This window comes from Chelmon rostratus, chromosome 8, assembly GCF_017976325.1.
Source record: "Chelmon rostratus isolate fCheRos1 chromosome 8, fCheRos1.pri, whole genome shotgun sequence".
NCBI lineage: Eukaryota > Metazoa > Chordata > Actinopteri > Chaetodontiformes > Chaetodontidae > Chelmon > Chelmon rostratus.
The window spans coordinates 23,646,815-23,858,856 of NC_055665.1; the positions used below are offsets into that span (position 1 = coordinate 23,646,815).

Below are 212,042 nucleotides of genomic sequence, written 5' to 3' on the forward strand. Positions count from 1 at the left end.
TTTTTGAGCTGTTGTGAAACCAAGTTCTCTAAGAGGAAAGACCAAGAGAGACCGAAATCTAAACCATCACCACTGATTAGTTATTGAACCACTTTCCACATTCATTCAAACATCAGTGGACCAGCACCAGCTCCTGTCAGTCAGCTCACAACCAGAAGTTATTCACAGTGAGGTAACACGATCACTGGAAGGAGAGTAGACTTTAAAATAACTCTTCTTAGTGCCGTCTGCGGCATATCTTTACAGGTCCAGGGCACAACTGACCATGAGGGGGTAATTGTGCCTGTTAACAGGTCAGTCCAGGCCTCAGGCACAAACCCTCTGCTCCAAACACCCACTCACAGATGCTGCACAGCTTAAAGGGCATTATGCTGTCCTACATGCACACACGGTATAAAGAGAAGTAATGAGCTATTCCACTGACTTCTAAGAGGCTTTTACTTTTTGGAGAGAGACAAACGTCCATTTTTGTGACAAAGAAAGAGAACAGTGAGTCTCTGTTGGCCTGGTCTCCCTTGCAATTCAACACAACACAAAATTAGCTGATATTGTATTGGAAGCTTTAACATCTGGGGCAATGCTGCCATTTGTCCATTGCACAATACCACAAGGATGTTGTAATGTTCGGCTCAAAAGGTGCATGGCCATTGTAACTAGTTAGCACTGGCCAAGAATCTGGGTCTCCATTGCATCATGCTTATAAAACTAGAGCAACCTGATTGGCTGAAGACCAGTAACATGGCACAGGACCCATGAAAAATGTGCTCAGTTGTCCATGAGTACTCACTCTGTAGTGTCAGGAGCTTGATAATGCTATCGAGATAAAAGACTTAACCGTGATAGAAAGATAGGAATGATAGATATTTTAGTTAAAGCTGCACAAATAATTTTTTTCCACTGACAATACACATTTAATAACTTTGTGAAAGGCGCAGCTAGTTGTGACAAACCCAGAGAGGAGGTTCACCCAGCTCTGTTTGCTGGGTTGCAGAGCCTTTGAGCCTATTTTGGATCACTGTTTTGGTTTAGATCTGGCAAGTCGCCTCCAAATAAATGCTAATGATGCTCTGTGTCTGCCACAAGTGTAAAATAGGAAATTACTTGAAAGCACATTTGCCACAGCATCTTTACAATGTGATAAGATGTCACTGTTGTGCTTTTAGCTTGTTCTGCTGCCCCCAAGTGGCCAAAGAAAATTGACTAATGCAGCTTGAAGTACAAGTTTTTGGTAAAGAGCCAAAGCCATTTGACATTTTAATGACTCCCATCATTAAAGTACATCAGGTAAAGGACCACTCCAACCATTTACTGTTGCACTTCCATGAGGTTGGGGGACTTGTGAAAGACTGATTAAAAAAGGAATCAGAATCAGTGTAGGGGAGGCAGATCCTGAGTATGAGTCAAGCTTCAAAAATGTTGGCTCTGGGGCGATGATATCATCAGGGTTTTTCTCAGACTTCCCAGCAGAGCTACTGAAGACACACTCCAGCTGTTCTCATAGGCCAGGACTCTCCATGAGGAGTAACATCACTTTCATGGGTAAAATTGGTGTTTTGACTTAGCCTCGATTACAGCCTCATCAGCATGCATAAAAAGCAAAACAAGTTGAGAAAATCAAATACCATTGGTATGTTTTCGAAATACATAAAAAGTTTAACAAAACTGTGAAAATGCAAGTAATAGCAAGAGAATAGGGACAGAAAGTGTTTGGAAATAGAGGATTACAACATATCAGTAATGTGCATTTATAATGGTAATGTGGTTGCAGTTTTGACCTGCGAACTATAGCTGTCCTAAAACACCCCAAATTATTTTGTTTCATAAAGAAAAAGTACAACAGCTTCCCAAAAATATTTATTTCGTGTTGCTTCAGTTTAGAGGAGGCACTTCCTCAAAAAAGCAGAACACAAGTGAGAACAGTGGTTTCAGTTTAAACTTGTTCAGGATATCAAGATGACCAAGATGCTAAATGAAATTATTGAAGAAGATGTGGATTATATAAAAAATGTCTTGATGGTACTTGCACTGAGACTCTTTTCTCTTCCTGTAATTCATTCCTGGAAATGCTTTTGAGGAACATCCCACTGTGGCAGGCTCAGTCAAAGTGTGTCTGCATGTGTGTATTTGCCCATTGTGTGTCCACAGTCAGCCTTTTGTTCTGGTTCTCTGTGCTGTGCAGCAAAGTCTAGACAGCTGACACTTACCTAATCCACAGGGCTGCCTGAGGCCATCTCCTGCTGACCGACCTCTTTCCCCCACAAAGGACAAGAAGCCTGCCGCTGTCACATTTAAAAAGAAAAAAAAGGTAAGAATGTGAGGTCAGTGACTTTTTCGTCACCTGAAATTCAACTTTAATTTTGTCACTTGAAGCTAGTTCATGCCTCCTCCTATTTACCAAATGAGACAGGGATTCTCAGAAGAAATTCTAAAAGAAGAAGAAAATGAATCCCACATCCCACATAATCAAGTCACTGACCAATTCACAAAGCGTGTTTATCATCTTTTAATACATTCAAAGTGTTAAAAGCATAAGAGCATTTTGAGATTAAAGAATCTCTCAAAATATACATGACTTTGCCATTATGTTACATGTTTAAACACATTTTGTTCCTTTTGTTGTCTCACAGCAGACAACTTGTTTTATTGTTTTTCCTTAGTCTGCTTTCATTTGATTGTTTATGTATTTTGTCAATTTTGTGAAACTGCCAGATAAATGAAGTTTATTCCCAAACTGTTACCGACATATGTTCCCAGAGGAGTCTCTCTGAGCAAATGGCCTCGTACAGGAATAGACCTGTGTGACCTGATATCAAAGCAGATGAGATCCATCATCCAATAATAATAATAAAAAAAACTTTAAAAACATCTAGCGTATCTTCCAGACCTGCAGGAGACATCGAATATCATTTACAGCCAACATTTCCAGAATATTTCTGAGACAAATTTCTAGTGGCAATATGTTTCTGTTGGGTCAATTACACATCAGACATTTTAGAAAGCTGTGTGCTGCCTGCAGTCCAGATTTCTGACAGCAATTAGATAGTGTTTGATATTTCTGTGAAATATGCTTAAATATTCAGACTTTTTTATCATGCTAAAATGTGACATTAAATCTGGTATAACCTGGATTAACCGGCACCTTGCTGACAATTTATCGGTTTCACCTCTCCAACACATGATTAACTACAGAAGGTGTGTGTCTGCTCCAGCTGATGAGGATAGTGACTCATCCCAGTCCGTGTTTGTGTATTCGGGGTGTGTAGACAGGAGTGTTTTTCACACGCCCATGCTGTTGTGTACCACGCTGCCTCCACAGTGCCGTCAGCCCCCGATCACGCGCCGAGCCTCTCTCCCAGTGGTCGCCGCATAACACACCTTTGCGTCCGATTGGTTGAGGCGTTAAGCCACGCCCCTCGTTTCCCCCACCGTGTTTGAAACGATGAATGGAGCGAGGCTGAGGACAAACCTGGCGAACTTACTTATTCGGTTTCAGGTGTTCACGCAAGACGACTACTCGGCAGTTAATCCGAGCTCCTGAACACAATATGTAAGTAAATACACTTTTACAGCGTCATATATACTTCTTATAATCTTACATGACATGTATTTGATAACGACGAGTAATTACGTTTTCCAAATCTATTTACTCTATTATATAGACAGTGTAATTGCTTTTGTTTGTTTTATTACTAATGATGGTTGTCAAGCCGTATTGTGATCAGATTATATCTAGGTCATAGTTCATTGATGTACCACCAGCTTCACCAGTTATGGTTATGTATGTCTTTAGTGTGTGTGTGTGTGTGTGTGTGTGTGTGTGTCTGCTGGCCAGGTCAAGGAGGGGTTGTTCAGTGCTGTGTGACTATGTAAGCAGCACAGTGGGTGCTTTTGTCCCCCAGGGAAGTAGGTGAAAGGGCCCCAGTGCTGAAGAGCAGCAGCTGATCATGCTCACTTCACATGCTCCTTTACATATTCCGTGTTGATGAATGTCAAAATCAATCAGTTTTAGAACACTGATTGAGCGTGTTGAGACATGGGGACTGTGCATGTCTGGTTACATAATGTACACGATGTATGGTTAATTGCATGTAACGCCTGAAATCCAGCAGCTGCTCTATCATCAAAAGTTCATTAAAAAACTACAGTGTGTCATAAGTTGAAAATGTACGATCCAGATCCAGTGTGGTGTCTTAAATACTCTTTTTTTTTTGCTGTTTTTTTTTTTTCTGATTTGCTATCAGAGTCACAGCATGGAAGTTGAGGAGCTCTACTCAGACATCCAAGGTGAATTCCAGCCTGCTCCTTTGGGTGCGGGTGACATGGAGGCTGTGGAGGCTCTGATGTCCATGACTAAGCACTTGAAGACCCACAGCTTCAGGTTCAGACACTCCAGACCTTTGACTCCATCCTCAGACTGCTCAGAGGATGAATCTGCACCCCTTGTGTCTGCTGTGTTACAGGAGTCTCCTTTGGTAAGTGATCCACATGAGCTCAGAGTTGGGATATTAAGCTTTTTCAGAACAAGCATAGTATGCACAGTGGTAAGTGCTGATGTGATAGACTTGTGTCAACAGCATTTGGGTAATATCTGGCCTAGAATATGGCATTAGGCACAACGTTATTTTATAGGGTTGCCTATGTTCTGGTATTTGCATTTAGTTGCAAATTTGCATATAATGCTTTCTTTCCTTTCAGTGTATGACACCGCCATACAGTCCACCCCCAGTAGCACCCTTACGTCAACCTGGAGGAGCTGGAAGTCCAAGCTCGCAGCCAACAGAAGAGACATATCTGCACACACACAGTGCTGCTTCCCAGCAGTTCTTCCAGTGCACCAGTGTAATCCGCCACACTTCAGATGGCCAGCGGTGCTCCTGTAACAGGGAGGACACATTCACTCGAGTTCATACAAAAGACTCTAAAACAGATTTGAGGTCTGAAGATGGGCTGAATGGTAGAGATTGTGAAGGGAATATTGGAATACAGCCTGACTCTAATGCAGCCACACCACAGAAACCTTTCACTGTGACTTTGCCAAATGTGGTTGAAGCCAGCCAGACCCAGATGAGCCCGGATGATAGATCGAACACACCCCAGGCTGTCTCCTCTGTCCCGGCTGGTGGCCCCAGGGTCCCTCCTGTGCCTGTCCTCTGCCAGATTCTTCCCATCTCTTCTGCTTTCACCACTGTTGTGCAAAAACCAGTCACAGCCCCTGAGAGCCAGAAGCAACACCTGCTACCTATCCCATCAGGGCTTACCACTGTGCACACACAGCTACAACAGCAGCACAAGCAACAACAGGCACTACAGCAACCACAAACCCAAGCAGCTTCTCCTGCCCAGGTCGTCCTCTTCGGGGGTCAGGTGGCAAAAGGCCCCGTGATGCTCCTTGTCCCTCAGTCAGCTGTACCCACGCTCTACATCCAGCCAGCACTTGTGACCCCTGGTGGCACCAAGTTACCAGCCATCGCCCCCGCGCCTGGCCATGTCTTGTTGCAGCAAAGACAAAAGCCACCGCAGCCAGAAGTGTCCCGCATACGCAGTCATGTTTGCCCCCATGAGGACTGCAGCAAAACCTACTTCAAGAGCTCCCACCTCAAAGCCCACATGAGGACACATACAGGTAAGAGATGAAGGATTTGACACCCTAAAAAAGTATATGCATTTTAATGATGACGCAAGTCTGATCTTATTATAGTGATGAAAACGTTTCGCTGTCTGTCATCCAACAGGTGAGAAGCCCTTCAAATGCAAGTGGGAGGGCTGTGAGAGTCGATTCACTCGCTCCGATGAGCTGTCGCGCCACCGGCGTACCCACACGGGGGAGAAAAAGTTTGCCTGTCCCATGTGCCTCAGTCGCTTCATGCGCAGCGACCACCTGGCCAAGCACGCCCGGCGACACCTAGCAGCGAGGAAGAAGCCCTGCTGGACATTAGCGGTCACCCAGTCGGCTGACCTCGCCACTTCCACGACACTCTTGAACAAACTCTCTGTGAGGCATCCTGATGAGCCACCAAAGTGAAAACTGTAAAAGTGTGAAATTGAATGTGAGGCTTTGTGTGGCTGAAACTAACAATGCACAGAGGAGTGTGTGTCTGATTTTTACATGTCACCAGTTGGCTCAGAAAACTTGCACGACACCGGACTGAAAATGAAGAATGTGAGGACTTGGCAGTTTAGCTGCTCCTTAATGATTGTAATTGAATAGGAACAAGGTAAGGTAATGCTTATGTTGGACTTCAAACTACTGTATCAGCTGAAACCGAAAGTATGTGTAGATACTATTCTGTAAGCAGTTTTCACTTTTACAAATGAATACTAAATGTATGTTTACTTTCGGGAACATTTGACCAAAGAATGTTGAATAATGTTATTTTGTGCCATATAAGAGTTGATTTGTTACAAAATAATTTTGCATAATTCTGTTTTCTTGCAGGGAAAATAGAATACTTGAACACATTTATTTTCTCTCGTCGTTTTTTGTGTCCAGACCTGTTTCTGTAGTGTTTGTCCAGCCTATTTTACATGCAATATTCAATAGTTCCTACATGGTTTTGACTCTTCATAGTTTCATCTCCTAATAACAAATCCACTTTAATCTGTGATCACAATATCCTGGAAGAGAACTGGAGCCATCATAGATAGATAGATCATCATGTCATCATGTTGTGAAACCATTTCTGAAAGTGCTTCTAATTTATTAAGATATGACTGTGCAGTTGCAGCAGGGCTTCCCTCATTAAAATATTATTGGTTTGTTAAAATACAACACAGACGCAGTAATCACAGTCCAGTCAAGTGTTTATTACTGTTCAAGTTGGCAAGCACAGATAAAAGTTTTTAAACAGGCAAATGCCCAAAAATTCACCATGCCTTAGACAAAGGGGAGACGACTTCAAATATATGACACAGACTCTGCAAGGACACTTGCACAGTTGGGAAATGCTATTCTTTCAACAGTCACGAATATTGAAAAAATAGCTTTTGAATAAATTCAATAGAAATATATAGAAACAGCAAAAAAGGCTTTGAGCACGATAAATGATTGTTTTTTTTGTTTATTTTTTAAAAAAGCCCCTGCTCCATGTCAGCTGATTCGTTACCCATCAACACTTCCCTTGATCCATCTGCAGCACATGCGGTATAATAAACCTGCTTTGCTATGTCGTGGCATAGCAGATACCTGCTGGTCCAAGCAAACTACTCAGCACTTTAGAAAAACACTGAAACACCAGTTTACCGGTGAACACTGAGCCATTAGCTTCCCAACCAACACCAGAGCAGACTGCACTTTTTTCCAGGAGTGGACTTCTTAGAGACGCTGCACATTGATCACACTGGCTTCATTTACTGCATCGGACAGGTGAGTAAATGCACCTCCATATGCAAGTTTCCATTCAAAACACTGAGGAGGACAACTGATTTTAAATGTTATAATGAAATCAAAATCACACAAAATAAACTATACAATCAATTGAAATCATAAATACACATCTTGTAGCAAAGCAGCCTACAACATCTCAGAACTGTGTTTCTGTTTAAATACACTGCTTTACTCAGGAATACACATCTTACTTTACAAGACTGGCAACAGCAATGGCGATATAGATAATACATTTGTCAAATATAATCATTTAAAATCATTTTGTCTACTGCATGAGTGTAAACTGTAGTGCCATGGGATGCCCAAAGCAAAGGGAAGAATGCATCTGTCTTTTTGGACTCATCCATTTTGTTGCATACAAATTAATATGAGTTTGGGATTTCCAGGTCTAATCACTTACTATACATTGGGGTTTGGGAGATGTATTCAGTCTGGTCCCAGTGATTTTAAGCACTATCTGCACAGTCGGTTCAGTTCATCCCATTGGAATGTAGGCCAGAGAAAGCTAGCAGCAGAAACCAGTAAAGGAAAGAAAAAAGTCTTCCTGGTCTAGTGAATTGCTAAGCTGGGACAGACAGCGCAGCCTCTGTTTGGCAGGAATTGAGGAAATAAGGGACCAATGAGAAGTTCTTCAGTGTAGCCTCATGGGTGACACCAGTGTCCTGCATCTCAAACCTGGAGGAAAATGAACATGAGTCAAGTACAAAATCTGGACATTTTTGAACATTCTAAAGGTTTATTTAAGTTTGTGAACTTTTGTTGTGAAGAACAACAAATATACAAAATACATCACCATGGAGTTCCTTACCAGTCTCTCGAGGAGATGACATAGTACACAGGGGGTGGTGGTGAGTCAGTGGCGGTGCAGAGTGGCTGACCCAGGCTGTAGGCCCCTGCTTGGGTGAACATGAGCCAGTCTCCGATGTTGAGCTCAGGCAACAGACAGTGCTCCACTACCTGGTCCAGGTCATCCCCAGAGGGACCCCGCAGGCTGCTGCTGAACACTGGAGCATCCAGGGATGTGTTCTGCTGTCAGACAGAGCAGAGATCATTTATTTAGTAATCCAATATGCAACTTCTTGATCTTCATCAACTGAACATGAGAACTTTATTTGTAGCACATAGTCAACTGGATTAGGTTTGGGTGGACTGATCTGGGTATCAAAGCCAGTTAAGAGCTATAAAATAATGTTCCTGAAATACCTGATTCATTATAATGAATCACCCTATTATCAGGCAGAGCAAATGACAGTGACTTTAAAGATGAATATTGTGATGTTTAATGAATTTAAGAATTGAATGAAAGCAAAAAAAAAAAAAAACCCATAGAAGATCTTTAAAACTCACCTTGTGAACAGATGGAGCAGCAATCAGTGTTTCAGCGAGTTTGCTGGCGAATGATCCATACACTCCCTCGTTCATGTAATACTGGAACTCTGGCTCATCGTTGGGAGACGGATCATCTGTTCAGAGAGAGTGCAGACAACATCTATTAGAGTGGAATGGATTCATTTTAAACTTGCAGTTTATATTTTGTTTCATACTACGGTTTATGAGTCACATTTGTCTAGTCTCTTTCGCACGGCTGTTGGGTTGACTTCACATCATGCATTTTTCATGTAACAGCTGCATTACATTTTTACAACAGTGATGTTGCCAATTCCGGGGCATTCTACATGGCAGTCCTCCTCATGGTCCTACAGTCTGAGGGATAAAACTGCTGAAGCAATCCAACTGCACCATGTAGAGTCACCCTTACAATTTGGTGAAATTTTCAGACACATGGTCATATTCTTCACGGTTTCCTTGTCTGTAAATAAGCCCTAAGATCTTTATGAATAAACCCTAAGTGATTATCATGCCACTGACCATGTGCCTGGTCCTGGCAATCCCGTGCCACCACCTCCTTGGAGATGATATTCACAGCCAGGGTGAAAGCAGAGGACACAAAGAAGGCGCCAGGCTCTGCAATGATGGAAACTCCAGTACAAGGAGGAAAGTATAGGTCCACCATGGACATGACTGCACTATTGATCTGCAAGAGAGATGACAGCAGTAAAAAACAGGAACTAAAATGGGTAAGCCTTTCAAAATTACATTTAAGACACTACTTTTACATTACATTTTGAGTATTTGACGGTAAATATTTATTGATTTTCACACTGAATTTATTCCATACTAATTTCACAAGAATGTGATTAAAATGTAGTACAAGTGAGACTGTGGTGATGCCTGCCGGTACTGTGACAGTTAAATTCCAGTGTAAATCAGGACAAACAGGGAAAAGATATCACCAAATCAACATCATGACACATTTCTCTGAGAGTCACTTATACAGGTTCTACTGCCCACTGCGTCCTCAATAAGTATCATGTAAACAGTAGACAGAAAGATACTGACCAGTTCCAGCTGAGTCTCAGAGCCACTGAAGCCTCCTCCAATGTCCAGGATTTTCATGTTGAAGCCAATTTCCTCCTGAAGCAGACAAAGGCTTGTAAATGTGTAACCAAAACATGACTGAATACCAAGTGAGTGTTTCTGGAGCTGTCGCAAGTGTCACAGTGCAACTAACGAGATAACAAGATTACATTACTTACTCCCATATCAAAGACACAGCGGGCATCAGATATGGCGTGAATGTACACCTGGTCATCCTCACAGGAGCTGGAAATGTGAGACCTGTAGGGAAAAAGTGGTGGTTAATGGTTAAATATTGACACAAAACACTGACATTAAAATTTAGTCCTGCAGCAGGTTACACTAAATTTGTTCAAGGGAGAGCTGGTGTAAAGAAAGCTGCTATAGTGTTAGTATACACAACCTCTGTTTCCTCAAAGCACTTCATTACCAGTCACAGTGCATTTCTGCAGGCCTCACCTGACCCCAACCACTTGCACACCCAACTCCTTAGCCCTCTCCAGCAGGTGCCTGCAGTCCTTGAGGGAGCAGCCAAAAGTCATGCTCATCTCATCATCCTGGCTAGATGCTTCTGTTGAAACCTGTAGTAGCAGCCTGATTCAAATAAAAGCTCTTGGTTAGTCGTTTGTGGACAAAAAAATAAACCAGATGAGTTAAATACCAATAGTACACAACTACAAAGAGTTGAGAAGCTAGCACAATAAATCACAAAGTCTCTGCAGCAGACCACGTGATTTTATACAGCTTGATTTGACATAAAGCATCTTATTATTGTTAATCCTAGCATGCCAGAAGATAGGAAACAACATGCTAGATTTATTTCAAATGAAATCCTGTGAGATAGATGGCATCTATTGACTTAGAAAAAAAGTGGCACAATTGCAGGAATCAAATTACTTGACAATGTTGAAATGCCAACTTTCAAGTCACATGACCACTGGTTCCAGGACTAAAACTTACTTGGCATTGGGGTGGCAGCGAGAAATCTTGCGAAGCTCTGCTTCGTTATCACACACCAAGAGGTCAATGCCATTCTTTGCAGCGTATTTAATCTGGGACACTTGTTTGCAAACACCGCCGTAGATGATATCTTCAGAGGCAATACCATGGCTCTGCACAAGCTCAAGCTCAGACTGAAATACAAAGAGACAAAGACACTATTCTATTAATAAACTGCAAGAAATACATGTATACATAGACAAAACATGATAATATGTTAAAAGGTTGGCACTGAGGTACACTGACCACTGGGTGGTGCCTCTTTGTTTATTCTACAACGTGTGGACCACAAGTTGTGCAATATTTACCCAAAGCAATGTACTAGCACTTGCTCTGGTAGAGAAAGTATTACTGAACCCAATTCAGTACCCTGCAAAATAAGCACAGTACGCTCCTCTAAAAAAACTCAGCAATTTCCTGGACAGCCTAAACAGTGTATACAGCAACTTTGACTATTTTCTGTGAAGAAACCTGAACTGACATGAGTGTCCTAACATTTTTGTGAGAGAGTACCTTGTTGGTGCAAATGAATCCAGTTCCGAGGGCAGCAAGAACTTCAATAACAGTTGGACTGCTGTTGCATCTGACAGCATAGTAGGGTCGAATTTGGGCCATGTGGGTTCGCCAGCGAACGTGCTGCCTCATTATAACTCCCAGGTCTGCTACAAAGAACGCATTCTTCTCAGACTGAGAAAGAAAGAAATATACATACGGACAAATCAGAAAAAAATATGCATGGCAAGCTTTTGCAAAACTGAGTCTATATGTAACCACATGTGAAAAGCAATGCAATAAAATAATACAATTTACTCTCTCTGAGACTAAGACAGGAAGAAATTCAGGTTTAAAGATACGCGCTAAATGTACATCTTGTTGCAGTAAGACTCCTTACCAGAGTTTGTTCATAAATGTGATTGTCAATCACATCACAGAGGGCTGTGCCTCCCTCCAGCAAGCCAACAGAATACTGTGGTTCATCAGCAATTCCTTTCATCCTCTCAAGCGGTTTCTTCTAATCCAACAGGCATAAAGAATGTGGCTTGTCCAAAGTGGTCTTGCTCGCTCCCTCTCGAGCCCCTGGGGTCCTAGACTTATGCAACAAACTGTACATGAAAAAGAGAAGCGTTAACTCAGAACACAAAAGTTCAAGAAGCAAAACAATTCAATCATATTTGGATAATGCATATTCATTGATGTTGTACAACTCTTTTCTAGTTTATTCAGTAGCTGGAACCTAAACCTTTCTGATGAGATCCCAAATCAAACAAGTCACTTTCAGCGAGCATCCAATCAGAGCACAGAGCAGGCTCCACGTTACAGGATAGCTTTGTGGAAGAGGCCTATTCTTCTGAAAAGCCCCTGTGAAAACACAGAGTCTGGGGCACAGGGTTCATTTACTTAACCATCAATTACTCCCAACAATCACCATGAATCCCTGAGCTGGTGACCCGTAAAGGTTCTTTTTGATGGCATTAAAAAAGGTACAATACTGGCGGCATTGGTGTCACAACTTCACTTTCAATAATGCTGCACAATACATCAGAGAGACATAGTAGTCTGAACTGGACCAGATGTGACACGGTTATATCTTTGGGAGGTGAAATTGGGAGACCAAAGTCGCTGAATGATCAAGACACTGATGCAAACCTGTGGCAACATTTGTACACATGAGACTACCGTGCCGTGAACTAAAGATCTTTAAGGATCAGACACAATAGTCTCCTGATGTATGAAAAAGTGATGGCTGTTTTTACACATCATATTTTCGTGTGACAACACAAAAATGGTCATTGTCAGTCTATTTGGCATATGCTTTCTTCTGTAAAATCAGCACAATGTACAAAAAACAAAGTGGTTTGCAGCTGCAGATTTTCAAAGATGGTGGCTGAAATAAAATGCAAGTACTCAACCAACCAGAAATGTTCAGACCTGCAAGCCCCACCCCTAAAGTTCCTGTACCTCCAGAAATTACTACCCAGACCCTGGTCTGTTCCTCCAAAGGTTTCTTGTCCCTGGGGAAAGATTGTGCGATGGAAATGGTGTGGTGTACTTTCTATATGATGCAAACACTTTTTGGGCCAAAGCTTTCAATGTTGCCTGAAAATGAGCAAGTATACTTATTGCAGAATTTTTATTGAAGGAAAATTAAAACACTGCAATTAAACAGAAAAGCGTGGGCTTCAATCATTAAATCCTCTGCAGGACCATGGGTTAGCCAGGGTTGTGAAATGCTTCAACCCTATAATCTCTTTAAAAATCAACCAAGAGTTTATGTAACTTAGAAAATGCTTAACTGTGTCACTCATGCCATTTCCCCTTTGGAAGAAGTGGTGATGTCAATGGGGTCATCCAGTTAGCACAGTTACTGCATTGCATTATTTATTCAAATTACAAAGCAAAAAGAACAACTGAATAAAAAGTAGCCACTATAAATGGGTTTGATATCTATAACTAAATGAGTCTCTCTTTTCTTGCTACTAAATCAGGGCAAGAGAAAAACTACTGCAGATAAAAGCAGCCCAGAGCACTGAGTCCTGTTATTTTAATAGAAGTGCTGAAAATAGATCTGAAATGCATGTTCTAAAATAACTAGAGACTGTTTGTGATTCATCTGGAGCACGCAGCATGTTAATACACCCTTTTAATTCCCTCTCAAGAGTTTTGGTGAAACAATTTGTCACAATGCACTACACTTTAATTCAAACAGACACACGTGCGACATGTTTTTTTGCATATGTTTCCACTACGAAAACATCATCAGGCAATTAATCAAAGAAATATGTATTAATTATTTAATTTGCTCACATGGATGAGTCCTGGGATGAACTCGTCCACTATCAGCTAGGATCCCAAGGTGGCTCGGCGTTGAAGTCAAATGGCTCTCGGTATAGAGCTGCCCCTAGATCCTCTGGATAGTTGTTATACACCTGCAGAGGGACATACGGGGGTACAGAGACATAGGAATCAGTCACTTACAAACAAACAGGTCTGACAAGGAGAGCAACCTCACTGCTAGCAATTTTAAACCAAATAGTTACAGCTACAGGTACCTGGCATGCTATCGCAACAGGTCGTTTAGCATTCATTGGCAACGTTAGCATAATTATTAGCGTTAGCAACCTAGCAACATTCAAGTCAACATTGTGATACAAGAACCACTATTTTTTCAAATAATAATGGTATTTACTATGTCTTTGTCTTTTATATCTTACAGCTAATATTTATGGCTTGTCGGCAAACCAATACTACGTTACACGGTTAATTTCAAAACATGCTACGTAGCAAGCTAAAAACGCGGTTAGCTAACGTTACTTACGTCTGCTGAAAACCCAAAAGAGGGGACAGAACGCTTTTTCTTTTTAGGCGGAATTTTTAAAGAGTGGTGGGGTTACTAAAAGAGAAAAGGATATCTGCCATGGACGTGGTGGATTGGGTTATTGTCGTTCGAGGTTTTGTCGATGGGAGTTAGCCGATACGGATCATTTGTTACAGCCGAGCGGAAGCGAGCAGCGGAGGTCGAGTGTGCGGTGAGATGGACCGACAGACAGTAGCAACGAGTCAAAATGAACAGCGACATATCCGGTTTTAATATCAAAATAAAATTATTAGTAACGAACAGATTGCAACATTTTTTGATGAATTCAAAGCACCAATGTGTGAATAAAGACATAATAAAAGAAATATCAATCTAATTAAGGTGTATTTCAGAAAATTCTCGTTCTTTTTTAATATAACTGAACAATTGCAACTTATATAAACATATGTTCCGGTCGGATTTTATTTAAGTGTGGGGAGCTTAGCACATTTTACATGGGCGGAGTTAAGAGCTGTCAAACCAAAAAACGACCTTAGTTTGTTAAGACGATGTCAGATGACAAATCGAGCACTTATTAACAAAGACGTAAATTACTACAATAATAAACCCCAACCCTAACTTGAACTAAAAACAATAATAATAATAGTAATAATTAAATCATAATAACAATGACAATAAACAGCAACAATAATAATACAATATCCCTACAAATTATATATATATATATATATATATATATATATATATATATATATATATATATATATATATATATAGTAAAATGTACTGATTAACTAAAGTTTTATGTAGTGTTTGTTAAAAAAGGCCAATGTCACAAATTCCAAGAATTACCTGTGCTATGTCTTCATTGTGTTTCCCATGGCTCAGTAATAATGAAAAAATGCTGTCCAATAAAGTTTACAAAATGTTCCTTTTTTCCTGTCACAAAAATCAACAGTTGCAAAGCATCAGTCCCATGAGTAGTAAGTAGATGGATGCATGTCTAAGTTTAAGCTCAAAGTGGATTTGTCTGTCCTTCTGCCTTTGTTTTTGTGACTTTGAGAAGTCGTGCCTGCCTCTGAAAATGCAGGGTCTGAGCAAGTGTTTTTTCCAAGGAGATAAATTTGCATGTCTCCCTCCTCAACATTGGAGGAGGAGGGTGCCAAGGAAATCTCAGCTTCTGTTTGCTAAACAGAAGGGAAGTGTTCTCTTTAGGGCTTTTTCTTTTTTTAATCCATCACAATATTGACATCATTTTAGTCTTAAGAATCACAGACCTGATCAAATCCCTGATTCAAATGTCCATGTTTCGAATTGTGCAGTGTCATATGTCGGTTTTAAATTGTTTTGATGCACATTTGCAGATTATATAAATAGAATTTCTTAGCGGATAGTTTTTAGAAATATTGGAAAATATATCCGTGAAAATGTGTAATGAGTTTGTCTTTGATATAATGATCCACTTGTATCCTGGAGTCAAAGTCCATTTTCAGCACTGTCTGTGTGACCTTTTGCCACTCAATGTTACCTTAGTTCCATGTTTTCAGTGTTAGTTACAGAGTGACAGGGACATACAGTATAGTTTTATATTAACTAAAAAATACACCTAAGAAACATAAGAACATTTTACCAAAATTCGGCATAGTGTCAGGTTTTTTTAGGACTCATGAAACTTTTTTTTATGTCACCCAGTCCATCCAGAAGTCCTATTATTCCATGAAGATCATATGTCAACCAAGAACAACACAAAGTTGTTGAAGTCTTCACCATACTGACTGACTCACATCATGTAACAGTCCATGATGTGTTTCTTTTTTCGAACTACCCAGAACAGTTGTGAATTCACATTACTGTGAAATTCTTCAGAGTGTTAGATGAGCTTTGAGCACCCCTCAGGGAGAAATCAACAATAGCAGCATTTGTTACACTAATAAAACTACTGCTTAGAGTCCATTGTGAAGGCTGCAGAGGCAATGTCTTTTCCTCGGTCCGCAACACAAAAGCTGTTCCGTGTTTTGTGCCTGTTTTCTCCGACACTAAATGAGACGATGTATATATAAGTCTAATCACACATAGCATCTAAAGTGGCTTCCAGTAAAGCACAATGTTTGATTTCCATTGTTTGGACCATAATAGCCATCGCAGCCATTGGGTATGCGACAGCGAGACATGCGTACCACCCACTGTGAGGGCAAATACTCCAGTGGCTGCATTGTGCAGCAGGAATTCTTATTTGCAAACATTGCAGACGGATTACATCAACACGCAGATTTAGAACAACCCATCACAGATTAACCCTGACTGACCAAAAGTTTCCAGTCAAAGAGCAATAAAGAACATAATTCCAACAATGAAAAGATTAAAAAAAAACAGCAAATTCAACAGAATTGATCAGCCTCTTTGTTTTTTAATCATAAAATTAATGTTAGGAACAAAAATGTATGTCAACAATCAATCAGATAACACATCTATGGCTCTACAGTATCTCTGCATATTTGAATACCAGTCATTTATTTCCTCTTTACATGGAAATAAGTGACTGGTTAAACTCACCACGAATTGGTCTTATGTAACAGACTCTTGTGTTGTAAGTGTGGTTAGGTCACTCAGCAGCTCTTTTTGCCAAAGAATGTTGCTAAGTAAAAGGAACTCCAAACAAACTTTTCCTCACAGTGATCTGAATGTTAAACAGGGAAATATAAAGCAATTGGCTGCAGCAACATGATAATTATGCAAAAGAAGTCAAATTTAGAATGTTAGCAAATTTTCTGTTCTGACAATTACTACAACTACACAGATGATGTATTTGTGCAAATTCAGTGCAGCCTCATTTTTGGTTTTACGGCATGCCACCTAAAAGGAACTGTCTTTATCTCTGGGCTTTCCCAGGACATGTCATTTTTAACAATAGTATCAAAGAGGTGGAGGGATACGATGATGGTCAAACAATAACATAATCTTGAAAATGATTAACTTTTCACCCATATTTCCTTTCTGCCAAGATAGATTGCAGAATAAGTAAGTTCATAACATAACTGTCAGAAATTGACATCACTAGATGTGGTCTACTGTAAAAGTACATGTTTCTGAGAAAATCAAACCACCTGGAGGACCACATCAGTTAAACTAAATATAGACACTTTAAGTCTGTTATTTTTATGATTTGTCATATTCTGCAAGTAAATCATACTAGAGAGTGCCTAACATGATCTGCCTAATATGATCTGCCTACCATGACCTGCCTGTATGTGTGTGTGTGTGTGTGTGTGTGTGTGTGTGTGTGTGTGTATTTAGATGTGTGTTTGTACGTGAGCATGGTTTCATTTCTTGAAGCACTGGGTCTCTGTGGTCCAAGTGAAGTGAGTACAGGTAGTTTATAGATGAAACACTTGATGTGCTCTGTGAGTCAGTATACAAAGCATTACAAAGAGCTTCATTCTTGGAATGCATGAATGCTCTTTATTGCTTTAGTTTTAAAATAAAATCAGAGAACATTTTCTCAAGAAATGGAGGAGGAGAGGAGACGGCAAAACGCCTCCATGTTTTAAGATTTGTGAACTATTTTAGTGCTTCTATTCTATAATACTTTGGCACTTCCAGGCCTTACCGTAAACATTACACAACTTTGAGAGACACATGTGTTGGAAGCTGGGATGGTTGTTTCCAGAGAGGTATGGGAGTCCATGCAAGGATTTTGTCTTGAATGGTGTGCGTGAGAGGGGATGGCATTAAGCTTGTAAATAGTAATGTATCCATTCAGTGCTATTTATTGTTAAAACAACATTTTCTCTGTTATTGAACATGAAGAGCTCATGCAGTACTCTCAGCGGTAGTCTGCATTCTGCAGACGGACCAATTGTGGAGTGTGTGTGTGTGTCCTGATAACATCCCAGCAGACTGGCCTCTAGCCAGCCATGGGCAAGCTCACCCTGCCGTTTGATGTCGAGGGTTGGCTCCAGGCAGACCAAGCATTGTGTCCCAAACAATGAACCCCAGACCCACTAAACTATAAACATGTCCCTTTGGGGGCGTTTTCCTCAGATTCTGTGCAGGAGACACCCAAAGTCAGGAAACCTGACCCTGCTTTTCCAAATTTAGTAACTCGAAAGCCTTAAATGCTGCTGACTTGGCATCCAAGATTGCCAGTCTCCTTCTCTAATAGCCTATGGAAATATTGCACTTGGAATTTTGACTGACACTCAAGTCTGGGGTGGAGTTCTTACCACATCTTGTAATTGAGAAAAATTGGTCAAATTTCTAATCAAGAATGGTGAAATGTCTAAAGTGTCTCTGTAAAAACATTTTGGTAAAGCTGTCCGTGTCATGGAAATATCAGCCTCATTATTCTAAGTCTTTATTCAGACACTGAAGCTATGTGCTGTTGCATAACATTCATACAATCTTGACATGATTGCTTTAAGTAGAGTGAGGCCATACTGTTGCGAGTCTCCTCTATCTGAAGAACCTGGCCCTCCCTGTATATACGCACCTGCCCTGCAGTGACTGCCTTAAGTGCCCTTGAACCTGAGCATCAAACTCACAACATTCATTGACGGTAGTCTACCTGTCCTGTAGGACCCACCGTCCACCAGCTGTGGTCGCTGCTGAGTTTCCTCAGTAAGCAGTGTGTGTGTGAGAGAGGCCTTCCGGTTCCTCTGGCAGATCAGCTGACTCTGATGCTGCTGTCAGGAGACCTCACCAACTGTGTTGAATGGCAACTATGAAAATTATCAAGCCTTAAAAACGCTAGTGGTACCTATATTTTTTCACCGTTGACGGACACTTTTTGTATCCAGAGGTGAGTAAAGTTGTCACGTAGTCGCATAGCACACCTGTGTTGTTGTGAGCAAAGCTAAGTGGCTAACGGTAGCTAATCCCTTCTGGATAGTGCCTGACCTCAACCATATTTTTTGCGAGCTTCTGGTAGTATACAGTACCGTTTAATGCTTATTTATAGCTGTGTGTCGTTAGTTAGCTGCCAGGGAATAAAGATGTGTAGTGTTGGCAAAACAGTAATGTCAGCTTGTTCTGGACTTAAACCCTGAATGAGCCACTGTTGCTAGTGTAGCATCATTTCTTTAGCTCGCTTAGTGGTAAACAGTGTCAGGACACTTCATGACAACAGCACTAGCAGAGCTAAAATGTATCTAAAGACAGAGGGGATGTAAACGCAGTTCTTTAGCTGTATTGTCGCCAAATCAGTGCTTTTGATAAAGAGTCAGACTCAGCGTTTCTCTATGTTTTATTAACTGTTGAGCTGAATTAAAACGCAGCGCACATCAGTCTACAAACAGCTCTCCTCTCAGTTTCCTCTAGCTGCACCAGTACTGTAACCATGACAGAGTTTTGGTTGATCTCTGCACCGGGAGAGAAGACCTGCCAGCAGACATGGGACAAAATGATGGCAGCCACCGCACGTACCAACAACCTCTCCGTCAACCACAAGTTCAACATCCCAGACCTCAAGGTTAGCATGGATTCACAATTTAAATCTTCTTCTCCCATGCTGAAGTACATAGCTAGTACTTTGTTGTCATATTTAATATAACTATGCACAAGTGTGGACATAATTTTCTTTTTCATCTTTTTTTTTAAGTTATGTGGTAGTTTTACATGTCAAAGAAGGCTCATATGAAAATCACTCACCTTATATATCCACTGTCAAGAATAAGCTGATTGTGTGTATGGGAAGCAGCCTTTACATAGATCTGTTGCCTGCATGTTGAAGCGTTGGTTTGGTGAAGTTTTCATCCACAGAGCAGCTCAGCTTGTCTGGTTCAGTTCCTCTCTGCACCGAAGGTGAAGTAACCCCGCTGACCTTGTGGCTGCAGTGTTCTCCTGGAACTGTTAGCAGTGCATGAACGGCTCTGGACAAAGAGGCGCCGTCCTAAGCACATAGGGCCCCCTGGACGTCACTGTAGACGGACTGGACCCCAGATGTCGCTGTTTAAACACGACCCTGCTGATCCCACTTAAAAACGGCCAAAATCTCAGGACTGATTGGTCAAAAGTCATAAAGTGCTGATGTTTTCGTTTCTGCTCTTTGTGTTCAAAAACAGGTGGGGACACTAGATGTTTTGGTTGGGCTGTCGGATGAACTAGCCAAATTAGACTCCTTTGTTGAAAGGTATGCTCCCTGCTGTATTCTGACATTCTCTGTCTTTATGACTGTTTTAGTGATTAAATTATCATTAAATCATGTTGAATAGTTTGGGCATGGGCATGAAAAAAAACTCAGCTAACCTGTGCAACGCTCCTGACTCTCTGATGTAGCTGGTTCACTATTCCCTAATCTCTTTTCTTACCTTGTAACAATGAGGAATTTCACAGGGGCCTGAGGCTAGCGGGCCTTGCAGTCTAAACTTGGCAATTTACAGTTGGGTGACACACTAGCAGCTCTTTCTTTAGTCATATTTATACCCGATGACTTATGTGCCGTGACTATGTTTGAGTGTAATTTATAGTCTTTGGAAATACTGACATCCAAAACTCACACCCAGCCATTACTGCCTGAGCTCTGCTTTGCTTCCTCTGTGGATATTTCCAAGACTGTGAGAAACCAGCTTTGCAATACGGTTTCACTTGTTTGATTACCGTCCGTCTTTATCTAGTTCCTTGTTTGAAGTTTCCGTCCAGCATATCTGGAAAAAAGCAACATAAAAAACTCAAAATTACATCCATTTTAATTTAAGTTTTGATTGAATTATTTCAATTAGAATTTTTTTGTTGTCTTTTGTCATTATATGAACAATAAAAATGTTTTTAGATCGTCAAAATTAAACCTAAGTGGCAGCTATACTTTCTTATGAACTTTTTTCAGCATGAGATGTGACTTGGCTCTCAGTCTTTCCTTGGCTTCACTACTGTAGACGCAGTCCTGCTTTGATGCGCTGCTAAACGGTGTGGTCAAAAATCGTGAACACTTGTCAGGAAATTACCTTAACAAGACTATGTGAAAGTTTTTGATGTGTGTGTATGTTTGTGTTACATTTGGGGCATGAGGTCGTGGTGGTCGTGTGAGTGTGTGGTTTACTTTGGCTTTCTGCGTGCCGAGTTTTGATGTCTCCTGGCTGTTCACAGTGTGGTGAAGAAGGTTGCTCAGTACATGGCCGACGTGCTGGAGGACAGCCGAGACAAAGTGCAGGAGAACCTGCTGGCCAACGGAGGTACAGTGATGGTTACGACTCAGTGTTTCCTCATTATTTTAGTACCCAAAACAGCTGCGTTTCATGTGGGATAATGCAAAGCAAGGTTAATTGTGCAGTAATGATAATAACTTAAGGCACACTGATGTTTTAAATATTCATTACAATCTTGAAAAAAGGCCATCTGACAACTATCTGATGGATTCAATTAATTATCCAAATGAGCCTGGTCAAAAAACATACATTCTCATTTACCTCTTGTGGTGTATAACCATCAGATAATTTAGGTTTTACTTGCCCAGGCCAGAGGTTGAGACATATGCCTCTGGCATATGAAAGTGAAATGAATGGAACTTTGCTTGAGGTGCCCACAGCGTTAAAAACATTCTAAAAAATCAGCAGCAGTCTGTTTTTTCTGGCGACTGTCCAGGTTACTCTGGATAGTCTACAGATTTCTCTCTCTACAGTTTTCAAAGGGACTATTTCTTTAGTAGAACTAGCTCTTATGAATTCTGCACAGTAAGATCTGTGGATTATCCAGCAGGGACACAGTTTGTAGAAAGCCATTTTGCTTTTTCTTTTGCTGTGCAGAGAACTAAATATCATTTACTGCCATTGTATCTGGGGAGTTGGCAAACAGGTCTGTGAAAGATGTGTTACAATCAAAGAAAATGACCCTTTCAGCATGAATCTGAAATCACCGTCGTAAAAGTGTAGCTTTGTCCAACTTCTCTCTTACAATAATCTCATAATGCACAGCTCATAGCCTGATATTCTTGTGTTGTTTTTTTTCAGTTGATCTTGTCACTTACATCACAAGATTTCAGTGGGATATGGCAAAATATCCCATCAAACAGTCACTTAAAAACATCTCTGAAATCGTCTCGAAGGTAGGTCTCTCAATTAGACTGAAAAAATAGTGAATTCAGCATTGATGTTTGTCAGATCTTTATGTAAATTGTCAATACTTTGTATTATTGTAGCCTAATGTGTAGTGGTAGGGCTCTAACTGTATCTGTGTAGGTTTTATTTCTGACTCAGCTCATCCAGCCTTTGTGCACATTTTACCCTGTGTAGAGCTGTGTCTTAAAGGGCATGTTACTCTGTGTTTTATTTGTCAGTCAGAAATAATTTCAGCCATGTTTGTCATCTTTCACAGCAAGTAACCCAGATTGACAACGACTTGAAGACCAGAGCATCAGCTTATAACAACCTGAAGGGAAACCTGCAGAATTTAGAGAGGAAGAATGCGTAAGTGAGCCGTTTGTACAAATGTGTTAGTCTCTAACACTGCATTTAGGCTGAAGAGTTTTTCACAGGAAGTAATGAAGCTTGCCAGAACAAATGCAAAGTAAGTAGTTTGAAAAATCTCAGTCACAAAGACCAAAATGAGTCTTTCCCAGGCTTTTCAACTGTTATTGAAGGGCCTTTTAGCAAAATATGACAACTTCTTCTAATTTCTCTTCAGCTGACTGGACATCTGTTTGGTTACCAGGCAGCTCTCAAATGTGACACCTCCCTGCGCTTATTTAAGCTTCAAGGATCACTGACTATATTTCCTTGTCAGCATGTTCTGAAAAGTTACTGTGACTCTGAAATGCTTTGGCAACACGAGGCACCTTCTTTTGGTCACGCCATGTTATTGTAATACTGTTTTGTGCCACCAGGGGGAGTTTGCTGACCAGGAGCCTGGCTGACATTGTCAAGAAGGATGACTTTGTACTTGATTCAGAGTACCTCATCACTCTGCTGGTAGTTGTGCCAAAGTGAGTATTACTTCTCTAGTATGGCAAATATTGCAAGCATGTCTGGATGCAAATCACAGAAATACAAACATGTGGCAGCGTAATTCAGAGGAAAGATAAATGAGATGCTAACTTAGTATGACCTCATTTTTTGTTCTTTCAGGACGGCATACACTGACTGGCAGAAAACATATGAAACACTGGCTGAGATGGTGGTGCCTCGCTCCTCAAAGTAAGTGATGTCATGTCAAATACAATCTTGGATAAAAGGCATTTAATCAGAAAACATCAATAACAAGTACGTGCATTTTTAGTGGGTGATTTGTTACTTGTATGCTTTGTATACTTTGGCTTAATCTGCGGTTTATCAGTATCATTACAGCAGTATAACAAGTACCTGTCCTCTCTTCCAGTCTCCTATTTGAAGACAATGACAGTGGACTGTTCAGTGTCACTCTATTTATGAAAGCCATCGATGACTTCAAACACAAAGCCAGAGAGAACAAGTAAGAGTTGTTATACTGATCAAACACAAATTATTATTGCACAGGACAAACACAAACAAGAGGCGTGAAAAGTGTCAAGAGAAAAATGAGCTTATTTCAAAAGGAGCCAGACTGCTAGGCAAATATAAATAGCTCTAACTAAATATATGAACTAGACAGCACTACAGTGACCAAATGAAGCTGATTTCTGCACTCCACATCTTATTTGTAGGTTCATAGTGAGAGACTTCCAGTACAACGAAGAAGAGATGAAGGCAGACAAAGAGGAGATGACACGGCTCTCCACGGATAAGAAGAAGCAGTTTGTAAGTGATGGAACAGGACAGAATTTTCTGCTTGAACTTGCTCATTGATACAGTTTCATGGGGGGAAATGAAGGCATCATACTGATCTCTTCATGGAACCACACAAGTGGTTTGCAATACCGTAGGTCTTTATCTACGATACAGATTGTTTCATATTTGCCAAGCAGGCTTTATGTTTTCCAGACAAGTCATTGGATTCATTTTTAGTACATTATGAAGGTAACTTGCAGTGACTCAAATCCTTCCAGAGATACTGTGGGAAATTATTACAGGGACAATTTACTGACGTTATTTTACAGCAACGACACTCACTTGTCACTCCAAATGACACAGAACAGGCAATGTTTCCACCAGGTTTATATAAATCTAGTAGTTTCTTAAATTACAAAGATTGCTTTTTTTTCCAACTGTGCTATGCACATGAAAATGGAGTGATTTACTTTTTCTTTTTATGAAAACAACCAGATAAAAAGCCTGAAGCAGTTGGAAATCTCAGTGCTGTGCAGCCTGCAAACCTAATCTGGATCGTTTCTCTCCAGGGCCCGCTTGTCCGGTGGTTGAAAGTGAACTTCAGTGAAGCCTTCATCGCGTGGATCCACATCAAAGCACTAAGGGTCTTTGTCGAGTCTGTTTTAAGGTACGGTGGTCAGACATGCTTTCTTAATGTCACCCATACCTACAACTACAGCAGATAAAAAGATGTTCGATCAGCGTATTTATGTAATGTGTCCTTACAGATATGGGCTGCCGGTGAACTTTCAGGCCATGCTCCTGCAGCCAAACAAGAAGACCATGAAGAAGCTGAGGGAGGTGCTCAATGATCTGTACAAACATCTGGACAGCAGTGCAGCAGCAATCATTGATGTGAGTACTGTGATATGATTATAGAAAAAGTCTTACTACTGCACTTGCAACAAGGTTAGAGCATCAAGAAAAACACTACACATCTTGAAGCAGCATAGCGGCAGGCATGTGCTACTATAAAAACATGTGTTTACCATGGCAAATGTTAGGATAAACTGTCACCATAAAAGAGAATAGCAGGGGCTCCCTCTCATGGCCGTAGGTGGTTACTACAAATAAAGACAACAGCTCCAGTGGTGTGGACTTCTTTATATACAGTCTATGGTGTGTACTTATAATTGATTATCAAATAATTAATGTTATGTAAATAAGTTTAAATGATAAGTAACTTAGCATACCCCTCCCCTTTAAGAAACCATTTAGAACTGGGCCTAAGCCAGTAGCTTTTCATTTCGGTGATGATTACAGATTAACCTCATACAGGCATTTTAAACAGCTGCTTACACACACTAACAGCCTTTTTTTCTTTCAGTCCGCAATGGACATCCCAGGCCTGAACCTGAGCCAGCAGGAGTACTATCCTTACGTCTACTACAAGATTGACTGCAACCTCCTGGACTTCAAAGTTTAAGACTTTTTGTCTTTATGTTGGGTGTTGATCGAGCTCGTTTTTTCCTGGTACAAACCTCCCCCCTCCTCCCCTCATCCCCACTGTCTGTCTCCTCACTGCCGCCTCTCCCCATCAGCTGCTTGAACGACTATGCTGCATGTTCATTCCTCGTGGTGAAAAGGCTCAGCAGCAAGCCTCTACCACTTTTACAACCAAGGGACAAAGAAGACTTTTAAATATTGTTTCTGTTTACAGTTTATTTTTCTTTTCAAGCCACACAGATAATTTGCTTTCTTTGATGTGAAATAGATAAAGAAATCATACTGGAGAGTTGTGTATTTACTGTGTCATTCCACATGTGCTGGTGTGTATTGATAGCTACATCTTCTGTGTTGAGATTTGTGTATATGGCCAATGTTATCACTGCGCCCATGGCAACCAGATCTGGATCTCTGTGTTTCAGAGATTTTGGGGTCATCCTCGCAGACATTGTGCAACAAAGATGTTATATGAGTGTGTCTTGTCTCATGTTGTGTATATTTGCTGTCAAAGTGATCTCTATCAGAGTATTGTGTAAGCCATTGACTAAATATGATTGATGAATAAATCAAATCAAATGTGTGCGAGTTTGTGAATTGATTAATGAGTGTCTACTGTATGTGTAGCATTATTTGTAGCAGATTTAATTTTGATTGGACATAAGTGAGAATACTATCTGAGTATGCTGCTGGAGTTATGTGGTGATAGGCAGACGGAGGCAGAGTCTGTAGTTTAGAGAAAGATTGTCTGTCTGTGAAACCTCGTGCTGGCGCATGATCATACACGCAGCCACGGGCAAGTTCAAGGAAAGCTCCTCTTTAAGCAGAAAACTTCTGGAGTCTCCACAGAGCTGCAAGATTTTCAACATGGAGGACAGATGGAGATACCACCAGCCAGCAGAGGGCACAACACAGACGCTTTAGATGAGGTCCTTGCATGATGTTGAAGTGTGTTTGACACTATAAAAAAATTCTATTACAAGTGACAATTTTGCAGTACAATTTTCGCTTGAATAAAACTACTGACAAAATGGACTTGAAGTATTAAAAGTACTCCGTTTGCAAAGTCCAGTGCCAGTTATTTTATAATTCGATTATTATTATTGACGCATTAACATGTAAGCTGTCTTTTGAAGTTGTAGCTGGACGTAGACAGAGCCCCTTCACTGCTTCACATACTGTTGGGGAGCATCATGTTTTACAAACTGATCTTATGTCTTGTGTGTAAAACCTGAACATTAAAAGTAGCGGTTACATAATCACACTGGGGTAAAAGTATATACTATAATAATATTTCCTACTGCTTTGTAGTTCAGTAGATAAAGTGCCTCAGAACTGTACTCATGTAAAGTACATGAGTAAATGTACTTCCTGTCCACCACTGGCTGTATGTATCTCTGCACCATAAGTCCCATGACTGTTAAAATGATATAAAGTCAGAACATCTGCAAACTGTGCTGACTGCACTCAATAAAATGTAATTTAACAGCAGTGTTTTGATGTGAAAAAAAGTGTCAAATAAAAGCTACAGAAGCCACATACAGACATAAGCACAGCTCTGACTCAGGTGTTTGTAACCTGCATCAGGAGTCAGTTTACTGGATCAGTCAGTGCAGAGCTGGGTAACACCTTCTGATACTCCATTTTCTCCTAAAAAGACCAATATGGTTTGACAATACAATATAAAACAATGTAGAAATAATGGAGAAAGATATGTTGGACCTAGATCACTGTAATTCACTAAAATGCAAACACGTGCATCACATCAATTAAGAATCAAAGAAAGAAACAATTCTAGAAAGTATGAAGGAAAAATTTGGAAATATATGAAATGGAAAATAATAGTATGTAGTAGAAACATGTAAAGACTACAGTAGCAATGGGACAGAATTAATACTGATGGCTAAACAACGGATTTGGTAAAAGGCTCTGCTTTGCTTCAGTTAACCTCATTAGAAGGTTGAAGATGATCAAAGCTGTGACGAAAATGATGCAATGTCAGCAATTCTCAACAATTATAAGCAATGAATAAACTGTACAAAATGCTTCTGTGTCAGTGCGTGAAAAATGTTACGAAGAAAGCTGAAAACACGACAAAAGCACACAAATGATGACTTTTTAAAAATGAATTGATTCCAGCTGGAGACTTTATAGAAAGACTGCAGTTTCCATTGGTTAGCAATATCTCCCTCTACCTCCCACCCTCTGTGCATTGTGTGAACCCATATAGGCCTACCATCAGACCACCACAAACCAGTGGGCCCACTCCTATATTAGAGTATTACATATAAGTTTTCTGTGTCAGTCAGTGTGTGATAGCTGGATTAACCACTTATTTGTTTAGGAATATGTGTCACGTGAGCATGGTAAACTAATAAACCACCTCAGCTGATATTAGACTTTATTGGTGCAAATGCCCTCACAGAGTAAGTGATTAATCAAAGCACCTGCAGACAACTGGCAGTGCTGTGGGGGATTTTGGGCCCCTGGGGTTCTGGGGCCTCGGGGAATGCCTGTTTTTGGTTGGTGGTCCAGCTTTGGCTCCAGTGAAATATATTTGAATGAACGGAATGAAAAACTGAGAGAAGAAGGAACACCTTGCACTATTGTCAGTCTCTTAATCACCTTTCAAAAGCCCGGAAATAGATGCAGGGACACTGTGTGTGTGTGTGTGTGTGTGTGTGTGTGAGAGAGAGAGAGAGAGAGAGAGAGAGAGGGAGAGAGAGAGAGAGAGAGCGAGCGAGCGAGAGAGAGGGAGAGAGAGAGAGGTCATGTGATGAAGGAGTGAGCCTGGCTCGCTGGGTTGTGATGTGATACACGCACACGGTGACGGCTATAATCACACAACCCCCGCGCACCGTCCCGTGACTGCCGCTACCGAAAGCTGAACAAGGCGGGCGGGGAAACGACCACCGGTGAGCCGCTGCCGCCGCTGCTGCTGCTGCCCCGGGGAGCAGGAGGGAAGCATCAATGCCTCCAGGTTCCCTCTCGCATATCGGCCTGGACCTGCTCTCGACATCGGGCCTCCTGCGCTGAGATAATGAAAGGATGGCCGCGCAGCGACGCGGGGACCACGGAGGGCTGACGGATGCTGCTGCAGCGACTCACCGGGATGAGCAGCAGCATCACAACGCGATGAATTCACCGGAGGAAGCGGGAGCGGAGTGTCTCTCTTTGGAGGAGATACTGAGGCTGTACAGCCAGCCCATCAACGAGGAGCAGGCTTGGGCGGTGTGTTACCAGTGCTGCAGGACGCTGGCGCGGAGACACCGGAGCTGGAGGGGCTCCTCCGCCGCCGCAGCATCATCCGCGGCGCCGATGAGGATCTCCGGACCGGGGGACGTTAGGATACAGAAAGACGGGTCCGTGAGGGTCGAACACCAGGGCTGTGAAGGTAACGCATCATTTCAGCCTGAGCGCGCCTACAGCTCTGATCTAGGCCAGGCCATCACTTACATTTCAGATAATGGGGATGAGGTGTTGTGGTTGTCCTTATGTAAATGACATAAATTCATCTCCTGCACAATCAAAGCAATGCTTGTGTGTGATCACCAGAATGAATATAATGGGATCATGATCGTGGTACCACAGAGTATAATGTCTTGTAAATAAGAGGCGCAGGCCTACACATATTTTCAGCTGCACATGTGGAAGCTTTCTACATCTGTTTACTGCTCAGGTGCTTTATTTGCACCTAATCTGCTGCAGCCAGACTTAAAGCTCCATTACACATGACCTGATCACTGATAAACAAAGGAATACCACCAGAGACCCCTGCTGCTCTCACTCTCACGGCCGTTTGCACTGATTCTCGCTGTTTTCTCCTCACTAAAGGCACGTGTGTGTACATCATGTGGTTTCATCTCTTATTAAAAGCGTCTCAGCCTGTTTGCCACTTCATATCAGATCAGGGGGTTCGCTCTGCTTCATCTGATTAAAGCATGTGATTGCAGGCTGAAATGTGGACGGGCACTGATCCGATCAAGGTGTGGGCCGATGCCCACGCCTGAATAGAATAGGACGTCGTGGAGTGATGGTTCACCCCTGCACATACCTATCAGCATGGCACTCATATAACACCTTAATCTGCTGATCCTACTGACATGGCATGACTGTGACACGGAAACCCTTGTTGATTAAAGCTATAATTAATGAGTCGCTATAAAAATTAAGAATTAGAGTCCTGCTGGTCCGACAGTGTTTCTATTCCCAAGCTGAAAAAAGAAAATGAGAGGAGTCGATGGCAGCGAAGTGTGCCAAAATTAGAAATCATTGCTGTATTCCATCATTCTGGAAATATCCCTTGAGGGACTTGCACTGTGCCTGCAGGGCTATGCAACACTTCAATAGTGACTTTAATGTGTTTTATGGTAATCTGTGTGTCATATGGGAGAGAGTTCCACTGTTTGTGTGGTATTTGTCCAGAGTCTGAATTAGTACAGATCATGTTCACAGGTATCAACCAGGATCCAAACCAAAACAAAACGGATGACACTGCACGCCATGTGATGTGTGTGTTGCTACAGTGGCTGGGTGTGTCTGTGAACGATAACGTGCTCTCAAACCAAACACATTACAGAGCCTCGCCGGACCGAAGCCTGGCATGTCCGTCGTCCGCTGTAATCACATTTGCTGAGACACTGAACAGAGTGCAGTGCAGACTGATTGAATGCCTGTCTATCTATCTGTCTACCTGTCTGTAATGGATAACACCTGAGGGCCCGAGGGATGTGCTCAGCTACAATATATACACACACACACACAGTACAGAGCACTGCTGAGTCAATGTTATGGCTTTTGATTCAATAAATGCACAGAATGCTTCGTCTAATCAACTCTCAAGAGCAAATCTGAGATGCACAGCTGTGATGATGATGCTGGTTGTGGCCTGTAGGTCTATATGCTTAGAATGAATGGGCTATTTTTAGCACGGAAGCAACCATTGGAGAGGGGAGTCCAGGCTTTTATTCCTCTGTTGCTCATATAATGTCACATCATGCAGAATGTATCAAGATTGTTTTGGCGTTTGTATTTGATTTCACCTTTTGTTTTTGTCAGTATTGCCTCAGTGACGTGCTGTTACACAGAGAAACATCCGACCGCTTCCTTCCGGCAAACGCCAAATGTGCACAATGTTATACATGTGAATTTCCTTATTAGAATCAGGCACAAAATGGGTACATAGATGTCGGCAAATATGACCATACAAGTAATGCAGTTAGAGCTGCTTCTCAGTACCAGTCAGGCCTCTCATATTCTGTACACATCGCTGCTGTTTTTTCCTCATGTGCCCACACAGCAGCCATCATGTGTTCATTTGAACTGATGGATGCTATGTAACACTATTAGTAATGTAAAACCGGATATTGTTATAATTATCCATTACTTTTAGCTTTTTTACTGTTAATGCAATACCTTTATTCAACCTTTTATCCATTACTTTTATCTGTTTTAAACATTTTCTTTTAGAAAATTTAGTGTTGCATTCATTACTTTTAGCCAACTATTTCAGCTGCGTATCCAATACTTTTAACGATCCATTTTAAACATTTATCCAGCAAAACAGTTGAACTACCTCACAATCTCTCCATGAACCCCCTGACAGCGGCAGCAGTACCCCTGGTTGGGAATCACTGCCGTACATGTATGTCTTCAGGCATTTCCAAGTAATTTTGGGAGTGCTTCGCAAGTGTTTTGATCAGTGTAACCACACAAATGGTTTCAGTTTTCCGGGTAACGTGGGGGTCTAATTGCCACTTATCTGTGCTGCTCAGCACAGACTGTCTCTCCCTGAGAGACAGTCAGACAAACTCATTCACGTAAATAATGAGATAAATCTGTGGCAAAAGTTTTCAGGATTTAGGAAGCGCTCATCTGCTAAAGGGACTTTAGCCTGACAATTTGTATTACATCCGAATATTGAATTTGAAGAAGCATGGTAAATATTTTGTATCATGTCTAAACTTTGATAAACAGATTTAATTTCATTCTGGTACAAGAACACCAAGTGTTATGGCCTCTTTAAGAAAGCACACTCAATTATCTGCTCACACACACACACACACAGACACGCATCCGAATGTTAACTCTTCTTCACCATACAGCAGCATGTCATTCAAATCTGCTGATGCAAGTTAAGGTCATGAGATGATGTCAGAGCTGTTGCGGTGGTGCATTTCTGCGTGCTACAACACAAACAGGCGTTTGTTCAGAGGGTCATCTGTTCGCAGGCTGTTTGTGGAGTGAAGGCTGGGCTGATGTAGCCTGGAGAAACATCAAAGTGGGGCTTCTTTTTCAAGGGAATACATTCATGGCTTCTTGGGAGGAGTTTTATCATCATCAGTCACATGCTACATAAACCTCTGAAGTAATTAGAAATGAAAGAGCTTTTATCAAATCTGGTCTAGTTTGCATACTGATAAGTAGAGCACAGCGCATGTTCACTGAAATCGGTTTAATGAGGACGAGAATTTCTAATCACTGATAAATCGTGTGCAAGGGGTGCTAGACCACAGAGCAAAGTGTAGGATAGCAAAGATGATCCCTACATTTACATTTCTATAACAGATTTTCCTTTAAACCTGATTGAGAAACAGTAGCGTTTAAAGGATAAGGCTGTGATATTCTATATTATCACCACGAACATACACGATATTTTAAGTCAATCCCACGTTCACCATCCTCCTACCTGGGAATAGGCAGTGACACACCAAATGTGTATTAATCCTCACCTGAAAATAGTCCCCAGCAAATACACAATTCACTCTTATTAAGTAACAATTGGTAAGAATTATAGGGCCCAGCTCTTTTAGGAAAATACAGACTGAAAGACTGAAAACTATATCTGAATCCAAGTTCTCACTCCTTTCTGTTTGTATAGATCTTCTGTGACCTGATATTTCCCAGCAGTGACAGTATACTAGATCACATCTGGAATTAATCATTTCAGTTGCCTAGCTGCAGTCCATTTTTACGATTTTAGCCCAAAATGGGTGCTTTTCCCCACATGCAGCTTTAGAGAGTCCTTTGGTCTATCCATTGGTAGCATCTGCCCAGTGATTCCAGGGGATCCTGAGACAATGTACATTTCACATGATATTTACTGAACCAAATGTAATGCATGGCCTTTTATATTAATAACTAAGAGCATCATCACATGCACTTAACCTCTGCCCGTCGTACATACTGTACAGCACTGAACAATGTTGCATATGTAGCCCTGCATATGTGTTTGTAAGCTGCTTTATGCTTAGGCTTACGTCTGCTGCTTATCACAACACTGCTTTCTTGTTTCCCTGCAGGTAAATACAGCCCTTGCACAACAACAGAGGTGAGTAACTGCACTGTAATTCTGTTATAGTTTTTGTATTTCATCATGACATGCTTGCAGAGGTTGGACTGTGTTTACGTGTGTACAGTATCAACATACCTGCAGTGGGTGGGGGAGCAGATAAGAGAAAATATGAAGGAAATGATAACTTGGGAACCAGTTCTTTTAACCAGGACTTTTTATTTCAATTTATCTTACTGTGCTTTGGCGACGTAAACTTCATGTTATTGTTGTGCAACCCAGTTTCTGGGTGGTAAAAAGTCAACAATACCCATATTATATTGTCAATTATGGGATTAGTTTGGGTGTAACTAGTTCCGAGACTGTTTTTACCTCAAAAACCTCACAGAATGCAGGCTGGGAAACTCCAGTGTGTTTGGAAAGGACCCAATCAGTCAATTAATGAGATGTTTATGAAAGGCAATATATGGTTGTGCAGACAGAGATAATAGCAGGCTTAACCACAATAACAGCATTATTTTCTTTTTAAATATTTACCCTCCACTGCTGGTTACGTTAGCCAGTTACAGTAAAAGAGTGCAGCCAGTCACAACATAAGAGATTGCATTAAGATTAGAGCGGGCACTTTGCGGGATTATTTCAAGAGCTACCAGTGTCAGATAGCACTGTGCTTGAAACTGTCATAAGCCTTGGGTGTGTGATGTGTTAATCCAGATGTAGCTGCTGTGGGTCCCCTGCTGCTTAAACTAAAACCTTTAATAAATAAAACAAGTTCAAAGGTGTTCAAACACAGAAAAAAAACACAAGCTCCAATCCAAGTTTTCGATGAACGGTTTCTGGCACACAGCACCATAAACGATTATCATTACGTCTCTGCTAACACACTGATGTTGTCAGCCAGCTGCCAGAGGGGAATGACTTCAAGAAATAGTTGCACATTTTGGGGAATGTGCTGATTGCTCTCTTACGGACAGTTCGATGAAAAGATCAATACTCTCATGTCTGCACGCTCAGTACAGAGCTCAAGCAAGGAAGCAACTTTTTCCCAACAGTGAGCCTGGCTCTCTCCAAAGATCCACGATATGCCTTCCAGCGCCTCTACAGCTCGCTAATTAACACACTGCATCTCTGCATGCAGTTACAGCATGTGGGCCCGAGCTGTCTTTACTCTTGTGTCTGCGTTGAGATTAAACAGACGACATGTTAGTGAAGTGACTGCTATTTGAATCTCAGAGAGAACCAGGCACATGCAGTCTTCATGCTAAGCTAAGCCAATCACCTCCCGCTTATCTTCACGCTCAAGTTACAGACATCGGAGTGGTGTCTTCTCGTGGAACTCTTGGCAACAAGCGTAAATGTCGAACTGTTCTTTTAACACAGGGCGTGTAGAAGAGAAGCAAAACAAAATACTGGCTTTTAACATAGCTAATACAACACAATGCCATTTTATGAGCATACCTGTAAGCAGTTTATGTTGGCTGCTGATTATACATTTCATGACAAGACAGCTGTCAGTATGGGAGACCGTTTCCTGGCACGTGTCCCAGCCTCCCTTCTTTCAGCTCATATCTTCACCAGCCCCGGAGCTCCCAGCTGGCGTCTCTGATTGACTGGTTGGAAATGTCACCCAGCGAGGCCTCCTGTTTGATGACAGTACTGGGACCAGTTTCAGACCTAATTAAAGAGCTACATAAGATCGTCCCTCCCCCACAAAGGCTCTCTGGACTATCATCAGCTGCAGTTAATCGCTGTGATAATAGTTAGTGAGAATAGGCCTTACAGTATGGAGGAAGCTGCTGCTTTTTCATCCGATCCTTATTTTGCTGGACGTTGTGGATGGAGTAATTGTAGCCTGCGGGGATCTCTTTCACTCTAGTTAGCAGATGGTGTCAGAGTGTTGGATGAATTCAAAGCTGATTAACGTTTTCGGTCAGAATATTTTGTGTACGTAGCGTTGCACATTGACGGAGGATCTCCTCCCGGTTGATTAGAGACAATGTGCAGCAGTTTTCAGGGGGTTCTGGAGTTGGATTGCTGTGTAATAGGGCTATGATAACAGATGGACAGCAAATAACTCGAGCACACACACACACTCAGTTCACTGTAGCGGCGGAGAATGTGAAACTGTATAGACAAATCCCTGCTAAGCAGCTTTGCACTAGAAATGAGTTCTCACAATACAGTGTGCTGCAGACTGGCTGACAAAACTACTGGTGAGTTGTTGGAGTTGCTTGATGCTTGACAGTATTAATCCTGCAGCAGAAGCATTCTGCTAGCGTAGCATACAGCGTGGAATTAGCCCAAAGCTGGCTGAACAGGGAGCACATGTGTAGCCAACGCCGACACACATCATCTGCACATGGTTTCAGTGTGAACTCTTGCAAATGATGCCGCTGTGAATGTCAGATGATGCTGTTTTCCTCGGAGCCGATGAGCCGAGCTCGTGGCGCAGCACGCTGCATCATAAGGCCCTTTGTACAGTAATCACTGAAGCTATGTCCACCGTAAATTGATGATATTTGTTCACAGTGTTGTATGCTATCGCTCAAATGTGACAATTCTATTATTCAGCTACGCATTTCCTCTTTTTCACATGCTAGTTTTTGCGAGGAATTTGTTTGGTGACCCCTGTAGCCGTGCAAGCTAAACCCTCCTGTTCCTGGTCCCGTGATGCAGTGTGACCTCAGAAATGTGTGGATTATGCTCGATTGCATTCCCCTTTGTCAAAGTTTAACACTCCGTGCTCCCTTAATGTCTGAGCTTTGAAGTCTGGAAGGGATTAGAGTTTAACGTCACATTCAGTGTTTAATATAAACAGAAAATTTCAGTCAGGAGTTATGGACGTGTTTGGCAGGAATAGCATCCGCTTTTCTGCTCCCTGCAGGACTTGTGTGTGCATGGGGGAAGAGAAACAGCAAACAGAAAAGGCAGAAGATGTGAAGGAAGGGAGATAAAAACAAGCAACAAAGGTGGAGAACATATGTGCTTCAGTTCAAGCGTTCTCTCTGTTCTGTATGTGAAGTTACGCCGGTTCTACGAACGTCTCAGTCATATGACAGTCAGAGGTCACGGCAGCACAGTCATGCCTCAGAATCTCTCCTCAGTGTTGATTTGTGCCTGAGAGGAAGCAACCAACATTTTTTCTGTGCCCTGATACAATGCAGCATATTCTTCTTTATCCAAACGGAAGAAGAGTGCTTTAGCTGCATTTCTACGTGTTAAACAATTCAAAGGCCAGAGAGATTTCCCCAGTCAAACAGTGCAGTTGCAAATTTCTGCCCTCTATAAACACGTAACACTTAAATGTGATTGGAGTGGTACTGCCTCTTCTTTGCTGTGATGAAACACATTTTGATGTCCAATGTGTAAGTGGGATGCGAGAAGAGATTGTAATGCAAATGATATTTAGACTGAATTATGATATTTCTGCATTGCCATGATATTTTGTACAGATGCTAACACAAGGTTGACACCACAGGGTTGGCTTTGCGTGCATGTCTCGAAAACAGCTGCCATGAAATTTGATACAGGTCATTAATCCTCATGACTTTGGTGGTCCAGTGACCTTCAAACCCTTTGACCTTCATCAGGTCAAAGGGTTCACTTCTTGACTGGCATCATCTCATTGTCTGAGGTGTGCACTGGCACATAATGTGGTGCAGATGTTCATGGTTCCCACCTGATGAATCCTCCTGTCTTTGGTTATCCTCTGAGTTTTCATCTACTGCCACCATGAGATTGAAATCTTATGCCTCAGATTCAAATATCTGCCAAATTATTACATGCATTGCCATGAAATACAGATGCTTATGTCTCCTACAGGAAGTATGGTAGTAATTTTGGTTCTCCCCTGATTTTTCACTCACTTGTCCAGACAACGGTTTACTTTCTCCAGTACTTTGGTTCATGACTAAATAATAATATTAAGACACTAAACTTAGATGGTGATTGTGGTAAGCATTTTACCAGCCTAAATTCAGCCTTCACAGAGCCTCTAGCCTCTAGCCTTTTGTGCCCTTTGCCATCACAGTCTTGCCAATGTGAAGCTTCAGCTGAGCAGTTCTCACATGTAACACTTAAGTGTTACATGTGAGAAGTTATTGAAGGATTATTATGTGTCCCATCACAATATGTGCAGCTGATCCCACTTTCCTCCAAAAAACAGACGGGGAATAGAACTGGCATATTCCCTGTAAAATTTCAATATGTTAGGCCAAAGATGTAGGTGAAACTGGATTGATAGATAGATTGAAAGATCAAGAATTAACTTAGTCATGTTTCACTTTCGCTATGTTTTAGTTTGTGGAGCTAGACTTAACTTGGGTTGTGCTTAACTTATCTTTCTCTTGTTCTGAGACTATGAAGGAGTAAAGTGCTCGTTAGTGTCATTTTTAGAAACCCAGGATGTGTTGTTAAGAATAAAACGAAATGTCCCCAGATGGTCTGGCACTGAGCCTGATTCCTGGCTCTTATTGCCAGAAATGTATAACAGATAAAACAGCATGTTTGTTATAAAAGCTTTAAAGAACAATTATCAGTAGAGAGATAATTCATTACTATAACTAAAATTCCTTTTAGCTCAATTCCTGTTTAATTTCACTGCCGTGACCTAATTCCTGTAAACCCTCTAATGGGTAAATATCCCCACATTGTTTGTGAAATCCTTTAATTCTGACCAGTTTGTGCAGATTCTGGTTATCCTCTGCTGGTTGGCTAAAAGTGATAGATGGAAGGCCTTCGTGTAAGAGAGAGTAGATCACATAGGTTTCGCTTAGCATTTAATTAGCACATTGGCTCTACCGTTTGGTCTGTGGGAATCACACAAAGCGACATAACTGAAGCGAATGGGATTCACATTCTGTCACAGCTGCTGCCTTTGTCTGAGCCCATAACATCCCATTCCCAGATCCATAGACCAGTTTACTGCCCCGTGTGATCCTCCCTGACCTTCCTCAGTCAGACACTGTTGTCACGAGCTTGTTTTTCTCATCCTGTCATTCATACATGGAATTTGCTCTCGATCCATTATATTCCGAAGATCAGAAAATCAGGAAATATGCTTTTTTGCAGAGAGTTAGATTGATACAACTCTGATATCCATGGGCTTCATATAAAGGTGGAGCCAGTCTTGTCATTGCCATGAGGTTGCCAGGCAACCAAGGAAGTTTCTGTTCCCAGCCAAGAAATAGTCAGGCGCATAACACCATGTAAATCCACAAATTATTCATTTCGGTTTTTGCATGGATTAAATAAACAACACGCAGTGTGTTAATTTATGATCTTTAGGGGTTGTGACGGGCAGATTTTTTTTACCTTTGGAGTGAGCCATGGTAGCTGTGTCCCCCTGTTTCCAGTCTTTGTGCTAAACGAAGCTAACTGGCTAACTGCTGTAGCTTCATATTTACCATACGTGAGAGTGGTAGCGATCCCGGCAAGACAGTAGATGAACATAGTTCTCAAAATGCCAAGCTATTTCTTTAAAGATGTCACTTTGGCTGTTTTTTTTTCCTGACATTTCAGACTAAACAGCTAATTGATTAGTCTTAAAAGTAAGAATTAGATAAATCGGTAAGGAAAATAATTGATAGCAGCCCTACTATGTAATGGCCCTTTGGAAAAAAAATTAACTGAGTGCAGTTTGTCTTCATTACATGGGCTGATTTTTGGGCTGCTGAACCTTAAATAATGTTACAATTCATTGAGCCTCGGAACAGTTTCATACAGCTTCCTTATAACTGTATGAACTGAACTAGAACAATGGTTAGATGTTACAGATATGGACTCTTGTCAACATAGCGGTCAGCTGTCATATCATATCCAACTGGTGTTCACCTGAAGTCATAGATACATATACAGCATTTGCTCTTGAAAACTAGAGTGAAATTCAACCTTGACTGGATCAGAATCTGACGGGATATTACACTCCAGGTGGATTACTTCAATTTGTAATATAAAAACCTGAAACTTCCCTCAGGTGTAATATCAGACATGTAGGTGGATGGTAGATGGTTATTGGCTGTAGATAGGAGAGAGGGGCCATGAATGTGATATAGTGGTGTGGTTCAGTGGAAGATTTTGGAGCCGGCTGGTAGATAACTAAGCCATATAACAACTGCATTTGTGAGAGCACCATCTTGACATATTCATCCACTGCCATCACACTCTCAGTAATAGGGTTCACATGAGAAATGAATTAAGGGTTAAATTTGTACTTTTGTTTCAACAAGGTTTGTCTTTAAACCCAGTCTGTCTTATGATGAAGCCCACAGTCACTGAGACTAATGAAAAGTTCAGGTGAGGTTATGAGGACACCAGCAGTTCAGTGGCTTCAGGACACAATGTGAAAACATTTCCCTCTGCGTCACAGTGGTTTTTATTTTGGCCCTTTGGCCAGCTTGCCCCCCGTTCGTGACAGGAATGCTGAAATTTAAGCCAAGCTGTTTGATGTTGTTCTTGTCTGTGATGATGGCCACTGCTGAATCGCCTTTGGTTGACATCTTCATCCTCTTCCCACTTTTTTTTCCTCCCTTTTCCTTCTTTTTTGTCCTCTCCGCCCCTTCAACCATTCCATCCCATCATTCTGCTCAGTCGCCTGGAAGCCTGGGAACCAGTCAGGGAGATTTCTAAGTGGACTGGAGACATGTTTGCTTTAGCCTGCCTTCATGTTCATACGCCTCACAGTCACAGGCAAAGTTTATATTTCCTATGGTTTTCTATAGGTTCGAATTTGCAGTTAATGTGTAAGAAATAGCTTTTAGACCTGAGTGACAGCACCGACTGCGTAGTCGACTTGTGAGCAGAAAAAAAAGAAGAATTACGGAGATCAAAATGACATCGATGGTTTTGCAATGTAGACAGACCATCTTGTCCCACAATAACTTTTAAAGTGAAGACAATCTAACCCTTCACTCATTGAAAGCAATGGATGGCCACCAATAAGAAGGTTGCCAGCCTTTAAGACTATTAATATCAAAGGGATTCTGGCGTACATTCAACCTATACAGGTGAAGGAAGACACAGTTCCTGATGCTGGCTTAATCCAGACATGTAGGGCTGGAGAGGAGAATGAATGACCAATATATTTCCAAATGTGGCACACCTTTGCCTCCCGATGCCTATAGTCTCTGTAAAGTTGAGAGTTTAATAAGTGGCTGCTTCTCCAGCCTGATAAAAAAAAACAGGCATTTCTCATCCATCAGTGGATAAACTGAAACTCCAAAAAGTAGAAAGATGAATAAATTCCTTTTCCATTTAAGTGAATCTCCTTTGGGTGGATTCTGTTACAGTGCAGCCCTTGACTGAATCCTTGACGATGTGCGCTTTAGATAAGATTAGAAACAGGAGCCTGAAAATCCACATACTTAACACATAAAAGCATTAGCTGCTGGGGAGCAATAGCAATCCAAATCTGTCACAGTCCACAACAGGATCAGTTACACCGGGTCCCTGAGGAATACGTCTAGCAGGAGTCATAAGTCAGCATGTATACTTTGTTTGTGTGTGTGTGTGTCTGTGTGTGCGTGTGCATGCGTGTCTGTCAGCACGGTGTCATATATCAGCGTGTGGATCTGGGTGGAGCTTGGACAAAGAGGCAGCATTCAGCCATTTCCCCCTGAGAAAATCCAGCTCTGATGGGGGAGAGGGGGACAGATCTCTCATATGACCCCTCCTCCCCCCGTGAATGTCCATTGTTCTGCCCTTGATCTTCATGTCTACGCCCACACACACATTCTCTGATGTCTCACCTTTCTCCCCCGTCTTGACCTCTCCGATCCATTCAATGACTCTCATCATCTCTTTCACTGCTTCTTTTTCCTGTCGTCCGTCTCTGATCCTCATCCTGCATCCCCTCATCCCCCCTTCCTCAGTGTCTTTTCTCTCAGTGGTTTCTATGCTGTCTGGCACCCTCGCAGTCTTTTCTCAGTGCTCAGGGCTGCAGAATAATCCCGTGTGTGATTTCTCACTCTGTTCTTTTGTCTTGGCTTTGGCATTGCTGCCTCCATCCACCATGACTCTCCAATTCCAGGGAAGATTGAGTGCTATGACTAAGCCTTGCTTCTCCAGACCTACAAGCACTGAGAGAAATAATACATTTTAACATTTAATATCACCATCTTATTGGTAAGCATTTTATTTAAAAAAAAAAAAAGGTTGAAGAGTGCATTGTTTGAACCATCCAATCACCAGGAAGCCACTAGTTTTCCTTAAGTCCTTATGCGTGTATTATTATGTTTACACATTATTCCTGTCATGAGTTACAGTAAATCGTCTGCAAAAAGTTAAGCTCATACCTGGGTGACCACTCAAAGCTGCTCTAATCAACATAAAATACAGTGTTTGAAGCATGCAGAACATCAACATTCATGTTCTTTTTTAGCTTTTTTTTATATACTTTTCCACTGTTATAAATAAATTCAACACACTTACAAATTTCTAGGTGTGAGTATTTTTGGGGGGAGTACTATTGAAACTGACATCATCAAATCTTGGATGAATCTCAGCCAGTAAACAAACGCCAGATGACCTCTTACATACTTTGGCCCTTGCCTCTGAAATCCATCGTCCTTTAAAAGACGGCCTCTATCTACATGAGGACATGTGTGATGTGATGATGTTGTTTTCCTTCATGCCTCAGTTAATCACAAGATCTGCCATCAGTCATCTGCTCCCAGCACCAGCCTGTCAGAGGCCAGCGAGTGTGTATATAATATTTGCATGAATAACGGGGGGGAGCTCTCTTGTCAACAGTTCATGAGGTCAAAATGGGCTTGGCACACAAGAGAGGCTCATATTATATAACAAAGACGTAAATCTATAGTTGTTTTTATTATGTGGCAGATGAACAACAGAAGCATGTACAAACCAAGACATGATGCATTCATCACAATTTAATGTGTTGTTTGCTTAATATCTGAACTTTACCTACCGTGTGTACACGCTATGTGCATTCTTAATTATTAACCTTGTTAGAGCTACACATGAGAGTAACAAACTTCATAGATTACATGCAAGCATGCAGATTTACCTTCTTAAACTTTACAGGTAGAGGTTACACCTGCAGTAAATATGCATAGTGCATGACAGAGTATGTGCAGGAGTGCAGATTGTGAAGCTTCTTGTTGGTTGTCTCTGGTGCTCTTTCAGGTGATTGAGTCTCTGGGCATCATGATCTACAAGGCTCTGGACTACGGGCTCAAGGAGAATGAGGAGAGGGAGCTTAGTCCTCCTCTGGAGGAGCTCATTGACCTTATGACCAACATGGCCGAGGCTGAGAAAGACGCCTGCCCCGATGAAGGCTATGAGGCCACAGAGGAAGAGGAAGAGGCAGAGGACGACCCTGACAACATCTCCAGTGTTCACGGCTATAGAGATATCTTCAAGGTAGGTACCTGAGTGACTGTGGCTCTTTTTTTGGGAAACTTAGCAGATAGCTAAGCTTGCTGCTATTGCTGGAGATGTAGAACACATTACTTCCTGTTTTCAGGTTCTAATAAAATGCCAAATTTAAAGATGCACTCATAAATATTTTTGTATGAACAATGGATCAAATAACTGTGCAATGTGAAAGGTGTGGGTCATGGTGATGACCTCCCAGAGATTTATGACCCAGCTCTGCCGTTCCTCCCGGCTCTACAGAGTATTTTAGTGTCTTTCAGGTTGTTGTTTTGTTTTTTAGCTCATACTGTTTTGGTTCACTGCCTCTGGTGTGCTACCTACCCAGTACCAAATGGCAGATAGACAAAACTAGCAATGAGCATAGTGGAGCATTTAGCAGCTAAAGAGTCAGAGAGTTCTCTTAGGAGTTGGTGGAAACCAAAACAGAGCTAAAAGCAGGGTGAGCATTTGACTTTCATTCACTGGGTTGCCAGAAGCATGACTCCAAATGAATGCTAATGTTGCTCCATTTCTGCTGGATGTGGAAATAGGCAATATGCTGACACGTTAGCCATATCAACTTTATAAGAACATACCAGAAGTTCTGTTCCCATTTGTCCAATAAAAACTCATTAATGCAACTTTAAATGTTGAAATTTTGTCTTTGAGAGAGGGCCACTACAACAGCTGTGAGGAGCGGATTCCAGTAATGGTGGACTTACACTACTATTAGTACTATTAGTTAAGATACCACAAATTTTTAAAATTACTCCTTTCTAAGTAAAATTCCTGCAATCATTTTTTTTCATAAAATAAAGTATTATCAGCAAAATATGTTTAAAATATCAAAAGTACACAGACGCAGAATGTGGTATACATCATATCATTTGCTTTATTGGATTATTATTACTTACACAGAAATTTGTAAGCATTAAATGTTTTAGCTGGCTGCGGTGGAGCAAATTTTAACTCCTAGTAGTAACTAGTAAATACAGCTGTTAAATATATCTGGTGGTGGAGTACAAAGTATAAGTAAGCTTAAAATGGAAATAAAGCTCTTGACCACACATAATCCCCTGATGAATTTCCAGGAACGGACGACATCAGCGAGGGTAACTGTTCAGGAAAGGATGTGTGTGACAAAATGAAAATGTTAAACATGGCTCTGAACAAAGAGACCACAACCACGGTGCCGTCTGGCTGCCAGCCTCATCCTTGCTGGGAGTCATGTATCTCTGTTGTCCAATGGAGCACAGAGTCACTGTGTCAGACCTCACATGGCCTCGCACTGTTTACATAATCACCACACACCCAGTCGCACACACACACACACGCAAACACTGCCTTCCAAGGAGATGTATCTGAGCGCTGTGGCACTCTGGCTAGCCCGATGACTAGTTGGCTGTCGGTTCCAATTGTTGTCTCCGTGTTTTTCACCCTCCGACCATTCACTCTCTGTGCTCCCTCAGTTTACCTTTGGTCCTACTGTACTCACCCCAGCTGGCATACAGTACAATACACTATAAAACTATGTTTTAGTGCCACATTTATTCACTTTTTGTGATCAAGCATAGCATCATTTCATTTCTTTTGTGTGAAAATACCAACAGCATGCTCTGTCATACCTACTCGTGTGAGGGTGCGGGCAGGATATAACAGGAGAGCCACTGAAATTTTCTCTAACTGGAATGCAGTCTGGAAAAATGGAGGCCAAGAGCATGCCAAGCATAGACCCAGGGTACCTTCTGTTCATCTGAGAGAGACAAGGACGTATTCTGCCATCACTGTTGTTCGCTCTGTTTGTGTGTGTGTGTGTGTGTGTGTGTGTGTGTGTTACAATAACTGTTGTTTACAAATGTCTGCAAGGGTTCTTTGGGCTGTTTTAGTTTTTATGCGACGTCCTTCAGCAAGGCTTCATTGTTTGCTGAGTAAAAATGAAGAATCTGATCACACAGAAGAGATCCAAACTGTCATGTAGTATAGAGCTGCAACAGTTAGTCATTGAATTGATTAGTTGATTGACAGAAAATAAGTCGGCAACAAAGTTTGATAATCAATAAATGTTTTGGCTAATTTTTGCAGAAAAAATGCTCACATTTTTTTTCACAATTGTAAATTGAATTGCTTTGGGTTTGGGGCGGTTGGTCAGGCAAACAATCAAAACTAAACTAAACATTTTAGTTTGAGAAAATAAAAAAATGATAATTAGCAGATGAATTGATCATTATCATCTCTTTTGCCTTGTCCCTTCTCTCAGGCAATCCCTGATGTTGCTGGAGTGGAACTGCCTCAGTTGACAAGCAGCTGTATTATATACACAGATATATTATAATAGCCACTGGTCAAATACATGCATTGCGCTGTGAATTTGCACGTATTGTATAATCGCAGCTGTGTGAACTGCGTACTAAAATCCCTCTGCTTCACTGTGTCCCTTATAGCTGTGCACAGCTCATCTACCCAGTCTATCAGACGCCCCCAGTCACTACCAGGCAGTGTGCCGGGCTCTGTACACAGAAACCAGGGAGCTACGTACTTTCCTGGAGAAGATAAGGAGTGCCAAAGAGGTGGGTCCTTATCATCATCACTGCTCTTTCTTCCAGACACATTAATTGCAGTTTAAGCCATCAGATACGTGTTTTAGTGACACGTCACAGAGCAGATATAGTAACATTATTTTTGGGTATAGTGATTGCATAAATTCTTGCTTTATTGCTCAAGTCTTCTTTAAAAACACTCCCTCTGCTCTCCTCTAATGACAGGTTACAGGATGATCGCTGAGCTTTGATTAATGGACATAGTGAGGCAGGAAGAGTTTGTGCTGTGACCTTACATACCCCCATAAAAAGGCTCAACTGAGGAAACCAGCAGACCATAAAAGTCATGTATGAGTGAGCCATCATGCCTGTTTCAATAACAAGCCATCACATCCGAGAGGAAAGGCTGAATGATAGCATGTAATAGGCGTGGACATAACAGAGACACACACTGAGGCTGCGGTCAGACAACACTTTTTCCTTTGTGACAAAGCCGAGGTGGTCAGCTGATGCAGAAAGGCATCCGTGCTGATGACCGTGGATAAAGAAAGGAATAGTCACGTCACTGCACAGCCTGTTTTCCTCAAGTTATGACATAACTCTGACTCACAGCTTTCACTAGCAGTTTATCTTAATCATTTTATGTATAACTTATTGCTCATAGCATGTAGGAATAACCTGACATCTGTTTACATCACATAGAAACTTATTTTTTTGCAAGAAATCAGGTTTGTGCATAAAACATCTTACAAAGGAAAAAAACAATAATTACTGCTGATCGAAAAAAGAAAATTGAGACATATATCAGCTAAAATAAACCCTGGGGCCTTTGAATCTCTGCATTTAAAGCCTCAACTGCTCCTTAGTGTACAACATTAGGGTTGTTGAATAAGATATTAAAGGCCTCAGTCAGGTCCATTAGGAAGATCTAAAGGCTTCACTTTGACATTTGACGATCATATTCAGGCATTTTACCTCTAAAAGTTACAGTTACAGGCCGTGCTCTCACACCCTGCTGGATGACAGCAGGTCATCCAGAACACATCAGTGTGAGCGTAGAGAAGGAGTGACATGTTTGTTGTGCATGTCAGACATGGATGACGACGTCTGGAGACATGCTGACTCTCATTCTGCCAAAAGCTCTGAGTTCAGCTTCTCACAGCTGGTATTCAGACAGCCATGATTCAAATGATCATGTATGAGGCTGTGATTGTAGTGGTAGGTGGGTAGCTGTGATGTAATGTTTTCAACTTGTCCGCATACCACAAAGGATTAATGCTCCCTCAGTGTATTTGTTGTTGGTATGCGGTCTGTTATGGGTCATGAGTCTTTTCATATTCAGGAAAGGGGCTGGCAGGTGATTTCCAATTATTTTCCTGGGTGATGTGTGATCAGCAGGCTTTTGCAGTCACAATGCATCATAATCATTGATGAAAAGGCTTGAAAAGTTGCTCAGGGAAAATTAGCATGGGCTCATAATGTAATAATGTCTTGGCAGGTGCGTTATCAGCGAGTTTATGTTGAGGCTGTTCGTCTAAGCACAAAGATGTGACTTTGTGTTTAGAGGAACTAATTCATTAAGATCAAGTACAGGAGTCATTTCGGGCTTTGTTTGTCCTCAGGAGTATTTTGTAGCTCAGCTGTGGGTGGGAACATTTTCTTGAAGGAGTGTGTGTGTGTGTGTGTGTGTGTGTGTGTTTGTGTGTGTTCCACCTCAGGGTTCCTTCCTGCTACGCACTGCTGCTGCTGCTGCCCTTTCAGTGTGCGTAATGCATCTGAATGAATAGAGGGGTTTTAGTTGGTTACATAACTCTGTTAGGAGAGAGGACTTAATGCTGGGTGGAGAAGGCCGAGAAAGAAGCCTAAAAAAAGAGGAAATGTGCCGACTGCTGCTTTTTAGCCTAGAAAGCAATGTTTTTAAAAACAATCTTCACTATCACATGTCATTTTATCAGTTTCTCTTGTCTCTTATTCCACGTTTTAGCCAAGCTAGTGGTCTGTCTGTCCAGCAGGATTGCCATGTTTTTCATGGTCCCCAGAGGAATGACCCCCGATCTTGCTTCTATATTGATGTGACACTGACATCCATGATTTGGAGTGAAATTCCTCAACAGCTGTTGGATGGTAAATCTGGTGAACATTCATGGTCTCCATAGGGATGAACTGTAATAACTTTGCCCTCTGACTTTTCGTCGAGCACCACCATCGGGTCAAAAGCTCTGTTTATTCAATACTATCCGTACATGTGTTCGTATCTATGTAATTAACAAATGTTACAATGCTAACATGCTAAACTAAGATGGTTAATATGGTAAATTGTGAGCAGGATGTGAGCAGGATGTGTGGGTGTGAATCTGTGGTGTGATTTTTCCTCCTAAAATACATACTGTATATGAGTCTGTGCCTATGTTTATCTGAGGCTCCACCTGTGTGTTCATATACTGTGTGTGTGTGTGTGAGAAAGACAGACAGAGAGAGGGACAGCCAGGAGTAGGATGGCCCCTGAGCAGCCCTCCCTCTCCCACTTGCTCGTCTGTATGGCAGGGCTGTGCCGAGCCACAGGGGGATCTACCTTTATGTGTCCATCACTACCAGCCGTGGCTGCCAAAGAGTTGCTTTGTCTCTCCACAAAGACGCCTCCTGCTGCTGGAGGTTCACAGAGAAGCGGCTGAATTAGCGGTGACTCACAGAAACAACTCTGGCTCCTGTTTGCTCACGGATAAGTGCTTCTTGTCAGCTGTTGAGAGCTAAAAATGAATAACAAAGAGCAGAGTTACTGACCGGAAAAAAAATGAGGTTGTAGATGCAGTTGGTAATTGTTCGGTGGACTTGCAGCAGTAGCGCTATTGGTTTTGTTCACACAAGGGTTGCCGTGCGTGCTTTAATTTTAAATGCTGTCCTCATCAAGTGCAGAGAACACAGCTTAATCAAACCTTTTGAAATGGAAATGTATGGCTTTGATGTGATTTCATGACGCAGCACTCATACCAATGAGATAATCGGTTAGTGTTAGGCTCTTGGCTGGTTAGATTAGTGTGATGGGCTATTGATAAGCCATTAAGCACTTGAGCGTTACTGTACCTTGTGACGCTAAAGTACTGTGTACACTGTAGGCATGCAGAGCAATGATGCAGCAAAATGCATGCTGTTGTGTGTAGTATTATGTAACTGCCACACTGAGCCCGTCAGTCCGGCCGAGGCAGCTGTTCCCTGACAGGATGATAGTGGACTGTGATTTCCCTGGTCGGTTGAGGTCTTAACTCTCGGAGTCAGCTGGGTGGACTCCCATGATTGTCTTATCAAACCCTCCTCTGCTGTGACGTCACAAGTCAGGCCACCACAAATATTAACCAGAGGGGGCATGTGTTCTGTCTGCCCCCAGCTTTCAAATGCTCACACACCTTTTGGTTTAATTTTGTTTCCTTCTTCCGCTCCCTCTCTCTTTCACTCTCTCTCTGTTGTACACACACACACACACACGCACACAAGCACAATGCTCACACACTGCCGTTGTCCTCTGTTGAACTCTGCAGCAGCAGAGGAATGCAGGTGAGCTCCTTGTTTCCCACTGATAGGCTGCCAGTGTTCTACAACACACTAGTGGCCTCACGTTGTGCAGGTTCACACAGGTGTGAGGATGGAGGAGCTGGACTTGTATATGTGAATTTATGATAAGGTTCTTCTCATTTTCAAGAACATGGTAGCTGCTCTGTGAGGCTGTAGTGTTTATTGTAAAAACAAAGCAAAAAAGTCCAAATTTGTTAGCTTTCGTGGTAAAGTTAATATAAAAAAACATTGCTAGTTATTCAAATTTGATGGATATCCACCCAGTGGTTGTTGAGATATTTCACTTTGCACCAAATTACCGATCAACCAACGCCATCGCACGAGCATTATCACTAGCATGGCTATAAATCTAAATATGTTGAGTTTTTCGCCAGAGTTCTATTGTTTGTGGGCCAGTTCAACATTAAAAGCCCAATATCTTGTCAGCAGACGACTATACCAATGAAAGTTAAAGTGATGATCTTTCATTTCATAGATTCTGAAGTTATTTATAGGTGGCACCATTCTTGTGAACATACAGCGTTACAACACTTACCTGTCTGTAAGTGATGGAAACTGAATGGCACCTGAGTGTCTGCATATATTTAAAGACAGGCTGAACTGGAGAAACAGCTCTGACTTTGCTGGTCCACATGCTCTGGCTCTTCATCCTTCTATTTTTAGCTTCTTTAGTTCCTTATGTCTTACACTGTATTTTCTTCTTTTACATTCAAATTCTGTCTCTCTCTCTTTCCACCAGAACCTGCGTAAGATGGAGGAGGAGTCATCGGAGGAGCCTGGCCGAGACCTGAATGAGCTCCAGAACGCTGACTGGGTAGGCAGCTACACTCCTGACCTCTGACCTCCAGCCTCAACTGATCACTTCTCCTGATCACAGTCTCACTCACCTGAAGTACAGGGGGAATCACAGCCCCTTTTGGTTCCATGTTAAAGATTTTCCGTACTGCATGTTCAAATCAAGAAGTCTTTATGAATGCATGTTACACTCTAAATAGGCAGTGATTAAAGAACTTCTCAGGAACCGTGTTGAGGTGGATAGAACCGCTCCCCTTGATGAACCCTCCTTATTCTGTGTGCACAGAGAGGTCAGAGCACAGATGATTGCCATTGTCCAAATAAATTCATCTTCGAAGGGTCGTGCTATTTTCTACATGCTGCCCTTTGCTTCCTCCGTCAGGCTCGATTCTGGGTTCAGGTGATGAGGGACCTCCGTGAAGGAGTCAAGCTGAAGAAGGTGCAGGAGCGTCAGTACAACCCTCTGCCCATCGAGTACCAGCTCACGCCCTATGAGATGCTCATGGACGACATCCGGTCCAAACGCTACAAACTGCGCAAAGTCATGGTCAGTGTCCAGTTAGGACCACACAAAGAGATTAATGCCACATGCCTGCGTCCTGCGCTGCACTGCTGCTCAACTTAAGACTCACATTTGTCAAAATGTCACAGACAATAGTGCCGGGTCATCCCGGCCGTACACCTTACATGGTGACTATAAGCCATTTGGCACTGCAGGACAAACAAGCAGGATTTGTGAGCTAGATTCACACGAGTGATTACGAGGTAATTAAGGAATGAAGCAATGTCTGTGTTGACCTTTTTCCGATTCGTTGCCCCTGCTCTGGTGTTTCAGGTAAATGGAGACATCCCACCCAGGTTAAAGAAGAGCGCTCATGAAGTCATCCTGGAATTCATCAGGTCCAGACCACCTCTCAACCCTGTAAGTAGAACTAAAGAAAATGAACTTTAATATCACCACCCATCTTCGTGCAGCCTGTGACATTTGAACAAATATTAGAGGCTCACTGAGGTAAAATTATCCAGTAGTCGATCAGAAAAAAGCAGAGATCATCGGAAATGCTCTGGACTTGATTATAGGTTTTATAATAAAACTGAAATAGGTAACACTATTTCTTTAACACCATCATATAAAAAAGTGTAAGAAATCTGTTAAAATGTGGTAAATTAAAAACTAAATATTAAAAAAGTACAGCCTCTCTGTCAAATATGAATGTTTCAGCTTTCTATTGGTTTCCCTGCATTGTGAACTCAGTGAAATGCTGCTCATCAGCTCTCTCTTGACATGAATCTTACCGCGGAACATTTCAGCAGTGCGCTCGACTCTATCAGGTGAACAGTCAGTCACAGGCGACATGAGGAGGTGGTGAGAAACAGGCCCGCTGCGTATAACCCTGTTGGTTTCTGTCCGTTGTACTCCACTCCACTTGCTAACTGCCATTTTCTATATTTTGTCCGTCATCAAACTGTCGTAGGTGTCGGCTCGTAAGCTGAAGCCTCAGACTCAGGCTCCTCCAACGCTGCATGAGCGGATCCTGGAGGAAATCAAAGCAGAGAGGAAACTACGACCGGTGTCGCCCGGCGAGGTCCGCAGGGGAAGGCTGGGTAAGGAAACTCACTGCTTTTTTCTTTATACCTTTGTTGCACACACACACACACATATGTGCACTCTCTCATGCACATGAAAACATGCTTCAGTCTGACTCGTCTCTTTTAAGCTGAAGTATGGAGCTGATGCTTGCACCTGCTGGGCATCGCGTGCAAACCAACTAACATCAGTGGCGAAATCTGTAGCATCTTCTTTATTAAGAGCTCTGATTTTGTTCTTTTGCCACTTTTCTACACTATTATTTGTGCCTCTGCTCTAATGCTGCCTAATTTTTTTCACATTTAACATTACAACTAATACCTATTATTGTTTTGATGTACTACATTGCAAGACAAGTGGAATTTGTGCATGAATAATAATGCTAAGTGTCTGCAATTCCATTAACAGGAACAACGCTAAAACTGCTGCTGTTTCTCAATGTCAGTAATCTCACCCCATTGGCTGTGGATTATTTGAAATGCAATTATGAAAGTGGTTATATTTCAGTGATCTAAAAGTAGCCCGTGAGCATGCTATATCCCTGCATTTGTTGCCAAATCCAAGCAGATTACAACCTTTAATGTGTTACAGCTAGGCGTGCTTTAATTTCCCTCCCAACCACAAGCAATAACCGTGCCATGCCGTGACTGTTTCTCGTTGCAGTAATTCGGCCACTTAGCATGTCTTTCAGTTTTGATGCGTCAGGTAAAGTCTACCTCCCTGCTTACCTGGCTTTTTATCTCCTTCTGTTTCCCTCCTTGTTGTGGCTGCTCATCTGCTCTCCAGCCTGCACACACGTCAAACATACCGTTTCAGCGCACTGCCGACACATTTCATGTCATGCTTCAGTGGTTGGTGATGGCTGTGTGGTCTGTGGAGGTGAAAACATGGTGATGTGGGCACAGGTCAGCAGGAAGACACTGATGACAGTAGACTCATCAATGACACATTGACCGGCAGAAAGGACACACAGGATTTTCAATCACAGTTACAGATGCAGAGCTGTAGTAGCTGCACCTCAGCACTGACGTAATGTCTTTCATATTGTTTCTGGGGAATTTAGAGGTTTTAGCAACTTAGACATGTTGGGTGTCTTCAAATTTGACTACTTTTAGCATTTAGTCGTCCATGTTGGAAAAACTGAAATATAAAAACAGTGAACAGTAGCAAAAGAGAATTTTAAAAGACCACCTAATAAGATAGGGTGGTGTTTGGGTGATGTTTATAAGTGATTCTCTACTAGGCGCGCTCGTACGCATGTGGTGCTGAAAAGACTGCAGAGTAGCTCAGCTAAAAGAAAACATCAAGACACACATTTGTGTTTAGCATGAAGATGAGAGCACAGGCAGGTTTGGCTTCTGCCAGTCTGAGCAGCACTGACTCGACTGAAACTTCTGGAAAAGAACAAACAAAGGGCGAAGCCAAAACTTTCAACGATTCAAGGATCACTGTGTTTCGTTTGGATTCACGTGTGCAGCCACAGCCCCACCACAGCAGATGTATTATCTGTCCTAAAATACTTTCGCACGTTGGACAGAAACACTTTGGAACAACTTCATCAAATGACTTGGAGTCTGGAAAGCCTTAGAAAGGAACCTGTTGCATCATTGTTCCTCTTTGTTAAAAGCAGCTTGTGTTTCTACCTTCACAAACCGGCTGTAGTGGTATGGTTTGTGGGACGTATCCCTTGTTTTAAAGTGTAAGTGCCAAAATTGTAATGCTTTTAAGACAGCAATCTAATCAGAGAGGCATTCTGAAAACAATTTGGGTACAACTGAGCTTCTGCTTGTGTGGAATTATGAAGGAAGATTTGGGAAATAACGTTGTTGCCTCAGTGCACTTCAGATCTTTCTGTGGAGGACATCATTTGATGTGAAATCTCACTGAATGATCGAATCGTGTTCTGCTGCTGTCGCTGCTGATCTCTAAACACTGGGGAAAGGTCTCACCTTTGTTGAGTACATCGTCTGCCAGACACACTGCTGTCACGTGAATCTTACTGTAAGAGTGTGCAGCCAGCTGTCTCATCAAGGAGAGAAGTGGAGGTGCGTGTCTTCAAGAATCATTGACCTCATACTAAAGAGTCTTTCACTTGGCTCGGTGACTTTGCAGAACAGAATCAGGGTGCAGATGGATCAGTGTGCAGCCTCATGCTCTGCACAGCACTGGACACTCAGTAAAGTGAGATATGTTTCTCAGTAGTGCTGTGTGCTCAGCATGAAATGCATATGACCTAAATGAGACATTTTGATTGAGGTGATGAGGAAATACTGCTGAGGCGGGTGACTCTGATTAATTCTGTGCTCCACTTCCCTCCCACTGAAGCTACTGTCTCTCATCACACCACACAGCTTCATCACCTCACGCTTATTTCATTCATGCTGTCTGATGACCTGTGTGTGTATGAACTGCCCTCTTTAATGGATCATTGTCATATGCAGTGAACAGTTTGATTCTCACTTTGCTCTGTATTTCAGGGGGAAATGGTACATACCCACTAACACTCTAATGAACATGATTAAGGTTTTAATTTGGAACAAGAAAATGCTGCTTCAAGGAAAAATCCATTTCACAAGATATAAACACTGTTGTGACATAACTCTCGGTGATGTATCATGCACTTGTGGGTTCATTGTATTTTGCTTGGTGGTGGTTTTTTTTCATTCCCCATAACTGACTAAATGGAGATAGTGTGTGTATAATGCATCAAGAATTTCTGGAAAAGCTCCAGAGTTGGATGAGTGGATTGATACCACTCTTATGTATTTGCACTTAATCTGAAGCTAGAGCCGGGTGGTTAGCTTAGCTTAGCATAAAGACTGGAAGCAGGGCGAAACAGTGAGCGTGGCTCTTTCCAAACTTACACAACCCAAACTGAAACAACATTAAGTTGTAGTTTTACTGGGAGTCACATGTTGCAAGTATGTCCTGGCTGGGTGCAGTGACTTCCTGCAGACTCGAGGTGTTTGAGACTCGAGACTAGAGGTGTTTGCTGTTTAACAAGAAAACTCTTAACTCCCCATAAAACCATGACGTGTTGCGTTAATTAGTTAATTAGTGAGTCTGAGGTGCTGATCGGCCCATTTTTTAACATTGGACAGAGCCAGGCTAGCTGCTTCTCTATGCCTACAGTCTTGCTATATGCTAAGCTAAGCTAATTGCCACCTAGCTCTAGCTTCATACAGCACAGAGACATGAGAGTGGTGGTGATCTACTCATCTAATTTTCCACAACAATGCAAATAAGGACATTTTCCAAGGACAAGGACAGTTTAATGTTCAGCAGTCATACAGGACAACTCCAAAACAGAGAATTTCCCCATCAACAGTATCCTGAGACCAAAATGATGTGCAGCAACTGGACAAGTAGAATTTTAATAAAGCTGTGTGGCTGCACACACAACACATAACGTTTATACCCCCACAGCTGAAAAATGAAACTTTAAAGCTGTTTCTATCCTTATGCACACACCTTGGATTGAAAGCTGCGCCTGAAAAGCATGAACATGTAGCGAAAATGAGGGAAGGAGGTGATCCACCTAAGATATTAATTGACATTCAACCACACAATAATGCAATGACTGCATTAATCCTGACATGTTATTGGAATCTAACCACACAGACAACAAATGGTGGAATATTCTTGTAGCTATCCTAATGAAGGAGGTGTCCCCTTTTAGGTTTTGGCAAAACTCGCAGTATGCCACAGGATTTGTTCCGTATTGGACTAGGTAAAGTATGAGCTGCTGTGGTTTGGAAGGCCTTTTTCACCCTTAACCTTATGGCCTTGTTTGTCTGCCTCCCTGGCTGTAAACTAATATCTCCTCTGTTTGAATGTTCAAAAGACTGAAGCCTGGCCACGATCCATTCAGAGTGTGTGTGGCCGATAATGTTTGTTTGTGTTGGCGATGTAGTCTCTCAGTCTCTCTCTCTGAGGCTGCAGAACGATAGTTAGTTCTAGTCCTGCAGCAGATCCTGTCAGATGAGCTCTTGTGGATGCTTTTCCCACAAACAAGAGAAAAGAGAGCGGCTCCAGGGCTCCCATAGATCCGATCAGCTGCAGCTCTTTAACTGTCCTGTGCAGCACTCCTCTGTTTCCCCTTCTCACACTCCCTCCCTTCTTCTAAACCTTCTTTTTAGCCATTTTTTGTTCACCCCTAGAAACCACAGCCAGAGTCAGGCAGCTTAGTAGGTGATTGGTTATAATGGCACATAAATACTCCTCTCTCAGTGCAGATTGACCTTATTAGTCAATTGCGGCGTTTGCTTTCAAGGTCTCAGCTCCGCCATAGATATATCATGGAGGCATTTTAGGAGTTCAGAGGTGGATTATTTCATGAAAGAGGCATCCATGCTCTGTGTGTAACATCAGCCTGCTCCTCTGCCTCCCCTCAGACCCACTTAACTCACCCTTCCTGACCTCTTCAAGCTTTGGATGGATCTCAAACCTCAGTCCTCTGGGAAGATTCATTGCATCTTTTCACCTCACCTCTCATTAAAAAAAAAAACTGCGATTTGAAAACGTTTCCCCTTTTTCAGGGGCAGAACGGTCAAACTAGATTAAAAGAACAACACAGGATGCAAGGAATCACACGAGGAGGTGTTTTGGGATCCATCTTAGGTGCTTCTTCTCCTTTTTTTCTGAATGACTCTCCCCTGTGCGTGGCTCTGTGCAGATGACTTTAGTCCATACATGGGCAGGAGGGTGTCCAGCTCTCTGTCTCTGACCAACGGATCAGAATCTCCCAGAGTAGAACCCTCCGGATCTCAGTCTGCACCTCAGAGGAAGAGGCTCCTGAAGGCCCCCAGCCTCGCCGAGCTGGACAGCTCTGACTCTGACGTCAGTATGAGTTTGTGTGTTTGTGTGGATCTGTAGAAATTCCATCTGGCACGCATGGAGCAAATGACTGAAGTGCTTGTGTATTCCATTCATTCAGGATGAGGTTTTTGGGCGCAGATCGGCCAGCAGCTCCAGTGTGGCTACGTCTTTGATGGATGATACATCTCCAGAGTCTGTGCTGGGGAAGAAAAGTGAGTCAGGAAGTATTTCTACATTCCTGTCACAGCTCAGTCGCCTCCTTGAATTAATCACACACTGACGTCAATGTTTTCCTGAGATTTGACTGACTTTTTTTTTGCTGCTGTTCATCATTAAAAGTTCTTGAGCCCTGTTCATGAGCCTCATTTTCTTTTTTTCTCCCCTCTCCTTCCTCTATGAACACCAGCTCCACCCATGTTCCTGCCCATTTCCTCTACACCCCAGCCAGAGAGACGTCAGACCCCCCAGAGGAGACACTCCATCGAGAAGGAAACCCCAACCAACGTCCGACAGTTTCAGCCGCCCAGCAAACAGAGCTCCAAGTCCCTGGTGAGTCAGAAATCTTTTCACAGACATCGCCACTAGATGAAACGTAGATGAAAAAATACTCAGGTGACAAAAAAGGGTCAGAATAGGAAGCATTTCTTTTGGTTTTATTGTTTTCACACTGTTTATGAGAGCAGTAACTATTAACAAACAACTAGTGTGACAGTATTAGAGCACATGACTGTGAGCTCTCTGAGGACAGTGTGCCCTGCAGAGTCTTAACCCAGCTAAGACTGCATGTCCTGTCCAGTAACTTCATGAAGAAGACAAAAAAGATGAAGAAATGGACGATGGTGAGCATCAGGATCCCAGAGAAGCTAATGAGAAGGGAATGAAATGAAACACTCGCTGTCATCTCACTTCTCCTTTTATTTCTGTGACATTTGTCTTCCTGGATTTCTTCCCTCTCCTTTTTCTCTCACATTGTCTGCTCACATTATCTCCTGCTGTGGCTTCTTCAAGCAGCAGGAACCCCTCTCTGCCTCTCCCCCACACACTCCTTCACCTTCTCTCATTCAGGTTGGGATGATACCTTCATCTCCTCTCTGGACCCCCCTCCTCCTCCTCCTCCGCCCTTCTCCCTCCACTCTCCACCCTTTGCGGAGCTCCCACCCTCTGGAGGCATTTGTGTTGGGGCTGATGAAGGCAGTTTTTGCCCTGTGCAGGGCCATTTACATCAGAGGAAGAGAGTCGGACAAGGTTTGCCAGTCTCCCTCAGTCCGTCCTGCCATAATAACTGGAGCTGCCCGCGCTCTACTAATGCTTCCTGCTTCACTCGAGATCATTCAGCTTTAGAGCAGGCTGCTGACAATAAAGACTGAGGAGAACTGTTTTTATCTGAGGTGTGATCAAGCAGCTAGTGAGCAACATCATTGATTTAATAATCATTCCCTTCACTGCTTTAGATCAGATTTTAACACTCAAACAGAAGTAGGCAGCTGCAGCCTAAGTTCATTTCAATCTGCTCTAGTATTGATGTATTTATGATTCTCACCTCCATATTTTGGTTTATTTGTGACTCTGGAAATATGAAGACACTGTTTAGGATCTTGTTTCACATATTTGTGAAGATTGAAAAAATCATTTTGAAGTTGTCCAATGCTTCCTCCCCTGCTTTCCTCTGGTTGTGTTACAAGCTGGCAGGAGTCATGAGATGAGCAGGAGTTATCGTGCACTAACTCGTACTACAGCAGTCAGCTGTCAGCAGGCTATCAGCAGGATGCCGCGGCCAGCAAACTACATGAATGCTTTTTTAACCCAACGTGAGCTGAAAGAGTTCAGAATAATAGTATTTGATGGCTGTCGTTGCTGTTACACAGTTTGTCCACCAGAGGTCACTGACGTTTATTTTTACACACTAAAATGTCCCACTCAGTCCACATGGTCACTAATCTCTAAAACATGAATTGATGAGATCCTTTGCAATTACCACTCAGGACTGAAGCAGGACGGGTCAGAGGAGGTGGAGGAGATGACACCACAGCAGAGTCTGGTTGTGGGCTGCTGTGCTTGTTCAACCTGGCTGACTGTCAAACCCTCCAGGACAGCAGTAATGGCAGGAGGTTCAGCTGTGGGGGTCTCAAAGGGTGGTGGAGCTCGAACCACAGCAGAGTTTGCCTCTGGACTGTGTGTTGGCGGGTCCTCTGTTTCCTCCAGGTCAATGCTGCTAGGAGCATCAGCACAGGTGGTCAGCTGATTGCTCATTGCAGGACTGACAGTTAGTGTTTCATCAGAGGGGGTGTCTTAATGACTGGTGGAGATGAAGCCACAGCAGATTCTGGTTCTTGGAGAGATGTTGGCTCTTCCTCTGCTTCTTCCAGACTACTCTTGAAGCCAGTGTGGATGGCCAAGTAGGCAGGAGGTCCAGCACTGGAGGACAGCGGAGCTGATGGAGGAGTAATGAGACAGGAACTAGTTCTCTGATTTGTTGGCTGACCTCCTCCAGACCAGTCTCCTCATCTTCAGCAGGGCTGGTTCTGGCCTCTGCACCATCCACCATGTCTGCTGGCTGGATGTGTTATCTTTGTTGTGAGTCTGGTGCTGAAACAGAGCGCAGATCTCTCCTGCTGCAACATCAGCAATGGTGTTGAGCACCTCTACTGCAAAGCACTTGAGTCTCTTCACCAGGACGTCTCGGGTATAACCCTGTCTGAGTTTTTCCTGGATAGACAGGACCATGTTGTCTCTGATGGAGCGGGAGAAGGTGACCTGACGGAGCGTGGACAAGAGTGCAATGGAGACCCGGTCATCCACTGCTTTGGTAACTCCAACAGCCATTGTACTGAGCTGCTGGGAGGTGGTTGCTGAAGGAGGTGTTTGGAGGAAGTATCCAAAAGCCCTGCAGGACTTTTGGAACCACCTCTATCTGGAATCATGTCTTCCCACCACTCTGGTTGTTTACTCATCTTGAGCTGCTCTGAATCTACCTTTTTCTTCAGTGAACAATGAGAACATTTTTATGAGCCAAATGAAGTCTGGACCCACACGGCTGCTCTGAAAGATGCAGAGGGATGGCTGTTTGTGTACTGAATGATGAACACTGAGCCCTGTGTGTCTGCAGCCAGAGTCACTCATGTGTGTCTGTATTTATCTGTGTGTGTGTGTGTGTGTGTTACAGGAGGAGTTCTGTTTCCCTGTGGAGTGTCTGTCTCTGACTGTGGAGGAGGTGATGCACATCAGACAGGTGCTGGTTAAGGCGGAGCTGGAGAAGTTCCAGCAGTACAAAGACGTCTACAACGCGATGAAGAAGGGAAAGGTAACTTGTGTAACATGGACAGTGTAAAACAGCGAGTGACTGCGCGAACCAGCCATCACTTCCAGTTGTAACAGCCTTTATGAATGAGTGGACCTCCAGCTTTCTTGACTTCACCATGAGGGAAGAAGCACACATGTGTTTCTTCTGAGCTCCAACAGATGACAAACAGTTGGTCAAACTATTTGATGTTTGTATTCGTTACTTTGTGACGTCTTCTTCATCTTTTTCTTGCAGCTTTGCTTCTGTTGTCGAACCAAAAGGTTTTCCTTTTTCACCTGGTCCTACATCTGCCAGTTTTGCAAAAAGTAAAACATCTTCCTCGATTATCTTCAACTTTTGCATTTCAAATGAAATGAAATGAAGTGGAAGTGTGACTGTTTTCACTCATCACTTCCTCTGTGTTTTCTCTCTTTTCTGCTTGCAGGCCTGTGTGTTCACAGTGCTGCAAAAAGGTGAGTCAAATATCAGACTGATAGTAATGTGCTGCTGAATTCAAAAGAAGGGCAAATACTGTTAAAGGCAACCTTTGGCCAAACTAACTGTGTATCTGACTTCAGATCAGTGAAAACATTATTTCCTTCATATTCATGACTGATGCTCTCAAAGAAAACTTTCCCCTTTGCAGCATTACTGTTTTGCAGCTTTACATAGTAGTTTGTCCAAGATTTGAAATCCTTGTGACCCCCCAAAAAACACCTGAACTCCTCACCTGTGTTTCATACAGATGTAGGCCTACAGTTGTCTTCAGTTTTGTTTCTCAGTCGTCATTATGCGTCTCCTTGTTTCCATTCATGTGTTCCCATCTAACAGATGCGGCTGCCGTCCAAACCTTATTCCAGCTTGCCCATCTACTCCATCGGCTCGACCAACACTCTCCCCAGGGACAGGATCGGTGCCATGGCCGCTGTAGGACAAGGACTCTCGGTGGCCGGAGGACCGGGTCCGTCGGCAGTTGGAAAGGCCACGACGTCCCCCACTTTGAAAGGAGCTCCAGCAGGATCATCTAAAGGAGCTGGAAAAACCTCTGGAGCAGCAGCTGCTGCTGCTAAATCTGAGAAATCCTCCAGTAGCCCACAGCGCCACAGCATTCAGAAGACCATGTCCAAGTAAGAGCTATGAATGTGCACTGAATGCATCATATAGGTTCAGTCCATCCTGTTCATCAGTTTAAAGTACACTTTAAGTGAAAATGCTCAAGAGGTATGTACAAATACACTAGGTTCCCAATGTAGATTTGTTTGTAATCTATTAATGATTTTATATACACTCAAAGTACAACTTACATTAAATTATAAATGTATTTCAGCTGTACTTTAAATTGAACAATAGCATAAGTAAATAAAATCATTGTGTATTTGCTGTATATGAAGTATACTTAAAATGGTCCCATTTTAGCCCAGTCAGGTAATCTTGATCCAACTTAAGTTGGACTTTTATGCTTCTTTACTTTGCAAAGTGTAATAAGTGTGAGTTAGTTGTTCCAACGAAGCACACTGTAAGAGCGCTATTCAACAGTCTGGATACAAGTACACTTTAGTCTGCTCAGTATACTAATATTTAGTGTATTTGTGTATTTTTTATGAGGGTAATTATGACCTGATATGATATAAATCATCCTGTAGAGACTTTGTTTGATATTGGTACAAACAAGCACATTGTTTAAGAGTGAAAGCACACACACTAAATGTTTTTGGAAGTGTGGTTCGAAAAATGCTGCAAATGCTAAAACATCTACAAAAGCTGAAAACACCTTTGCTCATAATCACAAAATGTAGAAAATACTAAAACCCAATGAAAGTAGAAACAGGCCTTCAATCATAGCAGCTGCTGCCTGGGAACAATGTGTCCTCCTCACCTGGCTCAGGTGTCCAGTGTGTGTCTGTAGACTGTAGTGCTGTCACAGTGACATCTAGTGGCTGAAAAATAGGATGATTAGAGCAAGTAAAACATGCAATGAGCAGTAAAATCATTTTGTCAACTGTTACTTTAACTTTATTTCTCTTAATAATACTCAAACCTTCCTGTCAACAATCAATGCATTGAGGGCCAAAAACAAGATTCTGTTCACCTTGTGTTAATATTGAAGGTGCAATGAGTAAGATCTGGCCAGAATTATGAGCAGTTAGTGCTAACAGGGCCAGTAGCTGCACAGCTACCCAAGCTAACTTGTTATGTTTAAAGGGGTTTTAACAGACCCGAAGACCAGAGTCTGACAGAGGAGACAGGACACAAAAGTACATACATTTACGTTATACGTTTTAATAAATGCTCAGCAAGCAAATCAAGAGTTCCCTTGAAGAACAGAGATCAGTGGTTCACAGTCCAAAAGCTCCTGATCCGAGTCTTCGGGGTTAGCAGACGGAGCAGGTCCAGACGAGGTCCAAAGGTGGAGTAGGATGATCCAGGGTCTCCACGAGGAGCACAGACAGACAGGATCCTGACGAAGATTTGAGTGGTCGGTTTTCCACCCGGGTCTCACAGGGAGAGCAGACAGGCAGGGCACCGACGACAGCAGGTGACTGGAAACACCTGAGCACAAAATACAGGAACAGGTCAGGGTACCAAGGGCAAAATGTCGTGACCACATTGGAGGCAGACGACTCCAAGAATACTGGCTGATTCTCCGGGGTTTCTATACTGTGTGGCCATGTGGCCCCGATTGTGTGATTGAGCACACCTGTCCACCACACCCTGGAGTGATGCCACTCACTAGACAGACAGGGGAGAGACAGACAAGAGACAAAAGGAAGGGACAACACAGGAGCACAAAGAGGAGAGACTGCAGGTCTCCATATAACTAGCTGATGGCAACAAGCAGCTCCAGCCACAGATACAGCAAAGAGTAGAGTGAGCAGCTGTCAGCGGTTACTCTGGTGATGTGCTGCCCCCTATATGTCTGGAGTGACCTTTGACTGGTGGCCAGTTCTGACACATTGTACCTTTAATATTACTGACATAACTGACATGGCACCTTAGAAAACCACAGCGCTTTACAGTGAAGACCACATACCCTGGATAGTTTGGACAGTTACTCAGTTAAAGTCGAACAACTCTAATAAAAAATCAGCATAAACAATAGTGTTCTCTGATCCTGCTCATGCCAAGACGTCGTCCTGTTTCTGCTCCATGCAGGTTTTCCAAGCACGGCTCCTTAAAGTCTCACGAAGAACTGGAGCTTCCCCCGGAGCTGACGGAGGACTGGGCCACCATGGAGGTGTGTGTGGACTGCAAGAAGTTCATCACTGACATTATCGCCTCCAGCAAGCACAGCCTGTCACTGGCCACCAAGAGAGCTCGCCTAAAACGCAAGACCCAGTCCTTCTACCTGTCCTCCCCTAAAGGAAGGGAGGAGTACCGGCCCTCTGAACGAACAATCAAAGAGATCTAAAACTCTCTATCTCTCCCTCTGGCTGCTTCCAGCTCCAATGGCACAATTATTAAGACTCAACACTGGATATGATCTGACTGTGTGTGTGTACTTCAGACAGTTCAAGCTGTCAGAGTGGCTGACATGAACCTCAGTGGTGGACAGTGTGTTTTTGTTGCTGTGTGCTGATCATTGTGTACAGCTCCTTCAGACGACAGCATATTGTAGATCTGCCAGTCTTTTTTTTTTACCATATCATAGATGATCCTTTAATCTCTGGCCACAGTGTTTGAGTAAAGATACAAGAAGTGTTGTTATGGCAAATGGCGATGCCTCAAGGTGGAACGACTTCCCTCCCCTCTGATGGCACGGCAGCGTGGTCCGACCCAACCTACCCTCAGATCAATAAGCACAAGAAGGACTGATGTGTGTTTGACTTCCTCAGGCGCCGGCACTGCAGAAGACACGAGGCCTGTGGAGAGATCGTGTTGTAAACTGAGAGTGACACTCAAGAAAATTGAATATCAAACTGTACATTTTGTATTGGTTTTAATTTAGTTTTTTACACGTGTGTACAATAATGATTGTTCGATGACACGCCGCCCTCTGGTTTTAATTTGTTTGTTTAATAAGTTTTATTTCGCTCACGATGCTCAATGGGACTCTCCTCCACTTTCATCTTCACTAAGTAACTAACTACTTGAAAGTGTGCTTCTGTTTTTCTTGAGGGAGCAGAGGAAAAGTCTTTGTGTTCTCATGTCTGTTTTGCATCACATTTAGGAAACATCATCTGCTTTTTTGCAGATTTAGTGCCAAATAATAACTTCATTCTAATCTGTATGTCACCCAAGAAAAGTCATTTCCCCTGATGTACGCCTGCAGCGTTTTTGGAACAAAACGCTGTAACAAATTGGGCCGAGCCTGCTTCTTAAAACGCGCTTTCAAATCTCTCTATAACATGAAATAATCAAGACTAAATCAGCATGGAGAGTTTGACACTCAGACAGTCTGCATCATCAGGACTGTGTCTGTATGTTTTGATCAGATTTGATGCACTGTGCTGGATTTTAGTCCTGCACTTCATAAAGTGAGGGGACATGTGAGAGACAGAAAAAGAACAGTCTCATTGAAGGTGCAGATATTTTGTGTCCGATATAGGTCAAGCTCAAAGAGAGCCTACATCTCCCATGATGGCAACTTCAAACCAGTGAGCACAGCACAGGGAAGAGAAAACATTCTTAAAAAAACTCTTTTTTTGGCCTTTCAGCACATTTCTTCACACTGTGTGTTCATTTGCAACCATTTTTGACTTGGATCAGTCAGATGTGCACAGAAGCAGGTGTAGAAACATAATTACCTGCAGCATCATGTGTGGGAATTTTCAGACTTGCCTTTTGATAATTTACAGGAAATATCTGCATATTTTTACATTTTGAAATACCTTTAAATGTAGTAATGTATAAATATAGTGTATGAACTCCTCAGCATTTCTTTACATTAAGTTCTTGACTTGTATTTATATTGAAGTCACAATAAAACATCTCCTGTTCATGTTTTTGTACAGATATACACTTTATGAAGCCCAGCTGCCATTCTGTAAGTCTTAATATGACACATTTCCCTCCATCATTCAGAGTCTCATTGGCAGGAAGATGCACCTGATTTGTGGCCTGTCTTATTTGATTCTTCATCACATTCCTCATCTTCCTCCTTAAGATGTCTCTGCCTTAAGAGTTGCCTTTTCTGATCACACTCATATGTTGAACAGTCATCTGCTGTAAGTGTACATACTGTGTTTCTAATGGTTTGTTTGTAGATGAGCTCTGTTGCCTCGATGGTATCTGGACGGTGAGACTGCTGTAGATCTGTGTCTCTGAGGGAAACTATCCCAGTACAGTGTGTTCAGGGAGGGAGTGGGAAGTCCACACAAGAAGCCTCACAGTGTGACAGCATCATGCATGTACTACGGTGTAGCTTGTACCTTCAGTCTATATTACCTTCAAGCTGTAACTCCCTGCAGAGAGTGCAACAAATGATGACTACAACAATAAACTGTAATGCAATACCCGATCAAAGCCTCTGTATCTTCTTTGTCTTGTGTTTTTATTTGTGTGACATTTGTCTTCCTGGATTTCTTCCCTCTCCTTTTTCTCTCACATCGTCTGCTCACATTATCTCCTGCTGTGACTTCTTCAAGCAGCAGGAACCCCTCTCTTACTCTCCCCCACACACTCCTTCTCTCATTCAGGTTGGGATGATACCTTCATCTCCTCTCTGGACCCCCCTCCTCCTCCTCCTCTTTCGCCCTTCTCCCACCACTCTCCACCCTTTGCAGAGCTCCTACCCTCTGGAAGCATTTGTGTTGGGGCTGATGAAGGCAGTTTTTGCCCTGTGCAGGGCCATTTACATCAGAGGAAGAGAGTCGGACAAGGTTTGCCAGTCTCCCTCAGTCCGTCCTGCCATAATAAGTGGAGCTGCCCACGCTCTACTAATGCTTCCCTATTTCATCTTCACTAAGCGTCCTTGAAAGCATCTTGCACTTCCATAAAGTGATCAGTCGACACACTCAGGCTGGACACAGCAAAGCAGCCTGTTGAACCCCAGTGGGCAGAGAGAAAAGAACCAAACTGAGGTGGCAGCCTGTAGAAGTTGAGCGAGATGTTCCTCATAGTGAGGGTTAGGGTTAGGTTAGGCCAGTTCAACTGGAGAAACAGCTTCGTCTTTGTTGGTCCGCATGTTCTGGCTGTTCGTCCTTCTACTTTTTGGCTTATTTATTTCCTTATGTCTTACACTGTATTTGTGGTTTCTTCTTTAATACTGTTGTAGGTGTCGGCTCGTAAGCTGAAGCCTCAGATTCAGCCTCCTCCAGGTCCGCAGGGGAAGGCTGGGTAAGGAAAAAAATGCTGCTCATATTTGGTAAAGTTACTGTTTCTGCACTGTCTGTAACTTTCAGATTACATGATAGTGCTTACAGTAAAAATGCATGTCAAAAACTATTTCAAAGCATTGCTCAGGTGCACTCACCTCGAGCTTGGACACAGTATCCTATGCTGAGAAACTTACAGTGGGAGGTTAAGAGAGGTTATTTCTAACCCTGCTTCATAGGCAGAACCATGCTGTGCATTAATGAAGTTGAAGTTGTAGGTGTAGTGTCCTGTCTGTGTTGGTTTTTCTCGTCTTTTGAAAGTTTAAGTTGTGAAGTCACATCAAACAGCACTGTCTCTGGGTGAATTTATCCAGTTCATCTTGGTGATATGTGTCTCAGGTGAGATCGAGCAGCTGTCAGGGGACCTGAGGTACCAGTAGAAACTCCTTGCGTTTAAAGATGCTGGGGATAAGTTTGCATAACATTCGGGGCAGTGCTGCTGGCAAAGTTGAAGATTTCCACAATGATAATTTGTTACGTTCAAACAAATCAAATAAACAGACAAAACAAAAAGGATGGTCTTAGCTTGTTTTTAAGTCTTACATTTTGGCTTTTTCATCTGATGTTTTGTGTTTGGAATTTACGTAAACCTGGAAAATGAAACATTCAAAACTTCTGGGCGTACTCCACCTAAAGACTTCCAGATCAATCTATGATACATTCATTGTGGTACAACTGTGACTTTACTATTAAAGCTGGCGGAAGCTCTTAATTCACACAGCAAGGTGAAAGTCTTCCACACACCAAATGTAACTTAAATAAAAAAAAATATGCTTCCTGAATGATGAGTTAATCCAGCATGCACAAATGTTACCAGCTTCCTTTTATCACAATGTGTACAAACTGAATTTGTACGCTTTATGATGTAAGGAAACACCAGCAGCAGTTAGGGAGTATTTACACTTGTGTTATCAGAGATGGAGCTAACTTGAAACTCATGTCACTATGTCACTATGTTAACATCTTTAGAAAACCTCATATGGCCTTTGGACTTCTGTTTATCAGAAGACATGTAGGATGTTGATGCAAACTGGAAGATTTGCTATAAACCCTGCACATCACCAGAAATTTCTTTGAGTGGCCACGTACAGACCTTAAAACCACCATGTGTAGCAGGACTTGATGCAGACTTCTCCACCTAGACCCCAGACTCAAACTGCTGCCTGTCAACTACTGTACACACCGACTGCATCCAAAATCTGTACCACGCACACCGCCCTCCTCTTTGACCAATCACAGCCTTCATCTGCTCATGGAGCGGAAGTAACAGGAGTGCTCACTCTGACACTAATCCCGGGTACCACACAGAGCCCCTGCTCCTTTCCCTCCCTTAACTCGCCTCTGTTTCTCCTTTTCGACGGCCCATTTGTACGTTTAATGGGGGTTTCTCGACATATTCTAAGCTAAATGGGTATCTCCCGTAATAGCTATCGCAAAGACGTATTAGCAAATATATTGTCCGCAACCAAGAGACATTATTATTGATACCAAATTAAATAATTGTTTTATCTGGACCTGGTGCTGAAATATCATTAGCCAGAACAGTAGTCAATTTATCTTAGGATAAGTTACTGAAAAACCCCCAATATCATGTGTCAGATTTAAAAAAAAACTCACTAAAGACGTCCAATAATGCCAAAATGTAGCCCAGAAGTCGGGCGTGATACCAGCTGACACCGTCAGACAGAGCACTTTCTCTCTATTGAGTAACGTATCGTCTTTAATAGACGATCTTTACACTTTGAATCTTCTTGCCCTTCCTGTTCAGCCATCACAACAGTCATGGCGGCTGCCGCACGGTTTTTCATCCGAGGTGCAACCTCGAAACTTTCTATCTCCGGTATTGGCACCGGGGCTCAGAGCTGTGCTGGGGCCACTCTGCTGAACCTGTCCCCGAGCTCCGGCTCCCGTACAAAAACACAACGGAGACATGCGGCGCACTTTACCTTCCAGCCTGACCCTGTCCCCACTCAATATGGTGAGTGGCTGGCTAGCCGGCTAACGTTAGCTGCGTTAACAGAAAGACTAATGTAGCGCTGGAAGTTTTCTTGAGTTAACGAGCTGTTAAAAAGACAAGTGTTTTTTCAGCAGTGATAAAAGTTTGTGTTCAGGGGATATGAAGGGGTTGTGTTTGCGCGTTCTGCTCGGTTGTCCTCTGTCAGTCATTGTACTGCACAGTTGGTAGCATTGTTGGTTCAACGCTTTGCGCTTCAATATTAAAAGATACAATTTCGATATTTTTTAAGACGATGTGCTTGGAATAACATAAAATAATAACATTAAAGTGTGGTTATATATTTGTCCACCATTAAGTTACATTTCCTAGCCAGTTGAAAGGTCTTTAGTTTTAATTGTCCCTTATTGAAAAATCTACAGTTTCTGAACGTACAAAATTAACAACTGAATGACAGCTTTATTTCCAGAGTAGGTGCAATAGAGGTTTCAGGTTTTTCTACATCACACTTTGCTCTGTTGGACCATTACTGACTTCAAAGTAGTCATGATGCCACAGAATGGTGCGTTTACGTGTTAGACTGAGATTAACAGTAAAATGAGCACAGAGAAACTCCCTTAATCAGCTGATTCATGTGAGATCTGCTCTCTAGTGGCAAACTTTCCACAATGGAGCTCAAACGTCCAAGTGACCTAATAAAAAGCAAGACCCATCTTTGACTGGAGAGGTGGACGTCAACAGTCAGCCAGCTGACTGTAGTCATGATACCTGCTTCCCTTTGTGTGGAGTAAGGTTGCAGCGAACAGCAAACGCTTTAAAACAATGCTGCTATTGCTCATAAGCTGGGTAATAAATGACATAGGCTTAATTATTGAAGTCTCAGCCTTTAATTGACCCATAAAAGGATCAATGTGTAAGATTTAGGGAGATTGACTGGGAGAATATGGCAGAAATTTTATATAATATTCATCTACAGAGGGAGCAGGCCCTCTTCATGGAGTCGGCCATGTTTCTACCGTATCCCAGAGCAGACAAAACAAACACCGGCTCTGAAGAGCACCTTTCGCAAGTTTCACAGCCACCTGTGAAACTTGCGAAAGTTCTGGGCCACTACACACTGGGTTCTCCTGCACGCTTGGAAGGGGAGGGGTGAGGTGAGAGGTATTCATTTGGTTGCAATCTGCAACTTCACGGCTAGATGCCACCAAATCCTACACCCTGATCCTTTAAGCAGCACAGCTGAACAATAGCAGGGTTAGAACTGATAGGGTAACTGTAACATATGATTTAGTTTCGCGTTGCTGGCTGTGGACGTGAAGATTGTAGGGGAACTTGCCAAACAAGAAAGCACTGCATGGCTTCTGTAGTTGTCTCGTGTGACAGGTAGTCTGTCGTGGCCTTATCGCATAGGAGAATGGTATCTGTATCATATTGCATAGTGTGAGCCAGTACCAAACAAGGCGTGAGCTCATTGTTCAACCCACAGTTCATTTGACCGTATGTTAGTACTTAAGCAGCTGCCTAACATTTTTAATGGATCCAGAGCAACAACTATCATTTTCTCCTTTTCTGTAACAAAGAAGTGTGTGTCCCATTGATTTAACTCAGTGAATCTCTGTGTCCTTAATGTGGTTCCTTGCCTGCAGTAACTGGTGTGGTCACAGTCATAAAGAATTGTTGCTTGTCTGAAGTCCTTTTGTTTTATTTTTTATTTTTTATTTTTTTAATCTTAAAACCTTTTAGGTCCCACCCAGAAGATGAACTTGTTCCAGTCAGTTACAAGTGCCTTGGACAACACACTCGCCAGTGATCCAACAGCAGGTAGGATGCTTCAACAGGAAGAGGAATTTTATGGCTGAAAAGTACCTTCTATTTATCATTATGCAGTTTTTGAAAGAACACACTGGCTTTCATCGGTTGGGCGATATGTTTAAACTCTTGCATGTCAGTTCTGTTCAACAACCGTTCACTGGACTGACACTGGAATACATTTGCAGTCAGTTGTTTCCTGGAAGATATCAGTGTCCCGGACATAGGGAGACATTCCGGTCAAATGTCATCTGGGTTATCATCAATATTTCCCTTTTTGTGTCTTAGCGTCAAATGGGTACAACAATTTTTGAAACTGGTCCAGTAGTTATTGAGTGTGAAATGGGTTGCAATTTAATCCCTTAGTGCATTTGTGCACAGCCAAGATACGCCCATTAAAAGTGTTTGTTTTTGCCACTGACAGGCTTAGATTGTTGTTCTTGATTGTCCTTGACAACATTACAGTTAAAGAGTAAGATCCTTTTTGGTTACCCAGAAATGGAAGCTATATCACACTCGCCAAAACCACCAGACTCCATTTACAGAAATAGTAATTTTATAATCATGAAACCCAGCAGAAACAAAATAAAACTCACCAAAACCATCTTGTTTTGTCCTTAAACTGTCCCAAAAATCACCACCAACTCTAGTCTGCTTGAAATACACCCTTAATTCACTAAATCGGGGGGGGGGGTTGTGTATTTTCACATTTAACTCAGGAATAATTTTAACTGAACATTATGACAGAGAAATTTAAAGATGCGAGAATTCAACAGATTTTCTAGTAATTGTTAACCATTGACAGGGCAAGTAGAAATCAAAATCTTGTGAAAGTTACTTATGCTATTCCTTGTTGTGTTGTAAGACTGACACAAGTTAAATGTAGCCAGCTGCTGTGTCATGTTATTTAAAAAAAATCACATCTTAAGTTATCCTCATAGCCTGTGGTAATACTCAAAACAATGTCCCATTAGTTCATCACAAGGATAGAAATGTTGCTTGACGTTTCTCTGACCCAAAGCTGATCAAGCCCCAGTCAGAGATCTGATTAAAAATAGTCATAATTTTATTTTTCTCTCATTCACATATTGTGACTTTTTGAAAATTTGGACATATATAATCTTGCTCATTCTTTACTAATATGCTGAAGCCAAGAATCTTAAGAAAACCTGCTCTTTCATAACTAACTGTATTGTGTGTTTGTCTGCAGTCATCTTTGGGGAAGATGTTGCCTTTGGTGGAGTATTCCGATGCACAGTGGGCCTGAGAGACAAATATGGTAAGATGCATCATTCTCTGTCGATTTGCCCCATTCAAAAGCCTCTGGTGCTGAGTTTGCTTTAAAAAAAAAAAAACTTAGCTGTATTTCCATCTGTTGTATGTGATTTTGCCACTAGATGGCAGCAGAGGACTGTGAAGAACCTCACACCACCTAGTTTCATGAAAGGTCATATTACAGTTCAGTGTTCTCCTAGAGGACCAGAAGGATCCGTTTGCACTGATGTATCAGTTGTAGCAGGGTAGTCTCACAAACTTGATACAGTAAGCTGATAGAGCTTGTCTATGCTCACTGCTGAGACTTTAGTTTGGAGTCTGTAAGTTTTATTTTAGTGCTCAAATTTCAAGTAAATTTGAAATGGTACATTTAAATGGTGCAGTATAGCTACAGGCCTGTCAGACACGTTCTAGCATGAAAAGCACAGGTGTAATAAATAACATAAGTGTAGGCTGCATTGGATTGGTCCTGGTACTGTGCTTGCTGACCAACAAGCATATCTTACTGGGATGTTTAAATGTAGACGAGCCATCGGTAGTGTCATTAGCAGCACCTGTGCTCTTCCTGCAATGAAAAGTCACAAAAGTCACATTTTGTGACACTTTGTGAGATGTTGCTAGAATATTATTTCATTTAATTAGTTTGCATTATCTTGTTAGGTATTCCTTAAAAATCCTAAAATGCATGTATGATTGGAAATTACATGTTGCAGAAATGTTGCTCTGTCCTCCATGGATTCAGCCTTTCGAGCAGGAAGAAGCAGTCGTGGCAGATATTAGCTTATTGCAGATATTTCAGAAATGGCATGTATTTCAGCTGACAAGTGGCAAGACACTGTAATGCAGACATGCCAAAGATATGCTTGAGGTCATTTCGAAAACCATGTTGTTGCCATTATATAGTTTGTTCACCAGAGCAAGTTCATTTTACAGCTGTAAAACATCCAGCTCATGCTCACAGTTCTTTCAAAACTAACTTGAAAGATCCTCATCAAGGATGTTTTAGCTCTCTTATGTAGAAAATAGACCAATATCAACCAGCATTTTGTTATATTTCCAAATATCAATGTCAACCTAAAATATCCTTGACTTGTCAGGGTCACAGAAGACACTTTGACTGCAGGTGTTACATAACATTATTGATGGCTCTGTTCTAGTCAAGTGTCCCAGTAAGTCATGACAGTGTGACAGTGAGCCAGCGTTCACAATACCAGGAGCCTGAAAGTGAAGCAGCTAAAGGGAATTTGGCCATCGTTCATTTTATTATTTACACCTGCGCCGGCTGCTTTAAGGTGTCAGAATGCCTTCCATGAAAAATGCTTACCGGGATGTTGTTTCTACTGCAACTTGCTTGGACGTTTGAGCCCCGAACCCACAGAGAGCACTGCATCTGCAGTTTATTACATTAGTAATTTATGTTTCTGCCCGGTATTAGTCAGTGAGGATTTTCCCTTCAAAAGGAGCTGGCAGCTCCAGTTTTGATTCTGTAGTTGACAGTCAGACAATAGCCATAAATCTGCATGGGGACAGAAAAAGCCAAAGACATGGCAATATCATTAAGTTTTTTCTGCATAGAATAGCCTATGGACATGCCCAAGATTGATGCTGAGTAGAAGAAAAGTTGTTGGTTGTAACCAATTTCTCCTGGTTTTGCTGGAAAATATACAACGTTTTGATCCAAATGTTTTTTTTTTTTTAGTAAATCTGGAAACAACCAAATTGTAAACTCTCTTTTTTCCGCTCCAAATAACATTAAGCATCCCAATGTGTCCTCAGCTAAATTCAGGTCCTGAAACAGGTTGACTAAACACAGTTTCTGTACTGTGTTGTTGCCGTGTGACAGTACTCAGTTGGTTTTCTTGTCATCGTGGTATAAACTAGTATAAAATAATCAGATGTCACTAGTCTGCTTTTCTTGTTTTGAGTTCATTTTCAGTTTATGTTGTATGCTTGTTTTTTTTTTTTTGTTAATAGCGAGCGGTCTCAAATCCGCCCTACAGTAGCTGGCTTTGCCTTTTGTTGTCATTGACGTCAGAGGTGTTGACCTTTGAAGAGGGATGATTATTTTCCATCTCATCTTTGTGTACGATGACAAGCACAAAGCTGTGTTTATCCCTCTCACTACTGAAAGGGATGGTGCACACCTCTGCCATTCACAGCCGTTACACAGAACAGAGGTTAATGCGGGGCAGGCGCTATATGAATGGCTTTTTACGAGGCGGATGCATTCGCCTTCTCATCCAGCTCTCCCGCTGCTGGCCACTGGCTACTTCTGAGAGCTTTAACTCTGTAAACAACAGCACACGTTGACCCCACGCTCTGACTAGCTCTCCCTCTCACTGCTGTATGTGCAGACACGGTGCTGTCAGACAGCACTGAATATAAAAGCTGTCTATTTAAATTTATATTCTAGACTCAGACGCCCAAAACGTCAACACAACGATGAATTTGATAGTCGCACGTTGCGTTATTGTAACATCACTTGGTTTTATTGTTATCATAATTGACTTACTGCTCAGCCCTTTGATGGCACACAGAAGCAAACACACACTTGTCACATGTGTCACTTTCACATAAAGCTGCATAGTTGAGGTTGGCTTTAGTCTGAACGACCAGGCACTAAATTTTGATCTCTTAATTGTTCGTTCCTCCGAGGGTTTCTGGCTCTGCGGTTGCTAATTGAACGATGTGAGCACGGAGCAGGGCACATAAGGGCAGAGTTTCACTGTTGAGAAGCACACTTCCCAGCAAAACAGAAAAGACTGGCAAATACGCAAAGATGAGAGCAAAAATAACACTCTGGACCCACATTTAGAGACCCACTGTTGCAGCTGTTTTTCAGATTATAGGGTGGAGAGTGGGAAATAGTGGGGGGGCTTTTTCTTCTGTTTTCACTCCGTGGGGGTTGTGTGTGCGTCGCAGGCTTGGTTCGCTGCAGTTGAGGAGCCATCAGCTTGACGCCTCATATATGTTAGGACTGCATGGCATTTTAAGAGAGAATATTCTTTGCAGTGTCATCGCTCAAGTGTGTGGCATGTGCTCTGTTATCACAGCAGCCTTGCTTTTCCTCAGACACCCTCTGCAAGTGTGGTCAGTGGTCCCAAATAAAAAATGAATTACAGTGGGCTGTTCAGCGATCCCTGCCTGCATAGTGGCGGGCATGCTTTAAACCTCTGCGTGCACTTTTCTTCCTGTTCAAATTGATAAAAATGAGCTCCTTCACCCCGTTGCCGCTGGTCGCTGTAACTTATACTTCCCCCTCTTAGTCTTTTTTCATCATCTCTTCTGCTGTCTCCTCAGGTAAGGACAGGGTCTTCAACACTCCCCTTTGTGAGCAGGGGATTGTGGGATTTGGTATTGGTGTAGCTGTTGCTGGTGCCACAGCCATTGCTGAGATCCAGTTCGCTGACTACATCTTTCCCGCCTTTGACCAGGTAAGTAGGGCTGCAGCAGAGGATTACTGTCATCACTGATTAATCTGCTGACTGTTTTCTTGATTAATTGTTTTGTCTGTAAAATGTCAGAAAACAGTTGTAATTCGTCTCCAAATTGCTTGTTTTGTCTGGTCAACAGTGCCAAATCCAAAGATACTCAGTTTACTTTCATGTATGACACAGAAAATTCTTCACACTTGAATTCTCACATTTGGGAAGCTGAAATCAGCATGTGTTTGGCATTTTGCAGTAAAATTGTTTCATTTTCTGTCGATCAACTAATGGAGTCCCTTGACATATTTACACTTTGTATATTAACACTTGAAAATCGAAGTGTCATTTATAAGCACCTTATGCTTGTGTTAATGCTGATGTTATCCTGGAGGAACCTCTCTCTTAGCAATGGATCACATTCACTGGCACTCGGTAGGTGTTCGGTTAAAGGGACGGAGCTTGGAATGTGGGAAAGTACGCTGACGTAACTCCTGCTATTTGCATCAAAAATCCTTCTTCTCAGTGTCATAACTCAGGAAAACCGGGACGCCACAGACATCATGCAGATAATGCTTGAATCAGGAGCTTGCTCCCTCCTGTGATAGCTGTTTTTCTGCTATTTCTCTGAAAGCTGAAGGGGTGTGTCGATTTAAAGGAGCTCCCAATAACTTCACTTTATGCCCTTAAAATCATTAAAATAAAGCCTTTTCTTCTCTATCAAAAGCATGGCTGTCTGGCTCACTCCATGGCAACATTGTATATCAGGTTTGCATCACCCAAAGCATGATGAAAACTGTATTGGCAAAAATCAAAACACATTAATCACAAATGGAAGTATGTGAAGGACAAGCAACATGGGCAGAAAAAAACAACATAAAAATTAGCTTTTTTTTTAATTGCAATTACTACATTTTATGTCAATACTAAGGCTAAGAAATACCACATGTACATGGTTTCCACACATAGTACCACTCACATGCTAAATGATGGCATATGTGAGTGGCCAAACTATTGCTGAAAAACATGGCTAGCAAAGTAAAATCAGGTTAAAGCTTAAAAAAACAAAAAAAACAGCCAACAAAAAAGACTGTGGCAAATGTTTCTAATGGAAAGGTTTAATTTATGTGTGAGCTCAAGTGCGAACTCAGTAACCATAGTTTTAAACTACTATGCTGCTTTTCACTGCGCTGCAGGAAAGTAGAGCAAGGTTGTACCTTTTATACTCGCCTGGTGCACAGCTAAGAGTGCACAGCACCATTGTTGTACACGTACAAAATGTGATCGCTGAGGCTGAACATCATGATCCAAGTCAGCAAAATCATGAATATGAATACGTGCTTTGATTGCATCCATGTGGTTCTTCTAGTACCATGACAATAATAACCAGCTATGCATGTGTACTTTTATTTGCATAGGAGTGATTAGGGTCTCCTAGCAAAAGCTACAAGATTCAGAAAACACTTGTCAGGAAGAAAAGAAAGTAGATAAATTCTCTTTCCCTGGCAGCCACTAATGTTAGTGCTGTTATTTAATTTCCTGACTTGTCCTCTGTCTGGTTTGTATAGCATATTCCTTGTTGCTATAGGTGTTTGATAAACAGATCTCAAATTGTGTATTGTTTCGTATTCTACAATGTAGCTCGGAAAAATCTGTTAAACAAAAGCAGCTCTTTTCCATGTCTCCCCCCCCTGTGAGCGTGGAAGATTAATGTGGCATTAACAGACCGAGCGGGACAGTGGACGGCGCTGCTGTTTCACCATGCGTCCATGTTGACACTCGTGTCTCTCTGTGTATTCTCGCCCTCCACAAGATGAATGCGAGTCCCTGCTATGTCAAGGCAACATAAAACCGAAAATGTGATAATGGAGCCAGTTTTCTAAGAGGCTCCTGCTGCGGCGCAGAGCAGCAGTAGATTAAATCTGGTGTCGGGCCTTGAATGGGCTTCATCCCTCTCCTTCTGTGCTCTCGCTTAAAATCACGCGGTCCAAACTGACCGGAGAGAGAGATATAAAAGCTGAATTAACAGCCCACCTGAGTTTCGGGGAGGAAAACGTGGGACACCTTTTTGGAGGAAGACCAGCAGCAGAAACTGTAGAAGTTAAAAGAAACCAGACACTTGAGGTGATTCTTCTCATTAAAAATAAAATAGGGTTTTTAAAAGCTTTAAGGGGAATAACAGAGAATGGCTCAGCGCATGAAGCCTAGACCCACTGTCCACTGGTGTGGTCTTTATTCCTAAAATACGAAAGCTCCCTATTTGTCATGGTGCTTTTTGTTAAATAAATCTGCAATTGATTAAACCAGCATACACTTAAACAAATTGCTTTTGCTCTTTCAGACCCAGGCGTCCCATAAGGACCAGTAGAGCTTCATCTTCTTACGTCAGCTAATATTGTGTGGTTGTGTTAACCTGAGTCATGTTGGTGTCTTTCCAGATCGTCAACGAAGCAGCTAAGTACCGCTACCGTTCTGGCAACTTGTTCGACTGCGGCAACCTCACCATTCGGGCTCCGTGGGGGTGTGTGGGCCACGGATCACTTTACCACTCTCAAAGCCCTGAGGCCTTCTTCGCCCACTGCCCTGGCATCAAGGTCAGCCATGTGGTTTGCTGCAGATGCTGACTTGTATGTGCTTCCCTTTTTTTCTGCTTGTGCAGTTTTCAATTGTCATGTCTTGCTCCCAAATAGACTCAAAAGCACTCTGGCAGAACATGAAGGTGTATAGAATGGTCTGATTACATTGGTGAAGCGCAGTCATCAGCGCCGCCCTACAAAGCCAGAACACAGTAATTGCATATTCGGTCAAAACTGAGTTATAACCTGTATCTGACTTTCTGACATCTGTTTTACTATATAAAAGAGTATGATGCCATAGAAATATGTGATGTCCATAAAGAAACAGCTTTTTAAATTTGCAGTAACTACAGAACAACCTAAAAACCGCAGTATCTAAAACTTGGCTTGGTAGTTGATGCACTCTGCCATGGACAGACTGCACAGCTAAAGTCAGAGGGTGGATCAGGTGAAGGCTGGCTTGTGAGATAGCTGCGCTCCGCTAAAACTAAAGCCAAGTGCAATTGTTTTCGCCTAGCTGATACTGGCAAATGAAAATGATCCGATTTGGTGAGCCATTTAGTTTTTCAGTGTCTTAATCCACATGATGATGTAAGGCAGCAGCTAAATCAATTTCTAAGGAAGAAGGAAAAAACGACTATCTCAAAGTCACGTACTAAAATGTGTTTAATCATAAATTAATCTATTATATTGATTTCAGTATGAAAATGAATAGCATACAGACAGATAGAAACACAGAAACACGTGAATGGCGAGAAGGCTGTGAGAACACATGCTGCCAGCAGAAAGTGCAGTTTCTTCAGTGCTCTGGAAAGATTGTCCACAGGTGCAGCGCACTATCTGCTTTTTAGGCGTTGTTGGGCTTCTATGGCAGTGATTTTATTGGGATAAAAAGACATGAAAAAATGAAAGCGTTACAACCTTTCCATCTGTTTTCCAGTTTTCTGTCCAGCCTGAAAACCTTCACTTCACTTGTTACTATCGAGTCAGTCACAGCTAAAGCTGCCCCCTTTTGTGAATCATATTTGTTACAAAGCCCCAGATTAAATGGTGTAGGATCATATGGCTTTTTTAAAATCCACTTGCAACATTTTCTGCTAAACAATGTAGGTATAAAAAATGTTTTTGTTTCAAGAATGGGCCACTTAAAGCATCTTAAATAAAACCTCCAAACATAATCTACAGGGATACTACAGGTTGGAGGAATATACATTTTACTCAGCACTGGAGTAACACTGGAGGAGATAAGAGGCTGCGGAGGTGATAAGGGAGTTGGTCAGAGAGAAACCAAGGATTAAACTACTATCTAACCGTGCCTCACATAGAGGCGCAGAGTTACTCCCAAGAGATTGTTCTCTCGCTCTTTATGAACAGAAAACCAACATTTCTTATTGGCTGACAGTATTATGGTTCTTCTCTGCTGCACAGAACATGCTGGTGTGTGTACTGTGGTGTGTAAGCCTTCTGAAAGAAAGGCTTCCTAGGCTGCTGCTGAGATATTTGAACCTTAGAACGATGCCCCACTGAGGCAGCTTCTTGTTAATACCCTCATCATCTCCTCAAATCTTCACAGTTGTGAAGTATTATTTTGGCAACGCTCACCACAATTCAAATCTCAAAGGGCAGTGCCAAGTTCAAGTTATTGCAAATTTCCTGTGACACACTGGAGGAACAACTTGGAGAACCGCACTTGTTTGGACTCCATTCACAAATGGAAGCACAGCAGTTTTCTGCTCCAATTCACCTTTATTAAGTGCTTCAAATAAACTAGAGGAATCCCTGATTGTCACGTTCAACAGCGTCCCCATTTAGTATGATTATAACTATAACAAGTTAAGGGGCACTTGAGTAAGAAATGCAGAGTAACAGATCACTTGGGGAACTGGATGACCTTGTTGTGCCCCGGTGTAGCGGCAACTGGAGAGAATAAATGTCCAGTCGTATAAATTTAGAAGTGTATAAACTTCACGCTCAACGGCAAACGCACCTGCACGCTTCAGGCTTGTAGCAAGGCAAGAGAGAGCCTGCCACTTCAAGTTTGTGTGTTGGGTAACGGGGCCTGAGGAGGGAAGTGATTCCCCCACACACTGATAGTGTCACTGATACAAATTAACAGAATGTACTTGAAGTAAACAGTCTATAACATCCCTCCCTTTTCTTTTTACTGAGCATACATAAAATCATTGAAGTTTCTCGTAAGCCGCAGACTGGGAATGACTGCATGGTTTACAGCTCCAGTTCATCCACTGTGAGTAACCATCGCTGAGCGTAATAAACATGTTGTCTCCCTGCAAATTTCAGGCTGATGAATGTTAATCTTTGTTTAAACTATCAGCGCTGTTAGCTCCATCTGAGCGTCAGTCCCAACACACGTCCTGACCTGGCTTGATTCAGCTGTAGCTCGGTGTTGTTGTGATACCCCAATTCTGACCTAAATACCAGTAAGAGATATAATATCTGACTCAATTAAAATGCCACAGAGCAGAGGAGATGACATTGCAGTACAATTAAGTAGTTGATATAATCACATTTGTCCACATTGTCCACTTTGTAGGTTAAATAGTTCTGTATTGTCCTAATAGACAGTTAATGTAGATTGGGTCCAGTTCAAGGCATGTTGGTTTCTGTCTTCCTCTGGAGCCAGTCTGCATTGCACACTTTGAGAAGAGGTGTGATCACACGTGTAAATAGAACATATAAAGCTCAGACTTGGATGTGTTTCAGTAGCAGTAGTGAAAGCTGTGTTAACATTACCAGGTCTAACAAAGTGTGTCATTTGTTCCTCAGATTGTAATACCTCGTAGTCCAGTGCAAGCCAAGGGGCTGCTCCTCTCCTGCATCGCTGACAAAAACCCCTGCATATTCTTTGAGCCCAAGATCCTGTACAGAGCAGCAGGTGAGCTGGATTCTGAACAAATCTAAAACTTAAGTCGACACATAATAAGCACTTGATAGGAGGTGCTTGTCCCCCCCTTTGAGCCTCGTGCCTCAAAGGTGCTCGATCCGTTTGCCTGGTTTCTTTATTGAAAGCAAATGTTCTCCCTTTTGCTGTGAGGCAGGACAAACAAACAATATGTCTGACTGCAAACAATGTGAGATCAGCAGGACCACAAGTGTGAAGCAGACCGTCTAAATGGGCTGTGAAGTGTTGACAGCGGCGAGCTGAATCCTCTCCCCCCACCCTGCGCACAGGGAGGGAGTGGGAGAGGATCGTCAGTGTTCAGGCAAGCATGGTTAAACTTAAGGCCAGCTTGGCTTTGGGCAGGCCGCCGTGCAGAAAGGTGTCCAGCAAAGTCGTAATAAACTCTTAACGGTCGTTGGCAGCTGTTGCAACACAGTGCTGCCTTGGCTGTGTGATATCCATGATTAAAACAGCATTGGAGGCTTGAAGATGATGTTTGAGCTCGTTATTGTAATGAAAGACAGACCCGGGACACACTGGTACTACCAGCCTCAAAGTGAAGCCTCTCACTTTTTTAAGGTTTGTTTCTCAAATGAAACTGTGAAATTTTACAGCCGACTGCTGAGAGTGTCTCACTTAAAGCACCGGGTGAGCGATCATTGTCAGAAACGTTTCCAACGTTACAGTGCAGTCTGATCTTTAAACCATCATCAGCACGAATGGATTGACTCCATTCATCACACCTCTCCCATTCTTTGTTGAGGGTTTTTTGTTCGTAGGTAAAACTTTCAAGAAAAGAAAAATTGGTTGAAAGTCTTGAGTCGTAGTAAGAAAAAAAACGACTAGCTATTTTGAACTATTCATAATAGCCTGTCAGTGTTCTTTCTATTGTTCTGTACTGTGGTGTTTACTCCCCCTGGTGTTTTGTTGTCAGATTGTACATCAATCAGTGGAAAGTTTTATTGCAAAAGGGGCCTGTGAGCGAATCCACCGATTGTGTTGAGTCCACTGGAATGAGTTGATTTCACTACAAAATTTCAGCATTTTAAATGCCGGTGTGAGCAGACCCTTAGACCTACAGACTGCTACTGATGGTTAATTAGGTAGTGTATAGCTTATTTTCATTTTTATTAATGTCTTTAACACCTCACAGCTGTGGTGGCCGAACAATCTATCAAAGCTATGAAAGAACTGACTGACGTTTGACTGGCCCAGTTGTAATTATGTGCGTTGGAAAATGTATAGCACTGTGTTGGAGCAAGCCTTGGGTATGAAATATAGTACGAGAATCATGTCTCAGATTGAGGTGGTCCATCAGGGCAGCCAAGAGCAGGTCTGTGTTCTTGGCAGGGTTTTTGTTTTCACTGCTGCTCCGTCGATATGGATCTCGGTTTATTGGCCCCTTGGGGCGCGCTGAGATGGTACATCACTAATATGCTCTATGCAAGCGAGAACTTGCTTGCTTGCCATGTTATTTCTTCAAGATAGTCGGGATATGTCAAGATATGGGTCAGTCAATCAAGTCAACATGGATGTTGAGACAGGATGTATTTACTGACCAGCTGGTCTTGTCAAGCTTGAATGAACGTGTCCCACCCACATTAACACACAGTCCCCTTTCTTGTTTCTGGTCGATGCTTTTAAACTTTGTATGTTTTCAAAGCTGTGTGACAACTCACTCATCCACCTCACACAGTGGGTTTAGTACCGGTAGCGTTTCAGGACTTATTTTGATGTCTTAAAGTGGCAGAGCTCTCGTGCCAGGTCCACATGCCTGTAATGATCTCTGCCTGGATTATGAAGTCATGTTTTTAATTGCAGACGCCCTCTTAGGATAAAAACCACACATTTGTCTCAATGAGGCCATACTGTTTTGCGGGGCCTGAGATTCCACTTATTAAACCATAACCTAGTTTTCATAATTCAATTTTAACGTTCAGCAAAATGCTATTATTCCACTCAAACGGCCTATTTTCTGTCTCGTCTGGAAGCCGAAACCAGGAGTTGCATATGATTCATTCAACCCCTTCATGTTGTTTTAACGTAGTGAGTCGTCAGGATGGGCAATTTTTCTTTCCTTTGCAGCTTGAAAGGATCATGGAAGTCATTCAGGGTTTCCAGAAAGGTCTCAAACCCAGCGTCTCTCCAGAGTATAATTACCCTTCCTAATTGTAATTTTGACTTCACGCGTTGCCATGTAGGAATGCTTTTAGCAGTTTGGTTCCCCCAGAATCCGCTAACACTTTGTGCTCCACGTGTTTCGCAGCCAAAGCCGTAATGGTGACTGAAATTCAAAGATGGTTTAAAATACTACATTTTGTAATTATATGTTGTGTCTGGACAGTATAAATATTGCTAATAAGCAGCGTGTTTAAAAGTGATGGCAGTTTGAGTTTATGATAAGTTTTTGCATTGTAATGATTTCCATGACCATGCCTCGGGTTTCCAAGACATTATTAACCATTATTCAAGCCATATACTTACATGCACTTTGTCTTGGACTTTGGTTCAAAGAGAGGCTGGCTGCGAGGCCCCCCCATTTGGACCGATGTCCTGTTCATGTGGCCCCTTTTCTGATTGATATCCCATCCCAGCAATGTTTTGTTGTCAAGATTAATCAGGGTTATGGGCCTGTAGCTGGCAAAAGATATCATTAGGTCATACATTAGATTGTGCACACACTGTCTCTGGTGAGAGATGAGGTTCTGGAAAAAGCATGAAGAAGCATTTGAAATGGGCCAGATAAAATGTTCTAGAGTAGGAATTTGTGTTCTTTGGCAGTCTTGTCATTTCACCAGTTTGTCATCTAGTCTATCATTTAGAGGTCCGGTCAGTTTGGTATCTGAATATTTCACATGAAAACCACAGGGCGCACAGTAAAATGATTAATGAACGTGTTCAGAATGGCCCCACAGTTATTTTTCATGTGAATTTGCATGTAATGTGTTTGCACATAAGCACTGACGGCATATTAATGTGATGTTGAATGTGTTTACGTGTTTCCTCAGTGGAGCAGGTTCCTGTGGAGGCCTACACCATCCCACTCTCACAGGCTGAGATCCTACAGGAAGGAAGTGATGTCACCCTGGTTGCCTGGGGGACGCAGGTAGGCGATCCCATGCACCATTGGCCGCCTCTCAGTAGGTGACCAGAGCAGTTATAAATTGTCATCTGTCTCTGGATCATTTTCCACGGCCACAGGGACAACAGGATCCCAGTACCAAATTCATTAAATGACGTTTAAAGCCACAGACACAAGCAGTGGATTAACTTTGAGTCTATCACAAGCCCCCTCTATCCCAGCAGGGTCTCTCAGTCTGTGGCTGTATCTGCCCAGACATCTCCACAATATCGAGGCTCTCCACGTGTTAACACTACATGTCTGCCACACACTTTCCATTGTTGCCTTTCTTTTCATCAAAAAGATTTGGCTTTCTGCAGCTCGGCATCAGTGTGCCTGTAACTCACTGAGAGTCATCGGCTACTTTGATTGCACCATGCCACTTTGACAGGCTTATCCAGGCCGAAATGTACCTGGAGCATGGTGGGGGGGGGGGGGTCTAAAGGCATTGAGGCAAAAGCCACTATTATTGTTGAAGGGTGGACAGAGGAGAATGGGGGTCCAGTAAAACAGTGGAAAGCATGGCTCTCCTTTTTGAAATGTCGCTCCTCTTTCCCCCCCCCTTACTCCCATCGTCTGTCAGGCCTGTGCAGACGAGAGTAAAGAAAACAGCCCGCACAAAGCGGAGTGAAAGGATGAGTGCCCGATCCTGTTTCTGATCAGCCAAACAGCAGAAGGTTTTCCCCATTCCTTACCAGACTTGTAACGTTTTCTCCCTCAGAAAGATCCACTTTATCTGCTGAAAATACTGTAATGGCAGCATCCCTTCATTATAAATTCTTAAAGTTATTGAGCTTATTTGTTAGCTTGAGGCCAGGGCCTGTATCTCAGTCTGGCTCGACTGTTGACAACTCCTCTAGTTGTGATGATTCAGATTTATCACAGCAATTCTTATTTAGAAGCAGCCGACAATGCCTGCCAGTAAACATGGACTCAGTGAACTCCAGTACTTTATTACACAAATGAGGAATTAATGGGAATAACTTGCACTCCATGTTTTGAGGTTTAAAAAGCTGTTTTCAACTTTTGTGTTTATTAGGCACTCATCTGTGAGACGCTGTGTCCCTTACAGAAAGTATAACAGGATCAGTATTTCATTATTTCATTTATTTTTTTTTATTTTATTTTATTTTTTCTACCTCCTGCATATCAGCATAGCACTTAAAAAGATGTGAATGCTGAATTACATCATACCAGATTGAACAGTGAGTTTGTTTTATTTTGTTTTGTTTTTATACATTTAAAGTAACGTGTTTAATATACATCATAGGGCTGTGAGCCCGTTCTTATAAATGACACGTCAGTACATGTTGCAATACTGCGCTGCCCGATATTAAAAACAATTTTGCAGCAATTCTGCATCTTTTTGATGCATTTACATGATTCAGTATCGCACAACTACATAATTATTTGTTTGTTTTTTGGCCGTTTTGCTACAGCTTTGAAAATGTATTCACCACTCAGAAAAAGCATGGAACTAGGCTATTTGTGTTGTGATCGATATTGCATATGAATTAGATTTTTTTTGTCAATACAGAAGAAGAGTTTTTGTTGTAGCAGGTATGACCAAACTTTTAACTGTATTAACTCTTTAGATTTAAAGGCAGTCTTTTTTTTTTTTTCCCTTTTTCCATTTAGGTCCATGTGATGAGGGAGGTGGCCAACATGGCTCAAGAGAAACTGGGAGTGTCCTGCGAGCTCATCGACCTGCAGACCATCCTGCCCTGGGATCTTGAAACCGTTTGTAAGGTAGCAGAGACACACTTGCAGTCACAAACACAGCAACCTGAACAAGACTGCGTCTTGAAACTGAGCAGCATGAAGTAAAGGAAAATTCCCACACTAATTCTAACTAGATCCTATAAAAACAGTTCCATTTATTTTTGTGTGTTGCATCGTAGTCTGTTTATATCGCTACTTTGGGTCACAGACTGTGTCGCAATGTTCTGCATTCCCTTGTGATTACACTCCCATCGATCCTTTAGATCATCATTTGGCATAAATAACGTTGCCATTGAAAAGCTGTTGTTCTCTGGAATCATCGTTCTTTTGTAGATGTGTTTATTGTGGTGCAGAGAAAATATTCCTCTGGACTGTGTTGTTGTCTTCAGTGCTTGACAAACAGGATTCCTTCCACAGCTGGTAAGACTAGACTACTAGTTTATTTTGTGCAGGCTATGGCACTCATGAAAACAAAATGTTTCATTTGGGGGAGCTTTCAGATTGAGTCGCTTGCCATCTTTATTTATTTTGAAGTGAGGCAACAAGCACGATGCATGACTGGACAGGGAATCAGTCAGTAGACTCAGCGGCCAGGAGAGCAGCAGGAGAGAGTCTGATGTGTTGAAAAAATTGTTGCAAATGAAAACCACAGTGTGTATGTTAAGGCAGACCTCAAGGAGCTTCTTAGTATACAGACATCCCCTCTCAGGATGCTGCTTTTTCCATGATCCTTAAACATATCACATGCTGACTTCATGTGTCAGCACAGTTGCTTTTTGTAGCTAAATCACCAGATACATTTTAATTTTGCATATTTATTACCCAATTTTTTGTGCTCCATTGGTGAAACATATGACTTTGTCAGTGAGAGCTGTAGTTCTTCTGCAAATCTTATAACCAGCAGTTAAGGCAGAGGATGAAATTGCGGTAGGAGGGTCGTAATTTAATAGGGAGTCAATTGGAACTGATGGCAGACTGTAGTATTGTGCTGGCACTGAAGAACTTGCAGCTTGACGTGGGCAGTAGTTAGTTACGGACTGTTTGTTCAAAGAGGCGACTTCTCAAGTGAATGTGGTCATTTTTTTTTTTTTTTAAGTAGTGCCCCATTAAAAGAAGTGCCATAAAACTGAATAGTGTTTATGTGCTGCTTAGTGGGCCTGATGCCAGTCCTGCCACCTCAAGCTTGTCAACAACATCTCTCCTTGTCATTTCCTCCAACCAAATGCCCTCTCGAATGTCTTTTGATTATTAAAATCCCATAAACCAATTTCCCCACAGCCCCCCCCCCCCCCCCCCCCCCCCCACACACACACACACACACACACACACACACACACACACACACACACACATAAACACAGATCCTGTTCCCTTTTTAATTTTAGCAGTTAGGTCATTGTTGTGTTGCAGTGATACACTGGTATCCCTGGAGTGTCTTTTTTCCTCCATTGAGACCTTTCTTTCTGGTGAGATCTGCTGGCTGGGCACAGAAAGAGCCTTTTAATCAAATCTCAGTGAAGGCACAGAATTCATTCTGGACCAAGTCGTGATTCTTATCACCCAGACCAATACATAGGAATACACATTTAGGACTTTTATTTTATCTTTTAATTAATCTGAAGCACAGGCAAATGTCCAGATGTGCATTAGTCAAAATGAAAATGTGAGCGCTGCAGAGCTGTTAAGCTTACACAAGATTTGTCAGCTTAACTAAAAGATGGCGGAATCAGCACTGATGCACAAAACATTGCTGCAAATCTTGTCCTGTTTCCTTTGATGCATCAGTGGTGCTGAAGGCATAATGCAGAGATAACTTCTGTTGTCTGAAGGTAGACATGTAATTGGTTAGTTTTATAAATTCTAAACTGTCTCTGTTTCCAGTTTCTCAAATTTGAGGATTAACTGATTTTCTCTGTTTTATATCGTTGTAAATTAAATTTCTTTGGGTTTCGAAATGCTGGTCAGATAAAACGAGCAATTTGAAAACCACCTTAGGCTTTTTGAACTTTTGATGCAGCCATCAGTCACACACTCACACAATCTCCTGTCAGGCTCTTGAAAGAAATCTAAATATTTTTCTTCCAGCAGTTAGCATTTTTTCGATTTGAGCTCTTCGTTATCTGTGAGAGCGGTTATTTTTAAGCTGTTTGACAGGTGAATCGGTCCGCTGTGTGTTTCTGGAGATAAATGTCACGAGGCACTTTTGAGTCGTTTCATTCGTCATACATTTCTTTCCTCCCTAACACATGAGATATGATCCGAAACATTTCAGGTCTGACTAACTCCTACAGACGTGCTTTAAACAAACTTGTAGCTACTCAAAAACCACCCATAATGCAACACTTTGAACTCTGTAATTGTCTACTCCTCTCATATAAAACAAACAGAAAAAACTGATTGTGTGTGTCAGATCAGTGATTCATTGGTCTGTTAGTCATACCCATGTAAAACTCTGAAACAATTAATCAATTACTAAATGTTTGACAATTGTTTTTCTTTTGATTAATCCATGAATCGGTGAATCAGATGTCAGCATGCAGTAATTATATTTTTTAATGTTCTTGGACATGTAGTAGATCAACATAGGCTTTGCCTTCCTTCCTAACAGATAACAGAACATAATAACAAAGCATTGGTAGAAGCCTAGATTATATTTTCATCATTGCTTCTGACAATATCCCAGTGAAGGCCTGAGGCATGGTGTGGTGTACACACCTCACATTAGGTGACATGGTTTTTATGTTAGTAAATACATGGCAAAGAGTCAGTGGAGCCTTTTGTGAAGGTTGTTATCCTCTGATGAATATAGTTTTCGGACCAGTGCTATTCTTAGCTTTAGAGAGGGAGTAGCTAGGACATTGTGTCAACTTCTTAATTCAAAAGATTGCACACCTGGTGTCCAGCTTTTCCGGCATGCACACGTCTCTGTAAAGCTGGCCTTTTGTACCGCTTATTAACTGGCCCTCTGATGCAGTGAGTGTGCAGACAGTGAGATAGGCCGCAGACGCACATCCGGCTGCTGGCAGCCAATTAAAATTTCCTATGAGTCACATTTACCTCGCATATCTTTCAGTCAAGGATGTGTGTGTGTGTGTGTGTGTGTCTGTGTGTGTATGCGTGTGTGGCGAGCTGATTCATATGTAGCCTGTGTTGTTTTTGAGTGTGGATGTATAAAATAAATGAAGAATGATGTGTCTTTTAGCATGAGAGATCATTAAGGCAGCGCTCTGGAGGAACATGCCATCTTTCTGTTTCCTGAGGGATCCATTCTGGCAGCCAGCAGCTATACTTGGATCTAAATATATTCAGCCCTTCCATTGACAAAGGGACTCATGGGCAGAAATTGCTGTAAATGTTGAGAAAAAGTAAGTGTATTTTATTTTGTCCCGCTGTCTGGGGCTGTCCAGTAAATGTAATAGTTGTTCTTTAAGGGATAAACAAAATGGCTGGTTGTCCTCTGCCAGACCAGTGGCTCAGATGATATGCTGTGGAAAGGCTCCTTGCCGTGCTTGGGCAGAATACATGTGGAGATGTAGTTGTGTGAAGATGCTCATGTTAGGAGCACATGCTGCTTAACCCTAGATCGTTTCATGGCTTGTTGTTGTTCAGATGACCAGTTAGCCAACATTTCCGTCCGTTCTTACATCGATCCACATTTGTTTGCCTTGGCTTTGAGATGGCCAGTCAGCAGCATTAAAAGAAAGATCTAAGCTCTCATTATTACAGTATATTAGCCCATCGTTGCTGATTCAGCCTCATTCTCAGCTTTTCCAGATTCCAGATCCGGCCAGTGAAGAACCAGAGTGGCTCGCCAAGGCCTGTCTGTAATACAGTCATTGCTTCTTTAACCATGATGGGAGACCACACTGCACACATGGGTCCTGTTGGGCAGCAGCACCCAAGATACCTCATGGACCTCGACAAAGGGCCACTTTTTTTCCCGTCGATGGTTCTTCACTTATCATAGCTTGTGCGATTGCTCAGTCCACCACAGAGCACATCTGCCCTTCTAAACAGGCCTGTCCGAGACAAAGCCACTAGCATCATTGGCTGACGTGGCCACGATGAAGTCGCAATACTTATAGTCCAACAGCAATGGGACTTGTCATCAGCAAAAGTAAATCATGTCAGGTCAAATTATGTATTTTCTGTTTTGTGTGGGGCTTGTAGAGAAATGTCATTGTTTCCTACCTGTATGCCTTCTCGGGTTGTTACTTTTTTTTAAAGCCACTTCAAATTTGTTTGAATTTAGCATGCAATTTGTTTGAATTAATTCAAATGCAATTCGCAGAGTGTAATGCTTATTATGGGCTTCTGGTGAGGGTCCTGAGGATGAGTGAGGTGAAAAGCAGGCAGTCTGACTTGCTTGTACAGTTGAAGCTGCTCCACTCATTTCTCCGCTGCCTCACTTAGGCTGCAGCTAGCAGGTGAGCCCTCGGATTTGTTGTCGTAGAGAAGTCATGTTACCACCTATGGTGTAGAACCCAGAATACTCCACACACTACTTCTCCGAAGCTTTGGTGTGTTTATTATCCGGTCTGCACGGCGTTGTTCTCTGGTGTCCTCCATTTTTATGAGCTTAGTTTGCTGATGGGTCAACAGAGCATGCAATAGGTCAAGCTGAATTTTAAGAGCCTCTGATGGACCATGAGGCAAACTACTTCAGACGGTCAGTTGTGCTTACAGTTGGAATATTTCGTTTTTTCCCATGCTCAAACAAAGTTTGAATTTCAAATGAAATGTGACCGCCTATATCCCTCCTGATTGATGGTTATAATGCTATAAACACCACTACTGTAAATGTGCACCACATTTACAGTAGATTTGAAAGCCTTTTCTGCCTTCTTTTTCTGATTGATGTATTGAAAGAGTCAACTTTACAACACTAATACTTTTACCAAAAGGTAAGTGCACAAGCTGCAGCAGGGGAAAAGCTGTTGTTGTAGCCTGTGTTGTGTCTCCTAGTTACTTGCTGAGCACAAAGCTCGGTCTGTCATTTGTCTGTTTGTCTCCCTATTATCTCTGACTTTCTCACTCTGTCTGTATTATTGGACTCATCCCAGAGATTTTTGTTCATTTCAACTACAGGGAGTAACTTAGTCGGGGCATGTCTTCTTAACAAGTCTGTGCTAGCCTGTGAGTTTGCAAGTCCCTATCTGCTCCTATAAATGTCGTACATCATCCAAAATCTGTCTTTTGAGTATCAAACACCCACCTCAAGGTGGATGTAAATACATGTTGCTGTTGTCAGCTTGACTTCATGTGTGTCATGTCCAGCATAATACACATCCCAGCTGTCCACCTCCATGCTTAGTGTTTGGCCTCGTTTGCCCAGCATGCACCTGTCTTCCATGAGGACTTTTCAGGCAAATGCAGATGGGTTAAAAAATGTGCATTCATGCGATAAAGTTGCTGTATAATTGGATCTTTGTTCAATTACATGCTATTGGCGACAAGAGCAAGTGTCCCCTAAGCTGTGAGTGGTGGAAAATAACACAACCCTCTCTGTTAGGAACACTGTGGCTGCATGTGTTGTTGTGCTGTGGTGCAACAATCCCTGCACCACAGCAAACAAGGAACATGTGGGCCACAAACACAGAGAGAAACTTAAGTTCAGTGAGGACAGTGAGTCTGGAATTTGCTACTTCAGATGCAGAAGCATCATATTATTCATGCTGCATTCATAGTAGCTTATTGTAATGCATATAGCCTGATCCCTGATGGCCAAAAAGGAACTTAAGAGGCTTTACAAAGACTTATATTTTGAACAGCTTTCCCTGTGAGTTGCAGCTGTTGTTCAAACCTGTCTGAAGTATGACATGTCAAAACAGTTTTCTAACCTCATCAGGCAAGTTGTGTAAAATCATGCCAAACTGCTGGTCATTACATTTTCGATATTACACCGTATGAACATTTGGGAGCAGCGCCGACCCTGATGCCGTGCTGTCAGGCCATGAGAAAGCCTGTAGGTCCCCGGTGTGCCTGGTAACGGTTTTCTCCAGCTCACTGTCTTCTCTTAAATGTGTGTAAACTTCCTCCCTCAATAGATGTGTCTCTTGGCTGGCGCTTCAGCTGAAGTCTCTGTGACTACAGTGCTGCCTGGATCTCAGCCCTCGTAGTGATGCAACCAATTTGGCTGAACCTGTTCAACCCTCAAAAACACACGCAGGAGGAGTCAGTTCATGACTTGCAGTGCACCAATATCCTAAGCCTTACAACATATAAAATATATATCTGTGTGAGACGCAGACAAAGGCAGAATTTAATGGCTGGTTGACGAAGGAGGGAGAGGTGTGTTTGGGGGGTGGGTGGTTAAGGAGGAATGTGCAGCATCTGTTCTGATTCTTGGAAGTGGTGCAGGTTGCAATGTCTGCATGTTGTGAGTGCTCTGGCGTCTGTTGACTCACTGCACAGATAAGACCTCCTTATCAAGGCTCTGCTTACCCCCTCACTCTCTCTTAATGGTTTCAAGCTGTAATGTGCGCCCCGAGCCAAAGACAGCAGGTAAATACAGTGCATGGAAGCAGGCAGGACACAGTACCCTCAGATATGTTTGCTTGTCATGCGCTGAGGTGGAAAAAGGCAGAACGCAAATGGACTCAGGGAGCCACCAGTGTTTTCTGCTCAGTGTCAAGTTCAGCATGTTGTTCTAGGCTTGATGGCTGTGGTTGTTCTTGTTTTTAATACCACCTACCATAATTATATGGGGTGAATAATCTGTCATTTGAAGAGACTTACACAGAGCAGTGTGCCATGGGGGCTGATGGAAAACCTTCAGAAATTGCTTCCACACATTAATATGGAGCATAATTGTTAAAAAGATGATGCTTAAAAAAAAACACTGAATTGTCTTCATTTATGCAAAACTGATCCTGGCTTCCTCAGGCGGAAAGTCTTTTGATAACAAATAAAAGCAGACTCTGAAGCAGTGTCTTTGCTTTAAACCATAACTTAAATATTTATTACTGATAAAGAAGTCTGGCTGTTGCTTTCAGTGGGGAAACCAAGCAAGTGATATCAATACGCTGGGTTTTACCACCAAACACTCCCCCAACCTTCTCTGAACATGTTTTGGAAAATTTGATGTAATATCAAAATGTTCGAGTGTCAGAGTAATTGTGGTTAACTGAGCTTTCAGCTTGATGATTAGTTTCCCTTACGGCTAGAATCTTCCAGCTTTTTTTTTTCATATCTATATAAATACACGTTTCCCCAATTTTGACAGAGGATTGTTCTGCCACATCTGGCAGTAGCGCTTTTAATAACTCCATCATAAAAATCAAGAACTTTCCTCCATTCACAAGAGACCCTGAGCTCAGTTACAGAATAAATGATGGTGATGTCAGCTTATTAACGATTCCACAACTTGAAGCATTTATGTTTTGTCAGGTGGTCAGTGGAAGAAAATAAACTGATTTTTTTTACATTTTGATTGTGCCCAAGCCAGAGAAAAGTGACAAATTTAGATTTAACAAGGACTGGACACTTTCCCCATTCTACCACTTAAGAAGTCTGCTTGGACATCGACCACTCACAGCAACCTCATTATGCTTGTGTCTCTGCTACGATCATGTCGGGTTATGAAAGTGTGTGGAGATCGTCCAATGAAGCCAGGTTTCTGAACGGCCACATGGAAATTTGTTGAAACAAGTCTGCTGGCAAATGCTGGTTCAAAGCAGGCTTACTTGATCCTATTTTGCCTATTGCATGTGAACATGGCACAGCAGGTTTTATTTAAGTTGTCACCACGCTGATGATGCTGAAGGCCAACCTTGAAACACTGATGGGCAGCATCTGAACCCGGCGACGTCACTTTTCCTCCTCGTTCCAGCAGCAGCTTCCTATGAGCTCTGCATTTCCATGAAAGCCAGCTGAAGAACATAGAGTAGAAGGGATGGCCCGTCCTTTTTGCTTCATCTTCTAGCTAGAAACACGAGCCTTGAGCTTGTCATTATGATAATGGTGTGGAACAGCAAATCACAGCTACCAACAGGTGGCCTTCAGACGATGGCCAAAGACCTGACTGTTTCTGCTGCTATTATTTTATTTATTTTATTATTTTTAGAGCGGTGTTATTCAAATAGGAGCAAGGCTACAGGAAAAAAATAGCTGTAAAACCATCTGGACAGTAGTAATGGCACATACTGTAAGCAGGGTTGGTAAATGAGCCTCTGTGAAATTGTAACCATATGAGTGTCTGATACTTCTTAAAATTTTATTAGGACATGGTGATTTTTTACGTTCAGTAAATGTTGAGTATAATAAAATGATAATGGACAGTCTGTAATTCTAAAGCAATAAAAGCATGCAAATAACAGTATAAATCATTGCTTTAATGTGAATCTATAAAAAAACATGAGGGACTATAAAACATTTTAATGTTTGCTGATTATGTCAGAGAACATTGCAGGTAAGGGTTTCGGTCATTTGCATCATCTTTTTTATGTTAAATGTGAATCCATAATTTAAAAACACAATAATTTTCCCTTTTTTCCTTTACTTTTGATTTTTTTTTACTGCTGAGCTTAAGTGATAGCACCAAACATAATCTTCGAATTGTAGATTTTAAGTTTCTGTTTTTTAAGCTTGTGTTGTTTCTGCAGAAAGAAATGGTCCATGAAGGCTCATTTGAAAACGGCTAATTTGAAAAAATAGAATTGCTGAATTGCTAAAAAGAAATGCAAAAAGCAGAAGCAAAGCATCAGCGCATCCAAGAAACATTCAAGACTGAAATCCAAAGGTGGTAGGAGACGCATTCCAGCCAGATGTTGTAAAGGTGTAAATTCATCGGTCTCTCAAAGACACATACGTAATCTTTACTCCTCTTAGTGTAACTATGTCAGTAAGCGGTCTGTGGAAATATCAACTCACTGTCTGTTTTTCTTAATACGTCCATGGTCTGTCTCCTCTGGCCTTGCGATAATGACAGCTGAAGTTGAAATTACACTGAAATGAAGCATTGATCTCTCTCTGATTAAAGCAACGAGGAAACACATACGATCAAATACAAGGTGGACCCAGCCCAGTGGGCGAGGAGCAGCGGGGGCTAGAGTCCAAGAAGACGATAAAGCTGTTGTCTGGCCCGTAGTTCATAAATACGATTCGTTCACGTGTTTGCGTTAGCTAATGCTAGCTAAACAGTTATTGTTGTAACTAAGTCGATCAGTGAAGAAGGTATTCTTCTTCTGCTGTTTTTGTCAGTTACCAAGCAGCTTCAGGTGCATTACCACCTCCTCTGATTTGCATGTCAGGAAAAAAAAAGACTGATTGCAGTCAGATTTGTGTTCTGGCTGTCAGAGGTGCATATATACTGTAAGTGTAAATGAAAGTGTCTTGAATCTCATTTGGATTTTATCCAGATGCAAGACACTTGACCTGATGAGTGTAAATGGGGTTGGAAACCACTGCTTAGGAGGATGGATATACTCAGCATATAACACACCAGCAAAGACAGTCGGACATTGGGTCATTTGTCGTGCCAATGTAGCCATATTTTTTTTCTTACGCCTTTTTTTTCAAAGCACAGCTGCATTATTTCTCCAGTGTCTAACGATATCTAAGACTGCAACATGTGTATTCACTTTGTGTAGAAATGTGTCATTTAAAGCTAATAAGAGACGGAGAGGAGGGAAGACAAAAAGGGTCCTAAAGTTAAACACCAAACCTCATCAAAGACGCTCATGTGCGTGTTCAGGATCTCATGACGCCTATTGGTGTCTTAGCATTTAAACTGTTCTCAAAGTTGGCAATTAACATGTCAAATGTTTTTAAGATTTAGCAAATGAGAACTCCACGTAGAGAACATGATTAGTCTGTAGGACGTTGGAAATGTGCAGGAAAATGATTTTTTGAAAGGATGGGAACCCCTGCTGCCAGAGGATTGTTCCCAGGAAAAACATAGCAGACGTTTAGAACAGCAGATGTAAAACCTTTTGATGAACTGGCTGTGCATTCAATCAGTTTGTTCTGTCATTTGATGGGAGATTAATGCAACAGAAATGCATTGTGAGCCTACATTGGGATTCAGCTGGTGGGTTTTGCCCTTGCACTGGCGAGGCCAGGTTTGACACCCAGCGCGGTGCTGAGCGGACTCTGCCTTTACTTGGATCTGTGGTCTGGAGCAGGGCCAGGGGATGGGGTGGACGCCTGCTAGCGATTAGCACACAGACGGGCCGGGCTCATGCCTGTGTTTCCCTTTCAGTTGAGGGGTCTCAGCCAGTATCTGCTCACTGGCCCACCACAACACTCCTAATATCTTTGGCCCACTGTCACACACACACACTGGAAACAATCAAAGTAGAAGAAAATGGCACAGGAAGAAAGTGGCCAGAGGTTTGGGCCCACTCCCCACATTCTTATTATTGTAGCCCACGTCTGTAATTACAATGTTAACACTGCGCTCTGTGGACCGAACCAGCGGGACTTTGTGGAGGGAAAGAAAACGTGGGGCAAGAGGGAGCCGGATAAAGATTGGAATCGGGAGAGGGGGGATTTGGGGCGAGGTGGGATCATATGTGCCATTTGGCCGTTGCGTGTGTCATAACTCTGTCTTGTGTGGCGCTGCAGCAGTGTTTTGGTGGTTATATCAGTGGAAAATTACTCATGGGTGTTTTGGGGGGACGGGTCCAGCTCCTCTTTCTCTCTCCTGGTGTTGCTGGTGAAAGGTATGGCGTAATGCAACTCTGCGAAAAGGAGAAATCCTTGACCAACACTTCAGTTTACTGCATTTGGGGAATTTATCTGGATAAGAAGTGTAAATTGATGAAGGCCATTTGTGGTTTGCCAAAAAAGGTATAATAATCTCCCCCGTGTATCTCCTGCAACCCCCCACCCCCCACTTGACTGTCTGCTGCTGACTTCTTTTCCATTATCCCTCCTGGCGGTAGCCACTGCTCACATTCCACAGCTAGGCACTGGAGATTTCTCAAATTCTTCGCAGTGTCACTCACTGGAGAAATGTGGCCGAATCCACACTGAGACTCGTTGAAAAATCGTATAGGCTCATAGTTCATCACTTCTGAATATTAGCCATGGTGGTCCTGTTTTTGAAAGAGGCAGACTACGAGTGATTTCCACAGATCAGTGTCTCCCATACAGATCAACCAGATGAGAATAACAAAAAGAGACTGTTGAAAATAGGCAAAACAATCGAAACAAGGCATGGAAATCATACTTTCCTGTTCAATTTCTGTCATGCAGTGACTGTTGGCTAAACACCATTTTGGTACCATATGATAATAACAATGATGGTGATGGCTTCGTCTATTTTGTTATGAAATGAGCCCTCTAAAAGCAAAAGGCACGTTAGATTGGATCGCTCGTCACGTTTTTGGGCCAGGTCCTTAGTTTTCCACAGCAGAGGACGGTTTTGTTAAGGAGCCTTGGCCAGAGGTGTGGGCAGATTGAGATCATCGAGGTCAGCCTGAAGGCCGATAGCAGGAGTGAGTGGAAAAGGGAGAGTGTCTGAAGTCACAAGGGCACAGAGACATCCAACAGAGGTCTGCTCAGATGCAACACACACCACCAGATAGTCTGTTGCTCAGGGATTCTCCAGATCCTTTAAAAGTCAGTTATTAATCAACAGATTATTGGCATAAACTGAATCCAAACCAAAAACTAATAAAAGATTTTCATCAATCTTGAACAGAAGTTTTTATGTTTTTCTTTTCAAAACAGCTCTTAAGATGTAATAGAAAGCACATTTACTAATGTGTTTTTTCTTGCAAGATTTGAAATTCCCTTTCAAGCGTGGTGGGGATTTGTTAACAATTATTTGAACTCTCAATTATTTTCATGTATTTCTTCGACTTTCTATTTGTTGTTTCTGAGCTTTGATTAACTGTGTTGTGTGTTGAAACTTTGACAACTTTCTTGACTGAACTTCAGAGTTCAGTTTGACTAACACGATGATGTTTTTTTATACTGAAGCTGCTCAACTAAGAGTTTTCTTAAAGTTAAGATCAATATATCTGTTTTTCCAAAAAAAGAAAATATTGTTTTTGGACTTTTTAGTGTAAATGGTTGAGGGTTTCCTACGGCATCTGGTGACTGATGTTTTAGAGCTGGCATCGCTGGGATACTGTATGTATGAGCTTCAACTCAGAAAGTTGATGTTAGTTAGCCTAGCTTACTAGCATTAGCACTGATTCCTGATAAATGTTGCTTTTTATTTATGTTATTTTATCACCTGCTGAATCATCTGCAGCTCCTGCACACTGACTGATGTGTTCATCCCACATTATACAAAGCAGGAGCGTCTAGCCTGCGTTAGCTCTGTTTCATGAGATCCAGCTGTGGTGACGGCTAATAACCAGACTGTCAGCTCACAGCAACACATAGTCCTGTAGCCTCTGCACTTCATGCGCTGGACAGTGACGTGAGTCGGTAGATAAAGTAATAAAAGTACGATTGGTAGCGCGATGAGTGCTCAAATCATACATGGGACTAGCTGACAATGTTGGGCCCCCACAGCTGGTTAACTGCCTGTGTTGCCATGAGAATTGAAGCGATTTTTACAAACCATGTTTATTACCTGCTCACAAAGATATTGCACCGATCAAATCACAGTATCGACATCGTCACTTGGAAGCACACAACACTAAAATAGGAAGGGCTGTCACTGCAAAGTAAGCAATTTAAATTTCTTCTTTTTAGTTATTACAACTTTGACGTAATAAGTACACACATTTTTTCTGTGTGTTAAGCAATCAGTGATGTCAGTGAAAGGTTTTTTTTTTTTTTTTTTTTTTTTTTTTACAAGGAAAGATCTGTCTGTCCTTGCATGGGAAAGCTTTTAGTTTTAACCAATGATTGAAAGGCAGTCATCAAGTCTCAGATGTTTTGCCCTTAATCTTGAGATTTTCTGCCAAGTTTCAGATAAAACATACATATATTCATCATTCGCCTTTTTAGCATACTGTATATGCACAATATCAATCAAAATTATGCCAAAAACGTTGTGGTAAATTACGTTGTTGGTGTGTGTGACTGTGACATTGACTTGCACACAGCAAAATGGCTTTGTCAGTGTTTGTAAAAGAGACAGAGTATAGATGGGAGCCAGATGCAGTCGTCTCCGTGCTCCTGTAGGAATGTTGTGGGCACTGGGACGCATTAAACAAGTTTCCTGTTGTGGAGGTTTGAGTGCTGCAGCAGGGGGTTTGTGTTAGTTTTCTTCTTTCTATCTTGTGGTGACTTTTAAGGTGGTTTAATGAAATTGTGGTGGTGTCGTGTGATGCTACTAACACCATAAAGCACCACTGTTTGTATATTATTTGCTTTTGATCATTGTTATTGTCTATATTTCCATAAAATTCTCCATCAGCTCATGGAATGAACACTGTTTGTCATTATCCACATTGTGTTATGATTACTGTACGTGGGCAGGAGACACATTCATACATTTCTTGTTTCTTGTATTGATCAGGCACAATGTAATTGTGACAGTTGTCTTTATTTGGGACTCATTCAAAAGTAAATATTGCAAAATCAAATCAGTTTAAGATGTGAACAAGATAGAACTTGAATATGACACCACTGTGGGTTCTCTCACAACACTGCCAAATACTACTATTGTCAACTTTTTAAATTCCCTTAGGCAAAGGAGATTGGCGGTACTCATACATTTTCATATTTTATATGGAAACACACCAGTTTTAAACAAAAAGTGGAAAATCTGCAAGAACATAGCCACAAAACACAGTTTAATAGTTAACAGGAAAAAAAAAATGTGTGTGCATGCCTGCATGTGTGTGAGCATGTATGTTAAGACGCAATTGACAAATATGTGGAATAAGTACATAATTAGAGAAAAAATCCCAAACAGCAGTGATGCTGTATATATAGCAGTAGGGTATTGGGTTTTGATATTCCTTCATGTGGGGGGAAATATCAGGGGAACTGAGACTCCAGGAGAACAGGGGCATGCAAATCAAATGGCTAGACAAGCATTGGATTCACATTTCATCATTTATCAGAATCAGATAATTTATATAAATATAATAAATGTAGTTATTAGTAGATTATCAATGTGTCTTCTTGCCAGATTTGCTCGCCACATGCATAGAAAATGGAACAGACCCCCAAACCATCACTAAAGATCACATTTTATAATGATAAAGTTATATGATGGAACTTTTAAATTAACGCATTTTTTTAGTTAAGGCTGCAAAATAAGTAAAAATTTGAAAATATAGTGCACCAATTTAACAACATCAGACTCACTGAATCCTGATGTCCAAAACAACATTAAATTGCTTTTCTGTAGATGGCCCTTTGCAGCCTGTGCATACAACCGAGTATCCTTTATGATTCATCAGCGTAGTCTTACTAGAACTAAGTTGAGAAGAGGACAGAACTCAGGCAATTTACTAAAAATAACTATCTGTTGAATAAATTATCATTCATATAATAAATAGCCAGACAAATCAATTCACCAAGGCAGCCAGCACAGATGTATAGACAATATAAACTCCACAGCAGCTCTCAAACACACATAATAAGTAATTAGGCCAGATTTATTTTTTTAATATAATGATATTAACCTTCACCATAACTCATGATGTTCATCCTTAATTTTATTATATTGTGAAAAGTACAAAAAATATTGAGCTCTGCCCTCCTGCAGTAAGTTTGGTCTTACTCTGTGATGGATTTGACTTGAAATGTAACTCAAGTACAAAGTTGATTAACTTCAATGCTACTACAGCTTATCCTGCTGAGTAAAAAAAAAAATGTTTGGATGCTGCAGGCACAGAAATCACCCCTTTGTTATATGATACCCGATTTTATAGGACCTTTTAAAAGTCATGGATTGATTTTTACTAGCTTACTGTCTGCTCATACATGTAGCAGTCTGTGGGATGCTCACAAAGAGCTGTCATCACGTTGGAGTGCGTACAGTAGTAGTGTATCTGACTGTACACACTGATGCACAGTCAGAGGTAGAGTGTGGTTGCAGGGTAGAAAGGTAGAGTGTGTGTTTGTGTGTGTGTACGAGAGTATCCGTGTCTGTGTGCGTGTGTGTCAGGGAGTAATTGAGATGAATTGGTTTTAATGGGTCTTTATGGGTTGTTTGGAGTTATTTCTGTCTGAGGTCTCCTCTGGCGTCCTGGCTCCTCTGGAGGATGGCTTGGCCCTCCGCCCAGCGCCGAGGCTGTTCTACACTTTCTCCTCTCCTCTTTCATTCTTGTGCTCTCTCACCCTCCCTCCCTCACTGGTTCTCACTTTCCCTCTCTCTGTCGTGAGAGAGAGGGAGAGCGAGTGAGCGTATGGCACCGAAAGAGTAACTGAGTGTTTGTGTTTCCTCCCGCCCCGCTTCCCTCACAGCGCTGTGATTTAACAGGGCCTCCGGTTCGCCGAGCGCTCACCCCTCTCCGCTAATCGCAGAGTTCCACTTTAAAGGCCCCAGTGAGTAGTCAAGCCTCGTCCCGACTCTCATTTGTCACGGAGATCACATGGTGGCGCATGAGTTAGGACCCTGTGGTGGCCGTGCAATTACAGGGTCAGCGGAAGGGAGCGAAGCCAGCAGATCCAGCGGCAAGGACGACTCCTCGGTGGTGGCACAGAACTAAACTTTCTCTTCCTGTCGCGTTTTGATGGACGGCTTTGGGGAAGAGGAGGGATGCTCCATGGGAAGGCGGGGAGTCACTTACAGTCTAGCGTTTGTGTGTGCATACAGTACAAGCACAGCAGATTTTGTTTTTGTCATCAACCCTATTTTTAAATTATTCTCGACCAATTTAGTGGCATAAAAATACAGATCCAACAAATAAGTATTGGCAACTTCTTCTGGAAAGACTTGCATGTGTTTTGAAAACTTTGAAAGCACATTATGTGATTCTGCACCAGTCAAACCGCAGCCCAGTTTAGCTCCAAGTATGGACCGTTTTTATTCACTTCTCATCCCCACAGTCTGTACACTGTCCTTTTAGTATGAGTTAGTGCTCTTTGATACAGTAACCATATATACTTGATAAATAAATGCTAGCTCTCTTTTTGCTCCTTTTCGTGTAAGATGACACTTTAATGCCAAAATACCTTGACAGCAGCAGCGGGAGGAGGAGGCAACCTGTGAAAGTAACCGGCTGTCATCGTCAGAAAATGGAAATCAATCTATCCTGAAAAAGCAACGTATGAGAAGCCGTGTATGTCTGCACGTGTGGATGTACACTTGCACACACTATATACACGTGCGTATGTGGCTGCGTGGCATGCATGCACATGCCTTTGTGGGGCCCCCATCTGCTTATGTGTGGGAGTATATATGCCATGGGAGAGTGACAGCTCTGACCTTAGCCTCTGAGGCCATGCCAGGTCATTGGCTGCCAGCCTCTGAGCGGTGAGACCACATGGTGGGGAGCGCTGGGTCTGAGAGCGTAGGCTTCAAGAAGGCAGAGGAGGATAAATGGATGGTTTGAGGGATGGATGGATGGATGGAGGGAGGAGCAAAGAGAAAAATGGGTGACGAGGATGAGATGAACCGCAGCACAGAGGAACGTTGGAGTCAGGAAGGAAGGAGCCTGAAGGAGGAAGAGACAGATTGTAGTGAAGACGGAGCGAGCGCAGGAGGACAAGCTCCATGCTGCTCATTAGGTTTGGGTGTGTATGGGAATGGCAGTAAACATGACATTTCCCCAGCAGCCAGCGGAACAACTCCGCCATCTAATGACAGCCCTGCAGCACAATGAGTAGTAAAGCTGCAGCCACCAGAGCTGTCGCCCAGCCCAACTACCACCAGCCGCCACCAACCAGGAGCCCTCGTTATGACTCAAAGCCCGGGCCGGGCAGGGAGGAGGATGGATCGAGGCCAGCAGCTTAAGGGAGTGAGATGCTGGCTTGATGAATGCAGAACAGTAATTGAACTCAAATATTACACCAACTAAGAAAAGGGTACAATCTAATGTTAGTGTGAATGCTAGCCAACTGCTTAAGTATGGCCCCAAATACTGTATTTTCTTACTAGATTGAATCTCTAACCTGAGTAGCACTTTCAGGTTTATTTATTCAGGAAGTTTATCTACTCAGACTTAGGTTGGCAAACATAAACTAGTGTCACTGAGGTGATGCCACAGTGTCCTAGCTGGCACTTAAATCAAGCACAGCTCCGGGTGTGTATTCTTGTTTTGTCATGTAATTATTGTCTGGGAAAATGTTAGTAGTAAATGACAAGTTGACTAATTTATAGCCTGACTTCCTTGGAGATTGTTGGCTTTTCTCAGAAGCGAGACAGTGTTAGGAAACATTCAAAATTGATGCTTGACTTTGTCCAAGAATATTCTGCAGTGCAGCAGAGGAGTGATAGAGGAAATCAAAATGGATTTAAAACAAGCCATAGAAGTGATAGATTGGAACAACACAAATCAGCTTCCTGTTCACTGGAATTGCATCATACAGAAACTCCATTGCTTTCTCATTTGCTCTCTTATTTCATCAGTTTCCCAATTCCGATATTTTCAGGCGTACCCCTTTGCCATCACTAATTACCCCACAGTTGCTGCTTTACAGCAAAAACTCCCTTTGACTTTGGTTAGTCTTTGAAAGAACTCTGCCTCATTAGCAGGACAGGATCTATTTCAAACTGAGCCTCACTCTCAGTTCCAGCGACCGTCCTAAACCCACCTTCTGTTTTTTTGCCACTGGCGTCTCTTTTTAGATTATCTTCCCTTTTCCACTGTCAATATTTACCTTAATGTCAGTGCACAGTCTGCCATTTCCTCTTAACAACCTCTTCTTACTGCTTTTATTTGGCAAGAGCATGCTATTTGATTCACTGGACATGAGTAATAAAGCAACGAACTCATCAGTCACGAGTCTGTGGTCTAAAACCATAACAAAGAGACCCACCTGCCACCATGTCCTCTTGAGGTTGTATTGAAAGATTCATGACATATTTAACTGTTCTCTCCTCACTCAGGGCGTATAATTTCTCTCCTTGGATGCGTCTAACTGATCATCATCTTACAGTTACCGATGTACTTCCTGTGGCTCTACTGCTGTCTTAAAAGTAGTGCCTTAGCCCCCGTTCTGATCCCAATTTTACCGACATGAAAGGTGGCTGTCAGGGGCAAATAAGATGACTGGATGACTTTTGAGAAAAGGGTCAAACCGCACGTTGAGAGTGGATGGTTCTGTCTCCTGAAAACCCATCCAACAACCGGAAGCAACTGGGTTAAAGGCTACAGCCACAATTACTATGTAGAAGTTAGAGTGCTGTCACGGCCTCCTGTCAGAGATGTAAAAGCGACTCTGTGAGTGTGTCTCTTTTTTTCTTTTCTCGTCTCTTGGAACTGTGTGTAATTGAACCTCTGGCAGTGAGGTGAGTTGAATAAGTTGGACACTTTAGGTGTAAGGCCGGCCATGAATAGGCTGCAATCTGACTTCAGAAGCCATCATATTTCCCTTTTGTATAGCCTGTGACTACACTGAAGTGGATAGAGAAATGTGTACCCAAAATCTTTACAGAGAAAAAACTGCTTGTTTTTATTTTTTACATGAATTGCTTTTTTCCCATCAGCACAGTGAGAAATGTCATTATTTTTAATGTAACCATGAGGTTTTTTTTTCCCTATGTGACTGAAATGCTGGGATTTCAGCTCGTAATATGAACTACATTACCGACTGTACTCGGGCACCCGTGCCATTGTGCATTCCCAGACAATACCACATTTCGCCTTTTTTTTTAACATATTGTCATATTGTGCACTGACATGCAGCTACTTCTAGAATAGCCTACAGAACTAGTTTATGCCAGCTAGTGGACTCTTTGCCAGTGACTGTCACTTGTGTTTACACAGCAGGGTTGTGTCACAAGGAGAAGCTTGGGCAGCACTGCACCTGTATGAGTCATGGCGCTCAGGCGAACCTCACAGCAACATGTCATATCAAGACATCGCCCTCCTCTCAACCCCTCGCTTGATTCCTCCTCACTGTGCAGAACTGTTGTTATTGTCTTCCAATGTTATTAACTTCCACATTCCTGAAGATGGTGTCATATAATCAGTGATTTTTGCACACTGAACTCAGTCACCTCAACTGGTTAAAGATGTGTAGCCTCTGACCACGAGCATTGAGTTCAGCTTTTCTACACTAAACTTTAAAAAACTTAGCACTCAGCACATAAAACAAGGTGCTCCAGTGTGCCCCACCAGGAAGAGGCATCATATTAAGTATTAGTGTCCTACAGTGACACAGTGCAGACTCATTTAGCCCACAGTACTAGTGTGCTCCAGTTTACCCCAGTTATTTAGTGCTTCACGGCCAAAGCCAGGACCTCAGCAATGTAAACACTCGCCTGTTTAGCATCAGCTCGAAGCCCCAGAATGCCCCGGTGTTTGATGCTATGTGGTCCTGTTGGAGGGGAAAGAATGTCAGGCCTAATTTACAGTGCCATATGGACATGTGGTGCTTATTTTCAGCGGGTTATTTAGTTATGGTGGCTGTTTGGTGGCTTGGTTTGCGGCTTTGAGCGAGAGGTATCTGATATTTACCGCCTGTTGTTTAAATGAAGAGTATATTGCGTAGTGCCATTATTTCAGTGGAAAATCAATGCACAGGGATTCCACTCACACATGTTGGTCTCTAAATCCTCTTGAAAATTTTAAATCCTCAAAATAATGCAGATAGCAACATGCATATCACTTGTGGTAATGATTCTGTGTTGTGTTTTAGAGGTGCATGCCCAATTTATTGCTGGAGACTAACAGAACTTCAACAACTGGGTAGAGGAGCGGAAAGGTTTGCTGAAGTTGCAGAGAACAGACATAGCTTTGGTCTGGACCAGTGGCAAGTGGATGAGATTATAGTATAGTATTGGTTTTATGCTGTGGTAGATAACGGGTGGAGCAGAGGCATCCTTCTGCAGTAATGTCAGGTTACAGAAAACCCAAATGCAAATGCCTGGGAGTCCGAGACCTCTAATGTCCATGATTGTCCCGTTGGCCCTATGTACCAGCCTAAATCAGCCCTCCAGCTCATACTGTTGTGTCATATCCATTTTATACACACACACACACACACACACAGACACAGCCAAACACACACGCAGCCTGAGGGTAGTAAGCAGATATAGCATACCACAGCAGGCAGTATGTGAACCACTCTGTACTTGGTAACACCCGTCTCCCAGCCCACATACAGCCTCAGCATGGCACCTCCAGTACTTAAGCTTTTACCTCGGCAGTGTATCTCACACAGTCTTTGTGAGTGTGTGTGCATCCATAATGCACACAGACCTTTGTATCTTGGAGCGTGCCCCGAAAGCATTATGTTTGTTGCTAAAATTTTTTATGCCTTTCCCATTGGCCCACCTGTAATTATGACGCTGCCAGGATGAGTTCAGCTTTTGACCTGTTTGAAATGTTCATACGTTGCATGAGTACATTAAGCCTGCTGCACATACAGGAATATGATGAGATGATCCTGTGCAACAGGTAACACGTGCTCGTGTGACTATTCTAAAATACTTGACTGGAGTGATGTTTGGTTCCACAGACGATCAGTCATTTAGCTCGACTAACAGTGTTGAGTCTGAACTCTGATGTGCATGAATTGGCCTGCTTGTCTTGTTCTAATTTAGCAGATAATGCCAGGCTCGTCCTTTAGAGGGACTGCTGATTTGAAAACATGAAGGTGGGGAACAGTGAAACATCTGTAATCATCTGTATGTGTCTTTGTTTTTCAGTCAGTGGTGAAAACTGGACGTTTGCTCATCAGTCATGAGGCGCCGGTGACTGGAGGTTTTGCTGCTGAAATCAGCTCTTCAGTACAGGTGAGTGTCTGCCGTCAGCGTAAGAGAACGTACTGTATTTGATGAGCATTTATTGGGATCTGTAACTCCCAGGGGTAAGAGGCGGTCTTCAAGGATATTGCCATTAATAGGTTTCAATGGTTTTGTCAATAAAAGCCACGCTTTCTAATAAAGCTACAATAGCTTTCACCGAATGCCCCGGAGTAGTGATTTTAAAACGGTGAGGCGCGTCGTCTTGAATTTATCTGTGGGGGAGCCCGCAGTTTCACACTTCAAACCTTAGCCCGAGAGCAAAGGAAAAATTACGCTTCCTGCCAGTCTCAACAGTAGTGGTTGCTATAATCTAATTCCCAGTCAATTTTCTCAGTTAGAGGGGAATAAGAAGTACTTAAATTGAATAAAATAAAACTTCAATAAAATTCACTTTCATTACCATTATCCCCGTTGCATATTGTAAACAATTCAACAAATTCAGTAGAATTACTAATAATATAATTCAATACTTATCAAATTGTATTTGTCTTTTAATGGATTTGTAAATCATTGACAACACCTTTAATACAGTAAATTACCATTTATTTATATTTCCCTTAGTGCCCGACTGAGACAATTTGTTAAAAAAAATCACACTTCTTCTACAAATACTGTTTGATTCAGGATGACACTTTCGTAGGATATGGGACCTATAAATATCCCCATGACTTCAGATCTTACCTTATTGTCCCATATTTGGGACTTTTCTTCAGTATAAAAAGTAATTCAATGGATTTAATGACTTTTCATGGTGCCAGTCAGTAAAAATGACTCCATGACATTACACTTCCTGCCTTTATCGATAGGATGGAAAAAATCCATAAATATTCTAATTATTTTATTTTTATTTTTGCAAATTGTTGCATTTTTTAAGTTGCACAATTTTTTTCACTGTATTGTACTGAACTGCTTACTCAAGGCCTTTCTGTGTAGCCTAACTTATTCTGACTTAAGCTGGCGAGCTACAAGGCTCTAACCCAGGGGTCGGCAACCTTTACCACTCAAAGAGCCATTTAGACCCGTTTCCCACGGTAAAGAAAACACTGGGAGCCACAAAACACTTTTGACATTTAAAATGAAATAGCACTGCATATAGGTTTTTTTTTTGCCTTTATGCTATGTATAAACAAATATAATGTGTTGCATTTATGAAAGCAATGGATAGATATAGATAGATACTTACTTACTTACTTACTTTAGTAATCTCCAAAGAGAAATTTGCAGTTCCAGCAGCTCAAAGGATGGAAACACAATGGCATACAAAATAAGAACAAAAACAACTTTCAAGTAATGAACAACTTTTAAGTAGAGAACATCTTTCAGGAGGCAAAAATACAATACAAAATAGTAATATAGGACTATTTCACTGAACAATGAAAAAATATGAATTTATGCAAAATAATGGGCAATTAAATAAAAATATTTATAATACTTGGTTAGTGTGATTTGTGCTCCTGAACCTTAGCGCTCAGCGCCTGCACATCAGGGCTGTGTGCTGTCACCTTCATCTTTACACAGGATCGTACGCTGTCATCTGTTAGGCGGCGCAATATTTAAAAAAAAAAACGAACAAACTAAAATAAAATATATTTACTCATTGATTATTTTCAAAAGCCACAGGGAGCCTCATCAGAGGGATGAAAGAGCCGCGGGTTGCCGACCCCTGCTCTAAATGAAAACTGAAAACTTAGCTAGAACAGCCAGTAGATGAAGGCATTAATGAATACTCAAGGAGTAGAAAGGTTTTGTAGGGGAGCAGCTTCTCTCACCAGTTCGGAGCTGCACAGAGGGAGTTTTGTACATTTATGTTGCTCATCTGAGATTCTTAATTCAGTGGGTCTATCTGCCCACATAAGATTTAGGAAATATTGCTTGCTGCTGGAAATACCAAAGGCCAGGACTCTGTAACCAAGACATGTCACAGACAAATTCTGAGCCAAGTGTGATGCATGAGCAAATGAAATGTCTTCCCCCTCCCATCATTCTAATTATGTGTATTTTTGCATGGTGAAATAATTATCTTTAGTATGTGGGGTGTTTACACCCATAAGGCTCTTAGCAGTGAGTACCACTCTGCTCTCCGTGAGCAATTTTTGTCTCAACAATGACCACTCTCCCCTTACCACCCGCCTCCTCAAAAGTCATCAGGCTAATTGCATGTGCAGCAGTCTGTGTGTTACCTGGAGCTGTTTCCTTGCTAATGTGCATGAACTGAGTGCCGAAGCAGTAAAACAATCGATCCTCCCCTTGTTCGCTGTCAGTCAGATGTTTCTCTCCCCCATTTCAGTGAGGGCTTAAATGGTTAGTGAGTCATCCTCCTCATTTCCATGTTTCCATGTTTTCACATTGTGTATGGGTGATGTAAGTTGTTGGTGTGTTCACTGATTGCATTGATCTGCAGTTTTTCGCGTGGCCTTAGGCGATTTTGGATACACTCCCTGGAAAGAAAAGCCTAGACTTGTTGATAGTTGTGTTTTTAAAAGGATGCAGCTTGACCTACAGGCCTCTGTCACACTGTTAAACCCAACGTTATGTCGCAGATATTCCGTCTTCAGAGAGAAATGGATGTGCTCGTTTTGGCTTCCTCACAAATAAAAGCTATGATGGCCACAGTAGCCTTTGATAACTACTACGTGATGTGTTTGTTTTTTATGTGTCTTGCTACTAAAGTTCAGCCACCTTTTAGCATACATACAAATGTTAAGCGTATAAACAAGAATCTTGATGGACAGAGGAGAAGTGGATTATGCTGCTTGAGTGGTTTAAGGGGATTTTGTTGCCGTTTTGATTGTTTTTCCTTCACCATGAAACTGGGTCACCATTGGAATCCGTTGTAACCACTGTGAACCTGAGACTACATCCAAGACTACAGCTGCCACGTTCCAAAGGACCAAGCTAAATCAAGCATTTTAAAAACCACTTTGAAGTCTGCAGGGGGTGAGTGATTGATACTCAAAGAGATAAGATTTTAGGCTGACCATTGTTTTACCTCTTTCCAGATAGCAGAATGAGGTCACAACCTCGATGACGCACCATAAAGTAACTCGGATGTGGTGTGGGCTGTTCTTCAGGGCTGCACATTTGTGGATAGAAAAAGAGAATCAACAGTTTCTCACCCAGGAGAATATCATGGTCATAAGTCTCTCTCCCAACTCTTAAGGAAGCAATTTTTAAACTAGAACATGTATTGAATTATCTCTTGTCTTGATACAGACAGGATAACAGCATGCAATATGATTATGACCACATTTTTAATCATCGCTTCAACGCAACACAAGCTACTGCCTCAAACCTTAACATAGAAATTAATCAACAAGAGCTGTTTTTGTTGTGGGGACCGAGCATCATTTTCAAAGTACAATTTTCTGGTCTGTGCGAGACTTTTCCATACCTAAACTACTTCCATGTGAAGAATGTAGTCCCTCTTTTAAGTACAAGATCCTTGTTCTGTCTTGTCGAAGTCCTTCTCGTCTTCCAAATTCCACCGTTTTGTATCATGTTCACCTCCTTCCATGTTTATTTGTGTTGCCTTAATGCAGATTTCTGCCTCCATCTGTGCCGTGTGGAAGAACGCAAAGTGTTGTCCACATGACAAAAACTACTGTCATCAAGATTGTAATTTGCAACACAACAAAATAAAAGATGGAGCATAATATGAATGTCATATCACAGCATAGTCCTACTGTACGACCAACAGTTCTAAACCCAAAGACGTTCAATTTAAGGTCATGTGATAAGGAAAAGCAGCAAATCCCCACAATTGAGAAGCTTGAGCTACTGAATGTTTGGCTGTTTTGCTTGAAAAATAATGTGAAAAATTAACTGGCAGGGATAATTATAATTGATTAATTGTTTATTGATCAACTGACTGATTAATTGACTAGAATCCACCCCTTCTTGACATTCTGTCAACAAAAGCAGAATATGAGCTTTATTAAGTTGTGTCAAGGATTTCTGTTTTTCTAGTCATTCTGTGACTTTAATATAATCTAGCAGATTTTTTTTATCCTCCACATACCTATCCGCACACACACATGTTTAAAACCATGGTAGTAAAACCATAGTACTCTTAGCATGCACATATGGTAAACAGACACGCTATTTGAGGTGGTGCTCACAAATGTTGAAGTCTTGCCCATTTCTGAATGTAGTAGTTTGTATGTTGGAGGCACTCTCTGTTATACATGCCATTGTATTTTGTGGGGACCTTTCAGTGCTGCAATTACGCCAAACATTGCTTCCTTTTTTGTGTATATATATTTAGTGTATATGTTTCCCTGCTAGTATTGTCATACAGTCTGAATACAGAAAAGATTTTCTTGTATATTTTCGTGTATAAGTTGACGGAGCCACATCACACACATGTGATGTTGGGGACATACAGTACCACAGCGATTACGACAGTGATTCAGTTCAATTCAGTTTATTTATATGGCACCGAATCACAACATGACGTGCCATGTCTCATGACACTCCTCATACGAATCATGTCTAGACCATACTCTTTAATGTACAGAGACCCAACAATTCCCCCTTGAGCAAGCACTTGGTAATGTTGGCAAGGAAAAACTTCCTTACCAACACAAACTCATCAGGCAGAAGCCACTAGCAGAACCAGGCTCTGGGTAGACAGCCATCTGTCTCGACCGACAGTGATGCATATCTATCTTCCACAAGCAGCCAAAAGCTGTCCATCAAGCCGTTAGCAGGCACTGTAATCAGCGTTAATGTACACGATTTTTTTTGTATGTGGTGAAGAATTTTTAGAAACTAAAATAAATAAAAATATTACTAATTCTTGTGGCACCCTTGACCCATCCTGAAGGCACCCGCTTTGGGAACCACTGGTGTAGCGCCTTCTCATTTGTTGATGCAGCATGAGTCTTGAGTGCCTGGTTTGATGCAGCTTCTGTTGCTAACTCAAGAAATAAACAAAAACAAAATGCCACTTATAATTTGATTGTGCAGTTCTACTCAGCTTTGATAATGGGAACGGACTTTAATAAAAGCACAGCTTTTAGCCGGGAGATTCTGAGTCACAGGCCTTCATCAACTACAACAACATCCTGGATTTCAGGATACTGAAGTCAGACGAATCCAGATAAACAGCAGTGTGGATGTTAAAGGTCCTCACATGTACCATACTTTGTTGTTCACTAGTGTACCCCTCCTAGAAACAAAGTAAAGGGACAACAAGATAAACTGGCTGTCAGTATAGATTTGTAATCTAGGCACTGGGAGGGCTTTAGTCCATTATTTCCAGAGAGAGTTGCTTTAACTACTACCTATCCACCTCAGGCCCTTCCATAAAGATCCATTTATGGATTTGATTTTCTCTTTTGTATAAAGAGCAGAGGGGAGTTTGGTGGGGCTTGGCAAGTTTCCTTTGTCAAGCTTTGGCTTCAGCCCTAGTGATTTAATAATGTGTCATTGGCTGGCCCTTTCCCGAGTGTTTGGCTGCTGACTGGATAGGACAGAGCAGGGCAGAATGAGATGTGGCTAAAGACAATGCTTTCATGGACCTCAGGGATGCACAGAGAGAAATGGTGAATCACCCTCCTTCCCCTAACTCTCCAAACCACCGCGACAGACTTGACTATAGTTAACTCAGGTTCCAAAAAGCACACATATTAGCTGATAGTTTGGTTTTAGAAAAGTGTTCTTTTCCATTGGTTGTCAAAGAAATAATGGAATGCTATTCTGTTTTACAAGAACTTTTGGCTGCTTAGAAAAAAAGTGCAGATAACAAGCCAAATGTACAATACAGTATTAAAGATGGTAGTTTAGTATCTAAAGTTGGCTTAACTACAGTTTATTCTGCGCACAACTGTATAATCACACTGCATTGAATCATATAGGGCTGTCACTTAGGAGGTCTCAGAGATTGCCTGGCTCTAGTTCCACTGGTGGTGCTTTTCATTATTTGTGTGTAATTTTAAACCAACCTCCAACGTCCCACTGAGTTGTGGTGCCGCTCTGGGACGTGGTTCAAAGACTACCAACTCCGCTGTAGCCCAGTTAGTGTTTGCTGAAGATGAAGGTTTGCACGTTTTCTGCCATAAATGCCTTCTGAATCAGAGTCAGACTATGAGTTGCTTGTTAGGCTTGTCTGAATGACAAGCAGAGTAGACCCGAGGCCTGGGGCATCATGCCCAACTGTAAAACTCTTTCTCCAGCAAGAATATACTAAACTGCCTTTAAAGGACAGAGCTCCTTCAAAAGACTAGAGAATTGGATACAGGTACCACCACGGTGGGTAAGGAGGTTATGGAGATTATATAATGGTGGTCTGCTGCTGTTCTTTCCCATCAGTTGCTCAATAGCCTAAAGCCTGATTGACTCCTTAGCCATTTCTTGCCTTCTTTAAACTGCAGGACAGTGGAGTCATTTCTCAACACCTGGACTAAAATCAAAGTCAATGACTTTTTATTTGTCAAGTTCAATGTCAGTTTCTCTCATTACATGTCTTTTGACTTACTGAATGTCTGAAATAGGTAACTGCAAATGTTTTATCTGTACTTCATGTTCTTCAGAAATAGCCTTGAGGTACATCTGGATGTAAAACTGTACCAGCAGCCCGATAAGAGCACATCAAACAAAAGATTATTGAATAGATGAGAAATATAGTGTTAACTGTGTAGGTCGTGAAGATTTCCCTAAAGTTAAATTTGTATATGCTTTTATATTTTGATTTTCAGCAAAAGCCATTATGTATATTTACATTTAGTGATTACCCATATATGTGTATATATATATATATATATTATATATTCAAATTGCCCTCACATGCTTGAGGGTTTCACTGGACACAATGCATGGACTGTATGCATCAAATGTTCTGTTAGTAATTTTAGTAAATTGATAGGAGCCTCACTGTTAAAGTATCTGATTGTATTGTAGTAAGATGCTTCCATTCATTAATCTGAAAAGAAGAGAAAATCAAAGCATCAGAGTGGGAAATACGGCAGGTTATGTTTTTGTGTTAATGTACCATAAACTCTCAAAAAATATTTTCAAATAATAGCAAGCATGAATTTAAAAAAAGGCAGGTTGCTAATAAAGGCCAGGTTAAAAAAAAAACATTGACAGTGTCATATGCTGTACAGATAGTGATGCCCCTTGACATACATAAAATTGATTAGACTTGACTTGGGGATGGAATTGCCTGTACAACAATTCAGATGGTGTATTTAATATAATGTACATAGGCATAGCACTAATAGCATCAGTGCAACAATAGTTGCACATATATCATATAACACTTTCTGATGTTTTTCAGATTAAAGTGGGAAATTAGATTGAAAGGCTTGTCTGAAATATCTGAGAAATGTCTGTGTGAAATATAGATTATACTGACATTTCCATGTGAAACAGTACATGTTTAATGTCTCCCCACCTGTTTTGCCTCAGTCTCTTTTTGCACCTCCATGTGTTCGCTTAGACAGCAGTCCTGGCTGTTACCCCTCTGGCTGAGACCCGGCCATAATTCTCACCTGGTTTTATTTGAAAATTAATGGAATCCTTTATATGTTTATGGTTACATAAATATACAAAAGCTTTTAGGTCAAGACTCAGTTTGTCAGGGTTAGCTCTATAAAGTCAGACTCAGCTGTACTTTGTTAGACTTGCCTCAACTAACATCAGCGCTAATCTAAGCTGCACTTTGTCAGCTTCAGCTTGATTGAGGCTCAGCTGTGCTTTGAACTGAATGCAAAGATTAAATGCAGGCACCAGATTGCATAAACTAAGCATAGTACTATTTTAACATTGGTACTATTACCATTTGGTAACATATTCCATTTTGTTGGTTTTATAAAGATCAGCAATGAATTAGCTGACTATTCTTATAGGCTATCCAATACAGGCTATGAGTGATGAGTTTTATGTAATTGTAACATCACTTAGAATGGGGGTGGGGAACCTCCTGCCCCCTCCTGCAATTCATAAATACAGAAATAAATAGTTGTTTTCAGCCATAAACAAAATAACATTAATAGTAGACTAACATGTTCTTCTGTGCAGTCCCTGAGTGCAGCACTCACATTGTGGGTGATATTATGTCAATGCATCATGGTGGCTGTTGATAAAACATAAGTAGATCATATTTTTTTGTTTTGGAAAAACAAAACCATTGTGCCTGTGTTAGTTTATGAGTACACAGTTGCAGTGATGAATAAGGCCAATCTCAAGAGTCATGCTTGAAACATGTTAAACTGGATGAGCTTCAGGACAAATGTGCTTAGATAAAGTTCTTCGGTGGAGTTTGGATGCCCAGCAAGCAGCTTTCACAGGACCACATTCTGACAGAAACAGTGTTATGCAGTCAAGTTTTGTGGTGAGTGAGCTAACAGCTAAGAAGCTTCAAAAGTAGAATTGTTCTAAAGTGTTTGTCTGGAGTAATTCATCGAGATCAAGGAAAACCTGATGTGGAAACTCAGTGAGAGCAAGTGTCTGTGTGATGTGGCCTTCATGGTGGACATTACGGAGAACCTCTCAGAGCCCAACCTCAAGCTCCAGCAGCTTCTCAGCTCTCTGCTTTCAAATGTGAAATCATCTGAAGTGAAATTAAAGCTGTGGCAACACTATTTTCCTACTCTGCAAGAACAAAAGCCTCTTGTGACATCTGAATATGCTGCTGAGTGTGAAAACTCGAACCAACAAATGTTCCTGATAACCAACAACATGAAATCATTGAGCTACAAAGCAACAACCTCCTACTGTGAGCAGATCAGTTCAAGACTGACTGACCCAAACCCGGAAAAGCAGCAACACCACCACCATCGTCATCATCATGACCATCTGAACACCTCGCAGCTCTAGTCAACGTAGAGTGTGATATATGTATTCAATAACTTAGTGTGGCCAGGGCCGTCACCACGGAGGAGTCAGGGAGGCTATGGGACACCCTGATACAACTGCTGCCCCCTCCCCCACCCACATGAGCACCCTCCTCTCCCCCATAGCATATGCATAAAGAGCTTCTCAAGCGTTGCATCTTCACCCCTGATTTAGAGGGATTTCGGAACATGTTAAATATTTAAATATAATGGGTCTGTTAAAACTAGTTGGTCAGTTCTCAGTTGAAATCACGCAGTTTTGGAGGCCTGGCATTGTTTCCCTAAGCTGATAGCAAGTGATAGTGGCCCTGTGTGTGTCTGACTGCAACCCCCAATCTGCAGGTGTTTCTGACAAACTCTGATTCTTGTGTGACAGGAGACACAGTATCAAAACAGCAGCCCTAAGTATTTTGAGTCCTGCACCACTGCAGAATGCAAGTGTTTTGGCACTGCCATTTTAACATATTTTTATTCTGACATTTAAGCATATTACATATAATGATGCACTTCCCAAAGGATAAACACCGATTTGAATGAAATCTGAGTTGTGTGGCCATTCTCTGTCCAGCTGTGTTGGCAGGCAGGCAGGCAGGCAGGCAGACTACTGTACTTTTCTCCCACTTCCAGTAAATGTATTTAGAGGAGATTACAGATGTGATCCTGACAAAAGGGCGAACTCCCTGGTACTGTCTGACTGGTTGTCTGTAGCTGGGCAGAGAATAGATCTTGAGGTTGTTATGTCAGTTGACACGGATAATCACATTGTCACTTTCATCAAGGTACTGACATGAAAAGAAAGCAACATACCGAGTGGTGTTATTATGGGTCATGGGAAGTTTTTTCCTCTCTGTTCTCCTGCAAACATATTCACCAATTCTTAAATACCTTGGACAAAAGCTCTCTCACTGCATATCAATTTGTTAGCCTTCCACCTGCCTGCCAATTCAAAGAGGATGACATCCACACCCAGCTTTGCTCCAGGCGCTGTCTATTCATGTACACTCCTGTCAAACTTCAACATTCCCAAGTTTGGATGTTTCCAGTACGAGACTGAACTTCTCTTAAGAAAACACCAGTTACCTTTGTAGGCTAGCTGCCAGTTATGGCATGCATAAATGATGTTAAAGTGATCTTTAAATCAAGACTGAACTGTTTTAGTGAGCTCATGAGTATAGAATCAGTCGTTTAATTAAAATCCACTGCTGCAGATCATGACCCAGAGAAGTCTATGACACCCATGGTGTAGCCTGCTGGAGGCTATGTGACACAAAACATGCCTGCAGGCTGCAGCACACTGCAGCACCACTCTTCAGTTAAAACTACGCATTTTCAGAGAATGAGCTTTTCAAAAGCCATTCTTTTTTTTCTACGCTCACATACACTTTTTTTAAATGTGCAACTGCCTTTGAATGCACTTCATAGACCCTAAGGCCATGGACATTTGTCAGCACATGAATACAATCTGCTCAAGGAAACTTAAAGGAGAAAGCAAAATTGGAAAATGCCAAGAGTAGGCTCTCACATCACCTGTAGCACAGTGTCTGTTGTCAGGATCTGCCACAGCCTGTTGCAGGGAATCAGTCTCAGGTTGTTCTGAAGTCCACAAGGAAGGAGGAAACAGAGCAGTGAAGAGGAAAGGAGGGTTTGTTGAACTAGTTGTCTCCATTCGGTGTACATTCATTAAAGCTAATCACAGTTAATTAGCTGGGTGGAGCAGACAGCAAGTGCAAGGGTGCAGTTGTCCAGCTGCCAGGCAGATAGCAGTGCCAGCAGCATAGAGCCCTGCACAGCAGATCAGGTGGAGCACCCCCACTGGTTTTTGGGTTTTAACTTCTGAACGGCATCAAAATGAGAGATTTTAGTGCAAAAGGACATGGTTTGGTTTCTTTCATGCCATCAACTCCATTAATGACAGGTTGAGCTCTGTGTTAAAGATGTTGCTTCACCTCTACAGCCGTCCAGATATATATGCTCGATACTTTAGCCATGCTAACAACGTGGTACTAGTGATAGCAATGTCAGCTGCTCTGTCAGTTCACCGCTTGGTTGCATACTGGAACGTCTCAAAGGCTATTTCAATGGATTCCCATGGAAATTGGTACAGATATTCATGATGCCCAGAGGATGAATCCTTTGATTAGAGTTAGGGTTTTGACATCAAGTGGCATTTTCACTTTCTAGGCAAATATCTGAACATCTACCAGATCAGTGGTTCCCAACCTTTTTTTTCTTGAAGGGAGCCAATTTTTATCATTGCGTAAACTGAGGACCCCTAACTAAGGGACATATTTAATGAATATTTCATATTATTTATTATATTCAGCGCTTAAAAATAACTGCCAAACAACTGATGAACTGTTAATTAACACAATAATTAGCTCAACAGTTACCACAATACCAGCAGTTTGTGGAAATTTAGTGATTTGGATGAATTTTGAGGTGATTATTTCCTGTGAATATTGTGTCAGAGATGAGTTTCATCCTGATATTTATAGCAACCTCTATAGGAACTTATTATATATAATCATCTACATGTATTCTTTTTTTGGGGATTTTTAACAAATCCTCTCCCTGATGTTTGGTCATTGTTATTTAGCTCTTTTGTAGTTTTAGTTGCGTACTTTACTAACGTTGGACGAGGCTGATTAGCAGAGAGTGAAGGCTCGTTGAATACAGCTTGTGTTCAGGTATTCATGGTGTAATCATCCTGCAATTATCCATAATTGTTATTCTTAAAAAAATAACTATTTCTTTTAGTTTTCCAACACAGAAGTGAATGAAATGCTGAGATTTTTTTTTTAAATCTTGCACCCCTTGAAATCCAGAAGGCTTGATGACCCTCTGTGAAGCTTTGGTAACCCCTAGTGGGGGTCAGGACGTTCAGGTTGGGAACGAGTGGATGAGATGATTGTCACAAAATTTGGTGCAGACATTCATTGTTCCTGGAGATGTATGCTACATACTTTGGTGATCCCTCGACTGTTCATCCTACAGCACCATGAGGTTGACATTTTTGAGTTTGAGTGAAATATCAGTAGTTATTATAATAGTTACAATTATTGGATAGGTTCCCTTGAAATTTGGTACACGCAGTCATGTCCCTCTTGGGATAAATCTTAATAACCTTGGTGATCCCTTAACTTTTTACCCTGCCTCATCATCCATTCCAAATGTTTATTTGTCCAACGATTTGGTTAATGAAGACTTCACAAATTTTTGCAGGACAATGAACACAGTAGCCATTATACCTGCAAAACATCAACATTTTATCATTGTCATCTTGAGCATGTTCGCATGCTGACGTTTTCATTCAACTCAAAGCACCACTGTGTCTGAATACAGCCTCACTGTGCTGCTAGCACGGCCGTTATCTCCCAGTCTTGTTCCTGTGTCATCAATTGCATCCAAACTTAATCATTCTGGATTTGTCGTACTACTTGGCAATCCTTTGAATTCAGTGATACCAGACCAAGACCTGTCATCCAGGCAGGAAAGCTCTGAACTGCACAGGCACACAGAGCAACAAACATCTGCCACAGCCTCTCTTTCTCTTGTTGTGTTGCATTTTTACAGTCTGTAAAAGTACCAAAGCACCAAAGCCTCCTCATCAAGTCTGACATTCCCCTGTGCTCTGCCAGAGGTTTTATAAGAAATGAAAAACATAGTGTGAAACATACAAGTCCTACCCTGCCAAATGCCAAACCGTTCCATGGCAGCCAGTTGGTGGGTTGGTAATGTGTGATTACATGGATGGTGATGCTGTCAGTGTCACAAGAAACGAGTGAAAATCTGCTCTGTGTCTCTGTCAGAGACATACTGTGCACGCACAAACAGGCAATGCACAAAGAGGGTGCTGTGCAACTTCCTCAGAGTCAACGAGGATGCTTTTTGTTTTGGTTGCTTGAGCCGTTTGCAGGTCAGTTCAATCTGAAAGAGGGTACTTCAGGTCTGTTTCTGCAAATCTGTGTGCACGCGTCCAAGTGTGTTCATTTAACTCATCAGGGGGTTTGTCCCATTTGGAGTGTTTTGGCCAACTTCATTCTGCTTTGTCTCCATGGGAAGAGGTCAAAGGCCAATATAGAGACACGAGTCATGGCTTGTTTTGCACTCCAATTCCCTGAACACTGGCTTGCTCTGAGGAGGCTGAATGAATCGTTTGGTCTTGAAGTGTGTAAATCAGATATGGCAATAAGAATGAATTAAAGTTGTCAAGTAGTTTGACCTGTTGTAAAGTGACCGTCTTATACTTGTTTTTTCCAATCAATATCATATATCCCCTCTTGATAGTGTTGGAAACTGGGTTAAACTGGTCTTATGTCCAAGCATTGAGTAGATGTAAATTTGATCCATGTCATCCTGGTGGCATGCAGCAGCCCATGAAGCCGTCATTATTTTTACCAAAGTGTCAAACACTTGAGGATCAGAGCTGTTGCAGTCTGAACACGTTAACTTGGCTCCCCTCCCTGAATGAGTGATCACTGAGCACTGCCAGTATTCAGCCCATAATGAGTATTTGTTCTGATCTGTGTTTTTCTTTTTCCTTGCAGGAGGAGTGCTTCCTTAACCTGGAGGCTCCCATCAGTAGGGTCTGCGGTTACGACACCCCCTTCCCTCACATCTTTGAACCCTTCTACATCCCAGACAAGTGGAAGTGCTTTGATGCAATCAAGAGGATGATCAACTACTGAACCCCCCTCAGGTAGGATAGATCTGACATCTTCCTTTGAAGGAAATTGATGAAGGGACATTATGTAATTTTAAACACTGAGATATGAAAACTATGACCTGCCATCAGGAACAAACAACCGTCATGAGAGAGACCATTTCTATTTCTATTTTCTTTTCCTAAAAACGGTTTGAATTTTTAATATAATCCTCCACCAGACACACTGTGTCGTTTATTCTTTTTCAGACATCACAGGCAAATACACGCTCCAAGGCCCTATTCAGACGCAGTTTCATGTACAGTATATATGAAATGCAGCTCTGACAACGAAGTGGGATTGTATTTTAATTTCCAGCTCACATTAGGTTTTATCTGTGTAAAGATGCAATTTTGAAATAGAAGAAAATACACATTTGCACTTGGCCTTACAGCTTTGCACTCGAGACTCTCAGACTAAAAACTGTGGATGATGAAATTTGACTCTTGGTTAGGGGGGGGGCTGTCGTTACATTGTACGATTTACTGACACTGACTTTATGTTTAGCCACCTGCAGTGAATAATATAATAGTGATTTAAGTTTCTGGGAGTCGTGCAACATGTTGTCCAGAAGCCAACACCAAGAGCTTAAGTACACTATTAAAGGATTTATGCAAGATGGAAAAATCAAATACTGTTCTAAAATTAAGCAAAAAAACCAACAAAAAACAATGAATCAGCATTGTTCCTCCACTGGAGAATATTTCTAAACTGCCATTAATGTCATAAATAATCCACCTTAGTTACAAACATTGTGTTTTTTTTTTATCAGGGCTATTTAAACTTACCTATCTAATGTACATATCCATCTTACTTCTGCATAGCATTATACGATTAGCTTAGCTAGCTTGCTATCTAAATGCAGCTTGTAATAAATGTTAGCAAACACCTAGCTCAGGTGTGATTTCTTTTGTCCTCTGGTCGTAAATCATTGGTAGAAAAAGGAAATTATGTTCACCATTTTTACTATGTTTTGATGATGTATAGACCAAGTGATGTGTTGATTGATAAAGAATAATCAGTAGATTAAGCCAGTTCTCCTCAGTGGCAGAAGCCCAAGCAAAATGTTGATATGTCACTGAACCCTGCAAGGCCTTCAGTGTGCTCAGGATGTGCTCGTGCTGCGAACATGCTTCGCTAATGCTAAACCCTCCGAACGTGAGTGTGTTGAGTGTTTTCACACCTGCATTTAGAGCTGCTGTCTTGTAATCAGACCACCCATGATTGATGTTAACAGAGTCTGCGGTATATGTCATGGATATACTCCATTGAGTTGTGTAACCTCATGCTGCTGTCTCATTGTAGAGGTATGTTATTGTCTTCTATTGGCTGCAGAAGTGTTGAATAATCCTTTGAGACGGGACAGTCAGTCTGCCAGACTCTTTCATAATCCCCTTTTAATTGTCAAATCAAGCTTTATTTATCTATCGTATTTCATACGCAGGGCAGCACACTGTGCTTTACATACAGTGACAATACAATCGCAGAAAAATAATTCAAGGTGCAGAAGTTATGTGATATGTGCATCAACGAGTGTTAGTGGAGTTATACAAGAATCAGTGCAGAATGTTCAAATATACAAAACACACACACACACACACACACACACACACACACACACACACTAAGAAGTTAACTAAGCCATAGACTGTTGTGAAAAGTAAGGTTTGTAACCTGCTTTGAGTGGTCAGTGTAGGGGCCTCTCTCAGCTCCTCAGGCAGGGTGTTCCATCTACTTGGGTTATACTGTAAATACAAAAGGCTGCCTCCCCTGCTTTAGAGTTTGTGCGGGGGACGGTTAAAAGACCACTGCCTGTGGGCCTGAGAGTTCTTGCTGCTTTGTACCTAATTAGTATGTCTTTTATATACTGAGGTGCAAAGCCACTTAGAGTTTTGTATGCAAGTAGCAGGATCTTAAAATGGATTGCAGTTTTGATGGGCAGCCACTGCAGAGATCTAAGAACAGGTGTAACGTGTTCTAGTGAGAACGCCACATTTTGAATTAACTGCAGTCGCCGCACAGCTGATTTTGGAGGCTGGTGAACAGACGATTACGGTAATCTAGTTTACTTGTTACAAATGCATGGACTAATTTCTCAGAGCCTGATTTTGATGGTTTGGAGATGTTTTTTAGATGGCTGATCTTGTGAGATGATTGATATGGCTTTTAAAATTTAGATCACTGTCTGTGATTACAGCCAGACTTCTGGCTTCACTTTTGCTCAACAGGGACAGAGAACTGAGATGAGTCTCTGAGCCTTTGCACCAAAGACGAGTATCGTCAGTGTCATCTTGAGTTATAGCTATTAAAATGTTGGCCTCGATTAATAAGGTGGAAGGAGCCATTAATAAAATATTTAATTGAATCCAACACATCACTTCTCATCCTCACTGCGCGCCATCTCCATCCAGCTCTACTTTTCCTCCTCAGCTGCCATTCACTGTAGGCTGCCAAGTTATTCCCTTTAACTTATTGAACCTCTCTCTTCTTCCAGAGCCAACTTCTTGTCGCCATGAACTCCACACCCGCTCCTTTTCCTCTTCGTTCATCCAATCAGTGGACATCAGCCAGGAAAACACACTTTGTTGACCATCCAATCAGGAAGCAGCATCCAGATGGGCTCCATGTCCCTCTGTGTCCTCCATCTAAAAGACTGTTACAGTACCTCTGAATCAGAGAACTTCATTCTGGTGCAAGGGGAACATGACTCTATCCACTGTCGATGGTGAAACTAACTTAGCATCAACACAAAGCACATAATTTAAGTTCCTCCTACATAAGAGTTTGTTACTGTGGGGTTTATTTGGTATAATTTGTGACTGTCTGCCTTTCAGTGCTGTTCATTTCAATTGAATGTGTTCAACTCTGCTCTAATCTTTATTTAGTTTGACGTGAATAAACACGAACATGGCATTGTACTAATATAATGGACCTTCGGTTTTTAAGGAACATAAACTAATCAGAATTGGTGAAAACATTCAGTGTGGTGATTTTTTATTGCTTTGAATTTGTTGGGATTCATCAATGACGTTTTGGTAGCAAAAAGCCAAAAAGTCACTTGTCCTGCGAGGTTGCCACTGCTCATGTGATTAAGAGGACTCATAAAGTCGTGTATTTCATTACTATTTGATTTTTCAGCCAACTGCTCCCCAGTGATCACCATATGGGAAAAACAGAAGAACTTTTTTTCAGTTACAGAAGCACTTTGATTTGAAGATATAAAATTGTAAAATTGTGGAAAAGTCATAGAGTTTTTTATATCATGGCCACTGAGCGAAGTTTTGTCCTACTGCAAAGTTTTAAGACCTTTCCATTTTATCAGTGCTTCCATCAGAATGGTGTATTTCCTCGTTAAACTTCTTGTCCATCTCCTGCCATCTAAAATTTTGATATGGAGAGTCATGGAATCGATCAGGGCCACTGTTGGAACTGTGTGTCCTTTCACTGCACATTTCTGAGAAATCTTAAATCACAGGTAAACTGTTACTTCAATGGCAAAACTTGGTGGACGTTCTGCCCATGCCTCCACTAGAAGACACTGGCAAAAAAAAAAAACCTGCTTCAACTGCTCTACTACTCAGATGGCTCGCGTGTGTAAAAGGAAAGGTGTAATACATGATAATCTCTAGGGACAACAGTGTTGATCACACTGTGTGTGACTACGAATGTGCTCAGAAAAGGGTTCATCCTTTTCGGATACTTTACAGCAAATTTGAAGCTAAGCAGTCAATAAAAACCAGACAAATGTACACGAGTTCCCTGCCTGGCAGAGGAAGTTTAGAAATTGGGCTGATCACTAAATGATGCTTACAAGCTTGAGCCAAAAAACAGTGAGGTTGCTAGCTGCAAAACCAACACAACAAGCTCAAAGATGCTAAAACGTGCAGAGCTGAGGGGAGCTGCAGAGGTGGTGATACAGACAATCTTGCCATCCCAGTGGTGTTGTTCAATTATTCACCATCTATGGCGCCGCTGCTTTTCTCTCTGGGTAACATGAGTACAGTCTGTCCTCAGTTCACTGGTTGACATTTCCAGGTGGATTTCCCCTCGAACTGCTAAAAATTAACTCTTCATTTCCTCATTCGAGTTTCGTCAAGTCATTCTTAGTTATTTGAGCAACTTTTTTTCTATTCGTGCCTTTTCATCTTGTTATGACACCCACCCCAGCCATCTCATTCCTCTGGGGTCTCCTTTCAATCACATACTGAAAGGTATTTTGTGAAATGTAAACCTAAAAGCATTTATTTATTCCTTATTGAGGCTTTGCATATTTTCTCCATGTGCCGGTTTTCCCCCATATGTTCAGTTTACAGTCCACAAACGAGCATGCTAGTTGTTGATGCAGTTTTGACGGCTGTCTCGTTGCTGCCCCGTGTTCATTTGCTCCTCACGCGGTTTCAGGCCTGTAGGGAAAGAATAATCAGCCTGCTAATGAAACGTTTACAGTGGAGGCACAAGACAGACCAGCTAGACCAGATGGCCCCGTGCCTCAAGGTCTTTGCTTTTAATTTGCGTCTAAGTTGCTGAACTCAACCCATCAGTGGGCTTTAGGAGAAAGGTGAGAACGACTTCAAAGTGCGAATAAGAAATTAACAGAGCAACGTTTTCCCCATGGCGCAGCCTGGGCTTTTGAAAAGTGGACGAGCGCAGTGCCGACGTCCTGACAGGATCGCTTGAATTCAAGTCTGGGCTCCAGAGAGAGCCGTGGTTTTCATGTTAAGCGGCCGTCTGGAAACTCTTCTGATAAATCACGAACATTACACAGTTTGTATATTTGGCTATTTGTTTGTGTTGTTTGGAAATGTTTTTTAAAGTATAGAGATCAAGATGTGTGCTGCGGTGTGCGCCATTTTTTGGAGCAACTGCTTTCAATATGTGACTTAGTAAACAATTTGTGAAAGTGATGGAAACGTCTTTGTGTGCAGTAGAAGAAGGGTTTTTTGGTGGTATCCAAGTAACTCACTCTGCTGCTAAATGAAAGCAGTTGGCAGCATATATTTTGAATTGTGGCTTGTAAAAATAAATACATTTGGAATGGTTGTGATAGAACTGAACTGTTGTACTTCATGGTAACAATGACCAGGCCCTTTGTGCAGTGCATACACGGCCTGTCAGCATCTGAACTTTCAAAGGGACCGACTCTAAACTGGAATGTGGCGGAGACGTACCTCTGTGCCAAACACTCTCACCTTGTTTCTCATAATGCATGTAAACGGTATGTTAGGCTTCTTATCACCTTGCCAGTGTGACGCCTATCATAACATTTGGGCAGTCTGCAGCAGTCACAGGCGAAAGAGAGCAACGATTCAGATGGTTTCCCAGTGTAAAAAAGAAAGAATTGAAACAATTCCACTAATCAGTGAGTGTCTGCTAAATCCTTGTAAAGTTTCAGATAGGATTCTCAGCACTCTGCACCACAGACCGTGGTCAAAATGTAAAGATAAAATCACATCTGTCATTTTGGTCTGGGTGAAAGCAGGGCCTTTAACCACGGTGGTGAGGCGGCCCCTCTTTTGGGCGGGGTGGCAACGATGACCTCTGCTTGGTAGGAAGGCCATAATAGCATCTGTGCTCTGACAGTGTGTCATTACACACTATATTTACATGAAACGCAAAACCCAGGGGTGGCAGGTCACGACGTGAAGCTACGGGGGGTGAGGATGCTCTGGTGCATGTCGAACTGTACAACCAGAGATTACTGAAGATTATAGAACCGCGTGGCCTGTCATGTGGCCTGTTGTGCATTTTAATGGTTGTTGGGGCATGTTTTACAGCGTCATTACACATTCATGGAATTGTTATGATTGTATTTATCCAGCATCCTTTGGATATTTTATTTTGATAGTTAATTATAATAGGTGCAGCCTTGGATAGTTTGCCCTGGGTTTAAAGCGGAAAGTTATGATGATGGTAAAATAAATGATGTGTGGTGGACAGAAAAATGCTCATTTGATACTGAATCAGTTCATTTCAGTTCAGCGTGACTGAGGGTTGTTTGCCCTTTTCTTCCATTGTTGTAATAATTGAATTAGGAACTCATTCCTGGAAAAGCATGTTCATTTTCACTGATAAGAAAAGCGCTACTGGGGAAACAGCAAATGAGCAGTACAGAACATCACGGCCACAGTTCAGATTTACATGACTGACTCTGTGTTCAGCATACCTGCAGTAATGACTGCTGCTGTCATTGCAGAGAAATCCTCCGCAGTATCCAGCAGCAGGCTGCATCAGCTCTATTTACTTCTATGTGTTTTAGAAGTAGAGATTTATGCATCACAGGTAGCCTACCTGACTTATTGTTACTAAATATTTCCATTAATTTCCAGGTTTTACTGAACCAGCTGACACAGAAATAAATTCAAACCTACATTTACAGTAAAGGATCAGCTGCTAACCCCTTGACACCTGAATGTATTTAGAATTATATTACAAAAATAATTCTTTGTGTTTTTGCTTTCAAATTGATCCTAAATTAAGAGGAGTTTGTTAATTTTTCTGTAGCACATACAATAGATATACATTTAGGTATGATGCAACAGGCGTTAACACCTGTTGTCGGTAATTTGCATAAAAATGCGTTTGTTTTTTTCAAAATTCCTAAATGTGCATCATAAAAGCCACAAAATTGGCTTACAACCATTACATTGTAACAACAACAAGACGGCAGTAGTTTTCACTTTGACCGGTCTGACGAGAAACCAGTGCTTGCAAAAGGTTCCTAGGTGTGTGTCGATTTCCTGTTTACATAGTTGATTGCTTTCGATTGGATAGCCCTACAGACGTTTCCTAGCAACCAATTTACATGCTACTAAAAGCTTTCTTAACTTGGGCAAATTTTTACTTAACTCAATCCACCATATCACTAGTTGAAACTAGCGAGTACAGTCAGTTAGAATTAAGCGCTCCTAAACTCAGTAATGGATTTAGGATCAGCTGGCGCAGCCCCACAGTGACCACACATGACCCCGCCGGCCAAACTGCGCCACTTCTCCATCCTCAAAAGTACACTGTCAACTAAAAGGAAGCTGTTTTTTGTCATATGGAGCTGGAGTGCAGCATATGGATGGAACAGACAGAGCAGTGTGCTGTGTATCCTCCCACTGAGGCTTGTGGCCACCGAGTCTGGCTTCCCATCATACAGTTCAGATCCTAACAGCATCACTGAATTCAGAGGTCCATGGAACACAGTCAGGACATACTAACGCCTGACAGGATGCGTATTATTATTATTATTGCTTCCTCATGATGGGGAGGTTTGATGCTAAGACTTTGTACAACTACAGCATTAGAGTTCAGCTGCAATGTGGTCAGTTCGTTATCTCATGTTGCGTTTTCATAGAAAGCTGATCACGAGGCGTTGCTGATACAAATCCTACCCTCGGGCAGAGCTGAAACCTCCAAATATTATATCATGTTGAATAATCCGTCATAGCTAATCTTCAGCTTGTGCCTATAAATAGTGCTTTTATAAGATTTATGTATTTGCCTTCAAAAACACAGAGTCCAGTGTTTGCCTGCTAGAATCACAAGGTACGGATGGAGAACAGCGGCTGTGTCTGTTCCGTTTATTCAAAGCGTCATTACCCCATCAAACATTTACCTTCAAGCGGTGCACTTTGACGACTTCACACACACATGCACGCACATAAAGTGTGCACTGTACATTAGTCCACTGATGCCATGAGATGGAAAGAGTTCACTGAACAACGTATACTGTTTGGGTTTCCAAGCTGTGGTCCGCTGCCTCTCTCTGCCTCTCTCACAACAGCCCGAAAACACAAAACACATGTACATCTGCCTGTGTGCCTGTCAGACCTCTCCCTCACACATCAGTGGGGTGGATATTTTGAATATCTCTTCCTTCATAATCAGCATTCGTTTCTGTTCAAAAAACGAAAATCAGGCGAGGGTTGGTTTTAATTCTGACTGTTGGGGCTGACAAATGGTTGCTAAGGCGAGAGGGTGGGGGCGGCGGGGGGGACAAAAACACTCCTGGTCCAGCCGAGGTAATTCTGCCTGGCTGTCGGCTTGACGGGGTGTTTGTGTACCAATAACATCCTGTTAGACACAGAGGGCAGTTCAGTCTCGTCTGACGTAAGCGCCTCCAGTTTGTGTGGCAACGAAATAATTTCCAGGCCTAATTGACGGAGCGTTGCATGTCAGGCTCACACGCTTACACCCTCCACCGCGGCAAACAGCGAATCTGGTTCTAAGTCAGGGATGAAACTTTGTTCCCCGTAAGACAAGGGCAGCATTTCTGCTCTCCAGCTTGGGGGAGCAACACATCATTGTCTGTGAAAGTTGATACCACACAAATTCGTACCATCTGTCCAACCGACTGTAAGGGGAACATGATGTTTGTAAAGCTCCAGTTTGCAGTTGACTTTTGTAGACCCAAAAGGGTTTGGTGAAGGAAACGTCATAGTTATTGGTGCGATTGTGTCATCATTGGATGCAGCAGGAACAGATTTGGTTCTGTTTTTGAACTCTGCTCTTTGGGACAGATAATTAAACCCTGGAGGATGAGCTGCCAGCAGGCTTCTTGTACAGAGCACCTACTGAACAGGACAAAGGAACACATGCAGAGCCTCTGCCTGCTTGCTTCACGAAAGCCACCTTTTCAAGCAGAGCTTCTTCTTAGTTTCAGCTTTAATATCGTTGCTTTTCCCCAGTATTTTTAACTGTATCTGCACTCTATCTGTGCACAGAACTCTCAGCTATAGCCAGCTTTATAGAAATGTCATGAAACGTCATCGTTTTCGCAGACTTCCAGGACAAAGAATGTCCACCATGTTGCCTGTGGCTGGTGGCCAGGTGTGTAGACATTTCAGGAGATTATAGCATCTTTAAACCTAAAAAAAAAGGAGACAAATTGGCGACAGCTCATCTCAGAGTCCCTCAGAGAGATACTGCCACCGGGCGGAGCCGGACTGGGAATTTTTTCAAATTTTTCACATAGTCTTTAAATCTGATACTGTCACAATCCATTTTTCCTGCATTTTCTCGTCCTTCCTTCTGGCTCCCTCCAACATTTTTATTAGACACATGATGGTTCCACCAGAACATACAGTGCAGACGTTTGCACCGTTTCCACTTTGGGTGATTGATGAACTGAACTCAGTCAAGTGCGTCAGATCCCTTTTGAGATTCCACTTCTGAAGCTATTTTGTGTTTAGGTCTGCGGTTCTGCGGGGGGTCGTGAGGAATGAAGGTGGTGTCCGCGAATGAAGCGCCGCCAAAGCAAAGTAGATTATCATTTTTTTACGTGTGCATGCCGTCACATTCGGTGTACTAACTGCTGTGTGTGGTCAGCCGGGGCCGACTCTGCTCAGCAGCTGGTCGGGGGGGAAGTCTGAGATAGGTAGATGAGCGTGGATGTTCGACGCTTCATTTCCTTCCAACACTTTGATGTCCATCTGTGGAATGATGAGGAGGACAAGTGTGAACCACTCGTATCGCCCTTCACTGAATGCTGTTTTGATTTCAGCTGCAGGTCCGAGGTTTATATTTGCAGATGTATAAAGCTGCATCTTTTTTCTTTTCTTATCTTTTTTTTCTGGAGCATTCCAGAAGATAAAGAGCTTCCTCTGGGACACTGACTCATCTCAGAGTGTGCAGTTAATCAGTTCAGACATTATCTACAAAAAGGGGAAAGGCGGAGTGGGAGAGCTCATTGTACATTAGGATTCAAACCACCAGTCATATTTTATAGTATCTTCTGTTTTTGGTGTGCAACTGTTGTGGCTCCAGACAACAGTGTTCTCATAATGTAAACTTTTTATGAGAGGGTTTAACAATGCCCAGCACCCATCACTGCAGATTATTTATTATAGCGACAGTTCGTTATAATTTAGGCATTCAGTAGCTTTCGATGGCAGCTTCACCAAACCATTAACACAACATAATATCAACACATGGCGTGGGGTTCACCTTTGAGTCAAACTCATAAATATACTGTTCTGCTTTTAAATTTTTTGCTGCATATTTCCACCGTTTGAACATGCCATTCGGGGCTTGGGCATGGCTTCCACTCTTCAGCCCTCAGCGCGCTCTCACTTTTCAGATACACTTGTAGACACAGAGCACTTAATGCACTCTTGGTTCCCAGATGTGTCAGATGTGCCGTTGAGTGGCGGTGCTGAAGGATCTCAAGGAACGCTATTTTGCAGGGAGGGAAGAGAGGAGCCATTCGAGGTCAGTGAGGGGGGAAATGTGTTCACAGTAAAACATTTCACCTTCCTGGAGGCTGAGTCAGAGCACTTCTATCTAAACTGGGAGCCAGGCAGGAGTGAGGGGGACTGGGGGAATGACGGGGAAAGTGACGGCAATCGGCTGACCCGAGACAACGCTGAAATCAGACTGGAGGACTAAATGAGCTTATTACCCTTCTGCTACTATACAGGCAGAAATATGAACAAGATCCTCCAGGAGAGAAACTGGAGCCTGACATGCCTTTACTGTCTGAGATGCCAGGATTATTGCTGGACTTTGGGTGTAGCAGAGAAATCTAAATTTAGCTGTTGTTTGGGTGAGAAGGTATCCAAATGTTTGAAGATAGATATTTAGTATCTATCTGCAAGATATTTCAGACATGAATTTGGAGCTTTCCCAGAGTTTGCTGTTTCAATTGAATAATATATTGGTCTGGAAATTCACTTCAGCTGAACAAATTTGTGGACCCGAGACATAGTTTGGTATGCTCCCACTAAGAATTTCTTCGCAGCACCAATTTTTCTCAGAGTCACATGAAGTTGAATCTGGCACTGGTTTACTGGGATACAGCCAGTGTAAAGGAATTTCTCACTTTATTCCATATTTGACTGGATGTATCATAAAACGGAGCACTGATAAGGATTCTTTCCTTTCTGTGAGGAAAAAAAGTGGAGTAATATATGTGCACTGCAAAATATATGGATGTCAATTCATTTCACTCAGTGAATTTTTAGATTAAACCTGTAAAGCTGCACCAATCAAACTCTTTATATTAACAATGGATCTAAGGACTAAGTATAATATGAAAGGTGTTGCTCATAACATGAACCCACAGGTAATTGTCATGCAACCTTGCAGTTCCTCTCAGCTTTACTAAGTGTTTTAGTGCCTTTCAGGTCATTGTTTTGGTTCTGGGACCTGCAACTTCACTGTTTTGGGTCACTCTCATCTCATTTCCATCAACAACAGGCAGCTGTTTTCAGAGGAACAAAGCTGTGACACACACATACCTTACAGACAAAGTTAGCAACAGGCAGTGGAACAAGTAGCCGCTAAAGAGCTTGATACTTCCCTCAGGACTTGATGGAGATCAGAACAGAGCTGAAGGAAGAGTGAATATTGGACTTACTGTACAATCATCTGGACGGCCGGAAACACAGCTCAAAAGAAATGCTAATGCTGCTTAGTGCGTGCTGGATGTGTGAACAGGCCACTGTGTGCTAACATGTTTGCTGTAGCAAAGGTAATAATACGTCATTGTTGTGATCACAGCATGTTCTTCTGTCCTCTGATACGTCTTTATAATTATACACATTATCATATTTTACAGACAGGGTGATTTTTTTTTTTGCATCCACTGAAAATGCTCTTCATCAATTTAATCAAGCGACGCCAAAGTTTACCATGTGAACTGGAACCAGGTCACATTGTTGCAGCGTAGCCAAAATCTGAAAGTGGCCATCTAAATCGAGGCATTGTAAAACAGGAGGAATGACTGCTCCTTGTGTTTAATTTCTCCAAACTGCTTCCTCTGCTGCGCTGACAGTGTGGCCCTCCCCGCCTTTTAAAAGCACTAATAGCTCCACAGTCACATTCTCAAAGCTTGTGACCAAACCACCGACTCCTGTCACCGCCGCACGCCTCCTTCAATAAAACGAGCACACACAAAAAGTCACCTTTCCAGTTACATTCGCAATTTTTTCCATGACTTTCTGTCTAAATGTTTATAATTTTCCGTTTGGAAGCTTTGTTTTTGTTTTGGTATATTTAGCCATTCCTCGTCCTGGGCTCAGTGCCCGCTTGACAGTCTCTAATTAGCACAGCAGAAATACATATTTAGAGCTGTGTGGCTTTGGAGACTCTCTTTATTTAAGTCAACGGGGAGAACAATGGAGGAAACAATGGCTGACTGCTGCAGGCAAGGTCTTCGCAGCACTGACTCAGTGCAGATCTTTTCAATATGACAGTCCAGTTCAAATTGAGATACTGTAAAACAGCCCACTCACTGCAGAGGCTAAAAGCTAGTTTATTTTCTTCAGTGACAGGGAGTTGATTGTTGTGCTGCTGGGTTTTACACACATTGTGAATAGCTGTGGTACCATGTCTGGTAAGGATTTAGTTTAAGCAAATGTTTTTGGCACATTCGTTGCATAAATAATAATGAATCATAGCTTAAATGATGAATATTGTGGCTGCTTGTAATTAAGACAAGTGTTTGTTCCCCCTAATCATGGGTGACATGAGTGATTTAAGGCGTAATAATAGACATTTTGGGAACAAACTATTTTAATCTGGCGGTGGCAGCGCTGATAAGAGGAAGCTGTGTTAATACTGATAGCTGTTTTGGGTTTGTGTCCTCCGTGGAGGCAGGCTGGTGCAGGAAGTGTGGGTGTCGGCAGACATTTCCCTTGGCTCTCCACTGAGACTCCTTTAAAAGTGAAACTTGAATCAAAGCCTTTACACATTCACTTGTCTGCGGTTCACAAATGACTAAGCAGTAGGGGACTCCACTTCTACTGCACTGTAATTTGGGGAATTAATTCTCATAAATTTTGATTTTCTTGAAAACTGTATGGCAGCTGTGCGGTAAATGATACCCCAAGCGAGAGTTCAGATTTCACCCTCAAATAAAAGGGTGTCAAAATAACAACGCAATGTATAGCCGGCGGCATGACAACACAATTCTTTATTGAGCATTGAGTTTCCCGCAGCTTTGGCTCATCACGCCAGAAACGTACTCACGTGTATCACTGATCACTCATCTGCAGTTTTCCTGCAGGAGTTTGTCAGAAAATTACTCCCTCAAGAAAAAAGTGCTATGCTGGTTCTTCAAGATATAAAAGACCTGAAGAATAGTGACTAAAGCAATGATTAGTGAGCTCCGTCAGTGTTCATAGCCTTGTGGAGAGCATTCCAAAGAAATCTGCTTGGGAGACTATTTGACTGGAAGTCAACATGGGTTCATCCCTTTTGCATTAACAAAGGCATTTTATCAGGCTGCCTCAGATGTGCCTCCATGCTAAAAGCTGTGGGCTTAATAAGGTGAGCAATCATTGTTTTATTCCTACTCTGTAAGTACCTGGAAAGGCAGAGACAGCTACCGTCACCAACCGGATGTTGTTGTTGCTCACCTCTTGCTCGCACTGCAAAGTGTGTGAACAGTGTTGATTCTGTCCTCTCAGTCATCGCTTCATCCACTCTTTTTTTTGTTTTTTAGTTCAAAACGGAGCACAAACAAGTGCAGCATGCTGCGACAACACTTCACCTCCATGGTTTCTTTTTGTTTTGTTTTTTGAAGTCATGTTTGATCACGCAAATTCCACCGGAATCACCACCATGAAACTGTTCAGTATAAAAATCTTGCGTCTTGACTGAATCGTCTGGTGTGTGCATTCTTACAATAAACTATAAATCAATAAATAAATAAATCTGTTGTCTGTGGTCTCTCATATTCTGAAAACAAGTTAAGATTTGAAAATCCTACAGTATGCACCAGGCATTTATAAAATGTTAAGGAATCACCAAGTCATTACAGACAATCAATCTAGTAGTTGGTGAGAAATGTATCTTAAATTCACCCTCATGTTGGCACTCGAGGAAACGTCAGTAGGCTTCATCCTCTGGGACCATGAGTGATGCAGAAGTCCATGGCAACCCATCCAGTATTTTATCATGTAATATTCGGAATCATACATTCATATCATATTCAGTCTGGACCAAAGTGGTGGCCTGACCCACCAGACTCCGTCTTAGAGGGACCGACCAAACCTGATCTGACTTAATGTTATTTGTAATTGTGTTTGACATGAGTCAAGTCCCAGGTTGGGTCTCAGGTCCTCGGAACTGAGTGGCGCTTTGAAGACCTCTAGCTGGTTCAACACTTGGCCCATCCAAGTTTCAAAGAAAAGCTCAAAAACAAATTGTTGATGGTGATGGTGGTGATGATGTCTGAAGAAAACCTTGAACGATCAGTCTGATAGGATCAGAGAAATGGGTGATGTGCTCACTTCCTGTACTTTGGATCATTCAACTTCCATTTAAGAATGGACTGTTTCAGAAACCAAAGCTGTGGCATTTCCTCACTAAAAAGCTGTTATATTATCAAAGTTGCAACTTTATTCCAGGAAAGGTATCTTTGAACAGTGTCACTGTTACTGTGTTCATTGGCTGTCACTCAACATCCTGGCCTACATGTGTTTTCAACCCCGACTGAATGAATTTGTCCGTGATGACCTGCTCCCGTTATATTCTTTCATGTTCCCTGTCACTCAGCAGACGGCGGTGTGGCTCCGATGTGTAGGTGTAAACATGGAGGTAATTAGGCCACAACTTGCTCTGATCTCCTTTCAAAGGCACTGGCTCGCTGCAGACACACCCTCTCCCCACGACCCCGACACCCAGCCACTGAGCAGCGCTACACCCAAGGCAAATATTTGGGGAAATAGCAATGAACCCTGTGTTATTAACACACGCACACACACACGCACACACACATACGTTTGTATTACTACACTTGTGAGAACCTTTTACTGGTTGTTCCTTCATTTCAAACCATCCTAACTCTAAACCCCTCCAGTGAGATCCCCTAAATTGCCATCTGCAAGATCATCAGTTATTACACCTACTATTTTGTTATCAAAATAAACTCTAAGAAATTGTTTGAAGGAAATTAAAAAATGAATAAAACTGACATGGTCAATCTGACAACCAGAGTGTTTTGTTTAATATGAAACTATTTCAGCTGAGCCATGTACTGGCAGGGTCCTAGGGATGGAAATGTAGAATTGGCTGGCTGTCTGTGGGCCTAAGACAAGTGAAAAAACACAACAAAAAGGTTAGATTTCCATAAAATTTGGTACAGACCAATGGTGACTTTGGTGATTACCTGAGTTTTCAAGCATGTATAAGCAAACATGCATACCGCATTACTATTCTAATTTTTTCAATACTCTCAAGTCAAAGCCTCAGCTGAGCCTGACGTGCAGCCGAGGAAGAACAGCTGATTTCAGTTACAGTAGGTAACAACCGGACCATGGTACCAACAGCAGCACTGCACTTAACCCATTAGCTCCACTGCAGCTACATCAAGCAAAGTGTGTGCATAGTGCGGTGAGACTGGTACCTGTGTGGACAATAGAAGGAAACCAGCCGGGCATGGACGGCTAAATGGAGGGAAAGCTAATACTGTGTGTGTCTGAATTCAGTTTTACAACACAAGTATGTGCTTGTATCGAGACCTCTGGAGGAGCGCTCGACGGCATCTTGGAAAGATGATCAAGTAGGTATAACAGGTGTATTTTAACGGGTAGCTTGTACATAGGCAACATGTGTAGCCTACTGTACATATGTACACAGTCAGTGTCTCTGGAGATGCTCGTCAGTTGGTCTGGATGGGTGTTAATGCTTGTTTGGGAAGATAAAAAAAAATGTCTGAAAAGCAAAGCTCACCACTTCAAAGCTCTAGGTGCTGAAAGAACGAAAACAGAAGCAGATGAGAATTCGTGAACGTGAACTGTAACATCAAACCAGGGACACGGCCTCTGCAGACTAGTTTCAGCTAGATGCTTACATCTGTTGCATTTGTTTTTCTTTCTTCTGCATTGTCCCCGTTCCTACAAACTATAATAAATATGAATACGTTATGACAGCAAATTATAAAAGCTTTGAAAGTGGACGTGACCTTTCTTATAATCTGTCATTACATTAACATGAGAAATTCGAAATAAATTGAAGGCATTAATCAGTTGTCCCATGAAGAAATTAATACTTTCTGCATGTTCAGTTTACTGTAGCATGATAATCAAAATGTCCTGTGGTTATAGTGTGCCTGTGAGTCCAGAGCACTGCTGTTACTGATTCCTCTAAAGCCGAAGCGAGAGAGCCAGGGCTCATCATCACATCACCAACAAATCCCTGCTGAAGGAGAATCCCGATCTGTTCGGGGGAACGGGCGCACACACACACACACACACACACACGGCACCCTCAAATAGGGCTCATCTGTAATCATTAAATCGTATGTATACTCTGTCATGACATCACAGATTTCAAGCTCTCGGGTTTCCAGCTTTTGGAGAGAGCGGGCTGTGTTGACATACGTTGGCTGGACTGAATGAGATCACAGGAATTACATTATTGTAATTCAGTGTTAGAGACGGGTTTAGCCGGGACTTCTCACACACACGTGTCCATTCCTTTTCTTGAATCTAATGATGTGTGAGAGATCCATTTTGCTGCTCTCTGTCTTTGACCAGACATACAGTAAAAGCACTTACAGCTGGTCTGAAATATTCTAATATGAGACTCTAGTATGTATTTCATCATCTAGTGTATTATTTACATATGACCCGTCAATATAACACAGCCAGTCAATCTGTTCTTCTAAACACTCTGCATTGGTTTGTTTCCAGGACAGTAATGAACTGGCGCTCAGGAATCGTTGCTCTGTAGCAGCAGGCGCTTTCTGTAGAAGAGTGGTTCCCAAACTTCCTGTAATTGCATTTTTTAGAAGCCAGAAATAATGCTTGATGAGCACCACCTGCTCCTCTTCTGTGTCTACAGTAGTTTCTTGTACTTTACAGTACAAGGCATTTTGCTTCCTGAATCTTGAAAGCCAGAGCGCTCAGGTTACGTTTTCGTCCCAAAAAGGAATCTGGTTTACTGACAAAGAGACAAAAAAAAGCAAAAAAAAAGCAGGAACAGGAGCAGCACAGGTGGAGCTATCAAGCTATCAATGTAGCTGCATTCCAGCAATTGATATGATGCAGTACAGCTATTGATAATGTTTCTCCAATCCAATTCCAATTCCAATTCCAACTAACTGAAAGAAGGAGAGTAATTCTATGAATTTATTTGACATAGTGTGCACAACGGGAACAGTTGGAGAGACATGTGATCAGACCGTATCATGACATCATCGTTTCACGGTGGGTAGTCGCAGAAGAATATCCACCTGATGGAGTCTAGACGCTGGAGCAGGACCTCTGATGAGCTCACTGGACAGCTGGTTCTGATGAAACTGCAGGTGGGCCACATTGATTGGACACTGAGATGACAGCTGACAGCGGCAGAGAAGGGAGCGATTTTAAAAGTCTGGCAGCGGCGAGATGATTGACTCGCGGAGGTTGTGGCAAAATCTGATTGGTTGAACTGAAGAGCGTGAACACCCTTGGCTGAATGAGTTGAAAGCGGGAAAGAGGAACAAAATGTAAATAAATAGAGTAACCTTGGCCTTTCACTCCATCATGCCTGCGTTTGATATGTCAAACTGTCTGCTATGAGACGGAGCTATAGGCGATTTTCACAGAACATATCTTGGCTTGTCACAGTAGGAAAACCTCAAATGTAAATAATGAAATTAATGATGGCTCAGTTCCATTTAGCTTCAAGGTCCTGGTATTGTGCATGGTGGCTCACTAAGCGTGAGGTTTTGGATTCAGAGGATGGGGGGAACACAAGAAGTTCTCCAACCAAAATAAAATAGTAAAAAACAAAACCTGGAAATATGCGAATGCTGTTTCCTCTGTTAACATGTTAATACAGATCCAACAAGTAACACATCATTATGAAGCTAGGCACGCCAGATTAATGGCAGTCTAAAAAAGAAATAATTTAGGAGGAGTTTGAGGATGTTTTTCAGCCCTGAGTAGTGTCTGCAGGTATACCTTTTGCCTGCATATCAAAATGTTGATCAACTCCCCTCATCAGAATTGCTACAGAAACTCTGATTTTATCATGAAAACTAAGGAAAACAATGTCACAGTCATTTGAATTATGATTGGTATTGTTGCGTCTGGGGCCTGCTGCTGTATGTGCGCTCTGTTGACATTCACTTGCTGCACGATCTCCTTCTATATGTCATCTGTTTGACAGGCTGTAAAGCTGCTGCTCGTAGCACTATTTATTTTTTTTTACATCCTTTAAGTTCTTCTTCACCTTCATTCATCATCATTTTTGGTCTTTAAGTCCATACATTTCTTCTCTTGCTCTTTTTAAAGTGGTGATATTTTTTTCACAGTAATTAAGGCCCCTTCCTGTACTAACACATTTACTATATGTCATGAATGAAACCTGATTGATCTCTTTCTTTTTGCTACTCCCACCTGTCGCCTCTGTATGACTTTCACTTCATGTTTGGCTTTGTATTTGTCTGTTGATCCACTCATTCACCGGGGTTATCTGCACTGAAAGCTGCTTTTAATCTCCACAGCTGACAAATGGTTAAATACAGCTGAGCCAAACGGACTTCTGACGTTCACTCACACACAAGCATGTGCACACACCGTCAAAATGAATATATGTGTGTGTGACTGATTGCTTCATTTTGTGGTGACGTCAGTGCTCTCCTGTCTAGAGCCTCTTCACAGAACCAGATATCCTAAAATACTTTATTTATTAAAGCAGAGAAAGAAAAATACTGCTTTCAAATATTTCAGAACTCAGTCTTAACCACCAGCTGAGAGGATAATGTGAAAATACTTTTGATATACTGTATGATTTAGTTTTATAGTTTCCTTCACCTTCCCATAGATGTGTGTGCCTCCCTCTCCAAAAACTCTCCCAAGTTTTCCTTAATTGATTCTGACCACATTCCAGCGAGCCGCATGCCAAGCAGCCGGTCTGATTAAGAGTACAGGTAGGAGCCAGGAACTAATCCAGCGCTGTAGGTTTGCGAGAATTTGCAGCTAGGATTTCCTGATGCTTCCAGCTGGAGCCGCAGAGGAGGGTACAGTATCAGCTGAAGATAAACTCGCTCAGATAAACCTACAATTCAGCATCAGGCCTTGGTGAGATGATTAATCTGTGAGGTCATAAATAGAAGACAGCAACAGAGGAAAATCTGAGACCGCAGATGCCAAATCCTTGACGTCTAAACCCACTCCCCAAACTGCAGCCTGGTTCGTTATTATCAAATTAGCATCATTGCACGCTTGAATTGGCAATCCCTTGTGTCAAATCAATCTCGTGTGACTGCAGTACATATTATGACAGACATGTTTTTTTTTAAATCGAACCATTTTTCGAACCCTGATCGTATGTTAGGGAATGAATAGAATACAGATGCAGCAGGTATCATGACTCACTCTGTATCACTCATTCCTATTACTCACCAGACGGCCTGCGAGACGCTGCATCGCCTTCACATCCCGCAGGAAGTGCTTCGCCCTGAGATCAATTGAAGAAAAGTATGAAGACAGTATTTCATTTTGCTGTCATTTAACTGGATGTTGCGCTGTAGTGCCTGGTTCTTAATTCACAGATGTTCAGAGATGAACACCAGCCATTACGCTATTTTCGCCTGTGGATTGTTCTTCCTGTTAAATGATGTCTGTTTCCCGTTAAGAGACCTTGAATAGCACCATCATGCTGTGCAAGTAGTTGTACACTACAGTCTTTACATGACCCAGGCGGTAGTGGACGTTGTGTCTTCAAAGGGCATGGCACTGATGTAATTACACATTCATTGTTTTTTTTTTTTTTATCTTCCTTTCATCCTTAATTCCCTTTTTTGCCATGTAAAATATTTACTCAGGTCAGTCGTAATCACAGTGTCACTGGTGTGGACACTGACCTACACACAGCTTGCTACGCCCCTGGAGCTCAGCATGTTATTTTCCTCCAAAGAGGTAGCAAAGATACATCCGTGTGTCGTCTTTGGCTCATCAGTTTTTCAAGATGTTTGGATGAGTGGAAACTGCATGGCACTATATCATGAGAGGTTTTGGTGTCATCTTCCCTCCTCTATACAGAAGTGCACCCTGTCATTTAGCCCCATTCCCAAGATCCCAAAGATTATATCATATGAAACTGTATATAGCCCTCTTTCCTGTTTTGCATTGTGCTATATGCAACAACTACGTGCTACGTCCTCTGTATATTGTAGTTGTGTTATGAGGCATGCAGGTCCAAACAAGAAGAAAACCCTCATTTCATCGTAATAACCTGCCTTTAAATGACCTGCCAACAGTAGCTTTTCCCACACACAGTGTTCAAAATGGATCTCGAGCTGCTCGGCCCTCTGGGTATGATCAAGCATGCAGGCAGCAGCCCAAGACAACGCTATAGTGGAACCACAAGTGTGTACCTCCCTGTGTGTTCCTCGTTCCATCCATGCCGTCCCGTCTGAACCAGACTGACAGCTGCGCCTTCACTTTCTCTGTGATTTCAACCTCAGACTTCAACCATAAATTGGGTTCCCATGTGAAGGAAAACGACATCCACCCCATGCTGATGTAACCCCTAATTACTATTGATGTTTTTCCATGGATCCTGACCAAAATGTTGCATGGCAGACTTTACAGATGGACAGTATGTGGAAGGCAACAACAATTTGTGTCACCGCAAATGCGTTCCAAGCTTCTAATGGGATTTCAAGACAAACGCAGGGCCAGGAGATGATATGATTCTGAGTACTTATTATTGTCTATGGTGTTGTACCAGATAATAGGATTCTCTATATCGAGATAATATAATACACATTTTCTTTACAGCTCTCTCTCTCGTATCTTACGCTTCTTTCCAGCTGTTCTGCTGTTCAAATGCTTTCCTGTAAATCTCCTGTATTTTTAGCCTTTCTAAAAGGATATAAATTCACAGCTGGCATAACTGCTGATTTGATGGTTTTAGTAAATTCCCCTCCGGTACAGCAGGTGGCAGTATGTAGATCATTAGCTTTAATGATCTCATAATAATAAATATTATATAATGAAAAAAGGTCAAGACGAAGAATCCTCTACCAAATGTGAGGAGGCTTATCCGTATCTGTATCGTTATCCTTAATCAAGAGCAACGTTGGTCAAGATCACCCTTTTTGTAAAATATGCCCCAAGCCATCACCAACACAGAGGACATCTCCTCTCCTCCCCTCACACCACCCACGACAATCACAGCAGCTCAGGTCTGTCGTGAGCTGAAGAGGCTGCGCCCCAGCAAAGCCGCAGGTCCAGATGGAGTGTCACCACGACTGCTGAAGGCCTGTGCGAGGGAGCTGGGACACCCCCTTCAGCGCATATTCAATCTGAGCCTGGGACAGGGGAGGGTTCCCCAGCTGTGGAAGACATCATTCCAGTCCCTAAGAAACCACATCCTGGTGAGCTGAATGACTTCAGGCCGGTCGCCCTGACGTCACACGTGATGAAGACCATGGAACGGCTGCTGCTCCTTCACCTGAGGCCACAGATCCACCACGCTCTTGACCCTCTGCAGTTTCCTTACCGGGGGAAGATGGGAGTGGAGGATGCCATCATCTTCCTGCTACACCAATCTCTCTCTCACCTGGACAGAGGCAGTGGTGCTGTGAGGATTACATTCTTGGACTTCTCCAGTGCCTTTAACACCATCAGCAACTGCTCCTCAGGGACAAACTGACAGAGATGGGAGTTGAAACACACCTGGTGTCATGGATTACAGACTACCTGACTGGCAGACCTCAGTATGTGAAGCTGGGGGACTGCAGGTCCAACACTGTGGCCAGCAGCACAGGAGCACCGCAGGGAACTGTGCTCTCTCCAGTCCTGTTCACCCTGTACACGTCCGACTTTCAGTACAACTCAGAGCTCTGTCATGTACAGAAATACACAGCAATAGTGGGCTGTATCAGGAGTGGACAAGAGTCCAGAACCGGTCATCATCAAAGGGGACTGCGTGGAGGTGGTTCACACCTACAAATACCTGGGAGTGCAGCTGGATGAGAAACTGGATTGGAATGCCAACACTGACGCTCTGTGCAGGAAAGGACAGAGCCGCCTGTACTTCCTCAGACGGCTGGCGTCCTTCAACATCTGCAAAAAGCTGCTGCAGATTTTCTACCAGTCTGTGGTAGCGAGTGCCCTCCTGTACGCAGTAGTGTGCTGGGGGAGCAGCCTGAAGAAGGACGCAGCACGCCTGGACAAACTAGTGCGGAAGGCAGGCTCCGTCGTTGGCACAGAGCTGGACAGTCTGACATCTGTGGCAGAGCGACGGTCACTGAACAAGCTCCTGTCCATAATAGACAATCCTGATCATCCACTGCACAGAGCCATCTCCAGGCAGAGGAGCAGCTTCAGTGACAGACAGCTGTCATTGTCCTGCTCTACTGACAGACTGAAAAGATCGTTCCTCCCCCACGCTGTACGTCTCTTCAACACCTCTCAGGGAGGGCGACAAAAACAATAACCAACACAACAACTCCGAGCCCACTACACACCTACACCACACATGGACACACGCACTTTATCTCACACACATCCATATGCTGGACTCAAACCGACTATTGCACACTGCTACTTTGCACAACTGCACTACTGCGCACATATTTAACTGCTCGAATGTTTAGTTCAGATGTTTATCCTGTGGTTCAGATGTTTATCCTGTATAGCTTAGTTCTTTATTTTTTACTTCACTATTTTTTCTTATTTTGGTATCTTGTATTTTGTATTGGATTTTTGCCTCTTACTTGAAAGTTGTGCCTTACTTGAAGGTTGATCTGTACTTGAAAGTTGTTCATCACTTGTAAGTTGCACAAGTAGTTCCTGTTCTTACTTTGCATGCCCTTGTGTGTCCACCTTTTTGAGCTGCTGGAACTGCAAATTTCTCCTTGGAGATAACTAAAGTATCTATCTATCTATCTATCTATCTATCTATCTATCTATCTATCTATCTATCTATCTATCTATCTATCTATCTATCTATCTATGCCACACAGATTTTAGTGGATCATTTAAAAGCTGTCAGTCAGATATTTTTCTGCTGTGATGACACCAAAACAGAGCTGAAAGGAGGCTGAATATTGGACTAACATTCATCTGGAAGTCAGAAGCACAACCCTGAACAAATGTAAACGCTGCTCTGTGCTGCTGGAAATTGGAAAACAGTCGCTTTAACAACTTTATGAGGTCACAAGATGTCAGCGATGTGTTGACAGAGGTTTCCACTGCTCCAGTGGCCAACAACCCCCTTCAATGCTGCTTTATGCCAATTGAATGATTCTCAACCAGAAACCGCAAATGTATCTCTTCATGTCAAACCATGTTTCACTGACATGGATGGACTGAAGTTTGTGTTAATCACAAAGTCGGGCTAGACTGGAAGCAAATGTCCCATCCTCACTTTGCAGATCTTTTCCTCAGTATGAATCAGCAAATCAAATCACAACAATAAACATAAAAGAGGAAAATTAAATGTTATACAAAATCAAATCAGATTCCGTCTTTAGTTAAGCCTCCCAGGCAGACTTTCTTCTTTGGCTATGTGACTCCCACATTCATCTGGGTCTGTGCTGAATCCCAGCACCACCCCGTGCCTTCAACCTACTGTAACCTATAGGCTAAAGCATTTGATTGGCTGAGCTTGTTCGTGGTGGCACATGGCCTGAAGGGTAACACTGTCTGAGGGACGTAACTCAAAAAGGCATCAAATGTCTCTTATCAGATGTGTGAGCACACTGGGACAAAGCTGGATCCTCAAGGGTTAAATCTCATCTCATAACTCTCATCCTCCCACGGCTGCTTATTGCAGCTTTAATTAGCATAAAAAAAAATCATCGTACAAGCTTTGGCTCTGACACGAACACATTCAGATGACTGCTCCCAGAGTTCAAGAGTATTTCAGGCTCTCCAGAGGGCTGAATTTCTAGTGTGTGATGCCACTGTGCTGTGATTCATGCCCACAAACAGACGCCACGAGGGCTGATCTTTGGCTGACGGTGTTGGGCCATGGGTTGCATGTCCCTGACACAAGCCAGCGCTTATTAATTCCCCTCTCTCGACCTTCGACCCCCAGAGCGACATCCCGGCAGGGCTCGGGTGTTGACTGACATCGTCAGCGTCATGAATGTGTGACGAGGACGTGAGTCACAGGAGCGGGGACATTCAGCCATCAGTTGCTGTCGTGCTGAAGGCGGCCCGGAGGATTATTCATTATTCATGGCATGATTAAGATGGAACGATTTTGATGTTAAAATGTGCGCCCTGGTAAAATTAAATCTAACCTTTTGTTCATTCATTAGTTTCAGTTTCATGCTGAAGAGGAAAACAGACTGTTGTCATACGTTTAACCAGCTCTGTCATTCTGTCTCATTTCCTGTCATTCCTTTATTGTAATTTCGTCACTATCAACATGACATGTTAAAGCACGACGATTCTGAAACTGTTCAAACGTTACGATAGCACATCGTTTTGACTGAGGAGTGATGAAATTTTCCACTGCAGTGTCCTCACAGGATCCATATGCTTTCACGTGGCCTTGGTTTCGCCCACATGGATCTCATTGTCCAACGTGCATGAAGCGGTCGTCTAATCCTCACGCCTCTCTGTTGCTGTAACCACTTCACCCTGTTCCATAGTAAAAAAAAAAAACCTTCCTCTGATGCAAACCAATGAGCTCTCTTTCTGCCTGTGAGGTAAAAACAGTTTTTTTCATGTTCTCCCCTTCTCTTTGATCTTAGTATTATGTTATTTCATGTTAATTGAATAGTGATGCTCCCACGGTGAGGTGATATTGAGTTCTGATGTCAGCTCACACAGGCCTTTCAGAGCCAGCATGACACCTGGCTGATCTAGGCCGGATAAAACCTCTATATGACACTCACCCAGCCCCGTGCTCATCACATGGAGTATCTGCTGTAAGAATGTATCAAGCCTGAGCTCAATTAATATACGACTGATGGCAGTGATCACAGAGACAAACGCTTCTCATTATTTTATTATTCATACACCTAATGACCCCCATTGTGCAACGGGATCATTTAACCGCAAATGACGAACTCTCTAGGCAGTGGAAGAACGTGCACCAGTGGCCGTAGTGGAGATGAAACATCCAGAGAGTGTGATACACATGTGACAGGGCCTGCATCCAAACAAAATAATGATGTGCTGGCCTGGGCAGAGGCGATGGAAAACAGCTTGTTCTGGTTAGTTGCTGACCGGTGTGTGTCCCTCCATCGAAGCCAGAGCAGTGAAGAGTCAACTGCAGTCACACCGCTCACACTATGACAATAAAACAGCCCATCTATCCTCTGTCTCCCGTCTCCAAAGTGATAATTAAGCTCAGGGGAGCAGCATTTGGAGAGTTCGCAACAGAAAGCATGGGCATAGCTGAACAACAAGGCAGACAACAGCGGGGCAAAGTGAAAATGAGATGAGAACGGTTTCATTTCAGAGCACTGACTTCATGTTCACCGATTCTCATGTCCTCGACTGACAGATCTGAACAGAACAGTCACTTGAGGACATGACAGACAGGCACAGCATGCATTTTTGTGCATCTTGAATGTTTCCCAGACATCATTAGCGTAAAAACAGACCAGACGTTTTGCCATATGGCTCATATATTCTTTGACTGTTTTGATCGAAGACGCAGATCTTTATTCTCACCCGACCAGCCGTGCACTCTGTGTTAAAGGGAAATTTGTTTTATGTGGACGTCCCGTCAGTGTTGATGGTAAATGTCGGCAGTTGAAGCGATAAATTCCTCAGGGCGTGCTGTATGGAGTTCTCCTGCTGCAAGATCTGTTGTTCTTCCGGCACCAGCTCCGTCATTTGATGTGTACAGTGACGTGCTTGGTGTCAAGGAAGAACTGCAGGCTATTTCAGGTCAGTGGTTTCATGACAGTTTCATGTAGTGTTTCAAACCCATAAAGCATTTCTCCAAATACACACGAAGAGTCTTTTTGTCCGTCCAGCTATGAGGTTTGATATGTCAGAATTCATCAGTGGAGATCTGGATCTCATAATGGCCCCCATGACACCCTGCATCTCGTATCCACACTGCATCTAGATATGATTTAACCTGATTACATCTACACCTGGTGTTAATATGAGTCTCTGGTGTCCACATTGAGAACTGATTGAGATCTGAGCGCTCTGTCCAGCTTCTTCTTCTTCCTTCTTACACTCTCCTCTCATTTGCACAGGTCCAAAAGACAGCGATAAAAATCAAGCTTAAAGACTGCGGCCATCTGTGAAGCTGCACTGTTATGTGGACGTTCGACTGCTTTTGAAGCAGAGCAGAATGCTGAGCAGAAGTGCTGCTGACTGGGTGTCAAACTTTTTTTATCAGCAGAAGACTTTGACCCGTGTTGCTGTGACTACTTAGTACCTCACAACATGTGTACGATGCACACCTTATCCCACCTGTTTGACATAAGCACAGCAGCACATAGTTTTTGTAAGTGGGTTGGAAACAGTTGCGTTTTCACTTGTGTTCGTGTGTGTGTTCAATGACCACCGTCGGTCGATTGGATCACAATCGGTCCTCAGTGCGTCTTGGGTGCATTCACACCTGTACTGTTGCAATCCGACCACCCAAAACGCAGTTTAATGCCAGGTGTAAAGGGGTCAGTGTTATAGTCACAAGTCAGAAAATAAGACCTGCACTTGTAATCATCCTACATAAATACTGTATCAGACAGAAGCTGAATCATCCAGGCTTTTTATTAAAGTTGGAGGCTGACATCAGGCCTGCAGGTGCCTGTAGGGATACCTGTTGGACAGGAGGACTGGAAAACTCAAGTCTTGTGAGGAAACTCAGAGATGTGAGGAATTATATCAAATATTATCATCTGGCAGCCATTCTGAATTCTCAGATTGTTTCAGCGGGGTGAAGAGGGCTTATACATTCATCTCCAACTCAGATGTGTGGGGCTGGTGTAGTTGGAGGCAGATCAGTGCAGGGGTAGGAAATCCAATGACTTAAATAACTTAACTTATGTCTTTATATATATATATATATCATTTAGGTAGAAGCTCTGTAGCAAACACGGAAAATAAAATACCTGGGATTGAAACAGTGAAAGTGTAGTGAAAGTGAAGGATTGGACAGGATGGGATTGGACGGGGGTTGACGTGTACAAGTGATAAATGAAAAGAAACCACAACCACCAACTTGTCTTATTAAGGTGTTGGCCGCCGTGAGCTGCCAGCGCATATACGTTCCTGGAACTCTACTGGAGTGATGAACGGCACTTTCAAAAGGAAATTCCCTCCCTGGATATATAATGGTGGTGGTGGAGAGTCTAAAGTTCAGTCCCGCGTGTTGAAAAAATGCTGCTTCCTCATTTATTTGAATGACACCGGTCTGTTGACACAGCGAGGGCGCCAGCACAGAGGGGCTCCAGCAGAACGCAGTGTCATCCAGCGAGGAAGCTGAACCTGACTCAAACTTTGCTGGACCGCAACACAACGTCTTCTGGCAATGAAATACATGCGAGCTCACATTCCTAGTATATGGCTTTGGTGGGTGAACTCTGTATTTCTGATGTTTACCTGAAGATTGTTGTGATGAAAGAAAGACGATTGCCGCCATGAGAACTGTCCAGACTTGTAAAATCCGTTCTCAGGCTATTACAAATCACTGTGCAGTGTCTTGGCTTCTGTTCAGTCTTCAGAATCATGAATCTATTACTCAAACTGGACTTCCTTTAATTAGTATTTCTATGTGTTACACGCACCTGAAGCAACACACCAGCGGCAACACAGCCCTTTGCATTTGTTTTAAATACACACCTGTTTATGGCCTAAACACCCTCCGTCAGCTAAAACCCCCTGACAGTGACCCTTCTGTCAGTGACCCTTCCCGCCCTGTGCATGGACGCACTGCCATCCTGCAACATTGGACGTTTTCCTTTTGCCATTTTGATGCAAAAACAAAAAAAAAGGTTAACTGAGCATAGAAATGTATGCACGACACAGAGCAGCATCCATTTGTTGTGTCATTAATTCATCTTTTTCCTTCTCACAATAATGTCACTTCCGCCACTTCTGGTAGCTTCTTTATTTCCACCGACCCCTGCTTCACCCACCAACTGCACCCTAAATTTAAACACCCTCGGCCTGACAACCACGCAGTCGTAGTTGTGCCCGTCTGTAAAATGTCCCCTGACTTCACAGTGCCCCCCCCCCGGCTCCGTAATTGGACGATAAAGTTGTCAGACTTCAGTCCTGAGTCCTGGTTGTGTGCTGCAGAGTGGATGCACAAACAGGGCATGCACTGAGCTGATGCAGGCTGTCACCATATAAGTCATGTCGGCTAAAGTCTGTTGCGGTGAGAGGTGGAGAGAGGGCGGGTGGAGTACGTGAGAGGCAGGCTTCCCTTTGGCTGATCAGACGCCACATCAATCTTCCTTATTTTATGGGCTGAGAGCACATTCTCCTTCTATGTTGGCTCACGTTTTCTTGGCAAAAACACAGTCCATTCTCCGAACTAGTGATCGACTGATGCAGGTTTTTCAATGTCCAAGGCTGATACTTAGCGAGCAGGGCGGCCGAGAGCCGATATGTGATCCTGATATCATGTTGTTGTGTTCTTGAATTTCTTATTTTATTCATTATTTATTTATTATTTGAACGTAAGCGAAATTTACTTATTTATTTTTAGTTATTGTCTGCATTCTCTGTTTGCTTGAGTAGATCTGCACTCTGTCTGGTTTTATATAAAATGTATCAACTAAAATGTCCACAGGTGAGCAAAAAGCAAAACTTTGTCAAAAAAAAGAAGAAGAAAAGAAACAGCTTGTTAATGAAAAATGAGAGTTTTAGTGCACTCAACCGCAGCGTTTATCAGCAGAGAGCAGCATCTCTCTGTCACACAGAGAACAACATTTGTAAATTTGCACAAATACATTTTCTGACCACAGACAATTGGAAAGTAAAAAAAGTGCAAGTTGACAGTTATTTTACAAGGCTGTAAAACAACTGTCAACTGCATTTTACTTCAACAGTGATGTGTTTTGAGTGCAAGTGAGCCTGAAAGACAAACCTTTACGAGTGTAATGTATGTATACTAAGTTGCCAGTTTATTTGGCACATTTTCCTGTAATATATTCTACCTCATGCAGCAGTGTTAATCTTGGCACCTGGCTTTGATTTAGTTTTACTCTGGGACCTTTGAGAAAAATGTGTGTTATCCCGCATCCAGACCGGCTGCCTCTCAGGGGCGTTAAGTCGCCCTGAAGCGTTTATTTACACTTCAAGTCCATTTTTTCCACGGTACACATGTAAATGTGAGGTCAATTCCCAATAAAAAGGCGCTGAATATATATCTACAGTAAGTATTTTGGGGGAGGGTTGGGTGTGTTTAATGACATGTCCTAAAACGTGAGAACTGCAAACCAAATCCTGCCGACTACAGCTTGACATGAACTAACCAACAGGACCAACAGTTGGTTCTGAATGATGGTTCTGTCTGGGTGGGGGTCCAGTACCACTGTTCATGCATTTACCTCTCCCTGTCTCTCTCTCTGTCTCTGTTTCTCTCTGTCTCTCCCTGTCTCTATGCCTGTCTCTGTCTGCCTCTATCTCTCTCTCTCTATCTCTCTTTGTCTCTGTCTGTCTGTTTGTCTGTCTCTGTCTGTCTCTGTCTCTCTCTGTCTCTCCCTGTCTCTGCCTGTCTCGCCCTGTCTCTCTCTCTGTCTGTCTTTCCCTGTCTCTCTGTCTCTCTCTGTCTGTCTCTCTCTGTCTCTGTTTCTCTTTTTCTCTCTCTCTGTCTGTCTCTCTCTCCCCGTCTCTGTTTGTCTGTCTCTCTGTCTCTCTGTCTCTCTCTGTCTCTCTCTCTGTCTCTCTCTCTCTCTGTCTCTCTCTCTGTCTCTCTCTGTCTCGCTCTCTGTCTTTCTCTCTGTCTCTCTCTCTGTCTGTCTCTCTGTCTCTCTCTGTCTGTCTCTGTCTGTCTCTCTGTCTGTCTCTCTCTCTGTCTCTCTCTCTGTTTGTCTCTCTCTCTGTCTCTCTCTGTCTCTCTGTCTCTCTCTGTCTGTCTCTCTCTGTCTCTCTCTCTCTCTCTCTCTCTCTCTCTATGTCTGTCTCTCTCTTTCGTCTCTCTCTCTCTCTCTCTCTCTCTCTCTCTTTGTCTGTCTCTCTGTCTCTCTCTGTCTGTCTCTCTCTCTACTCTTGGACTGGATAGAGCCAGAGAGCAGCACATTCTGCTCCAGTCTGTAATACCACAAACTCTCAGCATCCGTTGGCCCTTTTGATTACAGCCAAAAATAGAGATAATGTAGCCTCATCATTTTTGGGTTACAGGCAAGGGACTATTTTGTTTTTCAGGTTCAGTTTAAAATTATGAATCACTTAAGTGTCAAATCATAGGCAATAGTGTTGATGGAAAAATAGATGAGGAATACTCACAAATATAAAAGGAAATCACTCCTCTGCTGCTCGAAGCCTTGGACTGCTCTGACTAGATGAATCGGTGTCTACAGATGCTTAAGTGTCAAGTGAACGCTGTCGTATGAATAAATATTGGTGTGTACCTTGCCTGTTTTTCGTGCTTTCTTTTGTTGGCTGCTTCTCCAATTTTCAGTGGGATTGTGGATGCATTTCCAAAAATCTGTTACTTCTTCTTTCAGTGACCGCTAATGTTGGCTAACACTGCTGGCAGAGACGTGAGATGCTGAAATACATGATGCTCATTATTTCAACGGGTCAAGTAACTTCTGAAGAAGAGATATTTTTGGACAGCAGATACATTTTACAAAGTAGAAGCATAGGTGTGTGAGCATTAATAATTAAATCATAGATCATTTTTTCTGTCTTTTACATGAAAATGTAGTTTTATAATGTAATAAATTTCATCATGGTTTTTGTTATCAGTGGTTTCTTTTTTATTTGGTTCTCCTGAGCTTTTGTTGAGGACATTAACGCTGTCACATGGTCCAGTTTGTCTCAGATTCTTCCCATAGGCCCTTTCAGAGCAGTCATTTGGATATGAGAAGTGGGAGACGCACAGGTGTTATTCTCTGAACTAGTGATTGACTAATATATATTCATGATGGCTCTGTTCTATTCAAGTGTGCCACTAAGTCATGACCCAGTGTGACAGTGAGCCAGCATGCACAATCCCAGGGCCGTGAAACTGAAGCAACGAGTGGATCATAATTAACCCCTTAACGCAGATTGTCAGGAATTTGCATCATACCGCTTTAATCCACATTGCAGCTGAATCGAGCATGCATTCCTCTAATGCCGGTTTGTGCATATTCAACACACACCTAGGAACCTTTTGCAAGCACTGGTTTCTCGTCAGACCGGTAAAAGTGAAAACTATATCTCTTGTGTTGTTGTTACAAAGTAATGGTTGTAAGCCAATTTTGTGGCTTTTATGATGCACATTTATGAATTTTGAAAAAAAAATATGCAAATTAGCAACAACAGGTGTTAATGCTTAAATGCAAGCATGAATGCATGAATGTCGCTAATTTGCATCATACCCAAATTTACAGTTGTATGAAAAAGTTTGGGCACCCCTCTGAGGCTGCATAATAATTTACTTTATCTTCACAGGAAATGATAAAAGTGGCATGCCATTCATTGTCTTTAAGTGTGGCGATATTCAATTGTATGTAATTAAATCAGAGGTTAGAAATAGGCTGTGCAAAAATTTGGGCACCCTTGTCATTTCACTGATTTGAATACCTGTAACTACTTATTAGAATACAAAATTGGTCTGATGAGCTCATTCAGCATTGAACTCCACACAAAGGTGTATCCAATCATGAGAAAAGGTATTTAAGGTGGCCAATTTCAACATGTTCTTCTCTTTGACTCTCCTCTGAAGAGTGGCAACATGGTGGCTTCAAAATAACTCTCGAATGACCTGAAAACAAAGATTACTCAGCATTATGATTTAGGGGAAGGCTACAAAAAGCTATCTCAGAGATTTCAGCCGTCAGTTTCCACTGTGAGGAACATAGTGAGGAAATGGAAGGCTACAGGCACAGTTCTTGTTAAGGCCAGAAGTGGCAGGACACGAAAAATATCAGAGAGGCAAAGGCGAAGAATGGTGAGAATGGTCAAAAACAACCCACAGACCACCTCCAAAGACCTTCTTGATAATCTTGCATCAGATGGTGTGGATGTGCATCGTTCAACAATTCAGCGCACTTTGCACAAGGAAAAGCTGTACTGGAGAGTGATGCGGAAGAAGCCTTTTCTGAGCACACGCCACAAACAGAGTCGCTTGAGGTGTGCAAAAGCACATTTGGACAAGCCAGCTTCATTTTGGAAGTATTTAGCCAGCCTCTGTGCTACGATACTAAAGAAAATCTTTCCCTCAACATTTAGGAGAGAAATCATCCGAAACTGGCTAAGGTCCGATGACTCCTTCTCCTTAGGGATGAAGACACCTCCTGCCCTGCGCCATGCTCTTGGAATACTTTGTTTCTCCCAAACTATTCTCAGGTATCTCCATAGTGTCCTTAAGATGCCAGGTGCACTCTTATAGACACGGTAGGGGACTCCATTAGGCCCTGGGGCCGAAGAAGCCTTTGCACGCCTAACCACCTCCACCACTTCTCTCCACCTAGGTGGGCTCACATCCATCTCCTGCTCCACTTCCCCTAATGGTGGCATGTCAGGTGGAAGACCTATGTTCCTATTCTCCTTTGAATCTGAATACGTCGACTTCAAATACTGTTCAATCTCTGATTTCGTTGCCTTAAGTTGCCCTCCTTTTTCTTGATTAAACAAGCCTTTCACAAAATTAAAGGGGTTCCTAAAAAATGCTGACCTTGCACGTTCCTTCTTCTTTCTCTTCTCCCTAAGGTGTTCTGCCCTTCTGAGTACTGCTAACCTGCTTCTCAGTTCCTCCTGCAACACCTTAATGCCCTCCCTTTCTTCTTCTGTCGCCTTCCTCCACTGCTTTCTTAACTGCCTCCTTTCCTTTACTAACTTCTCTATTTCTCTTTGCCGCCTAGACTTGCCGACCTGCACCCTCTCGCCTTTCCTTTTGACAAGCACCCCAAATCTCTCTCGACCATAGGAGTAGATCACATCTCCAATTTTATCCAATTTCTCCACTACATCTCCTCTAAGCCTGCTTAATATGACTGATAAATCTCTATCAACTGCCTCCCACTCTTTGCTATCATTAGCCCTCGGCCACCTAACTCTAGCTTTCTGCTCCATGCTTCTCTCCTTGGCTGGCCTGTTGACCTCAACACCAACTGCATCCCCTCTCCGTACCTCCTCCTCTCCAGGGATAGTGTTACTGATATCCTGCGAACTGTGGGTTTCTACCTGTCGCTGGACTTCATCCGACTGATTCGACTGACTTCTCAAGAAATACTGGTCGATGCGGCCACTCTGCCCTTCCACCGCTAAACACTTCCTCCTTCCCTGATGGGTTCTAAGGCCTCGGATTGATGTTATTTTCTGCCAGCCACATGGGCAAACTTGAAGCTTCTTATCCTCTGCTGCACAACTTTTGCTCTCCTTAGTTGCCTTCCCTGTCACCTGAGTACTGCTACCTCTGGTCCTAAGAGATGGGTCCGTGCCCCCATCCCTCACTGAGTCATGTATCCAAGGCATAGTCATATCCGTTATCCTGTTCGTTACCATGCAATCCACCTGTGAGTCATCTTCCACCCCTGCTCTCGCTGACTCTTGGGGTATTTTCCTTATATTGGTTGTAGCTAAGTCTGGTTGTAGCAAGGTTAAGGCTTGCCACTGCTGCCATGGGTTGCTAGCCCAAACCAGCACCTGTGGGGTCTTTTCCCTCCTGTCAGCTGTCTTTCCAAGCAGTCACATGGTCTTTCCCTTGTTGTCAGCTGCTCTATTCACAACAGTCACTAGCCAAGCTAGTTGTGAGTTAATTTAAACACAAGATACTTGTGCTCAAAAAGAGGATTCATTCTCAGTGAAGAACCTTGGAGCTCTAATCTGCCTCTATACCTGCCAAAGAGCAGTGATTCCTAACACGTCTCTGGGGGTCATCAGGTGGAAACCTCCCTTCAACAGTGTTTCGCCTACTTAGTCCCACTACACCTCCAGGAGGTTAGGCAGTGAACTCCGGCGTCCCAGAGTCACCCCCCCTAGTGCCAGTTCACACTGCTCCTACACAATCCAAACAGCACCGCCACGTTCAACTGATCCAGAGATGCTCCAGGTAGTGGCCAGTACCGATGCTACCATTTAACTATTGCTAATGCTAATGCTAACCGCTAGGAAGAACAGAAGAAGACAATACAGTTCCGATGCTACCATTTAGCTAATGTTACGTGCTAACCGCTACCTGCTAAGAGGAACAGAAGAAGACAATAAAGCTAGATTCACCTATACTGTTAATGTTAATTGCTAGCTACCAATACTAACTGCTAAGATACTATCATACTCTCACCGCTTTAGCTATTGTTAGCTGCTACAATGCTACCACAGGCCTAGATGCCACATGTAACTGCCGATTGCCACACTACCATCATCTACCCCTGCCTCTCACCAACTGCACCAAGAAAAAGCGGGGTGGGAATACAAACCCTGGTTCGGGTAGGGGATAGAAAATAAAGAGGTAGAGTCAAAAGATGGAAGTAGGGATTGGATACAGACCCTTGTTCGGGTAGGGGGTGGAAAATTTAGAGGGTGCTGGAGGTGGAGGCCTAAACCACAGACTAGATTTAACAGCCTCTTCTAACATTTCCTTCAAGAAGCAGCAAACCCTACCATTTCCTTCAAAAAGCAAACAGAGCAGGAAAACAAACCCTAACATTTCCTTCAAGAAGCAAACAAAACAGGAAAACAACCAAAAAGATCAAAAAACAAGCCAACTCTGTATCTTACCACGCAAACTCACCTGAACAGGCCGCATGGTCCCAAAGAGAGACTCTAGCTGGCCACACCCCCACCTTATCTAAACTTCCTGGTTCTCTTCCTATTGGCAGAGCGAGAAGATGGGGCGGGGAAAGCAGAGCAGAGGAGAGGTGTCTTGTTCAGACTTTAACCTCTTCTCTTGCCGGGTTAGGCATGCATGTCCTCTGCCTGCCCCCCCACTGTCCCTATTTCACCCCCCAACTACTATTATTTCTCCTGATCCATATCCACTGACTAGACCTAGCAGCCTCATCTGACATCTCCCTCACTGTCTTCCTTAAATTTTGCCCATGCACTCACAGCTCCCTCAACAGTGAAACAGCTGACCCTGCAACAAAACCTCTACACCCCACTTCAACCGGACAGACCCTGGTCTTCCATCCCCTCTGCTCAGATTCTGTCTTTAAATCTGCATACTTAGTCTTCTTCCTTTCATAAGCTGCCTCCACTGAATTTTCCCAAGGGACTGTTAACTCAATAAAATACACAGTCTTTTTACTCATGGACCATAAGACAATGTCCGGCCTCAGATTACTATAAACTATTTCCTGGGGCACAACTAGCTTTCCTCCCAAGTCGACCTGCATTTGCCAATCATCAGCCCCTACCAGGCAGCCACCTACCTGCTTTCTCCCTGACTTAGCAGCTCTATTTTTCTCCCCCTCTCGAACAAACTGCACATCTAACCTCTCCTTTCTAGAACTTCCAGTATTCACCTGCTTCCTTCTCTCCTCAATGCCTGCGGCTAAGCTTCTCAGCACCTGATTATGCCGCCATGTATACCGGCCTTGTGATAAGCTAATTCTACAACCTGACAAAATGTGCTTTAAACTTGCTGTACCTGAGCAGAGTGGGCACGATTGATCGCCCTGTACCCAGAGACTTAGGTTCTGCGGGGTTGGCAACACATCGTATGTCGCCCCTATCAGAAATTTAATACGGCCTTCCTCTATATTCCACAGGTCCCTCCAACTGAGTTTCCTCTTCTCAACACCTTCCCAATTCAACCATTGTCCCTGTTTGGCTTGACCAACTGCTTTTGCCCCCCTTAACAACTCCTCCTGCCTACGCACCTGTTCCACTACAAGCTTTCTTTATATAATAAGGTGCTGTGGAGTGATGAAACAAAGATTGAGTTATTGGGGCATAACAAGCGCCGTTATGGATGGCGGCAGAAGGACACAGCATTCCAAGAAAAAAACGTGTTACCCACAGTAAAATTTTGTGGAGGCTCCATCATGCTGTGGGCTGTGTTGCGAGTGCTGGTACTGGGAATCTTGTTAAAGTTGAGGGTCGCATGGATTCCACTCAATACCAGCAAATTCTTGAGAATAATGTTCAAGAATCCGTCACAAAGTTGAAGTTACGCCGCGGCTGGATATTTCAACAAGACAACGACCCAAAACACTGCTCAAAATCTTCTCAGGCATTCATGCAGAGGAACAAATACAATGTTCTTGAATGGCCATCCAATCCCCAAACTTGAATATCATTAAAATCCAGACTTATTACAGGCTATAGGAAGTGTCTGGTGGCTGTTATTTTTTCAAAAGGGGGCTCAACTAAATATTGATGAGATTTTTCTGTTGGGGTGCCCAAATTTATGCACATGTCTAATTTTGTTTTGCTTCATATTGCACCACTGAAATATTATTGTGTCCATCAGTTCTTTGATAGATCAAAATGAAGTTGCTGATACAAACACCCAATGATTTACAAATGAAAATGATGGAAATTGTCAGGGGTGCCCAAACCTTTTCATACAACTGTATATCTAATGTATGTGCTGCAGAAAAATTAACAAATTCCTCTTAATTTAGGATCAATTTGAAAGCAAAAACTCAAAGAATTAATTTTTTAATGTAATTCAAAATAAATTCAGGCATCAAGGGGTTAATTCTGGTTATTGACAGATGTGCTTTTCCAACAGTAACGTGTCAAATGTCTTCCATGAAAAGACCTACTGAAAAGCAAAGGAAGGGACTGTGCGCTGCTTTTTTAAATTAGTAGTGGGGAAGTTAACCCAATCCACATGTGAAACCAACCAGTCAGCAGCCTTTTACATCGATAACACTGAAAAATTCTGCTTGAAAACACACTAAAGCAGGAGCTTCTAATGATGCCAATGAAGGTGAGATGAATTCAAAAGCACTACAAACAGCCTCCATAATGGCCCTAAAGTTGAATCAGCACCTCCGAAACAGTTTAGATGTGTGTGTATGTTTGTGTGTGTGTGTGTGTGAAGCGTGAGCTACAGCTCAGTGGAGCAGCAAACACATGCTAATTGGCTGAGCAGGGGTTGATTTCCAGTCGCATTTTGTAAGCAATTCAATTCCTACTCATCTCAAGCAACTACCGGATACTGTCATCCTGAGTTGCATCGTTTTTCAATTTCCATGACACACAAATGTGTGTCTTCAGAGGCTTGTTTGCTTTGTTTTTTTAAGGGCCGGTCCAACATTTCTTCTCTTTTAGCTCTGTTTTTGGTCTCCACCATCTCCTGAGCCTGCGGAGTTGGTGATGATTATTTGTAAGTTTGTTGTTACGAGCATCCCCTTTCATATTATGCGTGTTCATTTTATTTTTTTATTTTTTATTTAGTTAGGGAGTTAATCTTATCATCACTCATCTAAATATTTAAGATCAGTGCTCGGCTCTGAAACTCAAAGACACACATAAGGACAATTCACAGGAAAAGAAATGTCAGAAAAGACATCTGAGCATCTGTGGGCAAATAGTGATCGTTCTCATATGACATGTTTACACACAATCTGTCGCGGCTGGAGCCAAGGCTTGGCTCACCATGCTGCAGCTGAGATAAAACACTGATGCTGTTTCCTGTATCCTCATAAGCTGTGAGACTCCAATCAACAGCGCACCAGAAGAGCATGAGCCTGCAGATTTCTGTAACCTCACATCAATGTGGCGACGATTTTACTAAAAGGGAATCATTACTGAGTTGCCCTTCAGTTTGGCGCTGGATGAAAGGATTTTTATGACATAGCTTAACAGAACACTGCTGGTTCTGATGTTCCGCAATGTTTTGTTGACGGAAAGTCCAAACACAAGTTATCACTGTTCCACAGAGTCGTGTCAGGTCTTCGAGGGGAACTCGATTGAAACACTTCAAATTTGTGCAAAGCTTGCAAATGCCTGTATTCTTCATGTCCATTTCACCAACACATTACTCTTGCTGCATACCATTCGTCCCACCCCTGACAGTTTCTGCACCGCTGAACTACAGGATCATCTCGGAGTCTGCACTCAACAGACACTTCATTAAACATCACCTCAGGGCAGAAACTCATGGCCTGTTGCCCAAGCTCACAGAGGAGCATTTGGGATTGAAATTGATTTGCTTCTCTGTCCCCAAAGGCAGCCCCACAGGAGGTGTGAGCTCAGTTTGACTCTTGAGTTGAGAATAATAGCCCAAAGTAATATAATTTGACATTTGTGATGGCCAACAATAGCAAAAACATGGTAAAACAGGTTTGTTTTCATAATGTATGCCATTATATTAATACTGTTACAACTAAAAACATCATGTTGGTCTTAATTTCTCTTTTTATGCTGCATAAATGTTATTTAATCCAATTGATAGCATGTTCACTTAAGAACAATTATTTCAGACATGGTCCAAAAATTGTTATGAAGACAAAAGTTGCAGTCCAACAGTCTTTTCTGCTTAGGAAGGGTGCTAACTGAGTGAAATGAGCCAATGTATGTAAGTGGCAGCCATGATAAGAGCTGTTCCAGTTCTCTAAGTGCTAAGAAAAGGTGCTTCACTGCTTCCTCATATCTCCCTTAGCATAAGCACACAGGACCATCTTTCATGGCAGGAAAGGAGATAATGCCGTCACACAGCTCCTCACGGCAGCAGCACTTAAAGTGACGCACCCTCCAGCCATTCACGAAAACAGTCTTCACATTACACATGAGCTAGTCCTTCTGTGGAACATTGTAGTTTCACCACAGCGGACCCACATCAACAATATCCACTGTTAATAATTACAGTGCCTGGTGCAGTCAGATGAGCACCACTTTGCACCTAAGTCCTTATGAATTCTCTGTGACCTCAAGACTATTCCCATAAAGTCAAGGTAAAGTCGTTAGGAAAACACATAGGACATTATTTTTTTGACTACATGAATGAGCTGCAGTAAGCTTTCAGTCCCTCTGGCTTTTGCCATCTTTAAATCTGAAGGAAGGCTGTTGTACAGTATGGCAGCATTCAGCTTCTGTCCTACCCGAAGCTGCACAGGCACCAGTCCCACACTCATCATCGTTATCTACATGAGCTTGAGAAGATGCATTTAATGAACACTGAATAAAGAATGTAATTATGGTTTAGTGGCAATGTTGGTGGTAGAAGTATAAGTAGAACAAGTAGCTTTGATGGTGGTAGGAGTACTTGTACCTGTATTTGCAGAATAGGCCATAACAGCTCATTAACAGTCTGCTGCTGTGCTTTTTTGTGATTCTTTATATTTAAGGCAAAGAGACAGCGACATGTGACACTTAGATGGACTAACATTTGATTCTAAATGAGAAGAGTTCAAACATTGCACTTAGATTGGCAACAAATTCCATCAGATTGTCAATCATCAACCCCACTAATGAACCAGTGGCTGCTTACTGCAAAAAACACTTCCCTACACATGCAAACATGCCAGCACACACACAGACACTCACACTCACAGATGTTTAGTCAACAACTTCCCATTTTTGGCAGTCTGGTTTCCACTCTTCACACTGACCTGCCAGTCCTCGTTTCATAGGGAACCTCCTCTTTAGCTTTGACAGACTGTGTAATTATGTCAAAGATGCTTTCAGCCTGCTTCACAAGATGCCTCTAAAACATTTACACTCAGCAAAGGTGCATATTAGTGTCCCACACCTTGCAACATTCGCACACACACGCTCAAACACTCACATAAACTTTACAGTAAACCTCAGCCTCGAGCCAGCCCTGCTAGGCCTGCATCCTGTCATCCTCTTCCCACCGCAGGCAGGCTCAAACACACTTGGAAACGTGCTGTCGGTGTTCCGTGGAGCATTCCCCAGATTCTGCCTTTATGGGAATGTTTGATGTGTGGGTCCACAAGGAGCAATCTGTTAACCTCACACCTAAATACAGAGACCCAACTGTTTCTCTTAGACCAGAAATGTTAATCGGCGAGCGTGTGCGCACATGAGTGTGTGTGAGTCTACACGCACCTGTTCTTCTGTGTGGCAGTGTATATTGTCCAAAGAAGTTTCCATATGTCCACATAAAGAGGATGATAGATTATTTAAGCAGCCAAAGGGTAAACGTACTGCAGGCCTTCGCAGTGGACGTTTCCTGTACAGTAAATGTATAGCCCCAAGATAGAGTTCTTGGCTCAGGACGAGCCTCCCTCCTCCATATTTAAAAAACTCTGTTCACAGCTGCGCTTCAAAGGATGACGTGCTGTGCTGGGTCGGATTTAAGTAGAATATGCTTTTTTCTCTCAATGCCATGCAGCTTAGCTGCCTCCAAATTTACGATTCATGGCAAAGAAAATCTGCAATCAAAATTCCACAGAATATGAATATGTTTTCAGTTATGGCCACATTTCAGCCTTTGAGCCGTGTTAATCTATTCAAAACACTGTAGTGAAAGATTTCCCTCTGACTCTGAGTCCTAACCAGGGGTTACCAGTTGATACTTCTGCAGTTACCTATGGTTCAACTAAAATAAAAAAAAAACTGAATTCATGAGGATGATGACTAAGTTAAAGTTAAAAAGTTCAAGAAGCATGTGGCAAGTAGAACAGCTTGGGGGTTTAAATCTTTGGCTGAGGCACTCCTCTTGTCAAGCAGCACGTGGTGGAGGGGATGCGAGATGTTATTCAGGATCTTTTTCATCCCCACCGTCAGAGTCCAGCTCCTCCTCCTATCACAGAGCTTGCTAGTGTCTCTCGCCCTCTCCCTCCGGTGCTGACCAGTAAGCTCCTACAGCAGATGGACTCTTCCTTTGTTTTATTTCTAAATGATTTAACATGACTTTGTAAGTGTCATTCGTTTTCAAAATACAAGATTTTACACGATTGAGTTGATTCCAGTGTCTGGATCCTGGATCCCAACATGACGCTTCAGTTCACAGCCCATATGAAAACAGCCTTTACAAAGTTCAACTTTTTCTCCACAAAATGTTGTACAAATGTAAATAGTTGCATGAGGATGTCACAGATTTTATAAAAAGAGCGTGATGCATTCTAGCAATGTCTCGTGACTTTTCAAGCAAGCTTGAGCTACTCTCCATTAAAAGAGCTGACGGCACTTCATGGTACCACTGAGAGTGCATGGACTTGAAGTAGTAGCTAAAAGTAAGGATGAACAGTTGAAATAATTCTATCAAATTTATGGATAAACACCTGAACTGGTTAGTTGACCAAGCAACCTTAAACACTGAGAATTCAACTGTATGAAAAACACACAGAGGACACATGATAGGTGGTCTGGATGAGGGGGAGTTTGAGCTCATCCAATGAGGATGTGTTGGTACAAAAAGGGTGAGAATCACTGCGCTAAACTACGAGTCAAGCTCCAACCACAGCATCAGCAGGGAAACTAACGTGGCTGTTTTAATTTTCCTCAGCCATGGCACTGATAAAAAACGAGATTATGGTCAGCTGTGATCATAATTCATGAAAGCTCTGAAAAGCAACATCTGACTACTCGCCCCTCTTCCTACATATGGGACACTGCATTGTGCTGTTTGTTTTCTCTGGCAGGGCTGACAGTCAAAGCGGCTTTTCAGCAGCTGTCCTCACATCCCCGTGCGCCTAAATATTAATTTGTCTCACAGGATTTGGTTCCTTCCCGCACAGCCAGCGCACAGCAGCGAGGCCAGCATGGTGAAACCCCTCAAGGTTTCGCAGATAGCTGCTGATGTCCAAGACCCTGCTGGGCGTGATCAAATGGCCGTGAGAGAGCAGCGGTCTGGACATTCCCTACCCGGGACGGCGTTGCATGATGTGCGGTACATCCTGTCATTTTCCCTGCCTGATGATGATGAGAGGGACCTGCAGGGATCAAGACTGGAAACCAGTAATACTCCTAGTGCTCCTGCTAGGTTCGTGGATGCTGTGTTATGAGACAGACAGAAAGAAAAAAACTTCCATCTGTTACCACTGAACACCAGTTTTGTTTTCCTGCTCTGAGAAGTTGAAGAAGGCTGCGAAACAATACATGAACTACTGCCCCCCGAATGTGTACAAACACAAATACTGCAATATGAGAAAGTGTTGCCTAAGTGAAAATTGTGTTCACATGGAAATTATTTGTAATGGATAAGTCATTTAGCATGTGTTAGGGTACACTGTGATTGTCAGGGCATGTGCTCACAACAGTGGAACCCAACAGATGCCATGATAAGTATGTCATTATTTTGGTTCCTACATGAGACATTCGAAACAGAGCCATCAGAAGCCAGCGAGTATCACATACAGGTTTTTGTGCTCCTCATCCTCAGCATGAGCAGCAGAGAGATCGCACCGTAAAGCCAGACTCCCTTCATGACAAACATCTGGGAAGAGTTTCTGCAGCTTCAGCATCTTGTTTTGTTTTGGGATGCTGGAATGGTAGGAGAGCCGGGGTCTTGTTTATAACTCTTTTATTTGGTAAAGCCCAATGGAAGAAACGTTTGTGTCTCGCTGAGTCGGATGCTGCCAGATCTCATCAATACTCTCAGCACGGACATAAAAGTAACACCAATGAGCCGTGGGGATCGCGGTTTCGCTCAACAAAGGCTCGCATTTCATACGCACAGTGGATTGTGAAAGCAATAGATGCACACTTTGATTAGAGGAGAGATGATGAGCATGTCTGACAGTGTAACACAGATAAATCCCGACCAAAGAAAGCTCTCCGGAATCTCTATAACATGAGCAGAAAGCCTGTGATTTACTCCCCGATTGTGCGGGGCATACTCATCTGTTTTTAAATACAGTGAGTGAACAGGGGTGAATCAGTGGGCACGGATGCCACACAGATGAATTCTGGGATTAAATGGCAGCAGCGCAGCCACTCATCTGGTTCCCATGTCTCTTGGAGAGCTTGTAAAGAAACAAGGGCAAGTTTGTCAGCAAGCGCAGTGACTTTGAACCGTCTCCATCAATTACCGCTCTGAACTTAGATGATGTTCTTTGCCACTACAAATGCTATTTTTGCCTATTACCACTTTGCATTTTTTCCACACCATATCAGCCAAGTAGTAAGAACCAGCAAACAACAGACCCCTGAAAAAGCCCAGAGAAATCACTCGCAGAGCGATTGTGCTGCTCCGATCACATACATAACATCTGACGAAGTCTGACAATGATTAAGATGCTCAGCCAGCCCGCCATCTTAAATCTTGTGTTTATTTACCGAGCAAATATCACTAAGCGGTTTGGTCTCAGTCCAACAGTCTCAGAGCACTTTTAAGTAAATAGATGTCCATACATTAAGCGGGTCGGTGTATGTAAAGAGTCGTTTCCTGTCCGACCTGGCGAGCAGATGATGGCGAGGGAGGCAGAGCCGGCTGATAGGAAACAATTACGGCTTTCACAAGTGTTCATTATTACTGTGACTGTTTCCAGTCAGCTCCGAGCTCTTTTCTTTAACTAGGCTCTTACTGGAGATGATGTGTTTGCGCACAATGAAACAAATAATTTAGGATCAAAGCTCGCTCCACACTCTGAAATAGCTTCTGTGACGGCAGTATCGTGACTGTAAATCTCTGCATATAAATCTCTAAATATATAGAGTGTGCTTATATAAACCTGTGACAATAATAGCCAAAAGTCTGTAATTAGGAGGATTGAAATATTTCTGGGGTGAGTTTTGTGGCCAAAAAAATGTACGCTCGTCATCAAAGATTTGTGAAAAGACAACTAAATTCGTATAATTTTACACATAAATTCACATTCTTGTATCTCCTAAGAACAAAAGCATTTTCGTGAGTACAGATAAACATTTGCACCATTGCCAGTTCCATCCTGTCAACCCGAAGCCATGCTGAGACTGAGATATTTTGCCCAAATTACATATCGTTCCATGGGAAGATATGAAATTCGAAATGGTTTGCGGAGCCAGAGCTGTCCGGCCCAGCTGGATCAGGCCACATGAGCCGCTTACAAACTGTAAATGCTGAATTTACAACGTTGTGATCTAAGATGTGAAAATGGTGATTTGAACTTAGCCACCACTCTTTGTGAGTAGCCCAGAAAGTTTCCTTGTCTCACCACAGAAAGAGGTTTCTTCACACTGTTTACAGTCCTGAGTTTGCTAAACACAGGGGTCAGCATGCATGAGGATTGAAGTGGAAGCTGTGAATGAGCATATAGATGGACAACAGAGAGGTGTACTCTTTGGTTTGAGATGCTTCTATGGATGTATTTATGCTTTATCTTCACATTGAAACTGGGTCAATCCATTGTAGCTGCTGTGAATCCAAGCTGACACAGCCTCATCTTTCCACCTAAACATTTTAAAGCCACCTTTCAAGTCTACATGGAGCTTAGCTTTTCATGCCTCAAAATTATAATCCTTGGGATTTCAGCGCTGTTTGATTTGGAGTTTTGTTTGGAATGACACAACGCATCAACCACCGGAGGCAGCGAACACATCTTGAGTGGCGACTGTGCAGCAGAAGTGACAGAAGAAAAGGAAAAGGTATACTGCTTTGTCAGAGCCAGAGGGAAATAAGAAAGAAATGTGACATGTTGATTCACAAGCTTTCCTTTGGCAGTAGTGAGTTGTACACAGTATTCTAGGACAGTTGTGCTCTGCACTTCCTCACTGATAACGTCCTCACAAAGGAAACACGAAAGCTAGCGAGCTAATGAAAAGTAGGCCAATGATGCCTTTGCCTTTTTATGTCATGTGACCCTCGACATGCGTGTCATTAGGATCTGTGCAGAATGTCTCTGCATTGGCTTCTGTGTTCTGTCCCATCCAGTCTGTGCATGCATCATTTCCTGCGAGTGGATGGGGAAGCAGTATCCCACACAGCCCACAGAAACAATTACATCGTTTGAATACAGCGGAAACCACCATGAGGCGAACGCTGATGAGCAAGAGGGATCAGCCATGGCCGAGCAAACCTTAACAAGTCTTTTCTGAAACATAACCTGCCTATCAAGTGTTTCTAAGCTCAATAAACATAGATAATGTTTGACAGGAATTTCTCCCATTTGTCTGAGACTTTGAAATCTTCCAGGACTCGTAGACCGGCACCCATTTTTTTCAGAACAGAGCAGAAACCCTGATAACTTGGAGTGGAGTAGAGGCCCAACGGCCTCCTCAGTGGAAGCATCAACATCTGGACTCAAGCAATAATTAAATCTGAAACCTGCAATAAATCTTAAACTTCCCTAATATCATTCAGTCCAGTTCAGAGCAAAAGCCATTTCCTATCACTGGAATCAGTTCCTTTTTTATGACTGGCTGCAGTTTCACAGTAATGTATGACTTTGATTTCTGGCCTGTTACTCTGGTTAATCTATGAACGCGGTCTGTTGATTTCTATGGCAACCTGCCTGCTCACGTCAGCCACTGACGACAGACAGGACAATGTCATTCATCATATGTAGTGTAAGGTCGGGGAGATAATGTGTTTATGTGTGTGAGAGCCACAGGAAGGGAGAGAGGATTAAAGAGCATCCTTCAAGTATATGGTGTATGTACAGATAATGTATTCTGTGTGCTCAAGTGATTTCTATGCATGAGTGTGTGTGTGTGTGTGTGTGTGTGTGTGTGTGTGTGTGTGTGTGTGTGTATGTTTCCAAGCAGCGGGGAAGCAAAGCAGAGGCTGACGTCAAGCAGCTGACCTTGGGTCTGGATGTGTTTACCGCTGTGTGAAGTGTCTCTTCTGGCCAGCGGTGATGCAGCCCATGAGTCTGGAAAACGCTGCTGCATGTGTGCGAGGCCACGCCGACATGCCAAGCGAGTAAAGCACACACCGCCACCAGCCTTGTAGGGTGTTACAGTGACGACTAAATATGAGCGGACAGAAATAGAAACGCACAAAGCTACCTACGCACACAAACACACACACACACACACACACACACACACACACACACACACGCAGTCTTTCATATTTCACACTTTCAGCTGAAGTGCAAGACACACAGTCATAAACATCCAATTACCACCAGGGCTTTGTTTATATGCTGATTATTAGGAGAGAGAATTCATACTTTCCTGCTGAAACTCTCTGTTGTGTTGCATTATTGACGACTAGCTGGCTGGCAGAGTAAGCCAGTGGGGTTTCTGTAACTTTATCTTGTTGATATTTACATACGCTGTTGTGTCATACTGTAGATCACGACTCCCGCTCTCGCCTAGCTGTTCGGTTCCTCCAGGTGACATCACTGGAGAGATTGCAAAATGCATCAATTGTCATTGGTTGACGGCGGCATCATTTTTTTCTGTTGATCTACAGGGGCTAAACAATACAACATGATCACTTCACAGCGCAATACAATATCCCTGCAGCAAATACCAAGTTGTCAAGTTGTGACATTCACTTTTAAAAAACTTTCACAGGTGCTTATTCAACTTGACGGCCACTTCTGCGGCCGCAGGTTACACTGAGAGGCAGATAGAGGGTCCTCCTGTAGCTACTGGTCCTCTCTGTCAGTATCGGTTTTCCCGTGTCTCTCCTGACCGCTCTTTCCTCCTTGTTACAAAACATTCCCATCTAATGAAAAGAATGCATCAAAATGTGAGCTGTTCAAAAAATAGCTTTCCTTTAAGCTTGGTGGCAATGTGACTTCTGAGCCTGAGGGAGGAAGACTTTTTAACCAATTAAAGAGCAGGTAATACTTTTGACTCAAGTGAAAACATCCAATAAGATACATTTTTTATCAGCTAGTCACAAGTGTTCTTAGTCATAATTTGAGACTAATTCATTATTAGCACATGTAATCCTGGTCCCTTTCCGCCTCTGTACTTAACAAACCTGCCATGACACACAGAATGCCAGCTGACCGTGTGCTGTTGCTGCACTGGTAAAGCTTTCTGTTTAAGCACATATGCAGTTCAGAGTGACAAAAGTGGCAGATTTTAAGGGATTGAAACAGCGAGTCCTTGATCTCAGGCAGAGGTAAACAAAAGCAGCGACAGTCGATTGTCTCGGCTGAAATGACATCTGCTGGCAGAGCTGATCAGTAACAGCTAAGTAGGCTAACTTCAGCCCCAGGAGCTAGTTGAAAAGGTCTCCACAGACTGATGACTTATGTTTTTAATGCTGAAAAAAAAACAGTGTTTTTTAGTACAAAATTCCATCTTTCTGTTGTTTCTATCCTTACACCAGGGAAACAAAGAGGGAATTTCATGCTGAAAAGACTTTAACTTTGAAAGTTACGGTTTGGAAAGTACGTCTACACATAAAGACGACTTCGCTCACATTGAAAGTACACGAGGAAGAGATTTCTTAATGTCCAGTACGAACAGGAGGAATGATTAGAGTAAGCAAAACCTGTGTCAGCATTCATATGGGCACCTGACTGAGGCAAACTTGAAAAGCTGTCCTTGTGCATGATTTGCACACACACACACACACACACACACACACACACACACACACACACACACACACACAGTTGCCTCTGGTTTCTGTTCATATGGAAGTGATTTTATTGAATCCATGTAGAGCTGAAATTCTGGGGATGCTGAGCACTCCAGCCGTTCTAATTTTATATGTGTCAGCATGCAGTAAACGCATCACTGGCAAAAGCTTCTCCACGTGAGAAACGCTGTAATTCGTGCATGGCTCGGGTCATGACTGCAATCTTTTTATGGTTGTTTGTTCAGTTTTGGGAGACTAGAAGCTGTTGCCATGTAACAGGGTGGCTTTTTAACGCTGAATATCTTGAGAGAGAAAAATGCAACGCTTGGATCAATCTGTGGTGTTCACATCAGGTAGTCACTGTGTGCATCTAGAAACACACTTTATAAATACAGTTCATTATGTCATTATTAGAGCATCAAGTCTACTTGTTTTATTTGTGCTGCATTCAGTGTCTTCAGTCAGTTTAATGAAATCCTGACAAGCCAAGTACAAATAAGGAAAAGAATAAGTATAAGGAATAATCTAATCTCTGATGTCCTGTCAGATGAAATTAATGGGTATCAGTGGTTGTTGGAAAGATGGGAAATCAACCTAACATGCATGCTTTGAGTCTGTCTATCAGTCAGTGTTTGTGGCCACTGTTGCACATTAATTATACTCACAGTCAAGAAGCAAATTGAATTGAATCACACCGTCAGAGTGGATAAGTTGTCTCCAATCAGATGTAGGTAAATGCTAAACTTGACCAGTGAGTCATAAGTGATTTCCACTTCACGCTCCACACACTGCCCAGACTAAACACACACAGACAGACAGTTTGGAGCGAATGAGGAATCCTGGGAAACTCTCTCTTCCTGTTGACTGGCGTTGAGCCCGGAGGGGCTTCCATGTTTCTGTGATGGCTGAGGAACAGCTCTGTGCAGCCACATATGAGGAAAGCATGGTCCACACCTGGACCAGTATACTTTACATAAGGGATAATGTATAGTGAGCAGGTTCCTATGGAGAAATAAACCCAGACAGGATGAGATAGAGGCTTCTATTCTTCTCATATTGTCGGGGTTTATTTCTCTGTGGGAACCTGCTCACTATACATTATCCTGCTTAGAACAGCTTACTACTACAGCATTCATTAATGTGACACAAAATAATGATTAAAACATATTTCATTGATTTAAATGAGCCTACTCTCTTCTGTCAGTGCTCTCACTACACAGCAGCTCTGAAGGTAAACATATATGTCACATAGCATCTCCCACCGTGTGCAGGCCGGCAGGCAGAAGAATATATTTCTTCACAGTTACTCAGCTGATTTAGGCGTTCAGAAATAAACGCCACTGAATTTTGCTGATTGACCAATCGTAATTGAGTATTCACACTTGCCTACACTCAATAAAACACTGAACTTCCTTGATGTCTGATAACATAGAGATAAAACCCATACTTCTTCTGCAGGTGTCTGGCGTGTTTGTATGAAACGGTTGCTCTGATTCTGTGACCAGCTGAAGGGGGACCAGGCTGCTGCCTTTATGATGACTTCATGTACTGACCAACACACAATTAAAATCAGTTTATGATCCTCACCAGACCTCCTAAGAACTGATTCAAACCAAATCAGACAAGTAAATAAAATTTATAGCATCATTTGGCCAAGGTTTTCAGGATTCATGCTTGTGAAAAAGTAGTCAGAGGAACAACTCTGTTATTCTTTGCAGCTTCAGAAATAAATTATGCACATCTATTGAGCAATTGGATTCAAATTATGAACATTTATTTGGCAGGGGATGACTTCCAGGTTTGTTGCTATGGGTTTGGCTCTGTGGTCCAAACGTTAGCCTGGCTACAGCACTACACAGATCTGTCAGTGGAGCAATCAGCAGTCTTCAGCTGGTCCGGGTCCTCAGAGCTCCAGAGAACTAGTCTACTGAACTGCGAATGGTTCCACACTCTTACGATCACCTCATCACTCAGCTTCTGGGAAAGCACGGTTAAAAAAAATCATGTGAAATTAGTTAAGATCTTATTCTCCACCTTAACAGGAATGCACACTGTCTGCAATGTCATGCTCTATTCCCCCACCCTGTTTTATTTCATCCTTTGAGTTCCTTGCACAAGTCATTCAGGTTTTCTTTGATATAATCTGAATCTGGAAGAAACAATACTAAAGAGTCCATAGCCATTCTAAAAGAATTGTCATTGTGAGCAACTGTACATGTTATCCAACATCAACTTTGAAGTCATTCTGAACCCCGCAGTGCATCTTATATTAGCAATACATTAGCAGTGTGTAGTGTGATGGCACACTGTGTGAAGTTTCAGAACAACACCCATTACATTTTTCCTGGACAGCCACTTGCTCTTCCCTTCCAACAGCATTCCCATAGCAGGTCTGCTCTCTCTCACTGCTGTGTGCCAGCTATTTATAATTTCTCTTCTTATGAAATCCTTTGATACTGCTGCCTGTTTCTTTCCTTTGAAAAGGGGACATATCGAGTATGTGTTTTACATATTGCCAACTCTGACCTCTTGCAGTTAGGGGGGCTGTATATTCCCCCAGCAAAGTTGTGTCTTGATTTATTATGTAAGAAATAAAACAGTAAAGACTGGTATCTCTCAGTAAAAAGGGGAATCATCAACCAATTTCAATCTTGACTGGATTTGTTTTTGTGTGCAGGCCAAATCAGCAGAAGGAACTTTTATGTAACACCCCAGGTGACAATAAACGTAGTGACCTTTCATGACAACAGTGCAAATGGCAACAGAGGGGACGGGTCGCCGAATATGCACGAAGATATCAACCAGGCAAACTAGGAAAAGAAAATGAGAGCTTTTGTGCAGACAGAGTCGCCTCTGCATGATCAATCTGGCTCTACTTTTCATGAAATTGTTCTTTTTTTCGTGCAGTTCGACCCTCTTCCTTGTCTCTACATGCCACATAACTAACCCTGTGTATTTACTGTGCGATGGAAAAGAATCCCAGTCCCCCTTTTCTTCCTGCTCTCCCCCTTTTAAAATGTAGACAGACAGCTGCACTTCAGCACCTCGGGGTTTAAGCTCAAGTTTAAGTATGGCCTTTTTAACCCCCTGAGTGCTCCCTTCCTTTAACAATTGACACCACTATCTTTATCTTCCTTTCAGGGCAGCTACAGTGCATGCAGGAGACAATTCCCTTACCTTGAAAACAGGTTTGAGTTACAGGGTCGCTGAGGGAGAGGCCCAGAGGTCCTTCCAGAGGTTTCCAAAGCAGGTCCTCGCAAGCTGCAACTGACTCATTCTGACTCAAAATCAGGTGCTGCTTTCACAAAGATTTATATTTTTGTAGCTGGAAGTAAGCATGTTTTATGTCTGAAGTTATGTTTTGGAAGACATTATGTTTCATGATGTACCAAAAGTTAGTGTATTAACGCTTTTCCTTTAGTGTCCCAGTCGAGCTTTGCTCGTCGAACACCTTTGGCCAAAATAACCTTCCTCATCCATCTTGCGTTCTGGACGCCAAAGTCTGCATCTGTGTCTGTCCAAGTCGTTCTCCCAATCTTAGGGAGTTACTTTAGAAAGTTAGCATTCACGTTGTGTTTCCCTGCTGTTCACAGGCCGCTGGGTTCATGTGTGAATATTCTGCTTCTCTCACCCACTCTATCATGTCGGTAATGGTGCGAAGGTCAAGTGTGATTACGCTATGGAAGAAATTACATTACTCATCCTGTAACGAGTGTTTAGTTTTAGCAGTGCTACTGGAAGAAGTCTTGTTATCACTGAAAAAATGAAAGTTAACACAAAGTAAGTGGAGAATCGTCACCACCACATGCGCCCATGTTTTGCATGGTCACCATCCAAATAAGAGCTGGTACTGTGTGTACAAGTATGTTAATATTCCAAACACCTTCAAGAACTGACTATGTACATCTGTCTTTTTTCATTTGCCATATTTCCTGTCACATTCCCCTATTTCCTTTAAGAGATGGTATTATTTCCTCCTGTAACCCCAGAAATCTCCTCACGTCATGGACTTCTGCCATACAGTACGCACGCTTTTTCAAATCAGATCAATAGGTGTGATTAATAAGTTTATTTTACAGTATAATTGCCTGTCCTGCAACTCAGCCAAGCCAGGCAGGAATGCACTTGCACAAGGTGTCATGTATAGTACATGAACTTCATGGGACTCTGTGTGGGTACATATGTTTAAACGCATTCATGCATATATGGGCATGCACACCAGTGATATCATCTAGTATACGTGCAGGCATGTACTGCTGCATGTGAGAGTGGAGACGTGTTATCACAGGGGTTCATGACTTGAACTTTGAAAAACCTAAAGAACATGCAAACACAGACATATCCAACCCTCCTAACCTCAGCACCCTTCTCCATCCCATTTATTTACTGATATATATTAGTTATTAAACATTACTAACTCTAGAGGCTTAATAAAATGCCTTTTGCCTGTATTTATTCCCTTCTGATATGAAACCTGTTTTGTCTTCACAGCTGGTTCGTTAATTCCAGCAGGGAGACCCCTCCAATGGCCAGTTACCACAATTAATTTTACTACCTCTTGCTTATATTCATAATTGCAGACCTGATAGGTTGTTGTAAAAAGCCTTTCATAATAAGGTTTATGACTTCAGACATGGTGGCTCATTATAAAGTGAAAAGCTCACGGCTGTTTGTCAGTGGTGTAAAAACATTTCTAACTGCTTTAATTTCAAGTAGGAACACACTACCGTGGTATGATGACATTATCTTATCAAAACATGTTTTTTTGATCACTTGTAGTGAAACAAGTCGCAACCACAACACTGATAGATCAATAGTTGATATGGCAGGCTAGCAAACCCTTGTCTATTTAACCCAAAGCCCCACAACAGCGCTGGGCTGTGCAGCGATCTCGCTGTAGTGACCACACAGGCTACTGCAATGTGACGCACACTGGCCCAAAAAGTAGTTTTCCCATAGGCATCACATCACTGAAAAAGGAGCAGCTGTAAAATTGTGCATGCATTATTCTGAGCGTCACAAACCCCCTGAAATGACTGTTTTCACTGTCACAGTTTGATCCATTCATTCCAGCAACATTTGGGAAGTCTAGAAGAGCCGTATTATTCACTTATTTTATCCCTTTCATGTGTGTGTGGAGCCAACAGGAAGTCATCCGGCTTGGCCAGCGGAAGTCTCAGACATGCATGCTCTGAACTGGCTTGGCTGGAGAAGGACCTCATGCTTTATGGGCCCAAAAATGCGAGAAAGCCTGGGGACTCGTTTCCAGTGTATGCACCCATTGAGCAACTTTGATAGCATTTTAGCTCTATTTTTGTCTCCTCTAACTCCTCAGACAAATATCTGTCTCTTTAGCTGCCAAATGCTCCACTATTATCACTAGCGAGCTGCTAACTTTATCAGTGTGTCATTTGGTACTGGATAGGCATCACATAGCTGGTTTATCAGACCTGGACACTTTCACATTATACATTGTATTGACTAGAGCAGCTTGAGATATCCCTTATGAAGGGTGTGCCATTAGAAAGTGGTGATATGATTGTGTCATCATCAGGCTTTGGTGTTTCTCTTCTCTCGAGTCACCATTGTGCACAGTAATGACCAACAACCATACAGCATTAATAGAGCAAAACATCACTTTGCACAGCCATAATGGAGCACAACGCGCTTAGAGCTAGACTTAGAATAAGCGCTCACACACTAAATGGCACCACTTCTCGGGGGGCTGTTTAAAGCACTCTGGTAAATAACACAGACGTTGCAAGTTGTGGATATGACAAAAAGGACAAATTGGAACAACTAATGACAAAGATGGGGTGAGGAAACAAAGAAGATGGATCGCAATGACTGAAGTCTGAATGCTTTCACAACGCTGTCAGTGTGAATTTGTCACACTTTAAAGACACAGAAGTGGTTGGCTTTCCCATGAAACCCCAACTCCCTGCAGCGCTGGAGCACTCCGATATTTTCAGTGCCATTTCAAAGCTTCTGTTTTTGGTGCCAGGATTCGCATTAGAAAACCTTACAGACTGAAAGTACCTGACAGAGGATCAAAAAGTGGTCTTGATTGGCTGATTGTGAGCAGTAATGTTCCTCAGTTTGGAAGTGTCCTGCTGGCAGGTTCCCGTTGTCAGATCTGACTGCCCTCTGGAGAGCAAAGTGTTATAAACGTATAAACCAAGACTCTCCATGGTATTAGGCAATCCCCGTGTTTTTTGTTACGTCTCCATGGGCCCATTCGCGAAGCCACTGCCATGTTTAACAAAACTCGATCTGCGAGGCTGAAGGTTTGTGATCAGAGCCAGAGATTCTGTATTGGTTGGCTAATTGTAGGTGATGGTGTTTCCTGTTGTGGGAAGGGACATGCTGGCTCCATCACAGCGCAGGGTCGTTGCGGTCACGCCTAATAAGAAGCAGAATTAGATTCCTCACATGTCTGGAAACCGAGCGCACGGAGGAGTCGTACATGGGAGGGAAGGGTAAAGTAGAACAGGTCAGTACAAATATTGGCATGAAGGGAAGAAAAGAAGAAAGAAGGAGAAGAAAAGCGAGGCATTGATCCCTTTATTGTTTCAGCTGAGGAGCGTCCGCAGCCAGGAAGCCTTAGACAAAAGCTCTGTGGTGGGGCTAAGTGTCTACAATTATAGCACCACATCATAAAAGAGGTGAGAATTGCATGCGCGGTTACACATGTCAGCAGAGATGAATACAGTGTAGGACCCATCCTCTGTCAGTTTTATGTCTCTGTGGTTATTGCAGGTATTATCACTGCACTAGGAGGCAGTCAGTCGACGCCTGTTCTCACTCCATAGTGGTTAGAGCAGAGGGGCCACTGTCCAGCAGCACCGATTCAAAAGACATGTGAGGTGAGTCTGTGAACTTAAGGCCTCGTGCAGCCAAAGTGAAGAAAGGCTGCTCCAAGAAAAAGGTACTGCCTAATACCTCAAAAGGCCAAATATTATCTTTTGTCATCACTTTTTGTTCGGCTTTGCCCAGCACTGTTCACAAGCTTTGGACGCGCTCTCACTCCGTCCACATCGAAGTTTACGTTGAAATCATTTTCAGAGACCTGGCTTTCATTCTGATTCCGCTTGAATCAGCGGGCCTGTTAGTCAGTCGATGCGCCTCCACACACTACAACCCTCCTCACAGGCCGAATCATGTGCTGATTTATGAGGCAGGAACTCACAACACCAGAATAAATCCGAACCCCAGAAAATGATAAAACGCTTGTTTAGCTCTTGGCATGGCAACCACCACCGGACAAGATTTAGACGCCGCTGACTCTCTCTCTCTCTCTGTTCTCTCTATTTTTTCTCTCCATGTACAGTCTTCTGTAATCTCTTTCTCTCTCCCTCCCACTCCCCATGTTTTGCTTTCCAGATTTTTGTCTGGAGTTGTCAACATTTGAGCAGTCGAGGACCAGCGCGGCTGGATCCCAGAACAACAGCAACAGTCACATGAGGGCCTCAGCGTGAACCGGACCGGCCCATGACCCAGAGTGGGACTGTAACTCAGATACAATGACCTCATGAAGCACAAGGGAGAAGGTCTGTTCTGAGGCAAAACAAGCCGCTCTCGGCACGAAGCAGAAACTGGAAAGAGTGTAGCAGCTGAAAATAGCTTTAAATGCTTTAAAAGCTGCACATGTAATTGACACACTGGTTGAAAATCATGATCAACCTTCTAATGATTGTGTTAAAAATGTGTGATTTGGGTTTGATTTTTTGAATAAGCGTGTTTCCCCAAATGTCAACGTCCTCCCTCTTAACAGGCAGGCTCACTTCTTCCTTCCTAACTCTCTGCCTGTCAGGAAGGAAGACTTTTTTGGGAAACACGCTTATTCAAGCTATACGAGAAGATCAAAACCATCCTCATGTCTGTGCATTAAGTATGGAACTGGTACCAGGAGGTTAGGTTAGCATAGCATAAAGACTGGAAGCAGAGGGAAACAGTTAGCCTGGCTCTGTCCAAAAGTCTAAAAAGTAAAAACTAAATCATTTTTACAGAAAGGTAAAAAAACGACAGAGCTTGGCTAGCTGCTCCCCACTGCTTCCCGTTTTCAAGCTTTGCTAAGCTAATTGCTTCCCAGCTGCAGCTCCATACTTAGTGCACAGACAGTTATCAATCCTCTTATCTAACTTTTGGCAGGAGTGCACATATTTCCCAAACTGTCAGCCTCTTGTTTTATCACATTTTCTCAGGTTATCCACATTTTTGATTCACTAAAATTGATGCTTCTTGGAAGTTCTCCCAGAGCTGAGAATGAAAACCATTTTCCTACCCAGTGGACATGTATTTCCACACTCATTCATAGTGTGGAAGCATCTGTCACTTGAATTGAAGAACTGTTGCACTGCAGGAAGGTTGTATTTACCTGTGCTGGGACAGGTGTGCACGGTGTGGCAGGGATTCCGTTAGCACAGGTATGACGACGGAAAACCTGATAATTACTGTCATCTTTATACCAGGTAAGTATAGCTGTGCCTCACCGGTCCTAGAGCTGAGTGTTGCTCCATCGCCGGAGTATAGAGGCTTGTCCAGGGAAATAGACTTTCAGATTTCACCATCAGCTTCTGCGATACGGTGGTTTATAAGCCTTTAACTGGTGTAATTTTAGCTTTAATGAGCACTTGAGGAGAGAGGTATGTTGAAAATTGGTACTCTGTGCCAATAAAACATTAAAACGAAGCTCCTGGCAGCCCTTATCTTTAAAAGTCTCCGTCATTGCTCCACTTGTAAGCTTCTCAAGTGTAATTTCTCCATGGGGGTGGCTGCACATATACAGAATGATATTACCGAGTACGCAGTACTCACTGCCCTGTTACCATGCATGTACACCCCCCAGCCACATCTGTCACTCAGCACCCACAGAACATGATGCGTAGTGGAAAACTGAAAGATCATTTCATTCTGTCAGAAGACCGTTGAGATAAAACACACAGGCAGTAACAAACATGTCAAATAAACCCCAAGTTCATAAATCTTCAGGGAGTATTGAGAGGAATCAATGGTAAAAGTCTGGCTATAAAATATGTCAGGTGCAGCAAGATGTAATAAAAACACTGTAGATAACTAATCTGGTGTTGTTTGACTGTCACTGCCTTGTATTAAATCATTATATCAGTTGTTTTTGCTATGTTTGGAATGTCTATCCCTCACACGCAAAGCACTGCTGGATTGATGAATTGCATTAAAAGTTAAGTAACAACCATTGTTAATTGATCTGAAAGACATTATGAAAGGAGACGTTTCTCAGAAAAACATTAAAGCCTCCATTTACTGAAGCTCTTGCATAATAACATAACAACTGGCTGAAAACCTTGCATCTCCAAAATATGAGCTTTTCAGCGGCCGAGATAAACAGCAGTTTTTTTTATGCTTTTTGTTGCCCCAGTGGATCAGATCGGTGTTTCGTAAGGCTAAGAGGCCAGGGAATGAGCTCGAGCCACAGAGGTTCATGTAATCCCTCAGCTGCGCTGAAACCATGGAAATCAGTTCGGTGAAGTTGGTTTTACGAGTTTTTTGTACACAATCAGTGATAAGCATTATGCTGTAATTTTGTGCGGTTTTCATCACGTCAACACCGAGGCGAATGCACTGATGTTGTTGCACCATCTGGGGAAAATCACCCTCGGGCCCCCCCCCTCCGATGACCTCTCCAGGCGGTCCGGTTAAACATCCTCTCTACAAATGAAGGGCAGAGATGGCGTCCAAACCGAGCAGGAGCTATGTTACAGGCTACCCTCCAGAGAGGTTTGGGTCATCCAGATAGGAAATGAAAGGGGAAAATGGTTGTAAAACGGGTTCTGCTCATGACTCACAGAGAGACCTGGCACCCAGAGCGGAGCAGCCTGAAGCTCGTCCCCCAGCTTGTTCTGACCGGGACTGGTTTGTAGTGCGAACAATTTAATATAGTCACATGTGTGAAATGTCAAAGGTGGGCTTTCAGTGAGGTTCAGATTATAACTTGGGTTTATTTGTTTGAGGAATAACATGTGGATTTTACATTTAATGCATTAATAACAGTCAAATTGTGATTAATGGTGCTTTTAATGGTGTACAAACGCTTAAATGTCTGTATGAGTTTTTACGGGTAACCGGAGGTCACAGAGGCTTGCAGATGAGCCAACGCACACCTCCCAAATCTCAACAAAGCCTTGTACGGCCGTTAAACAGCTCCGGACGGCCACCGTGGCAGTTCGCTTCCATGCAACCCGGGGACGCATGTTCCAGCCTTCATAAAGCTTCCTCTCTTTTTCCTCGTTTGTGACTTAAAGGAAATTATTCATGACAGTGCCATAAAAGCATTTGACAGTGTAATAAGTCTTTATAATATAAAGGCTGCCATGTTTATTACAGGCTGTGTTCCCGTAGCTACCAGCTAAGTTGACATTGTTGTCAGAGGTTTCTCCACCAGCGTCAAGTTTGCTACTCAACGATTATTTATGTCTCAAACACTGATAAAGTTCAATTCATGTGTTTTCTTATGTCATTATGTCACTAGTCGTGTGTCCATCGATATATTTTCATGCACATTTTGAAGTCTTGCATTAGAAAAGGTTGATTGAAAGGGCAGAATTACAAACAAAGTTTCCTCAGTTTCACAAAAAAACACTAACTTCAGATGTTTTCTTTGCCTTTTCCGAAGAGAGCGAAGAGTTAATGTTCTGAGGTAGGGGGGCATTTAACTCACATGACCGATCCGCTGTTTCTGTTCTCAGAGAAGAGGAAGAAAAAGGAAAACAACTGGTTTTGTTTCCTTTTTTTTTTGCAACATTGCACAAAGTTAGCTTCGAATTCACTGGACAATCGGATGGAAACACGGCTGCGGTGAGCATGAATTTGATGGCCATCTCCAGCTTATTTGTGGATTTAAACTGCTGATAACGTACTGTAAATGCTATGCTGATACACAATATCTTTGAAAAAAAAATCTTCCCCTCACTGTGTCACGTGCATGTATTTATCATGCACAGATCAGTCCTGAGATACTCAATCGGCCCAAATTCAACCCTAGTTAGCATAACGACTGTACTGTACAGTATCATACTGTTTCCTGCTTGCTGCACTATTCCTCCATTAATAGTTTTACAAGCTTAAACAATGAAGCTTGTGTTCATGAAGGCGTCCAAAAAGACTGTATAAACAAACAAAGTCCACTGACACATAATTGAATTAAAAGTCTCAATTATGAGTCAGCTGGAGTTTGGTTTTATGTACTTTGGACATGAAACAGGTGGATTCAAGCTAACTCCAGCAGACGTGTGTTGCTCTCTGGACCAGTGATGCTCTATTGGTGCTATTTGCTGGCGGATGTGTCAGCACTGGGCTCATGGCCTTTTTTTTTTTTTTTTTTTTTTCAGGAAAACCTCCAGCTGGCCCTGTGTGTGGAATTACACCCCAGGATCCAAGCAGGGCAGGCTCACAGAAAAGAAAACAGCTGTCAGACAATGAATTACTGTTCTGTGACCAGACAAGTGCCTTTCTGAGGAGTGGATGAAGAAGCTGGGAGCGCGTCAAGAATTACACGCACACGCTCGTACACACACTGTCTCACGTGCACATATGCACACATATTGTATGCATATTTGCTCACATTCAGAAGCTCATGAGGTCCCGCACAGGAGCAAGAACTAAATTACAAGTTGACGACTTTTCCTATCTGGACTGAACCTGTAATATTTTATACTTCACAGTACTAAATACTTAATACTTTAATGAGCCAGCACAACATAAACCCAGCAGAGTTTTCCACTGTATATCAACACTCACGTGTCCAGTGCTACAGTAAGATCTTGAGGGGAGCGGGAAAAAAATCTCAGACTTTCCAAAAATGCTGTTCTTTTTCTGGTGAGGGCTCTAAAAGGTCTGTACGGCTCACTTTGGCAGCAGCGTGGCTTCGCAATGCAAACAGCGCACATCCTCAGGCTGACCTCTGTGAACCGAGGCGGCAGCTTCACACAACCACCCCAGAGCCTGCAGATCTCAATGCTGCCTCAGTCTCACACATGGCTGTGAGGGACTGAGGCTCAGCGGTCTCACGGCACAGAGGAGGCTCTTTGAGGAGCTCGGCCGAAGGGCTCAATGTGTAGGGCAAGGTGGGGATTGGAGTAAACAGAATATGGGTTTTAAGATCAGCCAGATCTGGTTATCATGCAGTTTGATGGTTATATTTTTACTATAGAACTACTCAGCACAACACTGACTCTCCATTGGATTGTCTCTGAGTCCTTGCAATCCACTACAAATGCAATGCAAACACACAGCATATTTATTGATATTCTACCCTCCTAGTTGATGAGTCAAAAAGCTTTTCAGTGGCAACAAGACTGAATTCTTGGTACGCTTGTTGTTGTGGTGTTTGAGTTGATGCTGTATGGTTTGCTTTGTGTGTCTTTTATATCTGCATGTGTGCTGCTTGGCCCGGGACTCCCTTAAAAAAGAGGTTCTGTGATCTGAAAGGGGCTTTACAGGTTAAAGGTTTGATAAAGAAATGGTCATAGTCCAACGTGTCGGGATATATAAGGGATATATATGAAATCAAAAGGCCATTTCCAAAGCAAACATTTTGACTTGTCAGGTGTCACTAATAACATTAGCAATGGCTCAGTTCTGATAAAGTGTCCCTGCAAGCAATGTCATGACAGCAATACCAGGACCTTTAGACCAAAGAAGCTTAATTTAGCCATTATTCATTATGTCAGCAACACCTGTTTCTGTTGCTGCATGTCACAATGTCTTCCAGGCAGTCATGTTTAGCCTATCTTGACATAAAGCTATCGCCCAGAGGCGAGTGGACAGATAAACGGCCGTTTGTCGAGTTACAACACGTGGCTCTCTGTAAAACCACAAATTGTCAATTTTACATTCCAGTTTAGGTACAGGTTAAACAAACACGGAGACTGTGGAAACATATTATCTTTAGGTCGTTTATCTTAGCAGAGCTAGGCTAGCTGGTTCCAAGCTTAAGCCAGACTAAACACATCGTGACTCCAGCTCCGTACACGCAAACACACGTACGTAAGAATCAATCGTCTCGTCTCGCTCTTGGAGCTGAAAGAAACTGATTTCATTCAGCATTTGGGACTTACAAAACCAATGTTAGTGGAAGGCCGCTTCTTTTATGTGTTTTTGCAAATATGACAGCGTGACTGAAAGAAAACGGACTTTTTCTCTTCAGAAACAACAGATTTAGTCGTGTTTGTGTGTTCATGACACTCTGCCAAACACCTGAATACACAAACTTGCATCCTAATATACGACGCATCTGTCCAGAGCATGTGTGTGAGCCTGCGTGTGAGAATTGAATTCAGCAGTAATAATCAAATCAGGGCTCGGTCTCGGCCATCCTCATCTAGTTGCAGTGAGCGGCTTTCAAAAGAAAATCAATCTCCCCTGCCAGTGGGGTTCTCTGCGTTTTTCCTCGCCTGCAAGACTCTCCTCCTACCAATCAGATTTAATTGGAAAGTAATGAAATTTCTTTTTAAGGAAATGATACAAGTTTATGAGGATCGTTGGGGAGACAGGGCAGCTTATCTCGGTGTAGTTTTACGTGAGGGTAGAGTCTGCGCAAGTCAAACGAGAAGTGTCTAGTCCTTTCACAGTGCCCTTGTATGAAATTACCTGGTTTTTATATCAGCTCTGCCATCTGGGTCCCATTACATCAGCAACTGATGAGCCAGCCTAAAATGGTTTCATTTGTCTCTGAGAGAGGAACACTGCGGTTTACCTGTCAAGCATTATGTTTGTTATATGGGGCCGGCTTAAACACGCTCCAAATTGCTTGGATCTCATTCATTTGTATTTTCTTCCTCTTATTGTGACCTATTTTAAAATTCTAGTATTCCATGTTATACAGTGCATCGTGGTGATAAAGACAGATAAAAGATAAAAAACAGACTGCTCTGCTTTACTGACTGAGTAACTGACTTTTTCAAAGCCTAAAATATCTTTCAGATCCGCTCTGTGGTTTGCTAAGGAGAATACAGTCTATTTTATCAGTATTTGGGAATTTGCAGTTGAGCACATAAATAAGCCGTTCTAGGGCTACTATTAGTGGTCTGAAGAATGCATATTCATATAAAGCAGCTGGTATATTCAAAGCAATGGCTTGCGTCAGGGCCAACGATGTCATCTGTTTCAGGGGAAAGACAGTTACAAAGGGGGGTCAAAGAGCCACAACAAGAAGCGGGAAGACACATGACAGCCAGTCAGAAAGGCTGTCTTGGCCTGATGTTCAGCACCCACAGGAACCACCACAGTACAATGCCAGTAAAACTGAATGAAATAACTGGAGATAAGCATTAACCATCTCAGCGCCGCCATTTCCTACCATGACAAGAATCTGAAGAGGGACTTCAGCTCAATTAGAAGGCTGCGTCGATCTGTCGGTCCACCACTTTGGTACAGACTGAAATGTTCAGACAGTTATTGGACTGGTTACCATGGCATTTTGCAGAGCTATTAATGGTCTTTTCCGGTGACTTTGGTAATTCCCTGACTTTTTCTCTAGAACCATCATTGACACGTGGAATATATAAGGCGTCTGTCCAGTGAGATATTCCTCATAAACACTGCACTGCGACAATGACATGACCAGGTGAACACCCCAGATTCTAGGAGTGCAGGTTAAAATCATTGCTATTGGTATGCGATGCTTATCGTGCCGTATTTGTCTAATTCCAGGAATTTGTCAGGCGTTACTCGGGGTCAATGGCAAGCAGCACAATTAGTGTTAGCGAGTGCAACTGAATTCACATTCGGTCATCTGTTTTTGTTGCAAAAATGATGTCAGCATGTTTTTGAAATGTAACGTTAGTGCTTTTTATTCTAAAAAGAAAGAAAAAGGGTCTTTGGGGTAATATCACAAGTTGCTGTAGATATGGAACAGGATTTTTTCAAATCAATACAAAACCAGGTGATCAATATGAAACCAAGAAATATAAAATATACATTTCTTTCTTTTTTGTCTCAGAGGAAAACGCAGGACAAGTGATTTACAGAGCAGATGTGTGTGGACAAAAGTTCAGTATCACTTTCACTTTCCAAATCCCTCCAATAGCACGTTAGCTTGCTAGATACAAAGGTGGACTTGGTAAATACTGCCTGCTAGCATCAGCATGTTAGCATTGTCACCGTGACAATGCTAACATGCTGATGTTAGCATTTAGCTCAAAGCAGCACTGTGCCTAAATATAGCCTGTCAGAGCTGCTAGCATGGCTGTGGAGTGTCAGCGTCGGTCTCGTTTTCACCACGATTCACGGCGAGTTGTTGGCGCACTAACACAGATTATTTTTAATGAAACCTCCATTCATGGAGCTTTGTAACGTCAGCAGGGTTTCCTGCACACAAAGAAAGTCAATCAGCTCGCCAGCAGAACATCTACTCGCACCACAAATCACAATGCAGGATCCCTCAACGTCGGCTTCGTCGTAGCTCAGCAGTGACTCACGCTATGACTTCAAACTGGTGATGTGACAGTGAATAGAGTGAATATGACAATCAGAGAGAGAAGATACAATCAGATGAGGTTACACACTCATCAGATATCTGAGAACGTTTCATTTTAGTTTCAGTTTCCAACACAGTACCCCCCCCCCCCCCTTAATTCTGTTTCACACAAACACACAAACATGCACAGATGGACACTCATCCATGCATAACCACTATGTGTTGTGCTGATATGGACGTAGTGTTGTTTACTCTGGCTGTGTGACAGCCAGTCATTTTACACCCTCAGTGGTTAACTTAGACCGTCCCACAAACACGCTGGCAACATGTGCTCCGGATGTTCACTCCACACACCCAGCGCCGCAACAACAGGCAGAAACTAATACCAAACATTTTTTAATAAAAAAAAAACAAGCGTATTTTTTGTTAATCAATTAATATATGTTTAGATTAAATGTAATGTATCTGATATCAAATAATCTGTGCGTTGAATTTATTTCCAATAACCACAGAGAATGAAACTGAACTGATTCATCCATCCACCAATTCTGTCCCATTAAGACCCTCCATGGTCGTACAATTTTGTGTTTATTTTTTATTTGTTAGGCCATAATAATTGTTTTATGCAAAGAAAATTTTAAAAAATAGCAAAATATACTTTATACTTCATGTTTTTGTTCTTGTCGTAATTTAAATCACTCAAATCAGATAACTGATGAATGTTTGTTATGAATGTTTAGCTCTATGATCTATTTTTAGATCATGTCATAGTGTATTAATAAACTACAAATGTCATCTATATCTATATTTCAAAATGTATTTAGTCACATAATACAGTTAGCAAAGCTTGTGGTGTGCTCTTAAGGTGAAAATAAATGTGTGTGTTTATGTTTAATATTTGCATATTTAGTGTATTAATAATAGACTTATTTACATTCACTACAATACAAACCAGGTGTCAGACTTTCAAATTAATGCTCACAAAATTGGCTCGGACATGTGTGCTTGTTTTGAGAGATCCCTTCAGAGAATATGAAGCTATCAGACTCCGATAAGAGCTGCCAGGCTTACTGTAATCCTCTAGTTGAATGATGTTCCTGTCTGTGTTGAAAATCACAACTTTGAGGTATGAAAATGTATCATCATGTGGACACAACGATTTTTATCACATGTGGTTCATTAAGGTGGACAGAGGACTGTCTCTCTGCCTCTCTGTCCCAGTTGCTGAGGAAGACAGGACACTCACCTGTCCTGCAGGTTCTGAGACTTATGTAAGATAAAACCTGCTCATCTCAATGACAGTAATCTCTGAGAAGAGAGGATCACCTTCCCTCCCTGTACTCCCTCACCTTCTCTGTGTCTCTACACACACACACACACACACACACACACACCCACACACACAGACACAGACACACACACACACACACACACACACACACCTTTATGATCCACTACTCTTTGTGTTTATAATGCCTCCATTTCTTTTCCACCCTGTTACTGCCCCACTCCTCCCACCCCACCTAGAACCTCATCCAGGATCCATGAATCACTCATCTCCATTCAGTCGTTTCAGCTCTGTCTGTCCTCCCAGGTCAGGACTAAACTGGTGTAACACTAAGACCTTTTGTTTGACATACCTTTTGCTACAAAAACTTCCCCAGCTTGGCTCATGTTTGACCCAAATCTGCTGGAAAACATGTTGTCACTACCTGTCACCACAACAAGTGTGACAAATTACAGCAGAGAAAATGTCTGCAGATACTGTGATCGCACTTATTGTTCCCTGCTTTTAAGTACTTACTGCAGAAGAAACAATTTCTCCTGGAGCTTTAGCTGAGCTTCTTTTTAGGGTGGCCTACTGATGACCCAGCGCTGTAAGAACATTGGAAACTGGACAACTGAGGAAGTGTATACAGGGAGCTTTATTTCATTTTAAAAAAAAAATGTTTTCAGCTTAATTTATCTCTCTAGGGGCAACTTAGTTAGGAAAAAAACAACTCACCTGATAAAGTTGCTATGGCTAATGTGTTGGCAAACATTTCAAACTTACACTATCAGCCAGCTCAGAGCAAAAAATATCTGGCTCTTATCTGCTAAATGTTCCAGCATGGTCAGCTGCTAGCCGCTAACTTTGCTCACTTTGGTGCTGGACAGGCAGCGTACAGTGCTTATCAGAACTTTTATTCTAAACCAGGTTGATGAGAGCAGTGAAACCCAATCAAAACAATGAGCTGAAAGATGCTAAACCGCTCTGCAGTGCTGATGGGGACTGTAGAGTCAGCTGACCTTCAGCCTGATCATCTGTGGGTTTGTCACTAAGGACACATTTTACCGTAGCCGTGGTCATTTGACATTTTGTTTTAGTTAGTGCAGCTGTAGGCTGTGCAGGACTTATAGCAGTAGCAACAACCAGTGATTGTTGAAGCTATTTGATTTCGCAGCCTGAAGGTCATGTGGTCAAACAGGGGACAGCTACAGTAAGTGGATTTAAAGATGAAACAAGGCCAGTATTGACATGTGTTAGTGATAATATAGGCATTTTCCATGCAAAAAGAATTTGTGTTGATCGTGAATGCACTGGAGCTCCGATCACCATACATATCCATGCAGTCTGGTAGCAAGTATGACATCGTATTGTCAATACAAGGCCAATATCTGGCGGCCAGTAATCTCAGACGGATAAATCAGCCCAGCTCTGCCTGAGGAGCCTGAGAGGGAACGTGATGCATCTGCTGATGTGAGCTGAATGTTTGAGGCAGGTTGTAGTTTCGAGGTGTGGTGGGAGCAGGAGTGAGACTGATTCAGATTAAGAGCAGCAGTGTGCTGTAGGTCCAGCCGTCTGTGACCTGTAGCTGACTCTTCATCTCCCTCATGGCTGTTAACATGCATGATGAATGTTTCCTTATTGTTTGTACAAACTCACCCCTCTGGAATTTGTTTACAAGCCCGGCCTGATTTGGGGGGGGGGGGTTCTGCTCTCATGCTCTGCTCAGTGTTATCCCACACTCTTAAAAATAAAATGTTGAAATGTTCTAGTTACTGGGATTTTGGAGACTACGCCACATTGTAAATCAAAACATTAGTTAGCTTGGCCGCGGCCGCCGCTCCTCACCAGCGGACTGGACTCCAAACTGGGCCGAACCGGCACTCAGCTTGGTAAAGCCACTCTCCGCATGGTTCCCGCTTATTCCATAAAAACTTTCATCTGGAAAAAATTCTTCACAGCAATACAGAGGAAAAAAAGGAGAGAAATCCCATGAAGCCGGCTGCTCTCCAGTCCTTGTGGTGGAAAAGCCATTAGGGAGCAGCTGAGCTCTGAGACAAGCAGGAGGGACAAGGAGCTGGAGAGGATGAATGACAAGTGTCTAAGCTTTTACTCAAAGGTAAACAGGTTATTATAAAGACATTTACTGGCACATAGTGTGTGGATTCACTCTGTGGTCGGCTGGAGCTATCGCCCTCTGCCAGCTAGCTGCTGCGGTAAGAGTCTTTCACAACTCACTCTTTAAGCTTTAAATCAAAGCTCCCTTAAATTAAGAGGGCTATTTCGTTTGATGCTGCATCTCAAATTAAGGACCTGAGATTTAGGCCCTTTGGCGCCGCTGCTACATCAATCTGACTTCTTTAGAGCAAACCACAAATGAGACGGGTTCTTCAGAGCGGATCAAGTGAAATCACGCTTGAAATTAAGACTAGAAGCACCAACAGGTATGAGCATATGCATATTTTAGCATGACTTGTCTGTTAGTCAGTTGTAGTGTTTTTAGGTTAAAGTCAAGGGCTGAAGACCACTGAACTGAATACTGTATCATGGTCCAGCTGCATGAAAGAAGCTCTCATCCTGGCATTTTACATATAGTTATATCTGGCGTCCCTCTATATAAAACTGTGCATAAAGTAGTTTGAACTAGCTCCACTTCCAGCAGTGAAGACAGTAACATGCTATTTACACATTGATGCTTCAGTATTAATAATCTACCACTGCAGTGTGTAATTATATCAGTCAGAGAGACAAAACAAGTACTTTTACTTTAATACTCTGACTACATTTTGCTGCTACTGCTTCCTGCATGTGCTTATACTTAAGTAAAGGATCCGAAGACTTCTTCCTGCTGGTCCTAAAACCAAACCAATGTGCTGGAAGAAGCAAAAAAAAAAACTTCACAGGTGAGGAGAACTGCAGAGTCAGGTGATAAATCTTTGCGTGTTCGTCACTACAAGCAACACCCTTCACATTAAACATCCTAACTGATCCACTGTTCATTTGAAAATATTGATTACTGCAGCTTTAAAGTATAAGATTGAAAATATGAACCCACATAAGCTGAGCAAAAGCGGCATACTGCTTCAGCAGGGGTGAGTGCATGTAAAATCCAATATGGCACATAACGTCTTTCTTGCTCACTCAGTTATTACTGGGTATATTTGGTGCTATATGGAAGATGAGACAATTTACAAAGTGATGAGGGACGAAATCCACAGTTTAGTTCTGTGCAAAAGTTCAGCTAAAGATAATATGGAGCTTCGCAAGACTGAGTCAATCAAATCAAGTCAACAAAACTCCCAGTCTCTCAGTGTACATATGGGCACTTTAAAAAAATGTGATCCCATCCTTTAAGTTTAGGATAAGTCCAATTAACATTAAACGTGTTGTTAATATGTTATCTAACCAATAGAAAGTACACAATAAATGTTGATGTATACACCTGCACGAGTATAACTGCTCAGCCTCAACCTGTCAATCATTCCTTCAATGGCTCAGATTAATGAGCTGCAAATGCGCTTAAGTGAAAGAGATAATGTCCTTATCACGTCTGCTATATATAGTGAATCTCTTACTCATTCTGTGTTTTCTCCTCCATATCCCTTTGTATCTAGGGCAGTTTGTCATGTGATCTGTGTGACAGTCAGCTCTGTTGTGGAGCGTTTTATTTCAGCCTGACAACCATGAGACAGTTGGGACTCTGGTCTCTGCAGGCCTTAGCGCTGATAGTCATTGCATTGCTGTCGGTGTATGGGGGGGCTGTTAACAGAGAGAATTTGATGAGCAGGCAAAGATATTCATTCCGCAAAAGCGTTGAAGTCTCTTTTTTGGGTGGATGCAAATCCCCTCACATTCAACAACAGCTCTTTCTGGCAGCGGCGGGCCAGTTCTGGACGGGTTTCTGGCTGGGCCTGTTGGGCCCGGCAGGCCGTGGCAGGGATTTGCCTCTCTGAGTGAGTGAGCAGGGAACCCATCTGAAAGCCACTGAATGGCTAACGTCAGTGAAAAGAGACACTCTGACTTTACTTTGAAAAAAAAAAAAAAAAAGAAATCTGAAGTTAATAGACAAATGAGCAATTTCACTTGCCTGGCAGTCAGTTTCTGTCTGAACTCAACCAAAGCAGTAAAGTTGATTTAGACTCACAGACGGAATGAAAAATGAGAGACATCACAAATCTGGTTTTCAGATATTTTATTGATGAAAACATCTTTAACCTTTTGACCCATTGGACACATAACATAATATAGCAAAAAAGCTATTGAGAACATATCCTTTGAAGCCCAATCACAGATTCAAAAGCACTGCAACACCCGCAGTGTCTGATACATTTATAAAAATAACAATCATAAAAAATATACATACAAGATGAGGATCTTTTTCTTTCTTTTTCAAAGTGTGATTTGTAAAAGACTGCATGAACGGAAACAGATATATGAGACAACACATACAAGACAATGCAGTAACCCACAATCTCTAACTGATAGGCACAATCACTAACTGACAGGCAGACTGGCGCTAGCTAGCTAGTCAGCTGTTAGGACTTCACTGAGTATAAAAGGACAATACATTGCCTGCACAATCCAAAGGATACCATTGACATGGATAGTCACTGAGAAGAAAAAACAACTGAACAGAGCAGTTATGGATTTTCAGAATCAGGCGAGACACAGGGTGAGAGAGAATTTATTTTTTTCAGCGAGAGAATTTCTCTTTTCAACGCAGTGTTGAGTTGATGCTGGTCTTCTGGACCTAACTTATCCTTTTCATGCTTAAAATCCTTTAAAAAACCCTCTTTTTCTCTCTGCCATCAGGAAAGGCTGCAGTGTAGTTAGCAAGGAGTAACAGAGTTGGCAAAGCTGAAGCATGTTATCATATATTGTATATACACACTTCTTTAAAATGGTGTGGAATAAAGCATAAAAGCCATTAATAAGCATCAATAAAGCAACCTCGCAAACGAAACATAAGCTGCAACCTAAAGTCTCCTGAGGCTGGTGTGAATGCATGCAGTTTTCTTCAGTTTCCACTCTTTTGTACAATAATCAGATGATTAAAACAGAGAGCAAATGATGACAAAACAATGTTTTGGTCTCCCTGAAAAGAGGGGGGAGAGCCGCAGCACTGTCCATTAAGTTGTAATCTGACCTTAACTGGGACAGTTTGTACAGTAAAGCATGGTAGCCCTAGAGAGATAAACCCCATCACCAGCTGCACCCATCTCTCCAGATCGACTCACGCTCCCTCCTGCCACATTTTCCTCTCTCTCCCTTTTTTCTCCCTCTGCTGTCTACTTCCCTGTCTGCTGTATCAACACAGCATCGTTCTACGACATCAACAAATGTCCTCATTAAACTTTAGGGCTATCAGCCGGGCCACCTAAAAGTTTGGCACAACATTTTCTGAACCCTGAACAGAGCGTCTGCAGACCCAGCCCCAGCTAAGTTCAAGCTCTTCAGCAGCAGCTGAGGAATTCCCTGCCAGGGTGCTACAGCAAATAGTGCCTCATCATCTGAGCTGTCTCTGCAAATATCCTTCCACTGTACGAGGAAGCACACATCAGCTCTCTGTCGGGCCCTCTCTCTGATTGCACCCTTTTCCTCTCTCCGTTGCTTACCTACTTCTTTTTTTTTTTTTTACCTACTTTTTTCTCACATGAGAAAAAAAGAAGCACCACTATACAAAATATACAGGAAACCGTGTGTGAGTGACAGCGTTGTTTGTTTGCTGATGATCTGAAAATGCTTGTCATCCCCTCTCCAGATATTCAGTGGGGGCATGCAATACAGCATGTTTGAGGTGGTCAAATTTTGAGCTTCCGAATTCGAATTCACACGACAAACAGGAATCGTGCAACAACCCGTCAGTCACACACCTGACTGCTAATTTACAGCAAAACCCACATTGACGGTGCTCTTTTCCAACCCAGACGTATGCAAACACTGACTGTGCACGATTCCTCGTATACATTCACAAGCCTCTGGGGTGCTCTTGTCTTGTGTATAAACAGAGTGGGGTTAATTTCACAAAAATCATATGGCCTGCTCATTCTTTTCTCTGCCTGCTGAGAGGCAAATAGGCACTTAAAAACACACGTGTTTTCACATATACAAATAGACATAGCTTCATATTTCGCTCATTGTTCCCCATCAAAATTGGGTTTTAATGTTAGAAACAATCAAAAAAATCTTTGGTCTGTAAACAACCATAATTATATCCAAATGCAAGGCAGAGATGCCAGCTTGTTACTCAAACTGGTTTAAATTCATCTCACCTCAGTTCAGCTGACATGAAAGCAGAGTCTAGGGTGCTTCTTTTGGAGCCCTGCACACACCTCTGAGTTCACCTAGAGTGTGTGTGTGCGTGCGTGCGTGTGTGTGTTTGTGTGTGTGTGGAGTAGCTGTCAACTTCAACTGATGCAGCTGTTTGGTCTGCTGTTGGAACGCGCTGGCTAAACACTTCTCGACAGATTCAATCAGCCTCGTACACTTTCGATGACAGTTCTGCTGCTTGCGTTCGAGGCTGTGACACATTTGCATTTAGCCTTTATTTCCAAGCTACCCAAAATTAGTCTTTTCCAAACCTGGCTGGCCTGGGCAGGATCAGAAGACATCGGCATTTCAAGAAATGCAAGATATTCACATTGAAATGCGAGCTTGAAGTGAAAGCCAACTCTTCATACTCAACGTATGAACATAAACACAAGCTTTAAAAAGACTTCTTTTTCTGTCAGCTGTCAAACACTGAGCAGGTTTGAGGCTGCAACTATGCCGCTCACTCCTGTTTAAACACATCAGATTCTCTCCCTCCACCTTTCCTCGGGCCTGACTCAGTTACAGGGCAGCCAGGTGGAGTATGCAGGCTGCTGGCAAGCAAACACCGGCTGTACCTGTGCTATGTAGTAGTTACTGAAGTTGCCGTCTGCCACATAAGGAGCAGGTTGGTAGTAACATGTAACATTAGCCACATTGGGGATGACGTTCTGCTCGGCCAGAACTCGCACTGCCAGCATGGCTATGAGCCCTAAGGTCTGCCGCCTCTCGTGTCCCATCAAGCACACCGTGCTCTCGTTGACCACCCCGTGGAGGGTCATCAGGTAGTCATACTTGCGGTCCTCCAGGCCCACAAAGTGGTTTTGAAGGTAGGACTCCAGCTTGCGCTGCTGCTCACCGATGTCAGGGAAGTCAATGAAGAAGCGCGAGCACATGTAGCGCTGCAGGGACTTCATCTCTGACTCGGAGGCGGCCCGGAAACCCCTCACCAGCAGGTGACAGTACTTCAGCAGACCCCCGCCTCGGATCTCCTCAGGGTTCCGGGTGCAGATGATCTTGTTGCGTAGGTGGTCCAGGGCCTCACTGAAGTCCCCGTACACGCTCTCGCCCATGATGGTGGGATGGAAGGTCTCGGCCATTGGGTTCTCTGAGCACTCGTAGAACAGCAGCAGGGAGTCCAGTTTGATCTGAAAGGAGTCCACGCTGAACTCAAACTGCCTCCGAAGAGAGTCCACAAACTTCAGCTCCACATTCTTCCCCCGGTTGTTGGAGAGGGAGATGAGGCTCCAGCGGTCTGAGTCATTACACACCTTCACCATCTTCTGAACATAGGCTTCCTGTGTGTGTGCGTGTGAGAGAGAAAAAGCAGAAATATTAAGAAGACAGCCTTAAAGGTGCAATCGTTAAACCACTACATGCACATCCAGGCCTACTTTTACATTGTGCAACTAGGTTTTAATCACTAATGACGAGTTTTTCATACCATCTTCTACATGCAATGTCTGCATGTCTTTGTCTCATGAATTTTGTATTATTAATGATAATGACCCAATATAAAAGACCATAGAATGTACTTGGATATGGGATCTAGGTGGCTGAGCTCAGGGTCCTTTCCAAATTGGCTTAACTCAATCCTCTTAACTACAGAAAACCAACATTTCACTATCACTAAACTAATCTAATTGCACATTAAGCTGCGCATAATGGCCAGTAAGCCGAATCGGCCCAAATGCAATTAAATCTTATCACATATCTAAAAGTAAACAAGAGAAGCAGGGCAAGAAAACCACATGCACAAATTACCTTTAACGTCAGAGGGGTTATTTTCTCTTTATTCACACAGTCGGGTAAAAAATCCAGGAGACAGTCCAAAACGATGTCTTTCACAGTCTGGAAATCGCTTTCACCTTTCATATCTGCGCAAAATATGAGGTCAAGGTCCTTAAAGCCCAGTCCGCTATCCCCGTGCAGAATGTGGCTGGCTGCAGAGCCGTTTAACCGAACGTCCCGGACGTGGATCTGTTTCTCCTCCATCCGACTCCGTACCACCTTAACGATCTGCCGCGGCTGCATCCCCAGAGTGGGGAAGTTCCCCCGGCCGTGGATCGGAATGGTCTCCGTCAGGATGGCGTCCAGCCGCTGCACTTGCTCCCAGCTGAGGACGCTAACGTTGCTGCCTTCCGTGTCAGACACGCAGCTGGTGATGGAGCTACTGTCGTCCTCTGACATGGTGAGGGGTGAAAAGTCCTCAGCGGTTGAAATAAATTAAAGTTTTCTCACTATAGTCGGTGGTCGCGTCTTCTCGAACAAATTCGATATATCAGGGTGCCTATAACTTCATCCGCATCAGGGTTCTCAGTATTTGGAGTCGTCTGAACTGACTGCAAACAAATAAAAAATAAGATCAAATAAATATTAAAAACCCCAAGGCAAACTGATAGTTGCGGCAGTTTACAGTTAGCGCAATAAGCCTGCGGTTGGAGATCCAGTGGCGCAGCAGTCGAGCTGGTGGTTGTATGGAGGAAGAAGTGCAGCCAGTCAACAGAGGCGTGGAGAGAACGAGTCCTAACTTTCTCTTCTCTTTCTCTGTCCTTTTAAAACATTTGCCCCGGTGCCGCCGTCAATGCGTCCGAGCGCTGCGCATCACAGTCTTTGAAGGTCGCTGATGATCCAAGAGGGGGTTTGCTTTTCCGGCTGTGATTCCATCGCCCAAAGGCACGCCTATGATTTTATGAATTTGCATGAATAAGCTGCTCCTCGAGTCGCACTTTGGCACAACCGACGATCAACCCCTCACAGGAATCTTGTGGACTTTTACGCACGGCTCCTACATATTTTTAATTTCTCCTCCTGCTGCCAACAAATAAGCCCGTTAATACAACTTGAATGTGCTCATGAAATCCAGCTTGCTCTCCTCTACTTTGTTTAGTTCAACATATTTTTCCCACTTGTGCAGAAGTTAACCGTTACCTGCCCACATGACACGCCGAGTCCCTCTGCAGCCGTCAGGTCTGGAGTCCTAAAGTGTCAGCTGTACTTCACCCCGCCCCCCTCTGACAGTCTGCTGCTCGACATGGTCACACTGTCACACTCGACTTTATCAACCAGACATATGCTGATATGTTTATAATGCTTTTCATCTCAAGACCTTGAAGTGCTCATTAACTAATTATGCTCCGTGAGACTATTTCTGCTCAAAATGACACCTGATGCACCTGAATTCATGCAAATCAAGATATTTAGGGTCAGGTATAGAAGCAAATATCACATTTAAGAAAGAAAAGAAAAAGGAACAAATAACATGAAATATGAAAGTATTTTCTAATCTGTCTGATTCAACTGCTGCTGATCTACATAGAAAGCTCAGTTGACGTTGCCATGTCGCCCTCTGTGGGCTGGTTTAGGTTTTGACATTAAGTAACAAAGTGCCTCAGAGGGACTATTTTCTTTTAAGTGTCAAATGAAAGCACTGTAAAATACCTTAAACTTGGACCAACTTAAATAGCTATCGAGGGAACAGAACTTATGCTGTTTAAAACAGACAGGAAATATTTTCTCTGTAATCCCGTGAACCTATTACCCCCAGACCACTAACACCTTTAGGTCAGGGCCTGCATCCCTTGACCAAGAGTTTAACCTCAGCTTCTGACAACGTGTGTGATCTGTAAATGATGACATTTTCACCTACAGTAAGACGTTCTTCAGCGAGGACTAGCCCTGCTCTTCTGCTGATAGATTTGTTTATACTTTGGGAAGTAGCCCGAAGTTATCAAATCACAAAGCAGCAGACAGTCTCTGGCTCCGGCAGCATGTAACAGGGTCAGTCGGGGGGTCAGGTGGAAGCAGAGGGGTCAGGGCGTGGCAGCTGTCACAGATGCTCCATTAGGCAGTGTAAAGCCCTGCGTCACTGCAGCCACCCAGATCTGTAAACCCTGATTATCCCATTTACTCTATTGCACTGTCTTAACTCCGAGGCCCACACAGGAGCTCTGTCTCTGCATAATGTCACTCCCTCTGCAGCACGGGACACTCACAGTCTCTAATATTCAAGCTTACAATCGCACGGTGCAGCTTTTACAGCCAATACAGCGGTAAAATAAATCACCATAAAATTTCATATTAAGAAAAAAGCATTTTTTTGTGTATATTGTGTGCATATTTGACCCACAGTTTGTTTTTTAAATATCATTTTGTTTTGTTTTTGTACTTCGCTTTGGCATGTGTCAGACAGGTTGATCGCAGGTCTCTGAAATTGAATCCCACATCTGGAAATGTACATGGAACTATTAGTCAGTTACAATGGACCGAGAGCGGCCTCGTCAATGTGTTTCCCAGGTGTGGAGAGATGGTTGTTATGGATTGGCCCGAGTCCCTCCGCCGTGCATGGTGCAAAGCTAAATCAAAGCCGCTGTCAGAGAGTAACAGCAGGTATACTGAATGCATATGGTGCACGTCCAAAAAAAAAACCCTGCTGATGAGATGTTTGGTCTAAATACTACTTGTCACCTCATTACTCACGGTGAAGTGGATGATTCATTGGTTGGTGGTTGCGGAAAGACGTGAGATCAGGCTATGGTGTCAGAATATTAAATGGAAGCAAGGATTCAAAAACAATACACACCTTGTCCTCAGGTGATGGTGATGTCTTTCCCTGTCATCCGATGGGGTTGTGTTCATTTAGTCAAAACGTCAGCAACTTTAAATGTGGAAAGTGAAAAAAAAAAACAGAGCACCATCTCCTCACTCTAGAGACTCTAACGTATGTGGGAGAGACTTGTTCTTCTTCTGTTCTCATACAGCAAATCTTTTAACATCACAGTGCTCATCTCTGGGGTCTATGAAACATTTTCTGGACAGGGGAGCTCAATAAAAAGAAAAAGACTTGTTTTGTTTTCCAGTGCCATTTATCTGACTGCCTGAGTTGGATTTATCTCCCATGAAGTGTAACATCCCAACTGCCTTTGAACTTTCTTCTTCAGGTCAGGACTGTCTGCTGGGATGGGCGCCCGAACCTTCTGTTGTAGCTCTGATTACTCAACACGATGCAGTATCAACAGCAATGTTTTTTTTTTAAAAAAAAAAGCCATTGATGTTGACCAGTCTTGTCCACGAGTGAAAATCAGTTTTATTTGCCTGGAATTTGTAGCCGTACATTTAGTTTTTAAAGGCCGAATGTCCTCATAAAAGTGTTCAGTGTTTAAAAGACAAGAAGCAATGAGATGTTTAATACATATGCAATGACAGTGGAGCTGACACCAGTGCCCGCCCACTTACCTTATAGCCAATCACATGACACCTTCAGCCTTTCCTAGCAGGCTCGTCAGTTGGCTAGTTAGCTCATGTTAGCCAGAGCAACAGCAATGAAGCCTCAACAACAATCTTTGCACACCTGGATTAGGGGATCTTCTGCCATTCTTCTTTGCAAATCCACTGAAGCTCGGTCCGGTTGGATGGGGACCGTTGATGGACAGCCATTTCAGGTCTCTCCAGAGATGTTGGGTAGGGTTTAAGTCAGGGCTCTGGCAGGGCCACTCCGGACCATTCACAGAGCTGTCCCTAAGCCAGTCCTGTGTCGTCTTGGCTGTGTGCTGGGTTATTGTCATGTTGGAAGGTGAACCTTCAGTCTAGTCTGAGGTCCTGAGCGCTGCAGAACAGATTTTCATTGAGTATCTCTCTGTACTTTGCTCCATTCATCTCTCCTCCAACCCTGATCAGTCTTCCAGTCCCTGCTGCTGAAAAACACCCCCACAGCATGATGCTCCCACCACCATGTTTCACGGATGGTGCTCAATCTTGGTTTCATCAGACCAGAGAATCTTGTTTCTCACACTCTCAGAGTCCTTCAGGTGTTTTTTTTTTTTTTTTTTCCAAACTCCAGGCACCTGAGCAGAATTTGAAGTGTTGTTGCAAAGGGAATACTTTTGTCAATGCGTTTTTCCTTTTTAATTAATTTGAAAATATTTCTAAAATTCTATTTTCACTTTGTAGTATGACACTGCAACATAACAAAAATGAAACGAGTGAAGGGGGTCTGAATACTTTCTGAATGCATTGTATATATTATATATGGTTAACAGTGGTAGCAGCAGTAACTATTAGGTAGCTGGCAGCTGATTGGCCTGCTGGGAGGATGAGGGCACATGTGATTGGCTAAGGGCTGAGAGGGGAGTGAATCCTCCACTGTCTTGAGGAATTTGAAATAGAATGAAACTATTACTATTCATGATGTTTAACAATAATTATTTTAGAGTTTCGACAATTTTTAATATAATTTCATGATTTATCTGTTCGTTCATGTATATTACTCCATTTATTGATAAGATTATTTATTTTATATTGTTCAACCTATTTGTTTAATATTGAACACCTTTGGGCTCCATAAAGTTTTCATTTTGTTCAAAAGGTTTGTCTATGACTAATACTATATACTATTTCCACAGAAAAGCCTGTTTTAAAAAAATACTGACGCACTTTTATGTTGTACCTATTTTACAATTCTAGACATTTTTAATGAATGAGTTGTGTGAACTTTTGTTTCTTTATAGTATCAATCCAGCAAATACAGCAATCCATTACAACCTGACCACTTCATATCAGCCTCACCTGCAGCAGAGGAGAAGAGGAGCTGAGCTGCTTTGAATGTTGTGCCAAATGGAAAAACAGGACAAGAAGCAGTGATGAGTGACAGAACATTGAATGGGGGGTTGGGGGGGTTACACGGCTATGTTGGCACGTGTGCAGTGGAGGATTTAAATGCAGTGTCACACGACATTATATTTTCAAACTGTCATAACTGGGTGTCAAATTTGATCTGAACACCTGACTTCAGAAGCCATGCTGCATGACGATCGTATGACATGTGGGTTGTTCTCAATGTTGCTTGAGAAAACGTGATCAATGACACGATTAGAAAACAACGATCCAGTCATCGTCATCGCCTCTGCATCTCTTCCCTCCTCCTTCATCCTCACCCTCCTTGCACACAGATAACTGGATTTCCAGGAGGGTCACATTAGTTTGTCCCGGCTGTCGGAGAGATATTCCCACTGCTGACGGCAGAGTTAGTTTTGGTCGAGGATCAGAGGCACAGAAATGAGATTTCCAGTCCGTTTCAGTCAAGCTGCTTCTGACCCCCATTGACAAAAACCTGGAGAATCACTCCGCCGTTAAGGAAAAGTAGCATGGGGTTATACAGGGTCTGTGGAGAGAAGAAGCAGCAGCCATCACCTCAGTACAGAGAATCCCTTTATTTCAGCTCTTTTTGATCCCAAATGGATGGTGTGTGTGGTGAGTCTGGTTTCAAATGATGCTGGCAGACTAATGCTGAAGGTTACAGAGGGGGTCTTGTTTCACAGGGAGATAGAGAGGCCCATCTCACCCAATCTGCCTTATTATAGGGTCTTTGTGATCTCACAGCTTGCAGGTCCAGGAACAGTAAAGAAGCCGAATTCTGCTGCTAAAGCACTTGAGAGACTAATAGATGCTACAGACATGCTGTAATCTTGGTACTACACAGCACAGCATGTGCTGTCTCTGGCTAACTTTCATTCGGTGCATTCACCTTAATGGTATGACAGCCTCTCCCCCACCTGGACGTTCAAACCGTCCCAAAGGCATGCTGGAAAACATCCACATCAAACAGCCACACCTTGATCTCAAGTGCTTTTAAGCGTGGTTTTCTAATCTGTGTCATTGTAACTGCACGCTTAATTGCACCCTGCATCTCTCGCGGGTGTGTCCATTTACAGTAACAACATGTCTTGTCTGTGGGCCTGCAGCTAATATGAAGCTGCAGCCATTTAGCTTGAGTTAGCATAAAGACTGGAAATGGGGAAACAGTTGGCCTGGCACCATCCAAATGTAACAAAAATGACAATTTGTGGCTTTATGGCGGCTTTTGTGCGGAAATGTTTCTTGGCCAAGTGCAGTAACCAGAAGTCTTGTTGTCGCAGTGAGCCTGCCAGCAAACAGCAAAAAGCAAAACCATAAACCCATGAAAAACCAGGACAAAATGTGTTTATTAGCAAGCACCGGAGGTCCGGCATATCGGTTGCCATGAATTGTCGTTTTTGTTACCTTCGGGCGGAGCCAGGCTATGCTGTTCCCCCCGCTTCCAGCTTTAAGGAAGTTAGCTGGCTGCTTGCTGTAGCTTCATATTAAGTGTGAAGACATGAGAATGTTATTGACGTTCTCATCTAGTGAGAAAACACCTGTTTCCCAATATGTTGAACTATTACTTTAAAAAGACTGACAGATTAAAAAAAAATAATAAGAAAGAGAAGGAGATAAGGGAAAGAAAGAAGGAAAAAGAAGCAAAGCTAGAGAGAAGTGGGCCATGGTTTTGGTTAAATTCATACCAAAGTCAGTAAAGAGGCCAGGCACTGCATGCCTGAAAAAAGAAATCCTCCATGAACCCCAAATGACCATGTGTGCTCATAGTTTTTGCATGAAATGTTATTTAAAATGGGGAGGGGTGTGTGCTCTGGCTTGCAATTGTTTTAGAAAAAATAATAATGATGCAGACAAGAGAAAAGTGGGAGTTATGATAATGATGATGGAAGCATCAGACAACTTTGCAAAAAAAACTGAACTGGAAATCGCCCACATTTGCAACAACTGTCATCACATCCACTGGTCTGGCACGTGCTTTGTGACAAAGCTTCGAAGACGTCACAGGACTGTGGTCTTTGCCAAGACACACGAAGCTCTGAGGCTGTCGAAGTGACAGCGAGACGATGCCAAGAGGACGTGAGCTGAATGACAGCAAAGGCGGCAGGTAAGCCGGCACGTTCTGGCCACACTCTCCGAGTAAAACACTTCCTGAGGCCCTAATGATCTTTGTAAAGCTGCCAGCAGAGTGACGGCCATAGACGGATCAGGTAATCCAGGGCTAACTGGCTCCACGTCCACTTAATAGGATTGAAAGGGCTAGCCGTACCTTTGCAGCTCTCCAACTGAGCCAAAGGTTAGCATTCAAGCTGAAGAAGCGTATGAATAACTCTTAAGTAACTCTTAAGGCATTATGGGGGACCGGTCATGCACCAATCAGGCTCTTAAGGTGACCACTGTTCAAATTCTATACTGCCACTTAACAGTCAGCTAAAATGCATCTTAAATTAAGTCAGATATTTAGAATTTATTTTACTCATTTTATTTTCTTTGCACATCACAGTACATCTGATTCCTATGCAGGTAAAATTCATCTGATAATGATCACTGAAATTTGAACATTTTGGTAGATTCTAGATGTTGTTGTCTTCATATGAACACTTCTAATCCATGCTAGTGGAATGCTTTAAAAGTGATTACGATGCATACTTTATTTGTAGTTGTACAAGTAAAATATATGAATACTTTAACCCCTTATGCAGCCCAGGAGGTGTGATGGAGAAAAACCTCCACAAATTTGTGCTTACAAATGAAGAATTTGTGCTATTTCGAGAGCACGAATAATTTCACCGTGTGCACAAACAGGGGTTTCTGACATCTCCTGAGCTCTGGACATTCCACTCTGTTTCACATGAGCAGTACATTGTGCATCATGTTGTTACAGCTCTTCTTGAAGGTGTATGTTTACCTGAGCGTAATGTTCAAACCAAAGACACCATGTTTTGTCTCTTTTTGTCTCCCATATCTGGGTTGTAAAATGTCAGTAAGTAAGTAGACATGTTCTTGTTTTCACTGATCTAACACCAGGTCACTGTAAGTGCTACAGAGCAGATGAGGTGTCATGTTACTGTTATGATATGTGTTATCATCATTTTTCATCAACTTCTTTCATTTTTATCTTGACCAGTAATTAAAATTAATTAATTATTAATTAATTATAAATCTACTCAGAAAAGGATGAAGACCCAGAAACTAGTAACTTCAATATATGCAGCACTTCAAAAAACAACCTTGAAAAATCTCTTTATGTTATTGCAATGTAATATTTCCATTCTTTTGTTTCCAGTCATACTGGACTGGTATACTTAGCCTAAAAGGAGTTGACTACTTAAGAGTCATTTACAATCATTAGACCTTAACAAATTACATTGACAAGCAGCCTGATGAGTAATGAAGTCAGGTTGGATAAATTGGGGTTTGACCTTGCTCATTTTTCTTTAACCTGGCACTATCCGGTCAGAGCAGGCTGGGAATGTAGGAGGTATTCCATGGAGTGTCTAGAACGTCCGTTTTTCTCCATAAACAAATTAATCCTGAAGATATCCTCAGCGTCTGGAGGACGGCTCTATGACTTTTCCATCTGCCTGACAGGAAGGCTCGATGGCCAGGGCCTATCCTCCACCATCTCTCCACAGGAAGAGTGCACCTTCCTCAAAAATGCTCCACTGCTCCGTCACGCCCTTCTCTGCAAAACTACTGAGTGCTCTACAGCAGTGATTACTAACCAGGGGTAACTGAACCCCAGGGGCGGTTGCCATGGTGTAGCCAACATGGAAGTACGGTGGTGTAGTTCAACTAATCTGAAAAAAATTCTTTAAAAATCCACACACTGCGTCAGCTATTACGCCTGAACAAGACATGTTGTGATAAAGGCTGCATGAAAAGTAGCAAGCAGAGAACGTGAAATAGTTCGCTACAAGGCTAACAGTAACTGATAAACAGTTGACACAGATGGCTGAAAGTAATGGATACATGGTTGAAATAGTTTGCGGCCAGTAAGAGATACAAGCTGTGGAATAGAACTGACAATTGACTTATCTTTAATACTAATACTAAAATGATGAAGCATTAAATATATAGCAATAATTGCAACCTCTCGCTTCATGTGGCAGCCCAAACTTGACCGAGCTGACCTGAACATTGTGTTTCAAGTTGGTTGGTGGCTCGTTCATTTTACCTCCTGCCTCCACACCAGGCCTACAACGAGTGTTTATTTTCATCATGTCGAACAGTGTTTCTCAAAGCCTAGGATAACCCTCTTAAATGTCTTATTCAGTCCACAAGCTAAAGTTATTAAATTTTCGGCCAAAGAGGAGTAAAGAAAATAGAAAACAGTTAAGAAGCTGGAATCAGAGAATTTTGACTTTTTTGTATTTAAAAAATTACTCAAACGGATTCATCGATTATCAAAAACGTTGGCAATTAAGGTAATAGTTGACAACTAATCAATCAATCGCTGCAGCTCTACCCCCATACCACCAACCACCACACATTTACCTAACCCTAACCCTAACCCATGATCATAGGAATATTATAGGAATACTACAGGCAGCAGTGTGTCTCTATGATCATCTCTTTCGTGACTACACATTCATTTTTATCATGAAGGTGACACTACTCTACGAATGGAGTATACAGGTTACAATATAGTACAGAATTGAGCAGTTATAGTGTATGGCTCAGAGAATATTATAGATCCAAGATGAAACTGACGGAGAGGTGGAGGGGTGGAGCCAGAGCCATGGTCGGACAGACAAGCAGTATTGATGAAGGGGTTCTTGATTTCATCTGTTAGGACTGTGGAGGTATGTCTACAAACCACTGCTCTACAGCTTCACATAGATGAATATTAACATAGTGTGTATATATGCAGGCTTTGAGAGTAGCCCTGTTATCTGTTGTGCATATAAATATTATATGCTGGTTTCAGAAACTTGGATATGGTGACATGATGAGAAATCAAAATTCAATGGCACTCAGATGATTTGACTGGTTCCTCATGGTCTGTGTAAACATCATATTCCAAATAAGATCAAAAACCAAGACAAGGCTCTAAACCGGCATACTGCACGTGATCAAGTACATTATGTAGGCTGCAAAAACAGTATATTCTTATTCAGAGCACATGCTCAGGGTGAGCAGTCCTTTTCAGAAATCCCACAATGGTTTCCAGCAACAGGCTTTCTTTCATGTGCCATCTCTGCACCGACTAATAGAGCCTAATTTGTAATTAATATTTCCCCAATGAGCTGTCTCTTCCTGACTTCCGATGTGATGCTCTACCTCTAATTACAGCCAATAAAATCCCTAAATCGCCACACTCGCTGTTCAGATCAGGGTCATCACAGTTAATCACAGGCTGAGACTTGATAATGGGCCTTTGCTCATGCAGGGCAGCTAAAGTGTCAGGAGACGGGCAGATTAAATGTTATCTTTATTAGATGCAGTGAGAGCCACATTTCTCAGCAAAGGACTAAGTTTCTGCTATTAAAAAGAAGCGAGGAAATAATTGAGAAAATTTAATTGATCTCTCTTTTCATTCTGTGCACTGCAATCTAAACTGAAATAGAGACAGGAGACCGGATCGTTGCACAGCTGAGATATTTTATTACATGCCATTTTCTCTTCACACCTAACACACACAAGTGGCAACTGAAGATGAGATTACATGGTCCAGTTCTGAGGTACCAACCAAACTTAACATTGGCTCCAGCAAAAAAGATGGCGAATTAAACAACTTAAAACTGAAGAAAGAAAATAATAAAGTGAAAGATGATATTGTAGCTGCTGTATTTGTGTGTATGTCATCGTTATTTGATAAAGGCACAGCACCTCCTCCAAAACACACTAGTGATATTTTCAAAGGCTGGAAAGCCAGTTCCACACGATCAACCCTACTGAGCATTTACCATTCACTGTAACTGCAAAATGTATTTCAAATATGAAAAACATATTTAAAATACACACATCTGCTGATTCTGGCAAGAGTACCATGTCACTGCAAATCAGCTGAAGCAATCAGTCAAAACAATGTAAGTACCGTAAAAAAGGAGCAGAAAAAGAAACTCAACATACTGTTATTGTAAACAGCTCACTTTACTTCGCTGATGCTCTGTCACAGTTGATAACTGGCACTCTTACTTTATTTATCACATGACTTCTCTCTCTCTCACACACACGCACGCGCCCTTGAGGTGATGTAGTTTGGACCCAGTTTGTGGTGTGAACATTTCCATTTCTTTGGCAACTTTAAATTCACTTCAAGTTACAATTATTTATTTGGGAGAGTTGGTTACTTTCTGTATTATCAGTTTGCCGATTAAAGACCAAAATATGCGTAGAGAGAAAAACATGTACAAGTAATCCCAGGTCCAAAACGTCTCTTCATGACCACATTCAGTTATGAAAAACATTCACTCTCTTTCACACGTACAAACAAAATATTGAGCAGCAATAAAGTTAAACTTAAAGTAACACTGCAGAGACAAGTATAGATTTGCATCAAACCCATTCCACACCGGGCAGGATGAGTCAGAGGTGCATCTCATCACGGACTGATGGATCTGATGATGTTTCAGGGACGCTGCCAACAATACAGAGTGACAACTGCAGGGGATTTTCTCACTTTAATGGTATGTAGTGGCTGTGCTGTTTAACGTCAGTGTTTGTTCCAGGTTGGGGCTGCGATAGGACCTCTGGAAGACCTCTCCACCACTATCAGCTCATCGGGGTTGTCACGCGCCTTATAATGGAACAGGAGGTCTTGGATTGCCCGCTCTTCAATCTACAAGGACAGAAAGAGACAAGAAAAGGAGATTGGGCCGGGGACATTGTGGCCAACAAAACCACAATTCATTTGAGGGTAAAAGCGAAAATGCTGACACTGAGAGCTTTATGATAATATGAATGTTTTACATAATGGCAACCAGAAAGCCGCAGAATAAAAAAGTGTTTTGTGAAGGCACTGACAGAAGCCTGGCAACAGCTGGAGAACAGCAGTCACAGGACAAAACTGGAGGCACCTCGTTTCTAACCAGCACCGTACAAAATGTGATGGTCATTACATATATGTTTGCCAGAAAGAAAGGAGATGCATGTTGTGGCTATATCACCCTGAAACACCACCACTACGTTTTCCGCTCGGATGCTGCACACACAGCTATATATTCAGTCATGGCAGGAGTGTGTACGCGTGGGTGAGTGTGTGAGCACTAACGCGCCCAGACAAGACGCGTTACCTGGATGAGCGCCAGCGGCTTCTCTCGGCTGCGGATCAGTGCAGCTTCCTGCTGCTTCTCCTCCTCCACAATGGAGGCAAAGGTCACCTGGGAGGAGAGGGGAGGGCTGCCCACTGCTCCCAGCACCCAGGGCCTGAGGGGGAGACACACAGAGAGGATGGGTATCAGTGCCTGTGCTCTGAAAGTGAAAGCAACAAGAGCCTTAAGTGTGTGGACAAAGGTTGAGTCAACTACTACTGACAAGGTCCTGTGTGTGAACGGCCACCTGTCCACCCGGCTTTCACAGACCTCTTGTACGATTATGAAACTGGACTTAAGGGAAAATACATACAATACTGAGACAGCTCTAGAAAAATTTACATGATCTTTGTATTAACACAAATACAAGCAAGACTTTTCTCCTTGTTCCACTTGACCTCACTGATGCATTTGGGGCCAGTCATGATCTGGTTTAAATTACATCTGCAGAAAAGCAGAATTCGGGTCTATAGAATAGAAGACGTCAAATGGGGTTCCACAGGGTCCAAATCTTATTCCTGTTACAATGTGAACTCTACTGTATGCTTCCAGTCATACATAGGTCATATTATCTACAAAACCAATATTTCCTATCACAATTTTGCAGACGATACTCAAATTTACACATATCATTTTCTTCTAACACCTTCCATCGTGCTGAACAAGTGATTCAGTGCATTGATCAAATGAAGAACATTCTCCAGCTAAGCCAGGACAGAACTGAATGAATTGTTATCACAGGTGCTGATCTTATTTCCCTGTCAATTAAAGGTATGCCATGCAGGAACTGTCAGTTTCGGTTTGTGACATGCTAACGAAGTTAACCGGCAGCATCTACAAGCTTTGTCTGCTTGATGTTTTGCTGTGCTATATATTTCTTTAGCGCCTGTATCTGCCGTTTTTGTACCTTCCTCTTGGATGTGTGTGACTTACGGTCTGGTAACTGGTCATTACTCACCAGGCCAGAAAGTCCAGCAGGACTGCATTTGCATGAGTCCATACATTGGTTTGTCTTAACTTTGCCTGTCTGTTGTTTGGTTCTGTTCAAAAACAATGCAGGCAGGAAAATCTAAATCTGAGAGTTAGGTAATAATGCTCTGTGGATTCTATAGGACAGACCCCTGTCACATTTCACATAGACAACAAAAAAACATTGTTCTTATAAAAAACATTGATTATACCTGCTCTGAAAATGTAACAAAAATAAGAAATCTAATGTCAGCATGAAAAATCTGATAAATGCCTTCGCTACCAGCAAATAAGGCTACTGTAATGGTCTGGTCTGGGTTTATCCCCCCCAAAAAACCTATACATAAAAGAGAATACAAAATCCTCCTGCTTGTACATCAATCACTAAATGTCTTTAAAATGCTGACCTGCTTGTACAATATGAAACAACCAGACTTCTTAGATCCTCTGCTGAGCATTTCTGTTCAGAGCATTCCCTAACAAAGGAAGCCCCCCCAGTCTTTGTTCTCTGCTCCACACACACACACCAAAACTCCAGAGGATCTAACACTGTCTGCTGCCTTCTAGTGTGTTTATTGCTCCTTTTCTGTTTCTTCTTCAGGTAAGAATTACCTCTAAATGTGTATCCATATCCTTATGTGTCCATTTCCATTTGCACAGTGCTTTCTGTTATATAAACACATTTTCCTTTATACACGCTAAAAATGTTTCCCTAAAAACAGATTGCAGAAGACATTTCCTCACTGAATATTTCTATTCTGTGACTGTGAAAGCACACAACCTGTCCTGTCCACAACTTTTTTCTATTCCACAAGGATCCTGACCACCTATTCGACATGACATGTAAAATATGACATGTCACATAGATGTGTGTCCCTGCAGTCTCATTTGTGTGTACTTAAAGTAATTTACTATTTCATAGCTGCTATATGAGGGTCAGAGACACATTGCATTAATAGTTTGTTAGAGACATTGCTAATCACTCACTATGACGCATGTTAAAGTCATATGGAAAGCGGAATCTGTGTATGTGTGTGTGCATGGTAACCTGCCAAGAGTCACCTCTGGAAATGTTCACAGAAGACGTCAGGAGAGAGAAAAAAAAGTGCAAAGATTATAAAGGCATCTGTATTCATCCTGACTTGGGATATGGAAACAGTGTCCCAGAAGGCAGACATGAGAATATATGAGGCTGCTCCTGAGCCTTGAGCTCGTCCATCTCTCTGCTCATCCAAATACCAAGAGGAACCTGAAACCTGCTCCCTGTTCTGTATGATCCGTTGTGACATGAGGGCTGCCCTTATCAATACTGATTACCATCACCGGCTTCACTAGAGTGAGTGAGTGAGTCACACAGCTGTTTAATATCTAGAAGTCTGCTCTGAAGATTGCAGCATGAAGCGTGGGTAAACATTCCACAGAGGAAGTATGATATCAGATAAAAGAGATGCACTTCCAAAAGCCGAGGAAGATGAAGCTCAGTTCTTAGACTTAAAATGACAGTTTCATTTCTTTTTGCTGCACATATGCACGTACATGCACACTAAAAAGAAAATCGGCCTTCGTGGACTATTTTTGTATGCAATTCAACTAGAAATGCATATTTATGGACTGGAGCTCATGCTGCTGTCTGTGTGTGCTGTGTTTGTCCAGCTGTCTGGGGATGTTGTAAAGGTCAGGCCGACTCAGTGTCTGCGGGCAGGTCAACCCAGCTGTACTGGGTCATTTCGAGCTGTTCACCTCACTCGGACCAGAGCGTCACGCCTCTGTCTGACTTGAGGAGATCCAGTCAGTCCGCACTTACATTTGACATGTCCAGTCAGACTTACAGACTTCATTATTTGAGTATTTTTTGCTTTCCCTGGGGATCAAGCTTAAAAAAAAAAACACTCCTCATTAGTTCCTCTTTTATTTCTTCATCTCAAAGTCAGTGCATGTTTGTGTCAGACCAATGGTCTCACAAAGTTTTTTACTTGGGTATTTTTTCAATCTGATGAGAGATGAGAAAAGATTTAGGATGGATATAATTTCATCTTTCTGAAATTAAGTCTTAGATTAGGTATGGCAATGAGGTTAGATAGAATTAAAGGGAATGAGTCTTAACTTAATGTGGTAGTGTTTCTCTGGGTTAGTGCGTGTGGGCTGGCCCTTTTAAGACGACACCTCAACAGCGCCACCCAGTGGAAAACAGCAGAACAGAACTGAAGTAGTCAACCTTGTTATGGTTGTAGCTGTTCTCTTGTGTGTTTGTACCACTGTGTGTTTGTGCGCGTGTGTGTGTGTGTGTGTTATGTATAGATCCTCACCCAGTGGGTCTCTCTGGCTCGCTGCTTTCAGCGCATTTGAATGTGACCCTCCTGGCTGCAGGAGTAGCAGTGATGGGGGACCCCTGGGCACTTTGGCCCCTCTGGACTCCTGCTTGTCCCACTCTGATCAGGCGTTTCTCCTCCTCCTCCAACAGCGCCCGAAATGAGCATGAGGAGGGGGGGGATTGGACTGCTGCTGCCCTGCAGATGAAAAAGAATGACAGAAAAAGCATGAATGACACCTTAATTCACAAAAAAGTAAAAGATAGTTGCACTTTTGTTGCTATTTCTCCCAGGCAGACCTGCTGTGTAAATACTTAATTCTGCTTTCCTCCCAAATTGTAAAGCATAGTGCCTAAAACGCTTTGGTATGATTTATCCCCAACCTACCCCTGCTAATAATCAGAGGAGAAATCTGGTCTGGGACCTTGGTCGGTACCAATGTCTGGTAATGTGAGAGGTTTACAGATCCTGTCTTAAAACTCCAGACCTGCACGCAGACTCATCAGGGCCACCAATTTGGAAACATTTGGAAATTAAATTTAAATATTAGATGATTGCGTCCTTGGTACCTTCCAAGCGGGACCACAACGGCCAATGAAAGAATAGTCCCAGCTGACAGCTTTTGTTTTTTCTCACTGTAAGGCATCACTACAGCAGGTTGTTGCACCATGTCAGTCTCCATTGCATGTCCATCTGCTTCCACATGAGGTGGTGCATTGCTCCCTCTGGCACAATAATCTTAATAATATGTAGAGTGTGATTCACAATTATTTTCTAATCTTGTGTGTGCATATTAGAGATGAGAATAAGTTTCTCCTTATGTGTGTGCAATGCAAACTGATTTCACAATCAGTTAGCCTGACCCCCACTTTAGTGTGAAAAATGCATCTCCACATACATGTAATGTCCAGAAGTCTCTTTTAAATCTACAATGTAAGGGACTTACTGTCAACACAACAGCCACTATTGTGGAGCCAGAAGTTACATTTTGTTTCCTGTAGAAGGGATAATTTTTTTATAGCGCTCTTGAGTGGAGGTGTAGATTTTTCTATGCACAATGACAGCATCTGACCATGCAAAGACTACGGGTACATTCAGAACTTTGCCACTAACATAAACATCATGTAGGAACTGAGGAATCCTGTCTGAAATCTGATCACTTCCGGAGGTACTGATGCAGATTCAGATTATATTCCTGTGTGTGCGCTCTATATATATATATATATATATGTGTGTGTGTGTGTGTGATAATGTTATGTTTATGTTACATTAAGGCTACAACTTATAAATAACTAAAACAAAATGGAAAATTTTTTGACCCATTCCCTGTTTAGCATCTATCTGTCCTAATTTGTGTACTGCACTGCTAGCATTTTCACTCAACTGTGACCACCTGAGGAATGTACGTTAGTCCAATAATCACACTCCTTTAACCTCTGTTTTGGTCTCCACCAACACCTGAGGTAAATATCTTCTATGTTTACCAGCTAATCACTTACTTTATCTGTCTGCCATGTTGTTAGTATAAAAACACTGATTGTAGCCACTTTAAAACTAAATGTATCCATCAAAAGGGAGCAGGAAGTTATTTCTTGACAGCTGTGAGTAGGGGACAGTGGTAGTCTTCAGAGTTGGGCTCACTCACCAGGCCTTCCCACTGCTTTTGGATGGAGTTACTGTGGGGGTTGGTTTGGATGCAGTGGACTCCACACTTGCCTCCTTGTTGGCTATTGCCAACATCTTCCTCTGCTTCTGGGACAGTTTAGTGGGAACAGGGGAGTGCTTAATGCTGGCGCTGACACTGCAGACAGGAGGTGAATATATAAAATAAAATATGTACTGTTAGCTGAAGTGAACAACAGTGAAGAAATAATGTTCACCTGTGTGGCCGTACAGCTTCCCTTCAAACTGTGCACAGGATTTTAGAATTAATAAGGCAACCGTACAAATGTAATTCAATGACAATCACTCATGGCCATTACGAAGTGCTCACTGTAACTCATTTGTTTGTAAATAATCTCCTCAGGTGGATGAAATACAGCAGATATGTCATACCTTCCAGGGCTTTTAGGAGTCGCTCTGAGGGTCTGCACAGAGTTGGCCTCCATGTTCATGATGGTTCTCAGATCCAAGGCTGGGGGTGGACGAGCAGGACTGCAGATTGTAATAACACAGTCACACATACAGCTCAGTTTTCAACACTAATTTATTAACTAAGGATGAAAACATTTCCTCCTGTCTCTCAACCCCCTCATCAAAATCAAGTGGGAGGATATAAGGTCTGTTATTAAAATCAGGCTACCTTGTATCAAATCTCAAACCTACTTTTCCAAAAAAACTCTTTTAACGATTGATTTCCACCTTCTGAATGTTTTGCCACAGTGCTTCTTCGGACCAGAAGGAAAGAAAACCAACAAGATTGTAAGAAGGGATGTTTTACAATGTAGGATCATTGGGTCTATCTTACCAGGGAAGGACTTTGGGGATGGTTTGTGGAGCAGACCTTGGGGGAGTTGGGAGGCAGTCCTTCAGGGAGGTAGGGGTGCTGGGTGGGGTCTTCAGCCTCTGACTGAAAGCCTTCTCATCCTGAAAATGACAAACCATAATTTTACCAGTGATCTGCTGTATATTTTGAGTATTATATCCACCACTCCATGTAATGTAGCCGCAGTTCTTTAATTATCTAACATGATCATACAATGGCCAATGGATAACTTTGTCAAAAGTATAAACACAAGTTAATTATTACTTTGTGAAATCTTTTTATGATGCAGTAGCAGTAGGCAGCAAGTCAAATCTCAAGGCAGAAATAAACCACATCAACATAACATCTGTTATCCAGTCTGCAAGTCCATGTGATTGTTGTAGTGGTCAGAAATTAACCTCAGCTCTGTCATGGAAGACGGGTGACTGCATGTCTCTGGGACTTCCCACCCCCATGTAGCTGCCCTCTGAGTCAGATGTGAGCAGCTCCTGCAGGGACTCTGTAGAGTTCGCCTTGCCTGACTTCACCAGCAATGGGGAGACCCCTGAGGACAGAGTGCATTAGTGAGATTATTACATATTACCCAACAACAACCTGAAATTTCTGAAAGATGATGGATGTGGCACAAAACCCCCAAGAACTTAATGAAAAACATATTTCAAAACAACATCTCCTGTGTGTGTTTAAGTGTACCTGCAGCAGGGGGGCTTTGAATGATATCAGAGAGAGTGTAGCCTCCTGAGCTGTCAGAGCGTCGCCTTGTTTTCTTTTTAGCCTTCATCTTGGCCTTCTTTAACAGGATTTCCCTGGGGGGATAACCATTAGCATGTATTTATTTGGGGCACCACAATTTAGAAGTTTAAAGGGGATTGCAAGGATTTGCAGCCTGGTTTGCTAGCTGACTTTAGGTCTACATGAAGCAGTCACAACTGTTCAACTGTTTTTTTTGGTCTTTCCAACATGAAAAGCACAATGATGTCTTTCTAAAGCTGATAGGAAAATACAAAACTGCACAGCAGCTAAATCAGAAAACCAAACAATAAGAATCAATATGGAGATAATGGACATTTCTTTTTGTGTACCTGCAGGAGTGATCCAGTTCTGCTTCTGGTTTGGGGCTGAACGCTGAGTCCAAATCCTCATCCTCATACACACTGAGGTCAGGGGCACCAGGATATGGAGTAATAATCCTCTTTTGCATGGCTGGGATCTGAAAAAAAAAACAACAAAAAACAACAAAAAAGAAGTGAAAAAACTAAATGGACTAATATTGTCAAGTAAATTAAATATTGTTGAGTGAAGTATCTCCAGCATGCAGCTGTCATCAGAACTTGAACACACATTTACATCAAAGTCTGGGAACCAAGAAAAAAAAATTAAAAAAGCACAATCAGTTCCACCAACTGATCCCACCCTCGGTTACTCTGACACTGTTATCACATTAATCAAAAACTCAACAAGTTATTTAGTCTTCATTATTGATTTTTTAGTTATTTTCAAAGTCACTTGATGGCATATTTCTGTACATTTCCCAGAAGCTGTATAGTGCCAGAAGTTGCTGCATTCAGCTCTGAATTATATAAGAAATAAAAACAGTTCCATCATTTTTTTCCAAGGCGCTTCTTTTATTCAAGATGAAAAGTGTATTATAGCCACAGTTTACTGAAGCAACTACTGTTGGAGAGTTGGATTTCTGAAAGTCAGAGCAAGGCGTCGAGTCTAGAGTGCCTTTTCTCTGCAAACTATAAGACGTTTACTACTGCTGTGCTAGATTCAGTTCAGTGCCTTCGAGAAGATGTTTCTCTGCATTGCATTTAATTGCTAAAAAATCAAAGCCAAAAACAACAAACAAAAAGCACCATTAAAGTCACTGAAAGGATGATGCACATTGGGATGTTTGTGGTTTGGGGTGGGGCGGGGCGGGGTGACTCACCATCCTCCTGTAGGCTGAAGAAAGCTCCACGAGCACATCATCACTAAGAATATCCAGAGCTCTGAGGGCAATGCAAAAAATAAATGAGCAGACACACAAACACATACAGATGAGAAAAGTTATTTTTACTTCTATGTGCTGGGGAAGGATTTGTCCTGCTGTACATCAGAATCTCCATGTCCACAACTTTACCGAATACACAGATTGAGATTTATTCTTGTACACACCAGTGTGTACTTCTGTCACTATGAACACTTTTAATCATTACAATCAATCATTACACCACTGTCAGAGCATTCTACATAATCCTCGGTGAAGCTATAAATAAAAAAAGATTAAAAAAAAAAGAAGATACTGAAATGCTCTGAAATAAATAATAAATGATCTTTTCAAGTGCACATTGGGTTAGTTATCCTGATTCTCACCTTGACTCCAGCAGGGCGGCCATGTTGAGCACAATGAACTGGAGGCAGGAGAGTCTAAGCTGCTCTGCGTTGTACATGGCGGCAAACTCCAGCAGCTCTGCAGCATTCTTCAGAGTTACTGCAAAGAGCAAAGCAAGCAGCTTCAATGATAACTCGCGGAAAATCGGTAAAAAGAAGCAATTGTGACTAATACAGTTTTCCATAACTTTTGCTCTCTTGACTGCAGCAGTATTTCAAGGTAAGAGAAGCAAAAGATATGGCCTAACTGACTCTGGCTGGAAGACAGAGGAAAAGGCAAACACAACGTACAGTTCTCAGTGATGACGACCTCACACATCTCCTTCAGTCGTGTGATGAGCAGCTGGTCGGCCACAACCAATACGTTGCAGACAAACTCTACGTTCAGAGACTCTGTTGAGCCAAGAAAGAGAACAATAAGTCCTGTTAATGGCTGCCTTTTTACTGTTACATGGTAATTCAGCAACATCCTTAAAAACACCAATTCAAAATCTGCTGTCAGTCAACACATACCTTTAATGGTAGGAGACTCATCTGTGTAAATATACTCGAGGATGACCTGCAGAATCTCGGAGCTAGTGGGCATCTCCAGCGCAGTGCAGGATGTGGCCTGAGGGGGCGCAAGTCAACATTATTATCAGTACCAGTTTGGTCATGTCCACAAAGCCACGAAGCAGTTAGACCTGTGAAACACTGGCTAATGAATAAGACAGTACGTGAAATAAAAAGCTGGCATACCTCAATCCAGGGGTTTCCAAGCATACTGCTAAAGTACTCTGCAGAAAACAAACAAAAACAAAGGAAAAACTTTTTAGTCTCAATTTTTGCAGCTCCAAAACATCCAACACGCATCAACTTTAAAAGGCACAGTCATGCAAAAAAACAACTTGCATTCTCTATAAATATGAATGAATAACAACATCTGTGCATTTGCTTCTTTGTTTAACGTGCAGATCCGTCTTACCAAGCCTTGCACAAAGGACACTTTTGTGACATGGAAACTCCTTCCCATCGTCAGATTTCAGAGTAACATCACAAAGATAGGAGCTGTACAAACACAAAAAAGCAGAGACATTTCAGACAATCAACATTTTCATGTCAAATTCGTTATTTACAATCTAATCTCTAGCTACAACTGCTAACATGTACTCATACACGCACCATTTCTTCTGGAAGAATTTGGGTTTGTTGCCGGTTTTCTTGTTTATAACATTGATCTTTCCACTTTCATATTTGACTCCATCCAGTCTGTCAAGGAACAGAGAAAACGTGATTAACAAGAAAAGACACCAAATCTGAGCTTGCCTCAGGGTTTGGATCACACTCGGTCTCTCACCGTGCAGAAAGGCTTCCCAGGCCCAGCTTTTTTGCAACACCTTGTAAGGCTTTCACGGGGTTGACCCCTCCCTCGTTGGCCCCGGCCTTGTCACCTTTGCCTCCTTTCCCCTTCTTGCCAGCCTTGGCGCACTTGCTCTTGGCCTTGTCACCGTCTTCTCTGGCTGCAGGGGGAAGGGAGCGGTACACCTCCAGGGCTGAACGACTTCTCAGGCCCAAGTCCTGCAGGCTGCTGATAAGCCTCTCCTGCTCGGAGTCCTGGACGAGACAGTGGGACACGGGTTTTCATGAAATAACCACAGCTCTTCAAAGCCCATGCTAATTTTTTATATATACTGAAGCAATAGTGAGTCAGACTTTAGGGACTGTTTTCT

The 212,042-nt window shown here is 42.4% G+C and overlaps 7 protein-coding genes across 13 annotated transcripts in view; 4 read left to right on the forward strand and 3 right to left on the reverse strand.

Moving 5' to 3' along the window:
• Positions 1 to 3,428: 3,428 nt before the first annotated feature.
• LOC121610776 (Krueppel-like factor 10) lies at positions 3,429 to 6,450 on the forward strand. The gene is made up of 4 exons (XM_041943050.1): positions 3,429 to 3,547; positions 4,242 to 4,472; positions 4,696 to 5,623; positions 5,733 to 6,450. Exons 2-4 carry the CDS (start codon positions 4,251 to 4,253, stop codon positions 6,020 to 6,022), a joined length of 1,440 nt encoding a protein of 479 aa, XP_041798984.1. The 5' UTR covers positions 3,429 to 3,547; positions 4,242 to 4,250; the 3' UTR covers positions 6,023 to 6,450.
• Positions 6,451 to 6,783: 333 nt separating this feature from the next.
• Positions 6,784 to 14,328, reverse strand: LOC121609965 (antizyme inhibitor 1-like). Of its 2 annotated transcripts, none has more exons than XM_041941802.1 (12): positions 14,118 to 14,328; positions 13,607 to 13,728; positions 11,694 to 11,904; positions 11,315 to 11,488; positions 10,763 to 10,935; positions 10,262 to 10,396; positions 9,982 to 10,063; positions 9,785 to 9,859; positions 9,254 to 9,419; positions 8,732 to 8,847; positions 8,193 to 8,410; positions 6,784 to 8,059 (listed from the first exon to the last, which is right to left on the reverse strand). In XM_041941802.1, exons 3-12 carry the CDS (start codon positions 11,793 to 11,795, stop codon positions 7,945 to 7,947), a joined length of 1,356 nt encoding a protein of 451 aa, XP_041797736.1. In that variant the 5' UTR covers positions 11,796 to 11,904; positions 13,607 to 13,728; positions 14,118 to 14,328; the 3' UTR covers positions 6,784 to 7,944. The 2 variants fall into 2 exon arrangements, with proteins under 2 accessions (XP_041797736.1, XP_041797735.1); XM_041941801.1 differs by having other exon boundaries at positions 8,193 to 8,413.
• A 4,442-nt stretch (positions 14,329 to 18,770) lies between these two features.
• Positions 18,771 to 25,853, forward strand: LOC121610443 (V-type proton ATPase subunit C 1-A-like). Its single transcript, XM_041942550.1, has 13 exons — positions 18,771 to 18,915; positions 19,424 to 19,584; positions 20,177 to 20,244; positions 21,198 to 21,283; positions 22,058 to 22,152; positions 22,422 to 22,513; positions 22,930 to 23,028; positions 23,171 to 23,239; positions 23,421 to 23,513; positions 23,725 to 23,818; positions 24,358 to 24,455; positions 24,556 to 24,682; positions 25,155 to 25,853. The coding sequence occupies exons 2-13, from the start codon at positions 19,453 to 19,455 to the stop codon at positions 25,251 to 25,253; spliced, it is 1,152 nt and encodes a 383-aa protein (XP_041798484.1). The 5' UTR covers positions 18,771 to 18,915; positions 19,424 to 19,452; the 3' UTR covers positions 25,254 to 25,853.
• Positions 25,854 to 28,092: 2,239 nt separating this feature from the next.
• On the forward strand, positions 28,093 to 63,973 carry spire1b (spire-type actin nucleation factor 1b). Of its 6 annotated transcripts, none has more exons than XM_041941854.1 (18): positions 28,093 to 28,664; positions 32,572 to 32,600; positions 41,706 to 41,942; positions 44,378 to 44,503; positions 48,780 to 48,854; positions 49,036 to 49,125; positions 49,218 to 49,382; positions 49,671 to 49,757; positions 50,311 to 50,440; positions 51,087 to 51,128; positions 55,099 to 55,262; positions 55,360 to 55,453; positions 55,648 to 55,790; positions 58,405 to 58,542; positions 58,777 to 58,847; positions 58,967 to 58,994; positions 59,353 to 59,648; positions 61,675 to 63,973. In XM_041941854.1, exons 1-18 carry the CDS (start codon positions 28,319 to 28,321, stop codon positions 61,928 to 61,930), a joined length of 2,517 nt encoding a protein of 838 aa, XP_041797788.1. In that variant the 5' UTR covers positions 28,093 to 28,318; the 3' UTR covers positions 61,931 to 63,973. The 6 variants fall into 6 exon arrangements, with proteins under 6 accessions (XP_041797788.1, XP_041797787.1, XP_041797789.1 ...); XM_041941853.1 differs by lacking the exon at positions 51,087 to 51,128 and adding an exon at positions 54,103 to 54,153; XM_041941855.1 differs by lacking the exon at positions 51,087 to 51,128.
• A 2,630-nt stretch (positions 63,974 to 66,603) lies between these two features.
• On the forward strand, positions 66,604 to 120,915 carry bckdhb (branched chain keto acid dehydrogenase E1 subunit beta). Its single transcript, XM_041943104.1, has 11 exons — positions 66,604 to 66,813; positions 68,533 to 68,610; positions 69,809 to 69,877; positions 73,174 to 73,307; positions 75,737 to 75,892; positions 78,662 to 78,770; positions 81,785 to 81,882; positions 83,536 to 83,646; positions 104,300 to 104,386; positions 117,783 to 117,934; positions 120,433 to 120,915. Exons 1-10 carry the CDS (start codon positions 66,618 to 66,620, stop codon positions 117,921 to 117,923), a joined length of 1,179 nt encoding a protein of 392 aa, XP_041799038.1. The 5' UTR covers positions 66,604 to 66,617; the 3' UTR covers positions 117,924 to 117,934; positions 120,433 to 120,915.
• Positions 120,916 to 187,618: 66,703 nt separating this feature from the next.
• Positions 187,619 to 191,129, reverse strand: tent5aa (terminal nucleotidyltransferase 5Aa). Its single transcript, XM_041942508.1, has 2 exons — positions 190,073 to 191,129; positions 187,619 to 189,606 (listed from the first exon to the last, which is right to left on the reverse strand). The coding sequence occupies exons 1-2, from the start codon at positions 190,496 to 190,498 to the stop codon at positions 188,827 to 188,829; spliced, it is 1,206 nt and encodes a 401-aa protein (XP_041798442.1). The 5' UTR covers positions 190,499 to 191,129; the 3' UTR covers positions 187,619 to 188,826.
• Positions 191,130 to 200,522: 9,393 nt separating this feature from the next.
• Positions 200,523 to 212,042, reverse strand: part of ibtk (inhibitor of Bruton agammaglobulinemia tyrosine kinase) — a 21,521-nt gene continuing 10,001 nt past the window's right edge. Inside the window, exons 13-29 of the mRNA XM_041942790.1 lie at positions 211,670 to 211,926; positions 211,495 to 211,581; positions 211,298 to 211,380; positions 211,072 to 211,109; positions 210,847 to 210,943; positions 210,625 to 210,726; positions 210,316 to 210,433; positions 209,891 to 209,951; positions 209,040 to 209,167; positions 208,651 to 208,763; positions 208,356 to 208,501; positions 207,940 to 208,058; positions 207,528 to 207,626; positions 207,118 to 207,273; positions 205,470 to 205,670; positions 202,177 to 202,309; positions 200,523 to 201,722 (exon numbers count right to left, since the gene is read on the reverse strand). Coding sequence (XP_041798724.1) covers positions 201,597 to 201,722; positions 202,177 to 202,309; positions 205,470 to 205,670; positions 207,118 to 207,273; positions 207,528 to 207,626; positions 207,940 to 208,058; positions 208,356 to 208,501; positions 208,651 to 208,763; positions 209,040 to 209,167; positions 209,891 to 209,951; positions 210,316 to 210,433; positions 210,625 to 210,726; positions 210,847 to 210,943; positions 211,072 to 211,109; positions 211,298 to 211,380; positions 211,495 to 211,581; positions 211,670 to 211,926 — 2,064 coding nt within the window. The 3' untranslated portion in view covers positions 200,523 to 201,596. The remainder of the gene's footprint in view (positions 201,723 to 202,176; positions 202,310 to 205,469; positions 205,671 to 207,117; positions 207,274 to 207,527; positions 207,627 to 207,939; positions 208,059 to 208,355; positions 208,502 to 208,650; positions 208,764 to 209,039; positions 209,168 to 209,890; positions 209,952 to 210,315; positions 210,434 to 210,624; positions 210,727 to 210,846; positions 210,944 to 211,071; positions 211,110 to 211,297; positions 211,381 to 211,494; positions 211,582 to 211,669; positions 211,927 to 212,042) is intronic.

Coding starts and splice junctions, on each gene's coding strand:
- LOC121610776 (XM_041943050.1), top strand. CDS start 4,251: ATGGAAGTTGAGGAGCTCTACTCAGACATCCAAGGTGAATTCCAGCCT. Junction 4,473..4,695: donor TGTTACAGGAGTCTCCTTTG/GTAAGTGATCCA, acceptor CTTTCCTTTCAG/TGTATGACACCGCCATACAG. Junction 5,624..5,732: donor CCACATGAGGACACATACAG/GTAAGAGATGAA, acceptor GTCATCCAACAG/GTGAGAAGCCCTTCAAATGC.
- LOC121609965 (XM_041941801.1), bottom strand. CDS start 11,795: ATGAAAGGAATTGCTGATGAACCACAGTATTCTGTTGGCTTGCTGGAG. Junction 10,064..10,261: donor GTGCAAGTGGTTGGGGTCAG/GTGAGGCCTGCA, acceptor TTTTCCCTACAG/GTCTCACATTTCCAGCTCCT. Junction 9,420..9,784: donor CTGAGACTCAGCTGGAACTG/GTCAGTATCTTT, acceptor TCTCTCTTGCAG/ATCAATAGTGCAGTCATGTC.
- LOC121610443 (XM_041942550.1), top strand. CDS start 19,453: ATGACAGAGTTTTGGTTGATCTCTGCACCGGGAGAGAAGACCTGCCAG. Junction 24,456..24,555: donor TTTGTCGAGTCTGTTTTAAG/GTACGGTGGTCA, acceptor GTGTCCTTACAG/ATATGGGCTGCCGGTGAACT. Junction 24,683..25,154: donor GTGCAGCAGCAATCATTGAT/GTGAGTACTGTG, acceptor TTTTTCTTTCAG/TCCGCAATGGACATCCCAGG.
- spire1b (XM_041941853.1), top strand. CDS start 28,319: ATGGCCGCGCAGCGACGCGGGGACCACGGAGGGCTGACGGATGCTGCT. Junction 32,601..41,705: donor GCCCTTGCACAACAACAGAG/GTGAGTAACTGC, acceptor GTGCTCTTTCAG/GTGATTGAGTCTCTGGGCAT. Junction 50,441..54,102: donor GGTCCGCAGGGGAAGGCTGG/GTAAGGAAACTC, acceptor GTCCCCTTTTAG/GTTTTGGCAAAACTCGCAGT.
- bckdhb (XM_041943104.1), top strand. CDS start 66,618: ATGGCGGCTGCCGCACGGTTTTTCATCCGAGGTGCAACCTCGAAACTT. Junction 66,814..68,532: donor CCCTGTCCCCACTCAATATG/GTGAGTGGCTGG, acceptor AAAACCTTTTAG/GTCCCACCCAGAAGATGAAC. Junction 68,611..69,808: donor CGCCAGTGATCCAACAGCAG/GTAGGATGCTTC, acceptor GTTTGTCTGCAG/TCATCTTTGGGGAAGATGTT.
- tent5aa (XM_041942508.1), bottom strand. CDS start 190,498: ATGTCAGAGGACGACAGTAGCTCCATCACCAGCTGCGTGTCTGACACG. Junction 189,607..190,072: donor TAACCCCTCTGACGTTAAAG/GTAATTTGTGCA, acceptor GCACACACACAG/GAAGCCTATGTTCAGAAGAT.